The 258,328-nt window shown below is 43.3% G+C and overlaps 6 protein-coding genes and 1 long non-coding RNA gene across 17 annotated transcripts; 3 read left to right on the top strand and 4 right to left on the bottom strand.

The window, feature by feature from the left end:
- Positions 1-7,495: 7,495 nt before the first annotated feature.
- PKD2L1 (polycystin 2 like 1, transient receptor potential cation channel) lies at positions 7,496-25,136 on the top strand. The gene is made up of 15 exons (XM_010301901.2): positions 7,496-8,118; positions 12,046-12,159; positions 13,512-13,639; positions 14,786-15,042; positions 15,904-16,128; positions 16,486-16,714; positions 17,070-17,240; positions 17,959-18,140; positions 20,447-20,567; positions 21,231-21,329; positions 22,106-22,227; positions 22,552-22,669; positions 22,926-23,062; positions 23,799-23,946; positions 24,939-25,136. The coding sequence occupies exons 1-15, from the start codon at positions 7,824-7,826 to the stop codon at positions 25,134-25,136; spliced, it is 2,544 nt and encodes an 847-aa protein (XP_010300203.2). The 5' UTR covers positions 7,496-7,823.
- A 5,730-nt stretch (positions 25,137-30,866) lies between these two features.
- Positions 30,867-55,941, top strand: LOC104639479 (broad substrate specificity ATP-binding cassette transporter ABCG2). Of its 6 annotated transcripts, none has more exons than XM_075758402.1 (16): positions 30,867-30,913; positions 38,970-39,253; positions 39,818-39,877; positions 41,157-41,271; positions 43,575-43,727; positions 44,479-44,636; positions 45,701-45,852; positions 47,015-47,131; positions 47,465-47,739; positions 48,287-48,369; positions 48,751-48,840; positions 50,160-50,284; positions 50,649-50,803; positions 52,236-52,325; positions 53,517-53,629; positions 54,583-55,941. In XM_075758402.1, the coding sequence occupies exons 2-16, from the start codon at positions 38,970-38,972 to the stop codon at positions 54,728-54,730; spliced, it is 2,118 nt and encodes a 705-aa protein (XP_075614517.1). In that variant the 5' UTR covers positions 30,867-30,913; the 3' UTR covers positions 54,731-55,941. The 6 variants fall into 6 exon arrangements, with proteins under 6 accessions (XP_075614517.1, XP_075614515.1, XP_075614516.1 ...); XM_075758400.1 differs by lacking the exon at positions 30,867-30,913 and adding an exon at positions 31,131-31,487; XM_075758401.1 differs by lacking the exon at positions 30,867-30,913 and adding an exon at positions 31,506-36,016.
- A 330-nt stretch (positions 55,942-56,271) lies between these two features.
- Positions 56,272-60,028, top strand: BLOC1S2 (biogenesis of lysosomal organelles complex 1 subunit 2). Of its 2 annotated transcripts, none has more exons than XM_075758388.1 (5): positions 56,272-56,409; positions 57,318-57,434; positions 58,306-58,425; positions 58,925-59,029; positions 59,571-60,028. In XM_075758388.1, the coding sequence occupies exons 1-5, from the start codon at positions 56,358-56,360 to the stop codon at positions 59,600-59,602; spliced, it is 426 nt and encodes a 141-aa protein (XP_075614503.1). In that variant the 5' UTR covers positions 56,272-56,357; the 3' UTR covers positions 59,603-60,028. The 2 variants fall into 2 exon arrangements, with proteins under 2 accessions (XP_075614503.1, XP_075614504.1); XM_075758389.1 differs by lacking the exon at positions 56,272-56,409 and adding an exon at positions 56,773-56,910 and having other exon boundaries at positions 59,571-59,745.
- A 7,633-nt stretch (positions 60,029-67,661) lies between these two features.
- LOC104629373 (cytochrome P450 2H1) lies at positions 67,662-76,022 on the bottom strand. The gene is made up of 9 exons (XM_075758386.1): positions 75,789-76,022; positions 74,178-74,340; positions 73,165-73,314; positions 71,237-71,397; positions 70,667-70,843; positions 70,121-70,262; positions 69,652-69,839; positions 68,992-69,133; positions 67,662-68,498 (listed from the first exon to the last, which is right to left on the bottom strand). The coding sequence occupies exons 1-9, from the start codon at positions 75,966-75,968 to the stop codon at positions 68,317-68,319; spliced, it is 1,485 nt and encodes a 494-aa protein (XP_075614501.1). The 5' UTR covers positions 75,969-76,022; the 3' UTR covers positions 67,662-68,316.
- Positions 76,023-92,028: 16,006 nt separating this feature from the next.
- LOC142602500 (uncharacterized) lies at positions 92,029-97,562 on the bottom strand. Its single transcript, XR_012836243.1, has 5 exons — positions 97,485-97,562; positions 96,372-96,503; positions 95,474-95,627; positions 94,453-94,554; positions 92,029-93,016 (listed from the first exon to the last, which is right to left on the bottom strand). It is a non-coding gene; the product is annotated as an uncharacterized LOC142602500 (long non-coding RNA).
- Positions 97,563-108,735: 11,173 nt separating this feature from the next.
- ALOX5 (arachidonate 5-lipoxygenase) lies at positions 108,736-143,889 on the bottom strand. 3 transcript variants are annotated; one of them, XM_075758383.1, is made up of 14 exons: positions 143,378-143,889; positions 135,120-135,318; positions 133,252-133,333; positions 131,593-131,715; positions 126,179-126,285; positions 123,055-123,227; positions 122,177-122,323; positions 121,875-122,078; positions 121,558-121,644; positions 119,650-119,828; positions 116,492-116,613; positions 114,106-114,206; positions 111,347-111,517; positions 108,736-110,082 (listed from the first exon to the last, which is right to left on the bottom strand). In XM_075758383.1, exons 1-14 carry the CDS (start codon positions 143,525-143,527, stop codon positions 109,903-109,905), a joined length of 2,025 nt encoding a protein of 674 aa, XP_075614498.1. In that variant the 5' UTR covers positions 143,528-143,889; the 3' UTR covers positions 108,736-109,902. The 3 variants fall into 3 exon arrangements, with proteins under 3 accessions (XP_075614498.1, XP_075614499.1, XP_075614500.1); XM_075758384.1 differs by lacking the exon at positions 143,378-143,889 and adding an exon at positions 141,816-142,246; XM_075758385.1 differs by lacking the exons at positions 114,106-114,206; positions 116,492-116,613; positions 119,650-119,828 and having other exon boundaries at positions 143,378-143,626.
- Positions 143,890-155,610: 11,721 nt separating this feature from the next.
- MARCHF8 (membrane associated ring-CH-type finger 8) lies at positions 155,611-254,615 on the bottom strand. Of its 3 annotated transcripts, XM_075758382.1 has the most exons (8): positions 254,333-254,615; positions 232,072-232,250; positions 179,646-179,696; positions 167,335-167,414; positions 166,183-167,028; positions 164,044-164,224; positions 159,542-159,689; positions 155,611-157,085 (listed from the first exon to the last, which is right to left on the bottom strand). In XM_075758382.1, the coding sequence occupies exons 2-8, from the start codon at positions 232,165-232,167 to the stop codon at positions 156,781-156,783; spliced, it is 1,707 nt and encodes a 568-aa protein (XP_075614497.1). In that variant the 5' UTR covers positions 232,168-232,250; positions 254,333-254,615; the 3' UTR covers positions 155,611-156,780. The 3 variants fall into 3 exon arrangements, with proteins under 3 accessions (XP_075614497.1, XP_075614495.1, XP_075614496.1); XM_075758380.1 differs by lacking the exon at positions 166,183-167,028 and having other exon boundaries at positions 254,333-254,534; XM_075758381.1 differs by lacking the exons at positions 166,183-167,028; positions 254,333-254,615 and adding an exon at positions 253,788-254,089.
- Between the last annotated feature and the right edge of the window lie 3,713 nt (positions 254,616-258,328).

Raw genomic sequence — 258,328 nt, 5'->3', positions numbered from 1 at the left:
ACGGATGAGAACCTTCGAGTCAAGAGGGATGAAGAAAGAAGAGGACGGATGAGGACCTTCGAGTCAAGAGGGATGAAGAAAGCAGAGGACGGTGGTGGACCTTCGAGTCAAGAGGGATGAAGAAAGAAGAGGACGGATGAGGACCTTCGAGTCAAGAGGGATGAAGAAAGAAGAGGACGGATGAGGACCTTCGAGTCAAGAGGGATGAAGAAAGAAGACGACGGATGAGGACCTTCGAGTCAAGAGGGATGAAGATAGAAGAGGACGGTCCTGGAACTTCGAGTCTAGAGGGATGAAGAAAGAAGAGGACGGCAGTGGACCTTCGAGTCAAGAGGGATGAAGAAAGAAGACGACGGCGGTGGACCTTCGAGTCAAGAGGGATGAAGAAAGAAGAGGACGGCAGTGGACCTTCGAGTCAAGAGGGATGAAGAAAGAAGAGGACGGATGAGGACCTTCGAGTCAAGAGGGATGAAGAAAGAAGAGGACGGATGAGGACCTTCGAGTCAAGAGGGAAGAAAAGGACGGGAGTGGACCTTCGAGTCAAGAGGGATGAAGAAAGAAGAGGACGGATGTGGACGTTCGAATAAAGAGGGATGAAGAAAGAAGACGACGGATGTGGACCTTCGAGTCAAGAGGGATGAAGAAAGAAGAGGACGGTCCTGGACCTTCGAGTCAAGAGGGATGAAGAAAGAAGACGACGGATGAGAACCTTCGAGTCAAGAGGGATGAAGAAAGCAGAGGACGGTGGTGGACCTTCGAGTCAAGAGGGATGAAGAAAGAAGAGGACGGATGAGGACCTTCGAGTCAAGAGGGATGAAGAAAGAAGAGGACGGATGAGGACCTTCGAGTCAAGTGGGATGAAGAAAGAAGACGACGGATGAGGACCTTCGAGTCAAGAGGGATGAAGATAGAAGAGGACGGTCCTGGAACTTCGAGTCTAGAGGGATGAAGAAAGAAGAGAACGGATGAGGACCTTCGAGTCAAGAGGGATGAAGAAAGAAGACGACGGCGGTGGACCTTCGAGTCAAGAGGGATGAAGAAAGAAGAGGACGGCAGTGGACCTTCGAGTCAAGAGGGATGAAGAAAGAAGAGGACGGATGAGGACCTTCGAGTCAAGAGGGATGAAGAAAGATGACGACGGATGAGGAACTTCGAGTCAAGAAGGATGAAGAAAGAAGAGGACGGATGAGGACCTTCAAGTCAAGAGGGATGAAGAAAGAAGAGGACAGTCCTGGACCTTCAGGTCAAGAGGGATGAAGAAAGAAGACGACGCATGGGTACCTTCGAGTCAAGAGGGATGAAGAAGGAAGAGCACGGTGGCGGACCTTCGAGTCAAGAGGGATGAAGAAAGAAGAGTACGGTCCTGGACATTTAAGTCAAGAGGGATGAAGAGGACGGGAGTGGACCTTCGAGTCAAGAAGGATGAAGAAAGAAGAGGACGGATGTGGACCTTCGAGTCAAGAGGGATGAAGAAATAAGAGGACAGATGACGACCTTCGAGTCAAGAGGGATGAAGAAAGAAGAGGACGGATGAGGACCTTCGAGTCAAGAGGGAGGAAGAAAGAAGAGGACGGCGGTGGACCTTCGAGTCAAGAGGGATGAAGAAAGAAGAGGACGGATGAGGACCTTCGAGTCAAGAGGGATGAAGAAAGAAGAGGACGGATGAAGACCTTCGAGTCAAGAGGGATGAAGAAAGAAGAGGGCGGATGTGGACCTTCGAGTCAAGAGGGATGAAGAAAGAAGAGGACGCATGAGGACCTTCGAGTCAAGAGGGATGAAGAAAGAAGACGACGGATGAGGACCTTCGAGTCAAGAGGGATGAAGAAAGAAGAGCACGGTGGTGGACCTTCGAGTCAAGAGGGATGAAGAAAGAACACGACGGATGTGGACCTTCAAGTCAAGAGGGATGAAGAAAGAAGACGACGGATGTGGACCTTCGAGTCAAGAGGGATGAAGAAAGAAGAGGACGGATGAGGACCTTCGAGTCAAGAGGGATGAAGAAAGAAGAGGACGGTCCTGGACATTCAAGTCAAGAGGGAAGAAGAGGACGGGAGTGGACCTTCGAGTCAAGAAGGATGAAGAAAGAAGAGGACGGATGTGGACCTTTGAGTCAAGAGGGATGAAGAAAGATTACAGATGTGGACCTTCGAGGCAAGAAGGATGAAGAAAGAAGAGGACGGTCCTGGAACTTCGAGTCAGGAGGGATGAAGAAAGAAGAGGACGGATGTGGACCTTCGAGTCAAGAGGGATGAGGAAAGAAGAGGACAGATGAGGACCTTCGAGTCAAGAGGGATGAAGAAAGAAGAGGACGGCGGTGGACCTTCGAGTCAAGAGGGAAGAAAAGGATGGCAATGGACCTTCGAGTCAAGAGGGATGAAGAAAGAAGAGGACGGATGAGGACCTTCGAGTCAAGAGGGATGAAGAAAGAAGACGACGGATGAGGACCTTCGAGTCAAGAGGGATGAAGAAAGAAGAGGACGGATGAGGACCTTCGAGTCAAGAGGGATGAAGAAAGAAGAGGATGGATGAGGGCCTTCCAGTCAAGAGTGTTGACGCCTTCCTTGTAAGTCAGGGTGTAGCACTTGGTTTTGTGACCTTTGGCTACCAGGCTTTCCTCTTGGTTGATGAGAGTGTGTGTTTTCTAATGGTCCTTTCACGCCCTAGAATTTTCTTTTGTGACATCCCAGCTTAAGTTCTTGGGAAATTCATGGTCCATCCCATCAGTACCACCTCTTGGCACTTCTGCCGTCTTGTGGTCTGGATTTTAATTTTCGTTAGATTGCTGGGCTTTGCTTTTTAACTCGTGATCTCTCCCTGTCTGCATGACGTAAGCTATGTTTTCATGTACTACTTTCTTTTCTGTGAATATTCTCTGGGGCTCCTGTCTTCTTTTCTCTTCTTATTTTTCTTTTCCTTAACAGGCAGACTTTGAGAGCTCTCCAAGTAAGGGGTGTTAGCTCCTCATCCCTTTTTTTTGGTATTTTCAGGTTCTGAGCAGCGTCCCACTATATGCTCAGTCTCATGTTTTTCTCCCTTTCTTCCCCAGGTTCGGAATACCAGGAATTCCGCATCCAAGCTTCACGTTTCCTGTTCAACACTGCAGGAGGTTCGGGTAAGGTGGAAATGCGTGAGCTGATGAGGAGAAACATCACCCGGTCCTTTCCCTTTTCAAGACGTTATTTTTTACCATCCTGGTAGTTTTTCAGGGTATTTGCGATCTTCTTGCACTAGCATCTGCCTGAAAAAGAACACAAACACTCTGGGTGCCTCCTCAAGAAATATTTGCTATGTGATTCTGTTAATTCCCAGGCTTTTGGAGGGGGGATAGAGTAGCGTAAATCTTATCAGGCCTCCCGGGATGTCCGCAGGCTTGGGTTAACTGTGCTTGGGACAGGGCTGTTGAGGTTGTTAATCCTGTCCTAAACACTTCTCTCTCTCTCTCTCTCTCTCCCCCTCTCCCCAGCAGCACCTGATTGGACAGAAAAGCAAGCGCACAAGAAGATCCTGCACCAGAACCCAGATAAAATTTCTTACTCTCCGCTTCAGAGACCTGGAGAACCGTTCCTGCCTTGCCTTTAAAAAGGCCTCTGCGTACACACTTCTCCCAGGCAGAACACAGATCCCCCAATAAAATGCCATATTAAGCCATAGGGTGTACACTGCAACTTCCAAGCCCACCTCTGCATTAACCCACACCGACAATATTGCGCTGCACATGCAATTTTAACTTTGCACTAATTGTTGCAATGTTTGGCTTTGGTGACGACAGTGTGTGTTTGTCAGCGGTTAGTGTAGGGTGGAATCTTCAGGTGAAGTTTTTTGTGTTGGAGTTTGTTGGTGTTGGCGTATTATTGCGGAAGTAGTGGTGCAGGTGTTTGATGTCAGAGTATTACTGCAGGATGAGTGGCTTTGTGAAGGCTTGTCTATGAGATACATAGTAGGGAGAGCAGTTTAGAGTGAAGGAAGAGATGTGGACAGTTTGTAGGTAGGTTTTGGAGAGTTGTCAGCTGCAGTGTTGGACAGGTACGAGTTCGGTGTAGAGTAGGGGCTGAAGTTGACTTTGCCTGTGCGGTGCAATTGGATTGGTGTGGAAAGCTAATGGGAAGGGGGCTTTTGCAAGTGACGCTCCACCTCAGTATCCCACTGGCAGCTCTAGACATTTTCCTGCTGCCTGGCTGGTCTGAGGAGCGCCGTCCACGGGTCATAGAGTGATGCACGGCAAGACTCAATCTCCACACATTCCAGAGAAAGCGTTGCAAGGGGGCAAAACCTCGTCTTGAGTGATAAAATCTTGTGCATGGATGTTGAACTGTCCTCTGTTCAGCAAGATGGGTCTAAACGTGCCACTTTTTGTCTTTTTCCCAAATTTCCTTTTAGACTGTGTTCCACATTGTCAAAATAGAGCTTTCCCCCCCTTAATTCTTATCATGTTATTGTAATTAGAATGAATAGAGATATTGCAGCTTGTCTCAGCTAAACTGGAAGAAGGGCAACATCCATGTTTATTTTTTAATAAAAATAAAATCAAATCTGCCATCTCATTATTTTTCAGTGGTTTACTGTGATTAATTGCCTCCCCATATACTGTGCATTTTAAGGGCTGACATCCACCACCACAGTGGATGAATCTAATGTTGACACTTAAATAACAGGAACCATACTTTCTGCATAACTTTTTTTTTTCTATCTAGATATCCTAGATACCATTGGTGATGTATTTTTTTTTTATTTTTTAAGGCAAAGAGCACATCATGAACCTGAAGAACCATGTAATTGTTCCATTATACACATTCACTGCTCTTTTCTCTGCTTTAAACTATTTGTAGCTTTTAAAAATTGGACTGATTGAAAAGGACATTTATTTTGCTCAGCATTGGCAGCCTGATATTCCTTTACAGGGGCCTTCTGCTTGAGTTTACCAGGCGTGTAGCATGTGATCATTGTGCTACATGTTGATATCAAAATTAGCTGTGCCTTGTATTTCTCCTGTAAAACACTTACAAAAATACAAAATAATGATCATGACAGGAACTAACTTCACCGTCAATATTTGAAGGAACCTACTGATAATATATTTTTAATTGTTATTTGGATTATTCAGATGCCACAAAGCCCCCTACTTTCTTATCCTTTGCTATGCAGAAGGTGGTTGGACTTCTCTATAGCAGATTCAATCACTTGCTGTAAAGCAAAATTGGAGTCTCCTGTGAAGAAGCAGGGCAGATTTATTCATACCATATAAGCACCATAGATTAGCTGTAGAGAGGAACACTTTAAAAACAAGCATACCAAGAAAAACAGGCAAAACCCCCCAAGACCCAAACAAACCCACACAAAACCTGCAAAGGCTCCTGCATGTCCACCCTTTAAGTGCTGTGATGTCAATTTTCCTGAGAGCCTTTGAGGGGATATCCTCATCATCACAAACACAGGTAAGCCAAATTGTATGATGTCACTGAGAGAAAAATGCTATGCTACCCCAATCAGATTAGCTCACAACCCTGTGAAAAGCTGGGGAAAAAGGGTAGGTTTGGAGCAGGCCAAGAGGCTGGTTACAGGCTCGTGGCAATGCTATGTAAATTTGTGAATACCAAGTGTGCAATTGCTACAACAGTCACAAGCACTGGACACACACCTGGCTCGTGTGTTCCTTTTCCCACCATCACTTTCTGTCCTGTTTCTGGAGATCTTTGCACGGGATTCTCTGAGAACTATTTCTGAAGGATGCAAGGCTTCTGGAGTTGCAGTGCCTGCCCAGCTGCAGCTGAACTGTGGGTAAGTGCTGTGGAGTTTAACCTTGTTGCAGCAGCAGAGTTGTTTATAGCTGCCAATGAACCAAGTTATTGCTATAAACAAGAGCATGTGAAAGACTAAACAAGAGTGTGGTGAAAGGCAATATATTTTATTAGGCCAGAAGACATCACTGGGAAAAACATACTTTTAGAAATGCAAGCCTATTATTTTCTTTTGAGTGAGAAGATTTGCAGGAACCTGAAGGAAGGTTTACACACTCAGAAGCGGGTCTCTTGTTTCCTAACTACAGCAGTATAATAAAGGATATTCCTTGATCTTACAGACTGTCTTTTTTGTGATAGCAGCATTACTTAGTAGGCAGTATCTTTCTATTTTGTCCTATGTAGTGCTGCTCATCAGTAGTGGCTCTAAAGCTTTTAGTTGGTGGGGATCTCAGTGGAAAATTGTAGTGGGGGTGTGTGTACCTCAAGATAACTTTATTTTTTTTTTATGTTAGGCATTTTGTTTCAATTAGCCATTTGAATCAGTAATTTAAATCGAGTCAGAGCACTGACAACATTATACAAACCATACAGCTGGAGTAAGATTATTTGTTGGATTTTTTAAAGGTAACTCTTCTCCCTTTCTCCTCACATTATTTCCAACAGATGAAATCTCTTAATTAATGTTGAAAAGTCATTACTCCCTCCAGCATGGAAGTACTCTTTCATTCACAGGTGAATGCTAGCCAGCTTGCAGATGCTGCTCCAGCAGTGTGCTGCTGCAGCCTACTGCAAGACTTGAGGCACTCAGGGTGGCTAGCCCACGGGTTACCCAAGGAAGCCACTGGCCACTTGACAGGGACTGGAGGGCTAATCCTAGCATCACATACTTCTGTGATGGAAAGGGCCTTTAGAGATCCTCTAGCCTCTCTCCCTCCTCATCATCCCTAAGAGAGCTTCACCTAGCCCACTTCATCTAGCAACATTCTCCCAGAGCAGGGAACATAGCCCCTCCCTAGGTGGGGAATGCTGGCAACCCCTAGCGATTATTATTTCCAGTTTTGCCTGGTATAATCCCGTTTTTTCTCAGGTTTGCCCCAAGGCCAGCAGGCACTGCAGGGCTTATGGAAATTCTGCAAAAGCGGAAGAGTCAGGCCCCCGGTTTCCAAAACCAACGCTAGAAGTTTACTCCCATTTTTCACTCCTGCTTTTAACAACGAGAAAGCAAAGAGGACGATGTGGAAACGCTGACCGGGATCACGTTTTAGGCCAAACCCCAGCTTCTTCCTGAAGCGTCCGCAATGCTTGCACACGAATCGCAAAGCCTCCGAGCCCGAGGGCAGGCAGCTGCCCCCGCCGAGCTGCCGGTACCCCCCCGCCCGGCGCCGCGCCGCCGCCCCTCGCAGGGAGCTTTTCTGCGCTTTGGAGCGCCACTGAAAATTCCAGACCTCCCCGACCCCCGGAGCAAAGGCTCCCCGTCCCATCCGGCCCCGCGCAGCCGGGCGCCCACCCCTCTCCCCACCGGCGCTTGCACGGGGCCCCACCACGGCTCCCAGCCCTCGCTGCGCCCCGCCGGAGCTTCACCTGGAGCTGATCTCGGCTCCTGAGGCTCCTCAGGCAGCCTGAGGGATCCAATCAAATCCCAGCCGCCGCCTCCTCTCCTCCCCGCACTCCTACCCCCCGTCCCGTCCCGTCCCTTCCCTTCCCGTCCCGTCCGGTCCCGTCCCGTCCCTTCCCTTCCCTTCCCTTCCAGCGCTGTCTCCTAGCAGCCTCCTCTTCCAGACGGTATCTGGGTCTGTTACCTCCCTTGCAAAGCAGAGAAGGTCTCTTGCGCTTGTCGGCGTTCCCAGGGCTGCTGGAATAATAGGGCTGTCGGGGGTTCCTAACAACGGGTAGTGCCACCCCCTTGATAGGTGTCACCAGCTGAGCTGGTATAAAATAGAGAGAGCATGTGTGGCCCCCTCCTGGGTTGCTGAGATAAACAAGCTGGTGTTGACCCCTTCCTTCTCTGCTAGCTTACAACTGCAGTCTGGGCAGGCAATCTTCACAATTCCAGTTAAAAAGTACTCCTGCTGGCAGTGACTAGCTATGAGCTCATCTCACCTAAACAACAGACCTGAGACTCACTTTCAAGCCTCAGAGGAGCATGAACTGGAGGCAGTGGGGAAGAAAGCTTGGGATAATCCTGTTTACAATGGGTCTCCCTCTACCTCCTTGAAGATTCGAGCCATCTACAACCCTAAGTCCATCCTGGAGAATCCCTATGAGAACTTTGAAGAGGTGAGGGATCCACTGCCCTACCAGGAAAAGCAGAGCAAAGCTGTGGATGGGAAGACAAGTCCTTTTCTCAAGTGCTGTTTCTACATCTTCAGAGGCATTCGAGGTAAAGCTCCGGTATCTCGCTAGCAAGGATTTCCTAGCCCTTGGGAAGAACGGGGGTATGGGGGTGGTGTGAGCGTGGGGATGCACAAAGTAGAAACCCCATAGTATCTGTGTAGCCCAGGAACCTGCTCATCACAGATCAGCATTACTTCAGAGATCATCTTTGGCTGACCTGGAAGGCGCATCCTCATTCTGTGTGCCTTGCTGGAGCTCCAGGGTCTGTCCTGTCACCTTTGCTACAAGGCAGGAGGTACAGACAGCCTTAGTGGTGTGCTCACGGTCATGCAATGAATCTGTTGGCAGAGCTTAGGTGTCCTGAATCCACAGGAGCCATTGCTCTGGTGATGAGACTATTCTGTCTTTGTGTGCATTTTCTACATGGAGTCATGCTGGCCCCTGTGTTACAGTAAATGAGGAGCGGACATAAATATCCACCAGAGAAAATCTAGCACTGTCAGGACTGAAATGCAGATGATAACAGGAACGTATCAAACAAAGTTTTGCTTGAAGACAGCTGAAAGAAAGAGGTGCTAGTTTCCAGTTTAAAAGACAAAGGGGAATGAAATATTATGTAGGTTTATTCAGAGGCAATCAGAAAGCTTGGAGCAAATTAGGTCTGCTGTAAGGAAACAGCCCTGGGCAAAGGTGTTTGTTGAACAGCGTCTTACAGAAGGCATAAAGTCCTAATGCTGTAAAAACAGGGGAAGAAAAAGCAGTAAACTATTTTTCAGGAAATTACAATTTTCTCGCCAATGTGTCTTTCTTCCTGACTTAGAAGAGAAGCAACACCAGGAGCTCTGCACCTGGTCCTGCAAGAACCTTTCTTAGAGCTGTACCCTCTAACAGTACATGTAAGTGAATAACAGTATAGCCTGGTCCTGAATTGCACAGCCCCTCTGTAATCAATTCTTTCTTACTTGTCATTGCAGTTACAGTCTAACACTATTAATTCACATGGAAGACAGAGCTGAGGCTTTAAAAGTTTCTCCTGGCCAGGGAGCAATGCTAGGTGGGCTTGATGGGTAATTACAGATTGCTCAGAGGCAGTGTGTCATTTACCTGTTTTATTATGATATTTCTTCTAGGCATCGTGTGAGACTTAAAAAGGAAAAAACCAAATCCATACTTTAACATCAAAATTCCATTTGTAGATGCCAGGGTTGAAATTGGAGCATGCAAATGGAAATACCTGTCAGGACACTACAGCATTCCCTTCTGTGACTGTTGCAGCAGTGTCTCCTGCCAGCAAGGGTGGTAAATAGGGTTGTAGGACAGACCAGAGCTGGGAAGATGAGATCCAAAGGCCAGTGCAGCCAGAAGAAAGGCCTCTATCGACCTCCCAGAGGTGAGGACTTCTTCCTTGAAGAATTTGCATACTTTATTTGCATCTTTACTAGGTGTTTATTATTTTTTATTGCCTCTCCAAATATTGCTAGTTCACCACCCTGCCCCCCCGCCCCCATTTAATTACATTAGTATCTCACATGGAAAATGGAGGTAGTAAAGAGAAGTTGCTTAGCCAAGGGCAGTTTGTGGAGGCTTTAGCTTAAAAAACATTGGGATTACATGTCCATAGCTGTCTGGGGGTACTGGTCATAGTTGGCTTATTGAGTTCTTTCCTTGTCCTTACCAGCTACTGGGTTGGACTACCAGTGAGTAGCTGCTGCTCCTGGTGTCACTGCACAGGACTATTCCTCTCTAAACTGTGTCTATGCAGCTCTGTCCTCTGGTTCCTGCCTCCCTCCTGCCACCTCAGCTGTTCATTGCCAGCCTACAAACAGACTTTGCTAGGTATCTGGGTGGCACTGTGGCCAGTGAGCGGCCAGCTTCCCACTGCCTTTGGAAGAGGATCTCCAGCTGTACCTGAGACCCTGAGCTAGTCACCCACCTGGGTCACAAATCTGGTTTAAAAGCAGCCTTGGAAGATTATGTAGCTGTTACCATTAATTCCTACCGGTAACTTGTTACTAGCAGGAAGGCAAGGTTTACAATAAAATGGCATAGACTGCCTGTCTTCTAGATTCTGAGGTTTTTTCTTTGCTGTAAGTGATGGATGGTCATGCAAAATGCTGTAAGGAAGCCCAGATGTCTTCTAGTCTTGAGTATCCTTCTACTCCAAGTAGCATGTCTGAAACAGCTGCATCCTCAAGGGGCTAGGTGGTGCCAAAGGAGATACAGATGGGGATGTGCTTCATGTATGAGGTGGTATATTTCTATGGCATGTTTCCTAAAGAAACAGCTGAAACCAAACCTCAACTGATACAGTTTTACAATTACTGGATGCAATCTGAAAGGGTACTGGACCAGCCTCGTGGTCCTCCAGGTATAATTTTGGGCAAGTCTCTGAACCAAGTTTTCAAGGATATCTGAGTGCCCCTGAATTTAGGTGTTCCTGAGGACAGTTCTATTCCCAAAGCAAAGAAAGTCTGTGCCTCTGTTCCCAACATGTGGATAGTAGGGGTTCCGGGCCTCATGGAAAACCAGATAAACCTGTTAAAAGATTGTGATGTTGTGATATCTAGAAATGAAAGGGATCATTTAAAAGTGACCTGAACAGATAGGTGGATTGTTTCCCCCTGTTTTTCTCCCTTGTGGAGATTCGTGTAGACCACATGCTACTCTGTCCTGCATATGAGTTAATCCAGATCTTCTCCAGGCTCTCATTTCTGTTCCTGGTCTGGCATGTCCAGAACAGGCTACTGGTTTGTCTGTCCAGGAGTGAGGGTGGATGCTGCAACAGTCACTATGGTATCTGATGGTGCAAAAAGCTCTCTAATCTGTTGAAATGCCAAAGAGCTATCGAAAAGACAGGAGTAAATGTGCACAGACCACTATACCATTTTTGCCTGCTCCAAAGAAAAAAGCACTTTGTCCTCTGCCAGAATTGACTTCAAATGTGTGGCCTTTGATCTGTTTTCATCCTGGCTTGCAGGAAGATGATTGTGTACTACTGGGGATGGGCATCAGGGCTGAGCTGTCTAGGAGCTGCAGCAAGACTATGGGAATTATTGATGTGGCTTCCATCACTAGGCTTTCAAGTGGAAGTTCTTATGCCTTTCAACTTCAGGAGCATTTCAGAAATCACAACAGAAAGCCATTACAGCAAGAACAAACAGAAAAGCTAATGGTGTCAGGCGGTTCATCAAACTCAAAATATCAAGGTTCCTTTTAAAGGAAGTGCTTCTCTCTTTTAGATCAACTCTGGTGATATTTAATGAGTTGCTTTCACTGTGTGAAGAAATCAGATCACAAGCTGGTGCAATTGGCACAACTGTATTGAAGTCAGCAGAGCTCCATTGATAGACATCCTGAATAGACAGATAGATATTTTGGCTCTAAATTTTATGCTGAAAATATTGAGTTGGGGTATTTGACTGAGTCTTATGACCTACAAAAAATCTGCAAGAGTTTTTAGGTAAGCAAGGAACAAATATTTGGGGCCTGGTGGTTTAATATACACTAAGAGGACTAATAGTTGTAAAGCTAACATCAGATGCAGTTCTGTTATGGAAGTCCTATCAGAAGGTCAGCTGTTGGCACATGGATGCCTGAGATGAAATTTTGTGTTTTCAAGAGTACTTGTGACAAAGACTGAATTTCTGCAAAGAGTAAGCTGAAAAACAGGCAGGAAAAGATCAGTCCATATTGAGGTCAAACAGAAAACTGGAGAGTGATTTAGCAAAGTCAGAAAGCCAATATATTTCAGTTTCCATCAGCCCCAAATCTTTTGCTCACACTGGAATGGTTTCTTTTAGGGGTTATTTAACATGTTTTTACAGCTTTTAGTCAAGTTTTAAAAAAAGACAGCTTTGAAAAGTGACAAAAATCTGACTCCCAAGAGTGTTGCTTGGGAATGGGACTTCAGCGCCTCATATGGCCTTTGAGAATGGCCATCAAAACTCTCCAATTTCCTCTTTACACTCAACAGGTCTGTGGGGCACTACACTGACTGAGAACACAGCTGAAAACAGAGAGCTTTATGTGAAGACCACGCTGCGAGAGCTGCTTGTTTATGTTTTGTTCTTGGTGGACATCTGTCTATGTAAGTAGCTGTCATAGCTCATAGGTATCTTTTCTGTGAGTAGCATGAGGGGAATAATGTGAGCTTTTATTATTAGGCTTCCTCACTTTGTTGTAGTTGTTAAATTTATTGTACATGCATTCACTGCAGCAAGCAGGTGTGTCGTTAACCCACAGAATAGCTGCTGCACACACAAGTAAAATAACTGACTATTGCTCTAGACCTAATTGATATTGGTTAAGTTTAAGCAGCATTTTCTGATTCATGTTATCAGCTCTAACCATTAACTCCACAGTCCTTGGGGAATTCACCCAGGGTCTTTTCTTAGTTTCACAGAAGATGTTCAAACTCCAGACAGCAGTTCTAGAAACTTCCTGGGATCAAAGACACAGGGTTCAGAGATGTTTTCCCCTCTGAGACTGGAGGGGTGGCTGAGGTGATAAAGCAGATGTCAGCTCACACTGTTGTTCTTGGATGGAATTAATGCGTCCCTGTACTGAATGCTAATGGACTTTGTGTGGGTAGCACAATGGCTGTTTGTTTTTTGGGAAGGTTCATTCGTTATCACAAATGAGCACCTGTGGCCTGGGACAGTGAAGAGGATTATATTTCATGGGCCCTATGGCAGAAGAGATAGACAGACAATACCAATCTGAGTTACTATCACACTGGCCCAGGGAGACGGTGCTTCAGTCACTCTTCCTAAAGAACAAAATACGCACATAGACGTACATGTAGTCACGCACTGACTCATCCAGAAGTGATGGTGGTGGAGTCTTGAATGTCAGCTGCTTTATTTTCATGGTGCCCTTTCAAGAGTAGGACATGTTCTTAGTGATCACCGTGATGGATGCTTTTCTGCAGGAAAGAGCACTGGAGAGTTGAAACAACATGTTCAGGGAAGTTAGATCCTGCTCCTCTTTGAGGTTTCTTGGTAAATGAGAACTTAAGTGGAGCTTTCCACATGGGACAACAGGGTGGTCTCTATACCTTCATGGCTTGATATCAGAATTTCAAAATACAGATCATGGACTCTGTTCTGAGAAAGAAAAAATTATCTCAGAAATTTTGTCTGAGGACAAAAATAGTTAACCAGGATGTTCAGTTGTATCATCCAATGGTCTTCTCTGATTTTAAACTCTTACAGTCTGTCAGTCTGACAGTTTAAATTCTGGAACATGCAACAGATAAGTTTGTAAATCCCTAAGAAAGCAGAAAGTAATATGATTAGAGTTCCCAAGATTTCTTCTCTTGTGCCTTGCTTAGCTTACCTGTTATAGTATAAGCTACAGAGAAAGTGAATATATACATATATTTGTATCAGAGTCAAATATTCAGGTATAAGGGAGGACCCTCCTCTTATCTTTTCTTAGTGACATATGGAATGACAAGTTCCAATGCCTATTACTACACCAAAGTGATGTCTGAGCTCTTCCTGCAGACCTCTTCAGATGGCCATGTCTCCTTCCAGTCCATTGGCAGTATGGCTGACTTCTGGGTGGTGAGTACAAATCTGGCCCAGCATGGGGAGCCCTGGAAATCTCAGCTAGATTGGGATATTCAGTTCCCTCTGAATGGGCTACCTAGTGATTTCAGCAAGGCATTTTGTTGCCACAAGCTTTTGCCACCTACTAGCAATAGTTACAATATCATTTGCATGCAAAATATTCACTAATTTAAAATATAATTTATCCCTTTGAGCACTGTGGCCAGAATACTGGCTAGGCTAAGTGTTGTGTGTGCCCAGAAGAGTCCATTCTCCAGTAACTTACCAGCTAAACAGACAGGTCATAACAAAAAGAAATTGCTGTGATATGCTCATTACGCAGACAGGGAGTACCAGCCTGGAGAGGCCAAGTGATTTACTCCAGGTTTCCTGGTGTTAGAAATGGCTTCAAATCCTACAGTCCAGCATCTTCATGCTGGTGTCTTAGTAATAAGCCTATGTCCATTTTCGTGGGCAATTGTGGGAACAGCACACTTAACCTGCCTGTGATTCATGCCTGGGGTGATCTATAGATTCTTTATGAAGAAGCTGGGTTAAAATTTGTGCTGACTTTTATCAAAGAGAATAAAGAGGGGGAAAATGTCTGAGGTCTAACACATTTCTATCGAAGAAATGTTGAAGCAGTAATATGAGCCACAGTGAATGCTGTTGAGATATTGCAGCCACTTATCTCTGACAGTCAGCCAGAAATTGTTTGTCAGTTAGCTTCGTCTTTTTCTGCTGTATTAAAAACCCCAGTGAACTATGGCACTGTTGTTTTTCCCCCACTGTTTCCAGGGCACTGGCACACCTCCCTTTTCATAATTCACACCTCGTGCCAAGGCAATTCTTTGAAACTTGTGCTCACTGAAGTGGAAGGGACAAGGAGGCTTGTAGGGCTCTTGTCTCTTCATTAGCTCAAGGTGCAGCAAGCATATTACAGGCCTCTGAGGTGCCAGCACGACCCTGCTGCCCAGCATCCCTCTTCTACCACCAGCCCTGGTCTTTACCCTCCTTAGAATGCATCCAACACTAGCTTCTACAACTTTCTGTCTTGGGGAGTAAGGAGGGGTGGGTCAGGTCTTACTATCTCAAGCCCAGGCTAAGAAAACCCCTTCAATGTGTGGGCCACAAAGAAGTTGTTTTCTCTCTCTCTTGCAGTATGCACAGGGCCCCCTTCTGGATAATCTTTACTGGACAAAGTGGTACAACAATGAGTCCCTAGCAGCACATGGCACCCAGTCATACATCTATTATGAGAACCTGCTGCTGGGTGTCCCACGCATGCGACAACTGAAGGTGAAGAACAATTCATGTGTGGTCCATGATGACTTCAAGGAGGAAATCTTAGGCTGCTATGATGTATACTCAGAAGACAAGGAGGAAAGGGTCTCCTTTGGGCTCATCAATGGAACAGCGTAAGTACATCTCCTGCTGTTCAGGATTAGAAAGTCTGTGATATCTATTTTTTTTGTTTTTAGTTGATCCAAATGAGTCTCTCCTAGTTAAAATAAGATCTGCTGAGCCACAGGATGCCAGGGTTGAATTTTTCATATGAGGCTGGAATTCCCCTTGCAGTCAGTGGCAGCAAGACCTTTTTGTCTATCAAGGCCAAGTGTCTGTTTGAGGAAAAGCACAACAGAATGAGTGGCAGAGTGTGATCTATTGGGAAAAGTAAGAAAAATCCAGTGGAGAAGTAGGTAGAAATTGTTACCTGCTTTTAATAGGGTGAGGATAGAGTCCTTTGGGACCAGATCTATCAAATCGATGATGCTATCTGCTTCCCTCCTGGATTTCAGGACCTAGAGAGAAGGGAGTGCATCTCTTTCATCTTGAAAACCTTTTTCTCTATAATAATGTGAGGTAGCTGCAGTTTAATAACTTTTTTCTTGCTGCGTGAGTCTTGGTCTGTGAACCAGAAGCTATTGTTCATAAGGAAATATGGGTGCAAGTGTTGTGTAAGCAGAGGGTTGTGTGCAACATGGTAGTAGGCAATACAGCAGATCCTGGGGGTAAGCTTCATGCAAACAAGACTGTGGCATAGCCAATGAACCTGCAGAATTTTCCCTCCATAGTATCGCAAGTCATGTTGTGTCACTGCTGGGAAGAACTAGATCAGAAATCTATGAACAATGAAGAACTGAATTATGCTCAGATCTTGAATAAGAATTAAGTGCTATCTCTTTAATTAAAACTGCTCTGTCCTAATTTCTCCTGGCTACAAAGTCATATCCAAGCCTGAGGTGGTGATGCCTTTGCTTATGGCTTGTCTGTTGCAGGTGGAGGTACCATTCTGAGGAGGAGCTGGGTGGCTCATCTCACTGGGGAAGATTAACCAGTTACAGTGGGGGAGGATACTACATAGACCTCAAGTTGACTAGAGAAAAGAGTGCTGAAGCCCTGCAAGTCTTGAAGGAGAAGTTGTGGCTGGATCGAGGGACGCGAGTTGTCTTCATTGATTTCTCTGTGTATAATGCAAATATCAATCTGTTCTGTGTTCTGAGGTAAGCTGAGTCCCACTGAAAATTCTTCTGCTTCTTGTGTCTTCCTCAATGCCACAGTTTCTTAAAATGCAAATATTTTAATATGGTCCAGCAGGGGGTAGGACTGAGTGGTGTCAGTAGATGTTACAAAGATTAGTAAGAAGGCTTGGTCTTCCTGACATAACCAGTCACACTTCTCTTCACTTTTCACAGTTTCCTATGATGGGTAGTGAGGCGGCAGAGATAAGGCTGCATAAACACGTGCACAACTCTTCCACTCATGGTTTGGGTCATGCTCAGGTTTCATGCCTCTCAGAACCGCCTAAGAGCCTCCATCCCCCTGTTTATAATTATCAGAGGTTTTCTGTCCCCTTCAAGGTTAGTGGTTGAGTTTCCAGCCACTGGTGGTGCCATTCCCTCCTGGCAAATCCGAACAGTCAAGCTTATACGATATGTCAGCGCATGGGACTTCTTCATTGTTGCTTGTGAAATTGTCTTCTGTATCTTCATCTTCTACTATGTGGTGGAGGAGATTTTGGAGCTGCGTATCCACAAGCTTCAGTACTTCACCAGCATCTGGAACATCCTGGACGTGGTTGTCATTCTGGTGAGGATCTCTGCATGCTTTTTTGGGGGGGGAGCAATGGCAGGGAGATATAAGAGCCAAAATAAATGAAGGAATGGGGAAACTGGTCTACATAAGACAAGAGCTGGCATGTGTTTTGCTCTAAAAGCAAAATGAACTAGCAGAGTAAATGGACACATGCTCCTCTGTCAGCTCTTAGGAGAAAATTATTTCCTTAGAGATGCCTGAGAGGCTATGCAGTCGGGGCATCATTCAACGCATTAAAACCTTATTTCCATCCCCCACATTGAAGTGTGATACCAAGAAATTCTGTGACGCTTTAATTTATGTGGAAAGCATAGGTACAGGGCTCACTGCAGACTCTTCCTCTTCACAGCTCTCTATTGTTGCTATTGGGTTTCACATCTTTCGCACCATTGAGGTGAACAGACTGTTGGGAGAGTTGCTGAAACATCCCAACACCTACGCGGACTTCGAGTTCCTGGCATTCTGGCAGACACAGTACAACAATATGAATGCAGTCAACTTATTCTTTGCCTGGATCAAGGTATTGTAGGGGGTCTGGGAGGGGCCAGGATGTCAGTCTCAGACCTCTTCCTCTAGATAGCTTGGAGACTGACTCTTCCATCCCTCTGAGTGAATGGGTAACAGCTATAGAACAGAGGACTTTCCTCAAAGTCATATGCTCTGTGTTGCAGTAAATCCAGACAACTTTTCACCCTGCATTCTGAGGCCAGTTATTTGGAGATAGTGAACAGGGAGATGAGCTCAGATGTTGTGGTATAAAAATGGTTTTAGGCGACACTGAGTACAATGTGATTTGTCTGTCCTGTACTGTTTTAGTATTTTGGAGGATAATCTGGCATACCATGTTTTCCTGTCATGATGGCCACCAAACAACTGGAAATAACTTGTCTGTTGGCATGGACTTTGCATTTCAATTAAAGCATCTTGGCATGATGGAAAGCCACACTGTACTTGGGGCTTCTCATTAGCCTCAAGACATTTGTCCTTATGGCAGTCCCTCTTTGTATTTTCCTTTGACACAGGGAACAAAGTGATATGTTTATGATCCCACAGAAAGATGGTGGCATATCTGGGACAAATATCCTGAACACTAAGTAACTATTCCCCTAGCCTGATTGTATTCTTGGTGCTTTGGTACTATAGTGAACCTCTTGTCTTAGTAAGCATGCGCGTATATGAGAGAGACTGACCTAACTGATGGTTTGGCCTCGCTTTGTCCCTGTTCTTTCTTCTTGCAGATATTCAAGTATATCAGCTTTAACAAAACAATGACCCAGCTCTCCTCCACACTGGCACGTTGTGCCAAGGACATCCTGGGCTTTGCCATTATGTTCTTCATTGTTTTCTTTGCCTATGCCCAGCTGGGTTACCTTCTTTTTGGGACACAAGTGGAAAACTTCAGTACCTTTGTTAAATGCATGTAAGTGTATAAGTCAGAACCATTGTTCCATCATTTCATCAAAAGAATTTTAACTGCTTTCCAACCTCTCCCCAACTGCAAATCTGAATGTCAATCAGACACCTGTGTTATCTCATTGTAATAAAGTCACAGTGGTTAATAAGTCACTCACAGTCCTCCAGCTGTGACAGCTTCATGGAGAAAAGAACACAGTGAGAAAATTGAGGGTTACAGACAGATTTCTGGTTGTTTGGTGTTAATCAGTAGGGATGGAAGTAGCTGATCCTACCAGGCTTTGAGACTCTTTGCAGCCCTACAATTCAATGGAAATCCCAGCCTTTCCATGGGAGCATTTGGTAAGAAGTTTGTTTGCTGACGCCTAGACAGCTTTCCCTTGAGGTGGAGTTTAGGCACACCAAGGGTACTCAACATACAGAGCAGTTTAACATTTTTCTGCAGAAAAGCATTGTAGCTCAGCTGATAACTTAGTGTTCTGCAGGACCTTCTGTCACCTTCTCACCCACTGTGGGTCTGTAAAGGCAGTAGAATAGTGCTGACTGTCACTGAGACCTTGGCAAATTTGTGTTTTTATACACCAGCAGATGGCTGTAGCCCTAGTTAGGTTAAACTTCCATAATTCTGGTGGTAAGAACTAAGTAGCTCAAAACAAGTGTTTTGACATACGCTTGGAGTGTTTTTTTAATAAGAAAGAGGCCCAGATAGAGGCTCTGGAGTTTTGAAATTCTCTGGTTTCCAAATACTCTTGCTGATCACAATGTTTCAGTGTCTGCACAATAGCTGCATGAAAACTTTTCTGGTTTTCATCAGATGGTGCACTTTAATTCAAACAAAGATTTAGAAGGAATACTGCTTGTTGCTACAGGCTTTTCACAGAGAAAAGCAGAAGTAATGCATTTACCTTATCAAGGTGATCACTTTAAACACTGAAATGAAAAAGTCAGAACCTTTATTTTTATATTATTTATAAATATATCTGATTTTTATAAGATAGCTCTAATTCATTTCTGAAAGTTGGTGGTCATACAATATGCTAATTTTAACACAAATTCAGCAGGAAGTTTACTAAAATATGCTGTATATTAGTCTAAATAAGATTAAGTAGACTTTTTCAAAGCAAAAGAGAGAAACTATTTGCACTGCAAATAGCCCCGAAAACTCCTTCTTTCGAAAGCAGCCTGCAGCCCCAGGGTTAGTAGGGCTGTGAATGGGGCCGTGGTTGAGGTTTCAGGAAAGAAAGAGTCGTCGTCTTTACTGGAAACATCTCCTTACTGGAAGGAGATGTTTCAACATTACTGAATTGGGACAGTTTAAACCAAAGAGGAGGAGGCAATGCCATATTCCTCTTCCTTAGACCTGGAAAACTTTCACAGCTCCCTAAATAGTCCAAATGCAAGGAATCTGAAATGGAGCTTGGCATTTCTCAAGACAGGATTTTCAGGCTCCAGGCTCTCAAGGTCCTGTTCCTGCACATGTCTTCACAGTCCATGTTTTTCTGTCTTTCTTTTTTCTTCCCCCCCCCCCCCCTTTCCTTTCATTTTTTAATTGGAGGGTATTTTTTAACAGAGGTCATTCCACTGATCAATTTCCAGAGAAGTCCCACAGATAATACCTGAGATAATAAGATACCTGAGGTAGGGGATGACTAGTGGGTGGACAAGCATTAGCATTCACAGAAGGGGAAGTGAGTTAACATATCCAGTCTCAGACAGCCCTTCAGTTCATGGGCCCGCTGAGGCAATGTGCGATGTTAAGGGAGGTGTCTGCTACAGCAGTGGTTTTCAGCCTGTGTTCCACAGACCTCTGGCATCCAGGTCCTGCCTTTAAGGGGTCTACAAGACATGACTGAGATAAGCAAACTTCTGATCAATAGACTTAAACTTGCTTCATTATAGGGGCTATGAATTGCAAAAGATTGAAGAGCAGTCTTCAGTACCAACATCCTCTCCAAAGTCTCATGAACTCTCTTGCAAGAGAAGGCTTCAGTGAGTCAAATGCCTTTATAAGGGTAAATTCAGATTGTTTTTAACTCCTGTTTAGACCAAAACACACTTTGGACAACCAGAAATTTGTGTGGAAACCATGTTTTACTTTCCAGCCAGCTCTTGCTCTAACCAAATCAGCTCACTTCACCCCTAAATACTATGGGTACATTTATCTCACCAGACTGAGTGACTTAGACCCTGCTTTGGTTTGTGCCTGTGACCATCTGGGCTGCAGGCAGGTTCAGGGTTCACCTCAGGACTGTCTGAGGAGGTAGGGTAAATGTATGTGCCTTTTTGTGACCTTGTGCTCTTTCTTTCCTCCAGCTTCACCCAGTTTCGGATCATTCTCGGTGATTTTGACTACAGTTCCATTGACAATGCCAACAGGGTCCTTGGGCCTATTTATTTCGTCACCTATGTGTTCTTTGTTTTTTTTGTGCTCCTGGTAAGAAAGAAAGCCCTCCTTGCCCCTCTGACAGCAGTGTTTGAGAGACCCTTCCCGATAATCCCTGAGTTAGGTGCAGTGCAAATCCTTAGAGAGAAAGGAAGATTCTGTTATGATAGCTTTGCAGTGCAAATAGACCAAAGTAGACAAAGAGCACGTCATTGCAATTGGGGATTTGATCAGGGCAATTAAGGGTCCTGATCTGATTCCTGACTTGGGAATACACTGATGTGTATTCAAGGGCATCAGTTAAGCTGCTCTGTAGCAGGCAGTGAACAAAGCAGGGGGGATGGTCTTAGGCTTCCTAGGCAATGGATGCAGAGGGATGCTCACAATGACCAGGTTAAATACCTAGCTCTAGGAATCCAAATATAACCTAAGATCTTGCAGAAGAGGCTACCAAAAATGGTATTTGAGCTGGGAAGAAATGTACCTTTGGCCACTGGTTTAAATGCAAGGACCTCCTCCCCAGAGAGAAAGCACTGTGTGGCTGAAGTGGGCCTTCCCTTCACCCACTTTAATTTGGCCAAGGGATACCCCATGTGGAAACAGCTCCTTGTTTAACTGAGCCGTGCACAGCTATGCCTGTCCCTTGCTGCTTCAGCTGCTGGAGCAGGCAAGATGCCTCATGCTTATTCATCTCTTTTCTTCCACTTTTTCTAGAACATGTTTCTGGCCATCATCAATGACACCTACTCAGAAGTCAAGGAAGAGCTTTCCAGCCAGAAGGATGAGCTGCAGCTCTCGGACATCTTGAAGCAGGTGATGAATAGTGAAGTTGGGTTAATTTCTAGCTAAATCTCAAAACATTTTCTGGAGGTCCCTGACCTGTGTGGAATTTACCAGAGAAGAACAGTGGCTGCCAACTCCAGATCCACCTTCTCGGTGCACTCAGGAGTCACAGTTCCTTTCTGGGATAAATCAAGCTCCCAGATCATTTGGCAATGGGACCAAGGTAAACCAGGAGTTGGGGGAATCCTGTTACTTGAGCATGCTGGTAGTGTTTCTGAGAGACTTTTCTTCCCAGGACAGCCTCTAGACAAAGCTCTTTCAGTGCTTGATAGAGTGTACTTTGATCAATAAAATGGCAGGTCCTATTTTGCTAAGCTGAGCATGCTACAGTGGGGCAAATCTAGTGAGTTACATCTGGATTTCCCATGGGGAAAATTCCAGAAAAGGTCCTGGAAGTTCACAACTCTGTGCTGTAGGACCAATATTCTGCAAAGAATGGTGGTATTTGAGACATTATCTTAAACAGCTGATGACTGGGAGCTCAGATAAAGGGAGGCACGTGAGGAGAAAAGTACAGAGCAAACTTTGTCATGGAGACCCTGGCTACCATGTTGGTGTCACTTTGAAGACTTGATCCTAGTTTAGACATGGGGCTCGTTCAGCAGTCTTGTATTTTTGCTTCTGGAAATCTTAAAATCTGCCTGTATTACTTAGCATCTGCTCACCCATATTGCATTGTCCACTCTGCCCTATTTTTCACTGCTCTGCCTGCATGATTCCGTGTCTGTTTGTATCTTTGGTAACAGAGCTACAACCGGACGCTCATGAGGCTGAAGCTGAAGAAGGAGCGGATTTCTGATGTGCAGAAAGCACTGCAGAATGGAACGAAAGAACTGGACTTTGAGGACTTCAAGAACAGCTTGAAGGAGTGAGTTGGCTTGAGGGATGCCTGCTTATCCCTTTCTCTTGGTAATTTAAATTCTCTGGTTTTCAAGGCTGGGAGAGCAGTTAGCTCAGATCTGGGCAATGTAAGACTCAAAAAAACCTGTAAATAGTTATCATCTTTCCTCATGTGTTTAATTTCCTGTTCTAACTGGGTTTGTGTTGCTATCTCTTTCTCATTTGGGGTGTCACTGGTGGGCGGAAACAATACACTCATTTCAAAAGGTGTGCTCCTGCACTGTTAGAGCCTAACAATATAATTCAGTGCCTTGAGCTCTCTCTGTTTGGTTTTTTTTTTTTTTTTTTTCAGACTGGGCCATGCAGATCATGAGATCACAGCAGCCTTCTCCAGGTTTGACAAAGATGGCAACCACATCCTTGATGAAGAGGAGCAACAGCAGATGAAACATGACCTAGAGGCGAAAAGGGTAAAAAAATAATAAAAAAAAAAAAGGTGGGGCAGGGGGGCAAGGAAAAAACCACTTCTGTTTGTTAGAGATCACTCCAAAGTGGCCTCAGGAATCTTTGGGTCTGTGGTATAAACTAAGCAGACAAGTCAAGTACAGCTCCAACTCTGCCCGGATAGCAGCTGAATATATCACTGCCTATGAAGCTCTGTGTTATTCACAGTAAAGATGGCACAGAGTTAGTATCCAGTTTCACAGGAGTTTCTTTATCTTCTAGGTTGCTCTGAATACAGAGATTGAAAATTTGGGGAAATCCTATGGTGACAACAACCTGGATGAGAATCTGGCCTATGTGGAAGCAAGGAATAACCACGTCAATAAGGCCAGCTGGGTCTCCAAAGAAGAGTTCCAAGTGTATGTTTGTGCTAGCAGTAGTTGAATCCCTCTGCAAATGAGGGTATGATTCCCTGCTGCTTCCTTCCCTGATGTAACTGCTTACACTGGTGCTGAGCAGTTTCAGTAAGATTTTGTCCCTTTGTGTCTTGCACAGGTGTAAATGAGCAGGTCAGGAAAGAACTGGGACAGTTCTTGCAATGTACTTTGCTTGTTCCTGTAAAAGATCGGGTTAAGAAATTTTGCTTTCTGCCTCTTGAATAACCTCTGCAGCTGTCAGCTGGCCACAGGCCATATGTTGTCATGTTTCAGGTCTGAAGGTAGCCTGGTTAACTGCGCCAGGGGAAGCTGATACCTTTACTGTGGGAATAAATATCCTTGCTTTATAGCCTAGTAGGCCTTCATCCTCCAGGTCTGAGAATAACACTTGGCTGTTTCTTCCACAGCAGGCACGTGGGATAAATATAACACAGAGAATAAGGAGATCTTGATTCTGCTGCTGAGAAACACTGAGCAATCCACATAGGGTCATATCAAAGGAGAGGCAGGTGCAATATTTAATAATGGGATTATACTGTGATCCAAACTGATTGGGATCCGTTCTAAGCAGAATCACTGATTACAGATGAAAACACATCTCTGATGTGGAGCATTCACTCCTGTTTGAGGTCTGGCCCGTTGTCCTTAAGATTTCTGCTGCAAATTCTGCTGCTCATCACAAGGAAAAGCTTGCAAATGTTCTCCATGTCTTCCTCAGCCTCCTGCAACGTGTGCTGCAGCTGGAACAGTCCATAAACAGTATTGGCTCCAAGATTGATGCAGTGGTGAACAAGCTGGATGTGCTGGAAAGAAACAAGCTGAAGAGGAAGGACCCGTTAGGCAAGCCGCTGGATAATGTTAGCAAGGTTGGTAGCCCTCCACCATGCATTTGAACCAGCTTCAGGGTAGGTGACCAGCCCTGCTATGTGAATGGACCTGGTATCATCTTTGCTTTCCCAGACCCCATTGACATAAGACACAAAGGGTTGGGCAGCGTCAGCATTTTGTATGATCAAGCCTCTTCTCTTCAAGCACAGTGACACAAAGCTTCTTGCTTTCATGTCCCCCCAGTTAACCATTCTACCCTTAAACACACCTTCCAGCTCCTTTGAGGCCAAGCTCATTCCTGTGGCAGTGGATGCAATTCACTTGTCTTCAGGTTTTTTGCACCTACTTATCCTCAGACATCAAAAAAGATCATACTGTCCTTCCCAGTAAGAGCAGCTTATGATAGTGTTGTGGACTGTGATCTCAACATCTTGCCTGTTTATCATACATGAGGTGGAAGACTGTTAGTGGTGTGCCCATAGCGCCTCATTGTAGACTTGCAACTTTTGCCAAAGACTGCCTGTATTCAGTTCACCAGCATATTTTGGTTCTTCAGCTTTAAAGGCAGAAAGGCCTGTGAGAGCCATGTCATTGCTTCATGTCTTCATGTCTTTCATAACAAGAATAGTCTAACAGCACACAGTGACCTAGCTGAGTCAGAAAGAAGCCTCTCTCTTTTTGCAGAGTAGTTTTGTGATCCCTTCTCATCTGATAGAGTAGTTTGGAGGGTCCTGCTTCTCATGAGAACATGCCTGAAAGATTATTTGAGTGTTTCCTTGCAGATTTGCTTTGCCCTGGAATTTCTGTTATAGAGGGTGAAAAGAGATGGCTGTCTAATGCTTGATTGTACATTGATCAGTGTACTGCAGCAAACAGTATATTGGATCTTTAATAGGCAGGTTGTACTAATTTTTGGAAGAATATGGGAAGATATTTAAGTATCATGCACACCTTGTCTCTCTCCTGGAGTGTTGCTAGACTTCTGGGTAGCTTGCTAACAATGCAGATCACTCTTTCTTCTGGTTCACAGGAGGATGAAGCCAGTCAGGAAGAGCTGTTTCCCCAGAGCCTAGACCAGCTGGGGAAAGAAGAAGCAGAAAGCTGGGGAGTGGAACGTGTACAGGGAAACAACCCGAGTGGCAACTCTTCCCAAAATGGGGCCTACCCCATCTTGCCAGGATCTCAGGTGCCCAAGAACATCCAGCCACAGTCTGATGTGTGCTTCTAGCCAACAGCCCAGTGCTCCCAGTACTAAGTCACTGTCATGTGTTTCCCCGCTGTTAGAAAAATCAGGACAGCTGGATGCAGATACCACTGTTGCCAAGAACTGGTGATGTGAAAAATCAGGGATGCTCTTTTCCAGCATAATGATGTGTAATGTCAGAGCTGGAACTTCTGGCCCCCATATCTCTGGAGTAGGTAGAAATTTGGAACCAGGTGTTGTGTTAGTTTTCTGCTTCTGAACAGGCTGACACAAAGTCTTTTATCTATCCTTTCCCAAAAAAGTAGTGACTCCAGAACTCTGTGAACACATATGTGCAGAGTGGCACATTGCAACTTGTCTCCAACACACACAATTGTCTGCAGGACAAAGATGTTGTAATCATGTAAACAAAGAAGAATATAATAATTAGTCTGAGATGGAAAGGAGAAATTTAGTTATTTGTGTCTACCTGGTTACCAGCAGTTTTGTTCTGTTGTAGTTTGTTTCTGGAAATCTTTAGTAACCCTCTCTGTACCTTAGATTCAGATGTTGAGAAAAGTGGATACTAACACCTTACTCTGGATAACTAAAATGAGAGCGGGGAGGAGATCTGACATATTGTAAACAGAGAAGCAGTTGTTATTGGTAGAGTCTGAGGTCTGAGTCTTAGGAAACAGACCTCTGGTTATATGGTTTCTAACACAGCTGTTGACACTAAGAAATCTCTTTGTTGCCTATTTTCACACTCCTTTAATTGCATTTCAAGGTACTTCAGAAAACCAGCACCATATGTACGAAATTGTGACACTTCTCATTTTTCTCGAGGAAACAATTTTGTTTGTAGTTGTGGGTGCTGACACCATTTCAGTTTAGGAATATTGTAAAAATGAGACGAACATTAGTTTTTCAATCACATGCAAAATACTTCTTTTCCGGGCATTTTTAATTTTGATGAGACTTCTCTTCCCTTGTAGCTGGTGCAGACTATTGCAGCTATAACAGGACCACTGTAAATGCATTTCAAATATCTTAATTGCTGGTATTCTATAATAGTTAACCTTAAATAGACTCTGTAGGCTTAAAGCCAATGGAAATGCAAGTTGTCCCTGACCACTGCTAACAACTCATGTTAATGCTACACTTTAGTGTGCTGTGCAGTGATAGGTTTAGTGGGGACATTCTGCAGTAGCATTTTGTACTACCACCTTTTCAAGATGGACGTGTCACTGTGCTCTGGGGGAAAGCCTCCCTGGGAATGGTTGAAGGACCTTGGGATCAGGCCTGTCCCTACATGGCCCAGGCTCCAGGACTGTCATGGCTGCAAGATATCATTGATAAACTGAAGCAGAGGGTCATTCAGCTGCCAGAGCTGTGGGACCTTGTCACCCAGCCCACAGAGAGCTTAGATTTCAGCCAAGAGCTGTGGGTGTAGGAACTGCAGGGTCTCACAGATCACTTCCTATCAGCTGCTCCTACTGTTGGGGATAAGACTTATCTGTGAGACATTGCCACAGTTCTTGACTCCCAGTTCCACTGAATTTAGAATTGAGCAAGAGCTTCTCACCTTCAGCTTTTCCAGCTGAACTCAGAACAATGATGTTGCTTATTTCCTCCTACTCTCAGCATTGAAGCTATTGTCCTATTCAGAGGAAAACGGCCTATGTCAGGAGAACTTCCTGAAATGGGCCTTTTTTTTTTCCCCAAAAAATTTAATTAAACAGAAAATCCATATGCTAAGTTGTAATTGAACAGAGGAGCTGTATGCTCTCTAATGGGCTTGAGAGTGCACACAGCCCCTTGCAGTTAATGAATTGGGTGCTCTGTGTGTTGAAAGCACAGAGGAAGGTTCTTCCTTAGTCATTTGTAAGACCTCATTTTAGATCCTGGCTCAATAGAAGACGAAGGTTATTGAGGCCAAATGGCAAAATCAAATAGATAGGCTGCCCTTTTGAAGTCTCTGAAGGAATGCCTGCCTTTTCCAGAGACACAGAATATTGGGTGAGGTCCTAAGTCTGCATTATTGCATAGATACCAAATACTTGGGATAGTGATCTGTGAAGAACTAAGTCTGGCACTGTGGGAGAGACCCAAGCAGCAACTGTCTGCTTCAGGGGGTTGATCCTGTGCTGGTAGACTCAGTGGAAGATATGTGGTTGGCTGAGGCTCAGGTCCTTAACATAGCAACTACTACTGTGAGGACAACAGGATCCTGAACTTGGGTCCTGCTAAGAAAATGAAGGTGAAAGGGATTATCTGTAAGGCCTGGCTTTATAAAGCCTCACACTTCTCACGGGGAGAATGTTGCTTGGCTGTTCTGCTCAACAGAAAAGGTGGCACAAAGCACAGTGCTCTTCTTATTGCCCAGTGCTTCTGTTCCTCTCCTGAGCTATGCCAAACATCTGCAGGACCAGCCCCACAGATAATTCACCCACTGAGGTGGGGATGCTGCAGCCTCTGCAGCGCAGCACAAGAACCCCATTGTCACTACACACCAGGAGGCAACCTCCACCACCCTGCTCCTTTCTGCACAGGGTGTCTGTCTGTACCTGATAAGTGTCAGAGAAGGCAGGTGAGGCAAGAGGACAATGCTGCAGCAGCTGGGCTCAGATGCACATGATGGTGACCATCAGCCTCAGGCAACCAGCTCACTGACAATGTGGGATGTTCTTTAGGGCAGCAGGAGCAGCAAAATGGTTGTGTTTGCACTGCAAGGTTTGTTCATGCCTGAATCCTGGGAAGCCACCTTTCCATTCAAAGGAAGAGCGTGGAGTCCCCATGGGGCCATTGGGGCTAGGAGAGACGTCTGCCCCTCATTCTGCCTGTCCTTGGCAACCACAGGAGCAGCAAGCCCAGCTTGCCTCCTTCCCAGTGCCTCCTTCCCACTGACAGAACAGCCTGGCAGTCTCCTGTCCTTTGGGGCAACGGACAGCCCTGTTGAGAAGCCCTGAACCAGCTCTGGCTGGAATCGGACAAGAACCACAGGCTGCAGTGGTCTCCTGGGTCGATCAACAGCCTGGTCAGTGAGCTCCTTTCCCCCTTTCTGGCAGAAAGAGCACCCCCTTCACCCCATGCTGTGATTTTGGTGGTGCCATTGCTGCTCAGTGTAAAATAAGTTCTGTCACTGGTATATGCCTGTGCCTGCATTAGTGTCTTCTCTTGTACATCTCCATGCAACTGTGTCTTGTCTGTTCCTTGTCAACATGCCATCATGTATATGATATGTCCTAGAGTAGGGCAATTACTTGTCCCCAGCAATTGCTTGTGTGTAATTATCAATCATCTGTTCAAGCTGGTGAAGAAATAACAGAATAAACTGAATGGTAAGTTCATACAGCTTCTCTTTTCAGATGTGTGTTGTCAGGCCTCCTATCAGCAGCTGGCATTATTTAGATGATCTCTGTCTCATGGAGAAAGTAAAGTATTTTTTCCTCAATAGCAGGTGCATGGCTGTGTTTTGTTTCAATTTGCAGAGGATGGCCTTCCAAACTGCTGTGTCTGGCTGGGGAGCCCCTATCTTGCAGAAGACAGCTGTGCCTTGAGGTGATTAAAAATCTTCAGGAGGAGGTTTGGAAAAGCATAAGGTTCTCTGAAGAGATATTGCCACCATGGCTATTTGTGTCAGCAGTTGCAGTGGACAGGGTCTGAGCCCCACTGTGGTAGGTGCTGTGTGTGCTCCGAAGGAGACGCTGTCTTAAGGTGCTCTTGGAGCCAGCCAAGGGGGAAGAAAGCAGTGCCCTAACCATGGTGTCAAAGCACAAGTGAGGCATGGAGAGCTTCACTGATGTGCACAGAGGGTCACGGCAGAGATCTCTGAATGCAGGCTCAGGGCTCAGGCAAGGGGCAGTGGCAACCTGCTGTGGCCAGGAGTGTGGAGAGCTCCTGGCAGTGTCTGCTCTGTGTCTCTCCAAGAGTGTGATGCATTTGCCTCAACAACGAGCAAGCCTAACTTTTCCTGTTTAAAAGGCACACATAAATCCTCAGGCCCCCAACCCCCAAATACAGCCAAGCTTCTGGAGTTACCTTATCATGAACTCTGTTTAGTTTACCAGTAGATGTCAGTCAGCACCACTCACAGCCCATCCCACCCACAGACCCTTCTCCCTTCCCTTTGCAAAGCAGGTTGGTAGCAAATCTCCCACTTGTTTTACTGAGAGAAACTGAGACACAGGAAAATTACTTTCTCAGTGGCAAAAAGAAGCCGAATCCAAGGTTTCCAAAACATGCTTTATGATACTGGATTCTCCCACCCGAGTATTTGCTGCAAACTTTGCCCATCTCTGGCACATTACAGTTCTTCTCTCTCCACCCTTTTAACAGTGTTAGTAGAGGTTTTGCTCATTTTTGCAGTCTTGTGAATAAGTGCTAGTATTAGCCTACAGCTGCTGCTGACTGGTCAGCCTGTAGCACAGGAGGTGTTGGCTGGAGACCGCCCTGCCAGGTTTACAAACATATCATAGCAGGAGTCACTTCTAAAGAAAAGAGAAACATCAGGGAAAAACTATCAGTATTCATAGAGTTTATCAGTAACTAGGGAAAAGGGAGGGGAGAAGCCAACATCATCTGATGAGCCAGATGATTACAAAACCCTGACAAAGTGCCAGGCCATCCTTCTGCTGGTGACAAGAGCCATAATTCAAGGCCTCCAAATCTGAAAGCAAGCAGCCCGGCACTGGTAGAGCAGTAGAAGTAGGAGGAATTTCAGAGGGTCCAGCCCCTCTCCTGAGCTCAGATGCCAAGGGCTACAGTAAAAAGAATATGCCAGGTTTTGGAGAGAGGTGGTAGAACTCAACACTTGAGGAACTGATTAAGAAGCCTTACTCATGGCCTGATTTTGGAGGTGGCAGATGCCAGGCGTAGCCCATTGCCAGCCAGCCATGCTGCAGGTGGCAGAAGGGAGCCAGCCCCTGGGGCGCGGTGAGCAAGGGCTGAGCCCTGGCTGAGGAGTGCTGAAGGAGGAATGCAAACGCTCCGCTGACAAAACAATGTGGGTGTTCCAAACAGGTCTCCAGCCTGAGGTCACGCTGGCTTCACTGAGGCATGCCACAGCAAGTAAACCAAGAAAGCATCTGTGGCTGGGCACAGGATGTCCCAAGCCAGCCCTGGATGGTGCTGTATCCTGACCGCTGCCGTCCCCAGAAGATACGTCATTTCTCTGCTGGCAAGCCCACCTCCAGGTGCCAGAAGGCACAGCAGCAACCTAAGAAACAGCCCATCAGAGCAACGTGCAAGGCAGGAGCTTGAAGCTGACTGCTTGTGTTGCCTGAGAAAGGGCTTAGAAGCCATCCCAAGTGATCATTTCTGTTGGCTGTGACTACCTGTGGGGTCCCCTTCTTCAAAAGCATCAGAAATAACAGCAAATGGCTAGCTCAGATATAGGAAACCTCCACACAGGTGCACGTACACACACACATTGCTGTAACGTGTGAAACCACCCAGGTTATTCAGACATGTCTGGAGTTCACAAAGCAAAGCAACTTTGACATCACATACAAAGGTTTCTGGGACAAACAAAAGAGCAGAGCTTTTCCTTAATTTCCTATAGAATAGGCAGCTGTTATGGCAATGAGAGATGTCGTTCTGTCTGAATTCTTTCAGGAATACAGCCTCTTCTGCCCACCAAGGCCTGTATCTGGGTGCTGTGGTCAGAGGTCCTTGTGATGACACAGAACAAGGAAGGCCAGTGACAGAGTTCTCATGTCTCCTGCATTCTTAGCCTGGTGCCCATGGCTTGTTTTCACGTGTGCCTTTTCAGACCCTTCAGAGGATGACAAGTGTTTGGTTTCTTATCCTGTCCCTCCTCTGTGAGTCACTAAGATTTACTCATTGCCCTTTCTTTCCCAGTCTGAGGGCCTGCAAAAGTTACCCCTAGATGTGTTGATGTCCTGGTGAGCTGCTAAGCTCAGTGCCATCGACACCTGCCACTCCTGGTGTTCCACACCCAGACTCTCATTTACTCTCCATTCAGACCTATCTTAGCTTTTCCATTATGATTCTCTACACACCCCCACCCCCTCCCGAATTACTGCCAACTGTCTCCTGCCCTAGGACACCCACCTGCCCTTCAGTGGTTCCTGGGTAGTTGTGGACAACTTCTGCCCCTTTTGCATGCACTAGTCATCTCCACTTACACAGCAGTTTCCAAACAAGGAGAGAAAAAACAGGCCTGGAGAAGAGCAGAGAAGCACTGTCAAAAAAATTGAGATGCCCTGGCCAAGACCAGCACCAGGCAGTGGCTCTACTGGAAGAAATAGCTAACTGTTGAGATGCACCTGGGACCTGTGGAGCATAACCAGTTGGGCAAGCTGGAAGGTGAATACAAGGAGCTCTGGCATAAGCAGCTTAGGACTATGGAGCTTTTTCCTGTGGCATTCCTGGGTGGGCTGTGCAACCAAGTGCTTCCTTCTTTTTGTTCTTCCCTTCATCTATGTTACTGCTTTCATCTTTAAGTCAAACTTCTCGTCTGGCCTACTGCTTTGGGTTCTCTTTGATAGCACTTCCTACCTAGTGATTCCCTGTCTTTCTGCCTCACTTTCCCCATTGGTGAATGAGATTTTTCCCTCAGCCTCCATCAGAGTAGGGAACAGCTGAGATTTCTGAACCTTTGCACTTTGCCTTTTTCTTCCACCTAACGGGGTGCTCTGCCCTGTGTTAGAAGGACATGGCGCGGTAGTTCTGTCAAGGTCATGTAGCACTGTTAGGCATCTAGAACGCAAAAAGGAAGGGGGAAGTTATGGATGAGATAGAGCTAGTTTCTCCTCTCTCCTCCAGAATACAAGCTGTTTAATATCAGGCTCTCGTTCTGCTGTTGTGCAGTGTCCCTTTGGGGAAGGACACTGCGACTCTGGGTGTAGAGCGCCTACTGCACAAAATTCTGTATCTGTTCTGGGCTTCCACTGCAAATGCTAATGGTGGCAGCTCAGGCCTTGGAAGTGGATAAAAGTTAAACAGATTTTAGGAATGGCTGGTGGGGCAGCCTGGACTTTGCTCCTGAGGAGGGAGGTTAAATATCTACATAACATGGTGTATGTCAACATTCATGTCTAGAGAGGGAGCTGACCTCTGGAGAGCTGAGTTGGGACAGATAAAACATACTTTAATCCTGTTAACCTCCTGTGGGCACTGAGGGCCTCAAAAGGGAAGCAGAATGAGGGAGTGCCCATTCCTGACTTGCAAATAGCAGTGCAAACTGTACCGGAGGGAGTCCTCTGTCCAGGAGCTTGGGCTGAGCGTGGGAGAATCTTGCACTGGGGAACTCGTGTTGCTGCCCCAGCTTAGCTTGGTGCTGCTGCTGCTTAGTTTGCAGTCCCAGGCTTTGGCCTAAAGGTGTAAGAACACAGGGCAGTCACAACTGCTGTCTTTCCAGATCTGCTTTGCTAGAGAGGACATGGGGCCTCCCTTCCTCCCTTCCTCCCATCCCAGCAGGGTCCCAAAGCTTACCTCCCTAACAGCTGCCCAAGATGTATCCCTGGTCTAGCTCTCTGTTCCCAGCTTGCCTTCTGCTCTCTCTGCCTGCGTTATCTCCCTATCTTCACAGTCTCTGTAGACTGTGAGGGAAAGGAGCGTCTCTCTATTCTTACTGTATATCTTATGGTAGTCCGAGGTTTCCTGTAACGTTACTTAACAGCAGCTACTTGGAGCTGTAAATATCTGTGCACATTTGTGATGTTAGCTTTCTAACTTTGGAAGAACTGCATCAGTGTGCTAGATACTTTGGAGTACAGATATTAAATCCTTGTCTGATTACTTGCTTTACCCACATAACACCCGTGTGTAGTTCTACTGATCCTGTAGTTCGGCTATTTGTGATTTCTGTCAGAGTCAAGCCCGCAATATCTCAGTGTAGTGCACTAGTTAAATATTGATTTCCTTTACTCTCAGATTTGCTTGAATCCTTTCTTATCTTTAAGCAGTTAAGGATTTAGTGCTCCTATGAATTCAGATAATGGACTAAATGATTAACAAAACTTGACAAAGTCAGATTTCTTCTACATAAGCTGCAAGTCCGGCAAAAGCCAACTTCCCCAAGGCAAGCAGCACTTGAACCAAGTAAGGGAGGCCAGTCAGCACTGGTGGAAAAGGCAAGATGGGATTGGGTTTTGGGGTTTTTTTTGGTGCCTAGGGCGGTGAATTTGTAGATGCAGCAGATTTAGCACATGTGTACACATCTCTGCCGGGCGCGTCTCTTAGAATAGATCACCGGAGCTTTTGGAAAAGAAGAGCTAGGAAGTATCTCTCATGCACCTCGTCTGGTACTGCTGTCTTCTGCATTGATCTCTGGGCTGCTTTTGTACAGGGAGCATTGGAATCTGCTTCTTGCTGCATTCGGTAGAGAAGGCAATAGTACTCATCGGCATGCAGTTCCTCCTGCACATATTTCTCATGCGCTCTCTTGCCGGCTGAAGTCCCTGAAATATTTTACGAGCTTTATGAAATTCAGCATTAGGCAGGATTAAAAAACCACCTGGATCCTCAGGGCAATGGAAGCAGCATCCTAAAGCAAGCGGTGGAGAAACAGATCTGAAAATTTTGTGTCCAGTGATTCTGCTAGACAAAGCCATATATCTGACTTGATCAAGGGGTGGCAAGTCTTGGCTCATGTGGGAAGCTGGACTAGGGGGAACCCTCAGCACCCCCTTCAAACAGGTGTTTTTTGTGATGCAGTGGCTCAGGCTGCAGGAAGGTGGGAAGAAGAGGCCAGGACCTTCAGCAGAGAGGGGAACTCATAGTTCTCAGTAACTTCTTATCCACTCTGTGTGCTGGGGCACATGCAGGACATGTCAAGCGTGACCAGAACCCATAGGAAAGGAGCAATGGTCACATCAGCTGCAAATGAGAATGGTGCTTTTCAGTGGGACTCCTTGAAGCTGGACTTTCTGCAAGGTTCCTTCCCCGATGCCCAGGACAGTATCACGGTCTCTCCTGCTCTGCGATGCTGTGGCAGCAGACAGAGAGAGGCTCAAGGCAGCAGGGGCTCAGGAGCAAGAGCAAAGACACCAAACCTGTGCTAAAACCTGCATGAGATCTGAAACAGGACCCAGGTTGCTCTTGCCTTGCTAGCACAATGCACCAAGGCAAGGCCTGTGGCATTATTTGTTGAATGTCACTCAGTAAAAGCAACAGAACTTTGTAGCTTGGTGCTTGTAGAGCTTTATGCTGGGCTAATGCCTTTGTTGTCTTTCTGTGATGACCGCATCCCTTCGTCAGAAGCAAAGGCTGACAGTTTACAGGGCAAGTGCCCCTCTCTGTAGAGCTGCAGCAGAAGCAGTGCTGGCACGCACCGACTGCCGAGCAGTGCCGTGACAGAAAAGTACTGTGCGTGACATCGGGCTCTCCTCAGGCTTGTTACGAGTACCCGGAGCCTTCAAAAACACACCCCTGGCCACTGTTTTCTACCCACGTCCTGGCAGCAATCTTCCTCAGCAACAGCATGAGCTAGATCAACCGGATCAGTAAAATGATACAGTTGAAAAGTACTCCCAGCCGGGGCAGGAGATGGAACAGGCTGAGGATCAAAAGGCAACACTGAAGAAGCCCAGAAGACCGTTGCTTCAAGAATGGGCCCGAGCCTCCAGCCAGATGCTGTAGTTGGCAGATGCAGTTCCTCCCCATGTTTCAGGTCTCTGTCTATTTCTATGCCATCGGGAGGTGCTTAGGCACAGGGGGCAGAGAAGCGGTTTTCCATTCCCTGGAGCGTGGGAGGAGCGGCACTGTTTCCCAAAATTGCCAGCGTGAAGGCATCCATCACCGCTGTCTGAGGAGCAGCTGAGCAACTGAAACTGCCTGCCAAGAGTAACTGGGACCTTTAATTGTGCTCCTTTAGTGAGTGTTTCTCCTGCACCACTGTGCAGGCACTATGTGGAGCAGCAAGTTCGTGACTCAGAAAACGCTCACCTCTGCTCCCAAGCACACAGCTGTTTGGGTTTTTTTCCTCACTGTCCCAGGCACATGATGAGAGGGTTGTCACTGCAGCACACTGAGGGGTAGTGAGGTTTGAAATACGCTTGGAGACAGAGATGGGCATGCTTGGGGAAACACTAGGGCAAAAGTCTTCGATGTAGGCAGTTTTTCCTCAAAAAAGGAAGTGAAACCCCAAATGAAACATGAACTCAAGTCCTCTCCTGAGCCACAGAGTGACTGAAGATAACATCCTTATTCAGCAAGCCTGCTCCTTGGATATGCCTACAGCAAAACTTGCCCTCCTGACAGCTCTCTAAGGCTATTTCAGCACCCCCTAATCCCACCTGCTCTGGACTCCTGTCAGCCCTGTAGAGCAATGCAGCTGCATGGGGTGGGAGTGTCTCCTGTCTAGTGCATCAATGTGCCTGGAGGGAGGCAGATGTCAGAAAGGGGATAGGCAAACCTTTGGAGTTTTTATTACTGCTATTGGTGGGGTAGCTGGAGGTGTGCTTTGGTTTAGCTGAGACTTAAATTGATCTAGCAAGAGGTGGTGTTAGGAAAAAGCAATGCTGTACAGAACTGCAGAGGGTAGTCAAACCGGAGGCAATTAATATGGTGACTTGACAGCACTTATATAAACCATATTTATAAACCATAAAAGCGAGCCCTTCCTGCATTCACAACACCAAGGAGTCTAGGGAGAGCAAGCTTATTGACAAAGACAATAGTGCTTGGGAACAGGAGGCTGAGGAGAAACCTCGACAGCAAACTGAAGGAAATCCAATCTTCCTGCTTTCACACATTCTCCTAGCTGGGAGCACAGAGAGGCAGCCAATGGGCAACGGGTAACCCTTGGACCCAGCAGGGAAACACCTGAGGAGCACACTGCCTCTGAAGGTGGGAGATCAGTGTGGCTTTATCACCCTCGGAGTGCCTCCCAGGACGCCTCTGGCTCCACCTGACCCAGCTGGACTGGAACCATCCCTGAATGATGACCTTTCCAGAAGGTGGGAGAGCAGGAGAGAGTGTAGATGCTGCCTCCCACCCCACAGCTGCAGCCCTCGGGGGCGCAGGGGCCTCGAGCAATTTACAGGGCATCCCCCGTCCGATGCCCGTTCCCCCCTTCGGTGGGAGAGAACAACGTTGCTTCCCCCCCCCTCCCGCCTCTCCCCAGGAGGGCGGGGAAGCGGCGGGGGAGCAACGCGGCAGCCCTGGGCACCCCGGCGCACGGGGGCTCCGCCGCGCCGCCACCCCGGACCCAGCGCCGCCGGACGGGGGAACCGGCTCCCCCAGCGCGGCCCACGCAGCCGGGGGCGGCCCCACTGAGCGGCGGCACCGCCCCGGGGGTCGCGCAGCCGCGGGCCGCGCCGGGCCTGGCGGAGCGGGGCTCCATCGCCACCGCCGCTGCCTTCGCCCGCGTCCCCGGTGGGGTTTGCGTGACAGCGCCGGGCACTCCCCGCCGCCGGTTTATGTAACCCGCCGCCCGGACCCGGTTATAAAACGCCGCCGAGGCAGCGCCGTCGCCAGAGCCTCGCCGCTGCTGCCGCCCGGAGCGCCGCGGTAGCCGGGAGGTAACGGCGCGGGCCCGGGGCGGGGTACGGCGCGGCGGAGCCCTCCGGCGGGCAGCGCTCCCGGCGCGGCTGGATCGGGGCGCGGGGCTGCCCCGCTGGCGGGCGGGGGCTTGGGGAGGAAAGCGGGGCTCGGTCGGCCGGGTCGGGGCGCGGCTCCGGCTTAGTATCGGAACCGGTGCGTGGGGGCCTGGGGGGCACTGCTTGTGAGGTGCTGCTGCCGCCTGGTCCTACCTGTAGCCTCTGCTAAGCTTGTGTCATCTTCCTGTCGTCCTTGCACGTACCTGCCGCAGTGCTTTAGCCTGCCAGTGCCAATCAGTAACTCTGCAAAAACCTGTATAAAAGGGTTTATGGTGAAATAAACTACAGAACCTGTCCGAAGCAGATGTGAGGTATGTGAGCTGGTCAAATGTTCAAAAGTCTAACCAGGTGTTTGCCCCTGGTGTCACTGTCATCTTGATGGGTTGGGGTTTTTTTTCCCCTTCTGATCTGTTGCGCAACCTTCCAGTATGTAAGCCTTCTCTTGCTGATGTAACCAGCGTATCCCTTTTTGCTTCCCATACGCAAGGCTTTCCCAGGGGTGGCCAGCCTTCGAGTTCGGGATGCGTCCAAGCTGAACAAGCCTTCCTTCTCCCCACAGCTTTTATTTTACTTATACAAGAAAAAAGTCTACTGCAACTGCTTGAGCTTTAAGTGATAGGAAGGGGCAGAGAGGAAAGGGCAACTCGTTTTGTTTCTTTAAATCTGGCTCTTAAAGTTCCCATTTCTTAAAAGGATGAGCCTCTCTCTCTCTCTCTTTCTCTCCCCCCCTGAGAAATCCACTACTTCTGCAGTGGTGGGTGTTGTTGGTCTGGCTCGTTATCACCCTCTCAGTCCTGGTGGGAAGAAGGTGATTGGCTGGGATACACCTATGTTCCCACAATAGGTGGGACAACCAGCAATGGATGTCTTTGTGGTCTCCTTGCTCCTCTCAGTTAGCTTCAGCTAGAGTGGTGAGCACCTCGGCTTTCTGCAACATCACAGTTCATGTTTAGGTTTCCAGCAAACACCTCCATGCCAGCAGCTAGAAGGGCAGTAAATGATCAGACCAACTTGTCTTAGTCTAACCTGTCACGTTCCCTTTCTGGAAGGGGCATGTAGTAATTCCTCTCTTCCTTGCTGTAGTTCCCTGGAAAGGGGGTGGGAAGGCTTACAGCTGCCGAGGGCACCTGGCTAAAAGGCAGGGAACAAGTTATGCCCAGGCCTTGCACAGGCTGCAGAACTTGAGGACTGCAGGGTTTCCAAGTTCTTCACATGCAATGTCAAGGCAAGAACTTTAAACTTTTATTTTTTTTTTTTTCCCCCCCCTTTTTAAAATGAGTGAAGGGATCCAAACCTGGTCTCCCATCAGTTACAGCAACAGAAAGGGAAGCAGCCTCTTGACAAAAGAGCTCTGCTGCTGTGACTAAGAAGTGAATCAATATTAATGGTTATACCCCATCTATTTCCTCCTATGTAGGCTCTGATGTGTGGCCAGGGAGAACAGGTCCTTCCCTTTGCTGTTCACATGTCCTGCCTTTCAGGTGCTCCCATCTGGAGCTACAGAGGCAGCTTATCTGCTTGAACCTGCTTATAACTTTGTGATTACCAACAGATACCATATTTAACTTTCCTTAATGTGCCAGTTTGTGCCATGTTTTTCCTTACTGTGGGATGCCCCAGACCTCTCCCTGTGGGAGGGGCAACTCCTGCTGTTCTTCAGGGTAAATGGTGCCTGCAGACACCTCTCTTCCTATTTGTAGTTGTGAAGTACCTTGATCCTGGTGTGACTGAAACATGATAAGCAACATGTGTGATTGTAATGACATTGGTGTCTCTGAAACAAACTTAGGCCAGCAAGCGAGGTGTGTATGACTGGCCTTCATTTTCATAAGCACAACCGTTTTTCCTCCTGTGGTTCTTTGTGCAGATTCATTAATAGGTTTTCTTTGCTGGCTTTGTGTGGGTGTGAGGGGGAGTAAGCATGTTACACCTCAGGGAGGGGAGCTTGAGTCCCTTTAGCTTAAGTGGTAGCAGCTTGTGTTTGTAGTCCCCACCGTGTTGAGCAAGATGGTGACCATCACAGATGGACTCAGCTTTTAGCTCCTCAGATGTTCTTTGAGCTGGCATCGCTTCAAGAACACGCATGTCTCATTCTTAAAGGCTTTATGTGTATTGTTCTAAATGTGTGGGTTTCCGTGCCTTTGGGGACTACTGGATGTCTTCCAGTGCGGATGTCCATCCTTTTGGAAACGTGGCACCTGTAAGGACTGGTGTGGTGTGCGTGACACTTGCTTTTCCCAGACACTTTCTGCAGAAGTCTTTGCTCGCGTGTCGCCATCCCTGCTTGTTTTTGCGTTCTTTGTCTCAACAGATGGGAACTGCTCAAAACAACAGTGACCTCAAAAACCTCCACGCAGTGGAGCTTGACCTGTGTAACAAGGACATGATGGCAGACACGTTTGATCACAGCGTTATTTCTGTTGGAGAAGAGGAAGGACCGGGCAATTTCCACCGTTCTCTTCCGACACGAGAGTCCCTCCGATCCCCTCGGGGCTCTGTTGTGAGTTTCCATAACATCCAGTACTCCGTTAAGCAGTCCAGTGGATTCCTATGTAAACGGAAAACTGTGGAAAAGAGGATCCTTCATAATGTTTAGTAAGTTCTTGCCTAAATAAAATACTGGAGGGTACGAATGAGTCTGCTGCTGTGAATCAGGGGCCTCACTGTCACCTTCCCCATCCAGCTGTGCTGGTAAAGAAATGACTACCCTCCTGCCAGCGTGCAGTTCGCGTGAGCACGTTCTCCTTTGCTTTTAGGCAAAATAGCCAGGATATAGCTGGAACAGTTTCCGTTCTTGATCTGAGCATATTAGGACCAAACCTGTGTGAACACTTCTGCCAGAAGAGCTGAGGGTTCCCTTAGCTATAGTTCCAGCTGCAGTCGGAGGAAATGAGCAGTTGTTTCTTCTTGTCAAGACCCAGCTCAGCAGGGAAGACACTTAATTTCTTTTGTAGATTGCTTTTTATGGCCGGCTCTGGTTCTGTTCTGACTGGCAGCCTGGGACAAGAAAGAAGAAATGCTTATTGATTTCTGATTTAAGGAGAAGTTTTTAATAATCTCTAAGTTTTCCTTTCAACAGCATTTTGTTCACACCTTACCTCTACTATGAGCTGCATGTGAACAGTCCTCCATTTGGAAATAACTCTTTCCTTCTTCCAGTGGCATTATGAAGCCAGGCTTGAATGCTATCCTGGGGCCAACGGGGAGCGGTAAATCTTCGTGAGTACTTTCTTCTGTTCCTTCAGATGGACAGTCAGCTGTTCAAAGAGGATTTGTGGTTCTGAGGGTTGGGGAGATGCAAGGGGTCTGCAGGCTCAGATCTTTGCATGCCTGTGAGAAATCTGGTGATGCAGTGGGACCTCATGTCCCTCTGTTTGCTTTGCTGGAGTTCTTGCCCCACAGCGGTGTCACACCCCTCATTTGCTCATTTGGTGATCCATATTACTGTAGTCGCCTTTGAGGGTGGCCTGAGTTAAGATACCAGGCTGAACTGGGGTGACTGGAGCTCAGCTGTAGGCTCTGTCCTAGACCTGCAATGGGGTGTGGAGGGGGTGCAAGCTCTGTTGGGGTAGGAGAGAGATCATCCCCTGTGAAGTCACTGCAGCATGACTTCCTCGAAGGTGCTAGGCCAAACCCCTCTCTGACAACTGACAGGAATATGGTTTAATGTCAATATGTAGGATGCTCTGAATCCTCACCCCAACTTGGCTGTGGCCTGGTGGTGGGGATACATGTGTGCTTGAGTTCTTTGGATGAAAGCACCGTGAAATACCATGCAGACTATCTCCAGCCAGTGCTGCTGCTGTTTTCTCTCCTGTATAAGCATGGTAAGAGAGGTCTTTGTCATGCTCTCCATTTGAGAATGTCAGAGACTGGCAAATATGACCAGAGTTCACACAGGTATGTCTTTGTGGTGACCCTTGATCTTCCTTTCTAAGGAGGCTGCTGGCTAATCAGGATGTATTCAAGGGTAGCACTTCATCGGGGTGGTGTTTACTTTAGCTAGCAGACAGGCTGGCCTCTGCTTTGGCAGTAAGGAGAATCCAGTGATATGTTAAAACAAAATTACTTTTTGGAATTAATCTTAACTCTAGTCTTGTTTATACCCATTTGGATTAATTTCCTTGGGATCAAAGTGGTTAATTCTGTGTTCCGCTGGCTGGAGAGCAGACTGCAGCTACTCGGCAGAATGCTTTTGTCTCTCTGCCTTTGAGGTTAGCCGTTAATACAGAGAGTGAGTTTGTCTGTAGGGGGTTGACTGCTGTGAATTGTGAGGGTCTGTGTACTGACATACTGCTGTGGCACACCTGGTGCTGGAAAACCCTGTATCTACACCAGGCTTTCTGTACAAAAAGCTAAAGCCCCCAGAGTAGAGGAAGCTGCTTTCTGTGCCCTTCGGTTTGCAGCATGCTATGAACAGGCTGTAACTGCAGTCCTGACTGGTGGTACTTAAAAGCACCTGTTATGGGAAAAACTAATGCCTGGTGTTTGTCTGAAGTCTCCTAGATGTGCTGGCTGCCAGAAAGGACCCAGCAGGCCTGTCTGGAGAAGTGCTTATAGATGGCATCCCACAACCTCCAAATTTCAAGTGCATCTCAGGATATGTTGTGCAGGTGAGTGACTGCTTTCAGTGCAGGCCTGGGCGCTTGGGAGGGAAGGCTGCATAAGATGAGTCTAATTTGATAACTCAGATGTTACAGAATTTAGTATTTTTCTGGGATATGGAAGACAAGAGGGTCAAACTATTACTCCAACCAAGTCAAGCACAGAGGTGTTTGTCTTCCTAAAGCCACATGGATGCCCAAACCACTGGGCTACTGTGGCTCATTCTTTGGGCTCTGCCTCAAAGTACGAGCAAGGGTTTAAAAAAAAAAAAAAGTGAGGAAAAAACCCCACAACACCCAAAATCTCTTGTTGTAAAACTCAGAAGCTGGCAGAAGTACCTTCAAGCTGTCTGATAATAATTCTAGGAAGTGAATAGATCCCTGCTGTTCTTCCTCTGATTCTGGCTGGCTGGGACAGAGCTTCATTCCACTCAGAGACAGGAAAAGCAAGCTGAATCTGCGGAAGTGGGTGGAGGTCTGGACCAATAATAGACTCTCAAAGCCCTGGGGGAGCTGAGGAGAAGGGGATTCTTGGCAGCCATATGAGCAGCCAAACCTGGAAACCATCCAGGCTTCTGACTGCAGGCACATGTGAAATAGGCAGCTTTTTCTGAAAGCTGCCAGCTGGGGGGCTCTAGGAGGATGCATGTGACGAGACTGATGCTGAGTCTTGATCCTGCAGATCGAAGATCCCCAAATCCTCGGTGTTTCATGAATGGCCAGGAAGTTTCTTGCAAGGGGTCCCAGTGTTAGACATTTGTGTCTCAAATGTCCAAAGCAACCAAACATAACCTTAAAATGAAAGGCAACTAGGTGAGACATTAAATAGTTTCTCTCTTCTTCTGCCCCATGCTGTACTCCCTCGATGAATAAAGATGGCCCAAAGACTACAAACAGCAATTAAGGCCTAAATATGTAAATATACACATACTTGTAGGGTCAGTTCTATGCATATAGACATGCTAAGTCATATGTTATCCCTATAAAACTGCTGGTGGTCTCTCCACTTATGCCTTGCAAGTGAGGGTGTCATGCCACAGTTTGGTATTAAGGTAGCTTAAATTCACAGTTTAGTTTCCATTGTGGCGACCTGGCAGTTGTACTGGTGGATCTAAGGATGGGTAATGGGGAGCTAGGATGGGAGACTGGGAGTGTATGGGAAGTCATGGTAGGAAATTCCTAAACCAGCTTTGGCAGCAAAGCCAGTTTATCATAACACTACACTCTGAGTAATTTGTCATACTGCTAGCTTGGCAGCATGTTCAGTTGTCTTCTGTTAAGTTCAGTGCCAAATATGGTTGGCTGGCACATTCTTTGTGCTGCTGGCCAACTACATCTGATGTGGAAGGGGTCCCAAAGCAGGCAAGAATCTGCTGCCCTGCAGTTTAGGGACTGTGTCTTCCAAAAGGGAACTAGATTTGAAAGGTGCCTGACTAATGGGCATGTTTCTCAGTACCTGCCCAGTGTTGTAGCCCTTCCCTCATCATATGGTGGGATGCAGAACTGGCTTAAATGTCAAAGCAAGGGTGATGGAGAGGCATGTAGCTCTGGATGGACTTGTCATCAACTCTGGCTCGTGGTTGCCCAGGTTGGTGTAGGCTGCCCAGATGTTTATCAAATGAGTAGATTTGATTCTTAGTGAAAATGCATGACTGTGAAAACTTTTCTAAAGGGGTAGCCCTTAGGATAAGGTCTCATGCCCAAGAGTTATAAATACTTGAGACATGGAAAAAAAATTAGAAGCGTATTGGTGCAATAAATAGTCTTAGTTCTTGGAGGAGCTGCTGCCAGTGAAGAGCTGAGGAGAGCTCCTTGTTGGCAGCTGAACTTCACAGGTTCTCTGGACCACTGCAAGATGTGGCTTGTAACTGGGAGCAAAGCTGACTTGCGTGACTCCCCAAGTGTCTCTGACTTGAACACTGAGCACTAGCAATGTCCATTGGCTTCATCTGGACTGGCAGAAGTTTAGCTCTTTACAAAACCAGCTACCTGCTCTGCCTCCCCTTGACTGGTAAGGAAAATGCACTTGCAGCACAAAATGGTACTGTCAGCACTTGAACTCCTGAGACTGAAAGCAGGCCGAGGTGGTGCTTGGTTCAAGCTGGGAGCCTGGAGAGCTGCATTCTCCCCTTGACTGCTACTGAGTGACCTTGAAGTTTGTCGTGTAAGTTTTGAAGCAGGGGTTGTCATCCAGTCCAGTTTCCACTGTGGTCTACAAACAGCTTCTCCAGCAGCTGCCACTACAGGGACTTTAATGACCAGTCAGGTAGCTGAGAAGGAGCTTTCCAACTGTCCATTTGTACTGCTTTCAGGATGATGTTGTCATGGGCACAATGACAGTGAGGGAGAACCTGCAGTTCTCTGCCGCTCTGCGACTCCCCAGCTCCATCAGCTTTAAAGAGAAGGAAGAGCGAGTCACCCAAATAATCAGCGAGCTTGGATTAAGCAAAGTGGCTGATGCTAAGGTGAGTGGTGGGAATATATTTCTCAAATCAGCTGCCTCTAGAAACTGAACTACTTGACTCTGGGCAGTATGGAGTATGTAGTGTAGCTACACTAAGCTAAGCAGGAACCTGACTAAACCATGCTGCACACAGGAAATCAGTCTCCAGCTCAGGAAGTATCTTGGAAAGAGGAATGTGTATTTGCTACTAAAAGGGGAAGATTTTGGACCATGTCCAGCATGTTGTATAAGTGCAGAGGGGAAAAAAGTCGCCTAGTCATAGCACCTTGGAAAGCTGCTCAGTCACTTCCTGGCTTTGTGGGACAAGACAGGGAAATTGTTTTTACAGTGCTGGAAGCTGTGAGGGATGGAAAGCTGGGCTGTGATGGAGAAGTTCTGTGCAGAGCTTGTTCCTCTCAGCAGCGTTTTTACTCTTACTGTACTTTTACTTTACTTACCCTACTCTTGAGCAGCAGGTGAGCTACCAATGAAAAGCATCCCTGAGCACCAACACCACCTCTGACTGCTGTGGCCTCATTCTGGCTCTTCCTTATCAGTGTCATCCTTGTTCCCTGAAGTAATAAGGTGCCTGGTACCTCTAAATTCAGACTGTGCTTACTGCTGCATAGTCCCTCACTTCATTTGCTGCTGGCCCTAGAGTTTGCTGATGGGGCTCTGAAAATGAAAAGGGCTGCTGGGCGTGGGGAGCCCTGAACTCCAGACCATGTGCTGACTAGATCTTGTTGCAAATACCTTATTTCTTCTGCTTGTAGGTAGGAACTGAACTGATCCGGGGAGTGTCTGGAGGGGAACGGAAGAGAACCAACATTGGGATGGAGCTCATCACAGAGCCACCAGTCCTTTTTCTGGACGAGCCAACAACTGGCCTTGATGCCAGCACAGCCAATGCAGTCCTCATCCTCTTAAAGAAGTAAGAGTCAGTTCTTCAGGGCTGTGCTACAATTTTGCTGCCAGCTGATTAGTAAAAGAGGGAATTTGGTTATGACCGAGTAGCTACAGTGCTTTATTTAAAACAAAACAAAAAGCTGAACAAGTAGACTCAGAAGTGGTAGTAAATTCTTTATTTGGGTCTTGTGCAAACTCTTTTGAAGTTGATGGAAATCTTTCCACAGCAAGCATTGGATTTGAGCCCAAAAAGCAGATGTAGCTTGGACAGCTTCCCATTGCCACAGAGAGGGGTGGACTGGGAGGTCAGGCCTTGTAATAATAATTGCTTGGCCTTCCAGCTGAGTCTATTACAAAGTCTCTTCCTCCACTCTGACAATGGCCTTGAACTCAGATTGGATGTCACCTGCAGATTTACCCTCAGTGCCCCCTGTGTTGTGGAGATGAGCTGTCTTCTGGTACAAAGAGGACCAAACAAGGCTTATTTAACGAGAATGAGTTCCTAACCCTCCTGCTGGGTTTGTAGTATATTGTCTGGAGGACACTTAGCTCTGCTGTTTGTGGCTAGAGGTCTTTGACTGGCAAGGATACTTGGGCATCAGTGCTAAAACACTTGAAAGAGCATCTGACAAACCTGAAGGAAAACTAGTTTTGATTTTTATAGAGAGTAAATCTTCAGCGGAAGAGCTCAGAGAAATCTCAGCTGGCCAGAATTCCACAGCCTGTTATGTAAAGTCTGGTACTGCCATTAAGTGCAGTAGGACCATTCCAGTTAGTCAAATTGAAGCCTGGTATAGAAAACATGTAAGGAGGATTTATACACAGCTGTGGCCTCAGCCTTTGCTAGCTACATACTTTGTCTACATGGACTGCAATGACAATCTTCTGTAATGATGGGTGCTGTCTTGAAGGTTTTGCAGGCAGCATTTGACACAGTGAGAGAGAAGGGGGAGCTACAGCTTTTCTGGGTCAAGACTGAGAAGTTGACAAGTATTTGTTTTGGATTTGGATACTTTTTGCTTGGGTTAGCATAACCTTTCTAAAATGCAAAGTGTGATATTGACAGGATGTTTTTTGTTTCTATTTCAGGCTTTCAAAAAGAGGGCGAACCATCATATTTTCTATCCATCAGCCCCGCTATTCCATATTCAAGCTATTTGACAGTCTGACGTTACTAGCTTTGGGAAAGGTGCTGTACCATGGTCCTGCAAAGCAGGCCCTGGAGTACTTTAGTTCTATTGGTAAGTCTTTGTGCAAGAGCAAAGGCAAACAGCTGATGAGTTTAATATGTGGGTAGATCCTTACCCTAGTGCTGGATAACAGTCCTGTGCTGTTTTAGCACTAGGATACAAGAGACTATACACATACAGTCTCAACAGTGTTATGTTAAAACAGAAAACCAAAATGATATAAACAAAGTTTACCAGACAGTACAGAGTATGGCACTCTCCTGCCTTTGTTTTGCCTTGCATCAGGACAAAACCCCCAAATTGCTTGGACATTTGGAAGTGTGGTGCACAATAGACAAGATGATGCTTGCAGTTCTGCCAGGCCTAAGTGGCAGGTCCAGTGGGTTTTGAACCACAGCCTGCAGATTGATCAGTCTGTAGGGGCTCATCCAAGAATCTGAATGCAGGTCAGCAACTCAAGGGACAAAATCATGGTGTGTGTTAAGATGGGTTAATAATTGCACTGTTGGGTGGCTGCCCCCTCTACAAGTAAGCAGGGTGAGGGTTTTTAACTATAATGGGCAGAGAATGTGATTCCAATCTAGTCTAGGTACAGCCAGGGACACATTAGATGTAAGCTTTCCCTGGCTTTAAGGGAGCTACTTTGACCCATCTCACTGCTTCTTCTACTCCTCTTAATATCCCAACTCCTTCCTTTCTCACATGAATGCTATAGTATAAGCATCCTTGATTTTTTTTCTTTCCCTCCCATGGCTAGAGCCATATTACAAGAAGCTACTCTTGGACAGCCCTTCCTCTTCCTTGTGACCAAGGAAATGCAAGCAAGAGTTGAGCTTCTAGAGCAGTACAAGCATCTGAGACTGTAGAGCAGACATCCAGCAACCTCTGTTGAGGAACTGTGCATCATTCACGGTGGGATGTGGTTGAACAGCACAGAAGGAGGCAAGAGTTGTCCATGCTGAGCTGTGTAGAACCAAGTTACAGATTTCTCACCTGAAATCAGTGGGAAGTGAGCAGCTTTGAAGCTCTGTTTAGATACCTCAGATTCACCATCTCCTAAATCCTGCCCATTCTACTGCCATAAATGCTCATGGAAAGCAGTGAGGTTTTCTTGTAACAGGGTTGTGGAAGAGTGATATAGAATTAGCCTTGACTTTCCAAGTTGTGCTCTGTGCAGTACAAACATGTTGTGTTTGTGTTTTGTTTTTTTAAGGATATGAATGCGAACCTTTCAACAATCCAGCTGACTTCTTCCTTGATATCATAAATGGGGATTCAACTGCTGTGGCAGCAAGCAAGGAAGATCACAGACCTGTGGACACAGGAAAAGGTAAATAGTGAAGGAGAAATCCACTGTTGGCTGATGTAGAAGGGAAGTTGTATGTGGTCATGGCAAGCTTTTATTCCGAGTTCCCTCCAATCTAAGGGCAATTCATTATCTTTTTATTTTTCCTACTAATATATATACTTTGCTTTAGGCTTCTTTAAAGAGCTCAGAAAACTTTTAAAAGGGATTTTTTTTCTTCCTTCAGTAATATAGGAGAGCAGTGATAAATATCAATAATCCACAAAACCTATGTGGGAAAGACTGAGTGTGTTGATGAGTAATGTCTGAAGGTAGGGTTTGTGGGGAATCAAGCCATATCTTGTCTTTCTCACTCAGAGGTGAGCAGTGTGAGCAGTGAAAATGGAGTGGCAGAAGATAATGTGGACAGCAGTGTGGTAGATGTGCTGCACCAGAAATATCTCAACTCCAGCCTGTATCAGAGCACAAAGGAAGCATTGGGGAAAGTGGAACTTGGACGGGGAACCAAGCAGAGAGTATCCAAGCAGGGACATGAGATTACCTATGCAAATGGTTTCCTCACCCAGCTGTACTGGGTGTCCAAGCGTTCCCTGAAAAACCTCATCAGGAACCCACAGGCCTCTGTTGCACAGGTAGGTAACAATTGCTAAAAGTCTCAGATGGCCTCTGTTCTTAGTCCTGCAATCTGCTGTTTGTAAGACAGACTTTTCAAAGGCAGCTAGGGAAACAGGAAAGTCCTGTGCCACTGCTACTTATGTGGAGTGAGATGCCCAGCTACCTTTGCCTTTGAAAAAATCTCCATTTTTATTTAGCACAGGGCTACTGCGCTGAAGATTGGGATGTGGGGGGAAATACTCTGTTCTCTGGTTCATATGGGGAGTTTCTAGGGTGATGTTAACTTTGTGCCTTGCTTAAAGAATACCCCAGCTTAAAATTTCGAGTGTGTTGCTACTAACTTCACAGCCAAAGATGATCAGGGGAAGGAGAAAAGTGAAGAGTATAAACTCATAAAATTTGTCATAAGGCTTTTAATTGTCTGTGTCATAGGTATACATTGACTCACACAGCAAAGGTTTAGGCAGGTGTGAATCTTAAACCCTGCATATGCCTTAATAATAGGTTTGTCCCTATTTACCCATCTGAAGGACTGCCTTCTCCCTTTCTTCTTTCCACTTCTAGATTGCAGTGACTGTAATTCTAGCCTTGGTTGTGGGTGCTATCTTTTTTGGTGTAAAATTGGATCGAAGCGGCATTCAGAATCGGTAAGTTGGAAAGCCACAGCTTTACTCATTTTTCTATCTGTAGCAGACAGGTTTCAGCCACAGGGAAGACCCTGGGCTCCACTTGGACCACAAAAGAGGTTTGGGTTCAGAAGCCTCAATGCACGGCAGTATGGTATTGCCTGAGGTCCTAAAAGGACCGCAGTTCTGTCAGGCTCACACATATGTACAAAGGAGATGTGAAAGGGAAGATAAAGGAATAAGCCTGGTTTTACAGCTAAGATCTACAGTAGTGCAATTAAGTATCTCCATTCTGTGGATAGAGACAGAAAAGCACTGACTTGATGGTATGATGATGTCTGATGCTGCCAGTGTTGATCTAGGCCGTTTCCTCCCTTCTGAATGTTCTGTTTTGCCTTGTAGGGTTGGATCCTTGTTTTTTGTCACCACAAACCAGTGTTTTTCCAGTGTCTCTGCAATTGAGCTGTTCATCAGAGACAAGAAACTATTTGTGTAAGTACTGGGGCACTTAGGCTGTCTCATACCCTGGAATGAGGTGGGGAAAGTAGCTTACAGGCTAAACAAAATGATTTCCACCAAAGACTTGATTGCTCCCTTGCAACATCAGATTGTAATAGTAATGTTAAATTGGTCTGTAGAGCAGGGAGCTGAAATGCTAAGAGGTGGGGGAAGGAGAGGAGAAATAAAATGCTTTTAATTGCTTGCTGTGTCAGTTTATTGAGAAGTGCTCTTCCTACTTGCTTTTAGTAACAGCTGGTTTTGAAGTCTGCATGTGAATCCTGCAGACTGTGAACCTGCCTGCCCCCTTGCTGGTAGGGTTGAAACGCTGTCTCACAATGGCCCAAAGTGGTAAAATTCTGCAAAGATGAAGGGAGAATTCTTGAAAAAGTTTCTCTAGAGATGCTCAGACGAAGAGGGCTGCTGGCTGTCTTACAAGAGCTCTCTAATAATCAAATACATATCTCTGTCTCTCTATATATGTGTTTGTGTGTATATATTTTATATACACACATGTATATGTACATATATGCTGAAAATGTAGTTTGAAATAGCCTCCAGCTCATGGGATGAAAGTGCAAGAGACAGATCCTATGCAGTAAAGAAAAAATTGGAGATTTGTGCCTGGAAAAAGGGTGTTGTGTTTCTGTGAGGCACTAGATGTGCACATGTCCACCCACAGCTTGCTCAGAGCAGCTTAATATTGCCCCTAACGGCTGCTCAGGAGTGAATCTCCCCCACACTGATGTTTTTTTGCCAGTCTGCCCTGCTTGCTTGTTTAGCTTACCAGCTGTGTTGGTGGGGATTTTGGCACCTCACCACTTAACGCTTCTTTTCATGAGCTCCATTAAGCAGCAAAACAATCTTAATGACATTTAATTTCCCTGTGAACTGGAGGTGAGTTGATAGCCTAAAGGTGTTTTCCCATTGTTGGGTATCATTCCTTCTCCCCTGGAAGCAGCTGTGGATGAAGTGTTCCTCCAAGTTAATAGCAGTCTAATACTTTCCTATGCTCTTGTCTTAAGGATCATTCTCTTTGAAAAGAGATTTAGGAGCTTTTTTCCAATAAGTTACTTAGCAGTCACATAGCCTTTTATTCACTGTCCCTGAAGGGCTCTCAGTATGACTGAGATAGCCCAGCCCTTAGATTACAGAGTGGGAAGTGGCAGCACAGAGAAAATAAGCAACTTGCATATAGAGGAGTCAGTGGTAGAGAGAACAGAAATTGAATCGGGATAAACCAGACACATGCTGAGCCTGCTTCCCAGGTAACCTCTAAACCTGTGCAACTCCCCTCCTTCCTGTCCTCGCAGCCATCAGTACACCAGTGGATATTACCGTGTGTCTGCCTACTTCCTGGCCTTGATGATAGGAGATCTGCTGCCCATGAGAACAGCTCCAGCCATCATATTCTCATGTATCAGTTACTGGATGATTGGTAAAGAATTGATGCTTTCATTGAACCTGCCATCTTCTAACACATTTCTGACTTAGCCAGAGTTTAATTTCTACATCTATAACATGAAACCAGTTGAACCTTCAACTGACTTAAATGCTTGGCATCATAACTTTGGAGGACTCTGGGGCAGGGGCAGAGAGACATCAGCAATTTAAGGCAGGGACCTGCTTGACCACATCTTTCGGTAATGCTCTTTGGGCCTTTGGAGTGTGCAGAGTTGCTGCCAAGTCCAAATTTAGTCCTCTTTCCTGCTTTCCCTGTCTTGTATAGGAGTCCAAGGGTACCTCTCTGGGATTCATAACGTGGTTACTTACTGGCCTTTTCTTTCTGTTTTTTTTGACAGGATACCAAGCTGTTGCAGGCCAGTTCTTTTTCTTCATGCTGACCCTGGTACTGGTGTCCTACACTGCTACAGCCATGTCTCTGGCTATCAGTGCTGGGATGGATGTTGTGGCTGTGGCCAATCTGCTCATCACTATTTGCTTTGTCCTGATGCTTGTAAGTATAAAAGAATATGTTTGCTCCTTTGGTGGAGGTGGGGAAACAGATGAGACAAGCTCAGAGGACTGGGTTGAGCCACTCCTAAGCAGACTGAGAATCCACAGTCCAGTAGCATGTCAGCCCCATGCCTGTGATTTTGTCAGTGTAGTCAAAGATGCACCTCTGCCAACTTGTCATCTAAGGGTCAAATCATTGCTCAGATGCAATTCTGTAGGTGTGATGCCACCAGAGCTTTGCAAACAGTGTGCCCCCAAAAGGTGCTCTTTAATTGTCCTTATAAAAATGGATTTTAAAAAAATCTTGTAGTAGTAGAAATCCAAGTGATCAACTAGATCATTTAAAAGGCAAAAATCTTGAAATCAACTTTAGATTGATTGATTGGATTGCATTAACTTTTGTTGCCCATTGGGATTAGCAGGAGCATACCCTCTCTTTATTTTAATTCAATATTGCCCTTGGGTTCCAGAAATTACTTCCAGAATTACTCTTGTTTGAGGACTTCTAAGGAAGAGAGCAAGTAAGAGAGAAAGGAATGACTACCCATAGATTAGGGATGTGACTTCCGTTCCAAAGAGATAATTTTGTTAGTGATGAAACTTCTTGACTGTGAGGCCTATCAAGGTACCGTAGAGTTAAAAAGTTACCTCCTGTCAGGTGATTCCTGGTAGCTGTCTGTGTACATATTCTGTGCTCACAGTGGATCCCTTATTCTTTGATTTGCAACTTAACCTGCTTTTGCAATAAACTCAGTGATCATGTACTGTCTCAAATGGTTGCTGTGGGAGAGAAGTGTGAATGTATAGTGAAGGGCAGCCGATGTACACTCAGTTAAATCACAGTATATAAAAATGGTATGTGCAGATCCTGGAAGACAGCAGGGTAAGCAAAAAAACCACTTGCCATGAAGCACAGCCTGAAGCATCACGTTTAGCTATGAAGTCCAATTGTGCTAAGAAGTACAAGAGCAAAACTTGTTCCAAGCACGCAGGAGCACATATAAAAGATGTAGGTTAGAGGAGAAAGCTGAAACAGCAATAGCCCTTAAGGCTCCCCACCGTTTCCATTTTTCTCTACTTCCTCATCTCCCTGTTGTCCTTCTTCAGCCTCTGGCTAGCTCTAGCATAGGACGCAGTTCTCCAGAGTAAGAATATGTTAGCACGCATGCTTCTTAGCTCACATGTGGATGTAGAAAACCATTCTGACCTCTTTGCAAGCAGTTCAGCTGGGGTGCTTGGGTGTGCTGCTGGGCCAGCTGGCTAGGACTGCTGTGAGGTATGAACCTCACACCTGTAAACACAAGCATAACAGCAGCAGGAGGTCCATCTATCCCAATGTACCTCTGCTGGGCAACTGCAGTATCTGTGCAGGAACGGCATTGTTTGCACTAAACAGAGTTTGTATCTCATTAGTCTCTTCTGTTCTATTTCAGATCTTTTCAGGTCTCTTGGTAAACCTTCCTTCTATAATGGGCTGGCTGAACTGGCTCAAGTACTTCAGCATCCCTCGATACGGCCTCACCGTGAGTAGAAATAGCATTGGTCTCCTGTGAGTAATGTAGCCCCACTGCTGCTTCCTGGAGAGGTTTTGAGTATAAATTAAGTTCTCTTAAAAGGCAGATTTGTTTTCTTTCCTTGCATGAACATGGTAAAAGAAGAACAAACCATCCAACCCCAAAAAGGAAGCAAAAGTTAATCTCTGTGTGAGAGGCAGAAGTCCCAGAGACTGAACAAACTCTTTATGCTACAAATTAGTGCTGCTTGGACAGCAACAGTGAGCTGTCCAGTGAGGCACTAATTCCTAGCCTGAATAGTTGATTCCTATGGTTTAGAATAAAGCCAAATATTGTATGACCTCTCCAGAGACTGCTGTTTGGGTGGCCAGTCTGAGGTTAATGACTGTCGAACTGGTTAAATGATTTACCATAATGCCTGAGTGTCTCGGTCTTCAGTGTGGCTTCCTCTGAAGTGAAAATAAGGAGCTGGGGTATCAGAAAACTAAGTGTGCAGCTGCTTGAAACACAGAAACCAGACATAGCAGGTCACTCTCAGGTCACAGGTGGGAGTTGTGCTTCCATCTCATGTGTTCATCCTGGCAAGTCTATTTGGGAGGAATAGTTTCCTACCTTTGAGTAAAAATGAGAGGAATGAACACTGGAGCTGGTGCAGGGTGATGTAGGCAGGACCATGTTGACCAGCAGTGGAAGAGAAAGGTAGGATCAGGGAAGGGGGAGATGTGTGAGACCTCCTGTTTGGGTATCACTGAGACATTTTCGGTGTTGCTGAATGTGCAAGTGTCTCCTGAGATTGCAGCTAACCCAGGATGCCAGTGCAAGGGAACCGTTCCCTCTTGCCTTGGCTGTGACATCTGCTTCAGTGTGTTGGTGTTGGGGTTCCTGCATGCAGCCACATGGGTTTCTGGGTCAGACTAACCCAGATGAGTGGATGAACAGGAACCTGTAGCTGGCAAGACAGAAACACATGGCTAAATCACTGAAATGTAACTTTGAAGCCAAAGACTCAGACACCAAACAGTTCAGCATGTACAATTTGGAGCAGTTCCTCAGAAAGGCAGTGATTAAGAGCTTAAAAATAAAAAGGAACATAAACATTTGATTCCAAAAGTGTGTCTTGTAATCAAGTTCCTTTGAGGTGTTTGCTTTAGCACCCCAAATCACTAACTGTAAAAATCTGATGTCTGTTTCTTTCCCTAGGCTCTTCAGGTGAATGAGTTCAGAGATCTATACTTCTGTGGTGAGCAGAATCCAAATGTTACAGCCTCTGTGGGAGATGCAGGCAGTTGTCCGCCCTATATTTCAGGAGAAATGTAAGTCTCTAACTCATGGTGATTCTTGGGCCTGAATTGTGATGGCTTGCTTAAAGAGATGTCTGTTTCCAATTTTTATATTATTCACAGTATAACCACTCACAGGCTACTCTAAATATGTCCCAAAATAATGTATTTTAGGATTATATAGTAAAACTTCACACTTACCCGAGAATGAAGTAGGGATGAAAATTTACTCCTAAAAATGGGCAGATGAGCTAAATTAAACTTTTTGACAAAGTAGCTCTGGCTTATCAGTTTTCTTAAACCCAGGGTCACTTTGCAGTGGAAATGCAATGTGTGAATAACTACAAAGTTGGTGGGAACAGCAGATTTGTGATCAGAAACATGCCTGTCCCTCAGAGCTTGCTTGTAAACACTAACCTCCTTGCAGACACAGCAGAGAACCAAGGTATCTCCCAGTGCTACTTCCCCATTTGAAATACTCTGGACTATTGATACCTTAAGTTGCAGAATCATAGAATCTTTAAGGTTGGAAAAGACCTCTAAGATCATCAAGTCCAACTGTTGTGGTAATTCAAGTATTTCATGACACATGCTAGAGGGCTGGCAAGCTGAGGTTATTGCAGAGAAGAGTGCTAGAGCACTGTTTCCACAGCTTTTGAACCCCAAACCCCTGCTATGGACCTCCAAGGATTGCTCCATTTAATGCTTTTGTATTTACCACAGTTTAATGTGGTTTGAGATTTAGTCATAACTTGACAGGTGTCTATAAAGAACAATTAGGATACTACTGAAAAATTATGAGAGCCAGAGATCTAGATTTGTCTCTTACTTTTTTTTTTAATGATAGGTTATGAAGTTACTCTATTTCTGTCACCTGTTCTGCAGAGTTGAGGGTAGAGGAATTTTTGTGGAACTTGAATAAAAGTAACTACCTGAAAACTTGCAACAGATAGTAATACCAACTTCTGCCCCATGCTTTTCTGCAGGTGTTCTGGTGAAGCATACCTGTGCAGCCAAGGAATCGCACCTACCAACTGGGCAATGTGGGAAAACATAGTGGCTCTTTTCTGCATGACTGTTATCTTCCTTGTCATTGCCTATGCAAAACTCCGGTTTATGAGAAAGTTCACATAGACTCCTGCGTTGCCTTGCTCTGCAGCTTCTCTGGTTTCTTAAAACTGCAAAGCTTGTTAGGGCCTACTGGAGATTGCCAAAAGATTTCAACTGACTTTACTGGATTTCAGATGGGAATCCTGCCCCCTTGTTTCTGGAGCATGATCTCCATGATTGTATGATTTTGGTTTTGAAGAAGAAATGCATTAATTAATGTACGTTGCATAAATGTTTTTTTGTTAAGAGAATATCCTTAGGTACATATCAAACTATATATTGTAAAGCATCATTATTCTGTGGCCAATTTTTACAGGTAATATTCCAAAGGAAACATTGTCCTTTGAATGTGTGAGCTTCTCCATCACAAATGGTGTAAGGTAATGATGGCATTTATGCATTGATATGTTGCCCCTTGTTAGTGCCTGTCATATCTGAAGAGAGCCAGAGACCATTTACAGTGTGTTGGAGATGTATTTCAGTTTGAAGTCAGTACAGGGACTTGCCAAGCAAGAACAGTTGTCCTTCTGCTAGCTTCTCTGTGGAAGCTATTTCCAAAAACAACTTTTGCTGATTGAAAACTAAACAGCAGTGGTGTAAAACATCTCATCCAGGAAGAGTGAGAAATATGGTATGTTGTAAACAAACAAAAAAACCCCAAAAGCAACAACAAAAAATCATTTTTTATTTAGGAGGAGGGGAGGAAATTCCCTCTTTTTTTAAAAAATCAAAAATTTGTATATTTAATAACAGCAGATTTTAACAGACTTGCTGCTCAGATGCACCATCTATATGTAGTGCTCCTTATGCTATGGACTGAAAAAGCCCATGTAGGCACTGCTGTGGTGTCTACTGCAAAGCTTACCACAGTGACCACAGGACAGACTGTAGTCTGTGAGCAGTTGTCTCCTCACTATGTCATCAGCAAGGAGAGCTTCTTTTAAGCTGCATTAAGACCCTTGGGTGCAAGTGGACCAGCTCAGCCAAAGGAAAACATCCTCAAACACAGGACTAGAGAGTTTGCTTATGAGGGCTGTGCTAGCAGCAGGCCTTGACACCAGGGTGCAGTGTGAAAGCGCTTCTGGTGCTCTCACAATAAATGGTTTAGTGGTGGTTGTGGAAAAAGGGAAATAATCGAACTGACATCACAGCCACGTCAAGCACAAGCCATACACTTTCTGTGCTATTGCACTGCCTTTCACAGCTGATAAAAAGTAAACTCGTGCCACAATTTACACCTCAATATTTGTCTTTCTCCTCCCGCCGCGATGAAGGTTGTTTATTCTCGCTTGTTCCGCAACCCGGGGCTGTCACCCATCACACACCTGCTGAGGGCGCTGCGGGAGGCCGCCCCCCCCCCCCCCCCCCCGGACGTGGACAAAAGCGGTGGGGGGCAGCCCCCGGGTCTACGCGCGGGGCGGCTGTCAGGCCCAGGCTGCTGCGTGACCCGGCGGGGAGCGGGCCGGGGGCGCAGAGCGGCGGCATCCCCGCGGCCAGGGCCCAGCGCTGGCGTACGCTGCCCCGTCGCAGCCTCCACCGGCCCGGCGCGGCCCGCACGTATCGCGCATGCGCTGTGGCGGAACGGGGCGGGGCTGCGGCCGTGCGCGAGGTGGAAGGCGGAAGCGGGCGCCGCGGGAGGGGGCCTGTCGCTATGGCGACCGCGGCGGAGGGGCTGCCCGAGGCCGGCTCGCAGCCCTCCAAGCGTAAGAGGCCGGGGCCGGGGGGGCTCTCTCCGGGTTCGCCCCTTCCGCGTTCGCCCCTTGGCCGCGTAGCGGTGGCTGGGCCGTGCCAGGCTGCGGCCTGCTCCCGGCGCGGCGCAGGGAGGAGCCGCCTGGCGCGGCAGTAGCCGCCCCGCGGCGGGAAGGGCTCCGGTGGTGGGGTGGGGGCCGGCTGCGGGGCGGGCCCGCGGCTTCGCTTATGTCAGCCGGCTGTCTGTCTGCCTGCTCTCTTGGAGCCCGGCGGCTCCATCCCGCCAGGGGCTTATCCCCCTGTGCCTGTCATCCCCCCACGCCGCTGCTTCGCCGGATTGACCGACGGGCCTCGGCGCAGCCTTTGTCTTCGAGCCGGCAAAAGCTGCCGGCAAAGCAAAGAGCAACCTGTCGGGTTGCGGAGGAGGTGCTGAACTGCTCCTGAGAAGAGCAGAGCACGGGCAGGTTGTGGTAGAAATAGGTTGGGAGGAGAGAAGTGATTACCGCTTTCCACAGGTGGGGATCTGTTGTAGCCCTTCGTGAAACCGACTGGGGAGGCTGTTCTCGTGTTCTGAATGGGTGACTAGAAATAAACATCAGTAACGTTGTGCACATCGTCGCTCAGAAGTGCTTCCTGAATTCCTTTCCTGTTGTCTAAGCACAGGAAGGGGCTTATACTTGCAAGTGTGGTCTGGCCAGGTGCCTGTCCCTTAAATGTTCCCTAAAACATTATTTTGAGATAATCTTGATGCTACTTTAAGGAAGCTGCCTAGGTTTGTTAGCTCTTAGTGTAAAGTAGACAAATTATATGGAAAGTAGGTGTAGTCAACTTGAAAAAAAAAAATGGGACCACTCAGTTTCTATGGTGTGTTTCTGTACCTGCTAACTTTCCCCTAACCCTGTAATGTCTGCATTCTGATTAGAGGATCCTGCTGTTGAAACAGCAGAGGAAGCTAAGGAACCAGCAGAAGCAGACATCAATGAGCTCTGTAAAGACATGTTCAACAAAATGGCCATTTATTTAACAGGTGAACTGACAGGTAAGGCACTGTAATACTGACCTGCAAGTAAGTTTTTGTTTCTTTTAATTTTCTTTTAAAGAAATCTGTTGTGTAGTTTGTCTAAACTATACCTATTTAGAACATATCTAGCAAGAGTGGCAGTTCGAGTCTGGCATGTTGCAAGACTACTAACAACACTGAGATTAGTCATATTAATGAAGTCCCAGATTAGCACAAATATTTTTCAAGGAATTCAGTCTGATATCAGCAACTTAAAATTCTTTTTAGTATTGCAGAAGCTTGTACGTGGAAAATCAACCAACCAACCAACCAAAAGGAGTCTAGGTTAAGAATGACTGGAAGAGAAGCACAACTAAGAGTAGAACATGTGCAGCTGTTTTGTTTCTGAGTGAGAGCAAGGATCATACACCTATTTTCCAACATTCATGCTTCAGAATAAACTGTGCAATATTAACTGCTGTGCAAAGTAAACCGTTCAACAAGTTAATGGATTCTGTAGGCTCTAATTTTGAAAACACTCCACAGCACTACTGATTTGCATGGGCTTGAAGGGTATATGGTACAGATTACCAGTCTGGATTCGTGCTATCAGTTTTGTAAACATAAGTGTTTGATTGAAAGAGTAAGAGTAGAAATGTGAAGAATTAGTCAATTTTTCTCTCAAAAAAAATTGCGAGTGAATAAGTATTCATCAGTCCAGTTGATTTTTACAATTCACAAAACATCATCTCTCTTTTTTTAGAACATTATACTAATACCTGTATTACCATCTAAACTATTCTTTGTTACATTTGGCTATTGATTTGAAGTCTCTTGACCTCTTGAAAAATCTGCCCCCAATTCAAACCGCATCAACTTTTAATTAAAATAAACTCTATTCTTTTTTAAGCCACCAGTGAAGACTACAAACTCTTGGAAAACATGAATAAGCTGACTAGCTTGAAGTACCTGGAAATGAAAGATATTGCTATTAACATCAGTAGAAATCTGAAGGATTTAAATCAAAAATGTAAGTAAACAAAATAAGGTAAGGATATAATGAATGGTACACTTGTTTGGGAAATGAAGCATTTAAGAATCAGATAGTTCACACTCCATTAGGTGCTGAAGGAAGAAAAAGATCTCTGGAATAGACATGCTGCCATACAGTGTCAATCTTATATGTTTCTTTACAGCTATAGACTATGTAGACTAGCATAAGAGAAAACACATCTGAATTTATGTCTTGTTTTACCCCAAATTTTGGATCTGGCAGGAAATAACACTTCCTTTGATTCATGTTGTATCGTTACTTGTGTTGAATCTAGCCAATACGCTTAATTATGTCATACTTTTCCTGGAACATAGCTGTCAGTATCACCACTTGATTTTGGGGCAGAGGAAGGAAGGAGCTTTTAAATTGTTCTAGCTGAAGAATGTAATGAAAAAGTCTTGTGTTTCAAGTGTGAACATTTTCTTGGAAGTGAATTACTGAGAACTGACAGATATGATTTTTCTGCTTTTCTAAGATGCTGCTCTTCAGCCATATCTGGAACAAATCAACCTCATTGAGGAACAGGTTGCAGCTCTGGAGCAGGCAGCTTATAAATTGGATGCATATTCCAAAAAACTTGGTAACTATTGTCCTCTACTGTTACTACCTAGCAGAATAGTCCCTTGCAAGGGGATTTAAAAAGACAAACTCCTCTGTTTATCAAGTCTGAGCTGCAGAGTTGTCTGTGCTGCTTTTGAGCAGTGAACATTGCATGTGAAGTGGCAAGTGTTGGGAAAAGATTAATATATCAAGTTATATGGAGGTGGACTAGTACAGATATTATTGAACTACAGCTTATTAGTGAGGCTTGATTTCTCTTTCACAGTATGCATTGACCCAAATTTTGAAGACAGATGTTTAATCCCTCAAATAGAGGGATTCATAAAGTTCCACCAGGCACCCAAGTCCCCTTGGCTTAAATTAATATTAGTAGTCTGACTTAAGCACCTGGTTCTTAAAAATTGTATTATACAGTTATATCTGTCTAAATGAATGCTTTAGTAATAAATGACCCTGAGTGATACTGTAAATTAACTTGAATTTTAAGATGTATAGCAGCTTACAGGGTTCAAAGCTTTTACCTATCCAGTCCTAAAATATTGTTATTTTTCCTTCTGCAGAATCCAAGTACAAAAAACTGGAGAAACGATGAAATTTCAACAGTCTTTAATTTGGAGTTGGGCTATGACTCAGACTAATTTCTCTTTAAGTTGAACAACAGCAGTTCTGTATGTTGACAAGGATTTTGTTACAGCTAACATCAAGACTGGTAACTTCTTCTATCTATTGAATACAGTAGCCTGTATTCAGGCTTAAGGCTGAATAATATTTTCCTCTTCTCAAGAGGTTCTGTTGCCTCAGTTGTTCTGCACTGAAAAGTAGGTGGCTGTCCCTAACCCATATGTTGATACTGGCTATCTGTGTGTTAGTCCTGTCGCTGAGCTCTGTGTTGAGAAGATGCCCTGGCCTTTGGAGTTATACGCATGGTATTGAAAACACTTCATTTTGGTATCCACCTTTATCTGTTTGAAATAGAGAGACTAATTATTATAAATTTACAATAAAACAACCTGCTGCATTTGTCTCTCTGGAATCTCAAATTCCTGTTGGAAAGCTGATGTAAGTTGTCTTTTTATTTTTTCAAAGGGTCTGTTAATAAAGACAAACTCCTTCCAGCTACTGGAGATCATAGAAGAGAACACATTTTAAACTCTGTGTCAAGTATTTCTGCAATTATATTCTTTGGACCTCAGGTGAAATGGCAAGAAGTATTGGTTTATCATATGCTCATAACTTAGCAGATCCTTTCTCTACTTTAGTAATGAATTTTGATCCTAGTAATTTTTGAAGAGGCATGCACAGCACAAAAAGCTTCTTTACCAGATGAACAGTGTTCCAAATTGCTAATTTAGCAGAGCCCTTCTTGCTGAATAGATGCTCCTACTCTAAGGTTTGTTTTTTTTCGTACCTGTTGACCCTCACTGGTTCAAGCTGGCTTTTGAGTGAGTCACAGTCAAGGATAGTACTAATGCTGATGTAGGAAAGAAGTAGTTAAAGCTTCCACAGGCTATGTAGAAGAATATCTAGTCAGGTGCCAATGTGGTAAAGATCACAATGCTGTTGGTCAGTGTACAACCACTGTAAATAGTAAAGAGGGACACTTTTCCCTAGTGCTGTTTAAAACCAGCGAAGCAGATGATGTTCGAGAGCCTTCACCATCACTTTAAAAATCCTGTGTTTAAACCAGAAAATACTATTCTATACGGCCTTGATGTAGGATTTGAGAAAGGTTTGAGTTCAATTTGAAAAAAGGCCTTTTTGGAATGAGCATCTTTAAAGAACAAGTTTAAGTCTCTGAGAGGTATCCAACCATTTGCATGTCTATTGCTTTTATCCATAGTTACCTCCCTGATGACTTTTCTACCTGTGAAAGCAAATTAGACATTTTAGTATTGTTATCAAAGCAACATCCTCCAACTCAACAGGAAGAGGTACCAACAGATGAGTTATTTCTGTGTTGGCGAAAATTATACCACATAGAACATGTTTTAAGATCTGACAGATGACTATCTTCGCAGGATTTGTGGTGTGTTCTGCTGGACAAGTGGATGTAGCCAGCCAGATCTAAAATCTTTGTGCCTAGAGACTCGCATTTGAATGGCAGTCTGAACAGTGGCCTGCTTGGTGATCTTTGATGCTGGGAGGTGGTAGCACAAGGTGGTAGACAATCTAGAAGTCCTGTTTCTCCAGTGTTTCATGCATCTGTAGATTATACAAGAGCTAGACGTGATTCAGCCAGACTCACCAGTGGTTTTGATAGTACCATCCTTTCTCTTTGCCTTTGTGGAGGAGTATCACAGATGTTTGGCTGCTGATGTAAAAGCTTATGGGTGCTGCTCAGGGCTCCTCTGTTCCCTTGAATAATGAAGATTTTTAATTACAGCGTATAGTACTTGCATGTGGTTGGGAGCTTAGTCCCTGATTCCCTGTAAGTCCCCTCCCTGGCCCGTACCCATCTCTAAGAACAGAAAAGCACTGCTTCACGTCAGGCTGGAAATGGTTCTGGATAGATGGACATCATCTAGAGCTGACCAGCCACTGAAATGCTTACCAGGGCAACTGTTCTAGGGTTGAGACAAGACCTCTGATCTTCCATCCTAGTGATCTCTCTGATTCCCAGCTCTTTCTGGGACGATGGCGCCATAGGCACAGAGCAGATGCTGGCACACAAAGGGATTGTTCTCTGCTGCAGGGATGCAGCTGGCCCTGCACTATGGCTAGGTGCAGAGGCCCAGATGAAGGGGTGACTGAGTTGTTTCCCAAGGAATTACAATGGAGAGCTAGCTGGCTGCTGACTAGAGAATTGTGATCATCTCTATGTGGTAAGAATACTATCAAGCACTAAGCCACCTAAGTAACTGGTCCTATTGCATGGCAGCAAGCCAAATAGGTTCTGATCATGGCAGTTAACCTGCAAATCAAGTATTGAATGTAGAACAGAACATGGCCCAGACACACTCCATGCTCTAATGACAGCACGGTGCCAAAGTAGTTGCAAGTGCATTCCGGTTTTGGATGTGGACCATATGCTCAGACCATCAATGGGAGACAGGCTCCACAGATCTAAGCCGGGAATGGAACTGGATGTATGGCAGCCTTGCTCTGTCTTAAGATGAATCCCAGTCACCTTCCCTTAACACATACTGTCCACATTGCAGTTGGGATGCCAAAACTCATAGTTGCATAGCAAGAAGCATTCACTGTCGCTGGGATCATAACAGCAGCCTTGCTGTGTAAATTTCTGAAGTGGCCAAGAAGAACAGCACAGCTCTCCTCTCTGTTTTGTGTTTATATCCTCTAGCACTTCCAACTGCCTTGGACCAAGTAGGGCACCTTTTCATCTTGAGACCATGGGGAGACACATAATAATGAAGATGTTTCAAGGCTGCAGGTCTTGATAGAAAAGAGGAGACGGTTATGTGCTTCACCATTCTTAAGCATGGTTTAATGTACCAAGCTCATCCTGCAGCAGCAAGACTGTCCTTCCATAATGTGTGCCTGGAGCATGCTGTGTTGCCAAAGGCAGCTATGGACATGACAGCAGCCCAGCAGGAAGTTGTCCTAACATGGGAGTTAGATATAAGGATTGGCAGAGTGTTTGAGCAGAAAGGGTTGCACTCAAGGATAGGCTAGTGCTAGCTAAGCAAGAACACATTTTCAGGGGCACGAGGGCTAGAGTTTGCCCTCTGCACAGCAGAGAACTGGAAATTTGTGATTAGGCAGATTGTGACTGTACAAAACACCACTCTGGAGTACAAGCATACTAGCTTTAAGTCCTAATCAGGATTTCTCAGGTCTTCAAAGACATTTCTGAAAGCAGAGAACGCTGTCAGCATCATGACTAAAATTAGAATGGTGCCCTCTAAGACAGCATCCATGCAGTGGTTGTTAACAGGTACTGCTCCTCACCCCTCAAGGCCAAGGGGATCAAGGGGACTGAGTGAGAGTGGGTAGCTAAATATGGTCACATAAAAGCAAAATCACTGTATCTCATTCCCTCTGTAGTTACCTCACCTGAGAATGCTCAGTCTTCATGGAGCTTCCTGGCCTCTTAAAGGCCATCCCACCTCTTAAAGGTCTTTTCCAACCAAAACGATTCTATGATTCCTAGTCAGAGCCCTGGTGTCTGGCTTGTATGTTTATAGCAAGGCAAAGAGCAGAGTCAAGAACAAGTTTAAATGCATTCCAGTGACACTCCTATTTGCATCTGCTTTTGTGGAACTGCAGGCTTAGCCACGTCTTGTTTTAATCGCAGGTTCATTTGCTAGTTGCTTTGATGAAGAGATACACTCAGCAAACCAGCACGCTGTTGGAAAGGTCTAGGGATCTGTGTGATAAGGGCATAGAAAATTTCAAAGAAAAATAATATGGCATTTCTCTGCTCATTGTTTTTCCTTGACAGGATTGCAGGAGGGCCACGAGAGGGCGATGTGTCAGCAGAGAAAACTTCACAAGATAAAGCATTAAAGACAAAGTGAGGACCAAATCTTGTTTGTGTTGAAAAAGTTGCTTTTCTACATACAGAAAATACAATGCTATTTTAAAACTACAAAGACTAAAACCTCCAGGAACTCTGAAGATGGAAATCCATCTATCCATGCATTGCCAGCAAGTGCTTAGAGTTCTCAGGTAAGACAGCTAAGAAATAGCAAATTCCTCTCATAAATTCTTGAGTATCCCATCTCCAGGAAGCAGAAATGGGAAGGGGAGCTTGTTTCACAAGTGACTCTTTTTTGGGAGGACATTTTTAGAGCCTGACTACCCGGCTGGCTGGAGGATTGTGTGACAGTGGCATCCCCATTAGGCCAAGAGCTGACAGATGTGTTCCCAGGTCTGTCTGTGAGTGTTCCCCTTTCTGCCTGAGGGCTCTCTGTGTGACTGATAGAATCCAAAGCACGGCAAGGATGGCTAGTCTTTGGAGAGTAGCACCACAGAAGAGACATAACTAGATGTGTGTGAATAGCATTGTGTTGGGGAAATGCATAGTCCAAAAGCAGAGGCACAACTTGGTTGCTGCTCAAACACTTCACCTGGAGAGTCCGTGAGAAGTTCCAGAGGAGGTACAGGGGGGAGACTAAATTTCTATCTCTTCCCTTCTGCAGCATTTTGTGGTGGAAAAGATAATAAGAAAGTAGCAGGTGTTTGAAGGGAAGAACATGGAAGAGAACAGAGGAAAGGGAGGTCTGTCAGATGAGAGTCAAGGGGCAAAGTATCTCATCAAAGCTGTCTATGCAACTGCTTCGGAGCTGAACTTCAAGACTTGGACTGCAACTGCAAACCAGGGAGTGAAAATCAGCCTAGCAAATACAGCTCTTTAAGCAGAAACAGAAGAGTTCAGTTCCAGAGGAGGATTTTTTCCCTGCCATCCCAAGACAGTTCTGCCCAGCTGCTCTAACAGGTTATTCTGAAGTCATCCAATTTTCAGAGCAGTACTTTGTGGAGATGTCCATAGTCTTCAGAACGGGCTCTTAAATCATTAGTGGAAACTGCAGCATGTCTAACAGCTGAAAAATAATGCTTCTAGAATGGAGTATACTTTTTAATCTGGAACTTTGTGTTCAATATTAAACGATGTCCAATGGGATGATAATCACAAGTGTATGTAATAGCCTGAAGATAAATACTTCGTTGTATTTGCAGCATCTCATCAGAGGACAAGCACATAAGTAATAGGCAGAAGACAAACATGCTATGAAAGTATGACAGGGTTTGTAAATGCAAGGTTTGTTAATGATTGATGTTTGTCCTGGCTTTCTGATATTACAGTTGAACAAGGTTAACCTTAAAAAGGTCATAAAGACTTAAAAATTAAAGCAGTTCATCCAAGTTTGTTGGCAGCGAGTGATTTTTTTTCTAACCACTATGTTTAATGCAGAGGAAATGAGAGCAGCTATTTGTTACCTTTGCACTGTTGTTTTTACTGTAGGCTTCATAAAGTCAGCCTTCCAGGATGCAGCTTCAGTCCTTCCTGATCCCACATCCCTGTCCTGTGTTGCTATGGAGCCCCTGGAAGCCATAATCATTTTCTTGCTGGTTTGCATTGTCTGCCTCCTTGTCTGTTCAGTGTGGAGGAAGATGTCTGAAACAGGGAAGCTGCCTCCTTTGCCCCTCACAGGAAACACGCTGCAGCTGAGGAATAACTTGTCTGAGGCAAGTGGATGTAACTTAAAAGCTATTTTCTTCAGCTCAGTAAGAAGTATGGTCCTATGTTCACAATATGTTTGGGCTCAGTATGTGCAGTTGGGTTTTATGGACCTTATGTTGTGAAATAAGCTCTGATTGATTGACAAAGGTGTAGAGTTCAGTGGAAAAGGACTTACGCCACTCTCCAAAAGTTCTCCAGAGGAGCAGGTACTTCTCTGCGAGATTCTCCCTAGGTAGAGGTGTTCTTCGGGGAAAATGTAATGAAGAAGTCAGAAGTGGGAAGAGCTGATTCGGTATAGGAGCAAAGCCTATGTTTCATTCAGTATAGGAGCAAAGCCTGGCAGAATCTGGAGAGACCTTTGGCTCACTGGCATTACATGATCAGAGTCTCTTGCTGTTGTAGATGATAGCTGCTGCAGCTTGTAAGGTCTGGGTTATGACCTGGAGAGCAGATGGCTGTGGTGGCATCCTCACGCAGCTTTCCACCCTAGTAACTGGGTATGTCATCCCAGTGGGACAAGTATATCCTAGGATATCAGGACTACTTTTCATTGCCTTCCCTCTCTCTCATTTCCAAGAGTTGAACTAGGAACAAAGGAAGTTCAGGCAAGCTGCCATAAAGAAACCAGGCATACCTCTGACATGATAGCAAGTTAAAGAATTGCACTTACAGGTGCTGCATAGGAAGTAATTAAAGAGCACAATGCAGTGCAGACACAATATAGGAAATCTGTGCAATAAAATGTTATGAACTGTTTGCAATTTGAAATATAATGTAAAATGAAAATGAGAATCAATATGAGAAGAGTGAATAGCTGTTCAAATTTAAAGGTAAAAGTTGCTTTGAAAGATGCTAAAAAGCATTTAACCTGAGAATTATGGCAGGAAATCTTTTCTACCTTACCTAAGTACAGAGGCAAAATTTCATTTGATGGGCAAAGGCCAATGGAAAGACCAGTTCATTTTTGCCTTCTGAAGTTTCTTACAACTAATGTTCCCTGGACTGTGCAACCTAAAGCCTTGCTTAAGCTTCACTGCCCATACTGGTTACTCATGCTTCTAACCTACAGCAGACACAATCATTTTATTCAGTCTTTAGTGGTTGTCATATGCTATTTCCTATAAAAGAGGTTACATTTTAGCCTATGAAGAGAGTTTGGATTAGCCTGTATGGCTCTCAGAGCTTATTATTTCTTGCAGTGAGTGAGCATACGGCAGGACAGTCTCAAGGTCATAATTTTTAGGGAATTAATCCCTTTGTGCAGCGTTTTAGGGTTTTTTCCCTTAATTTTCGAGTAGTATGTCAGACAGCTGCAAATGAAACACATCAGGAAGCTGGGGCAGAGAGTCAACTGGAACAGAAATTAGGTGCCACAAGCTAGGGAGTAAAATGTGTTATCTCTCCTTTGACAGCAGTTCTGTGATCTCCTTGATCTGAAAAAAGAGTGACCAAAGTGTGTTCATGTGTGTGGGAGACTATTAAGAAGATGACACATTGTGGAAAGTGGAAAAGCCGTCCTCCTTGGACTGAGTCTTCAGTGAAAGAAAGAAGCCAAATGAGGCATACTCCATGTTAGAGCTTGAAAAGTCACACAGCCCTGCTGTGTATCATGGTGGAGACTCTGGGAGCTAAAGCTGTTTTCTTGCTGATTTGCATTGACTGCCTCCTTGTCTTTTCAGTATGGAGGAAGATGTCTGGAACAGCAAATCTGTCCCTGGGCCATTTGCTTTGCCTATTTTAATTGTTGCACAGCTGAAGAGAAAGAATGGAGTGCTTCTTTTTATCTGGTGAGAAGACTTGTAACAGTTGATCCTTTTTGGTATATGACAATAAACTAGATGATATTTTCATATATCTTTCTTTCATATTTTCGTGATTCTGTGACGTGGCTTTTGCCTTTGCAATGCTGTGCTACTCATGGTATATCAAACTTACTAAGAAAGGAAAGAAGTTGTACCTGTTTCACTTTTAAACAGTTAATGCCATTGTGGTAATATTACAGTTGCTGTCTTTTTCAACATAGCACAGATTCAGCTCTCTGTCTTCACTGTAATCACTATAAATTATACATTGCAGGAAAAGTGATCAAGTTAGGAAATTCCAGTCCTACAACTGTACATGTATGCTTTTGTAACATTGCTGTAGTGATCTTTATGCGTCATAATGGGAAGATGCAAGCTGCCATTCATCTAGTAAATGGTGCTGGGGGGATCCCAGTATTATTTAATTTGCCCTCTTTTGCCACAATAGACAGCTTTTTAACCACAGCTGGGCTTCTGGCAGGTTTTGTAGGGTCAGTCCAGCCTTATCCCGTGTTGTTACTGAGAATGGAAGTTTTATAGGGCATTGGTCCACTCAGTCTTCAAGCCATAATATATTTCATATAAATGAGTGAAATGAAACAGTCAGATATGTACAAGACTTGGAAGACATTTGGGAGTATAAGCTTTGTCGAAGCAGGTTTTTCACTAAAAGATGTCCTTCTGGGATCTCAGAAAAACAACAGTTCAGTGTAGTACTACTTTATTTTGAAATATAAATTGTAATTATTTCACAAACCATCATTATAATCACACAGGAGAGGATCCATCTGCTCAGTCATTGACAAACTCCATGCCCACCACAAGAGACAATATGTATTGGGGAAAGAATACAGTAGGTGATCATCTTCTAACACAAAAAAAACCCCCACTGTTTTATGCCTACCTTTACAAATAGGTCACAAACAAACTGAAAATACAAAGCAGAGAAGTACCTCAAAGAAAGTCTGTGGAAATCCTGGTGTACAAGAGTCTGATCCTGTGCTGAGAGGATCAAGTAATAGGGACAGAAGCAGCAGGGCTCTCAGAGCACTAGTCCACACATTCTGACATGTCAGGATGTCAGGAGCCAGACAGGAATCTGAGCTAGGTGAGGTAGGTGCAGAGTATAATTTTGCACAGGGAGCTGTTTCCTTCCCTATGCAATTGCTTACTCTGTCTCTCTTTAGAACTGGCTGTGGTGATTATAAAAGCACCATACAATTTTATTTTCTAAGCATGTTTGTCTCCAAAAAGTATCTAGCAGATGATCTGAGTGTTTCAGTCTCAACAGATTGGGAAATGACTGTTGTTGAACCAGAGCTTTCATGAGTTTGGGAGCTGGCAACTCTCTTCACTTGGCTAACGTGGAATAAAAGACACCTCATAAGGTCGGGGCATATTTGCCAGGGTGCTGGGTATTGGGGAAATGTCAATGTCCTTCTGATCCACAACAGGTTTCAAAGTAAAGTTCTGCAGGATGGCTGTTAAAAATATGAATAGCTCCATCCGGGCCAGACCTTCTCCTGCACAGATGCGTTTTCCTGCAAGCAAATAATAATAATAAGTGAGGTGACACTGGAGTATTTTGCTGGTAACTTATTTTAACCACTGTTCCATGAAAGTTCAGACATCTCAGAATGGACAGGCAGCACTGCAGCATTTTGGGGAAACAAATGAATTAAACTGGGGGTTAAGTGTCTAGAACAATGAGGGTGTTCAGTGGGCAAAGGCAGTTTGAAGGCTTCAGTGTCTCATGTTCTGCTGCTGTTTGATGATAAGTTTGGAGAGAGAGGAGTTGCATGGCTGACTCTCACTTCAAAAATCTCTTCTTGTAGAATGTATTGGAGGAGTTTTTGTGACTGCTAAAAAAGGAAATCAACTGAAATTCTGGTACAGGGCTTAGAGCTGCCCAGAAGTGCCTCTAGCAGATCACTAGACATCACTGTACAGACCATGGTGACAGAGCCAGTAAAATGTTCAGAGGTTCTAGGAAACAATAGTCTAGGATCTGAAAGAAAAAGAGGTCTTTCTTACCTGCAGAAAATGGCATGAAGTAGTCACTCTTTTTAAAGGTACCATTTGCATTCAGGAAATGTCCTGGGTCAAATTTTTCTGGATTTGGAAATTCCTTGCTATCATGTAGGACAGAAGTCAGCATAGGGAATATGATAGTGTCCTGAATTAACAAAGAGAGAAGAAGAAATGGAGACATGCTAAAGCAAAGCAGCCCTGAGAAGTTCCCAGAGCTGAATAGAAGGGTAGTCAAAGTTTAACCAGTTTAAAATTAACATTTAATGAACAAAAATGTGTGCCATTGGTATGACAAAGATTTTTTAAAATGAATTTTAATGGTGAGTCTGATTAGAGTATTTAATATTGCTTCCACATAAATTAGAACTTTGCTTACATTTGTGTGAAAAAAATAGAAAGCTATACCTCCCTCTTCACATAAAGGATGAAAAGTCTCTCCCCCCCCCCCCCCCCCGCAAATACAAGGGCTTGGACTCAATAACTTCCAGAATCCCCTTCCAAACAAAATAATTCCAATTCTATATAACATTTCAGTGGTTTTGAAAATAAAATAAAATAAAATAAAATAAAATAAAATAAAATAAAATAAAATAAAATAAAATAAATAGAACATGTCATTGTTTTCAAGAGATGATGACCTTTCTCAGACACAGTGGAACAGACCTTGGGGATAAAATAGTCTCTGAACTTGGTGTCTTTCATCACAGTATGTGGGACATTAAATGGAAGGAAATCAATGAATCTCTGGATTTCATGGACCACAGCATCTGTGTAGGGCATCTGGCTCCGATCTGCCATGCAGGGGCTTCGGTCTCGGCCAATCACACAGTCAATCTCCATTTGAATTTTTTCTGTTAGGAAATAAGTAAGTGTTGAATGGACAAGTTCCCCATCTGTTTGCCTAAACCTCTCCCCATATTTACAGCAAAACTTTCTTTCAGTGCACCAGGAAGATATAAATGTACTTAGTACTAATATCTCATTCCTATGAATAGAACTAAGACTAATACACTGCAAATACATGTTTCCTTAGCCGATGGACCATTGCCACATGTGGTAGTGATAGGAATTGTCCAAACTGATACCATAACCTGTTAAAAAGTTTTCAATTATTTATTTAATTTTCTATTACCTACTGTCTCTGGGTATTTCTGGAGAATCAGAAATCCATGTCTCAGTGTGATGCTGGTGGTCCCTGTTCCTGCAAGGAACAAGTCGAGCGTGGTTCTGCTCAAGGTCTCAATGGTGAATTTTGAGTGACCATCCCCTTTTTCCTGGAGGAAGATTTGACAGAATGTTTAGAACGACAAAGCTAAGCAGCTTGTTTAAAAAGGAAATTTCTGTACCTATAATGTATGTTTTTAAACATTTCTAATGTCCTTTCAAAAATATGACACTCACTCTCCAGAACACCAGTATTTATGGTACTTTTACTAAATGATATTATGAAACTTTGTTAACATGAGAAGAGCATTGAATTACATCAATCAGATTGGTCTTCAGCTTTCCTAACTTTGGCTAGTACTGCTAATTCTGGGTTTAAAAATCCTTGATGTGCCAAGAAAAGCAAGTTCCCCTCTGTATTTGCAAAAGCCCAGTTCCTGCCACAACTGAAAAGAAGCTGGGATTCAAGCAGTGGTTTTCTTATAATCCAGTAAATCTCTCACTCTTACATTACCTGTTCCATTTTGTTAAGGAAAGCATCAATAAAATCACGAGGACAAGAGGGATCCCGGGTTTTCTGGTGTTCTGCTATGATTTCTAAAGTAAATTGATCAACTTTTTCAACATTTTTGATCATTTTTTGGTGAGGCCCAGGTAAGTAGTCCATGAGAGTTGGGAAGAAATTGTAGAGCTGTAAAAATGATGGAAAAGCACATTCTGATTAATGTGGATATGATAAAATGTTCCCCTAGCTGTAACTGTGAAAATGGGGCAATTAAACTGTTTTGGAACAGTAGGTCTTTATTATTCAACTGGATTTTAATGCCTTTTACTTTATGGTTTCACTATATTCGAGGATAGACTTCACTTGAGCAATTTGTGCAAAGATATCCTTTAGCCATACAATGGCAATTCCATAAGGTAAGAAAAAAACAATAGGAATTGGTTATTTAACTGCCTTTTTGGCTTTCAAAAAATTTCCCCAAATTTAGGATAATTCACTCCAATTAAAAATGAATAAATATTCGTTAATAAAATATTATAATCATTAACAAATCTATTAATTAAATAAACCTGTACACACTTGTGTTTGTATAGAGTTCTGGAGCTTGTTGTTTTCATCTAGCAACTCAATTAAAGTCAGAAATTTCTTGTCCTCATAGTCAAACCGATCCCCAAAGACGATGGAGCAGATGATGTTGGAAACAGCGTGGACTAGGAAGTTGCCAGGATTGAAGGGTTGCTCTGCAACAACAAAAAAACCCCTGGTATCTTACTTTCAGTATTTCATCCCCTCCTCTGACACTACAGGGAAGTTTTGCATCCTCTTGACACCCAGCATTTTGCAGTTGTTTGAAAGGATGGTGAAGGGCTTATCCAATTTATTATTTTCTACTTGAAGCAAACTAATTTCCCTGTTTGAATGGTTTAAAAGTATCTCTTTTGTCCTGTTCTCAGCAGAACACTGGTCTGAGTGGCTTGGTTCCTCTTCTGCTGACACATGCCTGTCTGCCTTACAGACTGTTTATTAGAAATAGCCTAAAGATCCCCACCAAAACCTGATGAAACCATAAGGACTTTGCCTGAGGCATGTCTTTAGGTTATTTTGCCCTGGTTATGAAGTCTATTAGCATAACCTCACTTGTATGACGCTCTCCTAGGGGTTAAAATGCTGTGATCAAAGTCTAGTTTTGATAGCTCAGCTGCATAAGCTTTTAATAAGAGAACCGTGGTGTGAGAAAAAAAGCAAGATTAGACTCAGGAAAGAAACGAAAGGTATAATTGCAGAGAGTGTTAGGGTCCATCTCAAAGTTTCAAGAGGAGAAACAACATGTAAAGGTATAAAATCCTAAAAAAGAAAAGCGAGTCAGAAAATGGCAACTTGGCAGCATTGAGGATCAGCCTATTCTGAGGAGCAATGGCACCAACCTTTCTCTGCCTGACTGATGCCATTGAAGGCTCAGCAGATGTCTCATGAGAGGTGAGGAGTGTATTAATGCTAAACCTAGTAGATAACTAGTCCTAGCAATTTTTTATTTGCATTAAGAGTAAATAATGGCTTTATACTTTTCAGTTGTATATATCTTGTTTGCTAAGCCTTTTAGTACATAGTAAAAGATGCTGTAACAAGGTGAGCCAGAGATGGAGGCTTGGAGTAGGGCAGAGGAAATACAGTATTACCATGCTAATGAAAAGATGAGAGCAATGCAGGTGAGAGTGTTTTCTCTGATTTGTAGCAGGAATGTTATCTATGAAGCCAGACTGAATTTTCTAGTGGCTCATGGGTAACAGTGATGCTTCAGCATCCTTTTAGATCCATCTTCTTTTCCCCCTTGCAGAATAAGCTGACTGTGGAAAGGAAGCCTGTGGTCCAGGCTGATACTGTGCCACTCTCAGGGGAAGTACTTAGAAGTAACATTGTCTTATATCCTACCAGAAGATGCATTTATAGGTTGAAATCAAGGGGGTTACCTCATGCCCTGCCCTCAAAAGCAGCTTATAGTCCCTGTTCCCATTGCATGCCCCCACTAATACTGGGAGGTATTGTCTGGTGTTCAGATGGACTGGACCTAACCCCAAATATCTGTAAATGAGTTCTATGGCCACCCACTTCTTCAAGATCTGTTTACTTAGGGCTGCAGGAGACAAGGCAAGGAAGTGCATGTTGCTTGGTTACCCAGCAGTGCCCAGCCCTGTCTCCATGGCTGAATTCCACTATTGGCTTTGGGGCCAAGCCATTCCCTTTGCTACTTCCTGTCTTGTTCCTCAAGCAGAACAGGTTAAAGGATGCTTTCTTTCCAAGACCAGTCTCCTACATCTATCCATACTATCACAGTGCTTTGACTGACCCACTCCCAGCAGTGATAACTTTGCCTATTGGAGCAGGGAGCAGAAACAGCAGCCACGTGCCCACTTCTTGGGTCACAGATTTGGGGGAAAGAGCACTACACCCCTCATTGTCTCATTGTAGATACGCAGGGTGTCCCAGCAGGCACAAAGTCCATGTCCTACCATGTGTGTTCCTGATCCTCTCCACCAGAAAATGAGCTTCCTCCTGGATTCGCTCCTCGATGCTCTTCTTCCCCATCCCAAAATCCCGCAGGGTGGAGAGTGCAAATCGTCGGAGCTGCTTCCAGGTCTCTCCATTGCTGGTCACAATGCCTGACACAGGAAGGAAAAATAGACCTCCATGAGGAAACAGATTTATTTTTTTTTCCTGAATGGGAGCTACACAGTGAGTATTCAACATGCAAAGAGACCTCTCTGCGGAGTTATACTGCAATTACTATATGTCCCAAAACCTAAATTCTTTGCAATTCTGGAGGTGACAAATTTGATCAAGCTGCCACAGCACATTGAGTAAATCTGAGTTTATTCCCAGAATAAGAAAAACTGTGTTAGGATGTAAATGAGAACATAACACTGGTACTGAATTCATCTTGGCCACAAGCACATGGCCTTTGCACTGATGTAACTGCTCAAATGTTCTGCTATGCACCTTCACACAGCATGTCATTATTGCCAGTACCATTGGTACTATCCTGTAGTACCATGGAATAGGTACTATTTACCCAGATAAATGCCATACTGGGAACTTCCCTGGTGAATAAGTTCAAGGCCTAATCTTGAATGTGGCCCTTACTGGGACAGCCTATATTGTCTTTGTTGTGCTGTGGACTTTCCTTTTGCTGGTTCCTTAGCTGTATATATATCGTCAATATTTTCAGAAATGGGAGAGTGAACGTAAGATCTTAGAGGCACATTTAATGAAGAAAATTTTAGCTAGAATTTGAAGTATGCTGAAAACAGAAAGGCACTCAGTGAAGCCAACCTAGGACCTTAAACAGGGGTCCAATTTACTCAAAGGTCCAAATAATGAGTTGGGCTTTTGGTCTTTGATTGCTAATTTGTATGCATGAAAGTAATAAATGAAATCCACCATCCCCTCCTCCACTGCCCTCTCAGCTGTGTTCCTGAAGCAATGAAAGCATCAGCTTTGCATGCTAACATTACCAGGGACATACCTGTGCCTTGGAAGAGTTTTTTAATCAGTGGTAGATTGCCTCTTCCACTGAAGTCATCTGCCTGATCAATTAGAGCTTCTTTCACAACATCATAGCCATACAGCACCACAATCTTTTGTAGGCCTAAATGTATTGTGAAGACAGGACCATACTTCTTGCTGAGCTGTAGGAAAGAGGAACACAAAGAACAACATATCTGAACGTTAATCCTGTGAAAAGAAGTTTGTAGCCAAGGGCTTTGAGGGGTGATGTGCCATTGTCCCAGCATCACTGAGACGTGGCATTGATTAGCAGCAGTGCAGAGATTTTTCAGCTATGAATTACAGCCAGGGAAAGAGGGAATTCTACAAGAAATAGGAGATATGAATGGAAACAGTGAGATGTCAACTCCAAATCCTGAAAAGAAAATAGTTCTTCATAGGGCTGGCAAAACAGTCTGGAATGCCTTTCTGCAGGGCACAAAGGATAACAGGTTACACGGGCTCAAAAAGCAATTATATACACTTATGGAAGCAAGTACCTAAAGGGTTTTTGAGTGCAAACATATCATAGTTGTCTCTAAAAATCTCCTGGGCCACAGATCTCTGGAAACTGGGCAAGTCTATCAGCGGAGAGTCACTGTATCGTTGCACTAATCATGTATCTTTTCCCAGGCATCTGCTTTTGGCTACAATTGCAGAAAAGATTCTTGGGCTACTTGGTCCAACCTGGAACAGTTCTTCTCATGCTCACTTTTTAAGACCAAACTAGATATAGTCCCATTTTTTTTATGGTGGGAAATTGAATCACCTAGTGCTCTGAAACAAAGCAGAATGCCTGAGGGTGCTCATGATTCTCAATGTTCACAAGCACCAAGGCAAAAAGGAGCTCATATGTGTATATGTGCATCTGATGATACACGTGGTGACCATCACGGCAATTTTGCTCTGAGGAACCCAGGAACACCCTCCCTTCCCATCCATCTGCCACCATCCCCTCACAGTCCCCTAAGGAACAGGCACTCCAGTTTAACTCCCTCCACCTATTGCCTCCCAGGCCTTGCAACACACAGGTTTTGTTTGACAGATATGTGATGTCAGCCAGGGGAGGGAATGGACAGCACAATTCACCTCCAAACTCTTTTGCTTCAGCCCCTTCACTCACTGCTTCTGCTTCCAGGAGATCCTACCTATCTGCAAGAGAGCAGTGGCAGCAAAATAGAGCAGGGTCCTCCCCCAAAAAAGGGCCAGGCCATGTTGCCAGTGCAATGAGGAGTTGAGCACAGGAGGAGCACAGCAATAGTATATTAGAGAATATTACAATAGCATCAGTGCCTTGGTTGCAAAGTCACTGCGAATTGCAGTACTGCCATGAGATCAGCACAGTACTCATCAATAGTATGATTATTGCAAATATATAGACTTAGACTGGTGATATGTAGAGTTAGATATATAGATTCTAGCAATATATAGACTTCAGAAGCATGTATTGCTGGGAAGCCTTCCATTTCTGTTTGAGTCTGACATTTGGTCATTGCAAATTAAGCTTGTGAATTAAGCTGAGACAGTCCGGACTGGACATTGATTTATATGCAATGGAGACAACATAGGAAAGAAGGAGACAGTCTCTTACCTTCTTCAGGCTTTCAGGCAAGTTCCACGGGTTCAGATGGAGTAGGCTTCCAACAATGGGGACTGTGACAGGACCAGGAGGCTGCTTCTGTTTTTGAGATATGCTTCTCCATGTGGCAAAGAGAAGAAGGCACGAGATGCAGACCAGCAAAAAAATAGTGGTCATTCCCAGGAGCTCCATGGTGGGCTGAGGAAGAGAAGCCAAGTGTCAGAAGAGCCTGATGCTGGACTTATAGATCCATGCTTATTTATATGCTGTGATACCAAAGTACATGGATGAAATTAGCCAATAGTGCCTTCCTATTCCTGCTCAGATATGAGATTACTTATTAATCTTCTCAAGATAAGAATGAACAAACTAGGGATGAACTCCTTGTTTGCATACTGATTTTTTTCCCTCTCCAGCTTGTGTTCCTTTGGGTAATCATTCATGTAGGACAAAAGAAATCATGTTCTAATACTGTCAGACAAACAGAACAGTGATTCAGTCACTTGAGACCGAAAAGCTGATCCCAAGACTCTGTTGCCAAGTCTTGTCTGTACTTCGTAGGTAGTGTCTGTAAAGTGCTAGCAGTGATCTACTGCAAACACTGTACTCAGACTCCTACAGCCCCTTGGGTCTAATGTGCCTCCCCCGCCATTCCCCCACTTTCCACTCAGCCCCAACTACAAGGCATGGCATTAGGCTATATGTTTCCTTTTAATGTGACTTTATGTGAGGAGATACTGATCCTCTCTTGGAGCCCATTTGAACATGGTAGCTGTAGTGAGGTGACTAAACCAAGTCAAGGAAGCTTTCAGGAAACATCACTGCACAAGGGGATGTGAAAGGGGCTGCACATTCAGTAGGCACTCAGGCTTGCTGCTGGCCAGAGCTCCTTGGATAATGTCTTCTTAAAACTAACTACGTATGGGAAGGACTCTGAATAACAAGTACACCTTTATTAAACTAGACACATAATTACTAAATAGCATATCTCAGGTTTCAGGAAACCTGTAGTGCAGTAATCCGGTGAAGTAGGTACAAGGTGAGAAAAAGGAATTTAGTAGGTGCAAAATTATACTTATTTTCTGATACTGCTTAAGTATCAAGAGCATGAATTACTCTTTGGTTATTAAGTTTAATGAATATTACTAAACCTGACTTTTCTGAGTCATGTAATAGTCCTAAAGCAATGTTAATTCTGACTCAGTGAAGACCCAGTAGGGAGACAAATAAACAAGGGAAGAGGCCATGGGGTGTAGAGAATAGCTGATAACAACTGCAGCTTAAGGAAGGGAATGGGAACATTACTGGAATAAAAACCCAATTAGTTTCATCACTGAAGGAAATCTCTGTGTTATAAGAAAGAGACATGAAATTACTCTTAAACTCTGAATGAGAATCAGTGCCAAAGGATATTATTTTCATGTTTATCTCTGATTAACAAAGGTCAGATATTTCCTATCTATGAAACTGGTACTCAGTGACAATGCAGTGAAGAATGCTGGCAACAAAAATGAAGTGGGTCAGAGTTGCTCTGTAGCAAAATCTCCCTGGACAGGTCTGTCTGAAACAGCTTGCTTATTTTTTTGCTTCCCCTCCCCGTTGTTGATAAGCTTTGTGTTTTATAGCCCAGCTCCCCAGCAGCGGTGAGAATTCCCCATTTCTATGCTCCCTGGGTAGGTCTTGCCCTACAGAATAGCCCTTCCCCATCACCCCACAAGCTCTGGTCATACTCTGACCACTCTCCTGCTCTTCGCCTCAGACACCCAGGTTTCTGTCCAGCACCTATTGACAGTGGGTGAGCATTAAATGGGTGTCAGCGTCCTCTGGCAGTACCTATTTCTCCTCACACGCTAAAAAGGGCGCTCATTCAGACTTTCAGATAACTAATATCAGATGAGACATATCCCACTCAAATGACCGTATCAGGGACCATTTCAGTTCCTCCAAGACAGCAAAACAGGCTCTGCCACCTGCCAACACTCAGCCTATCCCATTATATCTTTTGCGATATACAGCCAGAATGATATTGACCCCTTAGGAAGTGTTAAAATGAATATATTCTTATATAGCCTATATAAACATAAGAAGTCTCTTATTTTTTCTCTCAGATAATGAGCTGTGAAAGGCATCTTCTTTCCTGCACCAAGTCATTGGCTTAGAACTTGACTCCACATTGGTTCAATCAGTTTTTGAGTGCTCACATCTGCACTTTCATGTGTACAAAAATAGCCAGATATACTGTGAACACCGGACTTTGTTTTCTACTGAGCTGTCAAAATGCGATTTAAAGGATGGTAGATTTTGTCTTTAGCCCAATTAGCTGAGGACTAGCAGATTCTACAGCAGTGAGGAAAAAAACATTTCTTACATAAATTTAGATATTAAAAAGATAGGTGTGCAAATCAGCTAGTCTCCCCTATTTGTGGAGAAACACTGGTACTTCCAGAGAACAGGTCATCTGACATATACATCTGTTTTAGTGTGAAATGAGTCAGTCTCTGAAGAAGTTTATTTGTTTCCCTTGACTACAAAGCGAGCCTCAGGAGACTCACACAGATTTACATCTAGCAGTAGACTGCTAGGGATCTGTTTTGAGGCAGATTCCCTGCACATCTATCCTGGTCCTAATGATGCTCTTTATCAGCACAAATTCTGTAAATTCTGGTACAATGGGCACTGCTCTGAATACTGCATACCAAAGGTATTTAAAAACAGAAGTGAGCAGATGTGTGAAATTGAGAGAAGCCTTCTAGGCCATGTCTGGAAGGATGATTATATTGCTGAGAACAGTCAGTTTTATTGTTATCAAGGAAAAACTGAAGTTGTTTGCATTTTCTTTTCCTTTACTTTTGCAGATAAGGTGCCTTGCATTCCTCTATTGGCAGCCCTGAGGGTGAACGACTGCTGTGAAGCCTAATGTGCTGGAAAAGCAGGGCTTTGCTCACAGCATCACTCCCACATCTGGACCTGGCTTTTTTATTATTTATCCAATTACTCACATAATCCCTGACGGGTTTAAAAATGGTATTGGGATAAAGCCAGAACTGCTTGGAGGGATCTGCCAGTTTCACTGGAAAGAGATTTAACTGCCAAAGGTCTTGGGTCACCTCTGATGACAGAAAGTCAGGAATTATTTGAGTATGAAAGACCCCTCCTGATACAGTTTGCATTCACAAGAAGCACCTGAAAGACTCTGCTTTATTCCCAGTGTGGTATGAAAGCAGATGCTGAGCCCTCTGGTCTTGTGATGAAATGGCACCATTCTCTGACTTCACCCATGAAACTGAGCTCAGATTGACAGGGTGGGAGACCACTGTATGAACCAATCTTTCAAAATCCAGGCCTTCCTCTGAATGTCTTCTGGAAACTGTTGCTTTGTTAGGCCTGCCAAGTGGCATGGATGGGCCGGCTCCTGGGATCCCATCCTGTGTTTATACGCAGCCTTTAGCCTGGGACCTGCACTTACTGTTTAATTCACTTGCGTCTGTTCTCGTCCAGATTGGCTCTGTAAGAAAAATACCTTCTTATCCCCAAACCAGCCCCTCCAAGTGTATTCACAGCCTGCAAGGGTGCACTGGGTCTGGTTTCCTCACAGCAGCCTGTATGGTGCTGTGTTTTAGATTTATGACTAAACCAGTGTTGATAACACACTGGTGTTGTAGCTATTGCTGAAGAGTGCTTGCACAGTGTTGAGGCCTCTTTGGTTGCTCACTCAGTCCCCAAACCCATGTAGCAGGCTGGGGGTGGGCAATAGGCTGGGAGGGGACACAGCTGGGACAACTGACCCAAACTGAACAAAGAGATAATCCATGTCCTCTAACATCATGCTCAGCAATAAAAACTGGGGAGTTGTCTTTCCAATGTAGCCATTGCTCAGAGACTGTCTGGTCATCTGTCTTCTGGTGGGAGGTGGTGAGTCTTGCATCACTTTCCCCCTCCCTTCTCTTTCCTTAACTGTCTTTATCTTGATCCAGGAGTTTTTCCTCACTTTTGCTCTTCCAAGTATCTCCCTCATGCTGCTGGAGAGGGATCCAGAGTTTCCACAGTAGAAAGCTGGCTGCAGGCTATTAACCAGTGTCTATTCCCTAGCTTCCAGATACAAATCAAAGTAATAATTTTCAATATTTGTTCCTTTTAATATTCAGGATCAATGTTCAGAAGTATTGCCCAGCAAAGGAAGCTATTTGATGATACACATTTACACATCAGAATATATACCTTCTGGCTAATGATGCACTGGGGAGTGTGATCGGTATTGAAGTTTGTAAGAACAGCTTTATGTAGAGTAGCCCTCACACAATTACATACATACCACAAACAAACTGAAACCAGATCCAGCTTCTGAAAAGTACAACTTTACCCTTGTGCTCCAGGCAGTGGGCTGTTGTACAGTAAGCTGAGAGGCAAGGATATGCAATAAAATTTCTAGCACCAATGCCCTTAATAACATGCTTTAACTTTTGGTCAGCCCTGAAATGGTCAGGCAGTTGGACTAGATTATCATTGTATGTCCCTTCCAACTGAAAAGATTCTCTTCTCTTCTCTTCTCTTCTCTTCTCTTCTCTTCTCTTCTCTTCTCTTCTCTTCTCTTCTCTTCTCTTCTCTTCTCTTCTCTTCTCTTCTCTTCTCTTCTCTTCTCTTCTCTTCTCTTCTCTTCTCTTCTCTTCTCTTCTCTTCTCTTCTCTTTTCAACTGTGCAAGCTCCAACCTCTTTCAAAAGCCTCCTGGGCTATCTGCTCCAGTCAAGCACTTTGTGAAAGCTAGATAATACTTTTACATACTCCTTAAGACATCCAGCATTTGAATCTTTACTCACCCCTGAGACACAATTATATGTTTGATGTGCTTTAGTGAGGAAAGAAATAGGCAGGGAAGGCTGGCTGGCTACAACAGGTTTTGGTGTGAAAAGGTGTTCCTAATCTCATGAAGACTGTAGATCAAACTGCAAAATTATCAGCAATGTTAGAATCTCTTTAGATAGGCGAGATTTCCCATCTTTCCTTAACCTTTACAAGGACAAAGCCTTTCTACCCTTTCTCTTTGCTAGGAGGAGATTGGGAAGTGATTGGGAGAAACAAGATGTGCAAAAGGAGTGTTCTGCAGCAACCACCACTTCCTGCTGCCATGGAGGACAGCTGCTGGACAGGCAAATGCAAGAAGCTTTACAACCGATGAAGCCTGGAAATCTGCCAGCGCTTCTAGGGAATGTCCTGTACCCTTTGTTTTTTTGGCAGATTGAGGTTATGGAGGAAGAGACCATGTCAGATTTTATTAATTATTTTTTCCTCCATTGTAGGCTGGATATTAAGCGAGCTCTATGCCAGGTAGGATGCCCAAAAAAGCAAATCAAACATTAGGCGTTATTAAAAAAGGAATAAAGAACAAAAAGGCACCTCTTTACACCACCATACGAGCCTATGATGGACCTTTAGCTGGAATTCTGCATGAAGCTGCAATTCCAAAAGGATGGAGTAGACCTTGAAAAGCCTTAGAATAAGGATTACTTAAAATCTGGAAGGACTGGTTAAATGGACTAGGTCTTCCTGGTCTGGAAAAGATATAGCAGACATCTGTGAAACCTTGAAGGGTTTGGGAGAAGGTGAGAAGGGAATGACTGCTCATATCCTCTTCCTGTACAGAACTATAGAGTACTTAAATAGCCAGGTTTTAAACAGGCAAAAGAAGGTGGTTCTTTACACACCATGTCCTTCAGCTGTGAAACACCATTTTGCAAGATGTATGTGTCCAAAAAGTAACTGGGCAAATTCATGGGAAAAAAAAATCCATTGAGACTCAAACACAAAGATACCACCATTGGCTCAGACTGGAGCAGTCTGAAAGTGTATTCCTCTGTGGTTGCCATGCTTTTATTTTGTTCCTTGCGAACTCATTTTTAAGCCACTGTTGGACAGGATTCTGGGCTGACTTGACTATTGTCATGATCCAGTACATCCATCTTCAGGCTCCTATATCCTAATGTTATCATGTGACATTTCACTGAACATTTTCATTGAGCAGGTTAGCAGAGTAGCCTGTGGAAATCAGCTTCTGTTCTGCTGTGAATAACAACATCTCAGCTACTAAACACTTACTACTTTCAGATAGGACTTTCCTTAATGCCTTGTAGAAAATCACAGTATTAACCTCTGCCTTTTTTCTGGGAGCAATTTGACAAAGGATCTGCTGTGATCAGCAAGTATTAAGGTTCAGTGATAACTTCAGTATTCAACAATTTGTGTAACACCCATATTTGTAACATGACACATGGGTAGTACTAGAGATAAGATACAAACTACATCATTAGTTTTCAGATCACAGAAATGACATTTGACCAGTTAGCTCAAAAAGCTTGGTTAAATATTTGTGTATGAACTCACTGGACCCAAAAAATAACTCAGCTGAAAAAGGATGAAGCCAATTGTTGTGGTTTAGCCCCAGCTGGCAACTAAGTACCACAGGGTCAGTTGCTCACTCCTTCTCTTCCTGTGGGATGGAGAAGAAAAGGGTAAAACTCGTGGCAGGGCTGTGTTTCCACCCCTGAAGCAGTCAATTCCAGGTGTACTGGACGCCCCTCCAAGTGAAAGCAAACTGTGGTTTGCACTCTGCTGCCAAAGGGATTGAGAAAAATGCATTAGCTGTATCAATTATGGCATACCACTTAGCTTCCTTTGACTCCTAGCACATCTGGCATGGTGGCACTCAGCAGCACCGTGACTTCATTCAGGCCATGATAGTCTATTGTAAGCCTCCACTCTCCATTAGACTTTCGCACTGGCTGTATAAGATTGTTAAAGGATGAGCAAGTTCTGCTGATCACTCCTTGGCTCTCCGGTTGACAAATCAGCATATGGATGGGAACCAGAGAGTCTCAGCTGGTGCGATATTGCTGCCAGTGCATCATTGTGGTAGCTGTTGGCACGTGTTGTTCTTCAACTCTCAGCAGCTCTGCAACAGAAGGGTCCTCCAAGAGACTGCACAAAGTAGACAGCTGCTTAATTTCTTCTGTCTCTAAGGCAGCTATGCCAAAAGCCCACCGGTACCCTTTTGGGTCCTTGAAATACCCTCTCCTGAGGTAGTCTATGCCCAGGATGCACAGAGCCTCTGGGCTAGTCACAGTGGGGTGCTTTTGCCACTCATTCCCAGTTAGACTCACTTCAGCCTCCAGTATACTTAGCTGTTGGGATCCCCCTGTCAGTCCAGAAATACATATGGGTTCTGCCCCTTTATAGCTGGATGGCATTAGGGTACACAGTGCACCAATGTCCAGTAGAGCCTTATACTCTTGTGGGTCTGAGGTGCCAGGCCATTGGATCCACACAGTCCAATAAACCTGATTGTCCCTTTCCTCCACCTGGCTGGAGGCAGGGCCCCTTTAATCCTGGTCATCATATAATGACTTAGAAGTCCATTCAAGAGGATCATAAATAAGATCAGGCTTTCCATTCTGTCTAGGAAACTGCCTGCTGGAAACTAGAGTGGCATTTTTCCTGGAAGAATCCTCTTTTGTGACTGTTTTTCCTTGCAACTCACATACTCATGTCTCTAGGGTCAAGGTAGGTTTTTCTATCCTACTTCCTCATGTCCTCTCCATGGTCACGCAGGTAAAACCACAGGGTACCTTGTGGTGTACACCCTCTATATCTTCTCCCTTGAGCAGAGGAACTCTTACTTCTAATAGCTGAGATACTGATCCATACAAGTGGGGAATAGGACATAGTCTCTTCGAGTTGCTGGACCTCCCAGGGCAGTTTCTCCACAACTGGGACAAGGGAGGGAGACTTTCTTCATATTGGTGGAGTAGGCCAGCCACTTCACCTACTGTTGGTGCCTCTTTGCCTTCCCAGTCCATTACTGCCAATGAGTTGGTGTATGATGATGGTGCGCTCCACACAAACTTCCATCGCGTGTGTTGGGTACATCGGACTTCATCAGGATCTGTGGGTAACTGCACATTGTCTGGGTCATAATAAACCATCTCGCACGTGGCTAATTCCCTCAGGTACTGGATGCCTCTCTCCATGGTGGTCCACTTGCCTGGATGACATACAAGATCTTCACTGAAGGGATACCTTTCCCTCATGCCTGACAGAAGTTGCCTCCAGAGGCTGAGGACTTGTGTCTTTTTTCTGATCGCTTTGTCAATGTCCCCTTCCCTAGACAGGAATTCCAGATGCTTGGTCTCCCTACCCTCTAATTCCAAGCTACTGGCCCTGTTATCCTAGTGTCGGAGCATCCAGGTAATGATGCGTTTGCCTGGATGGCAGCTGAAATATTTTTGCATATCTCACAGCTCACTCAGGGACAGGGATCGGGTGATTATCTCTGGTTCTACCTCTTCCTCCTGTTCTTGTGATGGTCCTAGTTCATTGTCATCCCTCACTAAGTGAACTCAATTTTTGGGGTATTTCTTCTTCTGTATAGGGGTGACTGACTGATACTGGTACAGGTTTGGTTTTCAGTTCAGCTGCAGTGCCTGTCACCGGGGTTTGAGTAGCAGCAGTGCCTCTCCGTCTGTTCTCCCTCTCTTCCCCCTGATGGCACTGCCTACTATCGAGCAGTACTTGGTAGATAGTGGCCAGGGCCCAGCACAGGGTGGTAAGTTGTGCCTCTTTGGAATAGCCACAGCATTTTCCTTTCAAATATTCTATCACTTTAACAGGGTCCTGTAGTTCTTTGGGAGTGATGTTTGAAACCATTGGGAGTGAGAAATTCTCTAGATACCTGCCCACACTCTTCCACATGCCATGCCACCCATGACTATCCAGCCTCAGGGCAGATCTCTGGGTGGTGTTCTTAAAATAATTTTTTGTAACCTTAAACAAGACTTGAAACACATTCAGGAGACCTAGCACTAGGAGCATGCTGGCTTGAACATCCCAGGGATATTAAAAATTCTTGAAAGCTGTTGTAACCAGCCTGAAGGAAAAAGGGGATGTGGAAGAGCAGGATAAAGTATCCCCCCCCTGTTTTCCCCATAGATTGGGTGCAATTATTAATACATTCTGAGAGATCTTGTCAGAGTTACAGGCACGACAGCAATGCCACATACAAATACCAGCTTAACCTCATAACCAGTGATGATATCATATCTTAAGTCAATATTACACAGTACAGCAAAATGAGAATCCTGACTCCTCTCCCAGAGATGGTAAACAGCACCACCTACATACAAACAACAAGTAAGGGTTTACATAGCACAACCATGTGAAAAAACAAAACTCCATTGTGACCAGCAACTATTTAACTAATATAATAAACGTGTATAACAACGTTGTTTTAACACACTCTGGTCAGATTTATTGGTATCTCAACTCTTCAGGCCCCATGTTGGGCACCAAAAAGGACTGCTGTGGTTTAGCCCAGCTGGCAGCTGAACACCATGCAGTTGCTCCCTCACCCCTCCCCTCCCGGTGGGATGGGGAGGAAAATTGGAAGACAAAGGTAAAACTCATGGGTTAGGATAAGGACAGTTTACTAGGACAGCAAAGGAAGAGGAAAATAACACCACCACCACTAAATAAATGAATATACAAAGCAGGTGATAGACAATGAAATTTGCTCACTGCCCAGAACCCGATGCCCAGCCCATCCCCAAGCAGCAGTCATGTCCCCCACCATCCATCTGTTCCCCCTCTCCCCTCCCCAACCAGCTTTCCCCCTTATATACTGAGCATGATGTCACATGATATGGAATATCCTTTTGGCTAGTTTGGGTCAGCTGTCCTGGGCGTGTCCCCTCACAGCTTCTTGTGAAAATTAATTCTATCCCAGACGAAAACCAGGACACCAATGAAGTTTATCAGTCATTTGCAATACATGGCAAATTGCTTGTTTAGTCTCCAAAAAGGCAAGGAAATTAAACTGATAACAGCCTTCCTGTGACTTCATCAAGAGTAAATCACTATGTTGCTGCTATACCCCATCATCTTTGAATAAAGTCAAAATGCTTATCTCTGGACTATGGTCAGCATCAGGAAAGAACAGGCACTACCCTGAGCCAGGCAGAAAAAAGTCAGGAAATGGGAAAAGTCAGTCCCAGTGCTATACATGGTAAAAAGAGGCACAGAAGTGAAGGCTGCCAAATTTCAAAGATGACATCTGAACTTAGCAGAGCTCCTGAGATTGCTGCTCCCAACTGCCTGCACGGACATTGGAGCTCCTCCTGAACCAGCTGCAGAGCCACCATGGTGTACAGCCAGGTCATCTGAAAGGTCCATGCCCCGGGAGATAAAGAAGTGAAGGGGCAACTTTATCAACTGTCCCCAACTATAACACTGTCATTCCAGTCAGAGTGCCCACCGTGCCTTTTCAAAGGCTGAGCAGCAAATCTGCAGCACAAACAGGACCTGCTGAAACTTGGGCTAGGGCCTTAACTAGAGGCATTCAGCAACTTTAAAAAGTGACATTATCATCACAAAAGATCATGGAAACATGTAACTTGCTGATAGTCTGCATGTTCTGAAAACAGTGGATATCATTAAAAAAAAAGGATGATGGAAAAATTCACCAATGGACAATTTAAAATTCAAGAAAAAAATCAGCAATCATCAAGTAACAAAACCTTTGGCTACACTTCGTGATATCGAGTAACTACAGTGATAAGGAAATGGCTTCACTATGCCTTTCAGTCCTTGCTAGAGAGCAGGACTGAAGCACAGAGGTAGCAGAGTGGTTTGGGAAGTTAAAGGAGAAAATCAAAGAAACAGAACAGCCCTAAGAAGCAAGCCCACCATAGTGGCATAGCCAGCGCTGGACCATTCTAGCAGGAGGATGGTGGTGGAGGAGGATTCTTCACTGTGGTGACACCATCTCCCTGTCGATTGCGTAGAAAGTTAGGCTATGGCAATTTCCTCAATATCATGCAAGAAACCCCTAGCGTGATACCACACAAATGTCTGCAGGAGAACACACTACTGGATGGTCTTCTCATCAGCCTAGTCTTCCAGACAAGCTCCCACAGACTGATTTACATGTTTTCTTACTGTTTGGGAGGCTAGTTTTTGAACAGAGAAAATTCCAGAATCCAGCAGCATTTTGACTTCAAGTTTACAGGTATTAGTGTCTGTCAGTCGGGCTTTTCTCCTAACCATGCCAAAATACAGCGAGTGCAGTAAAAGTGTATATCATGTTTCCCTACTCTAAATGGTAACTGAGGACATGTAGAATAACTTGAGAAAGAAGGGCTGTGTCAGAAAATGGAAAAAAGCAAGGGAAGTGTGTTTAATATGCTACAAGTCAAAGAGAAGTGCAGAGAGCCCAGGACAGGGTGGAGGGTACTGCCTGTGAGGAACCTCTCTCTGTAGAAGTCAGTACCAAACTGGTGAGTATGCAGCGGGGCTGCAGGGTATGAGGACAGAGCCAGGTGAGACAGGGAGGACCAGTGGTTGCCTTGCCCAAAGACCCCAAGTCATTCCCTGTGTGAGGGCCTATACCAGCCACATGGTAACAGAGGGAAAGGGAGAATTTGCAGGGTCAAGGGAGTTCCTGGGACATCTTTTCTACTGATCATGGTGGAAATCAGCCATGAAATGCTCTGGCAGCAAATGGTGAACTGACGTAGCATTCATGACCTGCATCCCATGAGGGACAAGAACTTGGATGAACTCACAAGCAGTACCTGGGTAGCAGAAGAACAGACGGTGCTTTCCTGGCAGGACACAAGCAGCAATGGTTTGGAAGATAGTATAAAAGATGAACTTATCAATGAATCAAAGCCAGAGTTCACTTGATTAAAGCAAAATATGTGTGTACTTCATGCTAAAGTGAGATTTTCTAAGCTAATAATTGTATTTGAGTTTCATTTAATGTTTGATAGTGATAAATTCAGAGCCACAGGGACCGTTCTCTTTTGTGACAGCTGTCCAGATTTAGGTCTTGATTGTCTCATCCCATCCCACAGCCAAAGCATGTAACAAGCTCTTCCAGTCCTCCCCCACTACAGGTTTCATGCATGGGACCACTGGATGAACAGGGCCCACATAAAGACTCTTCTGCTGCAACTCTCATCCCTGCCTCCCTTAAGTATGAAAGGTGGCTCATCCTCCCAGCCATCATCTCCTCCTGCACATATCACCTCCTCTGGAAATGATGGTGCTTAATGCTTTCTTTCTCATAAACACGGAAGACATGCCCTATTCTTTGGCTTAAACTCATTTGGAATACCGGAAGAGGAGAATATCAACTGTGATTTATTTTCCCCACTTAAGAGGTGTGAAATATATGACATTTCAATGAAAAATAAATAATAAAAATATTTTTAAAAAAATATGGGTGTGTACCCCTGCCTTCTTCCTATGTGACTTTCAAACAGTTATTAACTGAAGTAAATCTCCCAGTAGTGCTGAAGCAAAAGATGCACAGTGATCCATATGTGGTACAGTACATTCTGTTAGTATTCAATAGCTCAGATGATACAGCCTCTGGAAGCAAAACAAAGTATAAATAAGAGCTAACCAGGCACGTTGCACTGCCTATCTGATATTTCACAAGAACTTGGCAAGAAGGATATTTGATTTATCAGTGCAAATGGGTTGGTTAAATGTTTCTTAATGAACTCAGTTAATCCAGGCATTGGCTGAAAGGGTCCAACATCAGACTTTCTAAATAGCTTTCATTGAAAGTGAAGAGTGAACTTCCATGATCTCTTTCAACGTACCTTTCAACGTACCATGACCTCTTTCATTGCACCTTTGAATGTAAGGTACATTGACTCTTCAGACTAAAAGCTATTAAGGAAGGACTATTATTTATTATTTGATCCAGGTGTACTTGAGGGGACCTATAGATCAAGTGAGGGTGAAGGCCTGCCTAAAACTATTTCAGCCTTAATAAAAGAAAATTTGGAAAAGGGGTCGGGGGGGAAGGAACACCACCACCCTTTTTTTGCATAATAAAGTGTTTTTCTTAAGTCTGAATCAAGTTTCCCCACTCTCTAGCCCCATACTGGATTCATCCTTATGATATTGTGGTTTGTGCCACTATTGGAGGTGGAGTAATTTGTTTTGCTTTCCATAGGTACATCTGAATATATTTAGCTGACTGCAGTCTGCTGCCTTTGGGAGAATGAGCCATGAAGGCAGAAAATCATCAGCCCAAACACTAACTGTAGGTCCTGAATTTTGAATGGCTCACAGACTTGGAGGCGAAGAGGAGGCTCTAGGTAAAACATGAGCCCAGAAAAGCAGCTTCAAGCAGCACAGGTCTGTCGTCATTCCCTGAAGGAGATGTGTCAGATGCAGAGGTCTCAGAGTGGTGCTAGCAGGAAACCTCAGCACAAAAACCTGGTCAGTAAGCAAGAACTATTTGGCAGTAGCAGGTAGGCAGGGCTAAAAGAAAATATGTGGCAGAATAAAAGCAGGATGAGGGCAGGATGCTGCCTGTGAGCAGCAGGTCTCTCGGAGGAGGGCAGTGTCTCCACTTCCCAGAACCTGCAGGGCACTGTGGACTGCAGAGGAGGAGGAAGTAGGGAGAGATACTGGTAGGTGCCTGGTGAAGGAGTCCCATTTAATTCCACAGCCACACTGTGCTACTGGGAAGTGAGGGATTTCCAAAGGTCAAGGAGGCACTTTTGAGGCATTTCCCCTTCTGCCACAAAGAGAAATAAATCTTGGTTGATACAAAGAGCAATTGAAAGTAACGAACAAAGTTCGATGAGATAAAGCATGTATTTATAAAGACAAATACAGTTATCTGGATAATTTATAACCATGGTATATAAATTTTAAAAGAATTTTAAACCACTTGCCTCAGCCATTGTTTTCTTCATTTAATTTTTATATTGACAAATATGGAAATTTGTCACACATTGCTGTCATGGATATATAGTCTCACTCAGTGTGATAATCTGACAAGTAATAATCTGATAAATTGCTTAGGGCTGTGCTGGGTTAAGTAATTTTTTTGAAAAAAATAAAAGAAAAAATAATCAAAAAAGCAATACATATTCCTTTCTTTATATGCTTCTCCTCTCACCTCTCTCCATCTTTTTTCTTCAACATTCTGCTTGCAAAAAAATATGGGCCTGTTCTTATATCTCAAAAATTAAAATAACTGGCTCCAGAGCCAATGTGTCTGCATCCTAGATGATTGCCTACATACCCACTAGAGTTAATGGAGTCAGACAGGCATGTCTTGGGGGGTGGGTGGGTTTGAATTGTAGGTGAGATTAACTACACCCATAAATGCTCATTTATAATCATTCCACTGATAACTATATGACTAAACCCACCAATATTTCTATTTTCGGTTCTAAAGGTAGAATTAAACACCTAACGGGAACCAAGTGACCGTACCTCTGAGGGTAACCTCTGCGGTTAACTACTTTCTTCTCCATTCATTTTAGTCTGGAGACTGCAGAATGTCGCTGCTGGAAGTAAGCTGTAAAGAAAGGTAGACCAAGTCACACACCCACAGCCAATGGTCTACAGCAGAAAAAACCTTTAAGGAACCCTGCCTAAGAATTTTCTTCCAATATTGTCTTGCATTGCTCTGGGAGAGCTTGGAGTGATGTCAACAGGCTGCTGTTCTACCTCTAGTTACACAGAGGAAGGCCTTCCTAGCAGTGCATCAACATCAGACCAATCAGTTATGTCACAAATATTTGCTTTCCTTATCCTTCTTTTTGCTCCCTGAGGACTCCAAACATATTTTTATTTCCCAAACCAAAACTGTGAATAAGAAGAAGCCCCAGTGACAGGTGGTACTGCACAAATACATTGCTACATATGTATCACATTTTTCCACTCTTAAAAGAGAAGAAATACCCACAAGGACCCACAGACCCGGGGTCCTACAGATGCCGCAAGGTAATCTCCATCATGACCGGACATTTCTGGAGCTCTGCACATCACTGCTATGGACCTAGAGATTTGTTTGCTCCATATAGAAAAGTCCTGTGTCATTGTGTAATCACAGATCGACCCAATGCTCCCAGCCTGAGCAAGAGACCTGGGTGGAGGGAGCACAGAGCAAGGATAACTGGAGGGGAAGGACGACTCGTTCCCCTCACTACCCAGAGACACAAGTCACCTTAACTGTAATTTCAAGAGCTGTGCTCCAGAGATCTGTAACCTCTGTGACCAGGCTATTTGGTAGGAGTCCCTAAGATGGCAGAAATGAGCTAGAGGTGGTCTGATACATTCCTCTGCTCCTTTTCTACTGCTGGCTGGCTTATCCCCAATCCACAGAGAGCTATGGAGGTTCAAATTGTTGTGATACACAAAACAATCCCTCCAGATCGCTGCTCACCAAGAAAAGTTTTGTGCTGGAGATAGTGAGGTGCTGCAAATCTGCTGCTTTCTCAGATGCTCTGCAGAGCCTCTTCCTTCCCAGGCCTCTGGCTGAGCACATTATTTGCCCCAGTGATGGCGATGTGTTGTACAACCTAATGGGCCACGTGCAATGTGATTACATCAGTGGAGGAGGGTCACACGGACCATGTCTGACATATCTGAGCCTGCAACATCAGGGTATATGTAACATGTATGGCAAGGCTACAGAAATTTGGGCAAATCTGTGTGATGTTCATTTAGAGCTTGTGCTAAACATCATACACTCCTTGCCAGAGAAATTGTACAAAGATTGATCATTTTGTGCCCATTGAAGCTGAATGCCTACACAGATGTTGTAACACCTAAGATTCAGAAATTTTTCTTTCTGTCCTGCACGCTGCTTCTCAAACAAGTCAGACAGCAATTTATCCTTCAGGCCAGTTCTCAGTGCCACCATCTAATGCCAAACAACTCTTTGTCTCCTGCTCAATTTAAGAATTACACCCTTAATCTCATGGATTAACCAATTAATCCCACCAAGAATTATGCAACTGAAATTCTTGCTACGGTCCCTCGCACAAACTCAGGCTTCTCCTCATCCCCATCAGGGCTGTGACTGGAGGGGTGAGGAAAGCCTTGTCCTCTCTCCCAAACTCCACCTTTTTAACACTTTGACTGTCAATATAGAGTATGTTGCAAGCAGCCAGAAGTGTGTGCCATACACATTCACATACTCACACACTTCCAGCCACTATCAGACAGGCTTTAGCATAGATGGGGCATCACTCTGACCCAGGCTTGGCTGCTGGCTATTCTTACACTCCTTCTGCACACATTTCCAGCTGTGTGTTGCTATACAATTTAGGATGTGTTTAATTAATCTAATGACAGAGTTGATGGGGGGGGGGGGGGGGGCAGAATCATAACTCTCCAGCAGGAAGTAAATTCTGGTTTTGTATTGTAGTTTTCATCCAAATCCACCAACATTTTTTTCAAAACAAACAAACCAACCCTGATTGTTATCACAGTTGTGTTTCAGTAAAGAAAACCACCCGGTTTTATTCCCAAAGGTCACGTACTCGTGTGTTAACATTAAAAATGCTTTTTAAAATTAAACAGAAGCAAAGTCCCCGCAGTACAGTTGTGGAGGTAGTTTATGGGAGGTGACTGGGTTCCTGCCCACCACTGACGCTTTCTGCTTGCAAGAGGAGAAATAATGTGGAACAGTGTTTGAAAATAGCATCATTATTAAACAGTCCATTGAAAGGCGGGTAGATGCCCTGTGGCAAAAAAAACCCCCACAAATAAACAAACAAAACCCACCATTGGGTGAATCCGCTGTGTTAACTGATGCTGTGTTATATTGAGAAATTAACAGCTTCTGGTGCTTGGCTAGTTTGTTAATAATTTCTGATTAGAATGGGAGGATGCAGAAGAGAGAATGTTCTTTTGCTATTCAGTCCCACCAGTGATTGTGTAAGGTGTTCAGGTTCCTCCAATTGTTATGAGATCCCAGTGCCCTCTCCTGGCTGGTACTGGCCATGCTGGGATTTTCATCTGCCATGAATCAGGGATTTGCAGAGGTCCAAGATCTTGCTTTTTCAATCTTTGGTTTTGGTTTTTTTTTTTAATGCCAATTAATGCCAGTATCACCATACCATCCAGGCTCCTTGAAAGCAGCTGGGCTCCTATATGTTCATCTTCTTGCCTCAAACTCACAAACTATCTCTCCCCATTTGTCTTGCTTGGAGAAATAAAGATTGTTCCCTTCTAACAGCTGGACTTGGAGGGGATCACCAGGGTCCAACACGTTGCCAATAGCCTGCAGGAGATCAGGGTCTAACTCTAGAACCATGATGTAAATATGGCTGAAGAAGTCCTCCTCTGGGGCTTTGGTCCCAAAGTAAACAGAGTCGTAATCCTGCATGTCAACATGAGAAGGCACTGCTGCAAGCTGGCAGCCTCTGATTCCCTTTGGAGAGAGGAGAGAAAAAGCGATGCTTATCCACATCCTGCTGCTGAGGCATGATTTGGCCAAGTGCTGGCCTGTTACCCCAGAGAGGTACCTCCCTGCTGAACTTATGGCTGGCTCACATTGTTATTCAGAAGCATTCAGTGTCAGAAACCATCATCTGCCTGCTCTTAGCATGAAGCACCACATGATTTTCCCTCAGTGTGGAAAGCCGTGGGATGCTCTGGAACTCGCGTGTGCCACATGCTGTCTCAGTGTTGTTGCAGCGGTGGCAGCAGGCTGCTGGGCTGACAGTGGGTGTCACACACAGCATGCGGTAGGTAATGTGGGGCTGTGCTAATCTCACTGCAGCAGTCTGACATGCTGTCTTTTAGTTTAGGCCTTATTTTTTAAGACCAGAGGTATTCTGCTGTAGACAAGTCTCTATCTTTGCTTTCCATACCCTGCACTCAGATTTTAGGAGATATTTTCCATGAAAAGCACAGATAAAGACAAGCAAAAATCTTTATAGCTGTCCATTAGGTTCAAGACTTCCTCAAGCAGGCAACTCTTCAGGACTCTGTTTCATGACCATACCTTAGAAAACACTTGCTGAAATTTACCATATTTTAGTACTTAAAAACTTTTAATGAGGACACCAGACAAAGGCAAATGTGGCAAATGGAGCCATTCCAGGACAAGTTATCTGACAGCAGAGTATTAACTCCATTATTATATTGTTGGTACCTGAACAACTCTCCTTCTGCTCTTCCTCCTCCCACTGAGAATTTGGAACAAACTTTGGGCAGATTATGTGAGAAGCCTCCGTCTGAATGTTCTTCCAAAATTTTTGAAGAGGCAGATTGCACTGGGGATGCGCACGCAGGAAGCCACAGACCTCCCACGACACTGGGTCCGCTCCACCAAGACCTACGTGGAGCTCTGCAGAAGCCCGGCTCCCTGTTGCTCTCCCACCATAACAGAGTCTTTCTGAGACAGCATAGCAATGCCTGAGGGACCGTGTCTGCTCTCCTACTGCAAGCAATCACCACAGCAATATATGGCTCTGTGCTGGCTCATTAATCCTCCTCAGACATAGTCCGTGGTGCAGAAGACTCTTGGGTCTTGATTAGACACAAAAAAAAATTGTCTAACTGGTTCTAACACAGTCCTACCCAAGACAGTTTTAACTCCCCACAAAATGTCAGCCAAAGCACAAAAGGGCACTTGCATAAAATTGTCTCCCCTTTCCTCTTCACCTGCTCCTCCCACACAAATTTTATCTTTAGCAACACAACTATTCCAGCAAAAAAAAATCAATGTTGGCCTTGATTGAGTCTGTGAACTAAAGGCTGGGGTAGGAGCAACCCCTATGGATATTACTAATCACTTACAAGTGGGACTGAATATCCAGTTACAAAGCTGTGCAAACAAGGAGTGCAAGTGAATATTATTACCTGACTGCTTGTTCTTCCTGTTTGATTGTCTCTAATATGGCAGAAAACGTGGGTCTCCTGGTGGGGTTGGGATTCCACCAGGTTTTCATGCACCAAATCGGTCTGGTGAGGTTTGGAAAGCCAAAATCAGCAGCAATACTTGCTAACTCTGTGAACTTTAGAACTTGTTTTTATTTATCCAAACAACAGAAACAATGTCACATTAGCTTTCTGAGAACTGGTGCCTGGATGTGCAACTTTGCCCCGCAATGAACTTGCTAGCAGTAAAAATGGCCAAGCTTGCACTGAATTGCATAATTGCATAACAAACAGTAATTTTTACATATTCATTGAAGTTAGTAGGAATAAATAGTTCCTTGAAAAGCAGTTTTGTATGGCTATTGTGTAAATTCTTTAGCAATGTGTTTAGGTTTACACTGCAGCCTTTCATTACTGAAGGTGATAAACTGTGTTTCTTCTCTCTGCAGAGGGAATCTATCTCCAGAAAAGTTGCAGGAGCCTAATGTCATTGAGTCTGGTACACAGCCATCATACCCCATCAACAGGTTCAAAAGTCACTGTGGTGGAAGAAGGCACCAGGATGTTGACAAACCGATGGACAGAGACCGCACAGAACGATCAGATAGGTCTTCTGCCCTCAGGACCAGACTAAAAGCATAAGCAGGGAAGGAGAGAGATTCCCCTGAAGCCTGAACACAGCTTTCATACGGGAAAATGTAGATGAAGAAGAGATTATGGGTAAAATGGACTTTCCTGTCTAAGAAGGGAGTCCCATGGCCAGCATTGCTGGTGCTACTCTCAGAACGTTGTGGAATATTTTTCAGTCCAAATAGTGACTGAATTACAGAGGAAATGATGACCTCCTGATAAAGGCAACATCAACTCTTTGGGTAGGAGTGGGGCTTTCTTTCCACATATGAAAGAGAAAAATTGGAAAATGGCTCTTCCCATCCCTAGCAATGTCAGAGTTATAGAGAGGCTGATACTGAGTTTCCCCACAAAATACCCTTACCATCCTTACCTCCCTGCTGTTCAGTCAGTGGCAAGGTTTCAGTGGCTTGTACACGTGCAGGTTGGTAAACTGTGCCATTACAGCTTCCCATATGATAATCCCAAAGCTAAAGATGTCTGATGCTGGGGAACAGAATCCATCACTTCTCACTTCTGGGGCAGCCCTACTGAAGAAATGAACAAGTTATTGGTGCAATATGTTTCTGTATACGATAGAGCTGGGCCCAAGGCAAAGCAGAGTGATCCATATTTTTCACAGTGGATCCAGAGACTTGAGTTCACACTTTGCATTGGTGGCTATGGCTAAGTGTCTAAGTAAGAGAAGAGGAGTGACAATGGTGCACCATGGGACATATACCTGAGCTAGTGAAGAGAAAGAGGGCACAAGGCACAGCAGCATTTTTCTCCATGTGCAGAGTTACAAGAGAATTCAATTTTTGCCAGAATGTCCAAATTTTCTGCTGGATAAAAAGCCACAAGACAGTTTCTCTGAAGCAAAGATACAACCATGTTCTGCTGTTTGGAGAGGTACAAGATAGAATATGGAAAGCACAACTGCTGTGGAACTGCTTCTATCATCGCCCTTTTTCAGGAATGCCAGAGAATAGTGGTGATGACCCATGGAAGACCCACAGTATTAAAAGCATAAAATTCATATCAGAATTCACATCATACTTATGGCAGATATTTCTCTCTGGTTTTCTTCACTTACTCACATCCAGACCCTCAAAAGCCAAAACCTTCCTACAGCTGCATCACATCTGCCCTCTCTTATCTCCCCTCCAGATCTGAACACACAGCTGTCCCCCACTGGCACTCTATGCATGGGAAGTCAGGCCACAGACATTGCTCACTGGGTGACACAGAGCCCTAGCAAAGGTCTCACAAATCATTCCTACTGCACTCACCAGTGTGGTGGTCATGGGGAAGTCATGCGTGATTGCTTTTACTGGCAGTATGTTCTCATGCTGTAGTGCATGAAGGGCCATCTTGGTCATATGGTTCATTCTGAATGACACCAACTCATGCAAACCATCATCCTGTAAGAGAGCCTGAAAATCAACCACCAGTAGCAGCAAGATGCCACCATCTTTGCGGAGAAAAGGACAGAATTTGAGTCTTACTAGTCATGGCAACGAAGAGCCAAGATCTTCTTTCAATAACCTTAGTGAAATCCAACTGGCTTTAAAGGAATAACTGGAGAATTACAGTCTTTGTAATGGAAGAAAGTTGCAGTTACTGGTCCTATAAATTTAATTAGATTTGTGAAAGGCTGAAGAGTGAAAGAACAGTTTGATATTTAACTGAATTTACATTAGGAAGAAACAAGTGAAATTTTCCAGCTTTAAGTGCCCCAAAGTTTGGAAAACCAAAAACACATATCCAAAATATATTCTGAAATTTTATTGGCTTAGCAAGATTTGATCTGAAAAGATAATTTGTTACTTATACAAAACTTGTTACCTATAGGAAACCCAGTTTTAAACATATTTTTTGTTAGTCAGTTTACTCATAGTGAAAATGCTCATCTTGAAAGTCCCAGAGACAGATGAATTTCGGCAGGTCAAACTATACCGAAAGGAATAAATAAAAATATAAAGAAGTGTCATAGGAAAGCCACAGATATGTTACTTTTCCCATCATATTTCTTTTCCAACTGTCAAAGGATTTTGCCTTATTCCCCTCACTCCTTTTGAACTGGCTTCTCCAGTTAAAACGTACCTTTATAAATGATGAAGCCATAAACAACTAATGCAGTTTGACTTGACCATGTCTACAGCACAGACGGAGAATTTGTACTTGTTTGACTGCCAGCATAATCTTTAAAGATTCCGCCAGACTGAGTTAAAAAATTGCCAGTGATGATAAATCTACCACCAGTCCTACTTTTATCTGAATTTTTCTGTCTCTAGCTACTGGATCTTGACATGATTTTGTCTTCAAGGTTTAAGTATTTCTATTGATAAAACAGATAAGGTTTTAGAAGAGATGAGGTGATAACAATGAAACTAAAACACTACCTTTCACTCAACAATATCTTCATACTTCTCTGGAGATATGTTGGGTGGATCATTCTTCTTGAAGTTGCCTGAAGAAACAGCAAGACAAAAATACAAGGAAGCCTATTTCTCCTCATACGTATACCAGCTGTATGTTGACATACTGGCATAGATGTCTGAAAAGTTGCTCCTAATTTATCTCTACCAAAGGAAGACCTGCATCAGTCCTCAGATTTTTTTAATAAAGTGTGCTTAACTTTCCACCAGAATGTGCTCTTGCAAAAAAATGGTTCCCCAGGAAAGTAACTGTGCAGAGCAATCTCCCACCAACAGGACAAGCTCCCTCCTCCCCTCTGTGGTGCTCCCATTTCCAGCACAGCATGTTCTGCCAGCCAAAGGTGAAGGAAATGGGCATGGGGAAACTCAAAACCCACGCAGTGAGGTTGTGCTGTGTGTTTCTGAAAACAGATGAAGATTTTAGACAACCACTTGCTTGCAACACCCTTTATTCTCATTATTTCTGAGGTCTTTCAGGAATTGATCTCAAGATTTCAGGGTTTATAAGACCTTGAATTCTTAGTGTTGTCCCATCACCCATGCTCAGTCCCACTGAGTCTCCTTCAGCAGTTTCCTACATGCTGTGTTAACTGCTGAAGCACAGATTCCCGTTTCATGATTGATAACACCTCTTCTGGGAGATTTTTCACAGAAACTGTTGGAGCCAAGCTGAACCTTCATCCAGGCTGTGGATGAGCTGCTAACTTATCTCCAAACTTGCATTTCTGCATCCCCATCTGCAGAACTCTGGAAAACCTTATGGGAAGATCTTTTGTCATTAGATGCTTGGATCAACTCATACATCTGAATATGATCGCAATCAGATCAGTCACTTCAGCAAAGCCCCTGAGATTTCTGTGGGTTACCCAAATGCAGGCCAACCAGCTCTGCCACTGCTCTCTTCAGACCCTCCTGTTTCCAGTACATGCATTTTGCAAAGCCTCCTGCATCCTCCTATTACATCTGTTGATTTCCTCTTGAGACACAAGTACTGTTAAGAAAGTTTTCTTACCAGAGACATTTGTCATACATGCTTTGAGAAAACTAGTTCATACCTTTGCTGTCAAGGTAGCCCTGTGAAACAAAAGGGAGAAGAAACATAACTAAATCTTGACCATTCTTAGTTATTATCTCTGCTTATTTCCTTCTAGGCAGACAGAAATACCAATACTTCCACTTTTAAATCAGGTAGCACTCATTAGCCTTTCAGATCTAAAGACGCCAGGAAAATCATGTTTCAGCAGTGCAGATCCTGAGATGGAGAAAGCTTCCAGATGGCCTTTCATTCCCCAGATAAGAAAAGCCTGCTGTGAAATGCTACTGCTAGAACAGCTTGAACATACTGAAACAAGCCAGGCTTAAGTAGGATCCCAATGGTGTAAATCCATTGCTTTTAGGTTAAAATTAAGAAACCCCCGCATTTTTCTTCATGTCTGAAACCAACCTAATTTTCTGGAGTCCACTATCAAATCTGTTAAATGGGTACTTTTACTTTGGGCCAAATGCAGTGGCCAAGTGAAAAATAAGGCAACGCTTACATACTTCCCATAAACACATGGCACCAGCAAGTCTACTTGTGATCTTTTGTTTCCACAAGGCCAGAGAAACCAGATCTCTTGTTTCAAACCTGGCCAAGCACAGCTTTCCTACCATTTGAAGTTCAGCAGTGACCAGGCAAGCTCTGAACTAAGTCAGACTGTTCAAAGCTTCACATAAACACTTTGTGAGACCTGACTATCAGAGTATCAGGCTGGCTTTCTCAGCGTGCATATCTGTTTTTCAACAAACATGTCTTGCACATAGATTACCCTGCAATTATTAAGATAATTATTCAGGCTGATTATTGATTACTGATTATTGCTCATTACTACTAACCATTAGTATATATAACGTGAGTGGTAGCAGCCAGTGCCATAGACACCATGCTCTAGAAAATGCAAAAAAGATATTTACTAAGTTGGCGGATCTGAAAAAGTTACTAAGCATCTTTGATAAGCTTAAGAAAGGAAAAGGAAAAAAGCTGGAGTTTGTATTTGATACTACCCAAGCCCTGAGGGTAGGAATAGACCTTCCTTTGCTGTCAAGGCTGCAGCATCTTTGAGGCAAATGATATGGCTCAGCTTATTGCTGAACTGAAACAAACAAAAAAAAAACCTGGCTAAGAGCTGCAGGCTGCAACCAAAGAAAACTGTATGATAGATAAAGTATCTGACAGTCATTTAAGTGGGATGAGTCACTCACATACTTCAGTCCCCCTCCTCCTCGAGATGGTGGCTTTTTTATATTGCCGTGCTTCCAGCTCAGATGAAAGGACTCAGAGACTCTGCTGCCAAGTCTTCAGGAAGTCCAGTGTACCACTCCCTATAGGGATTTCTCCTGAAATGGGTCCTGAAGAGGCAGAGAGTGGGGAGGAGGAACTACATGTGACAGCTGTCAGTCTGCACATGATGTTAGTCACTTCATGTATGTGAGGAAGGTGCTCAAACAAGGTACTGAAAAGTGAATAAAGAGCTCTACAGACAAGCACCAAGTTGGGAAAGAAATGACTTGTCAGTGACCCATATAAAATGATGTTCTCAGTCTAGTTTCCACCACTGACACAAACTGCAGTAATTGCATTGATCATAAGATGTTCCTCTGCTGCGTCTGTGCAGCTCTGCTGAACTGGCTGGCCAGACTCCCCAGAAACCTGCTGTATACTGGTATATGCAGGCAGCCAAAAGCCTGAATTAACTTTAGAGAGAACCTTGATTAAGTTAAATATTTCCAGTATCAGAGGCTAACCTCTATTAATTAAAATGTCTTACAACTCCTCAATCGAAGTGCTGTAGCAGCGACCACCAGGCAGCATAAACCACCATGGGCATGTTCCCATGCTCTGAGTGAGCACCGTGAATAATTACAGGAAATGTCTAGGCCCCTCCAAAGACAGACAAGTTTGTCTGTGAAGAGGAGACTCAAAAACACTCCCAGATGTGGGAACAGATGGATCCATCAGTGTGCTCTGTAACCAGGGAATTGGACCAGAAGTTGGGAAGTATTTCTTTACAGATATCTGGGTGGTAACTTGCATGTCCTTGAGGATATCGACATGCATCTGTGCAAAACACACCCAGGAAACAATGTTCTGTTGTTTTCAGTCACATCTAACAATCCACATTTCTCCTAGTAACTGAAAAGCTACAGAACAGGACATAACAAGGTAGGCCATTTTGTTTTCATCATCATGGTAAGATGTATCACTTCTACATTTTCAGGTATGCTTGCTACTTTGCCTCAGTTTCCTTTTCCAACTGTTAGCCATGCTGCAGCTGGAAGGAGTTTTCCCAGTGGCCGCCCTCTTACTAAGATCAAGGTTTATTAATATGAAGCTCAAAATTAAATAGTGAAACTATCCAACTGCCTCCTGCTCTTCTGTCCCAGTTTCTGGTGCACAGGACTTTTTCATGGTCTTCTATCCCCTCCCCACCTGGCAGTTCTCTCCAATTTCTCCAGACAACTCCCTCAAACTGTGGCCAAGGCCAGCACGTTTTGTGTAGAACAGCTGATTTGCCTTGCTTTGTCATACCACACCTCCCCTCTTCAGTCTCTGCATTTCTCTTTGTGCCAGACCACATCACACAGCTTCTGGACAGAAAAGAGGACTAATTACAGGAATAACTGTACAATATGCATCCAGATATCACTGAATTTTGGAGAATATCCCATCACACACAGGCTCTGGTCCTAACCACCACATATACCCCGGCCAAAGCAGTCAATCTTTAGTTCCAGTCCTCATGCAACTGCTCTGACTTGGCAATGTAACAAGGTCAGGCAGAGATCTTATTCTGCCGCAGGCAAATCAAGAACATTACAGGTGACACATTAGTTTCTACAAGTGTGTTTGTTTAGGCATATGTGAAAGATAACCGTGGTATGTGAGAGCAGATACACACATCATTTCTGAGAATAAAGACTTCGAACCCAAGCCATGGTGGTTTCCTGTGTGTTGCGTCACTGAGCCCAGTCTGGAATGAGAAAATATTAGTAAGGGTGAAGACCCTGAGAGCATCAAGAAGATCCCAGGAGTTCCAGAGCATCTCTTACCATATTGAATCCCACTTCTCACTTTCCCCTAGAAAACATGATTTAATTATTGGCCTGGAAATACAGGTAACATGAGGGAGCATTAATTGCTTTTTCTCATAGTTTTTTCTTTCTGAATGTTGTTTCCAGTCAAGTAAGGATAAAGGAAAGAAGAAATCTGCAGACACAAGATCTGCCATTTATGGAAAGGAAAAGACACTTCAGGAACAACACCTGCCAAACAGATCTAGCAGTAGATAAGTCTGAGGAGGTGAACACACATTATTAGCAGTAACTAATAACCCATCTGCAGCTAGGAGGTTTAAAAAGAAAGAGAAGGATAGCCTGTACCAACAAGTGCCTATCTAATTACAATGGGATCTCTAGCTGAACCTGCCAATGAGTCTTGCCTGGTGACATTCTTCCCAAGCACTTTTGTCTTGCAGTTATCAAATGAACACAACAGCAGCTTGGATTTGGGGAACTGAGCCAAACAATGCAGTTCATCCCACAGGGAGCATGTCAGGAAGGAGGAGGAAAAAAACATCAAAGCCAGAGAGAAATTAATCTTTTCTATAAAAATCACAGGGGAGTTCAGCTTTACTGCCTCCACAAGAAAGAAAAGTGACATTCCTTACCACATGGTGTTTGCAGATGTCTGCTCCTTCCCTTTCTTATATCTTGAATATGGATTTTATAGACAGAACAGAACATCCTTCCTGGTTTCTCCCATTGCCATTTTCTTTTCTTTCCTTCTTCCCTGTAAAAATCCGAATCCCTCTTATGTCAGCAGCTGCTTGGGAAAGCAGTGGAAAACGCTGGTGTTGCTAGCAAATTCACCATAGGCTTAGACCCTGGGATGTGTAGTAAAGTATTCAGGGCATGCCTCTCTCTTGAGGCATGGTTTTTGCTCTTATTTCAAACTTTTTCACCCAGTCTTGGCATCAGTCCAGCTAATTATTGGAAGAGGCGGAGATAGGAACTTAGCACTCATACGTGAAGAAGCTCAGTGCCTTGTTTCTTCCCACAATAGGTAAATAAATCATGGCAGGCCCACTTGCCATCTGGTGATGCTCCCTTGGTTTCAGCAGAGGTCTTCCAAGAAGGAAGCCTATGAACATTTGAGTTTACTGACTTCCCACATAATTTTTTATTGTTTTGTTTAATGAGGTGATAACTCAGCTATGTAATTACAGATTGAGCCTAATCACCAAGTACTGGATTTTAAACACTGCAAAACTAAAGTTAAAAGGCTGCTGGATGTACAGTTTTAGTTGTACTCACCAGAGAAGCTGAATTTGAAGCTGGATAGAGACCTACCAAAGCCCGGATGTTAAAACTAGGATATTAGGTTCCAGCTCAACTCTTACAAGGAAATATTTGAACAACAGCTCACTTAATATTTCTCTCACTGCACTGAAGGTATTCAAGCATTGTCCACCATTTGTATACGTACAAACAGGAAGTTTGTTCAGTAACACAGGTAATTGCTGTGTGGATTGCAAAGCAAAATCATCTTTCTAGTGCAGGATGCAATCCATGAGGTCAACAGTAGAGGACAGCTCCAAAGGAGGCACTAAAATCCCACGAGCTGATACATTGCTGTCCTACTAATCTGACTGTTTCCTCTAAACCGGGTAGTGACTATCATCTCATGCCCTGAAGCTTGGATCAGTAGACAGTCAGAGATGGACTTGAGCTAGAAAATCCATCTCTCTTTGGATTTAGAGGCAGAATTACCCAAAGCCCATGACAGTTCAGATCTAAGCTCTTCATCCATGTTTCTGCTTTGTTTGTTATTCAGTTAAATTCAGTTAATCTTATCCAGCCTTTTGCCTTGACATTACCTAGATACACTACTCTCTGCAAGTCAAGAAAACACACCTCCCTTAAATGAAAAAAGTGAGTTTGGCCCCTGACCCATGGCACCAAAGGCTGTTGCTAGTTAAAATGGTAGAGATGTTGAGTCCTCTGTTGAAGCTGAAAGGACTTAATCCAACTTGATTTTTCCTGCTCTCACTGACATCGGTGTAAATGCAGGCCTTATGAAACTTATTGCAATTATCCTCAGACCCATGTAGTGCTTAGGAACTCTAATCACATACACTTTTCTCTGTCACCTAAAATGCTGAACTCTTAATGTTTTGGCCTTGCCTGGCTCAGAGAGATCTGTCTTTTTTTTTATACGAAATAGAAAAAACTGAAGCTCTGAAAGGTCTGCTTTCCAGGCACTCGTGCCAGATGATAACCTGAAAAGCATCTAATCTCCTCCTGGGAAAACTCAAGAGCAGGAGAAGTGTTGGATAAGATGATATCCCCTCCAGACCAAGAGCTGGGATGTGAACACCCTGTTCAGAATCGCCCACAGATTTGTCACCATCACGCCTCAAGTAGAAATGAACCTGGCACACAAAACCACAAGTACTGAGTATGTCAAGGCAACAGCCATGTCTGATATTGCCAAATACATGGCAACAGCCCAGTTATGACATTTGTGCTTAGTATCAGTAAGGGCTGTCCTCTAACAGTGCTGCTAGGAGAGCCCATGTGCCAGGAGGTAGCCAGCAGGAACAGTGAGAAAGCCTCAGGCAAGCAGATCTGCTGTACAGCGACTTGCGCACAGAGGGACCTTCTGCATGGCCTTCCATCAACGGGTGCTCTAATGTAAAGGCAGAGGTACTGAGTACAAGGCAGCGCACCATACCCAAGTGGCAGACTTTGCGTGTTTGAAGTCTGCTTTAGTACAGCAAAGGATGGATGAGGACTCATTAAAAAAAATAAATAATCAGTGGTACGGTGTTGGGCCTAGCAATCAGAAGTGTGATTGAACAAGATTACCAGCTCTGTTGGAGAAGATGACTAGTAGGAGAAACCAGGGCTCATCTTGCTGGTACCAGTAATGTCCAAGGCTGGAAAGAGATTTATTTTAATATAAAATTGCTGCCCTCTAGTGCTTTGGAAACAAATCTGCCCACGATTATTAGCCATAAACAGATGTGAGGTAAGGGAAGCATGCCATTTCCTGGAATGAACAGGAAAGGATCAAAATAGTCAGCCATATCTATAAAGGCAAAAATTAAAGACAGTTCTGACTGGGTATAAATCCATATAGCCATCAATTATTTCAAATTAGCTGTATCAATTCAGAGCACCCCTAGAATTTTGCCCATTTTTGTTCCCAGTATCAACAGACTATCAACAAATAGATCTTCTACCTTCCCTGTACTGTATCCTGAGGCAAAGGCTTTCATCAAGAGACTGGTAGTTGCTGAAGATAAGGTGGCAATAGCCAATGATCCACAACACCTAAAATTGCTTTTGACTCTAAAACTGACATGGTACAGGGATACTTTAATATATTATAGATATTAAATTATCATAGATATTAAATTATCTTCTGACCTCAATGATAACTTCCGGTCAGCAATTAGAACATCCCTCATGGTCTCCAAAATATGCTTCACATACCTCTGCCTTTGCTGTGCTTGTTCTGTGGCTAAAGAAAGCTCATTAAAATAAACTATGTGCAAAATAATCTCTACTGACATCTGCTTAAAAAAAAACAAACAAAAAACCAAACACAAACCCACAAAAGAACAAACATTTACACCACTCTCTTGCTTCTGATTTTAGAAGTGATAGCACAGGTCTGTGAGAAGCAGCTCAAAACTACTACTTCAGCTACCTTTCCCCCTTGCCCTTCTGAAGCAATTTCTTGCATATCCATTCAATTAAAAAAAAAAAAATTGTTGTGTTAGAACTCACCTCACAGAAATGAAAACTGTGCATCTCCAGTCTCTGAGGAGATCTGTCAGAAGAAGCAACACCTTCTTCAGCATCCCTGTCTCACTGTATAGGACAATTAACCTTCCCAGTGTTTGCCAGATAAAGGCATATTCAGACTGGAATTTAATTCTTCAACTGGTAAAGCTCTTCTCTCCTACCATTGCTGAAGACAATCAGCATCTTATCCATTATTTTATCCATTTATCTGGACAACTCCAGTATCAGCTTTTGCTTTGCAAGGAAACTCTAGCAGTAAGGGAAGGAAATTCAGGACTTGTGGTCAGATCACAGAACTGACACCCTTGTTTTTCTGAGTTTGGCCTCTAATTTTCTGAGTGGTTATGGATAAATCTCTATAGACTACATTTTCCCTCTGTCTGTATAGTTGACATGTATTCTGTGATATCTACTAGGACAGTAGACACCTCCTTTTGAGATGGCAGTAATTTCTCACAGTCATGAAAAGGCCTGGCTAACCTTTTATTAAGTCTTTTAGACTCTGCTCTCCAGCCAAAACCCAAACACAGGTGACAACTTTCTTCTGACCTGACATTCCTCATGTATGTGATGGTTTACCCCATTATCTGCACTTTCAGTCATGTCACCTGCCTGTGTCCTTATGATAGATTTGTATCCCTGTATGCATGTACCTGTGTGTATGTGAATTAAGACAAGTGGGTAAGCAGCCAGTGCCTGCCTCCCCCTGTATGCTGGGTGCACCAGTGATGGCAGCACCTGCTTGAGTGCCTGTGTCTCCGCCCCTGGCAGGATCCTGGAGACAAGGCTTCCTGGATGTGCCCATCCTGCTTCCCCATGCTCTCTGCCGAGGGAGGCCACTGCTTGTGTCAGCTGCAATGTTCAAACTTGCTTCCTACCACCTATCCGTTTAGTGGAGAAAACAGACTTGGGGAGGCAACAGCAGCTGAATTTGAATGTCAAAGCAGTGCAGTGAAGAGGTTGCTGATAAACCACAGAAACACCCCAGTGTCCTCCAGTAACTGGAACTAGTAAGGCTGGGCCAGTGGATGAGACATGTATCCAGTCTAGATCTCTTGAGCTGCTGGTTGCAAGCAAACCACCTGTTGTTTTGATTTTACAAGTCAGAGACCTAAATCTATGGACAAACTGCAGACATATAGTTGCAAGCAGGAGGAAATGCAGCCTATGAAATAATGACTGAAATAGCCATTGAATCATGGCTGTTGTCAACTGCCCACATGCTGTACGCACAGTGGTAATGGATAAGAGATTTAAAGAAAGTTTTACAGCAAAAGGCTCCAGGAAATGAATCTACTCAGTTTACCAAAAGAAAGGGGAAGGATGTAGTAGGGAACTGGTCAGAGAAGGATCTTCAGTCACACAAAGCTACTGCAAGAAGCTGTCTGTTGCAAGAAGCAAAACCTGAGTGCACACAGAACTAGAAATACAGCACATTATTTCACGGCAAAATGGATTCACCAGCGAGACAAGCGGCTCGAGCACCCAGGGTGAACAGTGTACATCGGTAAATCGTGAGTGATGTTTCTGCAGAAGATAGTTTCCTAGATCAAGCACCCCTCTATTGAACTTTAAGAGGTAAATGCTTCAGGGAAATCCAAAGACCTTGTTATGCGGAGATCAGTCTAAGCAATCATAGCCAGGTCTCCTGGCTGTAAAAAAACCCATGACTCAGTAAACCTCTACCATGTCTGGTTGTGCAATATTTATTCCTGTTTATAGTACAAATAAAGCTAAGCACTTTGTGCTACTACCTCAGTGTGTGCAATTACTTCCTAGATACTATGTAGCTACTACTGTGGCAGGAAAGCTCAGTTGCTGATTAAAACTTGCTAGTTAGAAACAGGTCTGGACTCTATTCCATGTTCTGCCCTACATGGAACAGAGCAAATAATTCTGAGTGGCCAAGCCTGAACGTGTTGTCTGCTCTCTAGCAGAGAGAAATCAACGTGTTGCAGGTCAACAACTTTCTCACAATCTTTCTATAAAGGAAGCATCTCAAATCAGAGCTGATCTGCTGGATTTCATTGCTCTTGTTCTGTTTCCACACCTGTAGAATGGGGATTGACTGCAAAAAAAATGGGTAGCTTACTTCATATGGGATGACTATGAAGTGTGTGTCCTCTGTTTCCAGGGGCAGTGAGTGATACTATTGCAAGGGATATTTGGGGGTTGGGAAAGGGAATGTCCCAATAGGAGTTTACAGTGGTAAACTCACCCTGCAAAGAGAGGAAAGCATGGGAGGTCAGTGATGATAGCTGGGCTGACTGCAGAGGGCTAAATCCTCACTGTCACCGATGAACCCTCAAGGCTTCCTTTTCTCCTTAAGGAGAGAATTTTTTGAATCTGCTTGGGGAGAAAATATTAGTCTCTCTCCAGTATTTGTGACAGTCCTTTAGGACAACCCTTCCCAGTTTATTTCTCACTAGCACTAATGGTGTTTTACAGCTGGAGTGTCCTCTCCTGTGACCAAATGCCAAGAGGAAGGGCTGAGATGCCAGAGCCTCCCAAGTTACTGCCAGGACTTTCTGAATGGGCTGTCTCCCAGTTCAACCTTCTAGTCAATTGAGAATCACTGCAATTGGATTCCACAGCCTCTGCTGCAGTTGAATCAGATTGCTAATATCAGCCTTCAAAACTGCACAGCCAATTCCCCAAACCTCCCATCAACCCTATGTGTATTCTAGGTCCACAGGCTAAAGCAAAGGGAACAGATGCAAGAGAACAGCTATCAGCCTCTCTTCCTATGTTTTGTTTTCTAGACAGATACTTGTCTATGCAGACCATTACCATATGAAAGCTGAGGCAACAGGACATGGGCTTTACACAGGGGAAGGACAAGATTTAGAGCTGGCATGTTGGATATATTGCATCAGCTTGTTGCATTTTTTGCCTTTTGCATTTAAGTTGCGCCGGTTTTGTTCCCTCCCTCACCTATTATGGTCTCTGATCTCCTGGTCCCACTCCAGTGTCACTACACAGTTCATGCCTCAGCTCCTACAGTCATCACTTCTCATGGGTTGCAGTAAAAGGAAGACGCACAAGTCTTAAATGTACTTCCTCAATAACAGGAAGCGGTCTTACCTTCCACATTTTTGCTGAAACTCTTTAGCTGGGGGGAGAAAAAGGGAATCAGTCTGCTGTGAAGGGTCTAAAATCAGTTTCCATGCCCATGTTTCATATGAAACAGAAAGGATGTATATTTAAGTAGTACCCTTTTCCAAATAACACATGAATGATAGAAATAACTATATTTCTCAAAGTGCAGGAGCTTCATTTCTCTACACAGCACATTGTGCTTATTCCTACCAGGTTTTTGAGACATACGGCATTAGATATTAAGTTAAGAAACAAAAGCTAGATGTTCTTATTCAGTTTTGTTTTATTAAGAAGCTTTCTTATCTATTGAGGAAACACACTGCAGGCTGGCCAAAGCCAGTACAAGGAACAAATTCGGCGAAAAATAAACAAAAATTGTTATTAACAAAACTACGAGTCTTAAATTTCCCAAACCTCATTTTTGCTTACATTATCTCAGTGACTCTCTCAACTTTAACCAAAGCCCAAGTACTTGAACCTAATCACCTCTAAACAAGAGGCAAAACTCAGTTGTTTCTAACTAAGGTGGAACACCAATTTAACCCTTCTCCACAACTTTTATCATTATACAAAGTAGCCTCTTCATCACCCACAAAACAGAAGAAACTAGCAGCCTCAGCAATGAAACAGAAATTGAGCATAAGCACTGCTAGGTCTGTATGTGTTGCCATTGTGCTAAGCAAAACAATTGTTTGTACATATGAATGACATCAAAGTCTGCTGGTAGAGGCTAAAACAAACCTTTTCAGCTTTATGTAGAAAATATATAGGTTTATCTAGGTAGAAAATTTTCTTCTCCTGTGAATCAGGCTATCTCATTTCACATGAGCTTGGTAAGAAAGTGATAAAATCCATCAGCTATGTTAAGAAAATGTGGAACTAGATGATCTTTAAGGCCGCTTACAACCCAAACCATTCTATGATGCATCCTGATTAGGACATTCACAGTTGTAGTGAAAATATTTAACATTTGTTTTAATCAGATTAAAAACAATGCATAAACTTTAAAGATTATATTTTTATATGTCATCAGTGTCACCTACTAAAAATAGGAAGGATTTTAAAGATGTGACTTGCTTATTGCTTATGATACTGTTTTCATTGAATAAGATAAGTGAATCTGTGATTATTTTGTTTTCACCAGGAGAGGAAAAGCTAACAGAAACATGAATACCGATTTTAAGATTAATTGAAAAAATCTTGGAAAAATAAACTTTTAACAAATTTGACCTAGAGGGTTGTCAACTAGACTTTGTTTGCAAGATCAGTCATGATTCGATTTGTTTTGAAGGTCCGAATAGAGTATGGGTCAGCTCTAATGGAGAGGGTGGGTTTCTTATTTCATCCATTTCTGAAAGTTCATTGTAAAGAAGCATCTGTAACAGGAAAGGATCATTAGCTTTACATGCCTCCAAACTCTCCTGTTATCTGCTCACACAGCAACGCTGTTGGGAATGCGATCTGGGGAAAGGTAGTAGTAAGGGAGCTTTTTGTTCTTGTTGCGCTCAGTGATGGTGTTGACAATCTCATCCAGATTCTTGCGGAATGTTGCCATAGCCTCTTTCACCGGTTTCTCCACAAAGTGTTCATCTGGGTATGTGCCCAGAAACAGCTAATTGAAAAACACCAAGAAATCATACTTTGAGAAAACAAAAGCTATTCTGTTTCAACATTATGTCGTTCAGCAGAACAACACCTAGAGCCTCACAAATGCTACTATTAAAATAGTACTATCAATATTTCAGCTAGCCTACATTTGCACTGCCAATGAAAGACGCTGTGCCATCCTCCCTCCACCGCTGGCTGCTTCTTTGCATCCCTGCATCTTTCTGTAGTGCTGGTTCAGGTGTCTACATGGCACTTCCTCCACCTGCAGGGAGCTGATCCACTGAAAAATAAGCACTTTTATTCAGGCTAGTGGTCAGCCAGATCAGCTTCCCAAGCCAGATCTCTGTGTGGCCACTTAAACATTTGCACTGCTAAAGAAAAGAACAGCATGGGAGGGGAATTAACAGCCAGGGATGAAAAACAAAGACAATTGCTTCTTTCAGTGACAGTGGAAATTTCTGTTGACTTAAAACTGTTCTTCAAAGTTCAACCTGTTGGTTGCTTTAGTCAGCTTGGACTCTACAGGTGCCCTGAATACCAACCACATTGCCAACATGCATACTGGCATATTACCTGCTTTAGGTAACTATTTCCCATTATACTACCCATGCTTACTAGCTTCTCAGCTCAAATCTGCTTTCCTCTTAAGGAGAAACTTTATTTGAACTAGCCTCTGTCCATCATATTCCATTTAAGGATTTCAAAACACATCCTCCAGACACAGCCCTTGTGTGAGACAACCAAGTACCTACAACCTCATTTTACATGAGGGAAACGTCTACAGACCGTGTTTGCAAAGCCTCCTGTAGGCTTGTTTTGGTTTTGCTCCACATCAGCCAGGCACAAGCCACAGCTGTAGTGCATATGGCACTGGGGCAGATTTTCCAAAGGGACAGGACATGGGGACACAGTGGTGCTGTAGCTTCTCCACAAGCACTGCTAGGGCAAGGAGTGGAGAAAACCCTTGTGCCTCTGCAACTTTTCCTCCCACACCAGCACCCTTACTCAGCAACACCATGCTTGAATCTAGAAAATTTCATTTTGGCTGAAACCAGCCTCAGACTAAAAATACAACTTCTCACTCAGAGGTGGTTTGTATCTGGCAAAACAAGGGCAAACCCACACCACTGATATATCTCCACAGAAAGGCAAACATGGTCAAGTCAAGCACAGAGCAGCACTACAGTCTTGTGAGTCTGTGTGCTCTTGCCATGGCCCTTGTGGTCTCACCAATATCTTCACTACCTCGAGAAGGGAGGTCAACTTACTTCATTGTCCTGGAATTGGCTCAAGGCCCAGACAGCTCCAAGATGCCAACAAGAACGTCCCCTGTCTGGCAGACTCTCCACAATTTGTTCAATGGTGACTGTCCCCTTTTCTGTCGGAGGAGGGCGGCGCATTGTTGGTGGGGCATTGGGAATCCAGGAACACCAGTCATACTGCACAACAAAGCAAGAGAGCATGGTGAAAAGCTACAGTGCCTGTTTTTTAGGAACAGTGCAAAGAAAATCAGGAGTCTTGCCACCAGGGAGTTTGCTTCTGTACTATGAGTATCTCAGAAAGAGAAGATACTAACTAATGGACAGAGAGATGCTCTAGAGAAGGACTGAAGGAGACAAGAAAGTCCCTACTGTCTTTCTCAGGATCTCACAAGGGAGAGAGTTGTGTTGTCTAAATGGGAGTAGTTATGCTGCTAACCACAGGCATGTGCCACACAGCCCAGATTCACCAGCCAGGCTAAGGACTTACCTATCTTATTAAACAAAGATCTCTTCTGATAATCTGAGGCAACCTCTGATAAAAAAACCTAAAGTTGATATAATTTCCTTTTCTCCAGTTGCTCTTTTCTGCAAAATTTGCTTTAAGAACATGCCCACAGTACTGTGGTCAGGCAGTAAGAGAGGCAAAGGATGCTGGTGCCTCATGGAATATGTCACGTGGATGTGGCTGCGGTGAGTGCCAGACTGGGAACTCAGAATCACTTCTGGCCTGCTTCAATGTTGTAAGATGGCGATGTCTCATTTTGCCTCAGATATGAACCTGAGTTTTGCCACCATCTGAGATGTTGCACTTACCATAACCTTTTCTTTTCCAAGCACTTTTTTACCTTCATACATATCCCCTGCCCTTATCCTACTCTCAGCCCTCCCTCTCTGCCATTTTTTTCCCATGGCTGAAGACCCTTTTGCTGATGGGCTGAATATCCTCTGCATGCCAAATTACCTCTCTCATTCTCTGGAGGCTCTCTGCTAGACTCTAGTATTCTGGGCAATATTAAGAGATGGTTCCTTAGCGGTACTTGTCAGACAGGATTTCCTAAGGGGGAGGCTGGGAGATACCTCAGTCACTTGTAATGACGGGTTGGAAGTGAATAGTCACAGAGGTTCCTGGTCATGGATGTGGCACAGGAAGAGTGTGTGTTCATTTGACACCTGGCTCTAGACCTGCTCCAGGGCTCCTGAGCTGCAGGGGCGGACAGGAGGGTCAGCATGGAGAGTGATGTGGGATGTGTTTGGGAATAATCACCATAGGAAAGATGGTCGCTCTGCTTATCTGTGAGATCATCCATGCCTGAAGCCAGAACATGTGCCAAAAAAAAGCTCACAGAATCATAGAATATCTCAAGTTGGAAGGGACCCATAGGGATCATCGAGTCCAACTCCCTGCTCCTCGCATGACTACCTGAAACTAAACGATATGACTAAGAGCATTGTCCAGACACTCCTTGAACTCTGACAGGCTTGGCACTGTGACCACTTCCCTGGGGAGCCTGTTCGAGTGACTGACTGCCCACTCAGCGAAGAAGCACTCTGCAATACAGACTGACAAAGAGATTTGCTTCTGGCTGTGAAGTCTGCTTTCCAAAACGCCTTGATGTTGGAAGAAACAGCACTTGAAAGGCAAGCTGTTACTACAGTTTCAGAGTAGATATATGTCAGTAAAGGTGGACGGGGTAATACAGGCTATCAGTACATGTCACATTAAACATCATAGAGGAAGCTCAAAGAGTTGCCAATTGGCTCACAAACTCAACAAATGAGCAGTCATGCCCTTTCCATGCATTGGGAATGTTAAGCACATTGGTGCTTTTGAAAACTTGACCATACATGACCAAAGCCTAGATCCTCATGGATGCACTGCTTCAAATTTCTGTGTATGTCAGTGGCAGTTAAGTATCCAGATATCATTGAAGATCTGGAGTCCTGTCCCACTGACTTCAATGACACTTTACCTTGTAGAGGCTTGTCTGTGCTGCTGCAGAAAGTAGAAGCAGAGGTCCTGCAGACATGCAAGGCAGCTTTCAACTAGTGAACTCAGGACCCTTGGTAAATGCTCTGTTAGGCCAGCTAGATCGCTGTGCTGCTGGGACTGGACTGATGGAAATAGCCAGCTGCACCAACTCGAAGACAGATGGCGTATGCAGCTACATGAACTGCAGTCACAGCTCTGAGCTGCGCTGCACGTGTTCCCTAAGCCACATCTGAAAAGGGGATGTATGCTGCTTCAGCACAGGCACGCTGCCAAGTTAGCACAGCTTACAACAGCAACGCATGGTAATCACCGTGCATGCACTCACAGCAAATGCAAAGAAAAGCCACTTAGCATAACTCATTGCATTTCGTTGCAGAATGTGCCACAGACTACCAGCGCATATCATATCCAGGAAGTTCAGGTGATGCCTGGAAAGCATGGTAGCTAGACTGTGCACCTGAACCCTTCAACATTTTTGAAAGGGGTCTTAGCAACACATTTAAATGTTTAAAAATATTATTCCCCATAATAAAATCATTAAAACTAAAATATACAAGTTAGAAGCCCTACATTTGAGGTTTGGTACATAATTAGGACTCAAAATGCTTTTCTCAGCTTTCAAAATACTTCAGTTTCCACAGGCTTCATGGGGATTTGCAGATGGGTCTGCAGTTACCTTGACAAAAAGAGTAATGTAATGTCTGTATATCTACTAAAAAACATTTCTCACACCTCCCAGCCCAGAAAGAACAGCAGTCTTCCCAGAAATTCCTACCTGACCAAAATTCACAGCTGCATGCTGGGCTGATGTGGTGAATATTATCACTGTGAGATATTCTGCTAGCTTCTCTCGTGTCCTGATCGTCTTAGGAAACCCTAAACGAGGGAGAAGAAAAGCTTAAGTAACCCAGCTATGAAGTTACCCAGTTACCCAGTAGTAGTCAGCTACTCAAAAGGCATGAGTTAGAGGGCTGTGCAGCAGTCACTGAAGGGCAAGGCATTCTCTTTCTGAATCTTGCTGTGTGGTCTAACAGGAGCTACTCAACCTCTCTATGTCTTGGCTGTCCAGTCATAAAAACAGAGTGATCCTGCCTTACCTCATACAGGTTTGTGAGGCAATCACCACTGTTTGCAAAGTACGTGACATACCTTAAGGGAAAGGCAAAGTATAATGACACCTTTAAAAAATACTGTAACCCTGTCCTCTCAACCCTACCTACCCTGCAGCAAGGAACCCAGACAGTCCACAGGGCAGGGACCTCAGATGCTCCCTTTTTCTTCAGTCTGCAGTGCAAGCAGGAAAGATTCATGCCAAGGAGCAAATGACCATGTGCTTGCATTTAGAAAAGTTCGAGGCTCAGCGATCAAGTGCACTGCAAGACAGAGTTCAGGGAGAGCTTACTTGCTGGAATGGGAAGTGAGGAAATGAGAACTTCTGAAAGAGAAACAACAGAATGAGGAAGAGAAATAGTTGCATCAAGCCGTCTTTGAAGGGGAATAATCAAATGGAGCTATACAAAGAAAGAAGGGATTAGTCAGGGGCTAGGGAAATATTTTGCTACCAAAGCACCCCCAAGCCTTTATCTCTCCTATCCCCACTACATCACAGTCCTGTGCTGTACTCCCTGTCCCAGCCCAATGTGACCATAGGTCCCAGGATACCTAGAGACCTGTCAGCATCTGGGGTGAGCTGTCCCTGCTCAGGCTTCCTGTGCCAGCTGCTTCACATCTCCACCAGCAACCTGATGCACATGTGAACTCAGAGAGGGGAAAGAGGCACATGGTAGCTGTGGCCAGCTACCAAGCCCCAAGAGGAGAGGATGCACCATCTCCTCCTGTGTTCTGCTATCCTAAGCACACTGTGCTCATCTTTAAAGGGCTTAGCATGCTCCCACTCAGAGCAGCCCTCCCAGGGCAGGAATGGAGACTGGAAGGGGACTCCCACGTGCAACAGCCTCCCCCATATATCCTCCTTCCATTCTTTACAGGCCCAGCCAAGTACCACGGCTCTCTGCCCCAGCCCTTGAAGTGGCAGCAGTGCAGACAGCATGCTGCAGGCCTGGCAGGTTTCCCACCTATAGTGGCAGTCCTGCCACCAGTGGTGCTTGTGGCATCCCACCCCAGCTGTAACCCTGGAAAGGCTCAGTACTTGTCCCATATCAAGATGCTTAGGTCAACCATGAAGTTCCTACTACCAGCCCATTTCTAAGCTTTTCCTAAGAGACAACTAGACAAACAAAAATGATAGCAACTAGATGTCCTTTGCTTGTCCAGGCAGGTAGAGCCCAGGATGCTGTTATACACCAGCACATACTGGTAACAAGTGGAAACATCACAGTTTTGCCTGGAGGTCTCACACACAAACGTGTGCATGCAATGCCAAAGCCATCTGCCCCAGATCACTGGTCAACAGGTGTTTCCAGTTGTAAATCGGTCAGGACAGTATGAAGAATCCCCACCCACTTGTATAAATCCCTGAAAGCCTGCTTGGACAAAATTTAAGCAGAGGAAAAAAATGTTTAGGGAAAGGCAGAAGAACGTTAAACCAGGTGGGAGAATAGAGCTGTGTTATGGGTGAGAGCTCCCACAGCCAAGTAATTGTTTGCAAGAAATGAGAGGCAGTGAGAGGAGACAGAGCAAATGAAAATATTTATTGGAAATACTTATGAGTATCTTCTCTTGAAGAGAACAGAACAGCTCAACGACAACACAGATGCTGAACAAATGTGAAGTGCAGCAAGATACTCTTGAGGGGGTTCTTACTTGTTCTTATTTGGTGCAAGGTTTGGAGGAGAGGATTCAAGGCGGTCTCGCTGCTCTTTGTGATTTCTACCAGTCTGTCTAGCGATTCCAACAGCACATACAGATAGACCCTCCCCTAGCGCTTAAAGCACGAGCAGACACAATCTAAGGACCAATCCCCAGTGTACAGAGAGATTACAAGAGTTGCCCAAGCTCATGGTGAGAATCTGTGGCAGAGGAAGGAGCTGTCTCCTGAGGGAGGGAGGGCGGGCTTAATCCAGGGTCTCACCCATAAACCTGAGCATCTTTCGGCCGAGAAGGGAGAGGGTCTCCAACAGTTCAAGGCATGCGGTGCATGCAGCATTGCTGTCAGCAGGGACTTGACAAGCTGCAGACCTGGCTGGGCCATCACACCTTACCTGAGGCCTTCACACCTCTCATCCCATAGACGTAAATGTCTTTGACAAAGGCCTGTAGCTCCACGTCCTCACACACCACCTCGTCACTCTCATAGTAGATGTGAATCACATCCTCTGCAAAACTGCAGACACAGGAAGAAATGAACAAGACAAAATGAAAAGGAGAAAGGAAGCCTGCCATTCCCTGAAGACCTTCTACTGACCTTGCAGAGGAGGCAGATGCTGTACAGGGAAAGAGAGAATCATAGAATCTTAAGGTTGGAAAAGACTCCAAGACCACCAAGTACAACCATAGACCCACCACCACCATGTCTACTAAACCATGTCCCAAAGTGCCACGTCTACACGTTTTTTGAACAGCTCCAGGGATGGTGACTCCACCACCTCTCTAGGCAGCCTGTTCCAATGCCTGACCACTCTTTTGGTGAAGAAAACTTTTCCTAATATCTAATCTAAACCTCCCCTGACGCAACTTGAGACCATTTCCTCTTGTCCTTTTGCTAGTTAATTGGGAGAAGAGACCAACACCCATCTCACTACAACCTCTACAACTTTGAGGTAGTTGTAGAGAGCAATAAGGTCAACAGCAGGTCTCAACACCCTCCTACCTCCTTCCCACAAGCAGTGGGAATGCACAGAGGCAACTTTGATTCATTTCTGACTGCAGCATCACTTCGTCCCCCAACAAAAAGATGCTGAACCACACGGAATGACCTCAACAGTCCTGTGTGCTTTATCCTTTTATTTGATGTTTTGCTTCTGCTCAGACCTTTGTCATCACATCTACATCCTTTTCTTCACTTAATACAGACTCCCTCTGGCATATCCACATGGCTCTCACACTGGGAACAGGGGGTCCCAAACCGTGACACCAGCACCATCCCCTGTATGTGGGATACCCCAAAGCTGCTCCTGAATACCATTCAAATAGTTGATCCCCTCCTACCACATATCTTTTTCACAAAACCCAAGTGGCACACTTCAAAACGAGGGTGGCCCAAGAAACTTCTCTTGGGGAGAAGAGGTCTAGAACCTACACCACTGCATACAGCAGACATCTCCCTGTTCAGTTCTTGTTCTCAAAATCTCTTTCTATAAAAGCTTCCCAGGCTAACTCACCTCAGAAAGAAAGGCTCTTAATATACTAAGAGAACATAAAAACTTCTTAAAGCAGTAAAAATAGGTAAGCCTGATTTCCAGAAGATTTGCATTTGATGACTGAATGACTGGTTAACTGAGCTATGCTGAGGTATTCTGTTAGCTCTGCAGGTACCTATAATCTCTGGCTAAATATTTTAACAACAGCCCATAGGGTGAAATGTTTGACTACAGAAGCTGACTGATGGGATTAAGAATTGTTACCCAATACAGATTTCTCCCCTAATAAGCTATAAATTTATTGCAATTTGGAAACCTTTACAAATCTGTCAGTGTGGTTTTGGTTTCTATTAGCCAACCAAGTCAAGAGTTGCTATCGAGGCAGACAAACAACTGTATAAACACCAAGAGTTTAAGTAATTTTGGCTTCAGAGGAAGCCAAAGGAAAAGAAAAATTCTGCAACATGCAGCAATAAAGCTGCCCTGCATGACCTCTGCCTCCATCACCTGGCACCTGTGCCAAATGCATACAGAAGTGTTACACAATGACAGTATTTTAGACCCCCTTCGGTGTAAATACTAACTAGTATATGAAGTGTGGATGAGGCCTTTTGGGTTAGAATATCTTTGGGTTGCAATATCTATTTGCAGTTAGATCAGAAATAAGAAGCTGAGTATCACAGAAGGGGTTTAAAAATTCGCCATGTGAGCCACATTGTTTCTACTGGGACAACCTTGTCAGCTTTCTCAAGTCTTCACCACGTGTGAAGCAATGCTGGGAATAGAAGTTATTTCATCAAAAGAGTGGAGGCTGACACCCCTGCAGAGTGTAGGAGATTCATGGTGACTACACACATGCATGACCCTGGGTTCATGGGTCAGGATAGCACACACTTGAAAAGGTACTACCCACACCATTTATAACCAAATTATTCACCTACGAAATCTCTCGGTCAAATTTGAGGTAGTGTAACATCTTCCTCCAGCTAGGTTAACACCCACAGTCAAACTAAATTGAGTTGACTAAGTACTATCTGGTATTTGAAAAGGCATATCTCAATCAGCAAAGAAAACACAGGAAAGAGAAGAGGGACAAAAAACCGGACTACGTCAAGAAAACAACCACAGAAAAGTTATAACTTCCTTTCCTCTCAAATGGGCACTAACAATTGCAGGAAATATTGCAAGATAACCCCTTGCCAAAATACAGAGAAAACACAAGAAACAAAGATGTACCCAACACCTAAAACATTACGCTTGTATTATAAACCCCCTACTTTGGGTACACAAAAGATCTGATTTTTAATGAACTTGCTTTTCAAAAGCCACGTGACCAGAAACAGCTGTATATTCAGCAAGCAGCTTATGCCATGCAAAAATATGTTGTTTGCTAAATGGAATGCCACTGTAGAATAAAAACCATATGAATCATTCCATTCTAAGGCAGTGTGTCATATCTGAAAAGGAGCCACATTTGTATAGTCAAGCAGCCTTTCAGTACCTCTCCTGACTCAGAGTTGCTGCCCTTCCTGACAAAACTTGGGCCTGACAATTTTAAGGCATTTTAAGAAAGGTTTTGCTTGAATCATTTAATGCCTAATTTATTGAGTTTCAAAACACAACTCACATGCAAGCCAAGCTTACATTTCCACTTCACAAAAACTAATGAGGTCACGCAGCTGACTTAGAGAGCTGGGCTCTCTCTTGGTTTGTGCATAGCTAAAAAAAAAAAAAAAAAAAGCTAATTAAATCCCCTTGGCAAGGCTAAATTCTGTGAAATCCTATAGAATTGTATATACTTATAAAGGGGCCTCTGAAATACAGAACACAAGAAAACAGGGTTGAAAAAAAGTAGGAATTAATAGTCTTTCAAAGATGTGTGCTTGACTACATATTTTTCCTCAGATGAGATATGCTAGATGGAAAAGGCACCACATGACTAAACAGCCCAGGTGCTGTTCACAAGGCTGTGATGAAGAGCAAAGTGAGCAGAGAGAAAATGAAGTTGTGTTTCTGTGACAGTGACTTTATTAGCCATTTCTAGAACCACAGTCTCTTACTTCTTTATAGCCTCCCAGACTTTAATGCCGTCATCCCGGTAATAGTAGTAGGGGATATCCTCTTTGCTGTCCATCCCTTTAGCTTTGATCTCCTCAGGGAAGCAGAGGGAGCTATAAGTCAGATCCTTCATTGCTTTCTGCACCATTTGTACATGTCCTCCTCCACCTGTAGCATTTGCCTGCAGGAAAAATGGCAAGACAGGAACAGTGGGAGATTATGTTCACTTTGTGCCAAGACTGGCTTTCCAAATTTACAAGAGATTGTATTCAAAACACTGGTGAATCTGTTTTTCAAGGAGAAAACCACATCTCCACACAAACAAGTACCGCACTGCATAGGTCTACTGCAACTGTGCATTTTGACTTCTGAGATTTCACACCTTTTCCATGAATGACTGTTAATATCCACATTTTCTCCATAGGTACAGCACCTGCTTATAATGGAGTACAGCAATAAAGTACAGCAATATAAAAGCACTTCCTGCCAGCCCTGTGCTCCAGAACCAGCATGCGTGTGAAAGAAGGCAGCCAGGAGTGTGTTAGAACAGGGCTTTTGCTAAACCACCTACTGCTGCTACAGAGCAGGTTAGGAGAAAGTGTTTAGGGATGCAGGCTACCATTAGCCACCCTGGAACTTAAGCCAGGAGATCAATCCCGCTGGGTGGCTACTGATGAGGACTGGCCAGGGTTTCAGTATACGTTACATTTAGAAAACACAGCATGCCCACAACAAGCAGCAGTGCAAAACTCTTCAGATAATCACTGCACAAAAGTTCCCAAATGATACTTTTCTAGCACATGATGCTAGTTTTGTAGCAGTAGTCAGCTTATGCTTACTGTCCTCCGGCTGGGTGTTCATCTACATAGGAACCAACAGATTCTGGACCTCCAGGATCCCTGCTGGGGTATCTTAGCCACACATCCATCCCACATGCATGGGGTACAGACGTTATGCTTCTGTGCCTGACAGGTCTCCACAATCAGCAGTGGATTACAGAAGACAAGGAAGGTGCCTGGGTTTACGCTCTCTTTTCTCCTTGGGTGAAAAACTCTGGAGTATAGAAGCTATTTTTGGTCTGGTGTCAGAGGTGTAAGGGGGATAAAGTTGTCCTGAAACACAAGCACCCCTCTTTGAAAGACTTTCTGAAACCTCCCCAAACTTCTCATTTGCTGATAACGTGTTGTCACAGAGACAGCTGCATGCCAACCTGCTGTGATTTCTAGATGCAGCATGCCATTTCTGGGGGAGCCAAGGAGAGAAGAGCTGGGTACATGTTAAACACCAGTGCAGTCAGATTTAGATGTTCAGATTTGACCTAAGAGCTGCATCGCAGTCCATGATATATGGCTATGTTTCACTGACTCAGATGAAACTGAGTTTTAATCCTAGCAGATCTGCAGATCTGCTGTTTATGGCAATTCAAGAAGACAGGCTGGAATCTACACCCACTATTTGTGGGCTTAGAAATCTATCTTATCTACACGTCTTTCTCTGATGCAAATTTCCTTTTGCAATCAGAAATTCTTTTGCTCACCACCCTGCTCCAAGATGAATAACTGAGTACTTAAAAGAAATTGGGGACTTAACTGTGTGCATACATGTGCAGGGATGTACGTGCATATTATGTTACCTTGCACTCCTATACTCATAGCTGATGTGGCTTTGGGCTAAGTGAGATACTGACTCAGTACTGACATTGGCCAGTTCTGAATCGGCTACTTAGAGTAAAAGATAACATTTTTAGCAGAACAAGGCATCAGTTCTGTGTGCCAGTTTCTCAGGTAATATTAGTTATGTTTGCCCTTTAGTAGAAAGGTCAAGAAACAAGGCAATATGTGATGGTTAAAGGATAAAAACACATATGGAACCATGAAGAATAATGAAGATTTGCAAAGGGAATTACTTACCTTGTCAAAAAGGCCACATTCACAGATAAGCTGTTCTCGGGCTTTGGTATTGATGGCTATTGTGAACCGCATGTGTGGCACCAAGAGCTGTGAAATAGGACAAACAATGAAAGAAGGCAAATTCTCTGATTGAATTCAACAGCAACCAGGTATAAAGTTTGAAGTCCTGGAAGACCTGGTGGCTTAGCTGTACATTGACTTGCAGGGCAGTCAGCCAAACGATCTCAGCTGAGCTATCACCAGGACTCCTTTATGGTTTGTCAAACTAATGTGATAACCTCCCTGACCCACATACATTCCTTCAGGTAAGAACCAACCTTGAAGAGGGGATGTACAGCAGGCAGCTGCCGGAACATAGCTATGCTAAACACCTCTGAGACTAAGTGTGTCCGCAAGAGATGGGTCACTGTCTGGTGGATATGGAAATCAGATGAGCGAACCCAAATTTTAGCTAGCAGCCAGTCATATGTGGCATCTGAAGGAAGGAATACGGGATTGTCTGGCCCAGGCTTTTGACCAAGCTGAAAGATATAAAAAGAGTAGGAAACCCCAAATCATTCATGTTTAAGATGAGACAACAAGCAAAGGGTCCCTTTAAAGACCCTGACAGTAAGCCCACCTGGATTGCAATGGGTACAATTTTATTCTCCAGATTCTTGTACAGCAGACAGATAGGTGCAGCCAGGTACTGTATTGTGCATGGGTCTGTTTTATTGGCATCCACACCATCCAGAAGCTCGTAGTCCACAATGAAAATGTTTCCTTGCTGGGGGTGGGGAGGAAAAAAAAAAAAAAAAAAAAAAAAGCAGCATGATGTGTTTTAACGGAGTGCAAGCAGTAAGGCTTGGAACAAAGGCTGGGAAGTCCTGGCCAGAGGCTGGCTTGTGCCCTGTCATTACGAGCAGCTGCTGGCCTTCCCTTGCTCATGATGGCTCAGGGATGGTAACACTGAGAGAGCAAGCATCTTTACACAAACTACATGCCTTGTGTCCACTGAGTCTGACAGCAACTCTTTCAACAAAGAGCACCTATGTATTGGGCATTCGTGCAGTGACACTACGATGCAAGTTCCACGCTGCCAGCTGAAGAGACCTCTGTGCTTGTTGTACAAACAAAAGCAAGGCACAGCCCTTGCAACCATCCTTCAGCATGTTAGTTCAATTCTGTGGGTGACAACAGGATAAGACCTACCAGGAAAGGGAGAGGCACTTTTCCCCTCTGAGGCAATCCCTAACCTTTCAGAGGAAACCACTGAAAAAGGGCCCTTCACCCCCCAGTGACATCTCTTGACCTGGAGAAATGCATGGCCTGCAGCTCCAGGACAGTAGGAGAAAACAGTTCACAGAAGTGTTGCCAGTCTGAAGAGACAAGCAGCTTTGCCATGACCAACCATAAGCCCAAAAACAGGAGGTGTGGCTGAAGGCAGTTAGAACAGGGTTTGGATGTTACAGGATATGAGAAGGAACATATGGAGTCCAGTCTAACTTGGAACCGTACCTTCACTTCCTCCTCCAGGGTCAGGTTCCTCTCCAGACTGCATTCTACCATATCCGTAGTCACAGGCAACTTCTTGGGTATCTCTGCGCATCTCTGGATCAGCACAGGATTGCATCCATTCAGGAACTGGTAGCCAAACATAAAATCTTCCTTCCAGTGCTGCATCACATATTCTAAAGAAAAAACAGGCCTGCAGCATCAATATCCTACTGCATTGTAGGATTCCTCCTTTCCTCCCCACCTTTTGCTACAGTGCACTGCAACTTTGACTAAAGAAAGTAGCAAGAAAGGGATTCAAAAGGTGCCATAGAATTTTAAGAAAAATCACTTAAGTTAAATGGACAATGTAATCTGTTTTTCCCTTTGAGAAGAATTAAATCGATAATAATTTGTTTCTCCATGTACAGAGGCAGAGGTAATGAGGAGTAAAATATTCCAGTCCCATGAAAAATGCTCTCTCCATCTGCAGACCACCTTCTCAGGTCTTCCATGATGTTTTTAAATATCACTCTTCAAATTCTCAGGGTATGCAGTACAGAGGGACGAGTCCAAAAAAGATGGTACAGGCAGGTGAAGGGAAATACAGAGCAACATGGGTAGGGAAAAAACAGCAGTGGCTGGAGCAGTTCTCTTAGCTGGAGCTGGGTGAGGGACACCTGGGGAAGGGTTTTGACTTTGACTCAGTAAAACTGCTCATTCGTTGTTTTGCTTGTTTAACATGTTTTTCCCTCTGTTTATTTTTCAATTGCTAATATAAACCCTGATTAACATATCTTCTTAATAAAAAGTTAGTTTTGGGTACTTCATCTCTTTACTATTACATATGTAGTACTACTGGATGTTTTCCACAATTGCGGTGTTATGTTTCATAATGTCATGTCGCTACCTCAGCCTACAAATTCAGAGTCAGAAAAAACATGATTAATGTGAAAAATCCCATGGTATCTTCAGGGGAAAAATGAAGCAAGTAAAGTTTTCCACTATTGCCTATTTTCAGACAAGGCAGAAGTTTTTCTGAAAGCAATTTATTTTTCTACAAAAGGTGAAAGGATGAAAAAGATAGGCCTGAAGGAATGCAGTGATAATTATAAAAAATAATCTCAAAACTCACAATGCTTTCTAACACAGCAAAAAAAAGTTAAGTTTACTTAAAGTTGACATTTACATCATCTCTGTCAATTGCATAATGAGCCTGGAGCTATATCTGAAGTCTACACCAAGCAAAAAATGACTCATCACCTTGGACAGAAACTGCATGACTGAAAAATGCTTTGAATCTCCTTCTCCATTAGCCCTGTTTCTGCCAACGCTTGCAAATAAGCAGATTCAGAGTTGTATTAATATAACTGAGACCAATGCTTAATGTTTAAAACTCACAGAATTGGAGCTTGAGTATGTAAATGTTATCAATGAAATTAATTGTGGTTTACATCTAATTACTGTGTTAAAAGTACTTTAGGAAGCAATCTTATTAAATGTAACAAATTGCTGTAATTAGTTTTTAATAGCTCTGGCCAGCTTGTGTGCTTTATTTTATACCCAAGACCGCGGAAATTACTCTTATTTCTGTTAACTGGTCCTTAGGCAGCCTGAAGAGGAGCAAAACTTCAGAGCAGGAGGGAAAAGTATTTTCCTTTGCAGAGTCTGAACATGCCATTCACATACATTGGAGGAACCACATGCTAGCCAGCTTATAGTATCTGTGTATCTATTATATCCAATAATACAGTAAAATAAAGTAAAACAATGTAACCACGGATGACAGTAGAAGGTTGGCTCTGACTCACAAAACAAAGGCTTCCCAGCCCTGCTTTACAGAAAGGGTACCATGAACTTCAAAAGCCATGTCTATCTGTAATTCTTTTATGTAACTGCTAAGATTTCCATATTGAAAAGGCTTAAAGAAAAGATGTATTTTGTCTTTGACATCTTAATACTGCATCAATGGAGTTTTTAACAGTATGAACAATACTGCAGAAACTGAATGGCCTTGAATATAAAAGTGAAACTCACACTCTGAGAGAGGCATTTTTGTCTTCCAGTAAGAAGATGTGAGTATGATATGACAAGCACAGCAAGACATTTAATGCAGTACGCGCAACTAATTCTGACATGTTTTTGAAGAGAGATGACATTTTGGATAAATGCTGCAAGCCTTTTCAGGCCTAACTTGCACTGATTTCCAGTAAGAACCACAGTTCCTTGTGGTCTGATAGCCCATCTTGGCTGCAGCAGGACCAGGTGAAGAAGTTACAGCTCCCAGGGCATTCCCAGCTCTGCAACCCATCCCCAGACTTGCTGGCCTAACAGCATGCACTTTCATGCCTGAAAGAAGTTCTGTCAAAATGACCGGCTAGGAAAAATTTGCCACTGAAAAGCATTTGAGCTGCTCTGTGTCACCAAAGCAAATGGCCCATGCAAACTGCCTGAAGGGAGCTACAGGTGAGGTTACAACAGCAGAACTGAGGCAGTGGTACCCTCCCCGTGTCGGGACAGGGATGAGAAGCTGGGACCGTCAGCAGCACTGCAACCAGGACTGAGCACATGGCTGGGACGTTAGCCAACAGCCTTTGATCTAGTCTGTGTAAGAGACCAGAGGGGTCACCCTAGTACTTGCTTTTAGCAGAGAACATTTCCAAACATGCCTCTTTGCAGATTTTCCATGTATTTAGATGGCTGAAGTGGGAGATATATGATCAAACTTTCAAAAATGCCTTAACAGCTAATATGCTCTGAAAAGCACTCCCACGAAGCTATGTCTAGGTTTAGATGTGAAATACTTACGAAAATTTGTCCTATAGGACTTGCACATATCTGAAAATATGTTTCTAAAGGCCAGTAGGGACTACAATGCCCAGCTGTCTGGACCTCCAGTGTAGCTCAGGACAGAGAATGTCACTGAGCAATTCCCAGTAATTTTAGTTTGTGTGAGATCATAGCTTCACTTTTTGGTTTTGTGGGCTGTTGGTGTGATCAGCAGTCTGAGGTTATAGTTTGTTTATTTATGAAAAAAACATAGGAGAGCAGAAGTATGGGTCAGCCACTTCCATCCTAATCAGATATGTTCACGACAACTAATTAGTCATTCTACGATGCAATCATGAGCAAATGCTGATAAACCCACCAGAGATTGTGTTGCTGATTCTGACAAAGATCCTCTCAAAATCTGCAAAATCACTCCAGGAAGACTGGAACATGTGCATGAAACGGTTGACATAAAGATTCTCCATCCTAAAAACAAAATGAAACACAACATCTCTGAAAAAAATCAGCTCCAGGTTCCTCAATACCTTTCCCCATTCTTTTCCACCCTTTTATATACCTACACACAATAAATTTTTCAGTGCTGGAATGTGAGATGGTGACCCTACAGAATTAAATTTGCTGGCTTTACCTTTACACACAAGGCTGAAAGGCACCTCAGGAGCCCAATCCCTGCTACTGCATTTATCGAACTCCATTCTAGAGCCGTTCTCAGCAGCCTACAATTGCTGTACTTTAAGACTTACTTCATATAAAAACTATAGTCAGAAAAACTAGTGCTTCACACATCATTGGTTGTTAGCATATGCTCAGAGTGCTAAAATCACTATTAGCACCAATTCAGAGAGCTGCATGGTGACACGAAGAAACTGAGTAATTTGCATAAAGTGCAAACACAACCCAGGATCAGTGCAGCCAGTATTCCGAAACAGAGAACAGCTCCTCTAAGTGTTTACGTGACCAAGGCCAGACTGGATCCCTACAATGCAAGGCCTGAGTTTTTAAAAGCTTTCTATTTCCTTGGGCAGCTGGTTAAAGTTGATGCTCACTCATCTCTAACCTCAGTAACCAAGTCACTTGGTTGCAGACAGCACATGAGCGGGGGGTGGGGCTGGGTGCCAGAAACGTCTGACAAAGTGCTAATTCAGGAAAGTATTCTGACTACAACACAGTCAAGCAAGTTCACCTCATATGAGATGACAAGTCCTGAATTGTTACATAAATGCTAAACTGTTGTTATGAAATAGAAATAATTTATTTTGACTAGAAAGCAAATAATGAATTTGAAAAATTACGCAAAGAAAAGCACGCACATGACACAAAGATAATTTGGGCAGATAACAGAGTAAAGAAAAGTCACAGTGTTGCAGGAAATCCTCCAGAACAGAATTTGAGGGACAAAGGATCCCAGGAGTGTAGATTTATAATCAATAAACTTAGACTGAGGCACCTTAAAAAGAACTGGATTAGAAGTGACTGAAGAGAACCAAAAGCCTGGAAAAACAGCAAGTGGTTATCTGGAGGAAGGCTCTAGACAAGCATGACCATAACCCAGACAAGGGAGCTACTTCTGCACTGCGCCCAGACAGGGTGCGTGGGGAACGCACTGTTTCTGCTGCTGCAGATGGCAGTCAAGAGGTGCCTGGCAGCATGTTAGGAAGTAAAACTTGGACAATTGTCTAGTCTGAAACAGGAGATGACCTCTCCAGAGGTCTCTTCATACCTGACAGGGACACAGAATAATTGTACTAGGATCAACAGGAGCATAACTACTGGGCAGGGCTTTCTGGATAGATACCAGGTGTCTATGACCTTCAAGACGAAGCATGACCATGACCAGAAAGTTAAATCACTTTAAACAACGTAACTCAGTAGCTGGAGAGACTGTCTCGTTTGAGACTTTCCAGTAAAGGTCCTGTAGAGCCTCTGCCCTCTTTCAGAACTGCTCTGAGATTAGGAAACACTTGGCACATGAATCAGTATGCAACACTCCTCTCCTGCCCAGGGTGTTCGTCCTACCTAGGGCTATCAGCCTGATCAGAAAAAGCAATAGCAACAGCACCTGGGATCTAGGCACAAACCTGCTGTGGTCTGACCCGCTGAATGCCATGCATACATTCATTTTCAGATGTTTCAAAGATTACTTCTTAAAGGAAGCAGTCTTTCACATTTCCTATCTTGGAACAAAATTCCAAAGGACTTAGGAAATAAAAATCTGTTTTCCCCAAGAAATCAGGTACTTCTCAGATTTATGGCATATACTAGAAACCAGAGCAATGAAAAAATGGCAGAGAATTGCTTGTAGAACTTAATCTGCCCAAATGCAACACTGGTCCAAAATAGCTACGCAAGCCTGTGTTTCTGGCATAGAATTGAGGGTGAGGGTTTCCGTTTGCTAGATAGTGTAGATCACATCAGCACAGGAAATCTTCAGGATTACCCCCACCTACACATGATTAATCCTGTAAATTTACAGAATTATCTACTGCCAACAGCATCTAAAGATCCAACCTTGCAATCTCTGAGACACATCTCCTTCTTTCTAAGTTCAGTTTTGCATGTCCCAAGCAAAAGGGCTTTCCCTTCCCTTCTTCCATTACTCCCTAAGTCTCATACAACTCTCACAGCTCTCACATTTTTCCTTAAATGTTATCCCTGCCCACTGTTACACCTTGCAACTCTACACCTGCCCTTGGATTTCCAGACACACCTCCCTATCCTCCTTCGTACTGCGCTCAAAGTGAAGGAAGACCCCATGCCTTCCCCCATGTATCTCCACTCCATGCATGCAGATAGTTGTGCCAAGTTCCCAAAGCACAACAGGGTAGCTAGATAAGGGCTATCAAACTCATTCTCCAAAGCTTTTCACAGTCCACCCAGCCAAAAGCATAGGTCTAGATTTTCAGCCAAATGTGCCAGGCAAGAAGTTATGCTGTTCCTTGGAAAAATTGCTTTTGTGTCATACCAGTTCTCCAGAATGTCTGCCTATCTGCAATAAATACTTCCCTACTTCATGGGAAGTATTCCCTACTTCCTACTTCGTGGGAAGGTGCTCTTACAGCCAATGACAAAAATAGATGCCCCTGCACTCTGTTGAATTGTTTGCAAGTTTTGCTTGGTTGCAACTCAGGATCTCTCACAATACGCTACAGAATGGCAAGATGAGATTGCTAGAAGGGGTATGTAGCCTCCAAATTGCATATGCCTTCTAATGGCAAACCGGTCATCTCTGGCTTTCAGATGCTGTTGCTCCTGCATCACTCAGATCTCCTAAATGAGCTGGGAAATGGCTGTTTTGCACCAGCTAACACCATGCTAGAAGCAACAGCTCTTGGAAAACACAGGATTTGTAAAAGTTTGGAATACCATGCCATTGCTAATGTAACAAGAGAAGATCCCAGTAACTTTGCACAGGGTTTGTGTATTTTCACACCTCTCTCCTTCCTTTAAGAGAGTTATTCCTTGCCTTTTCTGAGCTAGACTGTTTCCTGAAGCCGGGCCAAGAGAAGAGCTGCACACTGTTTGCTTTCTTCCCTTGCTTGGAACCTCTTTGTGGTTTTGCCACAGGTTTATTCACAACAGCACAACATAACAATGATGGTGAGTTTTTCCCTTCTTCCAGATGGTCTCAGCCCTGGCTCTGTTCCGTGGTGAACAGATTGTACTGTTGTCCCACCTGATTAAATCTCAGACCACTTCAGAGATATGCATGGGGTCTCCTCCCAGCACTTTCTGGGAGGTAAAAAAAGTGAAATTATCAAATTTGATAAATTCAAATTGGTAATTTATCAGTTTGCACACAGACAGAAGATAAACTAAGAATTAGAGACTGGCTGTGGTAATCTAGCATGCATTGTATTAAAGTCTTGACTACAGATCAAAACCGATCTTTTCTGGCCTTATAAAAAAATTGACTCGCCTTTTAAATAACACGATGTAAATTTCCACAGTTTCCTTGACTTATTTTTCTTGCAGGTATGGGTTCTAATACCTGTCTGTGGAAGAGGAACATCTGAGTCTAGGGTTTTCCAAGGACCTATGGTCAGGGCCCCAGATTCTTTAAAACTTCTTAAAGCTTTAAGAATCCACGGAATACTAATGAGCTGCTTGAGGAATAAGATATTTCATAAGATGAGAAGGGCCCTCAACTTCTGGCTCATATTAAAGATGAGAGATTTGGTTTTTTGGAAGTCTAAACATAGATATAAACTTGAGGCAATACATGTAAGCAAGCTCGGGGGGTAGGAAGCATCTGTCTGTCTTTTGTACCATTAATATAACTCTTTGTGTGACCCCACAGCCACTTCTCCAGTATAACAGCTAGTATTGCATTTAAAAGCTACAAGTGCACTGTTCCATCATTCTCCTAACATCCTAGTTTGCATGAAATAGAAAGCTAGAGACCCTGGTCTTCAAAGCTATTCAGCTGCCTTATTGCAATTAGCTCTGAAAGATCTAGGTCCACCTGTCCATATGCACTGCAGAAACACACCCATCACCCCGTTCACACCTGCTAGAGATTTATTCTGCTAAAAAAAAAAAAAAAGAAAAAAGATTTGCTGATGTTACAAAGCATCATTCCATTGAGAAAAGCAGATCCTAGTGTGGGGGAGAGAGGAGGAAGGGAGAAATCTACAGCAGAGCTACTACAATGAGAAAAAAAAATGTGTTCTTTGAAGTTTCCAATTTTCCAAATTATAAAACAAGCAGGTAGATTCTCTCAGAACAAGCCATGGGATTTGTCTCTGTGTTGGTAGTGAAATTCAGGTGCATAAATGTAACACCAAGAATGGTCTGACATGTAAGGTTTCAGTCACCATCAATTCCCCAGATGAACTCAGATAAGCAAGTGTTCACTCTTATTAGAAGCTGCAAGTTTCTCGGTATGGCTATTAAATTCCCTAGCTCTTGCCAACCTGTGCTTGATGACATAATCTCCATTTGATCACCCAAATAACAGGAGGAACACCTTTCCCAAATATGAAGAGACCAGCATATTAACAGAATCACAGATGTAGAAATTGTGGGTGATCTTAGACCAGTCTCGTCTCATCTCAGACTATTCACCATCTCACAGTATGATGGGATGTCTGAGATAATATGATATGACTTGGTCATGTGAGACAGCTCAGAAGGGGACTCAGGCCAGAGAGGTCCTATTTGGCTCATTAACCTTGTACTATTTCAAAGAGCTCTGCAGGACTGATTATTCACATTCATCCAATGGCCAAGACTCTGGGTTTTTTTCAATGACATGACGTGTGCAAGTGGGTGGACAGTGACTTTGTTGCCCCAGGCAGATTACACTTAGATGTGGTTAATTGATGAGCTGCCCAGAACAGCTTTTCTTCAGCAGAGTCTCAAGGGTGCATTGATACCATCTTCTTTTGGTATGTGGCCGAAATGCTTAATTATTGCAAACAGGGGAGAGAGGTATCTCTAGGGGGCGACCCTGAGAACTAAGTCAAAAGCCTAAAGTATCAGGTGCCAGTAGCTCTTCCTATGCTTTTCACCAGTGCCTCCTCTACCCGTCCACAGCCAAAACAGCGTCTAATAAGAATGCAGAGGCTCAGTCAGTTCCCACTGTGAAAAGCTTAAAATATCGATAGTCAAAAACCCCAAACCTTCAATTCTTTCCTACTTTGACTGACTGCAAATCCCTCTGGGAGAAAAGAATCAAATTTTGAGATTTCGATGAAACCTAAAAGGTGATTAGATCCTTACCCTGCCCCAAAAGAGATTTTGCAAAACTCCTAAAGTTACACAAACACTTACGCTTTAGAGTAGTTCAGAATGAAGTCAATTCCTTTCTCATTGTCAAACTGGATGTCACGAGGCAGATCACTGTGAGAATGGGCATCGATGCTCAGGGGAAAGCCTGGATGCCACTCCTTCCAGCTGAGAAAACAAGAGAGGTTGGATTAATCATATAACCCTACCAGCACAAGACCTGTGTCATTCCTTTACCTACACAGCTTCTGTGGCTCAACTCTATAAAATAAATTTGCAGCCAACTCATTTGGGCCAAAAATAGTAACTTATACCACATCAATACCTACCAGTAACCTACAGAATCCTGAAATACAGTGGAAGGCATCTACTTGGCCACCTACCTTCACAAAACTTGAAGTAACTTAATATCTGTGACATTTCCAAACACTTATCTCATTTGGTTGAAATTGGCAGTAACTTCCAATGTATTGGGAGAGGAAAGCACAGAGCCACAGACAGCTGCCCAATGAGCACTCATTCTTGGGGCTACATTTTTGCAGAACTGAGATAGAGCAGCTAAAAGTACTCAGACATGTAGTTAGGCTCCTCCAAAAGGCAACTCGCCAAGAGACACAGATAGTCTTGATTCAGGTCCTCAGAAGAGCCTTACCTCCTAATGGTCATGGCACATATTCTCTGCCATGTATGTTCTTGCACTCTGCCCCTTTTTACTTCAAAACAAAAGAAGGAGATTTGTAATGAATACTGTTTCGATGTATTTCCAAATTGCCTGCCATACACAGACTGCATTGTGTGTTATCAGTTATGCATCCAAATCGTAAATAGCTATTTCCCTAGAATTATAAATGGTTTTGCCTTCCTTTTGCATAGGTAAGTAAAATTTTGTGCCACACCTTGTTTTGAACTATATTTTCTTCTGCTCTGTTTCCCATAATTTGTAAGCAAGATACTTTCTTAGTCAAATGATATCAACCACACATACACCAAGCTTCAATCCATCAATTCTGAATGGCCCCTCTGTCCTTCTGATCCTTACTCTTCTGATAAGGAGATGCAAGTGCAAGAAACTTTTGTTATTTTAACAGATAATGTGTCTCTAGGAAAAGGAAATGTCTATTGCCTTCTGGAGTTAGCCAGTGATAAAAGATAGCACTTTCCCATTGTGACTTCTGTTAGGAAAAAATGTCTATGACAGTATAAAGGTGGGTATCACAACAGTGTTTTAATAGCACGTTCCAGTCCACTCAAAGAGGGACAGATCTTCCACTACACCCCAGTGCAGGAAACAATGCTGAAGCAGCTAAAAAGCTCTGCTAAGAGCCGACATGTTCAGATCATGTTCCAAAACTGGAGTAAAGCTTGTAAAAGGCAAATGAAATCTGCCTTCGTATCTTCCTTGAAAACACAACCGTGTGCCAGTGGGCCCACACAGAGATTGTAGCACTGAATTCCCACTTCAGCCTTCCAGATAGGCTCATCTGGGATTCAAGTATCTCGTAATAACACTAGCACCAGGATGATCATCACTTACAGTGAATTCCATCTAAGTAAAAAAAAATACATGGCCAACATGGTCACTTACGCTTTCTCTTATCCAGCAGTCCAGTAATTAGAGCAATATGATAATCTGAACATACTCTGCCAAACTCTGACCTGATGAGAACAGGCCCTCAACCTTCTGGGGAGCTATGGGAAACTCACCGGTATGTTTTTTGACGGATCTCAAGCTCTTTGCGTCTGTGCTGCTTGAGAATCTGGGTCTTGTCATCCCGGGGAAGCTTTGCTGTGAAACAGAGGAAAGAGACAGGGTTATGAGGTTCCTCTACCTATCACTACCCAGGTCTTGAGAAGGAGAACAAAGTTTCCAAACCTTCAAAATTCTGATCTATGCCTTTACAGAGTTTCTGTGGGAAATGCTTACATGATCCAATTTAGTACCTCAAGTAGAAACACAGGTCCCTAGAGAATCTGTGGAAGGAGAGAAGCTCCTAACTTGGTGCCTCCAAGGGTCGATTAGCTCAAGCTAGGAACATATGTCTCCACTGTATATAAAACCCACATGTGTAGACACTTGCCGTACATATCTAGTGTTAAAGGGTCTGAATGGGGTCAGGGGAATTAATTTTACATTTCAGTATCTAATGGAATTTTCATCAATAAGATATCACAACATTGTTCCAGCTAATCTTCTTTGCTAAAAGACATCTCCAGGAAACACCTCCTATCCTCTCTCCTTGAGCTGTGCTCTCCCCTGTCATCTTGGGATATTAATCATATATTCTTATCATGAGAATAGAAAGAAAAAACAGTGAGGCTTCATTTCCAGACAGCTTGCTCTTCTGACCATGTATTCACTATACAATTAAATAACACAGAAACTGCCTTAGTGATCAGAGAACAGGCAAGGTACGTGACTCACTTTACATACACAAATGGGAAGGCAGATTAAGCCAGCAGGAGTTTCATGGAAATAGCTGTTTGGGGTTTGGAGTTGGAAATATCAGAGGTAATATGACTGATAACATAAATAGCTAACAGTTTCCAGCTGGTTGTGTTCAAGTTACCAATAGGGTTTCATTTGCTTTTGTCCTTACTCTGAAAGCCACACAAAGCTGCTTTCCATGGAAGTTTTGCAGCTGTTATAAATCAAATTATGAAAAATTGAAAGTTCCTCTGGAGACCAAATAAACCGACACATAGTTGTGATTACAGGACAAAAGGCTTCAAATGCAAAATTCCTCAGCCAGGAGTAGCCAAAAACTTAATGGAAAGATAAACATTTATTTCCTACCACTTCATACATTGTTTCAGCTGTTTTCAGGCACTCATGCTGCAGACCACTACAGCAGCCAACCTACCCTAGGAAGCACAGAGGGGAACAAGCAAACATCAGTGACATGTCTGCCCCAACCCTGATCACAGCAGGCAGGTAGTCAGAGACAGTTAAAACACAACTTTCAGGTCCAATAGGCCACTCTGAACAGAGCACAGAAGTACTGTAACATTTTTCTCAGTTGGTCACCACTAGTTGAAGCAGTCATATCTATCTCACCCTGCCTTCTCCTGGACTTGAGAGCATGCAAAGAGAAGGGGTGAAAAGTGAAGCTGCTGTTTCAAGCCAGTCCTTGCACCTGCTGAGCAGCCTGCTTTGGGATTTTATTTCACTCTCAAGAAAACAAGACATTTCACAGGCAACTAAGCCTGGGCCACTTAGGGGCTTACTATGAAACAAAGATGGGACACTAATACTAATTAGATTAAAAGGGCTTACAGCAGACAAAAATTTGGCATTAGGTCAGCCTTCAAATTCAAGACCAGTGTAACAAGTGTAAGGAGTCTTCCTTGCATGTGCCTACCAAAATATCCCAACTCAACTGCCAGTGCCCAGCCCAACAAACTGCTCCGAAAGCAGTCCAAGTCAGCAGGGAAAGCCCATTCCCTAGGATGCAGAAGGGGAGTGGCAGTGGGTCTCCTTGTTGGAAGGATTGAGAGATATATGGGGAAAAGGGAAGGAGAGGTGGAAGAATTCTGGATGTTCTGCAGGAAACCAGGTATCTAGTGGCTCTCACCTCTTCCATCTCGAAGGACAACCTCTTTTTCATCTGTAATCCAACGGTAACATGGGAACTCCAAATAGTCACCCATTGGTGTTTTTACAGTGACATACTTAAGGTACCAGTCATCCTGGTACCAATATTTTCGTTTCTCAATTTTTATTAGCTGAATTTCTCCAAGGTCTTCTTCCACAGTCACATCATAGGAGTCAACCTACAGAGCAGAATACAGTCATTGATCCACTGCACATACAGGAAGCACAACCAGCGCTACACAAGCGTATCTGGCCTTTCCTGATATGGCACGGGTACAACAGAATTTTCCAGCTTCTTTCCAGAAAGACCTATTACTGGACTGCAATGTAACAGAAAGACGAATAAAAAAACAAATAAGAACATGCAAAACACTCCAAAAATGGAGAAATTCTTTTTTTATGCAACTGACATGGTTCAGCCCCAGCCGGCAGCTGAGCACCACGTGCCGCTCGCTCACCCCTCCCCCGGCGGGATGGGGAGGAGAATGGGAAAACCAAAGGCAAAGCCTGGCGGGTTGGGGTAAGGAGAGGGCAAGGGAGAGGGAAACAACAACAACAGGCTGATAACAGGTATTCACAATGGGTGATAACAGAAAGCAATTTACCGATCCGGTGACCGACCGACCAATCTGATGCTCAGACTGTCCAGGAGCCACAGGGAACCCGCCCCTCCCCGACTAGCCCCCTTTTGTGGTGAGCATGACGTCACATGGTATGGAATAGCCCCTGGCCAGCTTGGCTCATCTGTCCTGGCTCCTTGTGAAAATTATCCTAGCCAGAACCAGGACAGCAACCTAAAAATTATTACTCTTTGAAATGTTTGCAAGTCTGAGAAAAACGTGCAGACCATGAAACCTTTTACTGCTCTCCTAGCAATAGCTGAAAGAGGCATTGCCAGGGCACATCACTGGAATGGAAAAATGATCATGAGATTTACACATTGGATTAGGAATCTAAAGACCTGTGTGTATTAGTCATATGTGCTGACTAAGGACAGTATCCAGATCATCTAAATCTTCTTTGTCTTGTGCTTCCTGTGGCTGGTTCTCTTCAGTTCTCCATTTTTAACATGAGGACAATGGTACATTTTATATTTGTACAGTTCAGATTTGGACAATAATACATTTTATGTTTGTATGGCTCAGATGTACAAAGAAATTTAAGTAGCTAACTGAAAACAAGTTTCACAAGAACCCCGTCTAGCTCTGGAGGCACTTCATCTTTCACAGAGAACAAGCCAGCATGTGGAAACATGGTTTAGCTCCTTCCTCAGTTTGGAGTTAACTCAAAGGCCTGACTCCTGCAATGTGGAGGGACCTCAGCCCAGACTTGTACAGTAGCTAGTCTGTTTCGTCATTTCCCATGCTAAGTGTCTGGTCACAGGGTCGTTACACTGAGCTAGTACTGAAGTCTAGGACCCCCTATACCTGCTCCTTCAGGAGTGCTCTCATCAGTGGCCTATGGGGACAGACCCCTGAAACCTTGAGTTATTGACCATGCAATGATCCAGGTGAGGAGCAGACCAGTCCTGGTGCCGCCCCTACACCACACGTTGCTGAGGTGCAAGGGCTGCAGCTCTGAATGTGGTCAGGCTGAGGAAGGAACTGAATACCATTCTTTACCTTTCTTGATGACTGCTCCAGCAGGGCTACAAAAGAAGTAGCAGTGAGTAATTTATTCTCCTTCCCTTTGAATTACAATGGCTTTGATTACCAACATCAGCATTTCTTCCATGTGTTCTGTTCTCAGCCCACATGTATGGTTTGGACTCTCAGGGCTTCACCATCAGATGGCTTGAAATGGATGTGGAGCTGCTTGGCCCACTAGGATGAGTATATCTGTGAGCACATGTAACAGCAAACTTTAGCTGTTAAGTGGTCTAGCTACTGAGGTATGAAGGCTACAGGGAACTAGTCACCTAGACACAAGATGATGACTTTGGCCACCAAGGTCAGGCACTGGTTCACTGTGTAAATCGCCTCTCCCACAACACTGCTTTCAGTGCCGTAGTTACATGGCCAGGCCTGGGAGAAGGACAGTTGTGAACATGGTGCTCCCCTCAGCACTTCTTGCTCATGCTAAGCACCCCCCACTCAGCTCAACAGCTGTTATGAATGCTGACTTAAGTGCCTTGCTAAATTGCCTAACAGATTTAGGACAGTGAACACTTATCCCAGAGATGGGTCCTTCAGTTCCCTCATGGGGCTAGCTTCTCAGGGATGCATGCAGTCTCTTACTGCATGTGGGGACAGCACCCAGCAAATGACAGTTCTGGTGGCGCTTGCACTACTAGGCAATACCAGCATAGGAAGAAATGAGTATTCGTTTCAAATATGACCAGTAAGACGCCATGTGGTGCTAGGCCATTCAGGAACAGGAATTGACTCTCACTTTCCAAGAGTGTAAACAGCTCAGGGCAAACGGGAGTAGCCAAGTGCTCATCGTAACAAAGCTGAATGGCAACCACAGGAGTAGCAGCCAAAGCCTGCTCTGCTCAGATGATCCTGCTAAGCTTCGTGTGGTTACAAGTAGATTCATTCTCTTACGTTTTTTCTCAACACAGTCAAGAATCTTAGAAATCAACCAGCTGCTGATGTCAAAAGGATGAGGCACTGCAGCACATTGATGCAGTGCCTGTAGAAACTCACCTGCCTGTGTGAGCTTTGTCATTTGGCTCCTGACCTAAACACCACACTCTGCTTGTTCTTTTCAGGAGCACTTTCTTAGCCTTCCCCAGGCATTTGATACATTTGATATATGCCCACTGTTACTGTCTTACTTGCTAGGGAAAGGCTAATTCACATAAGGACCAAAACTGAAAAATGAGGAAAGACTAAATAAAAAAAAAAAAAAAAAAAAAGACTCATAGCAACTTGCACCTACAGGATTGGAAGAACACACATAAGAAGGATCTCTTGGCATCCCTTTTTCTCCCATTTTAACCCAAGTTTCCCACATTATTGATGCAAAGTACCCTTTTCTATGAACTATGCATGAATTACCAGCTGTGATGATCATTTTGGGATAAAGATATCTATCTGTCCACCAAAGTTTGGCATGCCATATCTCAGTTCTCTCATAATCCATTATATAAAAATACCAGCTTTCATAAAGTTTGTCACATCTAATAGATTCATAGAAGCCAGAGAAAAATAAAAAACCCTTTAGGCTTTGAAGTCCATCCTGCAGAGAATGAAACATTGTCCTTGCCTGTCTTTCCCAAAGATGTTCTTCAACTTTGCAACTGTCAGGCCACGATTGCTATACTGCAACTCATATGAGGCTCTTTCATACTAACAAGGATATTGGAATTTCTTGTAATACGCAGCCTAATTTAATTTTAGGCCTCAATACTTAAAATGGGCATGGATGGTGCTTAGTTTGATTTGCTGAGACTTAACAGACTAATCTTAGTCTGAGCTATATTCTCCCCATGCTTATTAAAGCAAAAGACATTGAACTGCTTCTTTTAAAAAGGAAGCCCCATCATGTCTTAAATAAAAATGTGCAATGTTTATGTCAATATAACACCCGTACACACCAGGTGGTAACAAACAGCTTCACAAATAGCATGGCAGTCCTTGGCAAGCTTGGGATGACAGCATCTGCCTGCTAGCATGTGAGCTGAGAGATGAAAAATCACAGAGCTGAGATTTCAACCAACTTTTTTTTTTTTTTTTTTTTTTTTAGCAACCTGGTCTAGTGGAGGATGTCCCTGCCCTTGACAGGGGGGTTAGAAGGTCCCTTCCAACCCAAACCATTCTATGACTCTATGATATTAAACCGATGCTTGCTACTTTTCCTTGCATCTCCATAGCAGAAAAGAAATAGCACAATCAGCACAAAGAATTCTGGATGATGGCTAGAAAATGTGAATAACATGCTCAATGCTCAACATGCTTCAAATCTTTCCAGAAATAGGCAGCACTTAATTTCTATTTCATCTTATTTTCCCTGCAATTCCTGGTTTTCTCAGTAAAAACAGGGTCAATAAACTTTACCAGGCTCGGGTTTCACACTGAGTCAGTACTTCTGCAATTTCATATGTCTTTCCAGGACCAGACGGCACTTTGCAGAAGAGTCCTTTGTCACAGGCTGCCATACCATGTGTCTCAAACTCAGCCACTTCCTGCTTGTGCACATTTTTATGCAATCACAACACAAAATGAATTCTCTCTTTCAATTTTACCGTGATCTTGTTGCATTTGACAGTCAGGAGCTGGAAGTAGCCACCTTGCAGAGAGAGAGTCCAAAGGAATCCACAAACATATGTGAATTATTACCCATTTGTGTTCATCACTATAAAGGGAATTTAGACATGTAAATACTAATGCAATAACCTACAGAAGTAAATGATAAACTGCATCTGGATCAGATTTCCTTTGTATTCAGCTACTTGGGATTTTTATGCTCCATCTTCTTACTCATTTCCAGTTCCAGACCTAGTCGTGTACAGAGGAAGAGTAAGGTGACCAAAGACACTGTTTGGATAAGGTAAACATGCTGCATAATTTTTAGCTCAAGTCCTCACGAAAACCCATTGCTGCCAAGTGATTAGTATACAGTTCTTATAATGTCACACCTATATATATACACAGACATATATATACACACACACACACTTCCCCCCCCCCCCCCCCCCAAATTTAATTTAAAGAGCAATGTGAATCAGATCCAAAGAGTTGAGAGAAATGTCACATTGACAGCCAATCTTTGGAAGAAACTCATTCCTCTGGTAACAGTCTCTTTGCTAGTATTACAAGAGCCCTAAAATCATTCCACAAGTCACTGTTGATGTAATGCAAAAAGGACATCCAATTAGCCTAAATGTTCCTAAAAGTTTTTAATCTTTTTATTGACCATCACAGTTCTCATTTTAAAGGCACTTCTGAAATTGAGAGTTCCCTACTGATGTCTTACCAGTTTTCGCTGCCTCCAAACCAGTGATGCCATGGGCTCACCTGAGATGACAATTTTGCTAATGTAGTAAAGGTGTGGCAGGTTACAAAGATGGTACAAGGTCCAGGTAAGAATTGATAGTTGGTTGCTCAAGGTTTCTAGGCATTTGTTGTACGAGGTCTCCTGGTAATCATATGGCAAGCCTGATGACTGCATGGTGAGACAGAGATGCTAGGAGTTTTTATGTAGTTTGAGTTCAGAGTGAGAACAGAATTAATAAAGACTAATGGACTGTCCAAACTCCCATAGCATCCTGTTCAAGGAATTTAATCTCATGCAAAAGCTATGCTCTCTCTTTTTCAGGAGAGATTCCTACTGACTAGCCTAATATTGCAAAAAGGACAACACAGACAACCCCTCTTTCTATAAGCACAAAGCTCTAAGTGGAAAAAACCCTGTATTTCCCTTCTGGAAATACTTGTGAGTGTATTTCTTTCAGCAAAAGTAAAACGCAGATGAAGGGATAACAGGAAGAAAAGAGAGAACTGACACCGTAACATTTGCTTTGAAATTGCTCAGCACCAACAGGAACTTACTCAAAAGATACTGAGTAAAGAAAAGCAGCAATGACTTTCTACACTGCCTGTGTCCAGTACTTGGCGTAAGTCAGACAAAAACTATAACTGAGCTACCAATTGTGAAAATCTCTTTGGGTTTTTCCACGTCCCTTTCCCTCAATCAACATTTGGCACGCAAATCTCCTACTCAGAACTGGCCCAAGCCCTCATTCACCATATCTAGTAATATGCACAATTTGCATTAATTCAAATGAAGATATTACCAGGATAATGGTACTACTGAGCCTGGCCCAACATTTAGAAAAGAAACAGAAAAATAGACAAAGCCTTACAAGATAATACTGTAAAATTCTGGTCAGCTACTAAAATAGTGCATTTTTTTGCAAATGTGTTCAAAATTGAATTGCTTTGCAGAAAAAGAAAATTACAGAGATGCTATTGAAAGAAACACTAAAGGCAGAACTATGAAACCAGTTGCTACATTTTACAAGCCAACCAACCTGAAAGTCTTTTGTCCTGCTTCAGTTTGTTGGGGTTTTTTTGGTTCCATATTGATATTTTTCTTTTCTTTCATTCTTTCTTTGCACAACACATTAGTAAGACTCATAATGTTTTGGGTACAATGTTACCTGAACAGGTGCCTGGAGAAACACATTGCATTCCCCAAGAAAACATCCTCAACAACAAAACTTAGCACATCATACTGCAAGGGTTCAATGAGCCAGACACTTCATGGAACAGAGTTATTCTTATTCTCCACGATAAATACATGCTGGAAAAACTGACTGCACATTTGTAGTATGAAACACATAACAATTAACAGAAATCATTAATTTGGATAGGAGAAAAAGTCCTCATCTGGATTTAAAGAACCTTTGCACTTGGAAACAACTTTGATAAAAAATACCCAACAAAACCCAAACAGTCCCTGCCTCAGAAAGCTTACTTAGCTAACAATGCATTCTATGTAAAATGCTAGGAACTGGGTGAAGACTTTGAAATATGCCTTAAAGCTATCTTCCCAAGGAGATGTAAGTACTCCTTTTAGGTGCACGCATCCTCTGCTGTAGTGCTACTAACATCCACAAACCTCCGTTCATTGCTTCCTCACCCAGCGGGTCCAATGCTCGCAGGTACCTCTGCTCCTGCTGGACCTGGTCCCACAGCAGTTCAAGAGTTGCTGCTGAGCTTATACTTACTGCTCACATCATGGTATATTCTCCCTGTGACAGGATCCAATCTAAGTGGGTGTTTAGTTCTACTGGGCTCTCCATCACAGCCATCTCTCAAAGACAGAGAAACCCTCTTTTGTAGATCAGAGGTAAGCGCAAACTGCCTGGTCACTGCAGACTCTGGTGCTTATCTCCTCAGCTGGGCAGGGCTCAGGCCTCCTAGGGAAGCACCCTAACCCTAAGTTTGTAGGACAGTCTGAGGTCTTCTTCAACCTCTCTTGCTAATGTTGTTAAGCTTCACTTAAAATGTGTGACTATTCACAGGATAAGAGAGAAAGAATGGAATGGATGTCTATTTGGGAGATTCAGATAACAAGGTTCTAAGCTATGAATGTTTAATCATGAAGGAAAGTAACTTCAACAGCAGCAGCTGGTAAGTCCCCACACTTGAATTTGCTAGAGCATCTCCTTAGAACATCAGCTATAAATATCCAGGGAACATATCTACAGATGCCATCAACGCTTATTCAAAATGCTGACTTCTGGTAACCATATCTGCAATGTCTAACGCAGAAGATATCAGACATCTAACTCAGGCTCTGAACCCCATGGTTAAAAAAACACACCCAAAGGCAAAACAGCACCATGACAGCGAAGTCTCACTTGTATATGCAGCAGTAGGTCTAATTTCCAAGGTGACTTATGAACCCTTCATTAAAACTTTCAAAGTTGCTTAAATGTCATCAGACCTTTCAGAAACTGTGAGTTAGGTTTCCAAACAGACATTTTGAGAGGGGAAAAAAAATTACCTGAGTCTATTATTTCCACAATGGACAATAAGCAAATAAATAAATGCCATTCTAAAACAGTGCTCAGAGTATAAGTGATTACAGATGGATAGCCTGGATACTGTGATAAGAGCACAGAGAGGACAGGGCACAACACAGCAGAAATCAAGGTTAGAAAGAATAGTATAGCTGATAGCCTGGTCCCAATTTCATTCTCACATTTGCATGTTTATGCTGTTTTCCAACTTTCACTGAAGTTGCCCTACACATTTCCTTTGGCAGGCGTCGTAATTCCCACTGCAAGCTCTTACCTCTTTGTTTAATTCCTCGGAGATATCAGGGCTCTGACTACTAGTAAATACTGACCCTAAACATCACATATTGGCAGGAAGTACACTTTTTTTTTTTGTATTTATAAGAAAAATACGAGGAAATCTGAAAGCTCATTTTAAGCCAGAATCAAAGGGCTCCATCCCTCCCCACAACTGACTGAGGGCAGCCAGGGCTGTGAATGATGGGCGGCCGGGGATGGCAGCGGGCACCTCGGTCCCGGTGTCCCGCTCCGGAGCGCCGGCACACGGGGATGAGAGTTTTAAAAAAGCACAGCCCTGCCACAGTCGCCCGGGGCGCCGGGCCAGGCAGCAGGCGAAGCGCCGCCGAAGGCTCCACCGCCCCCCGTCCTCCGGGTCCGATCCGAGGCACCGCGAAGGCAGATGCGCGACGGCGCGTACGCGGTGGAGCCCGCCGGGGCGGGCCCGGGCTGCCGCGGGGTGCGGGCGTCCCTCGCCCGTCTCGACTCACCGCGCCGCGCTCGAAGTCGTTGTAGAAGGGTTTGTCCAGGAGGTGCCTCTCGCTGCAGCCTGCCGTGCCCTCCAGGCTCAGGTACACGTAGTCGTCAGTACCGGCGAACCACTGGCTGCCCGTGGCCACCGTGACCGTGTAGGACGGCATGGTCCCACCGACGCGGTTCGGCTCAGCTCAGCTCTGCACAGCCCCACCGACCCGACCGGCCGCTGCCGAGCGGCGCTCTTGCCCTATCCCGGACCCTGCCCAGCCCCTCCTCCTCCTCCTCCGCCACGGCACGGCGCGGCTCGGCCCCGCCCGCCCCTTCCCCAGCGCCCGACACACCTACCCGGTACCCTGCACAGCCGTCCGGCAGCCCTCCCCGGCGCCCCCAGGCAGCCTGTGCTGCACAGCTGCCCCGCACTGCTCCCTGCACCCCTGTCCCGGCACAGCTGCCCCGCACCCCGTGCACTGCAGCCCTGTCCCACACCCTGCACACAGCCCTCACAGTGCACCTGCCCTCCCACTCTGTACCAGCTCCACGCCAGCACGCTTTACACAGCCCTGCGCACAGTGCTTTACTCTTGACAGCCTTCCACAGTTATTGCACAATCCAACACAGCGCTCAGAGCTCTCGGCACGCAGCTCTGCGGTGCAATCGAGCAATCCTGCACAGCTCACCCTCACACAGCTCGGTGTGCCTCACCACCCCTACGCTCACAGGATTTCTTCCATGCACCCCTCAAACTGCTCTGCGCTCTGGAACCTCACCTCCTAATGATCCCAGTTTGCAGGCATACACACGGTGTGTGCCCAAACCCTATGTGTATACTACAAAGATTCATCACACTACCACGATTTACCCACACACATACATTGCATGTATCCTGTTCTCTTTATTGTCCAGTGTTACTCACCCTATACTCACAACATACTGCACCTTCATTATATACACACCAAATCTGCAAATCCATGTATAAATCACCCTTTTCTCAGGTCTAGACCCCATATGCATTATTGCTGGTATGCTTTATTCCCTGCATTCCTCTAAGCTTGTCAAACGCTCTGTTGTCTTTGCACAACTGTGTTTAATACTGTCAGCATATCTACACATCAGAGCTGTACATACACAACCACATTTCCACAAAGTGCTCTAAAAATCCCACAATTTCACAGTCCCCACCCTGAGTACACCAAGCACCAAATACCAGCTATCATCAAGATGCTATCATTAAGACACCAAAAGAGCTGTCTGTGCTTCTTCCACAGCCAAGCCAACTCCAGAGAAAATGACCCCATAGCAGTGACACTGCACACTTGGCACTTCAGCACCAAGACCACTAATGCTATTCTCCTGCTTTTTTGTCGGGCAACCAAATACTACATGCTGTCATACCTGTTACCTCACTGATGATCTTCCTTCATGCTGCTGCCAGCAGCAGCTGCACAATACTGCGCTGAAAGGAGCCAAGCTAGAGTTTCTGCAGATCCCAGTGTCCTTCCACCATTGCCCTGTGATGGACCGAGCTCCTCATTTTCACGCTGTTCGGCAGTTAGCCTGGCTGGTCTCTGTGCTCTTGTGAATTTCTAGTGACAGGAACACAGAGCAAGCTAAATTAAAACCACCTCAAAAGTGCTTTATTCATGGTATGCTTGCACCTCAGGTGCTGTGCTCATATGCTAACTAATCAGTCATACTTTGGTAGCATTTTCTTTCTGAGGCACACACTACACATAGTCTGTCTCCTCACATGTGAACCTGGGTGGGCATTATAAACCACCAACCTTCAAATATAGAGGAAGGGAGCAATTAAAGTCAACAGTTGGAAGCTATTGCTGCCTCTGCCTGCTTCTGTTCTGGCCAGCCCAGCTGCAAAGTGCCTCGTGCCTCACTCCAGTGTAGCTGCTGCGTCTTTGACTGCTGGGCAACACTGCAAGATATACTTATGGAGTCTCTGCTTCAGCTTCTAAAATGGCAGCTACACAAGATGCGTTGTGCCTTGTCCTACACACCGTGGCCAGTGGTGGCCACACAGCAATTGGGACAGCCTGCGATGCTCTGGAAAGGTTCCTGTTGTTCTTTCACAGAAGCATGATGATACTGGGCTACACTCACCCAGACAAGTCAGGGAAGGTCTCCTACATCTCTTCTGTACAAGTAGAAACTCAACCATTTGCTATACTGTGACTCAGATTTCAAGGCTCTCCCACATTCAGGGTATGTATTTACATATAGGCATATAAAAAATTCACTGTGCCTGCCTTTGCTCTACTCAAGTGCTCAGCATGAATGTCTAGTCTGCTGCTACTTTTTAAATAACACCCAGAAGTGCAAGATTGCTAACTCGCATGGCGCACCCGAGTAACTGCAGAATCCCAGCCCAGAGATCTGATCTCTGCTACTGAGATTTAACCAGTAAGGGATCCTGCCTGCTGCATTGCGATCGCTTCCATGGACAATGTTACCCCATAAAAGTGCACCATAAATTCATAAGTTGTTCCGTGGTTTCATCTTTGCTTTACATAAGATTTCAAAGAAACCATACATCAGTTTCCTTTTTTCATGAGTGCTGTCAGCCCTAAAGTTTCTAAATTTAGATTCACAGCCTTCCTTGAAAGATATATGTGAAACCCTTTTAACACATCAAGTACTTTAGAACCAGCTTTTGTCAGACACAAAAGGCCACCTTCTGAGCACCTTTATTTTTGCTGCAAATATGGAGCAAAGTGGTGTTCAAACCTTGATCGGTGGGTTTCCATGTTTCTTTGTGTTTCAGCTCCAATGCAGTGTTTGAACCCTGTCCCATTCCCCTGGGTCATCAGTTCTGTTTTCAGACCATTCAGGTCTCTTCTGTACAGAGGTGTGGCTGGGGAGTCTCCCTACAGCATTACAACTCCTCTTTTCAACTCATTAAAGAAAATACTAGATAAGCCCAGTCCTGTACATGAAATTTGTAGGAATGCATTTGTTACCTCTCACCAGCCCCTTCACAGCTATGTCTCTTTTTTAGTCTGTTCCTTTAGCACCTCTCACTTTCTTTGTGATTTCCACCTTCAAAGGTTTATTGAGAATATTTACTGTTGGTAGAATTTCAAATGCTTCATCAAAATCCTGCCAAGCAAAATGGCAGGGTATGCAAAAAAACCTCAACCATTTTATCAAGAGACTACATTATTTCACCTCTGAGGAGACCCACACTGTATGAGACCACAGCACTATTCTCTTCTGTGTTGTATCTGATGGCTGCTTGATGTCAAACAAGGGAACCATTCTTGGAAATAGCAGTTGGATCCCATAGCTGGATCCAAGGTAAGTGTCCTAAAGATTAGTCCATGGGATCAGACACAGACTTGCATTGCAGGGTTTCCCCTGGTCCCCCAACACCACCCTGGATTCCTCTTGGCATGATGGCTAAGATGCAAGAGGAAGATCATGCTGCACCCTGCACATAGCACATCTCCCAGGGATGGAGAGGGAGGCTCGAACCGCTCAGGCCAAGGAAGACCATGACACCAGGTCTCCAGCTTTCTTTATGAAACCACCAACCTACTTAAAGCACATGGCCATCCTCACCACTTCTGCCTGCTCTTCCAGCTCAGACACTACTGCCATGTCTAATCCTGAAGATTTTTGGCCAGCAACGGACTAAGTCGAGAACCCCCAGTTCCCTCTGGAGCTCAGATAGATAAAAATTGCCGCTATACCCAAGCCTCGGAGCCAGCAGGGTTTGTAATCGCCATGGGAATGAGACGCACTGCATGCATCTGGAGACTGAGTTCCTGCAGTGCAGGGTCTTGATCTCACTGAAAACACCCAGAAACGGGAAGTGTGAGAAGAGGGGGCACTGCCTGCCACCGCACTAGACGGCAGCCGTCTGGCTGGGCGTGGCTCGGCCCTTACCTGCACACAGCCCGACGAGAAACAGCCCGGCAGCTGAAGGGCATGGGTGGGCACTGAGTGGGGGCAGCTGGAGGGGAGCAGGGCATGGCCGGGGCTGTGCAGCTGCAGAGGGGAAGATGAGAATGCTGTTATGAGTGGAGTGCAATGTTACCTCCTTCACCAATGTGAAAAATAGAAAAAAACCTTTTTTTTTTTTTCTATTTTGCATTCTGTATTAAGACAGGGCTGTTGTTAGGTGGAGTGCAACATTACCTCCTTTGCCAGTATGAAAAATGCAAAACATGTCAGAGTAATCAATCTCTAATCACTATCAATAACTACCTTCACCTCTGGCAGTCCTTGCATGCACAGCTGCTCAGACCCAGTGCTAGTTTCTGGTGCCTGCTTGCAAAACCAGGCAGTCCTGCCCAGGGACCCACCTGATGTAGACAGTGAGCCTGGGCTTATTTCTCCCCAGGCTGCTTTCATGGGGAGTGAAGAACCGCTCCCTGCATCACCTCCACACTTGAGCCCCTCTGTATTTCACCCACCTCACTCCTCACTTGAAGATGGCTTCACAAGACAGTGGTAGGATCCGTGTGCTCACAAGCAGGGATTTGGGAAACTGAGCCCTTAAAACATAAGCAGCTGCTATTCCTGAGCTGGCTGTGTGTTAATAGGGGACTAGGACAGCCCCCTGCAAGGGGCACATCTACTCTGCTATGGATTTTGCTGCTTGTTATTCACAGCTCTTATTCTCCCACACTCAGCATCACTCAGACTTACTACATGGAAATTCACAGCAGAAGTCAGCTGCTGTCCCTCTTTATCTCCTTGTGACGCCAGTGAAAAACAAGGTTGTTCTGTGAAGATGTCGCATATCTTATAGCCCTCCTGAGGCTACAGGCAATTTGGGTGGGCAGATGGCTCTCTTGAAATATGCTAATAAAGGACTAGGAGTGGGGAGGAGTGACACAACATGGTAATTAACAAATGACAGAGGGGATCAGTAGAGCCTACAGAAATTTCCAAGCTACATAAATAATCCAGGGGGCATGAGCTTAATAGCTGGGAACATATGGGTGCTAATTGTGTATTGCTCAACCAGAATGGGAAGAAAAAGCTCCTTGTTCGTAGACCTCCCTCTGTCCCAGCTCAGAGGGTCCAGAAATTAACTCTACGATTGCAAAGCTCAGTACAGAGTGTCTTTGCTCTGCCATCCAGGCAGTGGCAATTCTGACACCAGCTGAATCTCTCAGAAACCCCAAATGGAATTACTATATCAACACTTATTACAATATATTTATACCTTTTGTGCAAAGGATCATCCACATTGCAAGGGGCTGCAAATCTCTCTCTGCCTCTGTGGATGTAGCTGTGCCACTCTGTCACTTTGCAAGATGAGAGAAAAGAGGAGGGAGACAGAGAAGGCAGCTTGCTTTCAGGCTTCCCCACCCCAAATCAGTGCTGGGAGGCTGCACAGGTAACATGCTAAAGAGGAGGAGAGAGCAGAGGCATGGGACAGGTAAGCCATAGACAAGGCAAGCACAAGGAATACAGCTGCATTAGTGGCTACTCTTTTGGTATTATTTGTTACCGCACACATTTGAGAACTGCAAAACTAGAACAGCCATGGGAGACTGAAGATTGGTGCAAAAGGCTTAAGGCCCAGCAGCAAAGGTAGAGTCCTGACAGAGGCTTGTGCAATGTCAGCTCTAATCTGAAGTCAAGCAGGTTTAAATTCATCCCTGAAATAATACCTTTAAGTTTTACGCCAGCTTGATTTGGTCCAGGGCTGCAAGAAAGTTACTCAATGGTTTGATTTAATTTCCATCTGATTTCTCTGGAGTGCATCAACTGCTTAGGTGCGACCATGAATGTAGCATAGTCCTGAAAGCACAGTTTCAGAATAAAATAAGCCATCATCTTGCTGGCATGAAGAACACTGGTTTAGCTAATCCCATTATCAGAATCAGTCCTCTTTTAATGCAGTACTTTCAAGAGCAAGAAGTTAAGCAAGAGAGCAAGACAAGTGGCAAGCCACACTGCGGAGACACCTCAGTTTATCTACAGGAAGGGAACAATGGTACTTTGTGAGTTAATTTGGGGTGCTCAGGGGTAAAGCAGATACGAAATACTACATTATGTCTCTAAGACAGCTGCACTTTTTCAGTTGGGATCAAGTCATCAGCCTGAGACACTTCCTATTGTCTCCCAACCACAAGGATAACTGTTTCCTTTGACAAAGGAAACTGCTGTCCCCAGCACCAGACCCTACGGCTCTAACAGTGATGAATTCTCCTGAGCCTGCTTGGCCTGCCTTGTTTGCAGGTGGCCTTTGAGACAGAGAGCATCAGAGCAAACCAGCACAGCAAGGGACTCCCAGCAAAAATGACTGGGAGGTTAATTTAAGAGAAGTCTTAAAATGTTAGGAATTGCAAGCCTGATTCCTTGAAGCTTGGGGATTTAACGAACACACCCTGAGTGGTGATCTCTCCCTTCTGCTCTGTGCGGTCTTCTGGTTGTTTTATTCAGTTATTTCAAACCCTCCTCTGATGTTAAAGCCTTTGAGAGAACTTCATTCAGCTTCTTAACACTCTAAAGCAAGGTCTCCTCTGTTTTCAGCTTTCAGTTCCTCTGCCACCAATCTTGCCTTTTCCCTAGAATACACTTTAAAAGAGTATTCTTAAAGTTTGCCATCACTTGACCCTGTCTGAGCAATGTTACAATTCCAATTATTCTACCCCACATAACGCACTGAACTTGCTCCATTTCCTTTACCCAGGGTGCTAATGATTTTTTTTTTAAAAACCTCCCCTGCCTCCTTTCTGAACTATATTCTCCTCTCTCTCTCTGTTTAGCCAAGATGAATGAATTTTTCCTCTGTTCATTTCTTGTTCTATAATAAGATATTTTTGCCTGGATATCTGATGTTATCCATCCATTCCAAGACTGTGAAAAAGCATCCTCTTCTGTCTGTATTGTGGTAACACAATACAATCCCCAATGTCATAGAACACCCTGCACATCAGAGACTGGACCCTAGAGGATGTACAGGAAAAATTGGTATGGCAGGTGGACACTGAGCTTTATTTGTGCAGTGTCACTTTTGTGTACTTCCTTGGTCATTCCTATGAATCGCATGCTGATTGTAATTTGGTTCCTCCTAGCACAACCCTCTTTGCCCAGCCTTGCCCAGAGGCAAGCTGAGTGACTGAGAAATAATGACAGTGGTGAAAGAGGAAGGGGGGAAGAGGAAGGAAATCTGGGTTGCACAAGTAGAATGAATGAAAAGTAGCAAATGCACCATGGTATGAGTAAGCAGGCTGGGGATAGGGAAATCTGAAATGGAGGGGGTCGGGGACAGGAGAGTGGTCCACAGGGTGGCTGCGGGAAGAGGGGGATTGCAGGAGGATGCACAGCCGCTGCAGGATGGGCTGAGCAGCAGTGCAGGCACAAGCCTGACTCTTGAGACTCTTGGGCTGGGTTTTCAGAGTCAGCAGCTGGAGTTACACCATTTGACACCTCTGTAGCCTCCAGAGGGCACTCAGGTGGATCTTACCAACCCTGGCTGCTGCCCTCCTGCCTCCCGACAGCCTCCCTCTGAAAGGCAAGTGCTGGTCCTCCCAGCCAGACACCAGTAACTACTCACCAGACAGCTCCAGTTCCTGGGGACCAGCTGAAAAATCCTGTTCCTGGAGTCACAGCTGTGCCATGTGCTGATGAGCCCCTGCTCTGCTCTGCCTCAGAGATGGACACACTTCACACAGTGACAGTAATACTCTTTCAGATGAAAATGAGGTTTACAAGAGGGAAGAAGTTAATTTATAATTAACTCGAGGTGCCTGAACTCAAGATGAGAGGCACTTTTTAACCAGCAGCCAGATGGCTCTACAGGCTCTGTTTCTTAAACTATCAGCTTTTCATCCCAGAGACTGTCAGTCAAACAGCAGGCCTTGGAAACTGTCTTACCATCTCTCCAGCAGGGTATTTTGTATAGAGGTCTTGCTGGTGGGTTTGCAAACTTTATGAAAATAGCTTCATTTACTACAAACAGACTTGCTTCACTAAGGCAATATAGGACAGAATCTTTTGTTTTGCATGCTAGGCACCTCTCTAGGGTTGCAGTATTAAGATTTCCTCCCCTTTCCTACCTAAAAGAAAATTAAAAACTAATCATTCCTTAAAAATAAATGAAAATATTTTCTTTGAGGCCCCTTGTGTCTGTTATAGACACAATTTTCCAGATCTATTTCACTCTTCGGCATTTATGCTTTTGTTACAAGCTTTCTCACAGCAGCGCAGGTAGCTGTTCTCTTTCACCTACTGGTGCTAGAAACCTATTCAAAAGAAACTGCCAAAGACTTCCCATTCTGAGGCTTGGTCCTGGCATGAAAACACACATAGCACTGCAATTGTGTTCATGCCATCAGCAGTGAAGGATAAATGAAGCCATCTATCACTCCACACTTACACAAAATTATTTTTCCTCTCAGAGGATAATCATAATAATAAGCATCTTCTGCTCTTCACCTCTGCATAGAAACTGATGCATGTGAGAATGCTGACTTCAGACATGAAGCATTTATAGCAACACTCAGTGCTGATTCCAGAAGCTCCGGATTTTAAGGCCCACAGGAATCCTCTCTCCCCATGTCCTGCATGGCACAAGCCAGAAAATTCTCCCCATGATTCCTGCATCTGAGCCCAAAGCACCTGCACAGTCCTATCTTCTCACTGCACTGGAGAAGTCGCCCACTTATTCTGATGGTTAACTATCCCTTTCATTATGAATCATTTTAACATCAAACTGGGATACTACTCTGCATTGGCCTGCTACACTGAAGAGCCATCAAGTTCCACATTTACTCCAGTGAAAGTAACTCACTTTGATCATCATGTTAATACTGCAGAGCTTCTCTTGCATGGGCCTCTAGGTTTTTCAAACAAAATGGATACTATAATGGTTTTGTTTTGTTCTCTTTTTTTATAGAAACACTTTATTGCTGCAGTCAATAACCCTGTGTATCACACACAAATAACCAATTACAGTTTAAGAAACTAAAAATAATTCTTCAAGTGGTAATACTGAGAAAATGAACATAGATGAAAGGATACAAAACTATACATTTAAGTTACTAGAAATTTACTAACTAAAAAATTCTGCAGAAGTGTGAAGTGTCTTGTATAAACTATACAACACATGCCAGTGTAAAGTTGTTTAACGTTATACAATTACCTATCTACAAATGTTTTACCTAAATACAAGATTAGCCACAATTTTTAAACAGTTTTCCATACAAAGACAAGTGCTTTCAGTACTTCATCAGAATATACAGACACTGCAATATCTCAAAACTAAAAAGTAATCACAAAATAAAAGGTCCTGCTTAGAAGTTTTCCTCGCATATCTAATATAACGCTGTGAAAATCCAGCCAGCAATATCCTTGCTTTTGTATTTGCCCTGTTTCACTCATATTTGAGAGGGACCCAACCCAGCGTCACTGACCTCCCTTTCATTGCTGGCCACGATCTCCACAGCAGACTACACCAGAAATCTGCATCTTAACACACTTCGGCTTTAGGAGAAATTTGGACCCAGGTCCCACTTTGTAGTAGATACTTACCCAGGCAAACACAGGGCAGAAGCAACCGGCTCCCGTGCATGGCCATATCCATGCATCACAAGTGGCACGCCAAGCGCCCCCCCTTCCTTACAGCACTACCACAAGTGGGACTGATGCTCTGACCAGTGGATTCGCTGAAGGCGGCTTGGACAGGGAGTTACCTGCTTACCAGGATTTCCCAGGTACAGCACAGAGGCCCAGCACTTCTCTAACCCCTTGCGGGCTCAGCGTAACCTTTGTCGAATCCCTCCTGCTGAAGCAAAGCCAATCTCAATGACATTCAACCAGAGGAAGCTGTCCTCAGGTCTGGCCATCTCTTCAGAACACAGGGCAACATTTTAAACACCATGCCAGCTCCCAAAATACAGGGTTACAGTTGAAGAAAGTCCTGAGAATTCATAGGAATTTAATGTCTCGTGATCCCTTAAATGAGATCAATGTTCTGCAGCACACACCTGTATTTCTAACACAATGCATGTTCATGACCTGGCAGATATACCAAATACGACGTCAGGAAGATTTTCTTGGCACAGCTGGCGCTTTTTTGGACAGGATTTAAGTCAATAGAAAGGGAGTCTGGTCAGATGTCTAGGGCATGGGATGTATCAGCAAAGGCTCTGGCAAGCTAGGGAAGGGATCGTGGTAGATGGTATTAAGCCTATATTCCCTTCTATTTAAGTTCTGGTCTCAGAGAAGTCCCACGTAACCCAAACTAACTTTGGCCAAAGAACAAGGACCAAAAAAAGTCAGACTTCTATTTCGGTCATTTCAAAAGCTGCCAGAAGGAAGTGTTGGAAAGCCTGACATTACAGGGGGTGGTCATTCCCCTTACTGACATCTGGGTGGGAAGGACAGAGCTCATCTGAGCTAGCATCAGTGCCTTGCATCTGGAAGCTGAAAACAAACCAACAGTATCTCCTTGAGGAGAAAGAAGGGAAAAGCACCATTCAGCCTTCTCACACCATCTGATGGCACCATGCAGAAGCAGAGAACTGCAGCTCCAGAAGCCCACTGTTAACACCAAGCAAGAATCAGCATGAGAAGTGTGACCAGCACAAATGAAAACCCCTGCAGCCCTTCCTGCTATGAACATTCCTAAGCAGTATAAAGAGTTTAAATATTGGGCCTCGATTTTCATTCGGAAAAGACCTGCTGGGAGAGGGAATGGTTAACAGCAACACCGGCTAGATCAGTTTAATCCGCAAATATTTTTCCCCAGATGATTTTGCTGGAGATGATTTTTCTTCCCAAGTTAAGATACACAGGGCCACAGCAAAAACTCCAGTATCCTGAACACACCGAACGCTACCTGGTACATGCCACATGGAGCTTCCAAAACACCAAATGAGATTTCACAATGTTTCACCAAGAATCACGTCTGACAGTGATTGAAGCAGGACCAGCAGGTTACAGTAGGCCGTATCAGCACTTGTCAGAACATCACTCAGACACCAGTGCCTCTCAGGTGCAAGCTGGAGAACAAGCAAGTTTCATACCAATCTTGTCCATTTTCATTTCAGCTACTTGCCACAGATCAGATGAGAACATGCACAGCATCAGTCGGCACCTGATTCTGTGCATCTTGCCGCTGTAACATGAGCATCTCGCAGCCATGCAAGCCTTGTGCACTTGGGCATTTCAGAAGAACATGATGAAGGTGTGCAAGACCTGATATTTAACCCACCTGAGTTTACCTAGTAAATCTTTTCACAGGACAAAATAGAAAACAAAGCAGACAGCATATTGTCTGGGTTCTCATAATAGAAGAGGGTCACCCACAGCAGGGTTCAGGAAAGGGCCCGAGTAATTGCACTTTAAGTTATGGCAGCCATAGGCAACAAACTCTACATGCATATGGTCATGAAGACTGCTGCCCCCATACTAGCAGGGTATGCAGGGTTTGTCTGCCTGTATTACATAAGCATGGGACATCCTGACGCATCTAGCGCAGTACACAAACCCATGCCAGTGCAGCTTTGCTAGGAATGCCTAGAGGTCTGGGTATTTTAAAACATCTTAAGAACAAGGTACCATGTTGTTCACGAAGATCACAGCCAGTAAACTGCAAGCAAGAGATCACGCAGAGGCACGCACGCGCACATGCACTTTTCCTCTAACAGCTCTTAGAAACCACTGGTGTGTGCTCTCTTACCATAGTCCCTTCTCTGCCTTCTTTTAAAATATTAATTTTAAAATAAATAAATATTACATTTTAAGGAAAAAAATCACCAATCTCTTACCATTACTCTTTGGGAAGTCTTAAAGCAACTATTGTTATTATGAAAAGAACTTGCCCAATTAAAGTTGTACTTGTAAAAGACAGAAGGTTTCACCTAACTCAGAAGTCCAGACAACTCCTACTAAGACCAACCAGAAGACTATAATTGACTCTACAGGGATTTAGATAGGGCTCAGGTAGGGAAAGTCAGCTTTCCAATGCAGACGCCACGTGTACTGACATTTTGTGGGGCTTGGTTTCTGCTCCAGTCACGCCAGGACTTTGGTTAAATGAGGGCTCGAAGCTGGACAGCGGCTCAGTGAAACAGATCAGTCAAGCGAATCAACAGCAGACACCCCAGGCTTTGGGCAACTCTGTCTAAAGCCCTGCAAACAGGTTTTAAAGCTGTCCCTCTCTTTCCATTAAGGCTGACCAATTAAAAAGCCAGTCCCCAATTCAAAAGCACAGACAAAACTATTCTCTGACCACATAATGCATCACATCAGGACTCAAACCAGGCAGGTATTTTTAAACTCATTCACTTAATGCAGTATTTACTTCCTAGACTTTGATCTCAGCATGTCCTCTGACAACATCAAATTCTTGGGTAATTCACACGTGACACAGCACTAAAGGAGGAAAACAAATTTCAGCTGTATTGACTAAGTATCTTTTTTTCCGTAACAGCTCACATTTTTACCAATATAGCAACAAACCTTTTGCTAATGGTTTGGAATGAAAGTTACATCAGGTATGTATGTGCAGGTGTGTTGATGGTCTGACCTGTTAAAAAAAAAAAAGAAGGCAAAACCAATCCCCAAACAGAGCACTGAAACCATTACGCATTGAAAACGAACACTGTACACATCTACTACTCCCCATACACAAGTCACAAGTGCAATATCCTTTGAAAAAAAATTGGTTCTCAAAGGAAACCCAAAGAGGCAGAGTTTTTTAGTGTTGTGTTTAGTAAGATAATGTGGGGCATGTGTTGGAAATCACAGGTTGGAATTTTTTTTTAATTTTTTTTTTTTTTATATAAGGCAAGAGGTTTACGTTCCAGAAGAATAGATGGGGTAAAGAATGAAGAAATGTTTTGAAAATGACACATTCTTTCAAGTTTCATTCTCATTTGACATACATATTACAAAATAAAGATTTTTAAAAGTGCTATATGCTTTGTAAGTCTCACCACAATATGTAAAGCAAAGTTTTACACCTGCTGCCTAAGACAAAATGTTAGTGGCAGTGTTAGCGGTAGATTAGACTCTAGCTCTCTCATTTCCCTCAATGTTTGGGACAACCTCCTTCTTCACATTTAAAAAACAAACAAACCCCACTCTACACATATTCCAGAATCATTTAGAGTCATCTTCAAAAGTAACAGACTCCATGAAGTTGAATACAGTTCACTAGCGGCTTGCTTGATACCAAACACAAGGCTCATTCTACCCAGTATCCTGTGGCTCTTTGATCAGCCAGTACAAGAGAAAACGTTGAGAGGTATGCAACCATGATGACATTGACAGATATGCCAAAGGTATTTAAAAAAAATTCCAACAAAAAACAAATGTAAAAAAATTCATCCGCCAGCCCTCAGCTGTTAGCCGATTTTAAAAAGGTAGAGCAGTTTGCAGTAAACAATGATATTTTAAATCTTCAAGGACATACAGAAACACCCCTCCCACCCAGCAATCAGACATGAAGGATTTCTGCAGCACAGTCTTCTGGCTCTGTGTAATGCGAAGAGTTTGTGTCTGAATGGTGAACCCCAAGCATTTCTTTACTTTCGAAGTTTGGCTCCATTAGTGCAGGTTTTTCAAAAATATTCTTTTTGCTAGTTTCCGGACAGTTTTGTACATATATTACTCGGTTATAAGCTTTAAGTCTCTTCCACAGCTGTACGTACACTTTGCATTGTACATACATGAACAGAAGTCCTCCAGTGAAACCAATAGCCACAACCACCAGCTTAGTCCAAAATGGCCACTCTAGAATTCCTGGAAGAAAGAAAGTTAAAAAAAAAAAGAAGAAAAAAAAAAGCACCAGGTCAATATTGGCTGGACTACATTGGATCTCCCAAAAACATCATTTAAGGAAACTGTCAGAGTTTGGGCCATCAAACTATTCTTATTTTGCCATTTTTCTCACTTAGCATTTTTTTTCCCGTTCAAGTCAAACACATGCAGACTTCTAAACTGTTGAGTTCATATATCACATTTATTGTCACCCACCAGAGGAAAAACAAAACAACTGATCCTCTGTGTCTGAGCACTTGTGCAGCACAATCACAGAGCCAAGGCAATAGTTTAGGTCATTTTACACCTGTTTTTAAAAGAAAATTGGATCAGATTATGAAAGGGATTCTATGACATGGTTTTCTCTTCATAGCAGGAGACTCAACTCAGTGACCCATGAAGCCACTCTGTAATCACACAGTACATCCAGTCACAGTCTTTAAACTCAAAAGGGAATGATTGTTACCATCTAGCTTGGTGTGTTCATCATGCAGACCAGACAATTTTATCTGCATCACACCCAGTAACTTGTAGTTGAACTAGAGCGTCTCTTCTGATACAAAACTGCAAGTGTTGGAGATGCTGAAGCATTCTGGCAGGCTTACCTTCTCTATTAAAAATGACTGCCATCACTTTTCCTGAATTTGTCTAGCTTGAACTTTTAGACATTGGATCTTGTTACATCTCTATCAAACACTTTTAAATGAGAGATTATTCATTTATACATCATCTGCTTACATAGGTCCTGTATCCACACAGTTTCTCTCCTCTTTAAAGATAAGTAGCATCAGAAGATGGATATGAAATCATGCTTAATCACTATCAGGTTTCTCAGAGAATAAAGTCATGGCCTCCCAAGTATTCAAAGTTTTTTACCAAGATAGAGGCCAGCGATCTTTGGAAATACATGGTAGCGTGGGAGGAATGAAAATATTTTAGTCCCAAAATACGAAAGATGCTGCAGTGTGACTACTGCTGAAATCCCACCCATGATTAATACCTGAACCTCTGATTCACAGGTAAGCTATCTGATGCCATTTGTAGGCAGTGATAGCATATGCTTGCCCCTATGCAGACATGAATGTATACACACACACGCTCCCCACAACCCCCCTAGCTCATTACAGCACTCCCATATTTAGAATCTAAATGCAGGGAACAAAGGCAGCACTGTAACAAGTACTAAATATTCACACTAATACTCCTATTCATGTTCATCTAATACATTTATTGGCTAAAATAACCTGAAGACAATAAATCTTTGAAAGCATGTCCTTTTCATTATCATATGGAAACCTTACTTTGAAAGGCCAACCATTTTCAGCTAACATGGAAGAGACGGGGTTGGATGGAACAGGAACGAAAAGATTTCATTCAAAGCAGCTTCCTGACTGAAGTCATGAACAATCAAACTACAGCCCAAATGAGAAACGACAGCAGAACTGTTCAGTTTGAAGTGTGATTCTGTTCTGAAGAGACTGTAACAGCTCTGTGGATTTGCAGGCTTACTGATGCTCAGCTACCTCCCTAGATGACGCTCTTCAATCACCAGCAAAACATTTTCCAACTGCGTGTCTAGTTGTCATGCAACGCTGTGTTAGCAAGGACAGCTTGCCTTCCAATGGCTCCCAGACTTGGTAGATACCCTGTCCCCACCTTCAGATACAGCTCAGCTGCCTGAGAAACAGTTCTGTGACAGCTAAAAATTTGCAGTCCAGCACACCGTGGTAAACAGATTTCAGTTTGATAAGTTTACAGTTGGCATTCTAAAGAAACCCTACTATTCAAGTTAAGACATCCCTGCAGTGGGGTGGCAGCCACTACATGAATTGCAGTGCACCTCATCTCAGTTGTGTGAACTGGAGTCCTAAGATCAACCTGAATTTCTCCTGCTTCAGGCACAAACACTCATAAAATTTCTCCAGTCTAACATGGCTCTCAGAGGAAACTTGCGCTAACCCACCTCAAGATGACCAAATAGAAAGAAAACCCTGTTGATTTACCTCAAAGATTTGGACTTTGGTTCCTCTTACTTCTTCTCTTTTAAAAAACTGTGCTGGTTTTGCCCAGTTAAAAGGTAGCCATAGCAGCAAACAAACGCTTATGTCCTTATCTGCTCAGTAAGTGTTCCAATTCAAAACTAAATTAGCTAAGGCAGTGCAATTTTGTGTCTGGCTACAGTGGATTAGCTCTTATATCTGTGCATTTCACAAGTACAAACTAAATTGACTTGGAATAGACTTAAAAAGCACTCACAGATTAATTTACACTGATTTAACTAAACCATTTTAGAACTGTGCTTTTAAACCAACCCAACCTCAGGCTAAAGCTAGTCTAAGTATAAACATTACCTGCACACTCATGCTCCTCATCCTCTCTGCAATCAAGATAAATAATTATTCCAAGATAGTAAGTGGGAAAATAGGCAAGTAACGTACCAGTAGTCTGTCCCTGTTTAATCTCTTCAGCGGTCCTGTCTATCAGGACATAGAGAGACCACACAACGCAGGTGATGGCAATGATATGGAATGTTACAGAGCACATAATCTTCCTCCTCTCACTGGCCGTCATCTGCAGCTTCTCCCACTGGCAAGAAACCCAGAAGCAGAGCAAGAGATTAGGTGTTTATTGTAGTAACTAGAGAGCGTAAAAAGAGAACATTGATAAGAACAAAAACCAGGCAGGAGACCAGTTTCCTCCTAATACAGATTTTAAGTGAGACAGCATCATCGCTCTGATTACAGCATGCATCTGATGGTGGGCAGCTCATCCTGCTGTGACAGGAGCCATCCTGGCACCAGAGGGGACCTCCAGTGCTCAGCTCTGGTCCGGAGCCTCAGCACAATGTCATCGCACCCTGCTTACCCAGGCAGGTGCACCTCCAGCACAGAAGGATCCTAATGCGAGGTCTTGCGCAGCGCAAGCAAGGCTGCTCCTTCGTGTGTCCCCCACTCAACGGTGGGTACCCACAGTCACCGCTGAGCATCGTGAGTGGCAAAGGGTACCCTCACTCAGGAAGGCATTCAATAAAACACTGCAATAAAAGTGGTACGTGATCCAATTGACCAGTGTGCGCAAGACATCTCACACTGAGCTCTGTTAGAGTCCCTCAGTGCACAGTCTGAGGGTGTTTCACTCTCAGCTCAAGGCTGTTTAGTCTCACCTCCTACCTCTGGGGGTTTCATTCAATCTTCACGTATATTTAACACTACTTACAGCAGCGACACCCATATTTTATTTTCAGTGTTTCAAGTGCACATAAATACATGTGCCCTAAGAATATACAGTCGAACTGGGATGACAGCTTCTGTAAGTGAGAGGACATAGCAAATTAAATCGCCAGACCTGCATCTATCAATAACGTTTATACAGCCCAAATAGAAACCACAAAGTCAGATTTCTGTCATTTAGGTTAGATAAAAAAAACTAGACAATTATTATAGATGCTTCTAATATACAAGGAACTGTTCACAAACGGCTTTTATTTTTTTTACCTGACACACCTGGAAGATTTCTTTAATTTTTACTTTTTTTTTTTGCAATTCCCCCTACGTATATGATGAAATCTTTTGCATGTGGGTTACACACTCCTCAGTGTATCTGCTTGGAACAGAGTTAAGATAGGGTTTTTTCACACTTTCACAATATATATGCTGGGGCACATAAGCTTCTCATACATACCTATGTGTTTCTAGAGAGATGCATTTCATGTCTCCTAGAATAATTTGTAGAAAAAGAGGACTTTGAACAGGAGGAATAATGTAGAAGAGAGTGAGGATGACCTGACTGGTATGACTGAGATCACCCATTATGTTGAATTATTGTTTCCACTGCTACAAGAATGGTTGAACCCTGAAACAGACTTTGTGATCCTTTCTGTCTTGCCAACAAACAATCTCTTTGGCCAGTCCAAGCCACACCTCCAGTCCTGTAGGCATCCAAATGTCATCATAGCACAAGAATTGAAGACTTTCAGCAATGATATGCTAGACTCGTGTCATGCTAGAAAGCTATATTCTTTCAATTTTCTTAGAAAAAGATTAGACAAAACATTCCCTTTGGATGTTGTGTTTTAAACAGAAAATTGCTCTTGCATCTAAACAAAGATGTTTTCTTTCAATAGAAAGTATAAGTTTATTTTGTTAAAATGTAATCATGTGAAATCTGTGAATGCTTTTACACAGCCACGAGGACTTGTGCTTTGACTAATTTCTATTTCTCTTTTCTGTTCCACAGCTTGAGCTCCTCTACTGGACAGTGTCTCCTGTGAACTGCTGGCTCTGCAGCCACCAAACCAATCCATGCCATCTCATCTCTTCAAGAGATATGACTGCACAGCAAAAGAGAAGATATTCTGCAAACTATGCACTAGCCCAGAGAGGAAACTAGAATCTGTAGGTCCCTGCTGCATTATTCCAATGACACAGCATGCGGCATTTCCCAATTAAAATAGTCAGCATTTCTGGGTTTTTGAAGTGTTGTTAAAACAAAAAATTCAGCAGAAAATTTAGATTTAATGTCTTCTTTTTTCCCATTTAAATTTTAAAACAAAGCATTCCTCTCTTGTCTCCCATCATCTCCACTTAAACTGTGATTTTCTTTTCTCATCCTCTTTCCTTAGTAACTTAGTGTTTGAACAGACCAATGCACTGTGCTGTGATACAACCTTAAGATGCTGATGATTTAATCCCATTTCTACCCTACAGACAAGCACAAGCCCTATTATCTGTCCCATCCTGTTCATAATCACCAGTTCCAGACAGTTTTCTCCCGACTGACAGGATACCATAAAGGCTGAGTTGAAGATACAGAGGCAGCTCATCTTCTGGCTGCAGCTGAACCTCTGCAAGACTCTAGATGTATTTGAGAGGTAAATTCCTTCTCCTTCTGTTTATGGCTCTGTCCCTACCTTCTGGCACGTGGTCTCTTTCCCACAGATGACTTGTTCAGATATAACTAATGATGCTGAATGACTCATTTTTGAAGCTGCCCAACAGCTTTTTCTCACAGGGCACAAATATTCAGAAAATGTTTCCCACCCACTCCAGGCAGACAAAGCACAGAAAAAACAGCAGCCAATCGCCAACTATAGCAACTCTTTTTACTTGGGATTCTCTAGAGTAATTTCTTTAATGTCCTATGTCTGGGCTATGCAAAGTAGTGTCTGTGCAGATAACAAAGCCTATGATGGCCAATATTGCAGTTCAGAGGCATTATGCTCTGTGCAAAGGGGCTACCGAGGCAAAATCAGCAGTTCTTAGAAGGCAACAATTCACCACAGTCATAAGAAGAGGTTGTCCTATCAACCAGACATGCTAAGCTATATACTTTGTAGACTGTACATCTCTGTAAAAAAATAAGAGGTATTTGCTTTGAAATCTGCTCTATTTTCTGCTAGGACTCACTTTCAGGAATTGAGCAAGTTCTCATAACAGCTTGCGGATGGCTGCAGTGCAGACTTCCCACCCTATGATTTAGGCTCATCTTAATTGAATTTAATGTTTCTCATTTATTCTAGTCCCAGACTGAGGTTATTGTTATTAACTTCTTCCACTTTGGTAGTCATGGCAAGATTTGTCTGTGCTAAGAATACCAGTGACTTCCATCTCAAAATCCTGATGGTAAGCACCAACTGAAATTGAAAGCCCAGAGGACGTGGGAGTACAGAAAGGATACTAGTGCAAAACTGGCCTTACAACACAAGTAACATTTAAGTACCCTGTCGTGGTTTAACCCGGCCAGCAGTTAAAACAACCACACAGCTGTTTGTTCACTCCCCCTCCCGCTCAATGGGATGGGGGAGAGAATTGTAAAAAGTAAAACTCATGGGTTGAGATAAAGACAGTTTAATAGGACAGAAAAGGAATAATAATAATAATAGAAGAATATACCAAACAAGTGATGCACAGCATAGTTGCTTACCACCCAGAAACAATGCTCAGCTAGTGGCTGAGCTGCCCTCTGTCCCAGCCAACTCCCCCAGCTATATACTGGACATGACATCATATGGTATGGAATATCCCTCTGGCCATTTTGGCTCAGCTGTCCTGGATGTGTCCCCTCCCACCTTCTCATTGGCAGGACAGTATGAGAAGCTGAGAAGTCCTTGACTACTTGGCAACGACTAAGAACATCAATGTGTTATCAACATTATTTTCATCCTAAATCCAAAACACAGCACTATACCAGCTGGTAGGAAGAAAATTAACTCTATCCCTGCCGAAACCAGGACATATCTATACTTTAAGTCACCAGATTTATGAAAGGTACTTTTCTATAAACCAGAAATACAGGTTCTAGCAAACTGAAGTACTAAAAACCTAGTCATTCACAGTCTAAGGAAAGGTAAAAATAAAACCATATTGATTGGTGAACCTTCTTCTACTTACACTGTAACATTTTCACCAAAATAGGCTTGCAAAAAAGCTACAAATTTTAACCAAATTACACTCAGAAAGTGTGATTTAAAGTTTAACCTGAAATCATCATATTTTCAAGAGAACTTAAAAGCCATGTGGATCTTGGAGCAGCAAACTAAAGCAGATAATAGTAATACAAACCTCCATATTTTAAAAAAAAGTGAATAGCTGCAGAGCAAATACCTTTGTGTATCAGCTCTAAAATGTAACTGTAAAGAAAAAAAATCAGGTTGCTGCATGCATATATGTAAATGTGTGTGTATGCACATTTATACACAGAGAGCTGCCAGGCTACAATAGCTAACTGTCAGAGCTGGATCCCACTGATTTGCCAGGCTGAGTGTCAATTTAAATCCTTTTGCACCTATACAAAACTGACGAGCCTTACTGAGGAGCCACAGAAACGTGATAAATACATGGGGTGGGGGGGTGCTGCGGGCTCATGGGCAGGGCCTGCCTGTTTTCAGAGCGGATCTCTGTTTAAGAAAGCATTTCCTTGGGGAAACAGGTCTTGTGCCTACCTTTCGCAAAGGCTTCAGTTTTGTCTCCATGATGAACTCATACTTGCACAGTTCACAGCATCGCGTATCTGAGCTCTTGATCCATTGCTGCAGGCAGGCTTGGTGCACAAAATGAAGACTTCCCGTGCAGTGACAGGGGGTAATCAAAGGGCTCTCATCATCTCCTTCACAGTGACATATCCTGAATCAGAAGCAAAGCTGCTCATTAGGAGAAGAGGAAGCAGAAAGGATGTGGAAGAGGCATGTAATATCTGTGATCACACACGGTCGTCCATTGAGGATCCTGAGACATACATATCAAAGAAATGCGTTCCATAAAGGAACTACAACTAAGGAACTCCCTTGCTGTGCAAGCACATACACAGGCACAAAATAATTGAGCACAGACACTGCTAACTAGACAGCTGCTTTCTAACAGATGAGGCGGACACATAGAGCCTGACAGAAATGCAGTATCCAAAACAAAAAACAGGGTAAGAAATGACAATGCTTCATCTAGAACAATAGCACTTAACTGAAAATAGCATTTAAACAGACAGACAGCACTTCCCAAGACAAAATATGCACAGAGAGGTACAGCTACTCATGGATCATGAGCTGAAACAGAAGGCAAAACAAAATTCCCAAACCAATGGTGAAACAGCTACCCCAGTATCATTAAGAGTTAATTTAGACAGCCTGGATTTTGCACAAGAGAAGTGATAATTTCTAGTGCCAATTGCTAAGAGACAGATCCACACTGCAAAGCTATGGCACTGAATCTCCCCAAAATACACCTACTCTAAATGGACTAATGGTTTTTCTCTCCAATTCTTACTTTGCAAGAGCTGCTAAGGAAGCATCAGGTCTGCAAAATTCCCCATTTCCCTCACAGCCTAACTGTGCAGATGGCAAGGACACCTGATATAGTGTTATTACCAGGTGCTGGCATTTGATTTCCAGGTTCAATTTATACACAACCCTTGGGTTGCATCAAACATCACTAAGAGCTTCTAACCACATGGAAGAGGTCACGAATTGAGAGGAGGATGGTAAGGGGCTCAGGGAATGAATAGAAGTTACTAAGCATATGTAAAGTACACCCTGGCATGCTGCCATCCCTGCCTGTTACCGAAATCTCTTACTGATGTGTAGCATCTTGCCTCTTCCGACCTTGCTGATAGCTGGCAAGTGGAAATGAAGGAGTGGGCTGATTATAACAGCATCTTGTTGATGACAAGCCAGTACAGAACTAGATTTTGCTGGTAATGAGAGGGGGAAATCAAATAATATTGGCAAGTAGCAACAAAGCCAGCTTCAGAAAGTGCTGTCAGGGAGGAGAAAGATTAGGATTGTAAAATGCTAGGTAGAGGGATGGGACATTTCCTCCTGTGCTTGGTGACTCCTGCTCCTCAGCCACATTTTGGAGTTGGAATGGGGCAGACCTGCAGACAAGTCACCATGAAGACAGTCCAGAGCTGGCTGTTCCCACCACGTCTGCACATGATTAATCCTCTGTAGTTGAAACAACGACACCCATCCTTTTTGGACCTCACACTATAGACATCACACATGCTCACCACTAACACCCAGCGCTCAGATCCCCCTTTTGATTAAGGCATCCAGAAAGCCCTTTACAAATAAAAGAGTGTAGTGCAACACAAACTGTGAGGAAAAGATGAAAAAAAATAATTTTAAGCTATATTGACCTGAACTCAGAAGCAGTTTTCAAACAGTCTGTTTTCCTCCTGACTCCCCACCCTCTGACCAACACAGCAGCGACTGTCAGGACAGCACACTGCTCATTAAAAGCTAAGACGTGTTCAGCTTGGCCTTTAATATGCGTAGCTGATTCTCTCATGATATTCCCAGTTTGGGCACTGGTAAGAGAAAAATACCATCTCAGAACCCCAAACCTGAAATAAATTGCAAGAGAATTTATTTGACTCCAAAGGAAATTTTTTTGCTTAGTAGCCTTGTTAAGTGCATCAGAGGGGTGCAGGAGAGCAAAGAGAAGGCTGCATGCTTCATATTGCACATATTAAAGCCAGGTGACAGGGCGAAAGAAAAAACAGAAACAGCACAAAGACAGGGGAAAGCAGAACGGTCACCACCGCACATGGGAAGGCTCAAAGGTAGGCGGTTCTCTGGTAAACCAACCTGCAGGTATCCCCCGATGTGGACACAGGGGAGAGAGGGGGGAATTTTTCTGAGAGGGGGGAAGGGCAGTCAAGGTCACTGTCCTTCTCAACTGAACAGAGCGGCGCCCGCTGCTCTTTTGTTTTCAATTTCACTGAGGTGTTGTCCTCAAAGACGTCATCATCTCCCATATCATCAGAGCAGAAGTCCATGCTTTCCACGAGCACGCTGGAGGATTTCTCAGCTTGGAAGTGATTGGAATAGCTCTCCAGTTCGTGGAACTTATGCAGGCTGCTGGTGCTGGAGGTGTGGGAGAAGGAAAAAAGGTAACGCAACAGTTTTTTGCTCCTTGAGGTGTCATGGTCCACTTTGTCCTCCAGCAAAGGGATACGTACAGCGCTGTGGTTGTCTGCTCCTCCCGATGCACTTGAGTAGTTGGAAAGGGAAGGGATATAGGAGTGCTTAGAATTGCTAAAAGAAAGAGGCCTGAGATTCGGCGGTTTCCTCTCTTTAAGATGAAATTTATTAATCCTTAAACACTGCTCTTGAGTCGGGGTCAATTTGCCTTCCGAGCGTGTTCGCTCCACATAGTCAAAGCACTCGCTGGTGCTCTGCGCCTTCTGGTCCACGTCATTGAGGGACTTGGAGAATTTCAGAGTGTGGGTGGGCTTTACATTCTTAGCAGACCTGAGTGCCTGGCCCCGATCCTGCCCACGGGAGTTTCTCTTTGCTGCATGTAATGTGTCCTGACAGATTACTGTCACAGTGACCCCTTGTGTCAGAGGGCTCTGGCAGTGAGGATTTTTCAAGACAACAGCAGACTGCACTGGACTGTGATGACAACACTCAGAAAACACTGCACTGGAACTGCATGCAGAACAGTGGAATAAAAGCACAGAAAGTAAAAAACAATTACATAAGAGAACACATATAATTAAAAGTGAAGAAACAAGAATTATGGCTAGTGTGGGAATGGCAAACATAGCGGGGCCAAACAGTCAGTGGGATTCAACGAAGCAGTGTTAGACAGCAGTCGAGTCAAACAAATGGGATGCTTCATATGGGAACCCCACATCACTTACTTCCCCATACACGTGCTTTTTCAGTTTTGTTTTTTTCTTAATTCGAACCTTGCACGAGCCTCACTGTAGCCATGCAAACAACACACTTTACCTGCAGATGTCCTGGTTGGATGGTGTAACAGAAGTCCGAGAGAAGCTGTGAGGGGCAGAGATAGAGGTTGGACTTCCAGCCTGTAGTGAAATTCAAACAAACAAACAAACAAAAAAAAAAGCAAGTCACAAGTCAGAAAAGCCTGGTATGCACAGCAATCACCTTCAGGGTTAAACAGCATGTGGAGTCAGGTATCACTCTACATCAGATATTCAAGGGCTAGTTGCAAGAAATTGGTTTTGTTGTCAAATGCTAGAAAGGGAGGTCACACAGCCTCATCCTTGGAAACGTAGTAATCAGATCAGAAAAGCTTTCCCCCAAGGTCAAATGCAGCCATCTCTGGAGCGGAACCTGCCAGCTGTCAAACACTGCACGTAACAATAGCTCAGGAAACAAGCAATGCTACAGTAATTAGAATAATTAGATGGAGGTGTGTGTATAGACTAGTCAGAATTTAGCTATCACATAATAGCTAATCCTTCCACTTATAATGATGACAAGAGATTAGAGGCTTGAGGTTTTTTTTCACAAGACAGAACCATCAGTAATTCAGTAACTCAAACACTATTTGGGGACTTATTTTCCGTACTAGCATACGCACACGAGCACCATCTGCCAAACCAGACCATTCCCTGAAGTACTCTTTGTACTTTGTGAGGCCTTTCACCCTGCTCTTACTCTGACAGGGCCTTCCACCTACTTGGAGAATAGGTGGAAGCAGTCACATTCGTAAGACCCAATGAGAGCACAGTGAGAAATTGAATAACTGAAGAATTCAGAATTCAGCTGAACTAACTTGTGTTGGGTTTGCGTGGCAAGGTTTTGGTAGCGGGGGGGCTACAGGGGTGGCTTCTGTGAGAAGCTGCTAGAAGCTTCCCCTGTGTCTGATAGACCCAATGCCAGCCGGCTCCAAGACGGACCCGCCGCTGGCCAAGGCCAAGCCAATCAGTGCCTCTGTGATAACATATTTAAGAAAGAGAAAAACACTTAGAGAGCGCTTTTGCAGCCAGAGAGAGGAGTGAGAAGATGTAAGAACATCTGCAGACACCAAGGTCAGTGGAGAAGGAGGGGCAGGAGGTGCTCCAGGCGCCGGAGCAGAGATCCCCCTGCAGCCCGTGGTGAAGAGCGTGGTGAAGCAGGCTGTCCCCCTGCAGCCCATGGAGGGAGGATGAGGGGGTGTAGAGATTCCACCTGCAGCCCGTGGAGGACCCCACACCGGAGCAGGTGGAGACACCTGAAGGAGGCTGCGGCCCCGTGGGAAGCCCACACTGGAGCAAGCTCCTGGCCGGACCTGTGGACCCGTGCAGAGAGAAGCCCATGCCGGAGCAGGTTTTCTGGCAGGACTTGTGACCCCGTGGGGGACCCCACGGTGGGGCAGTTTGCTCCTGAAGGTCTGCACCCCATGGGAGAGACCCACACTGGAGCAGTTCATGAAGGACTGTAGCCCGTGGGAGAGACTCACGTTGGAGAAGTTCATGAAGGACTGTCTCCTGTGAGAGGGACTCCATGCTGGACCAGGGGAATGATGAGAGAGGTCCTCCCCCTGAGGATGAAGAAGCGGCAGAAACAATGTGTGATGAACTGACCATAACCCCCATTCCCCATCCCCCTGTGCTGCTGGGGGGTCGGAGGTTGAAGCTGGGAGTGAAGTTGAGCCTGGGAAGATGGAAGGGGTGGGGGCAGGTGTTTTAAGATTTGATTTTATTTCTCATTCCTCTACTCTGTTTTGCTTGTGACAATAATTAGTGAGTGATCTCTCCCTATCCTTATCTCGACCCACAAGCTTTTCATTATACCTTTTCTCCCCTTTCTAGTGAATGAGGGGAGTGATAGAGCGGCTCTGGTAGGCCACCACAAAAAACAAAGCTAAGCTTTTGGCATATTTAACACTTAACAGACAAGCCTCTAAAATCAATCTAGCAAGAACAATCATTGTCTCAGAGTTGGGACTCAATGGGCTATTATGATAGGCTTTTTCTGCCGCTATATTCTGTGGGTCACTAACAGAAACCTCTCAACTCTTCCTAGAAGCTTTGACAAGGAGGAGACTTCCATTGCTAACTTTGTAATAGAGAGTCTTTAAACCTGGATCTCCCATGTTCCACAGCTTCTGGACAGGCTGTGCCACTCATCCACTGCCGCAAAACACTGCTCAAATTTCAAAATTCAAACAAAGGTATACAGCTCTTTTGATCTGCAAAGCAAAGCCTGAAACCCAGGAAGGAACGAAGCAACCAGCACAACAACAGAGGTGTCAACACCACACTGGGCTGCACAAAAACGAGCACAGCCAGCACAGACCTGGGCCAGGCAAGTGTACAAAGCCAGAGTAGGACAGACTTCAGGTCATGGAAGGTGTGTTGCCACAAAAGCATGCTGTGCCCAGCCCAGTACTTCAGCTTGAGACGCCAGAGCTAGCTCAGCCATCACTGCTTGGATGATCTTTGGTCATGGTGCAACACACACACACGCTCTATCTGTCTCAGTACTCTTCCATTCTATACTTATATTATACTCTATTTACTAAAAGCCCCTATGGTATATTTAAAAAAGGCTGCTGCAGGCTTTTACACTCTCATACCAAAAGCAAGGTTCCTTGTCACGCAATATACTCTTCTTTTTGAGAGAAGATGAGTATACTAGGATACACATGCGACTTTATAAATACAGATACTACTATCATTTTTCATATTACAGGACTCATCTGTTAAGGTTTTTTCCTTTAGCCAGCAGCACTACAGAGAACAATGTATTTGGCCTCACATTGGGATGTCTCAGGTGCACCAAGCCTGAAAAAACAGGTATCCGTTTACAGCTGGGTCTGCAAGAGTCAGGGGCAAACTCACACACCTCTTGATCCGTAGCAAGGCACTGTAACTTAATTCCCATCCCACTCAGCTAGGTACATGTATAGAATAAAAAAACCCAAGAGAATAACCTTGAGCCAGAAAGCAAACTGAACTATGTTATGACTGTGACAAAATACATTAAAGACTTAAAGATCAATTATTGGCTTTGTCCTGGAAACTATGAGTCTTTACATTTTACACCACTTGCAGATGCTAATAATATAGGATGCTGATCATACCGTAAGGTGAATTCAGGTATTACTTGGAAATTTGCTCTCTGTTTGATGCTTAACCTCTCCTAAAAGAAGGTACATCACTGAACTCAAATCTTATCTTTTAAAAAGAGTTTATGCAGTAATTACATTTTTTAAAGAAAGACCGACCAGTTAGTGAAAGACCTGACACCCTATAATCTGCTGCTATAATTATGCAAATGAAAATTAATAAGACTTAAATAATGAATTATTTAAAAAGACATATTTAACAATTTTCTGAAAACAAAATATTGAACTAGTAAAACAGCATGTTGCATTCTGTCATGGTAACAGAGCCATATATTGTTGGAACAGAAGTTACAAATCAATTAATAAATCTGTCTTAGGTTTTATGTTATGAGCAAATCACAGAAGGTAACCTGCTTAGAATGAATCCAGCCTTTCTACTTCTTCACTTTAGCAATGAAGCTTTAAAAAAACCCCAGACAATAGTATATATGACGTGACAGTCTAATGATCCAAAATTTCCCCTCTGAAACCATGCCACTAGTTTCTTGATCCAATTGCCTGGCACCAAGACAAGATCAAAGTCTTGCCACTTGGGAAATCAAAAGGCTGGGACAAACAAGAAACTGTGGAATTTCATTTGCATTTCAAGCTTACTAGTCTGTTTCTAGATGCCAGCACTGTTCAGGACAGCTTACAAAACCCCAACATCTGAGGCACATTGCCTTTTCCTCCTATCTTCCTGCTTCAAAACAGGAGGATCCTTTGCTCCATCTTCATCCATAATGCAAATGCAACCAAAATATGAACAGAAGTTAACACATTTGGAAAAGGCACTACAAAAGAACAACGAAACAGTGGAGGAAGTTACGCCCCACCCTCAGTTTAAGTTAACATAAGCTGTGGCTACCACCAAAAGCCATGGTTCAATGAGCCTCCAGCATCTCAGTCCACCCTCCTTTCCTCCCACGCTTTTCACTCGTGAAACTATTTATGCAGCTGCATTGCAAATCAGATTAGGATAGTGAGGTAAGGTAAAACTAACCACTTCTTTTACTGAGCTTGTTTAATACCAGTCACTTCCCTACCTTCAGCTGCTGGAGGAACACCAGTCAATTAGAGCAATGAGCCTCTAATGGGGACGCACAACTCACTGACAAGAGCACAGTAAAATGCAAGCTGCTGCCAAGAGCCCGAGAAGTTCTGCCAGTCCTAGAAGCAGAAGTGCATGCAGCTGACACTCACCAGTCTACACAGCTCGCCTGGGTTTACTAACTCAGATAAGCAGCTATCAGGCAGAGAGGTGCCACAGAAAAGGAGAAACACTGGCAGCCCTGGGCCAGAACAGGGCAAAGAAGAGACAATGTGGTGGGTGAATGCAACAGAGAGGTGGGTCCAGCTAGCTTGGAGGTCTGATGTTGCTCCTATGCAAGGCTCAGCTGGGAAGAGGCTGGGAAAAGAAGCAATCAAAGCCTTCACCACTCTGTAGCTTCTGGCACACACACCATCCTCAATGGCACAGCAGCAGCCTCCCAAGTAGCAGCACCTTTGGTTGGCTGGCTACTTACAATGGTGACAGCAACAGTAGGTTTTAAAGCACTCCTTGTCATAGGAGGTTTCTGCCATGCTCATTATGTGATGGGTAGCCCAAGCCTTGACAGCCTGAATTCAACCATTCTAACCCCAGAATCACTTACTGAATCTCTGTGGACTTTCATGCCCTTCACATGGAAGAATATCACCCCCAATGACAAGCCTTGGAGCTATGTGCTAGTGAGTTACCCTGCACAGCCAGACTGGTTGCCTAAAATAGCTCAGGACTAAAGGTCAATAGTTAGTTAATTGCATATATTGACATTCCCATCTAATGCAATTCAGTGAGGTCATGGTGTGGTCTTCTGCACTGGTATTTAGATGATCACAGCGACTCTGAAGGCAGCAATCCCTGGAAGCCTACAGCGCTCTGGCGGGTTGCCATCAGGAAGATATAAATATATATCTTTTTATATATATGTGTGTGTATGTGTGCAAGCATATATATATATATGTACATATGTATTTATATAATGTGCTGCCATAGCTGGTTGTTCTCATTCTGCCCCCACTGCATGAACAGTGTGATCTGTTCGTAAAAGAACTCAGCCTTTTCTGATTCCCTACTTGTGATTACATGCTGCACACCAAAAAACAAAAAGCCCACCCTGCCTCACAAAATAAATTCATCTTTGAAGTGAGCCATAGTGAACATGCCAATGGCTTGGGAATATTCCAAGATAATCTGCTTATTTGAGATGGCACTTCTGGGTACAGTTGCTGTCGTCTCACTCTGGGCTGTACTTCTTTACTAACAATTATATCTCATTTTAAAGAACAGGGCCTATCACATTCTAAGGACCTTAATAAATTATTCATTGAAGGTAAAAAGTTAGAAACAACTTGACTCCAGAAGAATTACTCCACTGATTTGAAGTTTGAAGGAAGCAAAGAAAGGTTTTCCCCCACACCTGCAAACTTAATCATTTCTAGGTGTCACATGAATAGAATCAATACTGTGGCTCTACTATTTGTGCTACAAAAACATCTAGAAGTCTCAGCTAAGGACCTGGAACTAACATACTAAGCACTATACACATTTAACAATGGAGCACACCTCTCCTTTGGGCAGACAAAGAGTTAGAGAAGAGAAGCACAATTTTAAGTCTTTTACTCTGGAGGAACTGCAGCACAAGGAACTTCAGACAAATACAAATTTAGCAATAGAGCAAGGAGCCAAACACTCCACAACCCAAATTTCGACCTGGCATTTTGATTATAGGTTTGCCTTTATTTTACACTGTGAAGAACCCATTTCAAAACTATGCTCTTCTGGGCTAAACAATATATGAAATAAGAGAGCAATAAAAATCCTGAAAGGTAGCTGCACTTACTGTCAAAAAGACAGATGCTAAAAGAAGTCTCAAACACCACTAGACCACTGCAGCAGTCTCTGTCTGCCTCTGTTCCCTGTAAGAACCACAGGAGCACAGTGATGGTCTCCACTGAGCCTACTCCAGCTACCACCAGTCCCTCTGGGGATTAAAGAGACACAGCTAATCATAGTAAGTGTTGGTTAAGTGGAGACATCTCCCACCACTGCCTCAGAGTTGTCCTGAACCAAGCACAACCAGTGATCGAGGCCCACTACCTTTAACTGGCCCCCGCCCCGGCCCCACGCAATCCCCCCTGCACTTTTTCAGCACGGATATCACAGTGCTGTGATCTGCAATGGGCCGCTGGGAGTTTTGTGTGTCTCGGTATTACCACATCACAACGATGAACATGGCAGAGGCACATGGGAAAGACAGAATCAGAGGGAGCGTTACCACGCCCTGTGTTTTAGAAGAACTCATTGCCAAAAAGCTGTTTTATCTCTCTCGTGCAGATCCCATTTAAATGTGTATTAAGAAGGCTGCTGATAGAAACGGACATTGCAGGTACTTATCTTGCATGGTGTGTCTCCAGAGGCAGCAAAAGCCCTAGGCTCTGCTCCCTCCTTAGTGTATACCACAGAAACCAACCACCTCATACCTGTTCCTCTGGCAGGATCTAAGTATAGACAGTGATCTAGGAAAGAAAATAACAGTGACGGAGGCCTTGTGAAAAAAGGCACCAAGTGCAAGGTGCTCCTTAACTAACCTGGCTAGTCTTCAGATAGGGAAAGGACATCTACGAAGAGTCCCAGGGGATCTGACTCTAATCATGCCACCCCTGCCATGTTCACCTCCCCTCCCTTTGACAGGGGCAGCCCCAGCCCTGTCTCATCCACAGTAGCAAAATTCATTTCTGCCTGCTGGGCTGAAAAGTCCTGAGCCCGAGCTGAAGGCAGGCAGGGAGGTCTCGATTAAACCCAAGGGACACATCCATCATTTCTCTTAAGCCACTGCAGAACAAATACAGTTGCTTTCCTCCAGCTATCCACCAGGATGCAACATGTTTGTGTTTTTATGCTTTCAGCAAGTGCTGTATTCCATGTACACATTGGCTGATGGCTCTCACTGAAGTGTTCTGCAGCTGTGAAGTCTCCAAAGCTCATCTGTGGAACAGACGTGGTTGTTCCACTGCACGCATGCCGAAGGAGGCCTCCAGCTGAACTAGCACACCCAGCCAGCAGTGCAATGAGACCAACCGGCCATGCCGAGTGTACTAACCTGACACTTGAGATAGCCAGAACAGGCCAGCTATGGACAGACTGGATGTTGTGAAGGGCAGATAGCCCTGCTGACAGGCTGCTTGTGAAAGCTCTTCCTAAATACCAACATGGCAGGATCAAACTTCAGTAACTTCTGGTCTTCACCATTAAATTGTCCCTACCAGACTCATACCATTTTGACTCCCAGCACATATTAAAATCAAGTGTCTTTATCTGGGATAAGATGCATTATTAGACTGGAGAGTGGATAAAAAAAACTGGGGGGAGGAAGGAGCAGTGCGAAGAAGACAAGGGAAAGAGGCATCTGAAATTTTCAGGATGATCAACTCCACCATATAATTTTGGCAACAATTCAATAGGAACCAGCAGTCAGCTGCTGGAAGAACTCTGTTCCATACTTTATATAATGTATATGACTATAATTAAAATTATGTCTAGAAGCTAGGAGCAAAGCTGAAGTCAGTTTCCCCTCATTCTTCCTAAAGAAATCTAAAGGAGGATTCTGGCATGAACTTTCTCTAGACATACCAGAGCTGAAGGCATTAGTGAAAGGAGGCTCTCTCTCCTTTCAAAATCTCCCCAAGCATAATTCAACCTGCCTATAGCACAGGATTAATGTTGACTAAACCTAGTAACAATTGCACAGGTTCTGCAGGGAGAAGGGGGGGGGGGGGAGCAATTTGACTTTAAAATCTTCCTCAAAATACCTTGAATGAGCTGAGAGAACAAAAGAGGAAAGGAAACTCCTGCAGTTCCTCCTTCACAGGGTGCCCTCATACCTATACGAAGTAAGAATCCAGGCTTAGGAGAGGGGATTTATCACAGCAGAGGGAGACTATCACACTCTTTACGAACACAACTGCACCGTGCCCCAGCATGTGATTCCTTGCTCTTGTGGGTGGGGAAAAGACCATACTTTAATCTTCACACTACAATTTTTCCTGTCTTTTCCTTTCCCCAATAGCTCGATAGAAGGATTTTTTTAATTTTTTTTTTTTCTTAAAGCAACTTCTGTCTCCCTACCCCCAGGCTTATGTACCTGAACAGAACACCTCCAAGCAGCAGTTCTTTTCAGTAAGCCTTGGTCATCTGATAGACTACAGGACAGCTAAGCTCTGTGACTGAAAAATCTGGACTGCTTTTCTACAGAAGAACGCTCACTGAATCCATCAAAGCTTCAGGCAACAGTGGACGTGTGTATTCATATGCTTTTCTAAATCTGTTCCAAGCTGATGAACAGCCTAAATGGATTTTAAATTTCATAGCAAGCTTAGGCTACCACTTCGAGTCTGCACTGGATGCCATTCAGCCCAAGAATAATTTAATACTTTATAGTGTGCTTCTGCTCAAAAGATAAAACTGTACAGGCCTTCAGAGAAGACCAAGCATTTACACTTTTTAAGGAGTGCACTTTTGATTCCTTTGCTGTGATCCCAGTATTAGCATTTTCAAAGTTTACCCCTTAGAGGGTCTGGAAAATAAGACTACAAAGTGCTTTCCCACTATGCTAAAATCATCCCTCCAGAGCAATGAGATGACAGGAACAGCACACAGATGACCCAAAGATATTTCCATACATCACATCATCAGTTTCAGAATATACCAGACACTTTAAAGCTAAACATTATCACTAATTTGAGGATAACTGTTTACAGACCAGCTTTGTTAGTGACCTTGTTTAATCTGCTTGTAAGCACAATTCCTTTATTCCTAAGAGCAGAGGGCATGAATTACCACCACTGTGAAAATCCCTTTTTTAGCTGCTCTCAGTGACTAGCTGTGTTTTAGGGTCGATTTAATCTATATTTAGAGGATGAAGCTTCTATGCTTCTATAAAGCTTAATTATTTCTCTATGTGGCTTGTATGATGAAGGCACTTACCAGTGAACGATGGCTTCTTGGCAAAAATGCTGGCTTAGGGTAAACAGTTGAGATGTGGATCTGGGCTGTACACCTCTGTGCCAATCGAGGGTGTTTCAAGAAGCATCACTGTGCTTGAATGGGGCAGTTGGGAATCGGGCTGTGCCCAAGTCCCGTCACTAACATCAATTCAACCTGACTTCAAGATTTACCTTTTTTTTTTTTTTTAATTTCAAAACAAACATAGAAAAGATTCCAGAAATTCAAATGTTTCACATGGAGCAAATTTAAAAGGAGCATTTGAAATACACACACCAAAAAAGCAAAGAAAAGCCTGGAGGAATGCCACATCCCCCAGCGTGCAACAGACTGTACAAAACCTAATGGCACCATATGAAGATCCTCCTACGTCTTATTCCCTACTCCTTTTTCTGCTGCTTCTGGCCTCCATCCCTAGCCATGTATTCAGGTGATTGTTTTTTCTTGGCCTGGCCACATGTACTAGCATCTCTTCAGCCTCTCTTAGCATCTGCCTCTTGGAGAACTGCCTTTTTGCCCCTTCCTCCTAAGACACGGCTCCACCTGGCCCCAACACTTGGGGTCTATGTTTGGAGAGGTCCTGCTACCTTTACCAGCTGATCTCATTTTCAGTGGCACCATCTGTTTGCCTCCCTCCTTGATCACTTTTAGCCATAGGGCATTGCTTTCCTTGGTCACATCGAGTAACACAGCATCCTCTCTTGGCTAGAGGCTGAGTTCTGACTCAATCCTCTCCACTCACACTGCATTGTGCAACTGAGAGCAGTGGAAAGATACACAGTAATAATCACAGTGGGTTCATAATGACATAGCAGCACCAGAAAGGCTTTGAATCAAGTGTCAGTGCCAAGCATTTGTAGCAGATTTGCTACGTTGCTACACTCTAAGCTAGATTTGGGTGGAAAAATAACAGCTGAAACAGTCATTTGCAGGAAACGTGATCATTATTTCTGTACGCGCACACACACACCCACCCCCACCCCCCCCCATATCTGGAAATGCAGCATATAATTGATTAAACTCAATTGTGGTTAAATAGCTTCTCTTAAAATGGTGTAGTATCAACAAGGTCTATGGATTTCAGAAAGGGCTATACAGGCAGCCAGGCATTTCCACACTTTTTCCTTTACATGTATTCAATCTGCCTTATTGGCCAGGTTGTTACGCTATTTTAAACAAAAATAAAAGGCACTTTCCTATTAAACCTCAGAACTAATGAAAAATTTTCCATGTACTTAAGCTTCCACGCAGCATCCCACTATAATCTTTCCTGTTTTGTCCTACAAATTGCTTGCAACAGCCAACCCACCTGTAGACTGCAAAATAAATTGAACTACTTGGATGTGCAAGGCAGCATTCGGATGTACGAGGCAAATCAGGGGACTGTTTTCACTGATGAGACTTCTACCTCTTTCCCTTGTTAGAAGCTATCTCCAGAGTGGAGTAAATGCACAGAACGGATCAGACACAGAGCCGACAGAGAAGCAGTAAGAGCATCAATACCTCTGGGAAGCTCATGTTTGCAACCAAGGAGTCTCACCCATTGAACTGGAAAAGCTGACTTTTGCTCCCCTTGAGAACTTTAGCTATTGCAACACACAGCAATCATGTTGAACGTTTCAGTGTTTCAAGATGAATGCAAACATTGATGTCTAACTTGCCAGCACTCCCAGGAGAGCTTTGCCAGAGTGCAACGTCCTTCCCACTGCACTGCCACACTACCAGTTCTCGATGAATTAAGAATGAACTGTGCAGCTTCATACGGGTACCACACTGCTGCTGCCAAAAGGCTTGTGCTGAATTTCAGACACTCTGGGAAAAGCACAATGACACTTTATGATAAAACTACCATCTCTGCTGAACAACGCCTGAAAATCCAATTAAGGATACCTAGGAAGAGAAGAGCCAGGGTAAGAAGGAACAGGCATAGTCCCATTTTAGAAAAGCACAGATGAGAAGTTATACTCACATGGTATTTATTTCAAAACCCTTTCTGTGAATGCACATTTTCAGTTACTGAATGCAAAACACAATCCCGCATCAGTCCATAACAACACCTTCAGCTTGGTCAATTCCTTGTGCACTGGACAGTTGCCCTGTTCATTATTTAAGACACCCAGTAATCTTGTCCTTCTATTCCAAAGTGCAAGTTGTCTGTGCCCATAGAAACTGTAAATTAAGTGCAGCCACTGTTTCCTCTGCTGGAGATATGCATGAATAGCTTCCTATATCCTCAAGTACCCAAAATAGAAAAAAGGGACTTGGGCTTGTCACAGCCATAATGACTCAGTCTCTCATTAAAAGTCACTATTACCAGCAACATCAACTGTGTTAACGAAGGGTTGAGGCTTATGTACCCCATGAAAAATACCAGTCAACCAGCCAGCCTTGCTTGCATGAAGGCTTTAAGCAATTGCACTTGTATTAAGCAAAAAAGGTGTCAGACTTCCAGCTAACTAAAAATCTTATTTGTAATGCAGAAGTAGGAGTAGGGTATGTATTGTAATAACTTATCTTGGACAGAAGATGCTTTTTTCCTAATGGCATAACAAAGCAATTGCGCTTTTGATGTGTCCACTGGCTACACTGAAGTGTGACTAGAATGGGTAGAGCATTACACTTCCCTTACAAGATCAGGGCCTGTAATAGCAAACATTTTAAAATACTTACATAGTCATGTGCTGACAACAATGCATTTCATGGTGCTAACAACAATCCAGTGTTGAAGTGACAATAAAATAATGTTTAACCATATATCAAATACATATTATGGGATGCATGTCTATACATACCTTACAGAGAACATTACATCAGATAGCTTATGGTATAAAAGAACATACTTGAGTGATGTTTTTGGAGTAATTTTCCCCCCAAGATAACATCTCAGGCATCTGTCATCTATCTTGCTCCTACTAAGCTAAGGAGGCTGGCAGTGTGAAAGAGAAAACCTACTGTAGCTTCCATTTCATTTGACCTGTAAAGACAGTCTGCAAAACACCAGAGAGTTCTAATGTTTCAGGAGTGACTATCAGTGACAGCATAAGAAGCATTTTCTACTGGTCACATTGTCACGTATATCACCCCAGTTTTGAAATGAAAGAAATCCCCGCATCCCCAAGTTTATCAAAGACTAAGTTACATCAAGGAACATACCTTTGAGATGTTAGAAGAGCGGCTCATGGAATGCCCCAAAGCCTTCTCATTCTGAAAGAGGAAGAACAGGATCACTGCAGCAACAAATCACAGTTATGAGCATATTTTAAAGCTGGTATTAGAAACCAAATTCCATGGAGAAAGTCTTACAGCTGTGGCTTTTAAGGATGTTGCTTCTATTGACAGCCTGATTTACAACAATCACTAAATTACTTTGTTGCTTAACAAGATATTACCTTGCAGAAAATCACATAGGCAAGACAAGTACAAACTGAGAAATACTAGAACAATGATTTCTTCTTGCTATGAATACTGCAAAGCCGTTTTCTCAGATGGCGTCTATTTTGGAAAGGATATATCTCAGCTCTGCCTCATCTACATCTAAAGGCAAACACTAAACCACTAAACTGAAAGCTCTTGCTTAAACACAAAACTATTACAGTGATGTCCGGAAACAATTGTGAATAACCACATGCAAGTCATGTCAGGAGATAAAGCAGTGAGGAAGCAGTCAGGAGAAGTAGTGAGGAACTTCCTATTTACCACAGAACTCAGAATTAAACTGGAAATATCATACAAGATGGAAATGCAGAAGCTGCAATTCTCAAAACTGAAATCAGTGACAACTGCATCTGTTACTTTTCAGAATGTAGGCCCTGACTGATAAGGATGACAATCTTATCTCCTACCAAAACAAACTGTAGGTTTTTGCATGAAGACATTTCATCCTTTAAGGGTTCCTGGTTTCTGAAGATCAGTTTACCCTAAGTGTAACTGGACATGATTGCTCCACTGGGAAGAGCCTAGAAACTGCTCTGCAAAACTTTTCTAAATAAAATCCAACAAGAAATATTTTTTTTTCTAAACAAATATTACAAACAGGGCAAGTCATAACATTTGGTTCTGGATCAGTATCTATGTTCCTCTAAGTCTGTGAAGCTGGGATGCAAACTGGTTTGAGATTTAAACCCTCTGAAAAAGGGGTAAATTTACTACTTTCTCCTATGGGCTCTATGCTGGATAAGAGTTTTCTAGAAGTGCATCTTTTCATCTGGGATTTTAGGAACGAAATTCTTTCCCCTTTATTCCTGAAGAGAATTTAACCTAGTAGAGACAGGCTGACAGCACCTTCTTCCAGTTCTCATTGGGACTGACTGATCAGACAGAGCTTGAGATCAGAAGTCCTGCATATATTAACAAATGAGGAAATAAAAAAGCAACAGAGTCAACTGCTGTTAGTCCTAGATCAGTTTGGATATAGCACACTGGTTGCAGACCTCCTGCCTATGGTTTGTCACAATTCAAGCGACCTTCAATGACTAAAGCCCACACCATTGAGCCTGACTGGCCACCCAGATGCTACACCCTCACTTTGAGATCCCTGTGCTTCCTGATGCTTCTTCCTACAGCACATCCCCAGAGCAACTTCAAAGATTTGTGTTGAGAAAACAAAAGGCAAGGCCAAAACTTCAGCACGTGCTTACACAAGCAGGCTGTCCCTTCCTTACACCACCAGTTGCCTCTCAACAGAGTCCTGGGCACTGCCTCAGTTGACAGATATAAATTGCACTTTCTCCTTTAAAAATGCGAGGAAGCAAATAGTGTTCTGAAACCCCCCTTATGTAGGAGTGTGAGTACCCAGAAGACAGTATAATAGTGTTTCAGAAGAACTGACGAGAACCAACCAGGGAACCCCCTGCCAGTTTTGACTGATGGCCAAACTAAAAACCAGCAAGGAACAGTTTAAGGTCTAGGCTACAACTATTCCAAATTACCATTGACTTGAATGCGAGATTTGCATACTGCAAGGCTGAGTTTGATTTTCAAGATGACTATGAGCTTTTGTGACATAGATAACAGTATTCCTGGAACAAACACATAAAGACTCCCAAAAATATGGATATGATGCTTATGCGAAGACTAACATTGGACGGGACTACTGCCAGAACCCGTAGGGCTAAGAGTTGACTCCAACCATAAAGGAAGGACTTAGCTGATTTCATCAAAGGCAGTGTAACTACAGCAACAGGAGAAAAAAAAAAGTTCATTGACACTATAGAAGATGGGAGGAAGAAAAAAAGGGGGCAGGGACATGTTCTCAAGCTATGATGAAAAGAGAGCAACACAAGTTGGCAAGCACTAAGACTTGTCATTGCATATGCGTGAGGTGTGGGGGGAAGCAGACTGTGCTTGGCCTTCCAGGGACGCGAGGGAGGTAAACAAAGCAAGGTTATGTGGAACAAGGGAAAATGGTAGTGAAGAGCGGGACCCATGGCCAAGAAGTCTGCCTGGAGCAACACATACAGCTCCACACAGGAGACAGTCTCAAATCCAGTCCTAGGTGCCAAAGAGTTCCGGGTGAAATTTCTAAAGACAAAATTAAACAGAGCAGAGGTTTCTTCATGTTAACTCAACACTCCTCAAATACTGCTGTCTAGCTGAAGATGCCGCCTGCAAGGGAGCATGACTGAACTTACACAGGCACCTGTGTTGAAAAGGATGTGCTAAAATTCAATAAGCATGAACAGGCTGGAGGACAAGACCTATATTTGCACAACACAGTAAATGATGCAGAGCAAACGTACTCTTAGCTGCACCACAGAAACTAGTCTTTCTGCCTCTGCTCCCAGAACCGATTTTATCTGATGGATGCCAGGAGCCTCTAATTACCTTTATTGATCTACTGTTGGAAACATACCTATGGTTTTGTTACTGCAAGAGTGATCATTTTTAAACAAAAAAAGCTGTCCTGAAAAATATTCCCTTACGGTTTATGGAGTGCATGCACACATATATTTAAGTATCAGTGATATTTCTAAAGGACTCCTAGCCACCTAAGTACTCTTTCACATCTCAGTTTCCTTACCACACAAAGCTGGTACATCCATAAAGTCAACAGGAAATTCACTACAACCTTAGCCCAGGTTGGCCAAAAAAAATCTGTACTCTAAAGAGCTACTTACATCGACAAGGAGGAGAAGCACCAACTCAGTCATATTTTCAAGGAGTGACAACTGACCCCATAGCCACTACCAGATCCAACACAGACTTGCAAATACTACTTTCAGTCTAATTGGCCTGTCAACTGGCAAGCAGCTCCATTACCCAGATAAATTTGCTTCAGCCCTTGAACACCAACTAACCCTATCTTAGCCTGTTTTCTAATCAGGGACGTTTTTTGAAACATCTGCTCCAAGTCTCACAGTTTACATACATGCAGACTTTAAAATGTGCTGGGCTGAAGGCAGATAAACAACTGAGTTTCACTGTGCAACAGCAATTTCCAGTTCACTACGACCACTCAAGTAGCACTCCCACTGAAGGAATGTATAGTGCTTTCTTGCCAGCTTCTGCAAAGGACCAAAACCATTTATTTATTTATTTTTAAATCATTAAACAGCAACAGAAACACCTCTAAGTAATACAGTTCATGAAGTCTAGCTGTGCTGTTTAATTCTTTTACAAATAAAATAATAAACATCAATGATTCAGGAAAAAGCACTGTGGAAGCCATTAAATAGAGCCAGTGGTTGCTGGTGTTTCCCATGCTGCGATAGATTAAGGATGCTGTATGTTTTCCAGTCATTGAGACATAAAAGAGCTGTAAAGACATGGAAGGAGCTCCTGAAATAGGTAGATTTTAATCTTGCATACTGCAAGGCTGAGTTTGATTTTCAAGATGACTATGAGCTTTTGTGACATAGGTAACAGTATCCCTGGAACAAACACAAAGATTTTAATCTACCTATTTTTAGGTAATTTAAAGGCACAATTACTAAATGAGGAATAGAAACATTAAATAGATAAAAATTATTTTAAAGGCAAACAAACAAAAGCTCACTTTTCACAATATATCCATCACGAGTACATTCATCCTAGGTTCTTATACTAATTATTCACAAATTAATACTGACATGGGAATGGCAGGACTAAGCTTCTATTATAGTACTATCACTACCCAACAAATAAAGGTCTTCAGAGACTTTTTCTAGCATGTTCCCATTGCACAGTAAAACATATTCTAGTCTGGTAATTACAGGTCCAAACAAGCTCTCTTGCAAAAGCGTTAGTCTTTGCACTTGAATGAAAGGTCAAGACAAACGCAACATCTGCCAGCATGGACCATACAATTATCACCAGTTAAAGCAAGTGTCACTCTACTTTCGCAGATCAGTCTTTCTGTATGGGACAATGGGAATCCTGCCTTTCAAAATCATCCTACTCAACTAGAACCACCTGGCAGGCACTTAAAAAAAAAAATCTAGATAGGAAAAAATTACAAGTGCAACTTGTAACTTCTCCTGAGCCACTCACTCCCAGCTGCTGCTCTGAGGTCCCCAGCAGAGCCTGGCTCTAGGGAAATGCCTGAAAAACAGAAAATTGCTACTCACTCCTACAGTGACATGCTTCTCTAAGCTTTGGATGCACTTGCTTGCAATTGCCTGAATCCCCCTCTCAACTTTCTTTTTCTATCATCCCCTGGAAATTGCTTCCTACTGTCAGCAACAGAGCTGCCTCCTTCCTTTGGCAGTTGCTTCAGCTCATATCTTCTTTCCTGCAGGGCACTTTGTCTTGCCTTCTCCGCCTTGAGGGCTCATTTTCCCTTCTGCCACCATTCCTCGGTTACTCTTGCATGACACCTCTCCCTTCTCAGTTCAGAGATCTACAAGTCAACACCTCCCTCTCATCCTCTCTTTTACCTCAGTCTTCCATACTCAGGACTTCAGGTTATTTTACCTTGCTTCCCTACCACAACATATCCATTTTCCATTAAGCACAACAGCTATGTAACTTACACAGCCAAACCCAGAAGCCTTGTGTACCCCAAAACACCAGTTCCTGTCACCTGAACAGAAGGAGGTCCCCACTCACTGACAACAGTTCAGGCAGCCACAGTAGCTCTTGTGCACTTAGAATACCAACGCATCATGCTGACCTTTCTCCAAACTTTGCTGTAGACTTAATGCAGCTTCAGCCAGTGGGCATCCTAAAGAAATACAACTTGGACGTCCTTGCCAGGATGGAAGGGGAAAAATATCTTGGTAAAATAGTTTGGGATTTTGTGTTTCCAACATTTTGGTTTCCAGTCATTAAGACAGGCAAATAGAAGACAACAGAAGAATCAGTCTCATAGCTTGTGCAGCCTTTTTCTGGCTACATACCTGACTACGCACTTGTGGTCAGTCCTAAGCATGGCTAATACTAAACCCATCTTTATCTCTGCTCATAGACCTGGAGAAGAAACTGCAAGCCAGATCTCAATGGTTTAGCAAGGTGATTTTTGTTCTCTTTCCCTCTGGGAAGGGAGGACAGAGGACACCAGAGGAGGGTCATCCTTCCTCCTCAAGCCACCAATGGCTGTGTGTGAACCTAGCACATGCCTGCTTCCCGAAGTCGTCATTCTCCAACACACCAGTGATCTGATAGGGCACTATATTTCCCATTTTGCAGTACAACTTTTATGTTACATTATCTTACACGATAAAATGGGTTAAAATCCTCATCTAACGATAAGAGTTCTCCAAATAAAATCTCAGTAATCAAAAGCAGAGCCCTTTGTTTTGATGATGATGTTACTGCAATGCCGCAGCCACAGATTCCCTACAAGGTAAGTACTAATCCCTCAGCCTGATAGAGACACAGTTAAACAAACCAGGGCAGATTGGCTAGGGCACTGCCTACTTGTGGTTTTCTACCTGGAATCTGAAAGCCATTTTAATCTCATTTTGTGCATTACAATTGCATTTTACAATGATAGTTTAATCACAAGATCGATATTTAGTAAAATCACTTAGTGTTATCAACAAGTGGCATAGGCACCATTTCAACAAAGTCTTCTGGGTAAATGGTTCCTTTCCTTAATAAAAAACTTCGCAGAAGAGAATGAATATGTAATTATTGCTCCCATTCATACAGCAATTCTTAGAACTTATGAGAATTACAGAATGGGACACAGAATAGCATTGGTTGAAATAGTGAGATGCTGAAGTACTGAGTAGCTGAATGACCCTTGCATGGCAAAGCAGCAAGTCAGGAGTGAAATTCGGTTCTTCCACCAAGTCCCACAACCACAGCATGAATGCACAGTTGTTCTACAAACAGGCAGCTGTACACACCCAGGTATTGTTTCAAGATGTGTCAGATTTCCTAACCACCTTTTCCCAGAATTTCTTCAAATCTTGCACTGCAACCCTATAGAACAGTAGAAATTTAAAAGAATGTATGTTTTAGTTTGGGAAGCGGGGTCGTTTTTGTTAACAATATTGGCATTCACACTTAATTGTCTGAAGTGAATAGAATGAGAGGAAAGAAATGGGAGAAGGCTTTGTGAATTATTTTCTTCATCTGTCAAAACCAATGGATTGTTAAATTACAAAAGCTTTGTCAGCACCAAATCTCGTGACTGACAGAACCCAACATTTAATTATTTCAGTAAGAAATGGTATTTTGCATCATATCAACTGAATATGGCCTTTATTTCTTTGGCAGTCACCAGGTCATCATGGAAGAGCAATAAACTTAGAAACAGTTTATAAAGCCAGTGCTTGGCAAACTTCTTAAACCTTGCTCATTTCAAATTTCTGTCCATAAAATATGTTGAAATATCATCAAGGTTCATCAATGATTTTTGCACGCAGCTAGAAGAGTAATGAAAGGAAGAATAATGGTATCTAATCAAAGAACAGTAAGGGCATCTATACCTTGCATCTCTGCTCTTGTGTAATATTTACCTCAGATATTGGAAACCAAGGAGGGTGATGGAAATTACATCACCTATTTCCCTTTTTGCTTTCCTGGAGATCCAGTATAAATACTGAAAAATGAGTCCAAACAATCTGCCCTGTCCATCTAGTCCAGTATCTTCTGTTCCTGGATGATCTTGATTGCTGGAACCAGCAATTCATGAATGAGTTCAGAAACCCAATATAAGATTTCAGATCTTCCATTGCAGTGGAAAATCTATAGCAAATTCACTGTGGATTACTCAGCTCACTAACTTGCTCATTCATGTCCACATCAAGCCACTTTACATAGTGGGAGACAAACTCGGAAAAACAACCTGAAGGCAAAAAAAACCAAGGCTGGAAGTAAAACATAGAAGGATTAACAAGATTTATTCCAGGTGCTCAACCTACAGCTGTGCCTGGAAACATCAGCAACAGAAATAAAATCATGAGATCAAATGGCTTTAATAGAAAAGAAAGACCAATGAAAGGAAAAGACAACAGACCAAATGGCTTTAATGGCAGAGCTCAAGGAATTCAAAGAACAGGCCCCTTGGGGGTTTGAGAAGGGGAGTCAAGGAGGCTAACAGATCACAAACAAGAAATATAAATTAGAAGAAATTCAAAGAACAAGGCAAACACAGCAGAATGTTGAAGTGAAACAAGAATCTCTTGCCTATGTCTGCACCACAGTGTGGTCAGAAGCACAATGCGCTTCATCTCCAGTCTGCTGTGAACAGCTCTTAGAGCTTGCATGGATGTGCCTGATACTATGCAAGCTTGACAGGCACACAGGTCCCTACATGTTACAGATATGGTCCACCTCTGTATAATTCCTTACTCATTGTGTATTGCTATGAGCTCAGTCTTGCCAGTGTGGTCTTAGGAGTATGCAGCATACAATGCTAGGATCCATTCTGGAGTCCACACATACGCTGGATAAAGTGAGGAGAGCATTCTCTTCAAAAAGACCTTTTTCTCCATGGCTTTGTTCTCAGCCTTTTTTCAACATACCATTTTTCTGGTTTTTGCATTGCTTTGCTTTACTTCCAAAAGCTCTACAAAGTGTATCTGATTATGGATAACCTGCATCTCCAGCTGCCATTTCAAAATGGAGATCTGATCTCCATCTCCCCTCTTCAATTGTTTCAGCTAGATGACGACATAAAAGCCTTCCTCTTGCTGAGCTGAGGCTGCCTCACCTAAGAAGAGCAAATTTTAATTTCTGTACAAGACCATCAGTCTAGCACATTTCGCTAAAATTCACTAAAATTACCTTCTTTTGCACACTTAGTACATTCACATGCCACGTCCAATTTCTAACAAAGAAAGTAGACTGCAAAGTTTGGCATCCAACATGTTTTATGGATGTTGCTGTTGCCAGACAACCTGCTTAAAATGGATGCACGCCTTTACGTGATGCAACACATAAAAATGAATCCTTCCCTCAGGGAACAAATTATATGAACTACAAAAGACATGATCCAAAAATATACACCTTTCTTGATAATGGAAGCAGTATGCATTAAGCTTACCTGTGTGACAGTGAAAATGCCATTTCAAACAATTTCATATATTTAACAGTAGAAAGAGAGATACAAACACTGAGGAAGCCAGCAATCATAAACAGATTAAAAGGAATAACATTCTGTCTTTTGTGAAGTAATTGCATTTAATGCAACTGCTGGAATTCTCATGGTACACTACACATGTCAATATACCAAAGCAATTGACTATTTTAAACATTCACAGATTAAAAAACCCTCTAGGCAACTGGCAATTTGGAATTTCTCAAGCTGCCAACAGCCCTAGGAAGCCTGCAGCCCAGATGAACTCTCTGAAGAGCTGGCCTTTCTTGGTGTCTACACGACTTTGCAAGTTCAGTTTCTTGCTGCAGGACGGGGCCGTGTGCTCGCACGTGCTCCTCGGGCAGGGGGGCAGGCAGCTGCGCAGTTTGTACATCATGTGCAACTTGGACATGACCCGTATGCCTGGATCACTGTCTCTGCTCAACTAAAAAGTTCCACAAAGCCTCTCTGATTTCCAACTCATATTATACCATCGAAGTATACTGTTAAAACATTGAGTCACAGGATCATCTCCTAGCCAAGGTTACAAAGGCCTCCTGAATCTATAAACAGATTCAGAACAATACTAGAAAACTGGATATTTCCCAAAGCAAACTTGATACTTCAAGTTTCTTCTGTTTTGCTCAGGGATTTTATCTTCTTTACTCCCTTTCCATCTTAAGATATTAAGATTGTTTATTAACCTATTTCTGACTGCATGAACTGTAAGGGCAAATTATGTTCCCCACAGCAATTAGAGAAATCACTTCCCAAATGATGCTGGGAAAGCATTCAGGATACTTCTGGTAACATTTAACATGATGTGGCCAAAAGCACACGACAAAAGAGTTCTCTCAAAAGAGCAGTTGTAGTTATCAGACCCATTTAGTAATACCTACTCAGTACAGACCAGCTTGGTTTTGCCTGAAATTTCATCAATGCAGTCTGCAAAATATTCTGACTCGCAGCATTTCAAACTCAGCGTTAAACGATCACACAAGTTTAGGTAAATGATGAACCGGGCCCTACAGATCCCATTGAAGTTACTTAGCCAAACACTGGTTAGAGTGAGATTGTTGTAAAACTCTAACCTGTGATGTTCTGGAGACCTTTAAGCACATTACATTTCTTACAACAATTGCTTGTAAGGTCAGAGAATAATATCTAAGAAAAACAACATATACAACTGTCCTTACACAAATAAACCAAAACTACTTAAGGAAACCACTGCTCCGTTAGTCTTATATATCACTCATTAAGTGGGTTCCTGATATAGGAGCAGGATAAGAATTCAGCAGCTATCTGCAAGTCAGTTAACACCACCTAAATCCATGTCTGACAGTTGATGCTATCCTGTTTACTGACATTGATCATTGGCATATGTGTATATCATGTTCCCACCTTCTTTGCTATGTCTGTCACAATAGCTTATGCCCACAAATGAAAATCAATTAAAAAAATCTTTTTGGTGGAAGACAAGTGCTCAGAAGATTTAGATTCTCTACATTTTTGATACTTTTCCTACTCTCAGAGAAGATAAGCACAACACAACAGGCCAACAGGATAAAAACAAAATCCTACAAGAGATTTATGTTTGTTTAGGAAGGTCATTTCAACTTGATTATTTAAAGATGTTATTGAAGAAAAAAAGATGGTATGGCCATATAGAATAAGGGGAAAATCTTACATAACAGCACCAAAAGCAAAATGGTGATCCCCATTCTGTCAATGACATCTTTTTTAGCTCTGTATTCAGCAGCAGTGCTTCTGAAAAGACAGCCATGTCAGATCGTTTGCCCCTTCAAAATGTAGCAGCAGTCAACAAAGCAAACAAAATGACAACATGGAAAAGGAAAGGGTGGAAATGAATACTGAAATAGTATAAAAACCAATGGCAGTTCAACAGCTTTTGCATATGGTCACTAGAGGTTAAATCCTGGCTTTACAGAAGTCAGAGGGAATTCCACCACTAACGTCAATTGGGTCAGAAGTTCAGCCTCTGTTAGTAATAGATGTTATAGAAATGCAAAAAGTTGAGCAACAGACAACTGGGGTGATCAACAATAAGACAAGTCTTCATACGAAGACAGCTGAAGCAGTACATTATTAAAAGAGAAAGTGAATAAATAAGGTGAAGAAAAGATATGTAGCTAAGTAACAAGACTTCACAGTTGTGTCCCACACCTTCAGAAGAACACCGGGAAGCAGGCGACTCAAGCCAGCTACTTGCAGGCTAAGACACATACATTTGGATGAATTATTTCCTGGAGGAAGCAATAAACCAGCACTCCATGTGGACACAGTCGTCCCACCAAAACCAACAAGAAATGCCTGTGGTCTCAGGAAGGCTCAAACTGAGCCACTATCAACATCCTGATCTGAAAAAAAATGTATTTCAGTAACTGCCACTGTTAGTAGGCACACTTTAGCAGATTGAGACCTAAAGTAGTTTTAAAAATACTGATTTGCCTTAAAGCACGAGAAGCAGAGAAGAAGAAATTGCAGTTAAGAGTCAGCTAGAAAAACATGTGCTTGCCTTTGCACATGGAAATCTACATTTACTTCTCATTCAGCAGGGAGATGCAGGAGCACTTCTAAAAGAACTCCTGTGCAGGAAGGGACCGCTGTGCAGTGCTAACACTGAGCAACATCAAAGCCAATGGAGCTGCATTGGCTAAATAAAGCAGGGATGAGCCCAGGGACCCAGCACAGTAGGGCGGTCAACCTGAATGTCCACGAACAGTAAAAGCAGAAAAAAAAAAAAAAAAAAGATTATTTTTGAGTAGGTGGTGTGAATACAGAGTAAGGTGCTGTGAGCACCCCTAACTACCACTCCTGGTCAGGGCAGCTGTAGCTGAAAAAGGGACAGTCTGTGTAGGCAGCCTCATTTCCCATCACTGTAATCCTAAAATGATCAGATTACAGTGGAATACTCTCTGAGGCAATCAGATGGGTGACTAACAAAACCTACCGGCTGTAGAGAAGCCTCCTTCCAGAAGAGCACTGCTCTTCACCCAGTTGGGAAACTTCAGCACAGTCACTGTCTAATGAGGAGGGTTAAAGTTTTTGTGTGTCTGAATGAGCTGAATGCCAGCAGCTGCGTAAGAACTAAATTTACCATCGCAGTCCCAGGAACGCCTGCATTTTCTGCTAAAATAAAATCTCTGGGCCATTAGCCTATTGAAATAGAAGCTTTTCCACTTAACTGAAGACATTTACTCATTCTCTTTCCGCAACTCTCATGCTCCAGTTCCAGTAAAATCCTGCTTGGTTTCAGAGTTTTTTATGGAAACATGCCTGCATCAGCTCAAAAGTACCAATATTATGTGAGCAGTATTAAACAATTCACTTCACTGGGTTCCTCTGCCTCTCACACTTATTCCTATGAAACAGAAAATGAACTGCAGCTGTCAGAGTGCTGGCTGACCTACTGGGGACTATGCTGCATTCCTGCACACGAGCTGACCTAGCATTTTCTAAAATTTATTTCCCAAGGGGAAAGGGTTATAAATAAGTCTCATATTCATGGTAAATCTCCTGCCCTTCATTCCCTAGCGCTTTGAGTGAGGGCAGTTTTTTGTCACAGGAAATTGCATCAGAGTTTTCAGAAAAAGCGTATTAGTTTACACAATTTGCTTTCGTCAAACTGCCTTTAAATTGACCCCAACCAAAGCTAGATTTTAAAAGCTGAGTTTCAATCTTCTCTATGCTCGCTGTTCTACACATTCATTATCTGCAGAAATCAGACTAGACATCTATGAAGTCTGCAGCTGTTTTAGAAGACAATAGCTTTCATTAAAATACTTTCTTTTTTTAAGTAACTTTTAAACAGCCACAAAGAACCACTAAACGTTTAAAGGCATTTCTATATACCTTCTGAAAATACATCTAGTCAGACTTCTAGAGAGGATATTTTCCCTTAGGCTCTACACTTGTAACTGAGTGAGAAGCTGAAGCAATGAAAGAGGAGCTTCACCACAGGCTCCAGAATCCAGCTGAGAGGCTCCAGTCAGGGGGCAGGATCCTCAGTTTGCAAGCATTTACTCCTGAGGCATCACATTGATGACATGTTTGCTGATCCCATTACAACAAGGTTCTGATCCCAGAACTGGAACTTCCCAGTCCAGCCTCCCCAATCCCCCAACTCTATTTATGATTCCTCTTAGTTTTGAAAATACAAGAGATAAAATTATCTCTAAATGTAAGTACCATCCTTCCAGTTTGAAATGACCACTGAAGTATTTTCCAGGAGATTAAAGAATAAATAACTGCTGCTTTGGAAATCTGTTTTTCTTAAAGGCCAAACCCCAGGCAAGCAATATTGCCTATCTGGACATTACAAAATGTCAGATTTCTCCTTGAGATTTTAGTTTTAATGGGGCCTTCCAAAAGGCATCCAGAAAAAAAAAAAGGGGGGGGGGGGGGAATTAGATAATGTGCAGGCATTCTCTAGAAGATGAAATAGATGATTTGGCCAGATAAGCACTCTGGGGAAAGGCGGGAGTGCTGGGGGAAGCATTTGATCCTGCTGAGCTGCATCCTGCAGTGCAGGCAGTGGAACTGATGAACCAGTAGCATGGGATAAGGATGCAACCTGCAAGAACTGGATTGTGCTCTGAAATACAGAGACTTAAAAGCATGACAGCTCAAACCAGAACATCCTGGTCCACATTCAGACTCCCCTGTATTGGAGATTCACAGTTTTGGGTTTCAATACAGACATTTACCAAAGGTGAGCGAGACCGATGTACATTTGGAAGGAAGAGTTAGATATGGTTTACACCATCTCTCTTGCATTTTAACCCTTTGCTTCCCTGTCACCATTCCATACATAAGTGCTATGCTTTGAGGAAGTTAGAAATGTCACTGTGTTTTCACAGGCATCCAGGAGGAAATCCATTGAGGGGACTAAATCATTTGCTAGCTCGAGCTAGACCTGAGGCTGGTGAACAGGGTTTCCTGCAACCAAACAAGCATATGAATAATAGGAATCAGTCCAGAAGAAAATGCAAGAAGGACTGGTGCTTGGAAAGGGTAACCACATAAAACCTGATCAAAAGGTACAGTTCACCCTGTAGTTATGACAGCTACTTATCAATCTTACAGATTATTTTTTAATAATCCTCAAAATAGGGAGATGGGGATATTTAAATATCAGGTGTGGAAAAAGCCTGTGGCTCCTTAGACATGCTCCCTGTAGGCTCTAAGTAAGTTCCCTTGCAAACTCTTGTTCAACACGTGGAAGGGAAGAAAACGTCTTCTCTCTAGTGAAAAACAGCTGGACAAACCTCTTCCAGTCACTTAAAACTCAAAGCTCTAAAAGCTCAAAGTAGTGAAATAGGCAGTCTTATGCTGCAGCTAAGAATAAAGTAGCACAGCAGAAAGGTAAATTACAAAAGCGAGAGTTCAAAGGGACAAGTGGCCAATTCTCTACAAACACACAGAAAAAACCTAAGATTTTTCTTGCAAGGTTCCTTAATACCATCTGCTGCTAGTACCCTGGAGGATAGAACAGATGATATAAAAAAGAGGATGTAAAATTGGAAGAACCTCTCAATAGAAACATGCGTTTAGGTAACACCCAAATCCTCACTGAAAATAAGGCTGTACCTCAGGGTAGAAGTTTTTGCACACAATCAAGGTGTTTCTTGTATAGCACCTTTCCTCCAAAACAGTATTCCCTCTCCAAAGGGAAATACTGCAGTTGTTCAGAGCTGAACAGCACTAGGGAGCAGCTCAAAATATGAGCTGAACAAGACAATATCTAAGACAAACCATACAAGGAACATGATGAGGCTAGTTTGCAATTTACAGCCTCTTGCAAAATACACTCCTGGAGTTTGACATCAATATCCTGAAGTAGGCAAATGTGGCAGTTACTTGGCAGAGGAGAAGCCTGAGGCACAGGGAAATTATGATGCCCTGAGTGAAATTCATCCCTACTTGTCCTACTCTTATACGTGGTGTAGCTCAGTGCCACAGCTGGCAGCTGTGTCCTGTTACAGGCGCATGGCTGAATAGTGCATGTGGTTTGCACAGGACAAGTTTCACGTACAATGAAGCTGTGCCAAAACAAAGAGAACACGATCAAGATCTCTCCCTTCCATTCTTCTCAGTTATAGAATGTAAATCTCCAAGCTGGATCTTGTTAGGGCACTGATTTTCACATGGAGTATCAGACTTTGGGATCTGCCTGAAGAGCTGCCTCCTAGAGCCCACCACCTGGCAAAGCACTAACCACACCTATGCGCATGCTTCCTCCAAGTCAGAAGAATGGTCTTATTCACGCCACCAATCTTCCCTCCTGAAACTTTTTTATTTGTCCCCACTACTTGTAAATGTGATCCCAAATTGTCCTTGCACTTCCCTAGCTGTACAACAGCCTTTAGATCTCTAAGCATGATGATCCATGAAAACACAGAAGGTGCTCCACAATGCCCTCATTCCTGCGCACAAAGGCAAGCAAATTGAGGGTAATACAAACAATAAATTAACAAAGACACCTGTGGGGGTTTTTTGGTTGGGGTTTTTTTTGTTGTTTGTTTTTTTTGTTGTTGTTACAGGTGAGGCACCACAGCATAAGGAGTCTGCAGACTTTTCCAAAAAAGTTGGGATTTGGGATCTTGGGTGTTTTTGGGATTCAAGATCAAGAAACACTACTTTGGACAATAGTTGTGTGGGGACTCTTCATCTAGGTACTTTGACATTTAAATTTTTCCAACCTTTGGTATGTGAAGGAACCATGCTGCCCGTACTCCCAAGCATATGGGCTTAACTGGAGCATAGCAGTGGAACTGAAGTAAGAGGATTACATTTCAGGAGGGACATGTTTTGGTGCAAGACCAGAGACTTAAAGGGATTAAAAGACAGGAGCTGCTTCCCAGAGCGACAGGGTGAAAACCAGCAAAGCCCACAAGTAAACATTGCCTATAAGTAAGCTTCATATCCTTCGTCAGCAGAGAGATATAGAACAGCAGATGAGCCAGTGATCACATCAACTGCATCTTCAGCCACCTGCACTGTCCCCGGCACCATCTTAACTCTTGTCATACCTGCATTTGCTGTCTCCTTGTGCCTTTTATCGCCCTTGTTTCTTATTACTGCTGCTCTTCCCACATGAAGCAGACCTTTTCTCCTGTCTTTCTATTATTATCTATATTATCTTTCTCTATATCATTCCCTGTCACCACTGGAAAACAATTTGGAAATACTTTTTAATTCAATGCAAGAAAAGGATGTTGGGATGCTATATAACAGAGGGTGACTTCCATATCAAGAAACTAGAATGGATAGAACTATAGCCGTCTTCATAAGATCTAATCCTGGGCACAAAGGGAAACTCCTGTAAGCTTTAGAAAAAAAGGACTGCAATCATTTTTAAATCCAGGAGGATTTTATTTTTCTGCTAACTAACACACTCCTCAAAGGTGGAGCATTAGATTTGGCTTCCAGTTCAATATGCCCTTCTAACAAATACTTACAAAAGTATTTATTCCCTGAAAGACAGGGAGTTAAACTCATTAACATGAGTTACAAATGCCAGAGGGCCTAGCGCAACTGGAACATCCTATCTGGATGTAATTTAGAAATCAGAAAACTGCCAAATTCAACTGATACTTTAAAGAAAGAAGAGAATTCAGGAGCAGGGCTGTGTGGTGCTAAGCATTGTAACACATAGCAAAAGGCTGGAATTGCTTCAGAAAGCTTATAACCCAATACAAGAAGGGTTAAAAGATGACTACAGCAACCTGAAAACAGACACTAAGAAGGATGGATACTGGTGTATTGAGTAAAACCTGCCAGGCATACTTATGTCAAATGCATTAAAATGCACACAGGTATATACATGTATATTAACCCCTCCACCACAAACTATATTTTGGGTTAATTTAATGGAAAGAATCTGCACTAGACAGGGCCGAATCCCAAGGGCTACAGTAAACCAAGACAAAGAAACCCTCTCAAAAGAGAAATCCCAAGTGTCATATGAATTTTAATGACAAGGTTTCATTTGTATCACAGACAGCATCAAAAAAGAAGAGCAAAATTTAGGATGACCACTGAGCCAGGGCTGGAGAACCAGAAGGTGCACTTTCTGTAGTCAGACCTTTATGGTCTTGGATACTAAACCTTCCCAAAGCTCAGTTAAAGAGAATGGGACAGAAAGCCAGAGATGCCTTCAGAAAAGCGCTGACAGGTAAAACTGGTTCATACCTATAAATGGTAAAGAAGAGGACAACTTGCAAAAATGCTCGCATTGCAATAAGCATACTTAAATTCTCTTCCCACTGCTGTTTAGGACCTCATGTTTCCTCCTTGTTAAATACACACTTCTTGATATTGCAGATGCTCTGTTTTCATTTCAAATATATCTGTGTTCAGCTTTCTTTTTCTTTCAGTGAAAAGCATGTTAACATCTTCCCTGGAGTCAGACATGTGAGAGGGCTTCTGCTTGTGCTTCCACAAATCAAAAGCAGCTGCTACATGGCATGGCATAGGCAGAAGTGAAAACTCTTTTAAATAAAAAGCAGAAGAGCAAAAAGGGGAAAGGAGAGAGCAAGTAATAAGCAATATAACCTGCAATACAACTGAGGAAGAGAAAAACAAAAGAAACAGTCCTCCTCTCCCTGTAATTTTTGTTTTGTTTTTTTGTTTTTAATGGCAAGACAACTCTTACATTTTTTTGTTGAATTTGAGAGGTCTTCTGATGAGAGAGTTTGTAGAAACCACTAATGGTTTGAAGCATCAAGAAAAAGTAGACTGAAGAGCCTGCTTCACATCCTTCTTCATGGGCTAGGGGAGAATATCTAATGGCAAAAGAGAATGAGGAATTCTCTTTCCAGCTGTACCCGCCCCCGCTGCCCCCCCCCCCCCCCCAAGTAATGTGCTTGTCCCTGTTGTACCTTGCCCACTTTCAAGATAATGGGCTGCAGAAATGAGACTGTTAACATCCATCCTACAGCTGTTGCATCTCAGAATTCTTTAGCAAAAGAATCTCAGCTCCCACCACTAAGTCTTTTCCAGTTGTTATCTGCCATAACATTATAGTGAGTTTGTAGAATACACAGTTTCTTAATTAAAAGACATTAAAATGTCTTTTTAAAAAATAAGAGACAAAAATCTGCCTTTGGGTCAGATTGTCACTGCATTTACCTAGCTTGATTCTTCTATGATATGATACAAATTTGGCCTCTGTTCTATTTGTTTTTTAAAAAGGCTACCTTTGTTTTATTTCTTGATTTATTGCATACATTGCTTCACACCTGTTCCTCTCCACACAGGACAGCTAGTGGCATTGTATGCTAGATAACCTGGAGATAGTCTCAATCTTACCTCTAAAAGGGCTTTCCTCCAGTATAGCTGAGGGAAACAGAGAAGGAAAAGAATGGTTTATAGAAATTGTTTATTCAGCTTGCAATGAGCTAGAATTCTCATTATCCATAACACTGGTGCTTACAGTTTATTAGGAGGACTGATGTCCTCTTATTTTTAAACCACACTGTGTAGGTTAAGGCTACCTTACTTAGGAATTGGCTTGGTCCTGGCATCACTCTTCAGCTCCCCTTTACATTTAACACAGCATGTTTTGGCAGAAGAAAAAATGCCTAATGCATAATTAAGAGCTTGGATAGGGTTGTAATTTTTTTAAAAGTCACAGATATGCCATGAAAAACCATGGTGCAAAAGCAACTTATACCCACACAAAAATCCCTGCCTCATACAGCCAGTATTAGTTTTTCAATCAAAATAAGCTTTATGGACAGAGAGATTTTTAGTTTTCTTTTGCCTGTCTACAGTGTGTTTGCCCTTTGAGTACAGGTATTGTGGCAAATCACAAGTCTTCAAAGTACAGCTCAGGTTTTCAGTTCTGTCACCCTTACAGCCTAAGGAAAAAAAATTGATAAAAAGTCTTTTCATTGTGAAAATGCTTCCAGTTGAAATACACAGGCAGCCTGAAACAGCTGGTCAAGCGGGAGCAAGCCATTCAGCTGAAAGGCTGATGTGGCAATCATGGAGTATAGTAACAATAACTTGTCACCAAAGTTCATTATCTTAAGTTGATGAAAAAAACCAGGGGCAGTTATAAACCATTGCCCCTCTGAAACCAGCAGCTCCCAAGCTTTCCCATACACAAAACCATTTCAGGGATGTTGACTGCAGCTAAGCTCATAATTTCTTATTTTAAGACCTTCAGTCCAACTGTAATAACTACAACAGACTACAGGACAGACGATCACGAAGTCAACTCCTACTCTGACCCTTGATCGTAACCTGGGAAATGGGAAGCCAGCAGAAGTCAGGAGACTAATTTGACTTGAAACAAGGGATATTTTTAGGGAGAACAATGAACAGTCAGTGTTCTTATGAAGACCTGAGTGGGTGCAGGGCCACAGTTATGGGAGAGAGAAGTAAAAAAAAAAAATTAGCAGAAGCATAGTTCCTGAATAAAGCAGACAGAGAAAACACAGGGATTATTACTCTAACCACGATGGCCCAGTCTGGATTTGACAGCAGAACTGGTGCTTCAAATAGCCTAAGGTATTACATCTGGTTCTTCAAACTAATCTGACCCCTTTGAGACAGACAAATACTTCCTTGGGGAAGAGTGTTGTTACATTTCAAAGTCCTAATGTTAACCACTGACTGTCAATCGAGATAAAACAAGCACCCCAATGAGTCATAAAACACTAATTTTCCATTAGACAGCAAGAGAGAAACTGATGACAAGAAACAACAACAAAATTAGCCGTTAACAGAAACCAGATGGAATGGCAAAAACTATTCAAAGAAACCTATTAAGAGAATATCAAGAGAAAGAAAGAACAGCGTGTAGTAACCATGAAACGTCTCAATATGGAGACCAACCAACCATCAAAGTCAACATAAAGGAGCTTAAATTGTTTGGTTTTGAGATTGCTTCCTGTTATGCTAGGCTAAGCTGGAAACTTGATGTTAAATTAGAAAGAAAGGGGAAAAGATGATCCCCAGACAAGAAAAACACAAAACCCCACATTGAAAGCAGCCCAGTTGCCCAACAGAAGGTGCAGAAATCAGGCCCTCCAAGAACATGTTAAAGACATTTATTCCTCTTCCCAACACTCTCCTGCTACCTCAGTGCCACCTTCTTTTTTTGAACTGCCAATTTCTATCACCGAAGAGCTCGAGGAAAAAAAAAAAAGGTGAAATATTCATGCATTGAATATGCCAATTCAAGTCACCAAATTGCCACTAAAGCACTTCTGGCTCTAGTACTAAGAATGCAAACTGTTCACCACTTTTTAAACAACTAAAATTCAATTTTGTCAACCTCTGATACACAAAAAAAGCCCCCATGCCTCAAGTTTCAAAAGAATGAAATTAGCTTAAAATTCATAAAACAAGTGTGCACATCCCCAGTCACAGAGGCTGAGTACACCAAAATACACATGGTAAAAATAAGTCAGTAACACTGCCTAGGAACTGCAAGAGAGAGGAAGAAAATCTTAAAAATACATGTTTCAAACATTAGTTAAAATAAAATAAAATAATAAGATTTAAAAAAAAAAAACAGCCACAAAAGAAACCTTTATCTTCATAACCATTCTTTCAGTTACATGCAGGACAGATGCATGGGTATGGCACTTCCATGCTCAATCCAGAGATCACAAAATTACCATTTCTTTTAACATAATCATCTCATTATTTCAGCACCACTGTTTAGATTTTGTCTTTGAAAGTGTTATATTGTCTAGGAAGAACCAACAACATGCTTTTTTTTTTTTTTTTTTTTTGGCGGGGAGTGGGGATGGGTTTTTTTTGATTGTTTGGGTTTTTTTCTTCACTGGGACTGAAATTCAGCATTTTTTTTTTCCACCAAATGAGGCTGCCATTCAGAGGCAAGGCTGTCTGAGGTTACCACCCAGCCAGTAGGTCAAAGTTATTCTATCCTTTGCCACAAGGCAAAAATGGAGAAACAAGGGATGAGGCAGAGGAGCGGGGGAATAATCTGTGTAGTCTTTTAGCCCTGAACCACTTAAAATCACCGTCTCGCAATGCTCTTCTACATTACCTCACCTTCCCTGAGACAATAAGCTCTTTGGAGCATGTCCTATGTCTTTAGGCACTTCTGGACAGCTTTACAGTACCCTTCTGGTATCTGCAGATAACAACTAAATATGAGAACTTGGAAGAAACAACATCTGCAGATATGCTCTGTCCAGCCATATGATGATTTCCTCATAGCTAGCCTCATAAAGAAAGCACGTTAATTTACTTAATTCAAATGAAAAAAATTATTCACTACCAAGCAGGAGACAAAGTTCAAGGCAAGGGTATTTTAACTCACGTCAAGAAGGGCAGCTCCCAATCAGACTTTGCAGAGCCTGTGAAGCCATGCTGGGAGACACAACTGCTACTTCCTTCAAACCCATTGTGGAACTGCTCTTGTGAGAAGCTAAACCACTTCAACCAGAGTAAAAGGTGACACAAACTTCACAGGTTTTGCTCCTAAGAGAGGTAGAGGAACTTTACAACATTGGCTGAAGAAAAGTAGATCTCTGAAGACCTATCTGGATCATTAAAGCCTAGTTTCTGAGATAACTGGCAAAGACATTGATTGCTTAGCTGTTCTTGATTATCTTGGTTTAAGAAACCTTCATGGAAGGTTCCCACACACCTGTAACAACCAGCACGCAAATACATTTAGCAGCACTAGTTATTTGGTGAGCTTGAAGTCAAGTTAATAAAGTATTGCTAGGGAAGTCTCTAATCATGCCTTTGTCTTTCATCCACGTGTAGCAGACAGATGAGAAAGGGATGTTGCTAACAAAGAAATGTATGGATTCTGAGACACGTTACAAAAGAGTATTTTTAGCAAATGCAACCATATGAAAGAAATGCGTAGCTTTAGCAACAAGTGGAGAGAATCTGTAAGTGCAAACAACATACCCAGAAGGAGTGATGCTTAACAAAAATTAAACCCTGATGTCAAAAACACATCAGGAAGAGACATGAAAGGGAAGGAGTGCAAGCCACAAAAAGACATCAAAAAGGAGAGGAGGTGGGAAGAACAGCATAATCTGAAATTCTCTCTGTTCTTTACAGATTTATGATTGTTAAAGATCCAGATAGAAAAGGTTTCTTTTTTCTTTTTCTTTGTGTCTTGTTTTTCTCAGCAACTCAATGTAATAGTAACTTAGCAAAGTTTAGCTCTGCTCTATAGCTCTGATTGAATTGTCTATTGACAATTGCCTATTTTTGCCCTTCTCCAACTGCTCTTCTAACATTGTCATGCAGTGGTAGGGTCACGTCGTGCAGTGAGAAGCTGACTCATTTCTATTGTAGCTGACAGGACTCCTGCTCTTCCAAAACCTTTGTAGTCCTTTGACATGGCTCATGGTGAAGGAGTCTATGTGGCATGCGAAGCACTAACAACAAATACAGAAGGTATGCCTTGGTAGCTGTAACACCTGTGACCATGCTGCGTATGACAGAGACACAATTCTCTGTCAAATCACTCTAATTGCAAAAGCTTTAGCAATTTGCATCATCTTCTAAAAAGTTACTAACAGACATGCTTAATGAAAGCCATGGGAGTACATTTATCTCTTGAAGGCAGAAAAATGTGGCCAGACAGCACTACAGTTGAGTAATTTTCAGGAAGAGACAACAAATTGTGCTAATCAGAATCACCAATGCTAGTTAGGGCCGGGATGCCTTTAATAGGTGCAGTTAAAATCCATGGACACCACTCAGAAATCAACACATCAAAGCTTTGAGAATTACAGTAATCACATATGATTATTTAACAGGAATCTTAAACAAGAGGAAAACAGGCAAACGTAGAGACAAGCCCCTTCCCTGCATTTCTGGGTACTCCTAGTACCTCTGCTGAAAGAGAATCTACGCCTCAGAAGGAAATAGCTCAACACCAGTTCTAGTGAAGGAAGTGGTCAAGGATACATCACTGATCTTTGACTCAGGGAGCTATGTGTTCATAGTTTCATCATTGTTTTTGCACGCTCCTTGGGCAAGCTACTTCAATTTATACTTCAGTTCCTCAGGGGTAAAACGGAGCAAGCAAAACTTTTTCTTGCCATGTGGGCTCACTTTTTGAGAGACTAAAGGTGTCCTTGTCCTGATTTTGGGTGGGATAGAGTTAATTTTCATCCTAGTAGCAGATACAGTGCTGTGTTTTGGATTTAGTATGAAAATAATGTTGATAATACACTAACATTTTAAGTGTAAACATTGCCTAGCAACAAGAAGTCAGGGACTTTTCAGCTTCTCATACTGCCCTGCCAACAAGGAGGTGTGAGCCTTCTGCAGGAGGCGCACAAGAAGCTGGGAGGGGACACAGCCAGGACAGCTGACCCAAGCTGGCCAAAGGGGTATGATATTCCATACTGTATGACATCATGCTCAGTATATAAGTTGGGCAGGGCCATGGCTCAGGAACTAGCTGGGCATTGGTCAGTGGGTGGTGAGCAATTGTGCTGTGCATCACTTGTTTTGTATATTTTATCATTATTATTCTCTGCCTTTTCTGTCCTATTAATCTGTCTTTATCTCAATCCACAAGTTTTACCTTTATTTTTCTTTTTGATTCTGTCCCCCATCCCACTGAGAGGGAGAGTGAGCGGGCCGTGTGGTTGTTTTAGCTGCCTTCTGGGTTAAGCCACAACAGTCCTTTTTCTACATATCTACATTACCTAATACCTAGTAAAACATGACATAACATAAGGAGTCTTCAGTGCCGCTGTCACACAATGACACCACGAAATAATGCTTAAAGAGTGAAAGTACCTCTTCTCAAAAGTGACTAAGTGAAGCCTTGCCATAAACTCCCAGAAACTCTAAATGTCACCAGAAACTGGAAGTGGAGCAGGCCAGGACCACACTAAGACCTGAGCTTGGCTGCCAGAAGTCCAAAGGAATATCTGTAAGAGTTTAAAACGGAGCATAAAAAATATTTCTGGACAAATCAGTAGTAATAAGAATTACCTGGCCATGACTGATGCCAAGGTTTAACCTTTCGAAAGACGCATACTGTCAGACAGCTCTGCAGTGATACCCCAATGAAAACAACCTTAGGTTAAGAAGGAAAGGTACTCATGCAGAAAACAAGTTTTGTACTAAGTTAGAATCCTAAGCCTGCATTCCTGACGTTTTATTGGAAAGAGACTGTAACAGGCAAATGTGACTCTTGCAAGCAGCCAAAGGAAAAAAATGCTATTAACCTCTCACTGTCTGACATACTTGAGACTGTGTTACCCTCCTGCTGAGATGGTTTGTCAGGCTAGAGTTTTTTGGGGCAGCAGGGCAGGGAAGCTACTTCATTTTCAATTAGAAGTTGAATTTTCTCTTGACATCTTTACATACAAAGCCCAGGCCATATTATTTTCACAGCTGTTTGACAGACCAAATCTGTACTTCCATTTGCTTCCCCATAGACAAAAAAACCAACCCAACAACAAACCATATACTAATTGATTGAATTCATATTCTGAATCAGACACTGAACATTTTGTGTCTTAGGATCAGAACTTTTACTAAAGACATTTCAAGGAGGAAGTAAATTTAAAATGGAGTTTTCTAAAAAATTTACTAAATATAAAGGTTGTTTTTTTTTTTGTTGTTTTTTTGTTGTTTTTTTTTGAGAACTGCCACTCTGGCTATGCTCATTTTCATTTGAATTCTTCCATCTTCATCATGGAAGAATAAACAAGAGAACTTCAACAATCTAATTACTTAAACTCATCTTTGAACCAGGTTTGAGAAAGGCTAGTAGTCTAAGAAAAACAAACAAACAAAAAATCCAAAGGAAAAAAGTCAAGATTTTTTCCAAAGGAAGTTTAGATACATGAAGTTACCAAAACTTTAGCATAATCATATTAGCTAAATAAGCCAGGAGATTTTCTATTCCAGTGGGCTTGTTTTGTTTTGTTTTTTTTAAGACAAGTGAACTAAGTTTAAAATAATTGTCAGGCATATCATTTTAGCTTTAAGTGAATACTTGATTGTTATATCTATCTGTACACAGATGCTCAGTCAAGAAGATATTTCTCAAATCAGCAGTATCTGGGTTTGAAATCCTAAATTCTATCACACTCTAAAAGTAGCCTGGTTCCATTGATTGAATATAGTTCAGCTAACCACCATGAAGCATCACCTCTTGCTTAAAACTGCTTTAGTAACAGGGAGTGGAAGGCGAGTAGTGCAACAGCAGTTTCTAGCAAAGACAACAGGAGATACACAGGAAACTACAGAGCAAGAAGGCAAACCTCTATACTGGGCAAATTTACTGAACTATTGACTACCAGTCCAGTAAATAAATCTAATATATTGCAGTAAAGGTATTTAATGAATAGTTTGGGATTCCCCCCCCCCCCTTGAAACAAAACATCAACAAACACATAGACTCTAAGATACTTTGGGATGACATTTTTGTCAAATTCTTTCTGTAAACCAGGTCGTGTAGGCTGACTGTTTCCATGTTTTCTAAGCTACCACAGACAGAAAGAAATGCTTTCACATGGTAAATATCTGATTAAAGGTTAGGAGAGGATTTATTTTTTTTTCTCAAATAAAACATCAGTTTTCACAGCAGAAGAAAGTCACCAGTGGAGTGTCACAGAGAGGGAGTTAGTACAAAACAGCCTGAAAAGCAAGGTTAATAATGAAGTGGCAAAGTTTACTTCCTGTACAGCTTCGGGTCATTAGGCAAGGCAAGGCGCAGAACCACCTAATTGTACCAGCTAGTAAAATAGCAGATGACATGCAGGCTGGATAAATGTCAAGTGACAGTCTGAATTTTACATATTCAAGGCTGGGTCCAGGTCCTTAGGAATACAATCTTCAGGTTATAAAAGTAATCTTACAGAAACATCAGCCCAGCGCTTGATAGTGGAATAACAAACACCCCCCCCCCCCCCAAGTGTTTATAATTATTAAGGAAAGGACAGAAAACAAACCAGGAAATCACTATTATCTACAAACCCAGAAATGCCATTTTAAATACTGTGTACAGTTCTCATCCCACAGATATCAAACAAGAGTTAGTAAGACCGAAAAGGATACACAAAGGGTAATGAGGTGACTGAATGTATGGTTTCAATGCAAAAAAATACTAAATAGACTGCAGCTCTTCAGCGAGGAAGAGTGATAACAGAATCATGATGGTCATAGAGAAAATACCTAGGAAACAATCTCCAGTCTCTCCAGTAGAAGAAACAGGGAATATCCAATGAAATGAGTGTTTCAGAACAAAAATCCATAGGTTAATAGTGGGACTCTCTGCCTCAAGCAGTTTTGGATGCTCAAAGTTTTATTTGGGTTCAGAAAAAGCTATTGGAGAGATTAGTGGAACAGGAATCTATTGAGAACTATTAAATAGAAATACAGAAGAGTCCTTGAGCTATGAATCAGTGAAGGCTGGGAGAGCTTTCTGGGGAGGCATCATTATATGGTTGATGATATGCCTACTTTCAGACGTATTACATAATTACATGCCTGGTTTTACAGCAGTCCCTAAGCATCTCCTGTTGCACACTGCCACAGAGGGCTTTGGTCCACCTGGTACAGCAGTTCTTTTGTTCTCAGTTCTAGCTGTGATGTTGAATTTGTTGACAACTTTAGCATTCCTGTTATCGTGAGCATAAGGGACTGTTTGGGTCTTTGAGTCAGTTCTCTCCAATAATCAGCATTCATGAGAGATGCATTTAATGCTGAAAAGTTCAGGAAAACATTATTTTATACTCCCATGGAATTCAGAGCTTAGTAAAAAATGGGAAAATCAGAAAAACAACAATGCACGACAGGAAGGGAGCAGGAAAAGAAAAAAGACGCCACCTGCACCTCAAATACCTATAGTGCAGGGACACAGTCAGATGAAACTACCCGAGGATGACCCTATAAAGAGGACTGTGCTCCCCTCTACAAGATGACAAAACAGAAACAGATTCCCCAAATCCCAGACTGCAACAGTTGCTGACAGTTCCTTTCCTGACCTCCATTCTCTCAGTGCTTTCAAGCTGCCAGCCTTCACTAGCTTCACACAAACTCCTCCAGAAGTACAGGAAAGGCGCAATGGCTAAAGCTGTCTGTGGAGTTCAACACCCAGGTGGTCTGATTCGGACAGGTCTAACTGGCCTATCTGTGCTCATGATTTTTGTATCTAAGGCCAAGGTCGTAAGTACCTGTATGCCAAGATTTACAAACTGTGTTGAAATGTCTTTCTATTAGCTTTAAGCTCGGATGTTACAGTCATCTCACTTCAAGATTGTTCTCTAAACATTGCTGAAAGGCAAATACAGGACTGGGGAGCTCCAAAGCACAATCGCAATGGCACACTACCCTTTATTGTACACAAAACCTTGCAAAACATCAAACCACTACTTTACTACCAACCTGTTCATTTACTGTTACGTTAATACGAGTGCACAAATAAACCAGACCAAACCAAAGCTGTGCAGTCAAGATAGCACGTCATTGAGCCCTTTGCCCAAGACTTGCTCAGAGAGAGGCAGTGTGGGCTGGCACTTCTCCTCACTAACATGCTTACACAGCTTGTGGATTGGGTTTGTCTGTATTGGCAGTCAAGTCCTGACTAATTTGACTTGCGGTCAATCCATGAATGTGCACATGGTTGCCGATATCCCTCTGTCTCCACCAAATCTTACACAGAGTCACATCCCTGCTGGAAGCTTTGTATTTCTGCCTGCCCTGCAGTCATTCCCAGGAGGGAGGAAAGCACGGACAACAGTTTCAGTTGTTTCTGCTCAGGTATCGGTGCATCCTGTGCTTTTGAACAATGAGACACAGAGGTTTGGGGAGGTGTGGCTGGGGGGAAAACAGTCTCTGTCCCTTCTCTTACTGACCCTCACTTGTCACTAGCGCCCAAGACATGCCCCTGATGAAGTCGTCAAATCCATTGCAGCGTTGAGGCTGAAGCAGAAGGAGATGATGGCACCCCTTTGCCCTCCTCCACCAGACCAACGTGCAGAGATCTCCAGCCTGGCATGCTGAATTCCTCAAGAAGGTGCAGAGGATCCTCCCTCTTGTAGCCCCACTGTTGTTTCCGCCCCAACCCCCCCAGCCACATTCCCCGACACTGTCCCTCCGGCTGCTGGCAAAGGAGGGAGGCACAGGGCCACCCCGCTCTGGGGGAAGAGACAGCGGCAAAGCCATAAGGAAGCTGGCTGACACTGAGAAAAGGCTAGATGGCATAGGGCCGGCCACAAAACTGACACCATGAATGCACAATAGTATATACTCCAAATAAATTTTACATCATTTGTCATCACAAGCAATTTGATTGCAGCCGCAGCACGGCACCAGAATACTGCCCACCATTAAGCTTTCTGGGAGACAGCCTAATGGCAGAAGGCCATGGACTGAAAATGTGTTCATTTTGCTCTACTGACAAATTTATTTTCAATCTGAATTTATTCTTCTGTTATTTTTTTAAATAACCTACCCCACAAACGCAAACTTACATCTGTTCTCACCATAAGACCTACCTTTAAAATTCCTTGTCAGCTGAGAAATAAAAAACCCAAAGTTTATCCACTGTTTGAGAGGTCCTATAAAGTGGCCACCATGCGTAGCCTTCCCTGGTTTTTACTACTGTTCCCAAGGACATCACAGCTGCACCTATTTCATTTAAATGTTGTTACAATACGATGCTGCCTTTATATCACAGAACTAGCTAATAACTCCTCTTCCGTTCACTTCTTTAATACCAACATAAGTGTACTCTACATTTCAGTTTGTGTCATTTCTTCTTGTTGCCAAATAATAAATATTTTAATTGTATTTCTGACTCTGCCATTAGGAACCTTTATATTCCATTACAAAGAGACACTGAGATAGGAGATAAAACTGGTAAGGAGTTTTATCAAATAAGTCTCAGTCCTGCTCCCTGCCACTGTCTGAATGAAGAGTATCATGTTTCCTGTTCTGGTTTGATTCCAGAGCTTCAGAGTGATCTACAGAAAAATAACCAAGAATTGGATTTGTGCCCTTTATTTCCTTATTGATTAGCTGGGGTTATTTGTTCAGTGCAAACTCTCACCTTCCTGGATCTGTAAGTAATGCCTGAAGTGCTCTGTTCAGCCCAAATATTTTCCACACTCTTAGCTAATGGAGCAAATTTTTGGCAAGTTTTGTAGATATTTTGATCCAGAACGTTTCCCTATTTCACTACTACTACTACTAAATAATAATAATAATAAAATAAACAGCTGAATTTTAAAAAAATCGTAAACATCAGAATAAAACTCGTCTCCCCAAGAGTAATATTTTATTATCTACAGTGTCATAGTCCATCCAGGTCCCTCATGCTTCAGCTTCATGAGGATTTTGAGGAATTTCTGAAGCATGGGCATAAGCCTGAGCACTTTCAGATGGCATGTCAAATATGACACTCTTATCTGGACCCAAATTGGTTTAAGCTGGAGGTGAACATGCTTGAGACCTCTCTCTGTCAATAAGGCTGTAATTGCTGTTTTGTGCTACAGTGAGAGTATCAAATCTTATTTGATTATAAAAAAATTTTAAAAAAATCAGTGGGTGGCAGGGGGGCTGAGTGCAGACAAAATCTGAATGTGGATAGTTGAAAAAGTATAACATAGAGATGCTTTTAGAAAACTTCATTTTAAACTATCAACACGTCTGCCTAGTACAATAAACATGCCAGTGCAGAAATAACTCTTCCTTCCCTGTACCCTGATGACTAGACAACACAACTCTGGACTCCAGGTGTAACTGGGTAGTAAAGCAGTAAAATACACTTTAATGTTAAAAAAAAAGTCTTAAAGTTTAAATCACATAATCTCAAATCCATCTCTTAATTCCACTGACTTCAATCAAGTAACTGAATGCATAGGACCTCACAAGTCTAATAAAAATCAGATAAAGAATCCTGCTAGTGACCTTCCATGAAACAAGGATTTTATGCATTGAAAGGTCATACAAACTGTTGTAAAAGAGTATTAGACTGTCACCTCTCTCACCACAAATATCGAAGCATCTGCAAAATTCAAGTAGCAGATCAATTCTTGCAGTACGTACAGCATATAAATTTGAAGAACTTTAATGTGTGAAATCAAAGGAGCTTTTTAAGTCAACATTTCAAGTTATTTAGGACTCCGAAAAGTGCTGATGTGCCCTCCTCCCCAAAAGCTACAGGCTGACAAAACATTATCACTCCCTACTGTTGACAAAAGGAAAAAAGAAATGTCACTAAATATATTCTTGTGTACATGCAAATTCTAGTTAGGTGATCAAGTCATCTTGGAAGGCAACATGCTGGCAGGCAGCGTACATTTAAGCTTCACCAAAAGCACGTGATCATTAATCTCCTCTGGGGGGATTTCACATAAAGCTGACAATTTCTGCTTCCACCAGTAATGCTTATTTACTAAACCTTGGATTGGACTTGAAGCTATCGTTTTGAAAAGAAAACAACTTGTCTGAACAGCAAAGCAGCATTTTGTCCTAGCTGTCTAGCAGGGACTCTTGATTTTTGCACTTTCAAGTTTGGGGTTTTTAGCAGTCCACCTAAATAAACAAACAACTAAATAAATGGAATCCTCCCCAAACCAAAACAACCCCCCAAGCCGGGAAGGCAGGCGGGACACACATGCACCAGTACGATTAGCAGCCAGGAGCAGCATACATACAGACTTAAGATACACAAAGCAAATAACATTTGAACATTCTTGCCAAATGAGATTATGTGTTTGTATACCTCCCTCTCTCACACACGCACAAACCCACACGTTACACAGCAAATAATGCTCACAGAACAGAACAAAGACCCTTTGTTATTGTTCCATAAGGTTTTGCAAAATCCCCTTCTTTGTCTAAAACTGAATTAATAGTGTTGCTTGAGCCCTGATGATCTAAACATACAAAGCTTGTACAGAGAAGGAATACGGATTTCTTTTAGAACAACTGATAACATTAGAAAATACAGACAAGCTTTTGAGAAAAGAAGTGCCAATTTACAAGCATCTTTATTCAGAAAATTAAAAAAAAAAAAAGTAGTAGTAAATACTGCAGCCATTCAAATGCACACACTCTGAAAGGACACAATTGGAGCTTTTAAGGCTTATCACACCCAGCTGTGTTTTAACAGAATCTCTTATGGTTACCTCCCCTCAAATAAAAGTACTAATACCAATACAATTTAAAAGCCAGCTTAAAGAAAAACAACCAAAAAAATTTCCAAGAACCAGTAAGTTGTGTCTCTGCTTTTAATCCCTAGCACCTTCGGAAGAATGTTAGGGTGAATGAAGGAAAGGTGCTTAAAAAAGAAAAGAAAAAAGAGCAGCTTCACAATTAGAACTGAACAAAGTATCACACTCAAAGGGATTGTTCATGTAGCAGTCTAATGAGGAGCCTCTACAGCAGCCTCTCCTGACAGGCTACCCTGACGTACATATTTATTTTGCAGGGCTTAACAGCATCCCTACAATGAACTGTAAAGCCAAGATAGTCCGCTGACAAGGCATTCTCCTACCTGAAGCTTCATTTTCCAGCACGAATGCATGCGCGTATCTTCAGTGTAGCTTCCCCTGGTTGCATGACTCCTGTTATCCAGACTAAAGAGATGGAGCTGTGTAAGCAGAGCTGCTGACTGCCCTACATTTTCCTGCAGATGAAGAGTTGGTGCTGTACTTGCCTGGGCTTGTTTAAGCCCCCTAAATATAATACTAGTGTAGCTCAAACTAGACTAACTACTTCCTCCAGCTGATCCCAGTGAAAAGAGCTTGTGATGAATAATGCATGAGAACTCCTATGAACACGCTCCATTCCTTGCAGCAGCTGATGACCACCTCTCCCCCATCCCCGAAAGCAACCCCTAGCAATTTTTGTGCTATGAAGCATAAAAATTTTCCCAATGTCCAAAGAGCAAGGAGGATGCCCCTCCCAGATCCATTTTGTTTCCTCTACTCATTAGTCAAACCAATGGATCTGGTGATTTTCTTTTTTTTTTTTTTTTTTTAGAAGCTATAAATCTATGCAGCTAGAAGTCAAAGAAAGCAAGATAAGCACAGAGCCATCTCTCTGGACTACACAATACTAGTAAATTCAGTTGCTTAGTAATTAATTTTTTTTTATTCTTAAGGGCTGTCATGCAAAAGAGACTGTATAAAGATGAACACTGAAGACAGAGAAAGAACGTGACAGACCAGAAAATAATACAGCACAAAGAAGGTCGAAAAAAACCCCCAAACAACTGCTTGCTGTAGCTGGCAAGTTCAGTTGACTGTTTACAGAAAAAAGCAATTGCTTAGAAGAACTTAGTGGGTGGAAGAATACGGGGGATAAATTCACATGCTTCTTCTATTGAGCAATAAATTCCACTATGTCAGTACAACCTTGCAAGCTAACTACAAAAATCACTTACTTTCAGATATTCTTCCAAAGAGTGAACAAACACAGAACTAATTTGCAAGTACTTTATTTGCAAGTGCAATTACTGCAATAGGCAAATGCCAACACACACCACTTGCAGATTCAGTTCTATTTCTCAGAATTGTTTTGCTTTGATTTCTTTGTTAGATACACAACAAATTATTTGGCATCTCTTTATCAGTTATCTGCTGCAATCCAAGTGACATAACTGTCCAAACCTAACTGACAAGGCTCTCATAAGCCGCTAGTTTCCTGTAAAGGAAACATGGCATTAATGTATCATTTACAGTGAGAGAGAGCTTGCACCTTACTAAATCCTGAATTGTGGCTCTCCAGTTTGGGCATAACAGAACTCTCTAGACATCTCTGAGGTTGCATTTCTCAGGTCACACCAAAACTCAGAGACAGACCCTGCTTTCTACCCCCGTCTCAGGTGACTTACACAGTAAATAAAAGGCGAAGACCAACAGAGAGACCAAAGAGAAAGGGATATTCAACATGGCAGAGTCACCTAGTGCTCAGTCATGACTGTTGCTTACTTTGAAGGACTCCTTCCACCTCTGCTAAGGGTGATCCTCCTGCAAGGACCTAAGCTAACCTTAGGACTCTCCAGATGACATTATCCAGGCAGTTGCATTTATTGTCATGCTTTCCCTGGGACACCCTCTGACCCTGGGAACGCTGTACACACCACAAGGCAGAGCAGAGGATTTCCTTTCCCTTCAACTGCGCTTTTTACCAGACCAACTGCATCTTCTCACTCTCATCAATTCCCTGCCACATTCACTTTTAAACTGAGGTTTTCAGATCACTGCACCCCATTCAAAATTCAGTTTTACCACAAAATTACATGTTGCAAATTTCACAGCCAGGAGCACCCTGTATATGCTTTGTTTCTCCTATTGTCTCTCTCACTTATGGTCAAGGACAACACCCTGAGCTAGGTGGACCTTTTGTCACATCCAGCACAGCTGGCCCCATGTCCCAAACACTCTGCATAACTCGCTGTTTCTACCTCCCCCCAGGCTGAATATTCCTTTTTAAAAAGGAAAAGTCCAATACAAAATCAAATCCACACAAACATTATCAGATCCACAAAAAAGGCTATGGAAATACTTACCAAGATCCTATGGATAAACCTCAAGGAGGCAAAGGTTCTTAACATTTAAAAACCAGGGCCTTACTGTCTTCCTCCAGCTCCTCCATCATGATTTTAAAAATGTGAACCAAGAAGCTTCCAGAGAATTAGCAGGGCTGCCCCAAGCAAGAAGGCAGGGGCTCTGCATAAACCCAGCCTTGGACACCATGAACTACAAGGTAAGCAATCGGGCTGAACACGACAGATGCAGGAGGACTACTTTATAGAGAGATCTGTTTCCACAAAGGAAGCCAAAAGGACTACATCTTGTTAGAGGCAACATAATCATATGGCATACCCAGATTCTACACTATAAACAAACAGTAGCATATTAAACATCTGAAATGAATCAGAGTGCAACACACTTAATAGTTTTGAAACATGGCATGTTACGTTAATTTCAGAAACACCAGCAAATAGTAAATAATAAGCTGCGAGGTTAGCTCTATCAATGGCAGGTTCAAAACTCATCTCAGTATTTTCATACCACGTGAGCTTCGGTTAAATAACAGAATCCCTCTCCGTGTCAGCCTTGCAGACTCTTGCAATACCCTCGGAGTGGTGCCTGGTTTTGGTTCGTACAGGGCTAGTGCGAAAAAAGCACTTTGCAAACAAAATTTCTGCCCTAGCTCAACCTGAGCAACTGCACTGCCATGAATTCACTCTCCAGATGTTAACTTTAATATCTGGAAGATAGTGTTGAATTCTGAGATTTTTTTTTCCCCAGAGGCTCTAACTCTGAGGCTAATGGCAATGAATCACTGGAAGGGAGGAGGAAAATCTGCCATAAACATACATTTCTAAGGCTTTATATACAGGCAAGTATGTATCTAGGCTCCGTTAAGAATATCATACAGCCCTTTGGATATTTACCCTCTTCCCCTTTGTACTTCAGGAGGTTAGGTCAAAGGTTATGAAGGTTGGTTTCTAAATTCAGTTGGCGTATTACTGCCGTTACAAAGAATTATGCAACACAGCAAGCTGGAAGAGAAATCCGGTTTAATTACATTCTGCACCAGCATTACGCCAATGGACTCTCAGCAGAACTATGTCTGCACATGGCCCACGGGACTACTCCCATGACACCAGGTGTTATGAGTAAGTTTCTGGGAGAAGCAAACCAGAACACAAACAGATGAGTGTGAGAATAATTAAACACTTTTTATTATTTCATACAGTTCTCTCTGCTGGGTATTCAATTTAAAACATAACATGAGAGAATTAAAGCCTATCTGCCTTCTAAAAGGGTCCTTCATAGGGATTTAAATAAAAAATATAGTGTTTTCCTAGGTTTTAAAGAATAATGAACTCAATTAGTTTCTGAATCCATCTGTTCATTTAATGTGGCATACAAAGTTTGTGATTCTTAAAATGGTAGCATCTGAAATGATGGGATTTGCACTAAAATCTGATTGTCCATTTAAAAACACCCATCCATACACAAATCCCCCAATTTCTATGTATCATGACTTCAGGAAAAAAAAAAAAAAAAAAACAAACAAAAAACACAGTAGAAACATGGATATTGAAAGTCTAAAGCCACATGGCAAACAACTCCAAAATGACATGAGTTCACAGGTTGTTTTTTTTTTTAAATGACATGGTATTTGACTACTTAGGGTTAACATACTCTTGAGTCTGGCATCTCCAAAATAAAGCAATTTGGTTTTTTTCCCCCTCAAATATTAAATATTTGTTAATTTAATCAAATATTGGAATCTAACCAATATGTTGATTCTTATGTTTATGAGGCTAAAAAGAATAGTTTAAAAATTAAAGGCATTCCACTGAACAGCTTTATATTTCATTTAAAATGAACAGCATTTTGTAGCATTCTCCTGCGTGCCTGAACAACTATATTGCTACTGTAAAAGGAAGAGATGCAGGAGAGGCCTCACCACAGCAAGAACGGTGCATAGCAAAATCATCTTTCATTCATGCACACTTATTAGGTGAAACTTGAAATAATGTGTGCAGTGTCAGCTCACACACACATCACTTCATTACATCCTCATGCTAGGGGCCAAGCTGAATCATTTTGGTTAAGTATTTAGCTACTGGCTGGCCAGTTAATTTTACAGTCAAATTTGGTACAGTCTATTTAGTTTCTCCCATTTCTAAATAACTGCAATCTCCTGGGGAAATTCTCTAGTAGACCATCTGCTCGTTTCTTATAAATCCTCCTTTCAGACCTTACGCAAATTTCCGAGCTGCCAATCAGAACTTCTTTGATGTCTGGGTGAAAAAAAAAAACAACCCAACTATTCTGAACTGAAACCTGCAGTACAAAAGATTAGTTATCCCCTGATCAGTAAAGTAACTAGCAAAGCGGGTCATTTCTCTGCAAGGCATCTCAGAGCAGCAGATACACCCTCAGTGGGACGAGCAGTTAGGGTCCTCCCTGGCCACAGGTTAGGAAAGGACGGTCACAATCCAAGGACAATTTATCTCACATTTTTAGCTTGTTATAGTCTCTCCCAAGTTTCTGCATGCTCAGCACCTTGTTTGTGACCATCTCAGTCGGTACTGCCTGGGAACAGCTGATGGACATTCCCGGTCTAACCCCAAAGGAGGGTGGAGGGAAGGAAGAACCAATTTGGACGGCTAAAGCATAATGGGGGAAAGATGGGATGAGGAGATGTTAAATACCAAGCAGCACTTCCTGTCTGTGAATTCATGTAATCATGCTTGTGCAAGTGCTGCACTGCTCCTTTCTGGCTTGTGAAACACTGCAGGCTGCACAGATCCAATGTTAGACCAGACTTTTTCCAAACAAACAAGGCTGGATAGAGTTTCAGCAATCAGGAACACACTGAAGGAGCTAACAGACTTGATCCAGCAGACGTTTCTCTCAGCCTATGGGAATTTCACAGTGGAAAAAAAAGGTGAGGATTTTATATCTATTTTTAATGAAATTAGCACCAGCATCCAAACTCTGTACCGAGCATTAACGAATACCACATAACATCCCATGCTTCCATGAAATAGGCAGAAAGACAGCAGTACTTGCGGGTAGGAGCTGACTTTTGGCTGCTGCCTGTGCTTCATTCAAATACTTGTCACTGCAACAGTAAACTCACAATGCTGCAAAGCAATATAATGGTGCTTACCCAAGTACTGTGGGTGTCACTAATGCACCTACAAGAGTGGGGTATAACAATATGGCCCAAAGAATTTTTCCAAAAAGCATTAAAAGATTGATCGCAGAAAAAAAACCAACCACAAACCCAAACAAAAAACCACAAACCAAATCCACAAAAAGCAGTTCAGACTAGAGAAAATTAGGTGATTGAACATGAAATGAAAAGGCCAAGCAACTAAGGCGCATATTGAGCTTCCTAAAAGGTTTTATTTTCCCTCACATCTATAGTTTTGCCTCTTTGTTCTGTTTTTTGGCCTCAGAAAATATAGCCGAGTTCAGAATAGGGGACTACACACAAGTTCTCCCCAACAAAACTGCACATGCAGGAACTAGTTAAGACACTTTCACAAACATTTGAGAAATCTAAGAAAAAAAAAAGTAAAAACCAGAACTTTGTTATAAAGAGGAACTGTAAGAGCTTCACCAGAATTCACCAGAAAAGATGCAACAGACGTGGGAATAAGGGCTCTGCATTAAACATCCCAAAAAATTCTCATTATAAACCAGACCCTGAGACTTTACAGACATTTCTGTCTTAACGACTGGATTGAAAAACAGCAGGGCCATAAAAACATCTCATCTACCTTCCTTCACTCTGTAATCCATTGAGACTTGTGTATGCCTCAGCTAGGTTTACTACAGGTAGCCAGAAGTCAGTCTTAAAAAAAAGGACTTCAACAATCTACTTCTTGGACCAGAGCCTGCTGCCAAATTGCTGGTGGTGGACATGTGAGCAGAGAGAACACGGCAGATGTTTCCTGGAAGAGGATAAATCGTGAGAGTGCATTCAGAGGGGGCCAGAGGAAAAGTACCTGGGTTTTGCTGGATGAGGTACTGGGGAATGGCACTTTTAAAGTAATTCCTTTAAATGAGTAGCTGTAGGACCAGGGGTTGGGAGAAGACAGAGAATTCTTTAAGGAACTGCAGGGCTTTCGTAATGATTAGTGACCTGCTAGCTGCTTGTGTCGCAAACATCAGACTGAAACCAACCAAGTTGCTAAAACATTTAGACCCAGGTATCAGAATTCCTGAAAGCAAGTATTTGGATCTGGAGATGATGTCTAGCACATTGAACACATAGTCCTGATCTCTCCTGGGGGCAACGGGAGGATTCCTGGTAGTTTGGAGGCAGAGCAGCAGGGCCGGGCAGAGGCTAAAGCTGGGAACACTTTCAGGAGATAAGCAGTCCTACTCAGCGTGAGACTGAGTGGACTGGAGGGGGAGGTCAAAATGCTCATAAACCTAGGAGCAACTGCAGTGGTCCCTGCTGTATCTACATTCAAAAGGAAACAGAGGTTTACAGATGATAAGAGCAAAAAAATAGAACAAAACAGCGTGGTATGGACACGATACAGCAGGAACCAAAGCTCTGAGGGGGACAACGCAGCCCAGCCACGCAGGTTGTCTCTCTTTCTCCCTAGCTACATTCATGGGAAAGGCCCAGTTTCCCATGGAAACTGCAAGCTCCTATACTTCAGTCAGTTCATTCTAGTCACCATTAGAAAGCATCTTTGAAAACAGCATTATTTATTCAGGCTCCAAAACCCACAGAACAAACAGTGTAAAAGAAGGCCCTAATACCTGGGCACGTTACCCACTCCCAAAATTCTCCCTGTTAGCTCTTGGAGAATAAATGTCCCTCGCAACAGCTGAGCTCAGGATGCGACTGGGAGAAAGTGCTGTCTTGCTGCAGACATGCTCGCCTCATCTGGGTTTTTTTTTTTATTTGTTTGTTTGAGGGTTTTAGCCAGTCTATTGTCTCCTATTAACATTTCCCTAGTAGTCTGTTTTAGCTCACCAGAACTCCCACCTTTACTATGTCTGATATGGTGGAGTGTTCCCTTTTCTTTCTTTTCCCAAATGTTTCCATCTAAAAATGGAACAAATGGTATCAATAGAAAATATGTTAAATGGTAAAGACCCGAATCCTGGCAGATCTAAAGTTGGCCTTGTCAACAGAGAATCAAATGAAGATGTTCCTGCTGGTTCCACAAGATCAGTGCTAAGCCAGGCATTAGTCAATCTTTTCAGTAATCATCTGGAAATTAATTTAAAAAATAAAACATAAGAAAGTCGCTGCCAGTTACACTTACAGGTGACACAAAGCTTAGCAGGGTGGTAAAAATGATGAGGCTTACAGCCACTTCACAGACACTGAGCATCTGAAATTGATTTTGGGGAAAAAAAACCTGTACTCAAACTGTGTTTTATTTTCACCAAATCAAAGTGACACAGGCTGTACCAGCAAGTTATACAGGCTTCAGCCTATAAAGGAGGAGTACAGTAAAGGATTTAGGAAGTTGCAGTGAAGTGACAACTGGAGAGGAGAACCTGAATGGGTTTGATCACCATTCACCCCTGCATTATAGCAGGTAGAGGTCAGTTTTCCCTCTGAAGTCCAGCACTGCCAAGGCATGAGCTGGAGAACTGAGGGAGGACAACAGCTGGAACACCACCAAAACCCTAAAAGCAAGAGCAGCACAGCTTGCCTTGTAGTTAAGACACTTGCACCTCCAGTGTCCCAATCTTTCCTTTCACACAGGATACGGGGCTGAAAAGGATCTCTTTCCATCCCTCACTCACCTCAAACACTTTCATGTGTCCCAGTAGGAAACACTCTACTTGGAGAGATTCAAGAATTTTATCTGAAAAGTTTATCTAAAAAGTAGATGACCTAACTTGTTTGTACCACACTGATAAGTCCAATGTTTCAATTAATGGAGAAAGAGTCACCAATAAGCAGCAGCTGGAAGCTGAAGCCAGAAAAACTTGGAATTAAAAAACAAAAGTTGGATGTGGTTTTTGTAAACTGTGATGGTGGTTGGCATGGAAACAAACTACCAAGTAAGACAGATTTACCCTTCATCTTCAAGTCAAGGCTAGAGGCTAAAGTGCCTCTTCCAAATTCTGTGCGTTCTGGGCTCAATGTATGTTGCATCGTTACCCCTGTAACACAGGTCATTACAAGTCAGATGTGGCCATCCCTGCTGGCCTTCAACAGCACAAACTTCAAAGGAGTCATTAAAATAAAACAAGCCATTCTCAACCAGACTAATGGGAAAGGGTTTGGGGGTGGGAGGCGTTGCTTTTATGCTGCTGACTTCAGTTAGGAACCAGGACAATCAGCCCTTTATTACTAGTGCCTAGAAATACATGAATATATATTTATTTTAGATAGCTATGTTCTGCTTTGCATATTAAAAAATTACATACAAAATAGCTGGGTTTTTTGGGGGGAGGTGTTGGTGGGTTTTTTTTTAAATTTAATTTGTACTCCAACCTGCCTTTCCCTCTTCTGCATGAACTTCATCATTGTGCAATGGTACAGCTTTTCACTTGGCTGTTTGAAGCAAGATAAGCCCAATAGTCAAAGTTTTTGTATTAATCACAGAAGAGAACCAGTTCAATTCTAGTCCAAGCTGTACGGGGAGAGAGAATCTTATATTAGTTTAAGCACAACTAAACACTGGCAGTACCCAGTGACCCTAATTTGCAAATGTTTCCATTAAGTACCCTAGCGTTTCCCTTTTAAGTGCTTAACTTAAAATAGCTATGGTTTAAAGTTTACAGGTATGCACTAGCTGCGCTTCCCTTTTCCCAAATGTGCCAACCTTGGTGTCTGAAAACAGAAACATCCTATTTAGCGGTCACTTCTACATTTCTGCCTGTGGATGTTTCAGTAACTCCAGTGCCTCTGGAGTACCTGATGCTTGTCAACAGCCAAAGGGGAAGTCACACTGCAGCGTTTCACATGGAATGAAGCTGTTTAGCTGCTGTTACATTAACCAGCTCAGGGAAATTAAGATGCAAAAATCAGTGAATGTTTCACTTGGTTGCATAGGAGCCTGCCTTGCAGTCTTTACCCAGATAATGTGCTTTCAGCCATCTGCATTACAGTAAACATAACTAAAGAGGACTGCAGGAAAAAACCAAAGCCAAACCAACCCAACAAACAACTCTTTCCTATTCGCTGGCATCAATCAAATGTTTTCACTGTTAGTATGCATAAAAATTGAAGCTAAAAAATATCTTGTAAGGCACTTGCTGAGGCAAATGTACAGTGATGTTTCGAACTGAACAATCCAGAAACAACCTGCTCTGGCATCTACTGCTTGTGAATAGTTACTGGAAATAGGCAGGCAGATGATTACCAGAAAAAAAACTTTACAACTGACGTGGGGTTTGTGCATGCAGTCAGAGCTGACTAAAACATTTTCTGTTCTGAAACTTTCCATTCAGGAAAAGCTACCAATATGTGTTACAAGGCTGTTCCTTGACCACTTTAAAGGAAAAATAAAACTCAGCTGATCAGCTGGCATTCAAAAAAGCTAGAAGCAGCCCCTACAACTTAAACTCTTTTAGGCTCCTCTATCTAAACGGATAATCTCATACTTCTTTTAGGAATTTAATGCAGATCCGTAATTCTGATCAACATGTGGCCGTGGGATTTAAAATATAGTACAGGAAGACAAAAGAAAAGCTAAGAAAGAACAAAAGTATTGTAGACTAGTCACTTCCATGGTCTGTATAGTAAAGTCTGGCATCAACATACACTGCAAGGGTGATAGGACACAATTTCTCATGCGACATCTATCCCTGTAGGGCCTCAGGGGACTTACAGGTATGCCTGCTTGTTCTGGAAAGACAGCATTGAACTATGGAACTACAACTTTCTGTTGTACACAGTCACTCCCCAAACACTAGAAGATACAGAGAGATCTGTCTCTTGTATCTAGCAAGCACCTTTTTCTCTACTTAAGAGAGATTAACATCCCCCACACAGGGAAGCACACATTTAGCGCGGGAGATGCTTCACAATAGCTCAGACTTGATAGCCACCTCTGAAATGAGTCCTGGTACTGGCTGAAAACCTGTCCTGAAATAGCATGAAAATAAGAAGGGACAGCATGGGATGCCATTCTAACTCATTTATTGTTTCCCTAGTGATAAAGTACAGAAGAAAGGACAGTATATTGGCTCAGAAAATCCTTGTTCAAAGAATAACCTGCCTCCGCACAGATTTGTGGTATAACATGATCAAGCTTTTAATGTCCATTTCTGACAGCTCTACAGAAACTAATCAATTAATTAAATGACTAATACAAAGCTCCACTAGCAAAAGAAGGATCAACTACTTTGTTGCAAAATATTTCCATGACTAACAGAAGTTAAGGAAAAAGTCCATGCCTGACTATCAGTGCACGTGTTTCCACCGCACACAACCTCTCCTTTCTGCCCTCATTTCTTCACCAGCCTCATGAATCAGGTCTGCTTTAATCACACTTACAGGTATTACAGCTATCTAATCAGCATCCTTGGGAGCCATGATCTCAAGAGTGCTGGGGTGTTTCTAATATTTATTCCGGGTTGTTCACTTTCCTGTACACTGAAGTCTCCTACATCTGTTGCTGAAATGGCTCCTGGCCTGGCCTTGCTGGTTGAGGTCACGTCTTTTGATCTACCATCATGGCTGTAGAGCCCTCAACATCTGCTAGTTCACCGCTGTAATGGCAAGACTATTAAAAAGTGCACCTGAACTATGAATAGCATCTCAAGGATGTCTTCCACCTCACATGTTCTGCAAGTTTCCTATCTACTAACATCACCCACTGCTCTTTGTATCTTCATCTGCAAATCGCAGAAGATTGTTACACATATTAGGTAACCATGAACAATCCTCATGATACAACTGTGTAGACAAAGGAACTGAAGCATGAAGTAGCTAAAGCGGCAACTGCCAGCAGGTGAGCTGGAGAGGCAGAGCTGGAAGATGTTGAGTGGCACACACATGGCTGGATGCTGGTGTCAGAGGAAGGCAGGGACTCCAAGGAGGGGGTCCCACTCACTGTGAACATCAGGGGTGCTGGGAAGTACTGCCTTACGCAGTAATGGGATAATCCCAGCTCGAGGGGAGGCATCACGTGCCTCTTCACTCCAAATTTCTACTGGTGCTCTTAACCTCTAAGTTGGCAAAGAAATCTGGTACATCCTGGAGTGGCAGACAATCTTTTGGATAAAGTGTGTATGTGTGGGTAATGATGTTTAATTATGTGGTTATATACTGTTGCCTCACTTCCTGGGCGTACCAAAACTTGTCCAAGAAGGTTGATATGAAGGGTTAACGCAGTAGTGTTACAACAATCCTACGTAAATATAGTAACAATGGCTGAAATTAGCCGACATGCCACATAAACTTGTTTCCTTTGTGGAAAGATCAAAATGTCTGTTAAAGCTGTGGATGTCCCACACAGACAATCCTGCATGAAGACAGTTGCTAGTAATGTATAAATCTAGAATATGAGCTCTGCAGTAAAAGTTAAACCTGCAATCAGAAGAATGAATGAATTAAAAGACTCATAAAAAACATGGTTCTGATATTTCCCTCCCCATTGACAAGATCTCTGTGTTTGTTTGCAATAAGAATGTGATACAGAGGGGTTACAAAACCACAACAGAATCACAAACAAAAGACAACCCTCGGTCCTATGGTCTGCAGACTGGACGATACACTCTGCAATGTTACAGCATATTATCTAAAGGAAAAACATTTGGTGCAAACAATGTGCTAAAGAGCCATAATTTCTAGCAAAGTAATTTTTCACAGCTATTTAGAGTATACTTTAAAAATAAAAACGGAGCCAAAAATTCCCTAAAAAACCCCACAGGTTCATTGAGATATAAAGTACAATATAGTTAACTAAATGAACACAACCACACACTAGTTCCAGTTACCACAGAGAGTGAATTTGACTTGAGAGTTAGAAAAAAGTCTGACTGATTTTTTAGAAAAAAATAGCCATAAATACTTCTGTCTGTGAAATCTAGAGTAGTGATTTTCCAAGGTATAAGTACTTAAGAGTAGGAAACGCAATTATCCTTCAAGACAGTAAGGCACACTGGAAATCTGTGTCTCCAAATCCAGCTTCGATATAGACTCAAGTAGGTTACACAAAAATAATTAGATGTACATCCCATTTCTTTACTATAAGGTCCTTGAAAAACCTAAGCATTAGAACATTTTCAGTAATAAGTTTGTATCTCATGTTAAAACTATATCAAAAACTGTTTCCACGCTCATAAAATCTGAGTATATCAACATCTGTGCTAAACACGCACACTTGCAGTTACACTGACAGATGCATAACGTGCACACAAAGGATTTAGTGCCATGGTCCCAGACTCTTGCCTTCAGGAACACCATAGATGCTGCACCCTTACAGAACATGGTGGGAGCACACAGCATGCAGTTAGCTCGTGGGTGAAGCCAAATGCTGCAGATGTGACAACAATCCTCTCCCTGACCCACACAGCCACCTGCTGTCAGGTCCAGAAGGAATCAAATGCAGCCTACATTCAAGCATATGAAAAAATTATAAACAGGCCACTTCTACTGATTTGCATCATCAAAGTAGTGCTTATTTACAAGAAGAGAGAATTGGGTTGTAAATAAACTTAAACCTCCACAAATTGGTAATCCCAGTCTTCCCTTTGTCTTTGGAGATGTCAAAATTCAGCTCTTGACTCCTAGAAAATGCAATTCTGAATTTCAGCCACTGACCTCACAGAACACACATTTGGGCTTGATCAGTAGTAAAAGCATACTTTAACTTGTGGCTGTCATGAAAAATCTCCATAAGCAACTTCCTAAAACAGGAGCAACATCTGCTACCAAAAAGAAACATGTTTAGCAGCAGAGAAACCATCACTTCTGGGACCAAGAGAAGCTGAACGGGTCCCAAAGGTGGATTTTGTTTCTAGGTGTAAGGACTATTGACTCAGAAGGCCGTACTCCTAAGAGCTAAGATTTCAGCAAAGCGTGGAGGAGCGATTTCTAAAGAATAAATTCCCCCCACCCCCATCAAGAATTCTTCATAAATGGCATAAAGGCCAAGCAGAGCAAATCTAAGGCTATATATAACTTCGCGGAAGTTAAACCTTCAAACCATTGGGGTACAGGGTTTAAAGGGAAATCAGCAACTTGAAAGGTACACACAGTTTTAAACCCCCTGAAGTTCTAGTACTTTAAGGGTACCACACCACAGCATGCCTCCCTGGCAGAATTGTTAGTCTTTGTTCTTCTCAAAAAAAAACCCCCACCAACCAACCAACCCACCCCCAAACCCTAAACAAAACCAGAAAAAGCACAAAATAACCCAAAACCCAGCCTTCTTTAAGTATTTCACCAGGTAAAGAAACACACCTGTCTGAAAGAGCAAACTAACAGTCACTCTCTATGCATCAATGCATGAGGCAAAACAACCTATAGGAGAAAAAAACTCCTGTAGTTCTGGTGTCTCTCATTTACAGACATTACCTCTAATAAGCAAAGAACTTTAAAAATCAGTTTGCAGGAACCTGACAGCATCACTTTAGAGAAACAGTGTAACTACTGGATGATGAAAATCACTGGAAAGTATAAGTAGAATCTTGACCCATGTCTTTGTGCAGCTGTGATGATTTCAGAGGCACTCTGTACCGACACAGATATTTACACGCACACACAACTCACTGTGGGATCATGGCTGACACACACTTCTTATTTGAAAGCAAACAAGCAAGCATGCTTTTGCCAGGGAAGAAAAAAATATAAACTCTTAAGATCCCTAGCTCAGATCCAGGGGTCCCTTTATGGAAAGCTGTTACACATTAACGTACACCAGAAATATCACCAGACCTGCAAAACACCACCACCAAAACATACTTGGCTATCACATAGTTAAACACCAGCACTTCTTTTACAAAATCATATTTTTTTAAGAATGATGTTCTGCTTGCTCAAGTGAACTGCTAGTGAAAGCTAGACAGAGATTGTGTTAATATCAGAGAGGTGGTTTAAGGATTCAGGTTAACGCAACAGCTACAAATCATAATAATTAACTATAAGTTTCTGGTCTTGAGACACCAAGGCAGGGAGTTCAAATGCAATAAGCAGACAAAATCAAAACAGAGATTGTTTCTGATTATAGGCAAACAGCAAAATGTGAAACTTTCAAAGTTTTGTCTCTGAATGTAAAAACACTCTGCTACTGTATCAACTGCTGTTACTTTTTGTAACATTTACTGAATTTTTAAAAGAAACGGTTTTCTCCTCTTCTCCTTCAAATCCCTTTCAGAAACCACTTCCCGCAGTTTGCCTTTCGTAATTCATCTCCACTCAGAAGCCATCTGCTCCTTTCCTCACACACACACGCTGTACACACTCCAAGACAAACACAATGCAGAATCAAACAGCGTGATCTGACTTTTTTTGTTAGGACTGCTGGAGCAGGAGCAGCTCCCTCCCTTCCATCCCCTCCCCTCCTGCTTCCTGCCTCCCCTCTTCCTCCTTCACCGGGTTTGCTGGGAAGCAGCATGCTTTAGCTTCCAAAAGCAGGGCTTGAGAGTACCAGCTTCCCATCCTGCACACAAACACAAAAAGAGCAGAATTTGGGAAGGTCACAGCATTTTGCACGTTTACCACAACCGCGATCAAGCAATGCCTACTTGCAGGAGGAAGACCCCTCTGCTCTCCATGCACCCCATGTCCACCACACTCTGCAGCAGAGCTTTGGGCCAGCTCAACAGAACCAGCTGCAGAGTGTGATTCTAGCAAAGCAGTCATCTGAAAGGATCTAGAGACAAATGCTTCCAGCTGCTCAGCTTTTCTCCATACACCTGAAGCCCTTTAAAAGGCTAATCAGTAGTGCTAGCCCTTTTTCACAGATGGGAGGAAGGATAGCACCAGCACCCAAGGGACTTGCCCAACACCATCTAGCAGGGCAGTAAGAGACAAACAAATCCTAAATTCCAGACCACTGGTTTAATCCAGGCCTGGCTGCGCTCTGTGTGCTTCTTGCCGGTATTCCAGGTACTACACAGAAGGGGAGGTTAGCGGTGCTTTTGCCAGGAGCATGTGGGAGAGAAGAAGAAAGCCCTGAAGCTAGCAAGGGGCAGGAATGGTGGGAACTGCCCATGGGGAGAAGGCAGGCAGGCAAGGGCAGAAGGAGCGCCTCTGGCACTCACACCACTGCCAGATGCCAAGGCGTTTGTAGGAGTAAAGAAACTGGCAATGCCCCATGAAAGCATGTTCGCTGGGGCACCTGACAGCAACTGCAAAGTGCTATGTGCAGGAAGGGTTTGATGTGAGTAAGAGTTAAGTTGTCTTAACAAGCACAAGAACAACTCTCCTAATAACCAAAAGGAGAGATCACTAGCAAGGTGGTGTTCAAGCGTGTACAAACGCACCCGTGGAGAAAAGAGAGGCATTTGGTGTGAAGCAGTTTCTCAAGCAATTTTCCTATTTACTTAGTGCTCCTCACTAGACTGTTTACCTGCTAAAGGTAACTGGAGTGGAAGTACGTTCAGGCACCTGCTCCTACACAGACAGGTACTAAAATTTAGTAAAATTTATTTAGCATAGAATTCAGCCATGGAAATACCACGCTCTCAGCACGACAGCATTGCTGCAGGGATACCATTTGGAAGGATGTTACAACTGTCTCAGTCATCTGGCATATTCTCAAATGACAAGGTCTGGGAAATATTCCTACCTGCTCTCAGACTGCAGAAATGAAAGCATTTTCACTGCAGCTCTTCAGGAGTGCTTCTGTCACAGGTTGTAAAAAAATCGCCTAATTGCTATTTTTTAAAAAGCAGGAAGTGCAACATCAATATTTTTCTGAGAAATGCATTACGATCCATTGAAAAATGCGCTAAGTAAAGCCAAGGTTTGAATTGTTAGGAAAGGACTTTGCAATTCCCACGCTGAGGCTAAGCCTATAAGCAGTACAGCAGGAGACACCTTCTGCTTCCTACAGAAAAGTTAAAGGATACTCAGACCAAAATTTTTCCATAGTTAACCAGTTTCTATAGAAAGCAAATTTAATAAAGGAAAAATGCCAAGCCTAGTGTTAATATATGACATAGCTACACATAAACACACAAATCTCAGTATAAAAATAATAAGGGGTGAAATTCTCAAAGGATTTGCAGCCTGGCTGCTTAATGAATGATTTGGTTCAATGGGCAAGCAAAACCAAACACACACAGAGCCTTACAAATGCCTCAGTATTTGGATCAAGTTCAGCCAGTCAGAGCCCACATTCACAGCTCAAAGTCCAAAAAGTGAATGGAAAAGGTCACAGAGTGCTTCTGTACCTTAAAAACAAAATAATAGCTCTCAAAGCATCATGCTGGATTCAGTAACATAAAGCATGGACCTTTATATTGCACTACTGACCTATGACTAAAAATTCTTGCAGATGAATCTATTGCCTTTTTTTTTTTTATTTCTCCCTTCTTCAGGTAAGTCCTGCTTTCCCTGCTTTAAATAAGACGTGGCTTATTTAAATCAATAGGCCATAATGCCTTTCCTGTAATACAACGCAAAAGATCATTAAGAAGGCAGAAGAAATTTAGCAAGATGCAGCACAATGTACTTCTCTCACCATAATTTCATCCAGACAAATTAGGTAGTCACAGTATCTCCAAGATGACAGCTGTGAGAAGCACCTGGAGATATTTGAGATGATCATAGCATCTCTGCTGACCACATAGCAGCTAGTAATACTACATAGCACTTGGAAGACAAGAAGATAGTTCCTCTAGAACAGAGGACAGTTTCAGTCAATCAAATGGAATAAAGCAAGTTTAAATTTGACTAGAACATTCATCTGCTTCTGTGATAAATGCTATGTGGTCTTTGATGACAACTTAGTATTGCTTCCCAGGTCCAGGCCATTGAGAAGAGTACTGCACACCCAAAATGACTTGCACCAACATCTCATGATCTCTCATTCAGACACTGATCCCGTCCATCCCTGATCCGCTTATGAGATCTGCAGAGATCATAGCACAGGAGGCTATGGCTGGGAAGTCACTCACACATTTTTAGAAGAGCAGTGTAAAAGCTATTGCTCAGGGAGCTTCACTCACTGCAGAAACGTTTACTAAGAACTTGTGGTACACATCAGTCCACTTCAGCAAGTGAGGCACAAAGCCCTCAAACAGGCAATGTTAAAACAAAACCAGAGCAACACCTCAGCCACCTGCCAGTGTTGGTTCCTAATTTCCAGTTCAAATTCTGACAGCTGTTAGCTTTCAGATGCGTTAGGAAACATCGCTGCCAGCATGTTACCCACCACACGGGTGGGGAGGTTGTAGCATCTCACAAACAATAGAGTGACTTTCCCTTAAATCAGGTACGTATGAAGCTATTCCTAGTGAAGGATAAGTAAGAAGCTAATGATGGTTATTAATAGCCCTTAAAGCTAACAGTTCATCTGAGTTAAATGCAAGAGTAATAATCCCTTTATGACATTCCCCATTTTTACTGGAGAAATGGACAAAGTTTCATGAAAGGCTACTGTTAACCACAGTTTTCAACTATTTTAAATCTTGCAAATTACTCAAACCTGAATCAGAATCTACCAGGCACTGCTACTTATACATATCTCTGAGGACACAGAAATGGTAGGCAGGAGCTTTACCTTTTACCACCTCTTCAAATTCAGTAGGATTTTTGCCCCAGACTTCCACAGGTATTGAATCTACATGTTAAATCTGCCATGAGGCATGCCTAGGCACTATAGATCAGCTAATTTGAGAAACTGGATTGTAATGATAAAGGTGGTAAGGATTTCTTGCTGTTCTTCATTGTTAGTCATGAATCATTAGCCCAGAAAACTTGCTCTCGTAGCAAGAAAAACTATTACTAAAACCAGTCAAGCCTTAACCTGAAATACAAGAGCTACATCTTGACCAGAAGCATGAAAGAGAAGAAACAGTAAGAGATCTGGACTGTTCAGCTTGATAATTTTTCCTCTGCACCTCTACTACAAATGTGGATAATTAAACATATCCATAATCACAAAAGATAACAGAACAGGATATAAAGCATCTTCCTTCTGGGGAATAGGGCAAACACTGATTTTTCACAGACTAGCAAAGTCCTCTCTCTAGGCACATTGGTACTTCATTTTCTGCTGTTGCGCTTCTTGAGCCTTTCCTCTGAAGAACTTCTTACGATGCAGGATGCAGGTACAGACAAGCCACAGGTCTAGTTGAAATAGCAAGAACAAAAGCAAGACAAAATTTCATCTGCTAGTTGACACTCTACTTTTATTCACCTTGGCTTTAGCCAGAGCTTAGTAATAAACAGGGGAGATACATAAATGAGTCTGCTCAATCTACAAAGCACACACCTGGCCTAGACCACTTGGTCTAAGAACATAGCCTGATATTATGAAGCAAACCTACATATTTAACTTTGAAGTAGTAATATTGGTTTTGATTGTGGTTTGGAGTTTGTTTGATTTTGTTCAGATTAGCAAGTGGCTTTGTACAACTCAAAACGTTCTAAGACCACAGTGTACACATTTGTTTGAGGTACTCACTGTCGTTCCTACACAGAAAAAGTAAGGAGTGTTTCTATTACAAAGTAGAAATAAGGCAAGAAAATCATGGCACTTGAATCAAACTGTGAAAACTGGCACTTGCTCCTGCACAACTATTACATGTTTTTGCAGAAATCCATCTGAACTGTGTCTAGGCCATCCACAACACGAGGAAATAACTGTGAGCTGTGTTGTGTAATGCAAAGTTACACAACTGAAATATGAAAGTACTAAAGTTACACTGACTTTGTACTGAAGTTACAAAACTGAAGTGCAAATGCCTTCTTTCTCAGTTTTACCTAGTGTCTTTCTCTTGTACAGCAGATGTTAACTATGGCAGAAAAATCATTGACAACCGCTCAGCAGATTTGCTCAACACAGGATCACACTTGCTCCACATGCTGCTCTTTATTTTGCAGAGGTTTCTATCTCAAACACAAACCAGGCATTTTGAAGTGATTAAAAACATGGCAGCAATAATCTACAATTTCTTTTCTCCTGCACCCTATCTCCCCTCTACCGTACACTTTAAGTATAAGCAAAACTCAGAGTCATGGCCAGAGGGTCCTGATTGCACCCAAGAGTTGACAGAGACTCTGACTAGCAAGCAGCCTTGAATGTCCAGCTGATGCAATATGAAAATTTAACTGTATTGGTCAAAGTCAGCACATCAACAACTTGACTGCCCTGCAGTTCATTTGTTAGATCCAGCATTAAAGGTTAACAGCAGAAGCAATGCAGTTTGCAGGAGTGGGGAAGAGCCCAGCTGCAGCTCGCATGCACAGGAGCAGCCGCAGTGTCAGTACAGCTGTGCATCAAGGACAGCAGGTAGTTCACCCTGCGCTCCAGCTGTTCCAGTTGTGGTTTTGGCAGAATACAGGACACTTGGGGGATGAATGAACATGCTGATGGAGACAGGAAGGACAAGACTTGGCAAACATGAAATGTTTCCAGGTTAGCCTAATCTATTGCTTGCATAGTCCCAGTCCCCATTATTTCCTCTGCAATATTGCACATATTTAAATAAATATTCTGTTCTGTTTCGAATGTCCCAAAGCATGAAAGTACAACAGCAGGCTGGCAAGGGAAACAATAATCAACATTTCAACAAATTATCATGAATGAAATGCAGGGGAGATTTGTTAACACTGAATTGCTGTGTCAGAAATGAAGAACAGGTTTAGAAGGCAACTTGGGACTCCCACTTCTGGGCTCATTGCACCGTCAGTTATCACAAGTTGTTCTGATCTGATCGGCCTCCCCATCAGTCCCGGGGAGGGTAGTTAATTCACAGCACTGCCCTGCATTTGGCAGAGGGGCTGTTTCACTCTCTCAGAACATACAGTTTCTGTATGGGAGGGGACTGAAGGGAAGAAATAGCAGAGCCCTCTTACCTAAAGAGCTGCCCAGTCAGCAACTATGTGCGGCAGGTGGGAAGTGAGAGATTCCAGCAGACTCCTGAGACAAGGTGCTTTATGGACTTAGAGCACCTCATCTGTGAAAATTAACTTCTTGCCTAGTCCTGGCAACCAAAAGCAGCAGTGTGCCAGCCTAATTAATTACTGGTTTAAGAATCTGAAAGGGTAGGATCTATTTTAAGATGTTACTAAGGTGAAGAGTCCAAAAAACAACAATGGGACAATTTATTTTTACTGACTCACCAGTGAGTTTGGTAGGTGCAATTTGGAAAGCTGACAGGTGAGAAGGGTAGTCAGAGCAGATGATCCCAACACATCAGAGGCAACTTCTTTTATCCTACTAAAAGTTAGTCTGAATGAATCCCTTTCTGTAACATGACTGTGCCTTTCTAGTATTTTATACTTAAGCTATGCCCTATCCGTAATCACTATCACCCTAGATCTCCTTAGAATTAACCACTGCTCATCAGTTCACAAAGTAAGCCCTGCAGTTGTACCATAACATGAATGTTCTCTTGACCTGATTTTATGTTAGGGTAAAGCTAAAAAAACACAAAGATGTTTCTGTGGAACTGACAGATAATGTAAAATTCAATGCAGTACAGTGTATGCTAAAGCATGATGCACACGAAGGTCTTTGGGCTGGATCAGAGACACAGTCCAAGGGTAAATACGGTTGACATGTGAAGACTAGGCACAGTATGCTATTAAAAATTAAGTAGCCTATTAATTAGATTCTATCAGACTTATAATCATTAGATACTTCAGATATTTTTACATTTCAGTTCTCATTAGCACCGCAAGACCTCAAAATGATTCCGTTCACATACTTGCTCCCAAATTAAGAATACAAATCGCATCTCCAGAAAACAGCACAGTAAGTGTACATATAGGTGTATATTTCCTTCCTTGTGATACTCCAGTCAATACAAACCACAATGCAGCTACTAGATGCTGCCAAGAAGGAAAACAGGATGCATGGCTGCATATAGGGGTTCATACCCCATAATATTTTTCTCTTAGAAAGGTAAAATAGACCTGTAACAGCTTCTGTGACAATGGTATTAGAGTCATCATCCAAAATCCCTATCTGCCTTGAATTCCTATGCTAAATAGAAGGTCGTAGCTTGCAGAAGTTACTCAACAACAATTTCTAGAATTTTGCAGCCAGCTGCTTTAAAATCACAACAATATAGACTCATAGAATGGTCTGGGTTGGAAGGTACCTTAAATATCATCTAATTCCAACCCCCCTGCCATGGGCAGGGACACCTTCCACTAGACCACATTGCCCAAAGCCTCATCCAACCTGGGCTTAAACACTTCCAAGAATGGGGCCTTCACAGCCTCTCTGGACAACCTGTTCCAGTGCCTTACCGCTCTCACAGGGAAGAATTTCTTTCTTGTATCTAGTCTAAATCTCCCCTTTTTTAGTTTAAAAACATTACCCCTTGTCCTGTCACTACATGCCCTTGTAAACAGTCCCTCCCCAATGGCAAATATGAGAATAAAGAGATAATTTGGTAACATTCATTGTCACTAAAAGAAGCAGTCATGCAAGGAATTGGGACTCTGGAACAGAATCAGGTCTGATTTGATAACCCCTATCACTTTATACTTAGATAGCTTCCTATGAAAATCAAGCATATCTAACAGTACCTGTTCCTCTTTTTCTTTGGTCTTGCTCCTGGAGACTCTGGAAGAGGTAACATCCTGAGCTGGAATGACAGAGATTTGATGCAGTGGCATGTTCATCACACCGCCTTGTTTGGTCCTATCATTTACAGGAAGGAGGCTTGAAGGCAGTGCTCATTCGGTGCCATTGTCAGGCCTTGCACCTAAAAAATAATCATATTAGGTGATGTTAAAGTAGCTTGAAATGCAATTATTTCTAAACCATAGCTAAGTCATCAAGTGGACCAAGATGCAAATCTTATTTTTTCTCTGGATTCTGAACAGGAGAGCGTTTGGTGCACTGGCTGGGTGAGAAAAGGCACAGGAGTTTTAAAGAGCTAGAACTAGACAGGTCAGACCAAAGAATAAATAAATTATCAACCAGTTCCAAAAGTGGTCCAAGAGCAGACTCAGAGGGCAGGGATGATGTTCAAGTCTGCGTGGATAGGGAGGAGGAAGACCAGCACCTCTCCAGGCTGAGCAGTGGGAGTGTGCTACCTGGAGGTGCAGGTAGTTTCCGAAACTGCCAGCCCACCGCACTGGATCGAACTGCCTCAGGCATCATCCTGAATCAGGCTGAATGCCGTAGCTTTGGTTAAAAACAATTGGTGGCCTGCATTTGGCTCCTGTCATTCATAGGAACATGTACCAGCTGGCAATAGGAAGATGCATCATGTGAGCTGTTCCTTTCTTAAGGCTATTAGAGAATAATATAATCAAAATCCCCCACTAGGAATTGGGAATCCACTCGACTACACACACTTTATCCTTCTTTTACTAATACAACAGGGAAGCATTACATGTGGGAAAGAGAGTGATAGAAGTAAATTAGCCAAAAGCGGCAACACTAATTTGAAAGGCAGGCATAATTGCTAATCTAATAAAAAGTATGGCTAAAGTTATGCTAAATAAAAAGCTTTTTGAAACACGCAGGATTGTGTTTATTTGGAAGGTAACCTGCCACAAATGAGACACAATCAATTGTGTTTAAAGAAAGGATTAGAGGGGAATTAACACAGCAGGGACTATACTAAATAGGGCAACTGGATGATGCACTGTTCTTCTGTTTCCATAACATATCAAGTTTTTGTTTGTTTTTTAATCTGTGAAAGCAGAAACCAGAATAGACAGATGCCCTATATATTATGTTGCTTAACAATTTGGAAGTAGTATAGCCTAACACTTAGTGCATACCCTTAACTTACATTGCACACATTTTTTAATTGAATATTTAACTAAATGGAAGTTTTATAGGCCAAGCTTCCTAGGTTTTTGATTCTGCAGAAGATGCTGGTCTGGTTCTATTTCCATGAGACTCCAAAGGAGTTACACAACTGCAGTTGTGTAAAATGAAAACAGGATCAAATCTTTTGACTGCTTTTGATTAAACAGAAAAAAATAATAATTACATATCCCCAGGCACTTCATATGGGGAATGATAGTTGAGTATCCTCTTTGCACTGAGGGGGAAACAGTCAAAGGTCATAGAGCAAGTCATGAGCAAGAACAAAAATGCAGGCAACGCCTGCTGCTCCCCTATCACACACTCCATTTGCTGGATGATGCTGTCTGCCCATTAGTGTGCTCAGCCAAAGTCAGAAGCCTTACTGACACGTGGTCAGGATTTATATTACTTCCATACATGCCAAGATGGTGCATCATAAAGCGTGCATGAAAGCTTTGAAGGCAATGCCTCCATAACTTCTAGGCATCACTGATTTTAAAAATAAAACACGTCTATATGCATAAACAAGCAACAACAAAGACACTTCCTTATTGGAGGACAGAGGGAAATATGGGACTTACCAGCACTATTGAATCTCAGCATAAAGCATAAAGAGAAAACACAGAACCTCCCCAGGTCCTCCACACACCTGATTAGCTGCATCCTCTAAAGCAGCCAAGCCAGAGAAGAGATAAATGTGGGGTGAGACAGGAATATCAAACTGCAATAAACAAAGAACAAAGGGAAGGTATTTTCCCCAAGACATAAGGAAATGAAATCCAGAGAATGTTAAGCTCCAATGAAAATATGCCAGGTACTATGTTCTGTGCTACTGCCAGTGATAGCTGAGCCAAGGGGAAGGAGGCAGACCCTGCTCTGTGTTCCCCTCAAAAAGCATTCTGGGCTTGCAGGCAAGGACATGTTACTATCATAAAGAGAACAAGGCAAATTATTAGAAAACACAGTTAAACCCCTCTGATGATGACAAACAAGTTAAACCAGTTTTTCTGCAGGTACTTCGAGGACAGTGTGTTTTAGAATTCTTTGAAAGAACTCAAGCAGCAGATATAATCCAATTAGATACTCAAAGATGATGTGAAACAGCCCTCCTCTGGTAAAGAAGCCTGACAGACACTCTAATAAAGCCAGCTTTTGTTCAAGGGTGGCTTAGAAAGACCTCTAAACTCAACCCAGATGCCACGCTGTAGCATCCCCAGTCTGGAAGGTCCCTAACAATGCACACACTCAAAGCCTGTCTGTATCAACCTGAAGCACGTTAACTCCACAGTGCTAATTAAAGGATAAAGTTACATGAATCAACAGACCATCTGGAGTACCAAGTACAAACAGACAAGGATGCCAGAAAAGCAATGCCACTCAACACAAAACAAGTTATGACAAGCTCCACAGGACATTTTCCACAGCTAAACTAACACGACGTGCTCCCTGATCCAGGGGTGAAGAGTTGGGCATCCGCGAAGACGGATCCAAGCTGCAAGCACATCAAATTGGGGGCCTCCCAAAAAGGCCCCCAGTGAAGAAACACTAAGGCAAGGGGACTGCTCCTAGATACTCCCTTCTCTTCAGGATTCCAGTTAGATGTTCAGGCCATCCCTCACGCAAAGTGAGGGTTCTTCATTACTACAGCATCTCCACCCAACAGCTGAGTACCCTCACCCAGGAGATGGCAGAAAAGGACTCAGCTTCCTCCTCCCTTTGTATGTATTTGTATGAACATTTGTTCATAAACCACACATGCAAGGGAAGCCCCACGACCACTGGTGTAAATGCTGTTCTGTTCATGGACAAAGGACTTCCCAGCTCTTTTTTGCCTGGAAAGCTGAAGTAATCATGGGACGGCAGGATAGAGAGAGAGGGGGTACATGCATCAGACAGGTCCCATAGGCAGGGCAGTCATCTGCCTGTGAAAGAGGAGGGATCCTATTCTCCTCCTGTCCCCATGGCTGTTCACCTATCATTCACTGGAGTAAAATACTTAAAGAAAACCTTTCTTAGGAGTTTGGGCATTCAGCAAATTATAATAAAATTTAAGCTTGTTTTCATAGGTGGACCCTTTAGAGATTTCTTTACTGATGCTGCCAACAGCCACTAAGCCACAAATACAGATTACAGCTTTTGTCCAGGGAGGTTTCCTGCAAACCTGGCTGGGGCACGTGGGTATGCCAGGACAGAGGACAGCCTGAAGTTCTACTGTTCCCCTTATCTATAGCCACATTGGTTCCTGCAAAATGGATCCCAGCCATACTGCCATTGCGGTAAGCCTTCAGAAACCAATACAATTTCAAAAGACAAAAGAGGTCAAAATCCTGGCCTCAGAGCCCGCAGGAGATATTAGCTCAATGGAGCTAAGATTTCATCCACCCAGGTAGTCCAGTTTTGCTTTCTGCAGGGCAGGCAAAACAGTAACTAAAAGTGCCAGCAGACACCTGAAACACCAGTACGCTGTCCTCATTACATTGCTAGAACCATGAAGCTGCAGCAAGAACAGTCAGATTCAGAGGAAACGAGACCGTGAGTCTCTGAAGGTAGTTGAGAAGGACAAAAAAAAGAAAGAAAAAGCATGCATGTGACCTGGGCCTGGTGGCTAGGGCATTCCCCTGAGCAGTACATCTCCTGGCAGCAACAGAAGCAGAAAATTAGGTTCCCCTGGGTTACCAGCATTAAGTACATGAGAGAGGAAAACTGACAACACCAGGTAACCTCACTATAGCAGAAGCAGGTGGAAGACCACTTGAAACCCCACTTCCATCATCCACCCCATCAGGACCTCAGTTTCCCAAATGACAAAACAAGAACATAAATCAGTCAACGAACCTAACAGTCTGTAAATTGTTGGATTGTTACAGTGAGAAGTGCCATTGGAAGAACCCAGGCAGAGGAAGCTATGCTGTCATCCCTCACCTGCCACCCACTGCAGCTTCTCTGCCCATTACACATTCCAAAATAAAGGCTAAACTGCTCTTTGGCAAAGATTCCCAGCTAGATGGGGGCAAGTAAGCACAAATCATGGTTTCCTGTCTGTGGTTTGGTATCTACCAGAATCTAAAAACACGCAGTACGAACTGCAGATTTTATTAGGTCATTTATACTTCAGAAAGTCCACCATATTCCCTTGCTACCCAGCATATGCCGGAGAACTTCAGCAGAAACTCTGGAACTGTAGTGGCACTGGCTGCAGATGTACGCAGGCCTTACCAAAAGAAAGGCATCCTGAGGATGTATGTAGGTGCGTACACATGCTTTGCATTACTCATAGGAAGGGGGGAAAAAAAATAGCAGTCAAATATGTCAGTTGTTTTCCTATTTAAAGGACAACAGGTATTCTGGAACCTGTGATAGAAGCAAGATGATGGTAACAGAAGGGAATTGGAAGGAATTTCACCTGTGAGTCATTCTGGTCTGCCCCAAGGCTTCTTACACTTTTCTTCAACTGCCCTAGCCCCTATTTATGACAGTGAGCTGTATCACATAGGTCAATGGTCTAATAATCTGTTGCAGAGTGGGCAGGTTAAATATAAAGCAACAGATCACTGCTGTCCAGATGATCCAGACACTGCAGCACCATGCAATGCTGTGACAACCCCGCCACGGAATGGATGCGGTCAGTGGACTTCAGGGGGCCCAGCTGCAGGCTGGAACATGCTGCCCCGAGGCTTTGTGGACTGCTGCCGTCAACCCTGGTCTTCTGAAACTTCCCCTCTACGCAGCACGAAACCTGACCAACCCAAACAGGAATGGAAACCCTCTGAAAAAACCTCTGACTGCTGCTAGATGGTGTAACATCTTCATCAGCTGGTTTACTTTCTCCTAGTGAGACTTGAAATAATCTGTTAATGCAGATTTAGAATCTGTTTTGCTGCTGGAGGTCTTGATGTGAAATCTCAATGCCCCTAAGAAAAAATCCTTTTGTTTTGGTTTTTGTTGTTGTTCTGAAGGTAACAGAAGCCCTCATCCAGTGACCACAGCAAATTCCTGGGTGCATCTTAACTTTCCTTACCTACCCTGACATTTCAGCTGGATACAGCTTATGCCTACTTTCTGTACACTACATTTTCCATATTTGCAAATATTTCCAATCCTATTAGCTTTTGTTGGCTCAAGTTTGAAGCTTTTATTTATTTTATTTTGAGCTTATCCGGACTCCTCCCCTACTAATGTAGCTTACATAATCCTTTTCTAGAGATGACAGATGTGCATTTTTCAAAAAGAGGATCCTGCATCTGCGTTTCATTTTGGTTTACTGTAGCTTAATCAGTACTTTGTTAAAAGTATTATTTAGGAGACTTTATCAAGCCTCATGCACTTCACATGCATTTGTTAACTTGACAAACAAATCTAATCAAGGGAGCTTAAGGGAGAGAAACTAACACTTCTTTCCCTGCAGTACCTTTCACATTTCAGGGCTAGTACAAAACTGGATGTTAAAAGAACCCTTGTACTCAGATCAGGCAGATGTAATTCTGTATTATTGCTATTTACAGCTATGCCTCTGCCCATGTATCTTGCATTTTTTACTAGCTCAGCTGCAACTTCTCCCTTTATTAATTCAGTTCCTCCTTTCCTCCACCTGCTAGCATCCTAAAAATAATCAGCTTCAAGACTTAAAAACATTTTTCTTCTAATAATTTTTAAAAAAATCATGTTATTATGTAGTTGAAATCAAAAGAAAGGCTTAAAAAGGGGACAAGAGATCCTTCTGCATGTTACACATGTTCCCTTTAAAAGCTTCTCCATGTACAGTAGAGAAGCTGTAGACTACACACAAAACACAGAGAAATAGAGGTATCTGCCAGCTCTGGCTGACTCCTCTCAAAATAAGAATATGATCGTTTTTACGAACATGATATAACTAAACAAGCAAGCTGTCAAACTACAGCATCAATAAACAATGGTCCCAGACCTCTTAGCAACTCTTTCCCTTGATTTCAACGGAAGCTGAGCAGAATCTGCACCTCTGAAAAACAGATTCCTTAAAATCTATCCCCTTCAAATCAAATCAGCTGCTAAGTGCAATTACGAACTAGCTTGATAGCGTTCAGAAGAAAACAAATGTCACTTCACCCTGTTCCGGTAACAAAATAATACAGTCATTACAATCCCTTGAGAAAAAAGAAGTTACTTTTGTCCACCTATGCTACTGGTAGCAACTTACCTGCATCAGAAGCATCAGTGATCATTCCTGATATCCTGTGGAAAGAAAAAAGCGCCAGGCGCTCTCCACACACACACACAAGCAGTACATTCCTGCTACAGAGGCAGCAGTTCTTTAACTACATCAGTGGCCTGCTAGGTAATACACATTTTTAAGTACTCTGCTTGTATATTTGTATATATGCTTGTATATTTGTTGATGAAACTGATGGGACAGTCTCTAACTATAACAAGCAGAAAGAAACAGAGGTAAAGCAGAAGTTTAATTCTCTACACTGGGAAGCCCTAACAGTGGGGGCCTGGGAGAGGTCAACAGCCAGGACTGCTGCTTTCTCAGCCTGCTCCATCGAATTTCTAAATCCATTTGCATAAGGGGGTGCCACTTGTTCTTTCACCTAGATAATCACCATTTCACCTCACTCCTTCACATTAAACACATCTTCCTGCCCCAAGGTGCTTCCAAACAGAGCAGGTCTAACACATGAATCACACCGCAAGCTGTGAGTCTTTACAGCTTTGCTGCAAGCAGGGTGTAATATCACAGCATGTATGGGACTTGCCTTGTTATCACTCTTAGCCATGATCCCATCAACTCCCACCATGAGTAGAGACTGGCTTTCTGAGAAATCAATGCCCTCCCTCCAGAAGATGCATTCTTCCCTTTGATTTGGCACTGCAGCCACCCTGCAGAGCAAAAATTAGGCTGTCTTAATCACATCGCTCAAATGAAATCTGTCTTAAAGATATGGATGATGACTTGCTTCTTCGTAATATTCATTGTCAAGTAACAACATGCCACAGTACCACACCTATTGCTACAGTTTTTGAGAAAAGTTGTTTTTCCTTCTTCATTATGCATCCGAAAGCATTGCACAGCAGTAACCTACAATGGACTCTATCACAGTGTGCACACTGGTGATAAAATGGCCAATGCACCTTTTCCTTACTAACCCACAGAAATGGTTAGGGAGGGCAGAGGTGAGGTCTCATACAAATTGAAATTCATAAATTAAAGGAAAATAAAAAAGGTCAGATTATTGTGAACACAGGTTTGGGAATGGTCCACTAACATTGCTGCAGTTGGTCCCTTGCAATTGTTGATCACCCTGCAATCAGCACAGAAGGATCCACAGTAACATCTATTGGATACAAAAACCACTCACATCCCCTCTGTTCACAGGCAAAAGCCAAACCCACAAAACTATGACATGCCAGGGAAAGGCAGCAAGTGATGTCAAGGACAAGGCAACATCCCAGACCTCCAGAATAATAGCAAATCTACCGAGAAAAATGCCCACATGATCATTATAATTAGGCAAAGCACTCCATATGAGATTGATGTTTTTTAAAAGAAAATGTTAATGAAGGTTATAATCAAATGGAAAGAGAGACATTCTAATACATGTGTATACCAGTGAGAGAAATCCGCACCATCATGTATTTGCTGGCAAATTTCTAGTCTAGTACACAAGTCCTCATGATATAATGTAACACCTATAGATAATTTATGATCACTTCCCATTCTCTACTGTAATCCTTTTGGGGTTCACGAAACTCTAAAGTTCTGAAATCCAGTGAAAAATTGCTCTGTATTTTTATCTTAAATATTAATAAAGACTATTAAAAACAAATGCATAAATTTACATTGGAGACAATAAAAGCCTATGTTTCTCAAACAGTGTAAATACTTACAAGGCAAGATAGTGATGAAACAAAACAATCTCATCATTGTTTGGTGAGGACATTGCTCACATTCTGTATTATACACAGATAACAATGATGCATTTTTAGGAAAATCCTGTGCTACATCACTTATTTTCCATTACATCAGAGGCTAACAGTTGTAAAAGCTATTTATGAACAACAGGCGCCTAAGCAACATTCTTCACTATTGTTTAACTGCTACCAGGCAAAACATTCTTCTTAAACCAGAGAAAAAGAATATACTATTGACTAAATGACTCTGTGTTTTGAAGAAGTATGAAATCATTTCTTCTTCATCTCTGAGTGAAGAAGAAATTTCCAAAGTGGTGCATATAAGAATATATCTCTTTGGAATGATTTAGCAGTCAAATGCTAGGTAACTATTTACAGGTTTAAGTTACAACACGTATTTGCTCTGGAAGTTTTAATAAAATCTGTATTTCTGGATCATTGTGACAAACCTCTAAACTCTTTCTAAGGAAATAGCTACAAACTGCATTCTTCAGGACTTGCACGATACAATTGGAGAGCCCAAACCCAGCATCTTCAGAAGTTCAAGCACAGAGTAAAAAGGGCAATGTACCAAGCATCCTGTACCTGATTCTTTCACAAACTCGCATGACATCAGTAAATTATGTTTTCAACCATAATTTCCCACATTTTAAAGCAACCTGAACTTCTGATGCAAAACTAGCTACCAGAAGTCACTTGCTATCCCCTGAAGTTAAGAGTTTCAAATTTTAAATACATTTTAAATACAGGGGAATACTATGAGTCATTAAAGTATAACAGCTTTCAGTGAGAGCTTTTTATTGAGAAGTGCACTCAGGTGTAGCATGTCTATTTATGTTTTTCTGTTTCCATCTTTTTCCATGCTGACACCTTCTCTATACATTTGGCAATGTCCAATAAGAACTCCCTTTCCAAAGGGCAACACAGGAAGGACCAGTACTGGGAGCTGCACAAGAACTTGTGCTCCAGGCAGAATAACCAGCTGGGGTATCCACAGAGCCATAGACATAAATTCCCATCTTTAACTTTATTTCAAATATCACCAATGTAGAGGTGTGCTTGCTGGCTCTGGTTCAGGAACGCAAATAATTTAAATTCTTCACTTCAGTTACTTCTGTGCTATGGAAAGATAACAATACTTCCACTTCACTTCCCACTAGGCTGTTTCAGCCACATAGATAGCTTGTTTGTTCCTCACCATAGCAATGTATGGTACCTTGTACAACCAAGAGCACAGACTGACGTGCTACAGTAAGACAAGCAATAACAACAGTACCCTTCTGAGTCACTCCTCAGAATCCTCAGTTTCACACCTGCATCCTCACCAAAAATTGCCAGATCTTGATTTGAGACAATTGCTAGCAAGACAAACATGGTATTTCTCATCAATTTCAACATGAAAATTATGCTATGAAGAGTGTAAGATCCTCTGCATCACAGAGTTATCACTAAAAAGTAAAGCTATATAAAGCCTATGGACAGAGTCCAGGTCTGTGAATGGAATTATTTTCCCTCCAGTGCCAGAACAAGACAGCCTCTTCCAGCAGCAACCTTATCATGGGATACGTTGCATGGTTAAAAAGCTGATTGTGCTCTTCTTATCGCAAGTGTCCCTAGCACAGTTTAAAGGCCAGGCAACCAATTTCAGAGGGCTGACAAACAGCCTGGCTTCCCTCGTCATGGCTCCCCACACCAGCACTGACACCAACACGCACTGGCAGTGGAGGAGCATCAGCACAAACAGTTTCCCTTCATTGGGGTGTTATTTCATGCGAGCATGCTGGCACGTGTATGTCGGTTCTGTCCATCCTCCCCCCACAACAGTGCTCTGTGCCACCCAAAAAGAAAGGACTGGCATTACTGAACCCCACAGACAAGGCATTCCTTACCATGGTCTATAAAAGGCCATTCATCCCCATGGCACCTAAAATAGCCACTGGATGCGATCATGAGATGAATACATGACTGTGGATTCCTTTAAATCGCTGCCTTTTTACATGGACAAGAAACCAGTATCCAGCGACTGCTTCCTCACCCATTGTCCTTATTCTCTGTTCAGTAATCAAGTATTCATCCTTTCTGTCCCATCCAATATTAGTCCCTTCATTTCTACAAATATTTAGAAGTTTAGAGAGTTTACGAGAAGTTTAGAGAAGGAGCACAAAACTCCACCACTCCATTCCTACGCGCTTACCAGATCTGTATACAATCCTATTAGAACAAATCCATCACAGCTTTCTAGCACCAGAACTAAAGCAGCATTTCTGAAAGTCCGTCTGTCAACCACTAGCTGCTCATTGCCAGTCAAGCACAGCCAGCTGCAGAAGGCTGCTTAGACAGAGTGAAGTATCCAGGTACAGAGAAATTGGACCTATTCACGAGAAACCCCGAGAATTGCACAGGTGTCTCTCTTCCTGCTGGGTGAAGAAGATGACTCACAGCACTCTGTTGCCCTATTGCTTAAGTAACTTCTAGTTTTTGCTCCAGCAGATGCTTTAAGTGATCTTCAAGTGTCTAGTAAGGGTGAGGAGAAGCCCAGGCAATTGGAGAGCAACGTGTTGTCAGACAAAACATGGTTTAGAAGGAACCTAGTGATAGCTGGGGTGATACGGTGGAATGGATGCTGGGATGCTGTTGCATATCCACAGGGCAAGTAAAAGAAGTTGATATGGGAAGTTGTCCAAACAGGGAAAGGCTTAAAATAAAATTCAGGATCACTGTCACATCACTGATGCCAACTGACGTGTTACATTTTTCAACTCAATCACATTCAGAAGTGGCTTTTCTGTCTTCTCTCCTAACAGATGTTCTTTGCTTTAAATTAGTTTAGACAGGAGCCAGAGAGATGAGCTAAAGTTGCTAAATAAGGCCCAGGCAATTCTGGTGCACATCAGCACTATTGTAGAGCCTGAAACATTCATGAAGACAAAACCTGGAAGGAACAGTGGTTTCCATCAGGTTTCTGTTGAAATTGAAGGCAAGAAGAAAAGCTTTATTTATTTTCAAGCTAAAATCTCACCAGTCTTGGAGGAAAACGTACTGTTGGAAAAAGAGGGGAACACTGAACCTGTTGAGGCCACATCAGAATTCTGCACCAACTGCATCCAGAGCTGCAGTGAGATAAATCCACCTGACCCCACCCTACTCTTCTTCATATTTTCCAGGATGTGTACCTGCTGACTGTGTGGTTTCCTTCTCTAAGTAGTTACAGTCACAATAATATTCAGGGACATTTGCTCTTCCAAAGAGTAGATAAAAAAATTACTACAGACAATTAATCTGAATGTCTGCTGAATTAGGCTAATGGAGACATAAAGTCATATTTCTTTATTAACAATTTTTAAATGGCAAATGCAAGATTATTTTTTTAATTGAAAAAGGAAAACTAATCCCCATTCCAAATGCAACAGATGTTAGAAAATCAAGACAAAGTCTCCTCAGTTTTTTGTTCACTTAAAACTGTTGGCATGTTCCATCCCAGAGACAGTCCCATCTTTGGCACAGGCTCCCACACATGGGCTGTACAGCAGCATCAAGATGGTCATAAAGTATGTAAAGACAAAGGATATGAATTCTACTATTTTTGAAGTGACAGGAATCCACAAATGACCCGAACACTGCTGCTTTCTCCTTGCAGACCCAATCATTCCCTTCGATCTCTGAGTACTAGAGGAAGTAGCACTGTCCCTAGGAACAGGCATGGTCCCTTCTGCGTCACAAGTGACCTTGTGCCTGGCACAGTCCTTTCTCCATTAGCCATGCTCTCTCTGAATGAGGCATAAAGCCTTGGTCCTGGAGGAAGTTACACTTCTTGTTTTAGAGGGACATGTGCTATTCAGTGAATGGTATTACCCAGCGATGGCAAAAATTCCCATTACCATCCTCTGTCAAAGAAGTAATTTGGTACAATCTCACATCACCTATGTTTCCTGCAGAGTTAACAGAAGTTTCACAGCTCAGCAAGGCCAGCTGATACCTCATTACAGAGGACAGTAACCACCTAACTTAGAAATGAAACCCAAAGGGTACTAATAAGTATTCAGACCCCAAAATGCTAAATATCCCAGCTGACCCTCTTCCTTGTTGCTGAAATGTGCTGCTTCTGCAGCAAAACCAAGTAGGTGTCTTACAACGCTAAACCAATGCTACCCAACAGCTTCAAGCAGGAAACAACAACATAACTCGTGAATAAAGGTTTGCTTGCGTGTTCATGGGTTGGAGCTTTTTTGGGGGGCTGGGGGTGTTTCTTTAAAGAATAAAGAAATTCTTTAAGAAGATGATGCCCGCTAAGGAGGGCATCTTAGCTGCTTGAAAAGACGACACTGCTGGTAAAACTGCACCCTACAGCATTTAGCTGGGGCAAAGACTCAGCATGAATCCAGTGCAAAGTCAGTACCATCACCCTTACAGCACCTGGTCTCCCCCCAAAATTTGCTTCCCAAACACTGATCCTGCCCAGACTTTCCCAACTGGCAAAACAGAGATAGCAGTTCAATCTCTGATCTTGTCCTATCTGCAGGTTATGAATTAGAATACTTCTCTAATTAGAGATCAACTGTGGAATTAGAAGGTGGATTATTTTTAGCAATCGTCTGATTGAGCCAGAGCTGCAGTTAGTTGTAAATTAGTCACTGCTTTTCCTAAGACTGCATTTTACACACTGACTTCCAATGCAACATTTAGTATCTCTTCAAAAGCCATAATCTGTCAGTCATCTTTGCAGTGAAGAGAGGAAAGAGGAAGCAGCTATCATTCAGCTGAGAAAATACTTCTTAGGATCTTCAGGTTTCTCTCCCACAGCCTAGAAAGAATGGCAAGGGGAGATGAAGAGGTCTGGAAAGGCACAGTCGCCTTCACACACCAGTGGTAAAGACACTACAGGCTTGAGTAACCCATCCCTCTGAGAGCTGTCACGTTGGAGTGGCATCTTCTATAGAAGGGGTTGTAAAAGGCCCAGTGACAGCGTACTGTGCTGTTTTATTGCTCACCAGATTAAAGCATGACTTAGCCTGCCAGTGATTTTCTTCTTTTTTTTTGGCACATTCCAATAAAGGCTCAGCTCAGAAACTTGCCAACTCTCCTTGACTAACAGGGGTTGCTGGAGACTGAGGACAAACAGCATCTCAGAAAAGCAGATCTGTGCTGCTGTATGTCCATGTTACTGGCCTCAGTGGGGTGTGCTGCATACAGTCAAGTCGCTTTCCACTCCCATTCCCTGCTGACAAGAACTACTTTCAGACTTGAAACCCAACAGTTTCATCATCTTATTAAATTACCTGTTCCTGGCTCAGATGTCTCTCATATGCATTAGTTAGATTACATCAGCCACAAAGACCTGTCCATGAAGCACACAGGTTACAGCTCAAAGGAGGCCAGTCAGAGTTTGGATCATCAGCTCTCTGAGTTTCTCCTCCCTATTCACAGAAGCAGCAATGCAAACTGTGTGACAAGGGATGAGTATATATGGTTTATGGGGTCATGTGGAAAGAGAGATAATACCAAAGCACCAAGATGCAACTGGCAGACATACTTTCCCCGAGCAGAGCATCCACCCTGGCACAGAACCATCCCTGCAGCTTCCTCCCACAACCCCTGCACCAGGCACGGCCAATAAAGACAGGCTAAGCCAAACCCATGCAGGTCTTACAAACGGGAGAGCCTAAATACAGCAGCTATGGAGGACTTGAAAAGGCAGCTGACAGCAGCCAACCAGCAGCCTAACCAGCAGGATGCCTGCAGGGTATCACAGGCCTACCAAATCTGTGCAAAGCACTTGTAGTACTGTACAGCGAGAACACGCTGACTGAAAAACTTCCCAGTAGGCATTCAAAGATGGATAAGATGGACTGAACACGTGTCCCAGTGACAAGTAGAGCTCAAATATACAGAGAAAGCAAAAAACCATAACAAATCTCTAACAGACACAATGGAAGATCACAGCCAAGAATAAAATGCATCATGTATCTAATTCCCTTTCTATATAAGGAACTGATCTTGACTCAGCTTCCTTGCTCTCAGGCAGCTGGACCACACAATACTATGCTTGCTTCTTGCCAGAGTATCACTAACAAAGGAAAGTAAGTGAGAAATCTTATCTTGAATCAAACGTGTTCAACAGCACCTGAGCTGGGATCCTTGCCTTGTGGCTGAAGAAGCTGATATCGACAACACTACTAAATAAAAGCCTAGGCTTGGTGCAGATAAAAGTGCCTCAGGGTCCCCAAAACACCAAATGCTGACCATTGGAGACTGATCCTGGGAAGAAGAAAACCACCAAAAGACTACAAAGCATACATCAGACTTGCCCCGCTGCATTTGGCATGTAGGTATGTAGAGGAGATGCTTCCACACTTCACTATGTGGATCTCAGACGCAGCCTTACTGAGCAGGGGTAAAAAGCAAGGAACACGTAGGCAACCCTGGTACGAGGCACAGGGCTCTGGCCAGGTCATCTCCTGCTGCTTTGAACACACAACTTTGAAGCTGCCATTCAATCTATCACTTGCACATTACCTCGCTAGAAACAAAGCCACACATTTCATTTAAGAAAGTAATCAGATGGATCAGGAAAGGTCAAAGAGGAATAGTTTTGAACCTCTTGCCATTTGGAAAATACAAGAGTTGCAAACCCCACCTTCTCAGTGATTTGCCTGGAAAAAACCACAGTGCAGTTTTCCTACGCTCCCAGGAAGGCACATAAAAAGAATCTTGTCTCTAAAAGGCCTTGGGAGCTGCAGAGCGCTGCAGGTGTACCAGAGCAGGACTCTCTATCACACACCTGCCAAAGCGTGTAGCAGCTTGTACAGAACAACGTGGAGACCTTTCAGGCCTTGCAATTTTACGATGAAAGCAACCTAGCGAATGTTTCTGCAACATTTGAAAGACTTAACTCTAGTGATCTCAGCCTGAATTTATCCTCCCCTGTCAGGTCTGGCCCTAGGACGAAGGGTACAAAGTAGCTGCACATCGCTGTCACAAGAATCACAGAAACAAAATACACATCTCATGCAAAAGAACTGCTAAAAGGCAATATAGAGCACTTTCATGCCCCAAAGCAACAAGATATTTCAAGGCTACAGTGTTAACACACTGCATAAGAACACTGATGTATTTAGAAGGCTGAAATTAGATCTCATTTTTATTGGCTTCTGCCAAGAGCAAAGTTAAATTTTCCTTCCATCTTTTAATCAAACATGCTACTTTCTTTTGTTAACTCCCAAGATCAAGCCAGCCTCACAAGACTCCTGTAATTTTACAAGGGAATCTCATGTCCCTCCACCTCCTTATGTTATCAAACATTAATTTTGTGAAGAGTCTGCTGCACCACGACAGCTCTAATTTAGTAACAATACTTAACCTTTTCCCCTAGGCTCTGAGAAAGCCTTGCAATGGAAGAAGGCCATCCCACGGGCTGAAGGATTAGCACAGCCTGATAGACTACAGTTTGGTATCCTGTGGTTGCAGGCTACATAAGGGCCACTCACTCATGTGAACTACCTTGTGTCCAAAAAAGTGCTGTCTCCACGGGCTTCGATGCAGGGTGAGGTTGCAGATCTAGGTTGCGACATTACAATTTACAGTCCCTCCTTCCTGTGATGTTCCAGCAAATATTTGACATTTAGCCAACAGGTTTAGAAGGTACTTGCAGCGTGATTGTATAAGCCTACTTTCCCTTGAAAAGCAGGCTAAAAAAGTATTTTCTAAAAAAATGCAAGAACCTTACAGTTGCAGGAAACTAAGGTACACATAGGTGAAGTAGCTTAAACCAGAAAATAAAGGCCAGAAGCAGGAACAAGGCTCAGATTTCCTGTCTCTCGCAACAAACTTTTAGCTGCAAGTGAACTTCCTCTTCTTTTTAGAGCTAAGCAGATTTTTTTTTTCCCTCCTCTTTGCAACAAGACAGCATTTTAGTTCAGTATGCATTTATGCCGTTTGGTATAAGAAAACCCTTTCATATAGAGATCATTTGCAATGTCAAAGATTAGCAGCTCCTCTGCAAGTCTTCAGTCTACTTGAGTTTTATATATTATATGCATGCATGTATACACCCCGATATACACACATTTTATAGAAGCAGCTTCAATGTAAATGATTGGTCACAGATTGTGCTAGAGAAAAAACACTTGACAACCACTGTCCTTTCTAGTCCTGGCACTTTCAGTTCAGATTTGGCAGGCAAGCCCTAGATGAAAATGACCCTGAAAGCTATGATGACAATCACATTTAAATGGGCAATATTTTGGATGCAGAACTACAACAGAAACTCACTTCATTTACCAGAAAGGAAGGAACAACCAAAGCTTACTGTTAACTTCAGAAAGAGACAGACTGCTCCCATGTGTATTTTCGTCTATGTCATCACCTATGGTAAACTGTTACCTAGAGCTCTTCATGTTACTCTGGTACGTCAGACTTCACCAAGCTTATTAAGCAGAGAAAAGCCACTGCCAACTTTCACTTTCTATATATTGTAGCAGAGTTCATCTCGTTGCTATGTGCAAGTCCCGTAAGAGTGGTTTGCTGAAGGCGGCCATGGGAAACAGGTGAGAAGGGGACAAAAACCACACTCAGATAGGGCAAGAGGAGGCATTTGCAAGAATTTTTTGCTATAATGTGGCCCATGTCATGAAAGCATGGTAGAGCCCTGTATTGCATCACTCCCTGTATTTCAATCCATCAATCTTCCCATAAATATATGTACACATAGAGGGAAAAAAAACCCAAAACATATACACACACAGAAATATGCCACATTTTTCCATTAGCCTTCCTCTTCTGACTGATGCATTCGTAGTTACAAGAGATTATAACAAGGATTGGCCTAGTAGTGAATCACCCTCAATAGCACACTGCGCTTTTACAACTAGAAATAGAGGGATCAGAGAGATTAATCCTCTGTCCTGGATGACATGAGGAGCCAGTGACAGTGAAAGCAAATATAAATAGACAGAGAAGGCTCTTTGTCTTGCTACGGCCCCCTTTGGTTTTGAAGGAGGCTCTTCCACCAAGAGATGCCTTAAGAGGTCATTATGAATGAAATTAAACAAAAGCATCCCTTTTGTAAGACCTGCAGTAATTGGGAGAGGAGGAGCTCCCACTAATAATCCCCATGACATCACCTTCCCTCTCCCAGGAAGGTAAAGGCCAGGTTCAGCCCCACTGCCAAGAGAAGAACTTACAGTAGCAAGATTTGACTGAATATTTCCTCAATATTTAATTGGTGTTACAGGGCAGGTTGTACACAGCGAGTCTGTTGCTTCCTGTTCAGTTAATGCTACTCAAATGACCATCTACAGGCAAAATTCACCCAAAAGCCATGTCTAGAAGTCAGTAACCTTCAGCACTAGGAGTCACAGCAATATGTGGACCCCTGATGCTGTTCCCACATGAATTCTAGTGTGACAAGAAAACGGAACTTAAAACCCAACTCTGGCAATAAGAACAGAAGCACATCCCCTCTCCTCGAGCTGCACTGATAGCACAGAGTTATCAGCAGTAAGCAAGTCTGAGTGACAAATTATTCTGGTCATTAGAATCAGCAGATCAGGCCCAGGGGAAGCCTATCTGTTTATTAAGAAGTGTTGGTTTTTTTTCTACAGATACGCTTCCTTGCAGGCTCAGTACACACAGTAAAGAGGAACCGAAAGGCTTTTTAAAAATACATTTGAGAGGAAGGGAGGCACCAAGGATTTGTATGTTTTTTTAAAAGTTAGCAACTGTGTATGTAACCTTGCACCCATTTTTTTTTTTTTTTATCTTTTTTGGTTTGTCACCCTGGTACCTTCTATCTTTCTTTCCTTCCCCTCTGTCTTATCCAACTGACCCTTTGGTTTAAAGAGAAATGTTTCTCATCCTGTGTCCAGGACATGACAGAAGTCAAACTATCTGCTCACAGAAGAGCAGCTGGGAATATTTTTATTCCTTGTAATGAACCTCTTATCCTTGATGGTGTATAAACACATGATCTGACTGAAGACATGGCCAAACTGGGGGACGAACTCACCCTTAGTAGTTTTCAGTCACCTGTTACATAACGTTCCTAAATCCAATGCCCATTTTCCGAAGGAGAAACTCTGGCACAGTTGTTCATGACCAGCCTTGCCTGCAGATTGGAGTGGTAACGTATTCTGTCCTCCTGATGCCTTTTGAAGGACACACAGAAACTTTAAGAGGCAGATATCAAGGTATACCTAACTGATATATGGGATTTACCTATCCCAATATATACAATGTTCATATTCTATATTGGTTCTTGCCACATATTCTGCAAGGTTTAAAATTGGGATCCTTAAATGAATCTCCAGGGGTAAAATGCTTATCTATTAGTTGACTTGATTTAATCAAACTATGGAAAAATCTCAGCCACAATTTCTACAATCTTTGAGTATTTTTCACCTACTAGACATATACCTGACATCAAAGTTTTCAACACTGTTTTCATCTGAGTTCAATCAACCATGACATTCTGCCAGATCTCTGGTTAAATTTAAGATGTGCTACCAAGCTTGCCTACTTGCCTGCAGGTATCAAAGGTGAACTCCAGAGAGGGGCCTATTTTAAAAGATAGAAAAGTTGAACAGTAATTTACATATATCTTTGATCTAAAATGGCCCAAACCTGATAACCAGTTGGGCACATAATAAAGGCCAGCCTTCCCCCTGGTCCCTGGGGAGAGAAATTGCAAGCACTAGAAACTGCTGATCGTTAAGATATCTCTTGCTGTTTGTGAACTGTCTGGCTGTCTGGTGATGAGTTACATTTAAGAATAACGCAGCTCTTAAAGTGTATCTTTAATTGCAAAAATATTGTGCTTGCAATGGCTCTTGTCCATTTACCTACACTAGAATCAATAAACACAATGTAATCTGTTATTTGGTTTTTTAATGCTTCACATGAATGTGGTTAGATTCCTTGATAAAAGACCCACAAAAATACTGTGGTAAGCAGTGAAAAATAATCTGGTTTGGAAACGATGAGTTCTTTGGACAACTGGTGTTTTCAGTAAAAGCCAGGCAACAGAACCAGTAAAAGCAGCCCTAACTTAGTAAAGAGGGTTTCAAGGACGTGTGAAACTTCACTACTAACGAAGCTCACCCAGCAAGTTTAATGCCAGCTCTACTACGGCAAAGCAAGCTGCCACCAGATCTTTGTAGTCAACGCACAAGTCAGCAAAACAAAGGTCACAGTAAACCCTGCATAAGTTCTGTCTCGCTATGGGAATTAATACAGTGAATGAGATGTGCGGTTTACCTGGTTCACTCAGCTCCTGCAGCAGCTAGCACTGGGTGCTCCAGAGAAACAATTGGAGCAGGCAGTAACTGGGTAGCTTGTTCCCCAGATTTCCCATCTAATACCTTTTGCCCAAGAAGTGAAGTTTTTCCCAGACTTGAAGTTTTCCATTCTTTATAGCCTTCTACAGTTTTGCTATTCACTATTTGTCCGCCACATGCAGACACAGTCCAAGCACAATGATGTCCAGGCTTCCTGCAAGCTTCTTCCTTCAAAGCCTGTTCATTTTTTAAAGTAGCCCAGCTACAGCCTCTTATAGAATAATAGTTGGGCACTTCTACAAGATCAAGAGTTCCTTATATTTTTGGGAGAGGGAGAAGGGCAGGAGCAGAGCAAAACAAATCAAAAAATAAAAGAAGAGGGCACTTCATTGCTGTTTTCATTTTTCGTGGCAAATGGCCATGCTCACGCTCTTCTTCACTATTTCTAAAGCTGGCTATCAGTCAGTCACATCAGGGCTGACTGCTTCTGAGGTGTGTGGCAGGAAAGACCCATAGCAGGAGACTCCTTTTTCTTAGGCAGCAGTCTCAATTCAGGACTTGGAAGAAGAACCTACCACTCAGTAGGTTGAGCAGCATTACTACTGGGAGCTGTCGCACTCCTGCAGTGATCTGCCTCCCCCACTAATACCAGTGTTTGGAAGAGCAATAACGAAATCAGGCTGGCAGAGAAGAGACTTCAGCACATTGCCCAGAGCACACGTGACAGCCTCAGCAACTGGGAAGACTGAGTCCTTTCACCCTTGAAAACAGGAGAGTTGCTTGTCCAAGGTTAGACATAAAGTAACAGATTTTTTTTAAAAAAAAGTCATCCTGAAAATCTAGAAAGTTCATCCACCGTGCTGAATTAAGATAAGCATCATGACGATAGATTAAGACTGAAGAAAAGCAGCCAGGGAACAGGTAGATTTTCTAGCACTGCAATCACAAGTGCCTCATCCGGACACCTCCACCAATTCTGGTCACATATCCATACACTGAGCATGAAAAGGGTTGCAGCCTTTCTTCCAATCACACCTCAAAATAGAAAATTGCTTCTTTTCAACTAGTTTACGTCTATAAGGAAAACTGCTGACTAGGGCTAGCTGAAAGTCAAGTTGAAAAACCAAAACAACAAAAAAACCCCAACACCATAACAACAAATATTCAGTGAATTGTGATTTTTTTAAGTTCACATTAGACTGTAACCAAAAGTACACCAAGTCTCCAGCAAAGGTGCAGTTGTTCAGTCTTTGGTAGTCCTATCAGTTTCAGCAGCTGTAGCAGAATCAAATCCTGGCAAATGTCTCGCTTTCTCGAGGCAGCTACAGGGTTGCTTGGGGGAGTTTGTCACCAAAAAAGGTTTGGGCCACAGCTGAGCAGCTTCCAATGCCAGGTATTATCCTGGGTGCTGGGGCGTACCCTTGAGCTAGGACCCTCGATGTTTCCAGCAATCCTGCTCCAGAGGCAGACCTAGCAGAACTCTGCATCAGTGGAAACTGATCAGCATTGATAGGTTTCAAAGAAAACATCTTAGGTTTGATAAATAAACAGTTTTCAAAGAAAACTTCTTTCCTCTGAAAATTTTTTACTAGGGCTATTACTGGATCAACTGCAGCCTCACCTGACACTACTCCGGAACTAATTTTGGCAGCAAAAGTTGATGAAGAGTGCTGCTGCTTCAGCGGAAGTGTTACTGTCAGACCAGCTCTTCTCTCGCACCCCCCTCCTTCTTCCAAGATCTCTTTCCACCTCCACCCAAGCTCTATGTAAATTGCCTCTTCTATGTTTACGTTGCTGGGTCATTTCACAAATTTGTTGTGCTTGGAAGTATAGAAGTCCTTTGCCAAGTGCAAAGCCTCAGCTTTATGACCTCTTGTACTGCAGTTTGAAACAAACTGATTTCACATTGGCACGTTACAATTCTAGCTTTGCTTGCACTTCCAGCGTACTAAAAAGAGGAAAAGTTAAAGTTCAGAACAACTTGAGCATTACTCTATCTGCCAACTAACTCTAGGAAGCATGAAGGAATTCTGACTATTTCTCAGTCGGCCGTGAAACTTCATGATTCATTACGAACACGTTGTGACCAGCACATCTTGTGTAGTTTTATCTCCGATGTATCTTCATTCCACATCATTACCCGAATGCAAATTCGGGTCCTCCTCCAAATCGGACGCCCAGTGCAAACTGAGCGCCTCTCCCACCCGGCTGAGCCGCTCTCGGTTTCTCCTAAGCAATACTAATACTCCCAGGGCCAATGCGCACAGAGGAGCTCGGGCTGAGCAGACAAAGACGGCGGAGGTCGGAAAGCCTCTTACCAGTGAATTAGTTGCCGTTTCCTCAGCTCCGATAGAGGAACAGCCCTGAACTCTCCGAGCGGAGTCTCCGCATCGGCCAACGACGGGAAGCTCCGCAGCAGCCACCGCCCCACAGGCCGGCGGAGACGACCCCCGCGCTCCCTCCTGTCCCGGCCGCCACGCCACGCCACGGCGGCCGGTCCCACGGGTGGCAGCCGCGGGCCGGGCCACGCCGCCCCCGCACAGCTGCCTGTTGCTCGCCGTCGGCACCGACCGGCTTCCAGCAGGCGCCTCACCTGCGGGCGGTCCCGTCGTTGGACCCGGAGGGGCGAGGTGGTGCCCGCGGGGGCGGGACGAGCGGCGACCGCAGGGCAGCGCCCCCTGTGCAGGCGCCCCCCGAGCGGCACCGCGGGCAGCCCGCCCCGGGTCACCGCCGCGGCCCGGCCTTGCTCCCTGCGGCGGCGGCGCCGGACCCGACCTCCCCGCGCCGGAGGGGCTGCGGACCCTGCTCGGCCCCCGAGGAGGAAGCGGCGGCTCCCCACGGCTAGGGCGGCGGCCGAGCCTACCTTGGTGCCCCGCACAGGGCCCGAGCCGGCGGCTCCTCCTCCGGCTGCGGCGGCTGCTGTTGCCCATACCCGGGAGGCGGCGGGCCGTGGCGCCGACGGGCCGGGGGCTGGGAAGCTCCTGCGGACCGGGGCACCCCCGGCTCTCTCGCCCGGCTCCTGTTTACCGCTGCTCCCCGGCCGGCCGGGCTGCCTGTCAGCACGCCGCCCCGCCCCGGCCCGCCCCCGCCGCCATGGCCCGGAGGAGGACGGGGAAGCGAGGCGGCCGCACCGCGCCGAGGACGCGGCTCCCTCCGGGGCAAGGAGGGGGGAGGGTGCTCCCGGTAGGGCAGCGACCGGCCCGATCGCCTCCCGGTTAAACTTTCCTCCGCGGGCGGGCTGGCCGCGCTCAGGACACGGGAGCGCGGAGACGCAGCCCCGCGTGAGGCCACGTACCGCACCCCCATCCCTGCTCCTCCGGCACCCTCCACCAGAAACACGCCGCCGGGCCGGGAGGGCTTCCAGCACCTGCGCCAGCGGGGAGGCCGGGGGCCAGGCAGGGGCGGTGACTTACCGGGAACCGTAAGGCGAAAATCGGCAGCGAAACGAGAGGTCTTTAGCTGTCCTGAGCTTTGCTCTCACCCTGACCTCCTGCTGCCGCAAATAGTGATGTTTATGTCGTGTCCGAGGGGAGAACAGCTTGCTCTTTAGCAGTATTAGAAGAAAATAGCTAAACTAACTTGATACGATGCCATTTAACTATTTAGCCTGAAGATTGCTTATAGCCACTGTGGTGAGGTGTTTTGTATTAGTTAAGTATTTATCAGCAGAAGATTATGTAAACAAAAAGGTTCAAGCACTAAAAGGATGCTGATGAAGCTTGCCCCATAGCTATATCTGGGTGCCATACTCTCTGTTGCCATTTTACACTTCCATTGTGCAAGTGGCATACTCTCATTATTTCTTCCCAAAGAGGAATAGGTAAACTATACCATTAAAGTGAATTATACCAGGAAAAAAGCAAAGTGAGAGTTTCATGAGAAAATGCCAAGAGAGAGATTTCCTCTGTCCAGACACGGTGTCTATCCTACTTGGGAATAAGTGAGAAAGACCAGGAAGACAGGCAGCCTCACTGAACTGTTTCTGTCAGTGCAGCACAGACAAGAAAGCAGATACTGAGGAGAGAAGCCAGACAGAAAACAAGGAAAGCTCCTGACTTGACGTGCAAGTTCATTCACTAAACCTAGTCAAAGTTTTTCATTTCCCAAGTCTGCACCTTTTCACATCAATAATTCACAGGACTCCAGGGAGATTACATTTACCCTTAGAGAACAGTCAGAAGACCATAAAATGAGTAAAGTAACCCCTTCTGATGCAGAGTACAACTACCCCTACAGAAAAGTGACATGTTACAACAAGTTTTCAGAGCACAGAGAAGCTGGGCTGAAATTCTGTCACATTAGGACCCAGCACACCCATGTACTGAAGGTGGGAGAAGCAGCACCCACAGAGTACACGGTGTGTCTTCCTGGGAACAGGAGGGTATGTCTGCGACTCCTGTTTAGTCCTATGTAGACTGAAGTTAAAACCCAGATACTTAGATTATATCCCCTTACAAGAGAGGGTATGGTAATGTGCATATGTGATGATAATCATGTCCTCTTGATAAGCAGCGTATCGTAATGCTGGCTTGTAAAGAGAATCAGTTTCCATCCTCAGCTGTACTGCTGGCTTACCTGGAGGCCACGGGGATATCTCAGAGCAGGCTGTTTTCCCCCTTCATACTCTCAGTCCTTTTGTCGTGGGGTTTTAAAACTATTTTTCAGGCTAAGATTGTATCCACTGCAGGTGCAGCATAGCTCACCACCCAGTCGTGTGCCAGACTAGGAAAGGGGCCTGTAGACACAACTCGAATAGAAGTAGAAATTATACAGAAATACAGTTGCACAGAGGGCAGATTTTCCAGGCAAACTAGAGTAACTAATGATTAAGCCTGAAATGAAAGAAGCAGCAATAAGCCACGGGTACAACACCCTTAATTCTCACGAGGAGCAAAGTACCTAAATTCCTTCGCAGATCTAAGCCTTCCCTGTGTTTTGCAATTATTACTCCACAGTCTTTATATTTCCCCACAAACCTCGTCTAGTATTTTAACACATGTTGCTGTTCTTGAGTTAAAAGTCTCAGCAACAACCTGCTGAACACAGGACTGCAGAGCTAGGACTAAAGCCTCAATGCTGAAGAGCACTGCTGTGGGACATCCTCCCTGCATGCCTCGCAGCTCTCAGTAGAAAATGTAAACTTAAGCCTTTGCAAATGTGTGTGTGTCCTCCCCCAATTTGCAGCTAATTTAAGAAAATAGGGAAGAAAGAATAGACTTAAGCTAAAAGCTATTGGTCAAATGGAAATCTTAATTTTTTTTCTACCTAGCATTGCTGTTCACAATCCCAGTAGGAGATACAAGATTTTAAAAAAATTATGGGAACAGAACATCTCCACTTTGCTAATTGGATACCTCTGGCTCAAAGCTAAAGAAAAACCACAGCTGGGGAATATGCGCCTAGAATGTATGTCACATGTAGCTGAAGATACAGATGGGTCTGCAGAAAGAGCTGCCCTGATCCCCTGCACACAGGATCTGGACTGTCAACATTCAGATGTGGCCTTGGTAAACAATAAATTCAATTTGTTTAAAGTCACAATAGGAGAAGTACCTCTGCACCCAGGAGACTCTGATTCTCTCTAGAAGCAGCACAGATCTAGCATATGGTTATTAAAACTATGCTTTTCAGAAATACTTTTACTCATTTTAGCAGGAAGACCTGAAAATTGTTGTGGGGCAGAAACTTGTAAAAACTATTGTGCAACTGTGTCCTCTTTTTTTTTTTTTTTCTTTAGTTATGACAATACATACAGTAGTTATGTAGAAAAGCATAATTCATTTTTCCCCAGATAATTATAAATGATGTTTTTATTCTACAATATTGGTCTGTGCACCTGCATGTTTCCATAGCAACTCCACAATACTTTAGGGGATTACTTTAGAATTCCACTGTGGTTTGTGTCTCTGAAGTTATATAGATTTTCTGGGGAAAATCTGTTTCCAAATGTAAATTAAAATTACTACTACTATATATTTAATAAGCTATACCAGTCTCCTATATTATCATCATAAGAAACTGCAACACTTCCTTGCCGCTTTTTGTACAAAACCATGCTATATTTTGTCACTGTAATTAGAACAGCCATTACAGACTCAGGGCTGGAAGCAACTCCAAACGTCTTGCAGGGGATCATGCTAATCTGAGAGCCAATGTGAGACTGTAAAACCCCCAAAATCCACATCCCCAAAAGACCCCTTGCAAAGAATAGGCAGGCATAAGCACCTTCATGCACTCAAATACATACATGCTCATTCATTTCATGTGCATGTATGTGAGTCTGTAGCTATTAATTTAAAATGTAGAGAAGCAGATCTGTTAGACTGAGTAACAACAACCAAAAGAGAAGAACTGATGACTAGGAAGCTTTAAATCCAGACAGTACTGTATCAGGCTGCTAGGAACATGCAAGCCTTCCTCTGCGTATGCACTCATGCAGTGCATGCAGACAGGACAGGATGTGCTCCTAAGGCTTTTCTGTGCTAGTTTTTCTCCAAGTCAGCTCAGTTCCTTTACTTCCTTCCACCTGCATATCCTGAGCTGTGCATTCCCCCATCTGTTCCCTCTCCTATGCGCACAGAAATGAGGGGAATTTCTCCAGAAGTTATTTGATGTTCCCTAGTCTTACTGAAGGTGAGCCCAGCATTCACTCCTTCCTGCATTGCTTCTCTGCTGTTTTCTGCCTGGGCTAGGTGAATACAATAGATTCTGGTAAGAAAAGGGAAAAAGAGGAGCATAGGGAAGGTGAAAGAAACTGACGTGAATCCAAGTAGAAGGATGGAAGGAAATACAAATGAAGTCCTTCCTGACTGTTTTTCATTCATACAAAGATGATTTCAGGTTCTGAAAGGAAAAAAGA

The sequence above is a fragment of the Balearica regulorum genome, chromosome 7 (assembly GCF_011004875.1).
Source record: "Balearica regulorum gibbericeps isolate bBalReg1 chromosome 7, bBalReg1.pri, whole genome shotgun sequence".
Taxonomy (NCBI): domain Eukaryota; kingdom Metazoa; phylum Chordata; class Aves; order Gruiformes; family Gruidae; genus Balearica; species Balearica regulorum.
This window is presented reverse-complemented; position numbering and strand designations above follow the sequence as displayed.

Bases quoted from the DNA above. Each gene is read 5' to 3' on its own strand.
- ALOX5 (XM_075758383.1), bottom strand. From the start codon at position 143,527: ATGCCGTCCTACACGGTCACGGTGGCCACGGGCAGCCAGTGGTTCGCC. The intron at 119,829-121,557 runs GTAAGTAATTCC...TTTTTCCTGCAG, and splicing joins AATGTGGCCTTTTTGACAAG to GCAAATGCTACAGGTGGAGG. The intron at 110,083-111,346 runs GTAAGTTGACCT...TTTTTCAATTAG, and splicing joins GCCAATTCCAGGACAATGAA to CTGTTTCTGGGCACATACCC.
- LOC104639479 (XM_075758397.1), top strand. From the start codon at position 38,814: ATGTCTTCCAGTGCGGATGTCCATCCTTTTGGAAACGTGGCACCTGTA. The intron at 44,637-45,700 runs GTAAGAGTCAGT...TTTCTATTTCAG, and splicing joins GTCCTCATCCTCTTAAAGAA to GCTTTCAAAAAGAGGGCGAA. The intron at 52,326-53,516 runs GTGAGTAGAAAT...TTCTTTCCCTAG, and splicing joins TCCCTCGATACGGCCTCACC to GCTCTTCAGGTGAATGAGTT.
- BLOC1S2 (XM_075758388.1), top strand. From the start codon at position 56,358: ATGGCGACCGCGGCGGAGGGGCTGCCCGAGGCCGGCTCGCAGCCCTCC. The intron at 56,410-57,317 runs GTAAGAGGCCGG...CATTCTGATTAG, and splicing joins CGGCTCGCAGCCCTCCAAGC to AGGATCCTGCTGTTGAAACA. The intron at 57,435-58,305 runs GTAAGGCACTGT...TTCTTTTTTAAG, and splicing joins TTTAACAGGTGAACTGACAG to CCACCAGTGAAGACTACAAA.
- PKD2L1 (XM_010301901.2), top strand. From the start codon at position 7,824: ATGAGCTCATCTCACCTAAACAACAGACCTGAGACTCACTTTCAAGCC. The intron at 8,119-12,045 runs GTAAAGCTCCGG...TACACTCAACAG, and splicing joins CATCTTCAGAGGCATTCGAG to GTCTGTGGGGCACTACACTG. The intron at 18,141-20,446 runs GTAAGTGTATAA...TCTTTCCTCCAG, and splicing joins AGTACCTTTGTTAAATGCAT to CTTCACCCAGTTTCGGATCA.
- MARCHF8 (XM_075758382.1), bottom strand. From the start codon at position 232,167: ATGAACATGCCACTGCATCAAATCTCTGTCATTCCAGCTCAGGATGTT. The intron at 179,697-232,071 runs GTACTGTTAGAT...TTCCTCTTTCAG, and splicing joins CCAAAGAAAAAGAGGAACAG to AATGAGAAGGCTTTGGGGCA. The intron at 164,225-166,182 runs GTTGGTTTACCA...CTTCTGATTCAG, and splicing joins ACATCGGGGGATACCTGCAG to GATATGTCACTGTGAAGGAG.
- LOC104629373 (XM_075758386.1), bottom strand. From the start codon at position 75,968: ATGGAGCTCCTGGGAATGACCACTATTTTTTTGCTGGTCTGCATCTCG. The intron at 73,315-74,177 runs GTATGTCCCTGG...TTCCTGTGTCAG, and splicing joins AAAACTCTTCCAAGGCACAG to GCATTGTGACCAGCAATGGA. The intron at 70,844-71,236 runs GTGTGTACAGGT...TCATTTTTACAG, and splicing joins AGAACTCTATACAAACACAA to CTCTACAATTTCTTCCCAAC.